Source organism: Cervus elaphus, chromosome 4 (genome assembly GCF_910594005.1).
Source record: "Cervus elaphus chromosome 4, mCerEla1.1, whole genome shotgun sequence".
Lineage (NCBI taxonomy): Eukaryota > Metazoa > Chordata > Mammalia > Artiodactyla > Cervidae > Cervus > Cervus elaphus.
Window position 1 is genome coordinate 50,553,481 of NC_057818.1, and position 279,617 is coordinate 50,833,097.

The window sequence follows — 279,617 nt, forward strand, 5'->3', positions numbered from 1 at the left end:
GTTCCATTGCCAAGTCATGTCTGACTCTTTGCGACCCCATGGACTGGAGCACACCAGATCTCTCTGTCCCTCACCATCTCCCAGAGTTTGCCTGACTGAACACTACTGCACCAGAGTCAGATGACTAAGATTGCTGTTGTCATATCATTAGTGCACTAAAACTGGTATTAAAGATATCATTAACTACAAACTCAGGTTGTTTTCCCAGGGCAAAATGCACTCAGGGATCCCTAAGCCATGGGCCACTTGGCCAGAGAATTGTAAACTGAAGACATCCTGATTCCTGGAACTATGATTAAGAAAGAACAGAAGATGATGATCTATCCATTCTGTCAATCTTCCTCTTTAAAATATCCTTAACTTGAAGACCAGGTTCAAGTGGATCTGAGGTTTGTCTCCTAGTTCCTTGCTTGCTGTCTTACAAATGCGTGCGTGTTAAGCCTCTCGGTCATGTCCCACTCGTTGCGACCCCATGGACTGTAGCCCACTAGGCTCCTCTGTCCATAGGATTTCCCAGACAAGAATACTGGAGTGGGTTGCCATTCCCTTCTCCAGGGGATTTTTCCCTACCCAGGGATCAATCAAACCTGAGTCTCCCACATGGCAGGGAGATTTTTTTTACCATCTGAGCCACCAGGGAAGCCCCACAAATAAACCTTTACTTTGCTGCAAACACCCACTATCTCAGGTTGACTTTCCTGCTGTGGGCATGTGAGCCCTCACTCACAGAGTGAGTCACAGCACTCCACAGAGGTTGTCTGTAATACCAGAAATCTTGATAACTCCTGGTTCTTGAATCTAAACTCAGGGCCAGTGCGGTGCCTTTGTGTTAATCAGAAAAAGGCTCTCCCTCTAGATGGAAGCAAGGATCTCATCTGGGCAGAGCCATACCTCAAAGTGCAAAGTATGGTGAGCATTGCTCTCTTGGGAAACAAAAAACAAAAAAAAAACCTGCCCTCCTGTGGCTGTATGCAGCTCTGCTCCAAGGTGTGTGACTTGGCAGGTGAAGTGTAAGCAGTTTGCATTTGCTGCTCACTCTTTGTGCAGTGAACATCCTGCACAAGCACACAGCCATTCACTGATTGGACCCCACCCTGGAGAGTTTGCCTCTCAGCAACAGGCATCAGAGCTCTAGACCCCTGAGGGGAGTCAACGGAGCTGGTCAACTATAGACAAACGTTGGCCATGTTACTGACTGTTTTAGATGGGACCTAAGGTATCCATCAGAACATTTCCAAGAAGAAAGCCCAGGACTCCCCTGGTGGTACAGTGGATAAGAATCTGCCTGCCAGTGCAAGGGACACGGGTTCAACCCCTGGTCCGGGAAGATTCCACATGCTGCAGAGCAGCTGAGCCTGTGCACCACAGCTCCTGAGCCTGCCCCTAGAGCCTGTGCTCTGCAACGAAGAGTAGCCCCTACTCGCTGTAACTAAAGAAAGTCTGTGTGCAGCAACAAAGACCCAACACAACCAAAAATAAACAAATAAGATAAGAAGGCCCAGAGAAGGTCTATATTAATGTAAAGGCCAAGTTGCTATAACTGTAAGATCCCAAAATACAATGGCTTAAGTAAAATGGAAGGTTCTCATTCTCTTTCATTACCCTCCTGAATAGGCATGTTGTCTGAGATGGCAGGTGGCTCCCCTCCCTCCACGTGGCCAGTCAGGGACACAAGTTCCTTCAGTCTTGTTGCTGAGATCACTAGCATCAGCATCACCTGAAACTTGTTAAAAATGCAGATTCTCAGGCCTGACCCTGGACCTACTGGATCAGAAACTCTAGGAGTGGGCCAGCGACCTGTGTTTCAGCAAGGATTCCCAATGACCTTGATGGACAATTAAGGTGGAGGACCACCACCTTAGGGTGTTATCCCTGATCTTCACGGTCAAAGGGAGGGCTTTGTTAAATTAAAAAAAGGAGGGGTGAGTAGATTTCTAAAACTTCCTGTCTTACAGGAAGACTGTGTTGTTTGTGACTGGAGGGCTGATCTTTAATAGGAATGCATGCCAGGGACTTCTTGAATCACCCCTTCCTATCCAGGAGATGGCCAGGATGGAGGTGCTCTGGCTGTTTAAAGACCTCAGGTCCAGAAGAAACTTGACTTCTGGGCATGCAAGTTGGTTTAAGAGGATGAGGGTGGCTAGTCTAGCATAATAGTGGTTTAGATTCTGAAGACAGGCTGCCTGAGTTTAAATCCCAAAGTTGTTGTGGTACCAGCTGTGTAACCTTCAACAAGTAACTTGACCTCTCTGAGCCTCAGTACCTTCTCCTACAATACAGGGATCATTGCTGATATTAATATCTCTCCCATGATGTCACTATGGCAATCACAGTTCTTATGTGCCTTACACATAACAAGCTCTCAAAATGTTAGCTTAATCATCTCATATCTTACTAAAACCTGCCTTTTATTTCATTTTATTATTTTGGCCATCCTGTGCAGCTCATAGGATCTTTAGTTTCCTGACCAGGGATTGAACCCAGGCCCCAGCAGTGAAAGTGCCAAGTCTTAAACATTGGATCACCAGGGAATTCCCAAAAGCTGCTATTTATTCCGTGTAGCATCATATTGAATCTTCATGACACTATTGTGAGAGGTACGTTTTACATATAGATATTCATTTTATAAGGGAGAAAATTGAGGGGCAGACTGGTAAGATAACACAGGTTACAGGTAATAGAATGGTAATTCTAACTCAGGTCAGATTTTTATAGACTCAAATCTAAATCACCTCTCAAAAAAGGGGGGGGGGGAATTTTGCCATCCAATTAAAATAAATAAATTTTTTTAAATTAAAAAAAAGAGGGGTGAGTAGATTTCTAAAACTTCCTGTCTTACAGGAAGACTGTGTTGTTTGTGACTGGAGGGCTGATCTTTAATAGGAATGCATGCCAGGGACTTCCCTGACAGTTCAGTGGTTAAGACTCCACACTTCCAATGCAGGGGTCTTGGGTTTGATCCCTGGTCAGGGGACTAAGATCCCACATACTGTGAAGCCAAGCAACAACAACAATAAGAGGAATGCATGTGGTAAGGCTAGGGGAGAAATATCTCACCTTGTTTGTAACCTCTCCAAATTCTCCCAATCACTTGGGCAGATGAACAATCCCCTAAGGAGAGATGAGAAACACTGCTCAGGGCCAGATCCAGCCCCAGAAAGAGGTGCCTGGAAAGATATGCACCAGACAATGCATCAGACACTTTACATTACTGTCACTGGAACCAGCCTATTCCTGTCCCCACTTTAGAAATAAATAAAACAAAATGCAGAGATAGTAAATGTCCGAGATCTTAGCCAGGAAGCAACAGAGTGGAAGTCATTCTCAGAGCTGAGCAAATCTTGCACCTGACTCCCTATGGAGCTGTGAGACAGCGCCACCTTGTGGTATTCTCTTGGAACTGCTTCTGGAGGAAGAGAGAACAAGATAAAAAAGGGATATTACAGGAGAGGATGGTGGGTAAGATGGTTGGCTGGCATCACTGACTCAATGAACATAAGTTTGAGCAAGGTCCGGAAGATGGTGAAGCACAGGGCAGCCTGGCGTGCTGCAGGCCATGGGATCGCAAAGACTGTGACACAGCTGAGCAACTGAACGATAGTTAATATATAGCACTTAAAATGTCCTAGGCACTGATCTAAGTGGTTTACTTAGATTCCATTTAAATTAACTTGTTTAATACCTCCTCCTAACAGCCCTTTAAGGCAGTTAATTAATAATAATTTCCACCCTTCTCCACTTTTATTTTACTCTTCTTTCTTTGGGAAAAAAAAATCTTATTGTGGAACATTTCAGGCATACCCAAAACTGGATGATGGGGCTTCCTTGGTGGTTCAGTGGTAAAGAATCCACCTGCTAATGCAGGACACGCAGTTCAATCTCTGATCTGGGAAGATTCCACATGCCACTGAGCAGCTAAGCCCATGCACCACAACTAGTGAGTCTGTGCTCTTGAGCCCAGGAGCCACAACCACTGAGCCCACGAGCCACAGCTGCTGACGCTCTTGCACCCTAGAGCCCAAGCTCTGCAATGAGAAGCCACCGCAATGAGAAGCCCGTGCAACTAGAGAGTAGCCACCCACCCGCCACAACTAAGGAAAAGCCCGAGAAGCAAAGGGGACCCAGCCCAGTCGAAAACAAATAAATAAAATTATATATTTAAAAAAAAAAAACTGATGATGATGTAACCATCATCCTGGTTCAACAATGATCAACTCATGACCAATCTTGTTTCATCCATACTGTCAAAAATCCCCTCCCCCTGCACCCCCCCCACCCCCCGCAAATCAGAATTACTTTGAAGCAAAGTCCAGACATCGTTGTCAGTTCTCACTGGTAATACTTCCAGTTATGTATTCCTAAAAGTGTCCCCATCTTGCTGTTGAGGAAACTGAGGCATGAAGAGGTCACATAATCTGATCAAGGTCACTTTGCTGATAGGGTTCAGAGGCTGGATCATTCCCAGTGGTCTGGTTTCAGGGCTTTTGCCACTGGCTGTTGTGATGTCTTTGGAGTGTGCATCACTCAGACAACAGCACAACTCAGCCTCAGCCACTTATTTATTTTTCTTTTTGGCCTTGTGGCTTGTGGGATTTTAGTTCCCTGACCAGGGATCGAACCCAGGCCCTCAGCAGTGAAAACACACCTGGAGGACCAGGGATTCCCCAATCTCTTTTTTTCAAAGTCGTCAACTGATTCTCAAATTGACAAAGTTGGAATACAAAGAGTAGAGATGAAAGTGTTGTATCAGTGTTAACATCACTAAACTTGATAACCAGACTTCAGTTGTATGAGAAAACATCTCCGTTCTTAGGAAATACACTGAAATATTTAGGAGTAAAAGGCCATGTTGTGTGCACTCATGTATCCTGAATGATTCAGGAAAATATTAGATAGATATGAGAGAAAGAGAGAGAGAAGAGAGTCAAATGATATTGGAAATGAAATAAAATGTTAACCCGATGCTAATCTGGATAAAGAGCCACCAAATGGATGTTATTTGTACTATATTCATTTTTGAAACTTTTCTGCGCATTTTAAACTATATTGCCCCCAAAGTTTTAAAATTTAGAAAAAGAATGCATACTATATGTCGCATATGATTCCATTTAGGTGAAGGGTTGTTTAAATCTAATAAAAGGACTTTCATCCAGAATTTATTGAGAACTCTCAAAACTCAGTAATGAGAAAACACACAACCCAATTTAAAAGTGGGCAAACAATTTCAACAGGTATTTTTAGGTGAAGTTTTGAAACAGGCAAAAGTAGTCTAGATGAAGTCAGAACAGTAGTTCCACTCAGTGGCTATCACTGAAGAAGGGCAGGGCAGAGAAGTCTGGGATACCAAAAAAAGTCTTTATCTGTTATGAACATGTCTCATAAGGCTGTGTGCTTAAAAGCTTTGCACTTAACTGTATGTAAATTATACCTACATAAAAATGAGGGCAATAATAATAATAAAAAAGACCAAAACAGGTACATTGCCACAGTCATAAAATCAATTACTGTGAAGCAAGAAAAATGAATGAACTGCAGTTTTACACAATAAAAAGGATGAGAGAATTCCCCGACTGTCCAGTGGTTAGGACTCCTCACTCTCACTGCCCCGGGCCTGGGTTCAATCTTTGGTTGGGGAACTAAGATCCCACAAGCTCCACACATGGCCAAAAAGTTTAAAAAACTAAATTAAGTTAAAAATGTGTTCTCTTTACAACAACAACAGAAAAGAATCTCAAAAACATAACTTTGATAGTGGAACTATATGTAACCTTGTTCTCTATTTCCCAAGTCTCCTGTAAATTTGTTATCATGTGTTTTTAAAAAGTTAAAAGAAAAAAAAAACCCTAACTTTAAGCAAAGAAAATAGACACAAAACTATTTGTATTAAATGTTTTACTTATGCAAAGTCCCACAAAAACAGGCAGGTAAGTAGCCCTGCTTAGGAGGTAAAAGGCCAAACACACTAAAACTCTATGAAAGTCAAGAAAATGCTTTTCTTTGGGAAGAGAGAGGCAGGAGTCATGGGCAGGGGCAGCAGAGGGGTGTCAGGGATGCAGGCTACATTCTGTCTCTTAACTTGGGTTTTCACTTTTTAACAATTCATTGGACAGATACTCATTTGTTTTGGGTACTTTTTCATATGTAGTGAAACAAAATATACATAATTTTCCATCACATCTAAATCATGAGAGACTAAGGCATAAATCTGATAAAATATGTGTAAGACCTGTACACTGAAAACCACCTGATATTACTAGGGTAACTGAGTAAGATTGAATAAATGAGAGATATGTCATATTCAAGAATCAGATGAGTCAAGATTGCTGAGGCATCCGTGCTCCACTGATCTGTAGAATAAAGAATTCTGAACACAATCAAAATCCCATCAAACTTTACTTTTTGTCAAATATTTAATATTTTTGTCAAGCTGAGATGAAAACATCTTTTTGACAATTTGTTTTCTTACCGACTATCCATTCAAGCCTCTTCCCTGGTGGCTCAGTGGTAAAGAATCTGCCTGCAATGCAGGAGATGCAAGTTCAATTCCTTGGTCAGGAAGATCCCCTGGAGAAGGGAATGGCAACTAACTCCAGTATTCTTGCCTGGAGAATCCCATGGACGGAGGAGCCTGGGGGGCTACAGTCCATAGGGTCTGTAATACATAACTGCTTCCACATTTTTCCCTTCAATTTACCATGAAATGATGGGACTGGATGCCATTTGTTGTTGTTCAGTCGCTGAGTTGTGTCCAACTCTGTGACCCCATGAACTGCAGTACACCATGCTTCCCTGTCCTTCACTATTTCCTGGAATTTGCTCAAATTCATACCCATTGAATTGCTGATGCCACTGAGTCACTATCTCATCCTCTCTCATCCCCTTATCCTCCTGCCTTCAATCTTTCCCAGCATCAGGGTCTTTTCCAATGCGTCAGTTCTTTGCATCAGGTGACTAAAGTATTGGAGTTTCAGCTTCAGCATCAGTCCTTCCAATGAATATTCAGGACTGATTTCCTTTAGGATTGACTGGTTTGATCTCCTTGTAGTCCAAGGGACTCTCAAGAGTCTTCTCCAATGCCATGGTTCAAAGGCATCAATTCTTCCATGCTCTGTTTTCTTTATAGTCCAACTCTCACATCCATACATGACTACTGGAAAAACCATAGCTCTGACTATACAGGTCCTTGTCAGCAATGTAATGTCTCTGCTTTTTAATATGCTGTCTAAGTTTGTCATAGCTTTTCTTCCAAGGAGCAGGCATCTTTTAATTTCATGGCTGTAGTTGCCGTGATTTTGGAGTCCAAGAAAATAAAATCTGTCACTGTTTCCATTGTTTCCCAATCTATTTGCCGTGAAGTGATGGGACTGGATGCCATGATCTTAGTTTTATTTCATACCACACCCAAAACTAACTTAAAATGAATCAAAGTACAAGCATGTATGAAATATGATATAGCCACGTGATTTTGATGCATAAGTAGATATATTGAAGATAAAACAATTAAATAATTAAGAAGAAAGATCTTCAGCTTAAGAGAAGGGGAGCCTCCAAAGTACAGTTTTATTTTTAAAAAGCAAAAGAAATGCTTGATTCTTCCCTTAATATATATCAACTTCCCCCCAAAATGAACTTATTTCTCAGTATCCCTCCAAAGTGACCCATGAGGTTTTTAGTCTCATGATGATTCACCGATATGCTTGATCACAGTGAAATTTTCCTGCTAATGTCAAAATCTGGGGATCAAATACTGGCCAGTGCTTAGAAAAGAAAACAAACGAAAGACAAAGCTGTTATCAATATTAAGAAAAACACACCTGCAGGAGAAAGAACATGTAGCTATAAGTCATCACATGGCCCAGCTGTGAACTCTATTACACAGTCATAATAATGTAAACATCCAATGTTGATTTAAGAAGAAACGGTGATAAACTCAACAGAGGAACTGAAGGGAGGAAGAGAGTGAGTGCAGAGGGAAGTTCTTGCCAAAAGGATCCCATGATTCGGTTTCTGAAGGAATTCTCTAAGAGACTGAGGTCTCTGGATCTGCTCTGTCCCAGAGCAGGAGGCTGAGTAACAGCCCCCCTCCCCAAAAGATGGGCTTCCCAGGGTAGCTCAAAAGGTAAAGAACTTGCCTGCAATGCAAGAGACCTGGGTGAGACCCCTGGCTTGGGAAAATCCCCTAGAGGAGGAAATGGCAACCCACTGCAGTATTCTTGCCTGGAGAATTCCACAGACAGAGAAGCCTGGTGGACTACAGTCCATGGGGTCGCAAAGAGTTGGACATCACTGAGCAACTTCCACTTTCCCCAAAAGATGCCCCTGCCCTCATACTCAAAATGTGCTCCCCTTACCTGCTAAAAAAGACTTTGCAAGTGTGATTAAATTAAGGATCTTGAAATGGGTAGATTATTCTGGATTCTTCTGGTGGCCCATTGTAATCACAGTGGTCCTTATAAGGGGTGACAGAAGGGTCAGAGTCAGAGATGGAGATTGCAACAACAGAAGCAGATATCACTAGGTGCAGCCATGAGCCAAGGACTGTGGGCAGACTCTAGGTTCTGGAAGAGGCAGGGGACAGATTCTCCCCTAAAGCTGCCAGAAAGAAGCAACTTAGTGGACACTTTGATTTTAAATCCCTGAGACTCACTTCCTTTTTTTTTTTTTTTAAAGCACTGTCACTATCCTCATCCTATTTTTCTTTAATCTATCAGATTTTTTCTTTTTTATTCTTTTATAGTGAGAAATGGAGTATCTCCTACCATATCAGTACTGTATCAGCAAACAAGGATGTCACAGTCATCAGCAATTTCAGCCCTCCAACAGAAGCCAGCAAGCTCTAAGGGCATGCAGGAAGGAGAAGAATACCTGCCATCTAGCAACCAAATTCTACTGGTTTTTCCAGTGGTCATGTATGGATGTGAGAGTTGGACCATAAAGAAAGCTGAGTGCCAAAGAATTAGTGCTTTTGAACTGTGGTGTTGGAGAAGACTCTTGAGAGTCCCTTGGACGGCAAGGAGATCCAATCAGTCTATCGTAAAAGAAATCAGTCCTGAATATTCATTGGAGGGACTGATGCTGAAGCTGAAACTCCAATGCTTTGGTCACCTGATGTGAAGAACTGACTCATTGGAAAAGACCCTGATGCTGGGAAAGATTGAAGGCAGGAGGAGAAGGGGACGACAGAGGATGAGATGGTTGGATGGCATCACCGACTTGTTGGACAAGAGTTTGAGTAAACTCCGGGAGTTGGTGATGAACAGGGAAGTCTGGCATGCTGCAGTTCATGGGGCTGCAAAGAGTCAGAAACGACTGAGCGACTGAACTGAGCAGTCATCAGACTGCAGCCACTCCCTACGGTGAGCCCCAGGAGAGCTTGAGATGTGAAACACAGGATACTGGCCCTATGATAGCTGAGGTGCTAATGAAAGGAACAATTTCAGTGAGCCTAGACTCTTGCACCTTCCCATACAAAGAAAAGTGCTAAACTACTTTACTTAGGATATCTGGTTTTCTTTAATTAACAATAATCTTTTAATGTTCAGACTACCTGCTCTTTGTTGCAAAACTTTGATATAATCTGGGTCCTTTCCTCACCTCCTTAAAGTAGTTCTCTCAGGGTTACTTGAGATGCTGCCCCCTAGGAAGCCGTCCCTGATCCCCACTCCTCCCAGGCTGGGGCAGACACGTTTTGTGGGTTCCCAGAGCCCCCTGTACCTTCCCCATACAGAGTCTGACCCCTCTGCCTCTGCCACCCCCATCCCAGCCCAGACCTCACTGGGCAGTCAGGGTGACTGATCTGACTATCCCACTAGAGGGCAAAGCTGTCTATGTTACTACTGTGACCCCAGCATGGCATAGCCAGGCCTGAGCACAGAGCTAGCTGGCATCCACCCTGGAGGTAAGAGGGGGAAGTCGGGGTTCACTGGGGCCTCTAGCCCTAGGCACAGACGGAATGCCCTTCTGCATCCTGGCCCTTTGTCTCTCCTTAAGCCAATTATTCTGGAAGCTATGCACGTGTGTGTGTGTTTAGCCACTAAGCCATATCCAACTCTTTGCAACCCCATGGTCTATAGCCCACCAGGCTCCTCTGTCCATGGGATTTCCCAGGCAAGAATACTCGAGTGGGTTGCCATTTCCTTCTCCTCTGGAAGCTGGGGCATATTGAAATAACACGTAGCCCTAAATGCAGGTGGAATTTACTTGAAATTTGGAGACAAAGTGGAATGTGACATTTCCAAAGTAACAGTGGGAGCCAGTGACCTCCTGACCCTGGACAGCGCCTTCTGTCAGCTAAGGGTGAGTCTCCTTTGGTAGAAAGATAGAAAATAGTGGAACCAGTCCACACCGGTTCGGGCAACAAATCTGAGAACCTGAGCAACCCCTTAGGTGTTTCCCGGGCTTGAGGGCTGGGCCTGGGGGCTGAAATGGGCAGGGCCAGAGAATGGGGAGTTGAAGGGATTCTTTCCCTGCAGTCTTTGAGATTTTTTTTTTTTTTCGGCCACGCTACACTGTTCACTAGACCGTCAAGGAATTCCCAGTGTTTTGAGATTTTTGAGTATATAATCATCTGCTACTTGTGTAACTGAATTGCTGTAGAACACGGTGGTGGAGACTGCGTTGGGCTGTTGTGAGATCCGAGGGCCAAGCCTGACACTGACTCACACCCAGAACGACACAGCTGTGAGCGGTGGCACATATGCTGCCTGCCGGGATCGGCCATCAGTCATGCGACGCCGCCGGCAATCCTCCCGGGAAAGGACTAACCTAACCTCCCCATTTTCCAGATGAGAAACTGAACTAGAGGGAGGTTTTTAGCTGGCCTGACCGAGGTCACACAGCTTCTCAAGGTCGGTGCCGGGATTTGAACCTGGAACCCTCACCTCGCAGCAGGTGGATATCCCTCGCAGGTTCTCGCTCCCTCCAGTCTCGGATTTTCTCCCGGGTCTCTGGTCACCTCCCTTCACCAGCTCACAACGTTCACTTCCAGTGACTGGCGGAGAGGAGAGCGCCCCCTGGTGGAAGTCCCGTGTGAGCGGCAGAAGAAGCTAGTGGGAGTGGATGGGGGTGTGGCGGGGCCGGGTCCTACCGGATAGGGAAGGGTGGGCATCAGCGTAGGGCTCACACCTTCATTTCATCATAGTCCAGGGCAACTAGTCTGTACCAGGCAGGTTGCGGAGTAGGGATGCAGGAATAGGGAAGGAACAGCCCCAAACAACAGACACCTACGTGACCTTGAGCAGGTCACCTTGACTTTCTTCTGCCCCAGTTTCTTCATTCGATATCAATGACACCTCTCTTAAGGCACTAATGGGGGCCAATAAGATTCATGCTTTTTCTAGGAGGAGCCCAAAGGCGATTCCTTAACCCAAGCTGGGGTGGGGGGTAAGGGGTCTGGGTTTACTATTTGCTTGCCTGTTTAGTCGCTAAGTCACATCCGACCCTTTTGTGACCCCATGGACTGTGGCCCTCCAGGCTCCTCTGTCCATGGAATTTTCCAGGCAAGAACATTGCAGTGGGTTGCCATTTCCTTCTCCAGGGGATCTTCCCCGCCCAGGGATCCAACTGCTGAGCCACCATTGAAAGAAACTGAAACTGAGAGTTGCCCAGTCGTGGCGACTGTTTGCAACCCCATGGACTACAGAGTCCATGGGATTCTCCAGGCCAGAATACCTGAGTGGGTAGCTGTTCCCTTCTCCAGGGGATCTTTCCAACCCAGGGATAAAACCCAGGTCTCCCACATTGCAGGCAGATTCTTTACCAGCTGAGCCACCGAGGAAGTTCCAAATCCCTGGCGGGTAGGTACAATTATGAACCCCATTTACAGATGGGGAAAACTGCAAGGTTAAAATAACTTGCTAGAATCACACAGCTGTGGCAATGACAAGACAGAGACTTGAATTCATGTAATTCCTGTTCACAAAAGTTTCCAAACTGGAGGTTCCAGCCCTTCAAAGCTCACACTCTAGCCTCCAGCCCATCTCCCCAGACTTTTCCTGTTCCTTTTGAATGTAAAACCATGCCACACCATCCTAGCCCCTCCCCCGCCACTCCCCACTCCCACCGCCCAACCCCACCCCAACTCCACCAACTGGCCAAACCACATACTTTCATCAGCCAAGCCAGTTCTTCCCCTAAGAAAGAAAGATAGCGTTAAGTCGTGTCCGACTCTTTTGATCCCACAAACTGCAGCCCGCCAGGCTCCTCTGTCCATGTGATTCTCCAGGCAAGAATACTGGAGTGGGTTGCCATTTCCTTCAGAGAATTCCAAAGCCAGCTGCTGAGACTGTACACTTTCATCCCACTTAATGTCTGTGTCTTCCTGGTCGGGTGTTGCTGGGTGGGGAAGATGAACCCTGCCCCTGCCCTGGACCCTGTCCAGCTCTGGGCTTGGAACACAACCAGCATCAGATAAATGATCAAAGATGGGTAATTTAAAGACTCTGTGAAACACAGTTAAGACTCTGTGTTTCCACTGCAGGGGAGCGCGGGTTTGATCACTGGTCAGAGAAGATCCCATATGCGATGCGGCAATAATTTTTTTTTAAATAAAATAAAGACCTTCTGGCTTCAAGTGGAAGGTAGATGGGAGCCTGGAGGCCTGGATGCCAGGGGCTTAGAGGAGATTAGGTTGGACCCAAAGGAAAGATAGGAGGGGAAAGATTGAAAGCAAATGCTGCAGGCAGAAGGAACCAGACCCCCATGACTCAGGCACTTGAAATGAGGAAATTCTTAACCAAGAGAAAGATTCAGTGCTTTATGTAAGAGAAACTGTGTCAAAGCCATTCCATGAACTGTCTGCCTGGAGTTGAAACAAATGCACCAAAGCTGCATTGACTGGATGTGAGTGATCCCAAAAATGGAAGAAAAAGAGGCCAGTTGCAGAAAGATATGTGTATGGTATGTGCTGTCCTATGTATCCAGTTCTTAAACCTGCAAAAGATTCCCAAATATTTTATTGGATGCACACATATATGTAGTAAAAGAATGAAAAGTTACGTCAGAATAGTAACTGTAAGAGGGTGGTTTCCCTGGGGGAGGGAGGGATGAGAAATATGACAACTGGGATATAAAATAAGTTGCTTTAAGAAAAAAGAAAACAAAAAAACTCCCCCATCTCTGTATTTGAAATAATTATTTCTAAAACAGAAAAGGGGGACTTCCCTGGTGGTACAGTGGATGGCAGTCCATCTGCCAGTTACAGGGACATGGGTTCAATCCCTGGTGCAGGAGGATTCCACATGTCTCGGGGCAATGAGTCTGTGTGCCACAACTACTGAGTCGGTGTGTTGCAACTATTGAAGCCCATTTGCCTAGAGCCCGTGCTTTTTAGCAAGAGAAGCCACTGCAGTGAGAAACCCACGCACCACAACAAAGAGAAAACCCTCACACAGCAATGAAGACCCAGTGCAACCAAATAAATAAAAATTTTGAAAAAGGCTCTGAGGAGGAGGGATGGTAACCTTATGTGAAAGTTAGGGAAAAACAAAAACAAAATAGAAAAGGGGAGCTATGGAACCAGATAATAATCAGATGCAGTTGTAGATGGAGGGAAGGGAGCAAGAGCTATGGCAGAAAAGACCTACATTTTTCTTTATCTCAGCCCTTGGCTGCCTCCCTGAATGTATGGGGCAGTGCCTTACTTTTATTCCCCCTTTTATTCCCCCCACCCTGCCCGCCCCACTACAGGGTATGATACATGGAGGGTCTCAGGAAAAGAGAGGATGGGGTAAGAGTGTTACTGAACCCAACTTGGGTCCACCTACCATGAAGCAAAACCAATCTACTGATTGCTTGATGAAGAAAAAGTACAGCAGGGAGCCAATTGCAGGGATCCAATCAAGAAAAACGGGCAGCTTATGCTCAAAAGACCCAGACTCCCGGATGGCTTTCAGGGGAGGATTTTTGAAGGCAACATTTGCGGTGAGGGTTGCAGTGTATGGACTTGCTTCTGACTGGTTGATGGTCAGGTAACAGGGTGCTGTTTCTGGAATCTTAATCATCAACCTTCTGGCTCCAGGCAGTCTAGGGTCTACTTGCTTGTGGTCCATGTAGTCACCATCCTCCACCTATGGAGCAGGGGCCGGGGGTTCTTAGTGTCTGCAGAAAACTCAAAGATATGCACAGATCATTGTGTATATCAGTTGAGGAGGAACCAGGACTCTGTTTTATGGACAGAACCAACAAACCATTGTTTAAGACATCATTACTTTTCCTGCTCAACTGCTCCTCCTTTGTCTCTGCATCCCCTCACTTCCCTAATTAGTAACTGCAACAGTCTGTTCTTTGGAACACCAAGAAGGACTCGGAGACTAAAGCTTTTTTCTACAAACATGAAATGGGGGACATAGAAGGGTTTTTGTACCCAGGGAGGCCCCACAGGGTCCTGCTCAGTTTCAATCCCCCCTTTCTTCAATACTCCTCAATCCTGACAGGAACAGGAGCCAGACAACAAAGGGAATACAGCTTTGAACAGTTAACCATAAACTCAGAAGGGGAATGTGGTTTTAGGGGGACTTGGTTTCAAGAGCATGGGATGAAGTGGTGGGTGAGAGAGTAAATGAGCGGATGGACGAGGGAAGGGACGGGAGACAGCAGTAAAGCCAAAAAACAATGCTGCCTGCGGACTGTGACACGGTCAAGTCCCTCATGTTACCCAGGCTTGCCTGGTGGCTCAGACAGTAAAGTGTCTGCCTGCAATTCGGGAGACCCAGGTTTGACCCCTGGGTTGGGAAGATCTCCTGGAGAAGGCAGTGGCAACCCACTCCAGTACTCTTGCCTGGAAAATCCCATGGACGGAGGAGCCTGGTAGGCTACAGTCCATGGGGTCACAAAGAGTCAGACACGACTGAGTGACTTCACTTTCCTTCCTTTCCTCATGTTACTCACAGCCAAGGATGCTCTTAGAATCCAGGGAAACCCTAGGCCCAGTATAGTAGAAAGGAAGCAAGACTCATCTTAAACTTCCCCTTTGCCCAATTCTGCGTGCTGGGTAGGGTAGCTTTGCAGAAGGGAAGGCAAAGAAATTAAGCAGAGATGGGAAAGAATATTTGAGGCAAGGAATAAGCCAGAGAGCAGATGGGCCATGGCTCACCCTCAGATAGCAAATCAGGTTCTGGAACTGTAAGGCTTGGAGGATCCCAAGCAAAATAAACCCCCAGCAACTTATAGAATGCACCCACCACACAGCCTGCTGGAACCCTGGGGTTGACAACCCCCAGGGCAGTCTCTTAAAATCCATCATAGTAGACTAAATTTAAAGTCACCCAATGAGAAATTCCCTGGTGGTCCAGTGATTACGCCTTGATGCTTTCACTGCCCAGGGCTCCTAGGTTTGACCCCTGGTCAGGAACTAAGATCCTGCAAGCCACACAACACTTCCAAAACATAAAATTACAAAATTAAGTCATCCAGGGCCCTACCCAGCCCAGAGGGTGTCTGATGGGAAGTAGCTGATATGCGGGAGCACAGGGTCACTGTCAGTCACTGAATAAGATATGTGAGCATCTCCTGGTCCAGGGGAAGAGAGATAGGATCTACCTATCTACCACAGATGACTCAGTTACTGAAGAATCTACCCTGGGAATCTCAGAATCTTTGCTCTGTAGACTGAGATTTTGGAAAATTTGATCGCTCTTTGTTATTATTTTTTTTAATTTAGTGGTTTTTGTCATACATTGACATGAATCAGCCATGGATTTACATGTGTTCCCCATCCCGATCCCCTCTCCCACCTCCCTCTCTACCCAATCCCTCTGGGCCTTCCCAGTGCACCAGGCCCGAGCACTTGTCTCATGCATCCAACCTGGGCTGGTGATCTGTTTCACCCTAGATAATATACATGTTTCTATGCTGTTCTTTTGAAACATCCCACCCTCACCTTCTCCCACAGAGTCCAAAAGTCTGTTCTGTACATCTGTGTCTCTTTTTCTGTCCTGCATATAGAGTTATTGTTACCATCTTTCTAAATTCCATATATATGTGTTAGTATGCTGTAATGTTCTTTATCTTTCTGGATTACTTCACTCTGTATAATAGGCTCCAGTTTCATCCATCTCATTAGAACTGATTCAAATGAATTCTTTTTAACGGCTCAGTAATATTCCATGGTGTATATGTACCACAGCTTCCTTATCCATTCGTCTGCTGATGGGCATCTAGGTTGCTTCCATGTCCTGGCTATTATAAACAGTGCTGCGATGAACATTGGGGTGCACGTGTCTCTTTCAGATCTGGTTTCCTCGGTGTGTATGCCCAGGAGTGGGATTGCTGGGTCATATGGCAGTTCTATTCCCAGTTTTTTAAGAAATCTCCACACTGTTCTCCATAGCGGCTGTACTAGTTTGCATTCCCACCAACAGTGTGAGAGGGTTCCCTTTTCTCCACACCCTCTCCAGCATTTATTGCTTATAGACTTCTGGATAGCAGCCATTCTGACTGGCATGTAGTGGTACCTCATTGTGGTTTTGATTTGTATTTCTCTGATAATGAGTGATGTTGAGCATCTTTTCATGTGTTTGTTAGCCATCTGTATGTCTTCTTTGGAGAAATGTCTGTTTAGTTCTTTGGCCCATTTTTTGATTGCGTCATTTATTTTTCTGGAATTGAGCTGCAGGAGTTGCTTGTATATTTTTGAGATTAATCCTTTGTCTGTTGCTTCATTTGCTATTATGTTCTCCCAATCTGAGGGCTGTCTTTTCAGCTTGCTTATAGTTTCCTTTGTTGTGCAAAAGCTTTTAAGTTTAATTAGGTCCCATTTGTTTATTTTTGCTTTTATTTCCAATATTCTGGGAGGTGGGTCATAGAGGATCCTGTTGTGATTTATGTCAGAGAATGTTTTGCCTATGTTCTCCTCTAGGAGTTTTATAGTTTCTGGTCTTACATTTAGTTGATCACTCTTTAGATAAATTTGAGAGACTAGCAAATCTCTCATTCAAATCACTCATTCAAACAAAATAATTATTGAGTACCTACTGTGTGCCTCACACTGGGGACACATAAGTGAACCAGACAGTTCCTGCTGTCATGGAGAGAATATTCTGGAGGGGGAAGGTAGAATGAAAATGTGAATCAATATATAAGATACTGCAGGAGACTTCCCTGGTGGTCCAGTGGCTAAGATTTCACACTCTAGAGCTGCACTGAGATCCCACATGCCTCAGAACAACTAAGCCCAAGAGCCGCAACTACTGAAGGCTGCATGCCCTAGAGCCGGTGCTCTGCATCAAGAGACACCACCGCAATGAGAAGCCTTCGCATCACAACGAAGAGTAGCGCCCACTCACCACAACTAGAGAAAGCCCGCATGCAGCAAGGGAGACCTGCCACCTGCGTGCTAAGTTGCTCAGTCATGTCCAACTCTTTGCGACCCCATGGACTGTAGCCCAGCAGGCTGCTCTGCCCATGGGATTCTCCAGGCAAGAATACTGGAGTGGGTTGCCATGCCCTCCTCCAGGGGAATCTTCTCTACCCAGGACTCAAACCCACATCTCTTATGTCTCCTGCGTTGGCAGGTTCTTTATCACTAAGGCCACCCGGGAAGCCCAAGGAAGACTGAGCACAGCCAAAAATAAAATAAATAAAATTAAAAGTTAAAAAAAAAAAAAAAAAGATGCTGCAACTGAAGAAGTGCTGCAACTAAGACCTGGTTCAGTTCAGTTCAGTCACTCAGTCGTGTCCGACTCTTTGCGACCCCATGGACTGCAGCACGCTAGGCCTCCCTGTCCATCACCAACTCCCAGAGTTTACTCAGACTCATGTCCATTGAATTGGTGATACCATCCAACCATCTCATCCTCTGTCATCAGCTTCTCCTCCTGCCTTCAATCTCTCCCAGCATCAGGGTCTTTGCAAATGAGGCAGCTCTTCACATCAAGCGACCAAAGTATTGGAGCTTCAGTTTCAGCATCAGTCCTTCCAATGAATATTCACGACTGATTTTCTTTAGGATGGACTGGTTGGACCTCCTTGCAGTCCAAGGGACTCTCAGGAGTCTTCTCCAACATCACAGTTCAAAAGCATCAATTCTTCGAAGCTCAGCTTTCTTTATAGTCCAACTCTCACATCCATACATGACTACTGGAAAAACCATAGCTTTGACTGGATGGACCTTTGTTGGCAAAGTAATGTCTCTTCTTTTTAATATGCTGTCTAGGTTGGTCATAACTTTCCTTCCAAGGAGCAAGCATCTTTTAATTTCATGGCTGCAATCACCATCTGCAGTGATTTTAGAGCCCAAAATAATAGTCTCTGTTTCCACTGTTTCCCCATCTGTTTGCCATGAAGTGATGAGACCAGATGCCATGATCTTTGTTTTCTGAATGTTGAGCTTCAAGCCAACTTTTTCACTCTCCTCTTTCACTTTCATCAAGAGGCTCTTTAGTTCTTCGCTTTCTGCCATAAGGGTGGTGTCATCTGCATATCTGAGGTTATTGATATTTCTCCCGGCAATCTTGATCCCAGTTTGTGCTTCATCCAGCCCAGCGTTTCTTATGACGTACTCTGCATATAAGTTAAATAAGCAGGGTGACAATATACAGCCTTGAGGTACTCCTTTCCCTATTTGGAACCAGTCTGTTGTTCCACGTCTAGTTCTAACTGTTGCTTCCTGACCTGCACACAGGTTTCTCAAGAGGCAGGTCAGGTGGTCTGGAGACCTGGTGTAGACAAATAAATACTTTTTTTTTAAACAAAAGATGCTTCCAGGTAGTGATAGAAGGCTATGAAGACAATTTTGTATATATTTAATAAACACATTCAAAGCTGCCTCTATGCCAGGCATTATTATTATAGGTACTTAATCACTCAGTCGTGTCTGACTCTTTGTGACCCCATGGACTATAGCCACCTGGCTCCTCTGTCCTTGGGATTCTCCAGGCAAGAATACTGGAATGGGTTGCCATGCCCTCCTCCAGGGGATCTTCTGACCCAGAGATTGAACCCAGGTCTCCCCTACTCCTGGCGGCTACTTTACTGGCTGAGCCACCAGGAAAGCCCATTGTAGAGGCTTAGAAAATATTAATTCATTTCATGTTTATTAAATACCTTATTTTATAAATTACAGCAAGGTCTGGGATTGGGGACGAAGGGAATTCTGCTTGTGTCATCGATGACAGTCTCTTCCAGAGGGGCTGGCATTTCAGCTGAGAACAGAAAACGAGCCAGTCTCAATCTCTAGGCAAAGCATTTCAGGCAGAGAGCTAGTGCAAAGACCCTGAGGCCAGCTTGCTGTTTAAAACACTGAAAGAAGGCCAGTGCTCAGGATGAGTGGACCATTCTGAGCACAGAACAGAGTGGGCCCAGATGACGTCAAACAGCAGCCAGAGGACAGATCCCCCAAAAGGGCCCTGGTGGCCACCACGAGGGACTTGAATTTAATTACCACGGTGGTGGAAAGTCTTGTCTTGAAATCTTTAGAATCTTGTGAACTTATCTATAGGATTTTGCAGTCAAGTTCATCTTAAAACATGATTAGATTCTTAGACCTCTGCAATCTTGAAATTTCTATTCTAGGCCAGAGCCCTTTCTCTCAAAACATGGCTAGGATTTCCCTGGTGGTCCAATTGCTAAGAACCCATGCTTCCACTGTGGGTTCAATCCCTGGTTCTGGGAAAGTTCCACATGCCAAGGTGCAGCAAAAAAAAAAAAAAAGGCCAAAATGTTCTCTACAGTCTTGATTCTAGCCTCTGACACCCAAAGGTGTCTCCTGAAACCAGAGAGAGATGCGAAGAGGCTGGCCTATACTTCGTTACCATGAAGGGGGTGTGAGTCCTTAAGCTTCTCATTTGCCCTGTTCCAGAGGGTCCTGGGAGGTCCCAAGTCCAACGTCTAACCTGCCTGGCCACTTGGCTCTTCTCCTGGGATAGCTAACAGCTATCTTAAACTTCTCAGGACCAAAAGAGAATTCCTGATTTCCCCTCCCTCCAGTGAAACTTGCTTCACCAGTTTTCCACCTCTATTTGTCCCCATCTCCTTCCTCACCTCTGTAAAAGGAAAGCGTCATGTATACACTTGCTGAGGACGAAAACAAACCGAGATTAAGGAAAGCATTGGTTTCAGTAGAAAATACATTTTTCTGGGTTATCACATTCTGGGGTTGCTCACTATCTTTGCAATAGACTCTGTCCCCTCTACTGCAACAGCTTTTTGGAATAAAAAGTCTCTCCTTACTCTCCAGAATTGCTAGTACATGACAGAAACAACCTGTATTCCTTCGCCTTCAAACCAAATTTGTCAGGAAACCCTGCTGACTCTACCTCCACGTATTAATACATTCAAAATAAATCCACTTCTTTCTTTTCTCATTGGTAGCCACTCCGCTCCCTGTCATGAGCATCACTTGCCTGGACCTTGCTTGCATTGGGCTCCCAGCTTTTTCTTCCCCTGCTCCCCACCCCCCAACAGATCCTTCTTCTAAAGGCAGACAGAAAGACCTTTGGAAATGCAAAAAGAGGGGAATTCCCTGGTGGTTATGACTCTGCACTTTTCACTGCGCGTGACCTTGCAATGCAAGGGACACCGATTTGATCCCTGATCAGGGAAGAGCCCACGTGCCGCAGAGCAAATAAGCCCGTGTACCAAACTACAGAGCCAGAACCCTAGAGCCCACGAGCCTCAAATACCAAACCCTCATGCTGCACCTACTGAGTCCCACGCACCCTGGAGCCCTTGCTCTGCAATAAAAGAAGCCCCTGCCATAAGAAGCCCACACACCACGACTAGAGAGTAGCCCCAGGTCACTGCAACTAGGGAAAGCTCGCAAACAGCACCAAAGACCCTCCACGGCCAAAAAGTAAAATAATTACATAAATCTTTTTTAAGAAATAAGAAAAAAATGCAAAGAGAAAATGAATGTTTGAGGGGCTGATGGGAAAAGGCCTGGTGGTTTCTGGGATGATGGTAACTGTCTATATCCCCATAGGATTGGGGGGTCACATGGAGGATTACTCATGTGTGGAAATTTGTGCATTTCACTGTGTATTGATTTACCTGGGAAGTGGCATGCAATGACCTGTAAATCAATATTAGCTCTAGCATGGTAGATACATGCTAGTTATTATATGCATGCAGATGTGTTTAGGAGTGAAGGATACTGGTGTCTGCAACTGTCTTTGAAATGCATCAAAAAAAAAAGATGAATTTATGAGACAAGATGAATAGCTACATAACAAAGCAAGGATAGTTAAAATGTTATCAGTGGAAGCTAGGTGGTGAATATACTGGTGTCTAATGTATGTTTTAAAGTTTTCTTAATAAAATGCTAAATGAAAATGCAAAGCAAACAGAATAACTTCCTGCTAGAAACACTTCCACTGCTTCCCCTTTCATTACAAATAAAACCCAAAATCTTTTCCGAGACGTCCCTGTCGACCTCAACATCCTCATCCCCTACATTCAATCTGTGATGCAACAGACATTTATTGAGCATCTACTGTATGCCAGGCACTGCCCCAGATGCTGGGGTACATCATGGATCTGACACTGTAACTGTCTTCTGCCTGGAAGAGCCCATTCCCTTGGCCGGCCTCTGAGATTCCTTAAATTGTCTTGATTTGCAAGTTTATTTACACAGGGGTAGGTGCTCTGAGAGGGCAAGTTTCTCTCTGTTTTACTCAGAGATGCACTGGCAAAGTCTTATTTACAATTAGACCGCAGTAACAATTAGTCAGAGGAATATTACCTTTGCATTTAATATTTGTTATATATGCACCTGGCCCTGTTTTAAGCTATGTACACACATAGCTGGTGGCTCAGATGGTAAAGTGTGGAACACCCGGGTTCGATCCCTGGGTCAGGAGCATCCCCTGGAGAAGGAAATGGCAACCCACTCCAGTATTCTTGCCTGGAAAATCCCATGGACAGAGGAGCCTTGCAGGCTACAGTCCATGGGGTCACAAAGAGTTGGACACAACTGAGCGACTTCACTTTCACTTTTTCACACACATACCTATCTATTTATATTCTTTTATGTTTGGCCTCTTATTTGTGAGATCTTATTTCCCCAAACAGGGATTGAACAGGGGCCCTTGGCAGTGAGAGCCCAGAGTCCCCACCACTGGACCACCAGGGAATTCCCACACTTACCTATTTAATTCTAAAACAGATCCCCATTTTACCGATGAGTTAACAGAGTCACAGAGAAGTTAGGCTGTGAACTCAAGTAGTCTGGCTTTAGACATCATGGTTCTAACCTCTGTGCTATACTGCGAAATGAATAAATGGTTTAGTCAATCATTCAGACTGGCCTGAGTTCAAATTCTAGTTGAGCCCCTTTGTTAGCTGTGTGGCCTAAGGCTCTCTGAACCTAGATTCTTTATTTTTTTGTTTTGTTTCATTTTGTTAACTAATTAATTTTTATTGAAGTATGGTTGATTTACAATGTCATGTCAATTTCAGGTACAGAAGTGATTCAGTTACACATGCCCATTTACATACATATATATGTGTATAATTAATATACGTAGATATACGCATCTATATATACACATATATATTTACATATACATTACATATGTATATATAAGTACATAATATATATATAGGTACACATGTATATATATTTTCTTTTTCGGATTCTTTTCCATTACAGCTTGTTATAAGATATTGAGTATAGTTCCCAGTGATATACAGTAGGTCCCTGTTGGTTACCTATTTTATATATGTGTGTGTATCACATATATACACATATATATGTGTATATGTGACTTGCTTCTTGGCAGGAAAGCTATGACAAACCTAGACAGTGTGTTGAAAAACAGAGACTTTACTCTGCCAACAAAGGTCCATGTAGTCAAGGCTATGATCTTCCCAGTGGTCACATATGGTTGTGAGAGCTGGACTGTAAAGAAGGCAGAGAGTCGAAGAACTGATGCCTTCAAACTATGGTGTTGGAGAAGACTCCTTTGAGTCCCTTGAACAGCAAGGAGATCAAACCAGTCAATCCTAAAGGAAACCAACCCTGAATATTCATTGGAAGGACTGATGCTGAAGCTAAAGCTTCAAAACTTTGGCCATCTGATGCAGAGCCAACTCATTAGAAAAGACCTTGATGCTGGGAAAGACTGAGGCAGGAGAAGCTGAAGCAGGGGATGAGATGGTTAGATAGCATCAGCGACTCAATGGACACGGGTTTGAGCAAACTCCAGGCGTGCTGCAGTCCCTGAGGTCACAAACAGTTGGACCCGACTTATGGATTGAACAACAACAACGTATATATAAGTATATATATATTGTGTGGGGGAGGATGGGTGGGTGCTGTGCTGCCTTAGTCTCTCAGTTGTGTCCGACTCTTTGCAACCCTTTGGACTGTAGCCCATCAGGCTCCTCTGTCCATGGGATTTCCCAGGCAAGACTACTGGAGTGTGTTGCCATGCCCTCTTCCAGGGGTTCTTCCCGACCCAGGGATCAAACCCAGGTCTCCCTCAGCTCTCCTTGCAGGCGGAATATTTACTGGCTGAGCCACCAGGGAAGCCCAAATATATATGTACACGTGTATTTTTTTTTTCTTTTTCAGATTCCTTTCCATTACAGGTTATTAAAAGATACTGAGCATAGTTGCCTGTGCTATACAGTAGGTCCTTGTTGGTTATGTATTTACACATTGTTAAAGGTCCCGTCCCCCCTCCTAGTTCATGGGGAAGATGTAAGATGCTGGAGGAAACCGGCTCAGACCCACCACACACGCCCGCACCAGAGCACACACACCCAGATTACAGTGAGGAAGGAGGCAGGAGCTGGGGAGGGAGGCGCGGGGTCGCCGCCAGGCACTGGGGTGTGGCCTCCAGGAGGCGGCCAAAGTCTCCGGCATGCAGGTTCCTCCCGTGGGTCCACGCCCTACCTGGGGCGCGGGGAGCGGTCTCCGCCACCTCGAACCTGGGGGACCTGGGAGACTACCGTTGGGGAGTGTGTGTCCCCGACACCAGGCGGCGGCGGTCGTCTGGGAGAAAGAAATCCGGCGGCGGGGAGAGAATCCCACCCGCACTCAACTGGAGAGTCTCCGGCCCCGCCTCTCTCGGCTGGATTCCAGCGGGGAAGGAGGGAGCCGCCCCGCACCCGCCCCCGACGGGCCAGGCCGCGTGGGGCGTCTGAGAACCGGAGAAGCCGCCAAACTGCAGAGATGGAGGCGGCGGGCACCTGGGCGCTGCTTCTGCTGCTGCTGCTGCTCCTGGTGGTGACGCTGGTGCTGCCTGCGACCCGGGCCCGAGGCCACCTGCCCCCGGGGCCCACGCCGCTGCCGCTGCTGGGCAACCTCCTGCAGCTCCGGCCGGGGGCGCTCTACTTGGGGCTCCTGCGGGTGAGCGGCCGCGCGGACGTCCCGGCTAGAGGAGAGGGGGTGGGAGGGGACCCCAAGACGGGAGACCACGCAGAGAGGCCCTCGGGTATCCTAGAGGATGCAGGCGAAGGGGCTATGGATGCCCCGGGATGGGGTGGGCGTAGGGGTCCCGGGCTGAGAGAGTTGAGGGAGTGATGGTGAGAAAGGAGGCTAGGGTGGGGATGGCGCTAGGAGAGGCAGAGAATCCTGGAGAGGGTGTGAGGGGTCGGAAGCAGGATCCAGAGTGGCAGGGGTCCCGGGTTAGAGAGACTGGGAAGATCCTAGCAAGGTTGGAGCGGGGTGCAGGGAACCGGAGCTGAGACAAGAGTCCTCAAGCAGAAGAGACCGTGGTGGCTTGTCCCACTGGGAGAGGTAGCGGGGAGATACAGGTGAGTCTCCTGCGGAGGGAGCAGAAAGTAAAAAGAAGGTGTCCCACCCCACCCCAGCCCACCCACCCCGCCCCTCACGCGGGGGAGTTGGAGGTGGAGGCCGAGGCTGGAGGATTCCAGGAATCTGTCTGCCCAGACTGAAGGGGATACGGGCCTGGGGGCGGGGTACGTGGAACTCAGCTAGGAGGGAGCCGGAAGCTCCTGGGAAGGAGAAAGGAGGGAGAGAAAGAAGGCTGAAGTGGCCCCAACCTTTTCAGGGTCGGGGCGGGGGGAAGTGAAGAAAGGCCAGAGGTTCCCCATTCTGGGGTCCTCCATACAAGGCAAGGCGGGTAGCGGTCTTGTTTGGAGAGAGATGGTGCTGGTGCTTGGTGATATCTGCCCCCAGAATTTGAGGATTTAGCAGTGACTCAAAGGGGTGGTTAGTTTTTTGGGGGAGGGCGGGGATTAAGGAAACCCACCGTTATCATCCCGTGCCCATTTTTGCCGCTATATGTCTGAATTGTGGGAGTGATGGTGGGTCTTGGGTCGTCCTGGCGTCAGAAGTTAGGGCTCTGCAGGGTAAGGGGATGGGGACCAGAGCATGTGTTGGGTGATGGAGTTGGAGAAGGAGAGCTTTTGGGGGCAGGGGGCTGGGGGCCTGGTACAAAACAAGAACTGAATCTCCCAAAGGGACTATTTCCATTTGCGGTGAGGCAGAAGCAGAAGGGGTCCTCCTAGGTGGTTCATCCAGAGACAAGGGGCCACGATGGAGACACATAGACTTTGAGAGGCAGCAGCCTGCCCCCCATCACTCACGCGTCTCGCTCCCTGCTCCCAGCTGAGTAAGAAGTACGGACCGGTGTTCACCGTGTACCTGGGACCCTGGCGGCGCGTGGTGGTCCTAGTCGGGCACGAGGCTGTGCAGGAGGCCCTGGGAGGCCAGGCTGAGGAGTTCAGCGGGCGGGGGATGGTGGCAACGCTGGACGGGACCTTCGATAGCCACGGTGAGTCACAAGGGGAGCTGGAGGCTGCTGGGTCCCTTCACTCAGAGCCTGCCACCATTTATTGGCCTGTGACCTGTGCATGGTTCAGGGTCTCTGGGCCTCTGTTTCCTCATTTGTAAAATGGGATGATAACAGTGCCTATTACCTAAAGGTACTGAAGGTTGCTCAAAATCAGCACTCATTAGTTATCTGGTTGTAATAGAGTTATTACTGCTCCAGGGGAAGCCGCAGGGTTGGGAGGAAAAGGGAGAGTGTTTGAGACACTGGGAGTTAGTGGGCAAACACTCAAAATGTACAAACGAGTCTCTGTGTTAAGATTGAAAGCAGGAGGCCAGTGCTGGGTGCTCCAGGGAACACGGCAGTAAATAAACAGCCTCAGCCCTGCTCTCCCAGAGCGCACAGGTCAGGAGACAGACCTGTCACCAGATAGTGACAGTCCAGACAGGTCAGGGCTGGCCTGCGGGAAGCCCTGGGACTGATGGAATTGGAGGAGGTGCCTGGCCCAGCCTGTCCAGGAGGTCTTCCTGAAAGATGGGGAGTCTGAGCTGAGACTCATAGGACTAGGGGAACGGTTTTCCAGGCAGAGCGACCAGCACCTACAAAAGCACAGGGGTAAGATAAGCAAGCATTCGTCGACTGACAACTTTTAATTACACCTGGCTGGGTACTGGGAACACAGCAGTAACAAATGTAATGACATGTTTTACTGTGGGAGTGATGAGCGGTGTGAGAAGACAATGGAGGGAGAGACTAGATTTCTAAAGCCAGGTGGCACCAGTGGTAAAGAACCCCCCTGCCAATACAGGAGACACCAGAGACTCAGGTTTGATTCCTGGGTTGGGAAGATGCCCTGGCGGAGGAAATGGCAACCCAGTATTCTTGCCTGGAAAATTTCATGGACAGAGGAGCCTGTAGGGCTACAGTCCATGGGGTTGCAAAAAGTCAAACATGACTGAGCATGCATGCACACTCCTGAAAGCAGGACAGAGGGGGCCTTTACTGGCCACAGGAGCAGAGGGAGTTGAGGGGAGAATGGAAGCAATCAGGGAAGGCTTCCTAGAGCAGGTGACATTTAAGCTGAGACCTCAAGGCTGAGTGGAGTTAGTTCAGTGAGGAGGAAGAGGTGAGTGGTCCAGGCAGAGGGAACAGCAGGGCCAGAGGCCGAGGGGACATGCTGACACCTTTGAGGAAGTGAGAAAAGGCATGAGGAACAAAGCTGGAGAAGTCTGCGGAGCCTGATCATGCAGAGCCTGAGTCAAGCCAGACTTTGGGTTTTCCTGGAAAAGAGTAGAGTCAGAGTTAGAAAGGTCCTCTGGTTCCTGTGTGGGAGTCCAGAGAGAGGCTTGGGCTGGACCAGGGCTGGGGCCATGGAGTGGGGGGCGTGGGGGGGGGGGAGTGATCGGGAGGGGAATGCAGGACTCTGGGCAGGGAATGGGATGCTCGGTGGCTGAACCAAGGAGAGATGATGAGGCCAGTGTGGGGCCCTAGTGGAGGGATGGGTGGGCAGGGGACATCCAGAAGGAGGCATCCAGGAGGCCACCGTGGGCTGGCATTCTACAAGTGGAAACAGCTCAGAACAGGGAATGTTCTGTCCAAAGCAAATCTTTTGGATAAAGAGGAAAACAGTGCAATTCCTTCCTCCTCCTTCCCTGTTTGGGGCATTGGGGCCTGGGACCCAATGCGTGCATGCATGTTAAGTCGCTTCAGTCATGTCCCACTTTTTGGAACGCTATAGACTGTAGCCCGCCAGGCTCCTCTGTCCTCTGTCCACGGGATTCTCCAGGAAAGAATACTGGAGTGAATTGCCATTTTCTTCTCCAGGGGATCTTCCCAACCCAGGGATCGAACCCGCCTCTCTTATATGTCCTGGATTAGCAGACAGGTTCTTTACCACTAGGGTCAGCTGAGAAGACCTACATAAATGTTAAGATGGATGGATAGAAGGGTGGGAGGGAGGGAGAAAGAGGAAGAGGAAGGAAGGATAAATGGGAGGGTGGGTGAATAGAGGAATAAAAAGATGGATAGACAGAAGAAAGGAAGACATCTTCATTCACCTTGGTGAATTATCCAGACACAAGGAGTCTGCATAATCCTCATTAATGATTCCCCAGGAGGTCAGCCTCTGACGCAAGGTTAGGCACTGATGGAGCACCTCCTGAGTCCTCCTGCCTGGACTAGGCTCTTATGGACTCAGGACAGGGCACCTCCCTGGGAGGAAGGGAGGAGTCCTGGGGATCGGGGGAAGGCTGGTCCCTCCTTGAGCCTAGCCGTCTGTGCAGGCGTGTTCTTCTCCAACGGGGAGCGATGGAGGCAGCTGAGGAAGTTCACCACACTGGCTCTGCGGGACCTGGGCATGGGGAAGCGAGAAGGCGAGGAGCTGATCCAGGCGGAGGCCCGATGTCTGGTGGAGGCGCTCCAGGGGACAAAAGGTCAGCAGGGTGGCCTGCCTACAGCAGGAACTTCTTCCCTCGGGGGCCAGGCTGGGGACTTTGTCTACTCCACCTCTGTCTTCCTCCACCTTCTGTCCGTCTTGCTGTCTCCCTGAGGGCCTGTGTCCCTGGTACTGTCACATCACTCTTTCTGCCTCTTCTTTTTCTCTGTGTGTGCTCAGTCGCTCAATCATGTCAGACTCTTTGTGACCCCATGGACTATAGCCCGGCAGACTCCTCCATCCATGGGATTCTCCAGGCAAGAATACTGGAGCAAGTTGCCATGTCCTCCTCTAATAGATCTTCCCGACCCAGGGATCAAACCCGCATCTCCTTCATCTCCCACCCTGGCAGGTGGATTCTTTCCCACTGGGCCACCTTTCTCTGTTTTTGTTATTCTCTCCTGTAAGTCTGTCTCTCTCTAACTCTCTCTCTCTTTTTCCCCCTGGCCAAGCCAAGCCGAGTGGCACGCGGGATCTAGTTCTCTGATCAGGGATTGAACCCTCGCCCCTGCAGTGAGAGTGCAGAATCTCAGCCACTGGACCCCCAGGGAAGACCCCAAGTCTAACTCCCTTTCCCAGTCTGTCTCTCTCAGCATCTCTCGCTGACTCTGTCTCCTTGTCTCTCTCTATCTCATTCTGCTGTCTCTGTCTCACTCTGGGCCTGTCTCTTCCCGGTGGTGGCGGGCCCCTCTTCCATCGCTGTGGACCAGCTCTGCCCGAGTCAGTTCCGCTCTGCCTGTCTCCATCACAGCCTCCCCGCTGCCCTCCCTTCCCAGGACGGCCATTTGACCCCTCCCTGCTGCTGGCCCAGGCCAGCTGCAACATCATCTGCTCCCTCGTCTTCGACCTCCGCCTCCCCTACGACAATGAGGAGTTCCAGGCCGTGGTCCAAGCGGCTGGCGGCATCGCCGTGGGGGTCAGCTCCCCGTGGGGCCAGGTAAGTGACTGGGACCCTTCTCCGGCCACCTTCCCCAAAGGCTCCTGCCCGCCTCTTCCAGGTAATCCCAGAGCGCCCTGTCCGCCTGCCCCTCTGCCCTGGTGCAGGGCCCCCGTGAAAATGGCTGTCGTTCTCCCCGCAGACCTACGAGATGTTCTCCCGGTTCCTACAGTGCCTCCCGGGCCCCCACACGCAGCTCCTCGGCCACTTGGGCACCGTGGCCGCCTTCGCCACCCAGCAGGTGCGGCAGCATGAGGGGAGCCTGGGCGCCTCAGGCCCCGCGCGCGATCTCGTGGACGCCTTCCTGCTGAAGATGGCAAAGGTGGGGAAGGTTAGGGTTGGGAGGGCCTCCTGGCCAACCCCCACCCGGGTGGTGTAGCTGGGATGCTCTGTCACCCTCCCTCTTTCTCTCTGCACGTCCCTCTGTGAATGCGGGTCTGAGTCCCTTGCATCTTCTCCTCCCTCCAGCCTCAGCCCCCTGCCCAGGCCTCAAGCCCCCTGACCCGCTGCTGTCAACCCTCATGGTCACTTCCCCTCACCTACACGGGACAGTTCCTATCAATTACGATGCTTTACTTACGAAACCTTGAAATAGTAAACTACACTAATAAAGTCCTCTTTATTAATTATGTGAGAACAACTAGCATATGGGAAAATTTGCATTACGATGACTCCTGTGGAAAGAACTACTTTTTAACTGTACACACTTTGCAAGCAGGGGAGATACCCAGAGCCACAGTCTTTGAATACATGCAGCCTTATGGACTGAGAGGAATTTTTTTCTTAATTCTGTGGCCCTACTTTTTTTTTTTTTTGGCCATGCCGCATGGTCTGTGGGATCTTAGTTCTTGACCGGGAATTGAACCCAGGCCCTCAGCAGTGAAAGTATGGAGCCCTAACCACTGAACTGCCAGGGAATTCCCATTTCTTTTCATTTTTTTAATTAAAAAGATTTAATTATATTTGAAATGAACAGATACTGCTGTATATAAAATGGATAAACAAGGACCTACTGTATAGTACAGGGAAGTATATTTAATGTCTTGTAATAACCTATAATGGAAGAGTTTGAAAAAGAATATATATAGTATGATTCAGTTATGTATAACTGAATCTCTATACATTCTGTATACAATCTGTATAACTCTGCTGTCTACTGGAAACATACATCAACTAGACTTCTGTAAAAAATTAAAATGTAAAAAATTTGGAAATTCTCTGGTGGTCCAGCTGTTGGGACTCCATGCTTTTGCTGCCAAGGGCCTGGGTTCACTTCCTGGTCAGGGAACTAGGAGCCCACAAACCGTGTGGCATGGTTAAAAAAAAAAATGAAGTGTACAGTTTAGTAGTGTTCGATATTATGTCATCACCACCCATCACCAAAACTCTTTTCAACCAGTAAAACTGAAATTCTGTACTCATTAAAAGACAGCTCCCCCTTCTTCCCTCCCACAGCCCCCAGCCCCCAGCCACCCCCTTCTACATTTTGTCTCTATGAATTTGACTACTCTAGGCACCTCGTGTGTGTGTGTTAGTAGCTAAGTTGTGTCCGACTCCTGACCCCATGGACTATAGCCTGCAGGGCTCCTCTGTCCATGCAGTTCTCCAGGCAGAAATACTGGAGTGGGTAGCCATTCCCTTCTCCAGGGGGTCTTCCTGACCCAGAGATTGAACCCAGGTCTCCCACATTGCAGGCGGATGCTTCACCATCTGAGCCACCAGTATTTGTCCTTTTGTGGCTTATCTCACTTAGCATAATGTCCTCAGGATTCATTATTGCTGTACCTCATGACAAGATTTCCCTCCTTATTAAGGCTGAATTGTATGAATATAGCACATTTTCTTTATCCATTCATCCATCAGTGGACACTTGGATTACTTCCACCTTTTGGCTAGTGTGAATAATGCTGTGATGAACATGGGTGTACAAATGTCCTTCGAGATCCTGCTTTCTATTTTTTTTCTTGCTTTCTGCTCTTTTCAATAAATCCCCAGAAGTGGAATTGCTAGATCACACGGTAATTCTGTTTGTAGCTTTTGAGGTACAGCAGTCCATACCGTTTACCATCATAGCTGCACCCTGCTTTTTTTTTTTTCCGGCTACACTTGGTCTTCATTGCTGCACTTGAGCTTTCTCTAGTTGCGGTGTGCAGGGGCTACTTTTCTTTGCGGAACACGGGCTTCTCACTGCGGTGGCTTCTCTTGTTGCAGAGCATGGGCTTTAGGAGTGTGGCCTCAGGAGTTGTTGCAAACAGACTGAGTTGCTCTGAGCATGTGGGATCTTCCCAGACCAGGGATCAAACCCGTGTCCGCTGCGTTGACAGTCAGATTCTTAACCACTGGGCCACCAGGGAAGTCCCAACTGCACCTTTTCATATGTTCCCTTGGTGATGGGGGTTCCAGTTTCTCCACATCCTCATCAGCACTTGTCATTTTCTGTTTGGGTTTTTTTTTTATCGTAGCCACTCTTTCATTTTTAAACCATTTCAAGCCAACAGAACTAATGTCAAGACCCGACCTGCCCATACATTTTGTTTAAACTCCCTGACAAAGCTTTCAACTTGCTGCACTGTACCCTGAACGTGGCTCTGCTGGGTCTCTACTGCCTGCAGCCTGTGTCGTCTGAGTTCTTCTGCTTGGTTTCTCCCAGGAGAAGCAAGACCCAAACACAGAATTCACCGACGAGAACCTGCTGATGACAGTCGTGTATATGCTGTTTGCCGGGACAGTGACCGTCAGCACCACGATCCGATACACCCTGCTGCTCCTGCTGAAATACCCTCAGGTCCAAGGTAGGAGCCTTCTCCACCAGCCGGGCCCTGGGAACAGGAGGGAGGGCTCGAGAAGAAGAATGTTCAAGAGAGTGGGCAGTCTGAGCCAGGGCATGGAGATGAGAATGAGCCCAGACATCCAGGGTGTCTGAAGAGCGGGAAGTTTGGGGACCGCTGGCTGCAGCTTGAGGCACAGTGAAGTGAGAAAGGAGGCAGGAGATGTCTCCGGCCTTGCTCCCTTGGTGGTACACTGTATGCCTAACCCTGAGCAATGGGGAGCCATGGAGGGCTGTTGAGCAGGGAAAGGCAAGGTTAAATTAGCATTTTGGAAAAATGTTTTGGTGTGTCATGAAGAAGTAAGTTGTAGAGTGTGAAAGAGGATGCCAGGAGGACAGGGTGGAGCCAGGGCAGGGACCTGGGTGGGAGAGAACAGGGCTGGGCCAGGCTGTGAGGAGGGAAGAGCGGGCCTGGTAGGCAGGTGGTAGAGGATGACAAGGGAGGGAGGCGTCCGGGGACAGGCCCCTGGCTCTGGCCAGGGGATGGGGGAGCCGCGAGGCCACCCTGAGATGGAGGCAGAAGGATGAGGAGCTATTTCAGGGGAGACGCTGAGGCCGTGTATGCATGCTCAATTGCTCAGTCGTGCCCAGCTCTTTGCAGACTAGCCCGCCAGGCTCCTCTGTCCATGGAATTTCCCAGGCAAGAATACCGGAGCAGGTTGCCATTTCTTCTTCCAGGGGATCTTCCCAACACAGGGGCCGAACTTGAGTCTCCTACATTGGCAGGCGGGTTCTTTACTGCCGAGCCACTGGGGAAGCCCCATCTGGAGACAGTTTGAGAGTGAGGAGCCTGGGACCACCACGGGGAGGCATCCAACCTGGGTCAGAACTGGAGATAAAAAACAAACCGGGGTTATCAGAGCACAGGCAAGACCTGAAGCTGTGTTGGTGAGGGAAGGCTGGGAATGTGCCCCAAGGCACTGCAGGGTCATTTCAGGGTCAGGCCACTCCATCAAATGCCATCGAGCCAGTGGGATGGGATGACAGGGAAGCTGGAACCTGGTGGCCTTGGTGGAATGGAGTCAGCTGCGATTTCAGCTCACCAGGCCTCAGTGTCCTTATCTGGGAAATGGCTCTGCCACCACCACAGGATTGCTGCAGGAACTGGAAGGAGAGAGACCTGATGCCCAGCACACAGGACAGAGGACTCTTCCTCCCTGCCCGCCAGCCTCACCCCTAACCATAGCTGATCAAACAGATGGGAGTTCCCTGGCGGTCCAGTGGTTAGGATGCCATGCTTTCACATGCTTTCAATCCCTGGTCAGGAAACTGAGATTCGGGCAGCACAGCTAAATAAATAAATAAATGTTTTAAAAAGAAGAAAAAGGTGAGACGTCCAAGGGGAGACCACAGGACCCCGACCAGCCTTTGACCTCCAACTCTCCTCTTCTTGCGTGCAGAGCGCGTGCAGGAGGAGCTGATGCGAGAGCTGGGGGCCAGCCAGGGGCCAAGCCTGGGGGACCGAGCCCGCCTCCCCTACACGGATGCAGTTCTGCATGAGGCGCAGCGGCTGCTGGCACTGGTACCCATGGGAATACCCCGAGCCCTCACCAAGACCACCCGCTTCCGGGGGTACACCCTGCCGCAGGTAGGTTTTCCGGTCAGCCAGACCCAGCGGCTGTCTCTCCTCTGAGCCTTGGGTCCCTTCCTGTCTTTGTCTCTGGATCTTGGTCTGTTTTTCTGTGTCTTCATCTTCCTCCTCTTTCTCTCTCCTCTCTGGGTGACATCTTCCTCTCTTTTTCTGTCCTTGTCTCTGCCCCTCTGTTTCCTTCTGTGTACATTTGCTCTTGCATTTTGACGCTGTCTCTGAGCCTGCTTGCCCATGTGTCCAGTGGATCCTAATTCTTTGCTGTTGGTCGAGTCTGACTTTGCGACCCCACAAACTGCAGCGCACCAGGCTCCTCTGTGCCCCGCTATTCTGCCTCCTTCCAGTTGTGGCTGAGACAATCAGATAAGGTGACAGACAGGGAAGCAAGTTGAGAATTGAGGGCCAACGGAGGCCTCTCCCTTCCACACCCCCCCCCCCATTCCCCTCCTCCCTGCAAACGCAATCAGGCTCTCCTTCCCTCCACACCTACACACTCAGTTCCTGCCCCTTCATTCGAGAGCAACTCACAGCTAGCACCACCAGGGGGCGACATCTCCCTGGAAACCGTAAGTGCCTTTCTGGCAAGTTGCTCCTTGAGTTGGTTGTAGAATCCAACTCAAAGCAGTTAGAATCCAGTCCTGCTGTTTTCTAGCTGAGACCTGGAGCAAATCACTTCGCCCTCTGAACCTCCATCTACTTCTCTACTAAATCGGAAACAATAATATTATCAATTTGAAATTGTAAGGAATCTGTGAAATGAGGCTTGTGAAACACCAAATGAGGGACTTTCCCAGTGGTCCAGTGGTTAAGGCCCCTAAACTTCCAATGCAGGGGGCACAGGTTCAATCCCTGGTAGGGGAAGTAAGGTCCCACATGCCACGTGGCATGGCCAAAAAGAAAAACACCGGAACACCAAATGAGCTGTGCAAGAAGTGGGGCTCCTACGTACCCCACAGCAGCAACTGTTGCTAAAGCAATGACCATTGCCCAACTACAACAACTACGATAATGGCAACAGCATTTACAGGCATCAGTGATCAAGGACCTGCTTTGTGCCAGACATTATTCTAAATGCTTTGCACATATTACCTTATTATATTTGCACATATGTCATTATTTAACCTTCAGAGCAACAGTATAGCTTTATCATGCTCACTTTACAGATGAGGAAACAGCCTTGAGAGGTTAGATTTGCCAAGCTCACCCAGCCTATGAGCAATATGGGTAGGATTTAAGCCCAAAGCCTATGCTTTAACCATTGCTATCTGTCTTTCTCTTCTTTTTTTTTTACCTCTTTTTTGAACAGCGATAGTATGACCTTCTCCTCAGTGCTCACTCAACCTTCCCAATTCAGAGTCCCATTAGTGAGTGTCCCTAATAAAGGAGGTCCCTCACCCCCTCCTCAAATTCCCGACCTTCATTCACCCTCCACCATAGTCTTGGGAACATGGGAACTCTGATCTCAGTAAAGGGGCTGCCCCTCTCCCCAAACCCGAGTAGGGGAAGCCTTCATGGACAGCCCTCACCCACCCACCCTTCACCTCCAGAAGACCACAGAGGCAGAAAGCTGGACTCTGAGCTAAGTGGCTTAGGACAGCCACAGCTTAATCACAGCGTACCCTCAAGGTATAATAACAAATGTGAAAATAATAAGCTCTGCTATTGCCATGTCCAGATGTTGCCTCAAGCAAGTTGCTTAAGATCTCTGAGCCTTTGTTTTCCCATATTTTTTTTTTTTTTTGGCTGCGCAACTTGCAACTATTAATAGTTCCCTGACTAAGGGTCGAACCCACACCCCCTGCAGTTGAAGCACAGAGTCCTAACCATTGAACTGCCAGGGAAGTCCCCCATCTTTAAAATGGAGATCATATTAATAACTGTTCCCTGGACTTGTTAAATGAAGAAGGAAATGACAACCCTCTCCAGTACTCTTGCCGGGAAAATCCCATGGACAGAGGAGCCTGGCGGGCTATGGTCCATGGGGTTGCAAAGAGTCAGATACGAGCACTCACACACACCTGCAGACTTGTTAAAAAGATTTAGTGAGTTTGTGTATCTTTGTAAGTATAATATGTGTATGTAGTATATATGAGGTAATATATGTAATACTAAATAAGATGCCTGATCCGTAAAAATACTCAGCAAACATGATGCCGCTATGTTTTGTGGGTCAGTTTCCCCAACACTCCAGACTGCTGCGCTCTGCCCTCAGGAACTGAAAACCTGAGGGGTGAGGGATATTTGTAGTTTGGGGTGTTTTTTATATTTTTTTATGTCCCCACTGTTTTCCAAGAGCTTAGGGGCCAGAATTTTGGAGGGAGGGTGGGGCTGGGGGGCGCTGTGCTGGGTCTTTGTTCCGGCACATAGGCTTCTCCAGCCGTGCACAGGCTTAGTTGCCCCTCGGCATGCGGGATCTTCGTTCCCCAACAAGTGTCCCCTGCGTTGGAAGGCAGATTCTTAGCCACTGGGCCACCAGGGGAGTCTGGATATTTGTAGCTTTGTTATGATCTCTCCTGGTGGCTCAGATGGTAAAGAATCTGCCTGCAGTGTGGGAGATCCCTGGGTCAGGAAGATTGGATCCCAGGTTCGATCCCTGGGTCAGGAAGACTCCCTTGGAGTAGGAAACGGCAACCCACTCCAGTATTCTTTTTTTTTTTTTTTTTAATTTTTATTAGTTGGAGGCTAATTACTTTACAACATTGTAGTGGTTTTTGCCATACATTGACATGAATCAGCCATGGATTTACACGTATTCCCCATCCCGATCCCCCCTCCCACCTCCCTCTCCACCCGATCCCTCTGGGTCTTCTCCGTGCACCAGCCCCAAGCACTTGTCTCATGCATCCCACCTGGGCTGGTGATCTGTTTCACCCTTGATAATATACATGTTTCTATGCTGTTCTCTTGAAACATCCCACCCTCACCTTCTCCCACAGAGTCCAAAAGTCTGTTCTGTACATCTGTGTCTCTTTTTCTGTCCTGCATATAGGGTTATCGTTACCATCTTTCTAAATTCCATATATATGCATTAGTATACTGTATTGGTTTTTATCTTTCTGGCTCATTTCACTCTGTATAATGGGCTCCAGTTTCATCCATCTTATTAGAACTGATTCAAATGAATTCTTTTTAATGGCTGAGTAATATTCCATGGTGTATATGTACCACAGCTTCCTTATCCATTTGTCTGGCATCTAGGTTGCTTCCATGTCCTGGCTATTATAAACAGTGCTGCGATGAACACTGGGGTGCACGTGTCTCTTTCAGATCTGGTTTCCTCGGTGTGTATGCCCAGAAGTGGGATTGCTGGGTCATATGGCAGTTCTAATTCCAGTTTTTTAAGAAATCTCCACACTGTTCTCCATAGCGGCTGTACTAGTTTGCATTCCCACCAACAGTGTAAGAGGGTTCCCTTTTCTCCACACCCTCTCCAGCATTTATTGCTTGTAGACTTTTGGATAGCAGCCATCCTGACTGGCACGTAGTGGTACCTCATTGTGGTTTTGATTTGCATTTCTCTGATAATGCCACTCCAGTATTCTTGCCTGGAGAATTCCATGGCCGGAAGAGCCTGGCGGGCTCCAGTCTATGGAATCCCAAAGAGTGGGACACGACTGAGCGACTATCACCACCACCACAGGGCACAGAGGTCTTCCCCCTTCTTGGCTCCATCCTGCATGACCCAGTGGTCTTCGAAGAGCCCGAGGAGTTCAACCCAGGCCGATTCCTGGACGCGGACGGGAAGTTCAAGAAGCACGAGGCGTTCCTGCCCTTCTCCTTAGGTATCTTTGGGGCCGCCCCTGCCCACTCACCGGTCCCCGTGTGCCTGGCGGGGAGGACAGCTGGCCCAGCGCCGCTTCTCTCTTCCGTCCAGGTAAGCGCGTCTGCCTCGGGGAGGGCCTGGCTCGGACCGAACTCTTCCTCCTGTTCACCGCCATCCTGCAGGCCTTCTCGCTGGAGGGCCCGTGCCCGCCAGGCACCCTGAGCCTCCAGCCGGCCATCAGTGGCCTTTTCAACATCCCCCAAGCCTTCCAGCTGCAATTCCGGCCCCGCTGACCCGCTGTGTGGACCGGATGACAGAGGGAGCCGTGGGAGGGTGGCAGCCTCGACGGCGGGCATGGACCCGGCTGCGTCTCCAGAGCCACGCGTCTACACCACAGGCAGCCTCATTCACGCCCGAGTAGGTGTGTATTCGCACACGTATATTCAGCCTCCACATCCGCAGGGTCATCAGCCCACACAACTACGCACCCAGACACACCCACGAGAACCACAAGGCAACTAAGCCACACTGCTTTCTATAGACAGAAATTCAGTCCGTCTGAAATCACGACCACGAACCCAGATAACCCACCAAGTTAACACACGGCACAACCACCCTGGACTCACAGCCCACACGTGGGCATTCAGCTGCTGCCTTCACAACTCATGGCAATGGCCACAGTGTTTGTGGCCCATGTGCCCTCTGAATGCATCAGATTTACCGGTGCCACTGTCTCTGGGAGCCTGGAGCAGAGACCCCAGGCTAGGTCATGTCACCACACACATGTCCTCAGTGAGGTATGTCCCTCGGTGACCCTACCACTATCCAGGCATAAGACTGTCACCATCCCCAGGCCCCCAACCATGGAACCACACAGCCAACCCACGTGTGTGTGACACCAGCGGAACTGCTGGATATCTCCCCGTTAAGACACAACACAGCCTCCGGGGCCCCAGTTGCGGCCTCCTCTGCCCCTTCAGCCCTCAAGGGCATCCCCTTTGCAGGTACCCTGATCCTCAAATGCTCCCAAATACAGACACACCCCAGTGTGCAGTTGTGCGCACAAACCTGGGGACCAGGTAAACTTGGACACACGTGGACCCCCAGGCCAGGGTAGCACACGTGTGCACGCGCCAGCTTACATCAGGGATCGAACCCTGTCTCTTGTCTCCGGCATGGACAGGCAGGCTTTTTGCCACTGAGCCTCCAAGGCAGCCCTAGCCTCTCCAGCTCCCCCACCCCCCTCAGCACACACATTGACCCACCGCCCCGACTCTGCGTCACAGTCCCAGCTAGACCCTGTGGAAAGAGCCAGATTCCAGTTCCCCGTGTCGGGGAAGAGGCCAGGTCTGACATCCTTGCCACTTGGAAGGTCCCCGTTTTGCAATAAAAGTTTGTTTCTGGCCCCGGGGCAGGGCCTAGTCTGAGTGTGACAGTGTCCATCATTGTGAGTAAGGGGTGGGGATGGGGGTCCGCCCCTCCCTCGAGGCTAGGCGGGAGCTGAAAAACGCGGCCCCCGCCTACCCTGGCTGTTGACATCAGTAGCAGATGTGGAGGTGGTGGGGGAGGGGAGCTGTCCCAGGCCTCACTTCCGGTGGGGCTGGTGGGGGGAGGGGCAGGGCTGCAGGCCTGGGGGCGGGCTTGGGGCGGTGGGGGGACCTCAGTTTGGGACAGCCCGAAGGTGACCGCCCACCATCCTGGGCACCCTCCCAAACTGAAAGCAGATGCTGAAACACAAACCCTACCCTTCACTCTGGCCTCTCCTGCCACCGTTTCCCTCCCTTCACAAGGGAGCCAGAAGCATCTTTTTATTTGTCAACTATCTAGTAAGGAAGTTTTCAAATATACAATAGTAGAGAGAATAGGACAGTGGGCCCATGACCCGGCCTCATTCGATAAGCCATCAACTTCCTGCTAGTTTTATTTCATCAGCTGTTCTCTTACGATGATTTTAAAGCCAATCTCAGAAAATAATTGAATACACATTCCTAATAGGAAAAGACATTCCCCCTGCCAACATTTTTTTTTTTCCATTTCTTATTTTCTTTTATAAAGTCAATATGTTGAACCTGATGATTTTTTTCCTTTTAAAATATTCATTTATTTATACATTTATGGCTGTGTTGGGTCTTAATTTTGGCACACCAGTTCTTCATTGCAGTACGCGGGCTTCTCTCTAGTCGTGGCTCACAGGCTCAGTAGTTAAGCCTACTTGCCCCATTGCGGGCTTAGTTGCCCCGTGGCATGTAGGATCTTATTTCCCTGACCAGGGATCGAACCCAGGTGCCCTGTATTGCAAGTCAGATTCTTAACCACTGGGCCACCAGGAAAGTCCCCTGTCTCCTGCAACATTTTATTATGACGATTTTCAAACATGCAGCAAAGTTGAAGGGATTGTTCGGAAACATCCATGGGATACCACCTACATTTTCCCACCTTAGTTGCCCTGCTTCATCAGTACACTTCTATCCACCTGCCCATCCAACTCTTTTTTTTTTTTTTTAAGGCATTTTAAAACAAATTGCAGAGACTTCCCTGGCAGTCCAATGGTTAGGACTCCACCCTTCCACTGCTGGTGGGGTGAGATGGGGAGAACAGGTTCAGTCCCTGGTCAGGATACTAAGATTCTACATGCCATTCGGCACAGCCAAAAACAGACAAAAGATTGCACATATAGGCCTCTGAAAGCTTCAGCAATGCATAGATCATTGGCTGAAGTTTTGTTTTTAATTTTCCATGATGTCATCACTTTATTTTTTGGCTTAAGTTCTACAGAGGTAGCACAGAACAGTGATATGATAGAAAATAGAAAGATGAGACTGGGATCACATCTTAACTTTGCCACTTTCTAGTTGATGACGCCTTCACTGAGGGCTGAGCATCTAAAAGACAAGCAATTTAACGTGCTCCCAGTGTAGGGGGCACAAGTTTGATCCCTGGCCAGGGAGCTAAGATCTCACATTCCGCGTGGCATAGCCAAAGAAATAATTTAAAAAGAAAACAATAAAAGACTTACCTAATTTAAAAGAAGGGATATGAAAAACTCTGGAACTTAACAGGCACCAATATATATGATGTTCTTGGATTTATTATTATTGCTACTTTTTATGTCCTGGACAGAAGAGCCTGGTGGACCACAGTCCATGGAGTCACAAAGAGTTGGACACGACTTATCAGCTGAACACTTACCCACTTTTTATGTCAGTAGGATATGAAAAGGAATGAATGAGGTTTGAGGTTTGCTTTTTTATTTAAATTAAGGCAGTGGGGATGTCCCTGATGGTCTAGTGACTAAGACTCCGTGCTCCCAATTCAAGGGGCACAGGGGGCTAAGTTCCCACATGCCATAAGGTGCCACCTAATTAATTAATTAAGGCAACAACTAGCTTTCCTTTGCACTCAAAATTCACATTGAGGGAAATTTGGAACCAGAAATACCAGCAAACTCATTTATTTAAGGAAGGATGGACCCTGAACTGCATTAATATAAAAGTGGACAGAATAGGATGATTGCAGTAGCAAGCAAAGAATAACATAAACTCAGAATTGCTTAACAATAATTATCGACCCCAAAGTAAAAGTAGTTGCAGTTAGTGTGGTCTTCAGTTTGTTTGGGGGGGAGCGGGTAAAATATATCCATTTATCATTTTCACCACTTGTAAGTGTATTAAATAGCTTCACAATCTATAACCATCACACTGTCTATACACAAAACTTTCATTATCCCCAACAAAGGCTCCTAACTTATTAAAACAACTACCCCTTTAAAATCTATTCTTTTTTTTTTTTTTTTTTAGTCACATGGCTCTCAGGATCTTAGTTCCCCAGCTGAACCCATGCCCTCAGCACTGAAAGCTTGGAGGCCTAACAACTCGACCGCCAGGGAATTCCCTAAAATCCACTTTTTAAAAGTCACAGCTATGGGGTTTCCCTGGTGGCTCAGTGGTAAAGAATCCACCTGCCAATGCAGGAAGCATGGGTTCGATCCCCGATCCAGGAGGATCCCACACGCCGCCGCAGAGCAGCTGAGCCCGCGCCCCACGCCTCTGAGCCTGCGCTCTAGAGCTGGGGAGCCCCAGCTCCTGAAGCCCGAGTTCCCCAGAGACTGTGCTCCACAGCAAGGGAGGCCACTGCAAGGAGAAGTCTGAGCCCGAAAACTAGAGAGTCCAGCCCCTGCTCACCAAAACTAGAGACAACACAGCACAAAGACCCAGCACAGCCAAAAACAAACAAAATTATTTAAACAAAGTCACAACCATGATCCACATTTTCACGCCTATCACAGTTAGCTCTTTTGCAGTGTTAGTGTTCCTCTTTCCCCGAAGGTTCCAGAAATGTACTTTGTGGTCGTATTGACTCCAATCAGCACTCAAAGGCTCACCACGCAGTGCCTTCATTTGGATGCTGTATTCAGTCGCTCAGTCAGGTCCAACTCTGCAACCCCATGGACAGTATTCCACCAGGCTCCTCTATCCGTGGGATTTCCCAGGCAAGAATACTGGAGTGGGTTGCCATTTCCTTCTCCAGCGGATCTTCCCGACCCAGGGATCGAACCCACGTCTCCTGCATTGGCAGGTGGGTTCTTTACCACTGCTCCACCAGGGAAATCTTCTAAGCTGTAATCATTCCCCAATCTTTTGAATGCTACTTATTTTTTTTTTAATTTTTATTGAAATATAGTTGATTTACAATGTTGTATTAGTTTCAGATGTACAGTACAGTGATTCACTTAAACATCTACATAATTATATAATTCTTTTTTATATTCCCTTCTATTATAGGTTATTATAATGTATTGAGTATAGTTCCCTGTGCTATATGGTAGATGCTTGCTTGTTATCTATTTTATATATAGCTGGGTGTATATTTTAATACCAGATTGCTAATTTATCCCTTCACCTTTTCCCCTCTGGTAATGCCACTAATTTCTTGAAGAAACTGGGTCACATCCCGCATTTGGCTGATGGCTTCTTGGGGGTGCTACTCAAGAAGATGTCTTTCAATTGCCAGCAATTCCCTGTAAACTGGGAGTTAGATCAGATGTGGGCTTATTCTGGCAAGAGCTCCTCTCTAGGGAGTGCTGGGTCCCTTGCCAGCGTCAATAATAAATTGTCCCATGTAGTGTGTCCAGGTCCTGTTGCCCCTGTTAGAAAGTTTCCCATCAGCCTTTCACTTACTTGTCTCAGTAAAGGGATATTTATTTATTTACAGCTGTGTTGGGTCTTCATTCCTGCAAGGGCTGCTTTCCATTTGCTGTGCATGGGCCTGTCATCGAAGTGGCTTCTAGAACACAGGCTCAATAGTTGTGGCGTCCACAGGCTGAGTTGCTCTGCAGCATGTGGGATTTTCCCAGACCAGGGATCACACCTGTGTCCCCTGCATTGGTAGGCGGATTCTTTACCACCTGAGCCACCAGGGAAGCCCGAGATCTTTGAAAACCAAATCAAATCAGGTCACTCCCCTGATCGAACGCTTGTGCACTGTTGGTAGGAATGTAAACTGGTGCAGCCACTATGGAAAACAGCTTGGAGGCTCCTCAAAAACTTAAAAATAAAATTGTTATATAGGATCCAGCCATCCCACTTCTTGGTATATATCCAAAGGAAACAAAATCAGTGTCTCAAGAGATAGCTGCACCCTTGTGTCCATGGTAGCATTATTCACCACAGCCAAGACACAGAAACAAATCTGTGTCAGCAGATGAGTGGATAAAGAAAATGTGACATAGGAACATCCCTTGTGGTCCAGTGGTTAAGACTCTGCGCTTTCACTGAGAGGGCAAGGGTTCAATCCCTAGTCAAGGAAGTTTCACATACTGTGATGCAGCCAAAAAGAAAAGAAAAGGAAAGGGAAAGTGACATAGATACGTAGCAGAATATTGTTCAGCCATAAGAAAGAAGGAAATCCTGCCATTTCTGACAAACGTGGGTGGACCTTGTAGACATTATCTGAGTGAAATTAAGTCAGACAAACTGTAGTATGATCACTTATATGGGGAATCTTAAAAAAACTGAAAAATCACAAAACAGAGAGGGATATAGTGTACTAGGTGCCTGGTAATCATGGTTAATAATACTGTATTATCCATATGATGGTTGCTAAGAGAATAGATTATTTTAAAATTACTTATTTATTTAAATGGGGCATGTGGGATCTTTAGATACAGCATGTGACCAGGGATTGAAACCCCCTCCACACACACAATTGGCAGCATGGAGTCCTAGCCACTGAACCACCAGGGAAGTCCCGAGAGGAGATTTATTTTATTTATTTATTTTTTCTGCTGTGCAACTCAGCATGTGGGATCTTAGTTCCCTGACCAGGAATTGAACCTGGTCCCCCTGTGGTGGAAGCAGAGTCTTAACCACTGAACCACCAGGAAAGACCCCTGAAAGTAGATCCTGAACATTGTCTTAACAAGAAAAAACCAAAAAACTGTCATTGTGTAGTGATGGAGGTTAAATTAGACTTACAATGGTGATCATTTCACAATATATACAAATACTGAATGTCTGTGTACATCAGAAACTAATGTAATGTTGTAGGTCAGTTATCTCTCAATTAATAATTAATGGGGGCTTCCCTGGTAGCTCAACTGGTAAAGAATCTGCCTGCAGTGCCAAAGACCCAGGTTCGATCCCTGGGTCAGGAAGATCCCCTGGAGAAGGAAATAGCAACCTGCTCCAGGATTCTTGCCTGGAAAATCCTATGAACAGAGGAGCCTGGTGGGCTACAGTCCATGGGGTCACAAGAGTCGGAACAATTTAGCGACTAAACCAGCACCTATAATTAATTGATTAAATGAAAAAGTAAAAGAATGGTGGTTGCCAGGGACTGGATGTCAAAGGGTACAGAGTTCCATTTACAAAATGAATAAACGCTGGGATCTAATGTACAACCTGGGGAACATGGCTAATACTGTCCTGCATATTTATTGATTGATTTCTGTGCTGGGTTTTCGTTGCTGCACATGGGCTTTCTCAAACTGCATATAGCGGGAGCTCCTCTCTAGTTGAGGCGCTCTGGCTTCTCGTTGTTGTGGCTTCTTCTGTTGCAGAGCACGGGCTCTAGGGCACGTGGGCTCAGTAGTTGTGCTGCAAAGGCAGCTAGCTCTGAGGCACGTGGACTCTTCCAGGACCAGGGATCGAACCCGTGTCCCTTGCATTGCAAGGCAGATTCCTAACCACTGGACCACCAAGGAAACCCCTGTACTGTATACTTGAAATTTATGAAGAAAGTAGATCGTAAATAACCTCACCATCCACACCAAAAAAAGGTAACTATGTGAGGCAATGAATGGGTTAACTAAATTTATTGTGGTAACCCCTCCACAATATATACATGTAGTGAATCATGTCGTACCCCTTAAATTTATACACTTTTGTCCATTGTGTGTGTTAGTCACTTAGTCTGACTGTTTGCGACCCCACAAACTGTAGCCTGCCAGGCTTCTCTGTCCGTGGAATTCTCCAGGCAAGAATACTGGAGTGGATTGCCATTTCCATCTCCAGAGGATCTTCCCGACCCAGGGATTGAACCCTGGTCTCCTGCATCACAGGCAGATTCCTTACCACTTGAGCTACAGGGAAGTCCTTTATACATTTGTTCATTATACATTGATAAAGCTGGGCAGGGAAAATAACCCCCTAGTGCATTCTATCATATTTAGAATAAAAGCCCAAAGTCTTCCTTGCCAGGCTGACACCCTCTCTGACCTCACCTCCTCCGTGACCCCCATCCATTCCGGCCACACGGGTCTCCTCCTTGAAGTTCTCTACAAGCCGGCCTCTAGGCCTTTGCACTGGCTGTTCCCTCTGCCTAGAATGCCCTTCCTTACGACTCACTCACTTGCTAATTTACTTCAGACCTTGATCATAACCTCTGAGAGGCCTTCCCTGACTACCTTCCCTAAAACAGCACTCTCCACCCCCTTGATATCCCTCCCCTTGATGTATTTTTCTCCTCTGCCCATGATGCATCCTGATACATGTTTCTCTGGTAGGCTCAGGAGTTGTAGCACTCAGGCTTAGTTGCCCCATGGCACGTGGGAACCTTGATTCCCCTACCAGGGATCAAACCCACATCCCCGGCATTGAAAGGCAGGTTCTTAACCACTCGGGACCATAAGGGAAGTCCCGAGCAAACAGTTCTTGAGAGAACAAACACAGATTCGACTTGCCCATGCTGTCGAATGGACAGCAGGTCCATTAGGTGTGTATGGTCCCCCAACATATTCAAACAAGTGGGCAGATCGTTGCAAATATTTGCACCCCCCCAACAGTGCCACAATAATTAATTGACCCCTTTATGAAAGGTTTTTTACAGGGTGGTGGGGACAAAGAGATGACCAAGATATACCCAATGCCTGCTCTCCTAGAGCCCACAGAGCAGCAGGAGAAGGAAGACACAAGACACACAGTTATACCAATAAGTGTATCATGAAAACTCAGGCAGCGTCGCCAAAGAAAAGGACAGGGACTTCCCTGGTGGTCCAGTGGCTAAGACTCTGCTCTCCCAATGCAGGGGGCCCAGGTTCGATCCCTGCTCAGGGAACTAGATACCACATGCCACAGCTGAGAGTTCTCATGCCACAACTAAAGATACCACATAAAGACCTGGTGCAGCCAAATAAATGAGCAAATAAATACATTTTTAAAAAAAGAAAATTATTAAATAAATATATATATATTAAAAAAAAAAAGAAAAGGACAAAGTGTTGGGAGTGAATAACACGGGGAGTTAACTGGGAAGTACCAGGCAGTGATGCCATGGAAAGGGGGCAATGGAGATGGGGCTGAGGGGTGTGTAGGAGTTGGGGACAAAGGGCTACAGGAGGAGGCCCAGCGACCTGTGAACAAGAGAAAGGAGCCAGGTGGTAGACATCAGGGGGCACGAGGCAAGCAGTTTGGGGGTTTATCACGGAAGATTTGGGACAAAGGAGGAAATAGGTTTGATCTGGGATTGAGAGACAGTCTTTTTTAAAAAAACCTATTTATTTGGCTGTGCCGAGTCTTAGTTGTGGTGTGCAGGATCTTCAGTTGTGGCATGTGGGATCTAGTTCCCTGGGCAGGGATGGAATCCAGGCCCTCTGTAGTGGGAGCTCAGAGTCTTAGCCACTGAACTGCCAGGGAAGTCCCAAAAGACATTCTTCTCGCTCTTGACTGGTTAGAACGAGGGTGAGTGGAGGCCAGGAGACCAGGGAGGAGGCCAGAGCAGGAGTCCAGGTCAGAGAAGACGGGGCTGGACCAGGGTGAGGTCATGGAGAAGACAGCAGGGCCAGGCAGGAGAGAGGTTTGTTAGCTGAATCTAATCCTCCATGGCAGCTGGAAACTTACTGAGGGTACAAGGTGTTTGAGAAGACCCTGAGGGTCAGGCTTGGGAGGCAGGATAGATCCTGAGGTCTCCATTGAAATGGAACACAGCTCAAGGAGGATGCCAAGCCTCAGCCCTGGGTGCCAAGTTGAGGAGCCCAGGGCTCATCCCGAGGGCAGTGAGGAGCAAAGGTTAAGCAGGGAGGGAACAGGGTCAGATTTGAGTTTCAGAACCATCTCTCTGGTTATGAATGGGAGATGGGATGGAGGGAGTAACAGCGGAGGCAAGGAGGCCCGGGAGGAGGCCAAGGCAAGGTCCTGTTGGGAAAGGACTGAGGAAAAGGGGCGGGTGGGCGAGACCTCGAGAGGCTGAAAGGCATTTGTGAGGAGCTGTGGGGATACCAGTACAGAAGCAGAGCAGCCAAGAGCAGAAAGTTGGGAGTTCAGCCTGTCCTGCACAAACACGCAGGCTCAGAGAGACCACCACACACACACACACACACACACACACACACACACACACACCCACCATGTGCAAAACACATGGGGGAGGGAAATGGACAAGCAGGAGAAACCAGCACACCTGCACCGGATCTGCAGGATCAGGACACGCAAACCACCAGAGGGAGTGAGCAATGCAAGCGCCCAGAGACAGATCCATGAGATGCAGAAAAATCAAGGACACCTAGTCAGCTGTCGTTACCACGTGCGACGGAACTACGTGTGCCCTGTCCCCGTAGCCTGCTAAGTGGGTTCTGTTCTTATTCCCAGCTTACAGATGGAAAAACTGAGGCTTACGGAGGCCAGTCCCTTGTAAGGTCCTGGGCTTAGTGGCAGAGGCAGGATTCCCATCCAGGTCTTCAGGCTACCCCCACCCCCACCCCCGTGAGTGCCCATCCACTGGCATCCTGTTTCTTTGCCCACATTGGTCTTTATTTGGTACGAGGGGCGACTTTCCCCGCCACCCCCACCGCATCAGTGCGCCCTGGGGATGCCCACACAACAGTGTCCTCCCCTTTCTGGTTTCTGAGATTTTTCCAGGAATGGAGGCGCTCCTGACCCGGCTTGTCTGAGTGTGGGCCGGCGGCATGTCCCTGCGTGTCTCCTCCTGTCCCAGCCTCTCGTGTGTGTGTGTGTGTGTGTGTGTGTGTGTGTGTGTGTGTGTGTGTGACATCTGAGTGTGTGTGTGTGTGTCCTGGTCTGAGGAGCTGTGAGTGCAAAGGGGGAGTGCCTGGCTGGGCTCTGGGGGTGGAGGCAGGGGAGGGGGGCGTCGCAGAGGGGAGTGGAGTTCTGGAGGAATGTTTACCAGATGAGCTCGGAGTGAGAGCCCAGAGGGACAGCGCCCAGAGCCGGGGTACGGAGCCACTCAGCTTCCCTGCCCCGCTGGCCCCGGAGCAGGGGCGCAGCCGCCAGGGGCCCCTGCCCCCTCCTCAGCCTCCTTCCAGGGCCCCTTTAAGACCGAGCTGGTCCTCTTCTCTCCGCGTTAACCCCTCGAAGTCCAGGTGGCCCCTTGGGCTCCGAGCCGGTGGTGGGCGGAGGCAGAAGCGACGGGGAGCCAGGGGCGGAGAAAGTGTTGCCCGAAGTCTGGGAGGGAGAGAAGGAGGCAAAGGAGCTGGGACGGCGGCCCGCTGAGCCGAGCCCGCGAGGGACACCCCCCCAACCACCACGCTGGGCCAGGCGGGCAGTGCCAAATCAGGGCGGGGGGAGCCGGGAGCCGGGGGGAGGGTCGGGGACAGCCCGGCCCTGCCCCCTCCCTCGCGGGGTGCCCAGCAACTTCTGAGGAAAGTTTGGCACTCACTGCCTGGTGCCCCGAGGATGGGCAAGGTCCTGCTGGCCTGGTGCTGGGCGCTGTGCTGCTGGGGGCGCGTGGCTCCCCAGGGTGAGTGATGATGGGGGGCCTGTGGGGAGGGCCCTCTCATGGAGGGGCTGGGCGGGGAGGAGGGAGAGGAGGGGGACGGATGGCAGGTGTTTGAGGGGGGGCGGCGCTGAGTCCTGAGCAGGCTCGGGGAGTTTCCTTGGGACAAGAGAGGGAGACAAGGGGGACACAGAGACAAACCAAGAGAGGCCAGGAAAGAAAAAAAGGGGACCCTTGAGAGAGGAACAGAAGGATAAGAAACAGAAACTAGGAGCCCCAGAGATGGGGAAGAGATGGACACAGAACAATGGGACAGACAGATGGGAGACGCTGAGGGCTAGGGGCTGGACTTGAACTGGGGGCCTTGCAGAAAGGGGCTGAGTGGAGGGCTGCCCGGAAAGGAGCCTTCCAGAAGGGACCCCTAAGTCAGGCAGCAGGGTGAGGAGGCTCCGGAGCCCTAGGGGAAGACTCTCTGTCACCCCCACTTCTCCTCACCCCACGGCTGTTTGTCTGGGGTCGGGGGCTCTGCCTTCGGCCCGCCATCTCTGTGGGTCTCTGTTTCTCTGTCTTTCGCTCTCCCTGTTCTCTAAGTATCTCTTATCAACGTCTCTGTCTGTGTCTTTCTCTCTCCCTCTGTGTGTCTCTCCCCCAACTTTTTCCCCTCTAGGTATGTCTCTGCATTTCTCATCCTCCGTCTCTCTTGAGTCTCTGTTCCTGTCTGTCTGCCTGACTTTCTCCGGTTCCCCTCTCTGCCTCTCCTTCCCCATTTCTCTCTCTCTCTCCCGGCTCCCTCCCATCCCCTTTTCTTCCCCACCAGCCACCAGCCCAGTCTGTCAAGTCTCTAGAGACCCTAAGCAGGGGAGGCCAGCCGGGCAGTCAGGGCGTGGGAGGCTGCCAGATGCTGGGCCTACTTCCCAACGGGATGGAGGCCGGACCCCAGTCCCCTGGGAAGGCTCCCATCCTCCCCACGAAGCCTCCACCCTCCACCCCCCCAGCTGAGGTCACTCGACAACTATGTGGGCCTAAGGGCCTGGCGGGGTCCTGGCAGCCGTAGGCAGGCCGGCAGGGGTGGAACCAAGTCCAGGGAAGCAGGGGTTCCCGAGCTAACGTCCCTCCATCTCCCTGCAGGCCCACAGACTGAAGTGCCCCCCTTCGTGGGGAGTCCAGGGAACATCACCGGTGCCCGAGGACTCATGGGCACCCTGCGCTGTGAGCTCCAGGTTCAGGGGGAGCCCCCCGAGGTGACCTGGCTTCGGGATGGACAGGTCCTAGAGCTGGCAGACAGCACACAGACCCAGGTGCCCCTGGGCGAAGATGGGCAGGATGACTGGAAAGTGGTCAGCCAACTCAGGTGCCCAGCCTCCCCCTCCGACCAGCCGTGACCCATGTCCCTCCTGTCCCCACACCTCCACCACGTGAGGCCAAGTGGCCAGTCACTCACAGGAGCCCCACCTGGGCTGGGTGGCAGCGTGGCCACACGCAAGCTGCGTGAGCCTGACCATGTGACATAACTCACCCCGGCTTTCGCTTTCCTCTTCTGTAAAGTGAGTTAATAATAGTACCCACTTCCTAGCTCTTACAAGTTTCCGGGCCAGACCCCCTTCCCCGCTTTCAGTTCTGAGGACGCCCCCCTCACCGGGTCCAGCTCTGACCCTGAACCTCTCTGTCTCTCTTCTCTGCCCTGTCAGAATCTCGTCTCTGCAACTCTCAGACGCGGGATGGTACCAGTGCGCCGTGGTCCTGGGAGAAAAGACCTTCGTGTCCCAGCCTGGCTACGTGGGGCTGGAGGGTGAGCCCTGGGCTCCGAGGTCCTGGGAGGGCAAGAGTCCTGAGGGAGGGTCAGAGGGTGCTGGTGGATTCAGGGTGTCCCCTGGGGACATAGGGCCTAGGAACGTCAGAGACCTTGGGAGGGTCAGGCAAGGGGTCTATAAATTATTGGGGGCAAGCCTGAGGGGCAGATTATGTGTCTGGAGGAAAAGCTATCTTGGGGGTTGTCAGATAAGAGATCAGAGGCAACTTACCACTCTCCCCCCACCCCGGGAGACTTAACCCTCTCCCCCACTGCTGGGGTTTGAGAGAGTGGCTCACTTTCCTCATAGATAAAGTAGAATGAGGTGGCTCAATGGTCAAAGAGTCTGCCTGCAATGCAGGAGATGCGGGTTCACTCCCTGGGTCGGGAAGATCTCCTGGAGAAGGGAATGGCATCCCATTCCAGTATTCTTGCCTGGGAAATCTGGTGAACAGAGAAGCCTGGCAGGCTACAGTCCATGAGATTGCAAAAGAGTCAGATACGACTTAGCGACATTCTGGAAAAGAAACATGAAAGGGGGTCAGACACTGATGAGAGGAGCCGGATATTTGGGACCTTGTGTCCTGGGAGTAGAAGTATTCTGAGGGCTCCGACATAGGCATCAAAGACCCAGCAGCCTATACCATCCTAGTGGCGAGTCAGACCCCTAGGGGGATCAGAGGGACCCCAGCCTTTACCACTGCTCCCCCAGGCCTGCCTTACTTCCTGGAGGAGCCTGAGGACAGGACTGTGGTTGCCAACACTCCCTTCAACCTGAGCTGCCGGGCGCAGGGGCCCCCAGAGCCTGTGGACCTCCTTTGGCTCCAGGATGCTGTCTCCCTGGCTTCAGCCATGGACCACAGCCACCAGCACACACTCCGCGTTCCAGGTGAGTCCAGGGATGTGATCAGCTCAGGACAGAGGGCCAGGTGGGATGGAAGTGGGGGGCCCTTCGTGCCTCCATATGAGGCTCTCCTCATCCTTCTATCCTTCTCTGTCTCTCTCCGTCTTTGTCTCTCTCTAGTTTCTCCTCTTTGTCTCTGAGCATCTCTGTCTCTGCATTTCTGTCCCCATCGATCTCATTTCTCTCCGTGCGCTTTCTTTCTGTCTCTCTGTTCTCCATCTCTCTCTGTGTCTGTCTCCCTGTCTCTCTGTCGTCTCTCTGCTCTTTCTCCCTCCATTCGCGCCAGCCTCTCTGAATAGCGTCCTTTGTCCTGGGTTTCCTCTGAGCTGTTCCATGGCCAAGTGTGTGTGGGCCCGATGCCCCTTTGTCAGCCCCTGACCCCAAGCAGGGCACCGGAATCAACTGTGCCCTCCTCTCCTCCTCCTCCTTACAGACGTAACCCAAGAAGAAGAGAGGCGGGACAGGGCTGAGTGACAGATGACACCCTCCCCGTCTCAGGGTGACCATCTCTTTCCACACCTCACAGATGGGGCAGGACCTAGCTTGGGGGGTCACGCAGTGGTCAGGCAGAGTTGGGGGACCCTGGACACAGGGAGTTCCCCTCACTGAGGAAAGACAGACAGAGGAACACAGATGGGGAGGCTGAGTCAGTCAGAGGGAGGTGGCTGGACCTTGGAAGGCATTCGATTCCAGCAGCCCCAACCTGCTGCCTTCATCTGCTGGCACCGGGAGGGTACTCCGGATGGAGGGTCTCTTAGGGTGGAAGGAGGTGCTCACATTCCAGCATTCCGGGGGCCCTGAGTGTGCAAGGAAGCAGCGGTGAGCATGCTGGCCTCCAGAGGAGTGACTCAGGCCCAGGGCTCACTCCAGGCCTGAGTCAGCCTGGCAGGACCCCGGACAGGGTGGAGGGGGGGAATGGATCCCCAAGCCCATCCCAGGAAGAGGGAGAAAGGGGAGGTCAAAGGTGTGAGAGGATCTGTGTGCTTATCTGCATGGGAGCTGCCAGGCGGGGTCTCTGTGTGTGTCCCAGTGTGGAGGGCGTGGAGGGAGGGTCTGGGTGTGTCCCTGGCCCTCTGGATCTGTGTCTCAGTGCTTCTGTCAGCATCTGGATGAGGGTGTGCCTTAGTGAGGGCCAGCTGCAGAGAATTTCTCGGGTGTGTGTGTGTGTGTGTGTGTGTGTGTGCGTGTGTGTGCAAGCGCGCGCTACCAGGTATGTTTTGTCAGTTTAACTGTCTGTCCCACTGTATGGGTCTCTATTCTTTTTTATTTTTTTTTTTGCCTGTGCTGGGTCTTCATTGCTTTGGAAGAATTTCTCTAGTTGCAGCGAGCAGGGGCTACTCTTCATTGCGGTGCACAAGCTTCTCATTGCGGTGGCTTCTCTTGTGAAGCACAGGACTCTAGAGTTGGAGGGCTCAGTAATTGTGGTCCACAGGCTTAGTTTCCCCATGGCATGTGCGACCTTCCTGGACCAGGGATCGAACCCATGTCCCCTTTATTGGCAGGTGGATTCCATCCACTGCCCCACCAGGGAAGCCCGTGTTTGGATCTTTATGGCATATTTCTCTAAGTTTCTCGGGGGCTGTCAATGTAAGTGTGTGTCTGTGTGTGTGACTAAGAATCTCAGTGTTGGCCTGGTATCCAGCCCTCTTTGTGTGTTCATAGCTATGACTCACTGTGTGAGGGTAGAATAGTGTATGTGTGTGTGAGGAGAGATGGCAGAGTGATGGACCGCAGCCACAGTGTGTCTGAAGGCTGTCCTGCACACCTCACTGTATAGAGGTGACTGTGTCAGCCTACAGGTGTGTGCCTCTAGGTACGAGTGTGTCTTGGTGGGGATCTTGTTTCTTTGTGGAGTCAGGATGGGTCATTGGACAACTTGGTGTGTTTCCTCATTGCCACTGCAGCTGTCTCTGTATGGATAGCTCTGTGATATCTGTATGTATGTCGCAGGGTGAGAATGTTGGTGTATAACTTTGTCCCATGGATCCCTATAGAAGTGTATGTATGTATGTGTCTGTGTGTGATTCACAGCAGGTAATAACAATACCCTTCAGCTTCTGTTTGTTCTGGTGTGTCAGCCCCAGCCCTGACTACCTCTTGGTGGATGAACTTGAGGTCCTCACCGGCCTGTGTACATATGTGTCTGCGTCACCTACGTGCACTTAGCAGCATCTCCATGCTTGTGTGTCTGCAGCAGCCCTGTGTGTCGATGCAAGTGTGTGCTTCTGTATTGTTCGGCATCTCGATGAATGTGTCCAAAGCGAGTTGAGTGTATCCAGCTGTGTTTGGAAGGCTTGGCTGTGTTTGTGTGTGGGTGCATCCACATAAACCTGATCTGCACCCTGTTGTGTACTTGTTGCTTGGTGGGTGTATCTCAATCTGCAGGGAGGCTGGTGTGTTTGTCAGCTTCAGCCTAGGTGTATATTGTGTTACTGGGCCTTTGTGGGCTTCTTTGGTGGCTCAGACGGTAAATAATCTGCCTGCAATGCAAGAGACCTGGCTTCGATCCCTGGGTTGGGAAGATCCCCTGGAGAAGGGCATGGCAATCCACTCCAGTATTCTTGCCTGGAGAATCCCCATGGACAGAGGAGCCTGGCAGGCTACAGTCCGTGGGGTCTCGAAGAGTTGGACACAACTGAGTGATTAAGCACAGCACAATGAGGGAGACCCAGGTTCAATCCCCGAGTGGGGAAGATCCTCTGGAGATGGGAATGGCAACCCACTCCTGTATTCTTGCCTGGAGAATTCCATGGACAGAGGGGCCTGGAGAGCTACATACGGCTCATGGGGTTGAGTTGGACACACACAGGTGTTTGCAGTCGGTGTGGGCTTGTTTGATCATGTGTTTGTGCCTGTATGTGGGCGTGTGTGTGTCTGTGTAGCTGTGTCAACGTCAGCCCCCTGCGTCTACATGTAAGTCAACAAGCATGTTTTTGTGTCACTGCGTGTTTGTGACAGTACCGTCGGCGGCCGTTGACCAGTGTTGCTGTTTTCTGTTTTAGGACCAGCAACGGCCCCTGTATGTTAAGTGTGATTCACTGCGCGTGTATGCAGGAATTCGCGGTGGTACCATGTTAGGAATTCCGTCCGTTTGTGTGTGTCTGTCCCTGGATCTGACTCAGGGCGTGCCCCCTCTCTCTCCGCTTCCATCCCTCCCGTTCCCTCGGAAAAAGCGAACTGCGCTCCGGGGTGGGGGAGGGCCGGTACATCTGGAAAGCACATCTGGCCGGAGAGCCCGCCTGGAGGCAGGGGGTCCCAGGCCCCTTGGCCCCGGCTCCCTCCCTCCCTCAAGGTGCGGGCCGCCGGGGCCTGGCTAGGGGGATCTCGGCCGGCCGGAAGTGCGGGGGGGCCCGCTGGGGTGACTCACGCGGGGGCAGGAATGCTGCGGTCAGAACCGGGACCCGGGTCCAGACCCCCTCCCGCCCGCGGGCTCCTTCACGGCGGCGGGCAGCGCGGACTCCCGCGCGGTGACCCTGGCGGGGGCCCCCACGTGCCAGCTGCCTGGAGGGGACCCAGGCTTCCCGCCGCGCCCCACCCCCCCACCTCCCCGGGCAGCCCGCCCGGGGCCGTCCTGTCCCTCGGCGGGGCCCGCGGGGGCTGCGGGCACCTGACCTTGGCTGGGAACCGCGGCCTGGGCAGCGGAGCCCTGGAGCTTCCCTGCCCACCCCCATCCGGCCTCGCCGCCTTTGCCTGCGTCCACTCCCTCCGCCGCCTGAGAAAAGGAAACTTTGTGTCTGCGGGTAGCTGCTGATGGTGGGAACGAACACAGCGCAGAGCTAAGGCGGAGACAGCGCGAGGCCAGCAGACACTCACACCCAAACACAGATGGATACAGACCTGCAGTCACACGCAGATTTCAGACTTGGTCCTCCTTACATCCTGTCATCCAGACGTTGTGTGTGTGTGTGCGCACGTTGTGTAGCTCTGTGTTGTATGTCTCCGTATTTGTGTGTCTGTGTCTCTTGTGTTTGCCTGTGTACTTGTATGTGCCTTTGTGTGTGTGAGTATGTCTGTATGTGTGTGTCTGCCTGTGTTCCCACCACCACACTGGGGAAGGGAAGGCAATCCCGCTTTCAGACGCTCAAAAAGTTACTCAGGACTCCTCGGGGAACTCACCCATGGGTTTACACATGCTCACATTGCTACCTACACACCCTGAAATGGGTACACAAATGCACCCACACCAACCCAGCCACTCATTCAACAAACACTTATGGAGCACCTACTGTGTACCAGGCCATCTTGGGCCCCGGGGAAGGGGACGGGGTGGGAATAGAGCAGGGCTGAAACCCCTGACCCCCTGGGTCAACAGTCAGCAAACAGGAGACACAGGAGCATGTGAAGGATACTCTGATGAGGAGAACCAGACAAAGTAAAGCAGGGAGGAGGCTGGCTGTGGAGGCGGAAGTCGCTCAGTCGTGTCCGACTCTGCGACCCCGTGGACTGTACAGTCCATGGGATTCTCCAGGTGAGAATATTGGAGTGAGTAGCCTTTCCCTTCTTCAGGGGATCTTCCAAACCCAGGGATCGAACCCAGGTCTCCCGCGTAGCAGGCAGATTACTTACCAGCTGAGCCACCAGGGAATGTCAATTTTCGACAAGGTGCTTGGGGAGGGACAGAGTGGCCGGAAGGTGGGATCTGAGTAAGGAGTGTGAAGGAGGGCGGATGTCTGTGGAATGCTTTTCCAAGCGGAGGGAATGGAAGTGCAAAGTTCCCAAGGTGGGAATATGCTTGGTAACTTCTAAAAACTCCAGGAGGACAGTGGGGCTAGAGCAACTGAGTTTGGGGGAGAGGGGTTGGTCACAACCGAGCTTGTAAATGAACAAACACTCCTATGTTTATACACCCCCATGAAGGCCTGCTTCTTAAGTGTGTGTCTAATAGGTGTGTACGCCCCTACGGGTGTCTGTGTGACTCAGTGTGATTGTGTCTGTGCTTGTGCGTATGTCTGTGTGTTTGCCTGTGTCTAGGTATGGGTATGTGTGTTTCTGTATGTAAGTGTGTACGTTTGTGTGTATAACTGTATGTTGGTGCATATGTTTGTGGTGTCTGTGTGTGAGTGTGTGTCTGTGTGTGTACGTGTACATGTGTCTGTCTGGGTGGGGGTTGGGTCTGTGTGGAGGTGGTGTTAGCTGGCCTCTCTTTGGGGTGGAGGTCTGCATTCCCCATACATTACCTCTTTTTTGACACTCCCTTCAAGCAGGCACCACTGGGGGCTGGAATGATCCTGGAGATGGGGCATGGTGGGGCAATGCTCAGCCTGGCCCCACCCTCCTTCCCCTCTCTGACCGGGCCCCCCCTCACATGACTCCCCAGGCCTGAACAAGACTACTTCTTTCTCCTGTGAAGCCCACAACGCCAAGGGAATCACCACATCCCGCACGGCCACCATCACAGGTGACAGGGAGCTGGGGAGCTGGGTGTCAGAGGGTATGGGCTTGGGGTCAGAAGTCAGAACTGGGGTAGAGGACCTGGCGAGGAGCTTCGGGCACAGGATCAGTCCCTCCCCTCATCTGTCCACAGTGCTCCCCCAGCGGCCCCGTGACCTCCGCTTGGTTTCCACCCAGCCGACGGAACTGGAGGTGGCTTGGACCCCAGGCCTGAGCGGCATCTACCCCCTCACCCACTGCATTCTGCAGGTAGGTGAGACCACAGCCTTTTCTTGCCTCCATCTCAGCCGTCCTTCCACCCAGAGCTGCAATCCCTCATCCTTTCCCTGGGAAACCAGCCTTTCCCAGCCATTCTTGTGATGAGAGGCAGTAGAACCTTGGGATAGGCCAGATGTCCTGGGTTTAAATCCTAGCTCCAACAAGCTGCTGGCTGCATGAGCTTGGGTGGATGACTCAACGTCCCTGGGTCTCAGTTCTCTCATCTGTAAAATGGGCATAACGGTAGTCCCTACCTGGTAGCCTGGCTGTAGGAATTCAGTGAGTGGCTGCATTTAACAAACTTAAAATAGTATCTGGAACTTGGAAAGCATGCAATAAACTGTTGGGTGCTTTTGGAAATTCCTTAGCCATCCAGTGGTTAGGACTCCATGTTTTTGCTGCCAGAGGCATGGGTTCAATCCCTGATTGGGGAACTAAGATCCTGCAAGTCAAGCAGCATGGCAAAAGACAAACAAAAAGCTATTGGCTGTTTTCGTTTTTTTTAGTGTTGGTGATATTGATTCTAGCCAGAATAGAAACCCTGAAACAGCAGGGACCAGAGCCATCTTCCACCACTGGGTGCTCACAGCCCTTGGGCTTCTCCCGTCCCATCCCTGACCACTCTGGCTAGTCACTGTCTGGGGATGAGTCTATCTCTCCACTGCACTGTGAGCTCTTGGAGGAGCAGGGCCGAGCTGGCTCAACCCCGTTATTTATTTCTTTATGTTTAAAAATTATTATTATTTTTACTTTTTGGCTGCCACGCAGCATGTGGGAGCTTAGTTCCCTGACCAGGGATCGAACCTTAGTTCCCCTTCCTGCAGTGGAAGCATGGCGTCTTAACCACTGGACCGCCAGGGAAATCTCTGGGTTCCCATTACTGCCCAGTGCAGGGCCAGACCCTGGGTAGGAAATGTTTACTGGAAGAATACCTGATAATTGAGGTGAGCTGGACCAAGCCTTCTGCACTGAAGTTGCTCCTGCTCTAGAATAAGAAAAACAAACCAACACACATCTCCAAATACAAGATCCGGTTCTGGCCTGAAGTTGTCTGAGATTTGAGAGTTTAAGTGAGGATGAGACAATGCCCGTGATGGGAAATGACAATAATGAATAATGACTAGTTTTCTTTTTTTTTTTTCAATCGTGCCACATGGCTTTCGGGATCTCAGTTCCCTGACCAGGGACTGAACCCAGGCCATGGCAATGAAAGCCCAGGATCCTAACTATTAGGCCACCAGGAAACTCCCAATGACCAATTTTTATTGTGTGTCCACTATGTGCTTAGGTTTCCCTGGTGGCTCAGTGGTAAAGAATCGGCCTGCCAATGCAGGAGACACAGGTTCAATCCCTGGGCCAGGAAGACCCCCTGGAGAAGGAAATGGCAACCCACTCTGGTATTCTAGCCTGGGAAATCCCATGGACAGAGGAGCCTGGTGGGCTACCGTCCATGGGGTCACAAAGAGTCAGACGAAACTAAAGAACAAAAACAATAACAACAACCACTATGTGCTGGGCCTTGTGTTACAGCTTAACACATACTTGTTTGAGTGTTTTGTGAAGTAGAGTCTATGGATACACTCATTTTCCAGATGAAGAAATAAGGCTCAAGGACTTCCTTGGTGGTCCAGTGGTTAAGACTCGCTCTTCCACCACATGGGGCATGGATTTGATCCCTGGTCAGGGAACTAAGATCCCGCATGCCATATGGTGCGGCCAAAAAATTAAAAAAGAAACTAAGTTTCAGAGTAGTTAAGCAACTTGCCCAAGGACAGAGCCAGGAAGTGGCAGAGGTGGGATCCAAACCCTTGTCTTGCCAAACCCAAAGGGCACTTCTGAAAGGCCATTTACAGCCAGTGCTTGATTAAACAGGAGCTACCTTTCTTATAAGACCCTGGCCCTGGGGACAACCTCACATTCACTTGATATTTTAACCCCAGAGAGTAATGACTGTTCATCTTCCCATTTTCAAGATAAGAAATTGAGACCCAGAGAGGGGAAGTGACCTGCCTTCCCCAGTGGCTAAAAAGGCTAAAACTGATTCAATCCCAGAAGCTGGGCTGATTTGGGAAGACCTCAAATGCCAGGTCAGACGCCAGCTGTACCCCCAACCCACATCCATCCAGTGTCCCCCAAGAAAAGCAGAAGTGTGCCCTCTTCCTTCTCCAGGTCTCACTTCCTGCTGTGCATGAGCTCAGGGTTCAAGTTGGAGGGTCACAGCCGTGCGAGGGAAAAGAGAAGTGGGGGTGGGCAGGGGGAGGCTGACAGTCTGCGCCCATGTCCCCTTTGTCCCAGCCGAGGTTCCCCTTCTGCTCAGTCAGTGCGGGTCAGAGAGCAGGCAAGGAGACCACCTCCCCCACTCCTGTCGTCTCTTCCCCAGGCCTTGCTGTGGTCTCCCCACTCAGGGACTGCATGACCTTGGGCAAGCTGCTGAATCTCTCTGAGCCTCTGTTTCCACGTCTGTAAAATGGGAATGAAAAAAGAAATTGACCCCCATAGGTACTCATTCCAGACTAATGTGCTTGGCAGGGTGTTTGGGGCATAGCTGGCACTCAAAATAAGTTAGCTGTTGACAGGATAGGCAAGCGAGTTCATGGGCATTATGTCAGTAAACCTCTCACCTTGACAGAGACTCTCGGAGGCCCATTTTCCAGAGACAGGAACTGAGACCCAGGGAGGTAAAGACACTCACTCTAAATCACATAGCAGAGACTTCCCTGGTGGTTCAGTGGTTAAGACCTTATGCTTCCACTGCAGGGGGCAAGGGTTTGATCCCTGGTCGGGGAACTAAGATCCTGTAAGCCACCACATGGCATGGCCAAGATAAAAAAAAAATCAGACAGCAAATAATATCCAAGCCAAGTTTGGACCCGATGGAATCTGGTTGTGAGCAGTAACTCTTTCCCAGCATGGCATGTGTTGTGGTTATATCACCTGGGTGCTCCCCAGGATAAAGTTAGCACCCCTGAGCTGCGTGGCTGTGGGCTGTGGGGCTGTGACGAGTTTGTGGTTCTGTGGGGAAGGGCTGTACGGACATCCTCCCCAGCTGTGGTCCCTCCCATCCTGATCGCGTCAGTCCTGGGGACCAGGTGGGTGGAGAAGCCTTTGCCGCTGTGGAGGATGTGCCGGGTTTGACACTGATGGCCAGACAATCTCTCACACACAAAATAACAGTGACAAACACTCAATCTGCACAGATACTCTTTTTTTTTGTTTCTTTTTGCTTTTTTAAATATTTATTTATTTTTGGCTGTGCTGGGTCCTTGTTGCTGTGCATGGTCTTACTCGGGGGCTACACTCGAGTTGCATTGTGTGGGCTTCTCACTGCAGTGGCTTCTCTTGCTGTGGAGCACGGGCAGTAGGGCACGTGAGTTTCAGTAGTCACAACTCGGGGGCTCCATAGTGCAGGCACAATAGTTGTGGCGCACATCCCCGTGGCATGTGGGATATTCCCAGACCCAGGATCGAATCCATGTCCCCTTCATCGCAAGGTGGGTTCTTAACCACTGGACCACCAGAGAAGCCCTGCACAGACACTTTTCTACATGCTTACAGGGTGTCACTTCAGTTAAGCCTGTGAAGAAGGGAAACACTGTTGTTATCCCATTTTTCAGATGAAGAAACTGAGGCACAGGACTAGGGAGTAAGAGAGGCTGGATTTGAATCCCAAATCCCGTATCTGTGCTCTTCAGCACTAAGATGCATTGCATCTCTGGACAGAAGAGTATTATTACCATTACTGATGATCTTAAAAGGACGTTCTTATTGTCAGGAGGGCAAAGGTTTTGAAGATAGGATGGGTTCAGGTCCCAGTTTCATCAATGACAAGCTAGTGTCCTCGGATCAGTGATTCCAACTCTCCAGTCCTCAGTGCTTTCATCTGTATAATGGGCATAAACATAGCGCATACTTACAATGCACAGCTAAAGTGAGGTCAAATGAGTTCAGGTTTGTAAAAGACTTTGCTTTAAAAAAAAATTATTTCTCTGGCTGCATTGGGTCTTAGTTGCAGCGTATAGGATCTAGTTCCCTGACCAGGGATCAAACCTGGGCCCCTGCATTGCGAGCACAGAGTCTTAGCCACTGGAGCACCTTGGAAGTCCTTTTCTATTTTTTTTAATTAAGATATATGATGTTGATAATCTTTGGTGTACACCTAGATTGTTTAACCAATGTGACCACCCTCTGAATCAAGATACAGACACTTCCCAGCTGTTGAAGGTTCCCTCACCCCCCAGAGATGCCCACTCTTCTGACTTGTTTTTTAGCTATTGGAGGCTTGTGGGATCTTAGTTCCCCAACCAGGGATTGAACCTGGGCCCTCGGCAGTGAAAGCACAGAGTCCTAACCACTGGACCACCAGGGAATTCCCTCCTCTGGCTTCTGTTGTGGGACATTGATTTGCCTGTGGTCAAATGTCGTTATTATTGATGCTGACCACCTGCCATGCAACGTCCAGCTGTCCTAACTTAATTTTTTTGTATGGCCATGCCACACGGCATTTGGGATCTTAGCTCCCTGGTGATCGAACCTGTGCCTGTAGTGGAAGCATAGAGTCCTAACCACTGGACCGCCAGGAAGTCCCTTACGTTGAACCTTTAAGCAGCCCTGGAAGGCATTTGCTCCTCTAAGCCCACATTTTCCAGATGAGGAAAGTGAGGCTCAGAGAGAGTAAGTTTTGTTGGAAGTGGCTTTTGCAACTGATGGCAAAGCCACTTTGTGAAGCTGGGTGGCCTCTTCGCTTTGCAAACCCAGATGCCCGTGTTGCACAAACATGGAGTCGTCACACACACACACATCCTTGCAAAGTTGTGTCATCACACCAGGATCACTACCATTGAGAGTTGACCGCTTTGAGTGTTGACGTGGCCACCCTGTCCTCACACCCCCTCCCTCTCCCCAGGCTGTGCTGTCAGACGACGGGGTGGGCGCCTGGCTGGGAGAACCAGACCCCCCAGAGGAGCCCCTCACCTTACAAGCGTCTGTTCCCCCTCATCAACTGCGGCTGGGCAGCCTCCATCCTCACACCCCTTACCACCTCCGGGTGGCCTGTGTCAGTAGCCAGGGCCCCTCACCCTGGACCCACTGGCTTCCCGTGGAGACACCAGAAGGAGGTAAGAAGGGGCTGGTGGTGGGGAGACATCGTCCACTGCCCCGCTGACCCTTGCGTACATCAGCATGACCCCCAGCATCTCCTCTCACCTGTATACCCCACGTGGCTTCAATCTCCCTCCTGTCCCATCCCCAACTGGCATCTCTCCCGGACCTCATCCCTGTGCTCCTGCTCATGGGAGACCTGCACCAGTTGCCCGCATACTTGTCCTTTGCACCCTGCCCCTACTCCTTGGGAAGAGGGGAGGGGGTCAGGAAGAGGTGGGGGTGCCAGCTTCCCCTTTTCCCTGTCCTCCAGTGCCCCTGGGCCCTCCTGAGAATGTTAGCGCCATGCGGAATGGGAGCCAAGCCCTTGTGCGCTGGCAGGAGCCAAGGGCGCCGCTGCAGGGCACCCTGTTAGGGTACCGACTGGCCTATCGAGGTCAGGATACGCCCGAGGTGGGTGCTGCTGGCTGGGCTGGGGTGGAGTAGCTGTAGAGGAGGAGACTGGGGAGTAGAAGATGACAAGGCAGACATGGACAGTTGAGCAGGTTGGGTAGGATGCGATCACCCTGTGCTAGCAGAGCACATTCTGGGGCAGTTGAAGGGGACCATGAGAGGGTAGCCTGTGTGCATGCTCAGTCGCTCAGTCATGTCTGACTCTTTGCGACCCCATGGATGGTAGCCCGCTGGCTCCCTGTCCATGGGATTCTCCAGACAAGAATACTGGGGTGGGCTGTCGTTTCCTTCTCCAGGGGATCTTCCCAACCTAGGGATCAAACCTGTGTCTCCTGCATTGGCAGGCTATTCTTTACCATCGAGCTACCTGGGAAGCCCCCAGGAGAGAGTTAGGGGATGGCTATTTATGAATCTGTGAACTGTGGTGTTGGAGAAGACTCTTGAGCGTCCCTTGGACTGCAAGGAGATGAAACCAGTCAATCCTAAAGGAAATCAACACTGAATATTCGTTGGAAGGACTGATGCTGGAGCTGAAGCTCTAATACTTTGGCCACCTGATGCAAAGAGCCGACTCATTAGAAAAGACCCTGATGCTGGGAAAGATGAAAGGCAGGAGGAGAAGGGGATGACAGAGCATGAGATGGCTGGATGGCATCACCGACTCAATGGACATGAGTTTGAGCAAGCTATGGGAGATGGTGAAGGATATGGAAGCCTGGCGTGCTGCAGTCCATGGGATCGCAGAGTTGGACACAACTGAGCAACTGAACAACACTTTGTGAATCATGTACAAAATGTTTCAGTAGACATATTTGCTAGGACAGTTTTACAGCAGATAGTTGCATAGCACGTTGAGGAAGAGGTGTCTCTTTCTAATTAGCATGAAGGTACTATCTGAGCAAGAAGCACCCTGGGATGGAGAGATGGATGGGAGAAAGAGGGAGGAATTAGAAGGGGATGGAGGGATGAGAGGACAAAGATGAGAATTCGGTTCTTTCAACAACAGTACTGTGTTCCACGCCTCCTTGTGCTAGGACCTGAGGATGTACATGGCAGTGAAGAAGACAAAGTCCTAGACCCGGTGAAGCTGATATTTTAATGAGTGGAGGGACAGAGAACGGAAAGGAGAGGACAGGATAGGGGATGGGAGACGAAGGGTAGGAAGAGGTAGGGGATGAGGGGCTGGCGATGAGGAGCGGGCTTTGAGAAAGATGGGGAGTTGAGGCTGAGGGTGAGGGCTTAAGCGCTAGGGCTGGATCTCTACTCTGATGCTTTATTTGCACATCCTAGGTGCTGATGGACGTAGGGCTAAAGCGAGAGGTGACCCTGGAGCTGCGAGGGGAGGGGCCTGTGCCCAACCTGACGGTGTGTGTGGCAGCCTACACCGCTGCTGGGGATGGACCCTGGAGCCTCCCTGTGCCCCTGGAGCCCTGGCGCCCAGGTAACTGCAAAGCCGTGCTCAGCCTCCCTCAGCCTACCCACAGGGACCACGTCTATCCCAGATGCCCGTGACTTGCTCCTTGTACCTTTTGGCGTTACCCCAGTCTAGGCTCCATTCCCACCTGGAAGCTTCCTGAGAGCCTCACTCCCTCTCTCCCGTGTCTTACCAGTCTCTCTGAGCATGTCCTCCCTCCGTCCTTTCTCCTCGCAGGACAAGGACAGCCAATCCACCAGCTGGGTAAGGGCTTTCACACCCCTTCTCCTGCTCTCCCTTCCCCCAAGGCCCAGTGAGGGCCCCATCACCGCATGTTCTCTTTGCACATCCCTTTCATGTTCCTCAAACTCATCACTCTAATCCTCTGCTTCTTGGTTTTGTGTGGTCCTTGATGGAAGTGGCTGGAGTGGCCCAGAGCATTGTGGATACTTGGTGAATGGTGGATAGATAGGTGGATGGGCAGACTGACGAATGAATGAATGTGTAGATGGATAAATGAATGAATGCGTGGCTGAATGGTGGACAGATGAATGAATGAGTGGGTGGTGGACGGATTAATGAATGGGTGGATGGTGGATGGATGAATGAATGGGTAGGTGATGGATGGATGAATGAATGGGTAGATGAGTGGATGAATGAATAAATAGGTGGGTGGGTAGATGAATAGATAGGTAGAGGGACAGAGAGATGAGTTATCCCCCTCATATTCATCTTCCTCAAATATTTCTCCGAATATTCCTCCTACTTGTAACCACTATCCTTAAATATTCCTTACATGTTTTCTTGCATTTGTTTGCATACCCTTTCCACACTAACCCCACCCTCCTTTCACATTCATCCCATCATAACCCCTCATTCTTCTCACGGGCTTCCCAAACCCAATGCACACTCACACTTCTCATTCACAAACTGATACTTTTTGCACACTCACCATGCATCCCACATTGCAGGCACTGAAAGACTTTCAATCTACACGATCCCACATTCTGCAGCTCTCCTTGCACACTCACTCGACACTCCTTACACAGTATTCCCTCACCTCGAGTTAATCCTAACCCATGCCCACTTTCTGCACATACCACACCAAACTCTTGGTACACTCAACACACACTCATCCTCCATTCCTTACACACTCACTCCCACCTTTTTGCATATCCTTTTCATCCATCTCATGCTCATCTTCCCCTCCCAAATCCTTTGCACACTCACTGTACACTCTTCTCACACCAAAGTTACATCCTTACAAATCACTGCCCCTACCTTGTATCTAAAACTTCTTGAATACTCCTTGAATCCTCACATACTCCCAATTCCTCAAATACTCATCTGGCACTGTTTATACACTCCTTTGCACACCATGTCCCTATGCACATTTATTTCACCCTCATCCTTTGCTTTATGAAAACCCTTCCAAGGAATTCCCTGGCAGTCCAGTGGTAAGGAGTCAGTGCTTTCACTGCTGAGGGCGTGGGTTCGACCCCTAGTCAGGGAACTAAAATCCCACAAGCTGCAAGGAGTTGCCAAAAAAAAAAAAAACACGATTTCATAGTCATCACATACTCCTCAAAAATGTCCCTTGGCCGTTGGTCCCTGGAGCCTCCAACTCCTTGCACACCCATTGCACACGCCTTGTGCAGCTGTCATAACGCTGCACACATTCTCTCCCTGCTCAACTGTTTTCCACACCCAAGTCCCCCCTCCTTGCACAAGTCGTCACACACGGGTACCCCACTTGAGATTTACTTCTGGCCCTCCCACGCTCCTCCAGCCCTCCTTGCATTCTCACAGCCCATCCCGCACAATCTCTCACTCCCATCCCACACTCCTTCCACACTCATTGCACACTCCCCAGGTATCCATCCCACTTGGCACTCACCACGCTCATCCTAGGAGTTTCATACTCCTCCTTCAAAAAAAAAAATATTTATTTGGCTGCATCAGGTCTTAGTTACATCATGCAGGATCTTTTCTTGTGGCTCACGGACTCTCTAGTTGCAACACGTGGGCTCCACAGCACCTAGGCTCAGTAGATATGGCGCACGGGCTTAGTTGCTCTTAGGCATGTGGGATCTTAGTTTCCTATGCCTGCATGTGTGCTCAATCGTCATGTCCAACTCTTTGCGACTCTATGGACCATAGCCCACCAGATTCCTCTGTCCATGGGATTCTTCCGGCAAGAATACTGGAGTGGGTTGCCATGCCTTCCTCCAGGGAATCTTCCTGACCGCAGAGATCAGACCCAGTCTCCTGCACCTCCTGCATTGCAGGCGGACTCTTTTTACCACTGAGCCACCAGAAAAGCCCCTCAGTTCCCTGATCAGGGATCAGACACGAATCCCCTGCATTGCAAGGTAGATTCTTAACCACTGGACCACCAGGGACATCCCTCACACTCCTCCTCCAACGTCCACTCCTTTCGTATCCATTGCATGCCCCTTCCAGCCCTGTCCATCACCCAATGTACCTACACCTGCCTCCCTTCAACACCACCCCCCTGGGGACCCAAGGAACCAAGACCTCCACCATGACCTGTCCCGCGTACCCCCTGACAGTGAGTGAACCCCCAGTCCCCGCCTTCTCGTGGCCCTGGTGGTATGTACTGCTGGGAGCAGTGGTGGCCGCCGCCTGTGTCCTCATCCTGGCCCTGTTCCTCTTCCACCGGCGGAAGAAAGAGACCCGCTACGGGTAAGTCAGGACCACGTGGATTGGGAGGCTGACCTGGACTGGGGTAGAGAGGCTGGAGGTGAGGAGGGTAGAGAGACCGTGAGGAGGCTGGCACAGGAGGAGAGAGTACCAAGAATCAGAATGAGGACAAGCATCTGGGGAGTGAATGGAAGGCAGAAGGCAGCAGAGGCGCTCAGCAGACATTGGAGGAGAGGGCCGGCAGGTCTGGGGGTTGGGATGGCGCTTGCTTCCACTGCTCGTGGAGGTGCAGGAGGTTCCACGTCACTGCCCTGCCCTCACCTCCTCTCTGTACCCCGATAGAGAGGTGTTTCAGCCAACTGTGGAGAGGGGCGAGCTGGTGGTCAGGTACCGTGTTCGCAAGTCCTACAGTCGGAGGACCACTGAAGCTACCTGTAAGTGAGCCCCATGCCTCCCTACCTGGGTTTTGGGGTAAGAGGTATTGAGTGTTGGGCCTGCTGGGCTTCTGCAGATGTGTGAACCAACAATTTCTGAAGGCCTTGGAATATTAGCACCACAGACCCTAAGAACAACAGGACTGTGGGACCACACACGACTTTAGAATAATTGAATCTTAGACACAATAAATTTTAGAAAGGCCAAACTCTGAGTCATAGGCTCTTAGAACCATGTAATGATGATGATGAAGATGATAAACATGATGATGATGGAAATGAAAAAATGCCCATGATGAGATGATTACAATGCTGATGATAATAGCCAACCCTAACACTTCCTCTGTGACTGCTACTGTTCTTTTTTAAAAATTGTTTGTTTATTTATTTATTGGCTATACTGGGTCTTCATTGCTGCTCAAGGGCTTTCTCTAGTTGCAGTGAGTGCAGGCTACTCTCTAGTTGTGGTCTGAGGGCTTCTCGTTGCAGTAGCTTCTCTTGTAGCGGAACACAGGCTTTAGGGTGCACGGGCTTCAGTAGTAGCAGCACATGGCCTTAGCTGCCCTGAGGCATGTGGGATCTTCCCGAAGCAGGGATCGAACCCTTGTCCCCTGCAGTGGAAGGTGGATTCTTAACCACTAGGCCACCAGGGCAGTCCCACAGGTGCTGCTCTAAGCTTCAACACATGTCACTTAATTTAATCCCCATGACAACCCAGTGAGGTAGGCACATTATCCTCCCCACCACCGGTGAGGAGGCTGTGGCACAGAGTGGCTAAGTAACTTATTGGAAGCCACACAGTTTGTAAGCTAGAGAGCTGGGGTTCACACCCAGGCAGTTCCACTCTCAAGTTCCTCCTCTGAACTGCCTCTTGGAAGCAGAGGATGTGCAAGAGGATGTGCAATTTATAATTGGCCTAAAAAATTATAATCCAGTGCTGCAGACTCTCAAGGCTCCCCTGGTGGCCCAGATGGTAAAGAAGCTGCCTGCAGTGCAGGAGAACCAGATTCAATCCCTGGGTCAGGAAGATCCCCTGGAGAAGGGATGGCAACCCACTCCAGTATTCTTGCCGGGAGAATCTCATGGACAGAGGAGCCTGGAGGGTTACAGGCTGTAGGGTCGCAAAGAGTCAGACATAATTGAGCAACTAACACCTGATAGACTCTTAGGATCTTAAAAATCATAGAATCTTAGTACTATAATAGACTCTGTGTTAGAGGATTGTAGCATTTATGGAGGGTCCCAGCTAAGAAGGGACTTCAGGAGCCACCTAGTCAAATTTCTTCTTCTCTCCAGTTGGGAAAACTGATCCAGAAAAAAAAAGGCGGGGGGACAGAGTAGGCCTCTTCTAGAGTTAGCACCCAGGGAGAAGACTGCCGGGGGCCCCAGGGAGATACCGGAAGGGGCTGGGAAAGACATCTGTTGCAAAGGAGAAGGAAGAGGAAGTGAGGAGGTCACAGCAATCTAATGGGAATAACATGCAGCAGCAGTTCTCCAAGTGTGATCCAAGTCCCCAGAGGTCCCCGAGACCTTTGCAGGGGGTCCATGAGGTCAAAACTATTTTCATAATAATACCAAGATGTCATTTGCCCTTTCACACCCCCCTTCTCTTGCAAGTGCTCCGCAGAATTTTCCAAAGGCTTCCAAATATGTGATGATGTCATCCTTCTGTTGACTGATGTGCTTGTGTATTCTTGTGTTTTGAAAATTTATCTGGGGGACTTCCCTGGCGATCCAGTGGTGAAGACCCTGAGATTCCACTGCAGGGGGCTCGGGTTCAGTTTCTGGTTGGGGAATTGTTAATAAGATCCTTTGTGGTGCAGCCAAAAATGAAAAAAGGAAATCATATCAGTTTTCATCCTGAACACAGTAAATACTGCTATGTAGACAACCCACATAAAAGAAAACTTTTTTCAAGTCTCAATAATTTTAAGAATGTAAAAAGGTCCTGGGGCTAATAAGTTGGAGAACAATTGCTACACGTGAAAATGAATAAACCCAACTACACACAGCTGCTGGGCTTCCCTGGTGGTTCAGTGGTAAAGCACCCACCTGCCAATGCAGGAGACGTGAGTTCCATCCCTGGGTCAGGAAGACCCCCTGGAGAAGGAAATGGCAACCCACTCTAGTATTCTTGCCTGGGAAATTCCATGGACAGAGGAGCCTGGCAGCTTACAGTCCAGGGGTCGCAAAGAGTTGGACATGACTTAGCAACTAAACAAGAATAACGACAACATACAACAACTGCATTACAGTTATTTCATAGATACTGTGTGAAGTGAAAGAAGCCGGACACTAAAGAGAACATAGTATGTGATTCCATATTTATAACATCCCCAAACAGAAAAGACTAATCTGGGGTAAGAAAAGTCAGGAAAGTGGCCACCCCTGAAAGGACAGGTCAGTCTGTTCTTGACGTGGGTGTTAGTGACACATACTGTTGTGTTTGGTTCACGAAAATCCATTGAGCTGCTCGCTTGTGATTTTTGCAGGTGATACTTTAATAAAAAGTTAAGAAAAATTTTGAACAACTGGTACGGCAGGATGTTAACCAATCAAGGTGCCACTACTGCAAGATCACGTGCCCGGCTCTAACCCTTTAGTTACTGCTCTGGGGGAAGATTTGGGGGGTCTAAAGGAGAAGTGGGAGTTGGGAGTGCTCAGGACAGTAGTTAATCCTGAATGAATGCAGAATTATTTCAGTATTTTAACAATGGGTATACAGGCATGGGGCTTCCCTGGCGGCTCATGGTAAAGAACCCGCCTGCCAATGCAGGAGATGCGGGTTGGATCCCTGGGTCGGGAAGATCCCCTGGAGAAGGAAATGACAACCCACTCCAGTATTCTTGCCTGGAGAATCCCATGGACAGAGGAGTCTGGCAGGCTACAGTCCTTGGGACTGCAAAGAGTCGGACACAACTTTAGTGACTCAACAGTGATAAACAACAGCAACACACAGGCATACCTGGGAGACACTGCACATTTGATTCCAGACCAACACGATAAAGTGTATAATGCAACAAAGTGAGTCACATGCATTTTGGGGTTTCTCAGTGCATATAAAAGTTATGTTTAGGACTTCCCTGACAGTCCAATGGTTAAGACTCCATGCTTCCTCTGCAGGGGCCCAGGTTCCATCTAAGATCCCACATGCCATGCAGTGGGGCCAAAATAAACAACCAGAAACATAAAAACAAACAAAAATTAAAAAGTTGTGTTTACAGTGCACTGTAGTGTACTAAGTATGCAACAGCATTATATCTTTAAAAACAATTTAGATACCTTAATTTTATCTATTTATTTTTTAAATTTGGCCACATCATGGCAAATGGGATCTTAGTTTCTCAGCCAGGGATCAAACTCTTGCCACTTGCAGTGGGAGTTCGGAGGCTTAACCACTGAACCACTGGGGAAAGTCCCTACATACCTTAATCTTAAATTGCTTTGTTGATAAAAAAAATGCCAACCACCATCTGAGCCTTCAGTGAGTTATAGCACTAACATCAAAGATCACAGATCATCATAACAAATACAATAATAATGAAAAGGTTTGAAATATAACAAGAATTACCAAAATATAACACAAGAGACACAAAGCAAGTTTGTGTCTTGCTTTGAAGAATGGTAACGATAGATTTGCTTGACACAAGATTGCCACAGACCTTCAATATGTAAAAAAACACAGTATCTGTGAAGTGCGGTAAAATGAGGCACGCCTGTATCCTTATGGGAGGTGCTGCCTGGATGTCAGCTCTGCACCCTGGCTCTGTCTACCCCCACCCCACCCCCCATGCAGTGAACAGCCTGGGCATCAGCGAAGAGCTGAAGGAGAAACTGCGGGATGTGATGGTGGACCGCCATAAGGTGGCTCTGGGGAAGACCCTGGGAGAGGGTGAGTGCCCCCCCATCTCACACACACACACACACACACACACACATATCTCCCTGAACCATGCAGTCCTTCATCTCCCCACCCCTACCCAACCACAGGAAATGCAGTTCCTACAGGGTCCCCCCAGAAGTCAATGGGGAGTACTCCCCCCATGCATGTCAAAGTCTCTCTCTGGTCCCCCACAGGAGAGTTCGGAGCTGTGATGGAAGGCCAGCTCAACCAGGATGACTCCGTCCTCAAGGTGGCTGTGAAGACGATGAAGAGTGAGTATGTACATACATGTGCACACATGTGATATCCCCATCCCTTAACCTCTGGCCCCTCCCCTGTGCCCCTAAGGAGGCAGAAGAACAGGAACGGTGACAGCAATTTAGCCCAATCCTAGAACTTCAGTGTTTCCAGACAAGAAGTTAAGTCCCTGCCAGGTCCTTCAACAGTAGGAACTCAGTATGGGGAGATTACCACAAAGGTGCAGGGAAAACTGAACGAACAGCAGGGTGCAGTTAAGACAACCTAGAGATTAGCAGCAGCAAGCGTGTCACTTCCACCCCCAGGCCTGAAGGGGCAGAGAGAGGATGTGGAGTTACCAGAGCCCACAGCCAGGGCCCCCTGATGGGATTTAGGCATCACAGAGTTAGGGGCTGTCTTGTGGGAGCTTGAAACGCAAAGGAGACGCAGCCACCACCAAGGCAATACTGGAAGCAGAGAGAGGGTGAAATGCCCTGATTTCTCTCCTCCTCTCGCCCACCTTCCAGTCTCCCATCAGTGCTTCCCATTAGCGGATTCCAACAGGAAACAGCAGGAAAGGGAGCCTGGGAAATGTAGTTTTCAGGGGCCAGCCCCATGTGATACATAGCAGAGCATGAGATGGTCCAGCATGAGGCACACCTGGCTTCATCATTTACTAGCTGTATGCTTTCCTGGTGGCTCAGATGATAAAGAATCCGCCCGCAGTGCAGGAGACCTGGGTTCAATCCTTGGGTTGGGAAGATCCCCTGGAGCAGGGAGTGGCAACCCACTCCAGTATGCTTGCCTGAAGAATCCCATGGACAGAGGAGCCTGGTGGACTACAGTCCACGGGGTCGCAAAGAGTCTGAGCGACTAACACTTTCACTATGATCTCAGGTAAGTGACTAACGCTCTCTGAGCTTACCATTCCTCACCCGGAACAAAGTATCATAGTGTTCCTACCTCCTAGGGTATTATATGTCAAAGCACTTAATGCTGGGCTTGGCACATAGTACACACAGTTAATGTGGACTAAAACCATGTTATCTACATCCACAGAGAGGGTGAGAGCCAGTCCAGTCCAGGCTCACACAGCGCAGAAAGGCCAGGCTCAAGTCTTTTCCACACAGGGATGAAGCTTAGAGGGTCATGCTGGACGTAAGGGAGGAATGATTGTTTCAGAATCACAAGGGCTAAAAAACTTGCGTTATGGAGTCATCACTCATTCATTCATTCATTCATTCATTATTGACTGCCTTCTGAATACTGGGTTATGCTCCTGATCTGGGTTTGAATCCCAGCTGTGTGACGCTGGGCGAGTCACTTTGCCTCTCTGAGCCAGTGTCCTGAGTTGTGAAACAAGGACAATCAATTGTTTGCATCCTAGGGCTGCTGGGAGTGTGCTGGGAAGCAGCCTAGCACGGAGCCCGCACATGGACCCCTGAGCCAGCCTGCCTGGGCTTGAACTCTGCCTGTTCCTCTTGCAAGCTGTGGCACATTTCTTAAACATTCTGTGCCTTGTGTCTCCATCCTTGTTGTTCAGTCGCAAAATCATGTCAGACTCTTTGTGACCTCGTCAACTGCAGCATACCAGGCTTCCCTGATTATCTCTCTGAGTTTGCTCAAACTCATATCCATTGAGTCAGTGATGCCATCCAACCATCTCATCCTCTGTAGCCCCCTTCTCCATTCTTAAAATGGGGAAATAAAAGCTCCTCAGAGGGTTAAATGGGTTAATATATGTCAAGCGCTGAGTACAGCCCCTGGTACTTACTTGGTCATGCTTGATGAAGGAGAAGATGATGATGGTAATAAGGAGGAGGAGGGAAAGAGTCCTCCCTCCCCTCCCTCCGCCTCCTCCACCTTCCTCTCTCCTCCCAGTTGCCATCTGCACAAGATCGGAGCTGGAGGATTTCCTGAGTGAAGCCGTCTGCATGAAGGAATTCGACCACCCCAACGTCATGAGGCTCATTGGTGAGGGAGGGGCAGATTTAGGGGGCCAACAGGCCCTATGGAGGCTACACCAGAGGGAAGAACCCTCCCTCAGGCACTGGGAAGATCAAACCTCCATGCTTCCTTCACACCACCCACCCCCGCCCCCCGCCAGAGTGAGCAGGCTCCCCCCTTCCTCTCTCCCTCAGCTCGGAATGTGACCTCTGACCTTTCCCAGAAATAGCTGAGGTCCCCAGGAGGGCTGGAGAAACATCCCTGGGAACCAGTGCTAGACATGGCTTCTCTGACGCTTGGTCCCTGCCACCACCACCCCTGCTCCCCAACAGTTTGGAGGCCAGATCTGAGAGGGAGTGGGAGAAAGAGGTGGGAGTGGGGGTGGCGTCCCCTTCTGCCCACCTCCAGTGACAAGGCTGCCTGGGGGGGGCGGGACTCAGGCGTCTGTTTCCAGGGTTCTGAACGAGAGGGCTTCCCGGCGCCCGTGGTCATCTTACCTTTCATGAAACACGGAGACCTACACAGTTTCCTTCTCTATTCCCGGCTCGGGGACCAGCCAGTGGTGAGGGCATTTTATTATCTGGACCACAAGTGTTAACTGAGCACCTACTAGGTACCCGGTAATCTTTCTTTCTTATTTGAAAAAAAATTGATGTCTATTCTACGTACACTAAAATATGCACATTTTTTGCATGCAGTTCAGTGAATGTTTTCTTGTGTATAGACCCATGGAAGGGCTTCCCAGGTGGTTCAGTGGTAAAGAATCCGCCTGCTAGTGCAGGAGATGTGGGTTCCATCCCTGGGTTGGGAAGATCCTCTGGAGAAGAAAATGGCAACCCACTCCAGTATTCTTGCCTGTGAAATCTATGGACAGAGGAGCCTGGTGGGCTATAGTCTGTGGGGTTGCAAAGAGTCAGACATGACTGAGTGACTAAGTACACACGCACGCATTAGGTACCTAGTGCTGCTCAGACGCTAGGAAGGTGATGGAGACCAAGATGTTGTTTTCATGGAGGAACTGTCTGCCAGAGGTGGGGGGACCAGGCAATAAACAAGTTAACAAATGAATAAGCACAATAATGTTTAAGTGCCAGGAAGAAAACAGTGCAGGATGAGTGACAGGGAGGCCAGGCAGTTTGTTTGAGTGAACAGGGAAGGTCTTACGGAGGAGATCGAAGGAGGAGTTAACTGGTGGGAAGTGGGTGATCTGGGAGGAAGTGGTCCCGGCAGAGGGCACAGAATGTGCAAAGGCTCAGATGTGGGAACAAGCCAGAAAGGGGGTTCCCTGCCGGAGCGTCTGTCAAGGGCAAGAACAATGGGAGATCAAGACAGGAGGGGAAAGTAGGAGGGGATGACCAAGGGCTGACTGGGAAAGGGGTGGGGTTTAAGTCTCAAAGGTATGGGAAAGCATCACAGGGCAGAGCTAGAAGGGAGGAGGGATGGATTTCTGGGACTCCGCTGACCTCTACCCCATCGTGTCCTGCCCGCCCCCAGTTCCTGCCCACCCAGATGCTGGTGAAGTTCATGGCAGATATTGCCAGTGGCATGGAGTATCTGAGTACCAAGAGATTCATACACCGGGACCTGGCTGCCAGGAATTGCATGTGAGTGCCCAGCCTTCCAGGAATCCCCCTTCTTCAGGAACCCACCCCCACCCCCACCCGCCTTCCCAGGACGGAAGAAGGTGCTACACACACACACACACACACACACCCCTTCAGGTAAGTCAGAGCTCAGGAGTGGAAGAGACAGCTGAGCAGGGAGGTTGGGGCCAGCTTTCTGGAGGACGTGGACCCTGAACTGAGATCCCACAAGAGTGCTGGAATGTGCAGAGAAAAGGAGAGGGGGCAGGCTCAGTGGGTAGCAGGATGTGAGCAAAAGGGCAGAGGAAACCCAAGAGGGTGGTGACATTTAAGCTTCATCGCTATCCCCCTCCAAGCTGAGTGTCTTGCCTGGGGCTACACTTGGGCAGTAGCCACACTGGATAAAGAGACCACACCCCCTGCTAAGTCGTTGCTGCTCAGTCTTTCACTCAGTCATGTCCCACTCTTTGAAACCCCGTGGACTGCAGCACACCAGGCTTCCCTGTCCTTCCCTATCTCCCAGAGTTTGTTCGAACTCATGTCCTTTGAGTCGGTGATACCATCCAACCATCTCATCCTCTGTCACCTCCTTCTCCTCTTGCTTTCTATCTTTCCCAGCATCAGAGTCTTTTCCAATGAGTCAGCTCTTCGCATCAAGTGACCAAAGTATTGGAGTTTCAGCTTTAGCATCAGTCCTCCCAGTGAATATTCAGGGTTGATTTCCTTTCCAAGGGACAGGCAAAAAATAGCCCAGAACCTGTCTAAGGGCTGCGTGTGTGTGTGTGTGTGTGTGTGTGTGTGTGAGACACATAAGCTTAGAATATTAGTCTCATTACAATGTCATTACAATGTTGGACTCAGAAATTGGAGCTAGAGAGGACTTCTCGGGTGGCCCAGTGGCTAGGACTTCACACTCCCAAAGCAGGGGGCCTGGGCTTGACCCACTAAGAGTTCACATGCCCCAACTAAAAGATCCTGCATGCCACAACTGAGACCCAGCACTGCAAAAGAATAAATATGTTTTAAAAAATTAAAAAAGAAGTTGGAGAATCAGAGACTCTTCAATAAGACGTGCAAACGTGCCCAAATGATTTTGATTACCTTCCATGGAATGCACATGCCAATTTGAGGAGAATTGCCTTTCATATACATGTTGGGGTCTTCTCATCCATGATTATAGCATAGCTTTCCAATTTATTTAGGTATTATCCAGCTTCTTTCAGTAAAACGGTATAATTTTCTTTTTTTTTTTCCCGCCCCACTACACAGCATGCAGGATATTGGTTCCCCAAGCAGGGGTTGCACCAGTGCCCCCTGAAGCGGAAGTGCAGAGTCTTAACGACTGGACCAGGGAACACCCCACTCCCAATTTTTATTTTGAAAAAATTCCAAATCTACAGAAAAGTTGAAAACATTTGCCGCGAACACCCATATCTCCTCCTTGTTGGGATTTTGCCACGTTTCTCCTCTCTTCTCCGTCTCTATCTCCCCTCAACCACTTGAAAGTAAGTTGCCAAGATGGTGACATTCCACCCCTAAATCTTCAAGAGGTGTCTCCTGGAATAAGGACTTAAGCCTAAACAATTACAATTCTGTTTTCAGACCTAAGAAGATTAACAATAATTCTGTAACACAGTCTCCTATCCAATCCATATTCAAATGTTATTTATATAAAGCACAAAAACAAACACAAGTAATTCACGCTGTTAGAAGTGAAGATCTCAGTCACCCTATGAGGGGTAGTTACACCCTAGGAAGGAAGGTCTGGTAATCTTTCTTTCTCGTTAAAAAAAAAATGGATGTTTATTCTACATACACTAAAATATACACATTTTATGTGTGCAGTTCAATGAATGTTTACATATTTATAGACACATGGAAGGGCTTCCCAGGTGACCCAGTGGTAAAGAATCTACCTGCCAATGCAGGAGACTCAGGTTCGATCCCCAGGTTGGGAAGATCCCCTGGAGGAGGAAGTAGCAACCCAGGATTCTTGCCTGGGAAATCCCATGGACAGAGGAGCCTGGTGAGCTACAGTTCATGGGGTTGCAAAGAGTTGGACACAACTGAGTGAGCATGCACACGGACCCATGGAAACAGCCACCACTAAATCAAGATGAAGAACATTTCTTGGCCCTTCCTCTCTCCTTCCCTCCCCAGCCACTGCCCTCAAGGGGTAACAACTATTCTGTACTTCTGTCACTTGTTCTTAAATGTCATGTAAGTGGAATTGCAATTTTGACTCCTCTGTGTCTGGCATCTCTTGCTTAGCGTGAAGTTTTTGAGATCAGTCCATGTTCTTGTATGTATCTGTAGTTCTCGTTCTTTGCTGTATGGTATTCCATTGCACAGCTGCCCCACGACATTCTCTTTCTTAATCTGGGTTCTAGTTACATAGGTGTGTTTGTGGAAATCCAGTGAGCTCTTCACTTAAGATTTGTGCATGTCTTCGTATTTATATAGTATACTTCAAAACTTTTTTTTTTAAAACAGACTCCCCTGGTGGTGCAGTAGCTAAGACTCCATTCTCCCAACGCAGGGGCGCTGGGTTTGATCCCTGGTCGGGGAACTAGATCCCACATGCCACAGTGAAGATCTTGAGTGCAGCAACTAAGGCCCAGTGCAGTCAAATAACTATTAAAAAAATTTTTTTAAATATCAGAGAATCCCACCCAAGGAGCCTGTGAAGGACCTTAGAATCTGGCAAAAAGCCAGAGCTGGGAAGGCCCCCTAGCAGCCCTTTTCAGACCCACCTTTCACAGAGGGTATAAGAAGTAACATAGTTCCCTCCCAGGTTTGGGGGCTGACCGATCCCCACCCCCAGGCAGGACAGCCAGGACAGGAGACAGAGACATGTCTGAGAGTGAGGACAGGCTTCCTGGTGGAGGGGGCAATGCCGTGGCCCCATTCCTCTCCCCCCATCTGAGCAGGCTGAACGAGAACATGTCGGTGTGTGTGGCTGACTTTGGGCTCTCCAAGAAGATCTACAACGGGGACTACTACCGTCAGGGACGCATCGCCAAGATGCCGGTCAAGTGGATTGCCATCGAGAGCCTGGCAGACCGTGTCTATACCAGCAAGAGCGATGTGGTATGTACGCCCCGGCAGGAGTGGGGGAGAGCGTGGCCTGATCATCTCACACCAGACCCAGGCTCCCGGGGACATGAGGGCTTCCCTGAGCAGGGGCCTGTCCGCATGGACCGTGTGTGGTGGGCGTCTGTGAACGGTGGTGTGGACATGCTGAGGGGGTGGGCACGGGGCTATGTGTGCGTGGTGACAGGTTGCCACGTGGATTGTGCAGACAGCCTAGGTTGGGAGAGGCACTGGTAAGTGTATACATGTGTATAGCTAGGGTGTGGAGGGTGACCCTAGACCACGTGTCCATGGAGTGTGTAAGTGTGTGCACGGGTGAGCAGGTCTAGCTGTGCACACAGATTGCCTCCATAAGTGTGTACCTATACCAGAGTGTTTCTGTGACTAGCTCTGATGCACCCACAAAGACATCTGTGTACATGTAAGTGTGGGTGTATCTGTGTGTTGGGTGAGGGCTTTTTTGTGCAGGAGAGACCCTCTAATTTTCTCCCTTCTGTTCCCCAACAGTGGTCCTTTGGGGTGACGATGTGGGAGATTGCCACTCGAGGCCAAACCCCATATCCGGGAGTGGAGAACAGCGAGATTTATGACTACCTGCGTCAGGGAAACCGCTTGAAGCAACCCGTGGACTGTCTGGATGGACTGTGAGGACCCTCAGGACTCCACTCCCCTACCTCATGGGATTCCATCCCCAAACTCTGAGCACCCCACATGGCCCTGACATATCCAAGACCCTCTAAAACCTGCACAGGGATTTCCCTGGTGGTCCAGTGGTTGGGACTCCAAACTCCCACTGCAGGGGGGCGCAGGTTCGATCCATGGTCTGGGAACTAGGATCCCACGTGCCACGTGACAGGACCCAAAAAAAGAAAAACCTGCACAGAATCCCTCAGACTGTTGGGGAACCTATCTGCCCCTCACCCATGCTCCTCAGAACCACTATTAGCTTGAGAGGTGTACTAAGTCACGTGTGCTAAGGGTCAGTCGTGTCCGATTCTTGGCAACCCCATGAACTGTGGCCCGCCAGGCTCCTCTGTCCATGGGATTCTCCAGGCATGAGTGGGTTGCCATGTCCTCCTCCAGGGGATCTTTCCAACCCACCCAAGGGTCAAACCTGCATCTCTTACTATATCCTGCATTGGCAGGCAGGGTCTTTACCACTCATGCCACATGAGAAGCCTGAGAGGTGTGAATCAACAAAAGGTGCCCTTTCTTCCTTTTCTCTGTGCCAAATTCAGGTTGGATCAGTCTCCCGCCACGTATCTGTGGGCTGTAGTGCCCATTCCCCAAAATTCTAATTCCTTCCAGACTCCTGAGCACCCATGCTTCCCCCCCACCCCATGCTCTTCAACACCCAGAACCCTCTGCCAAACCCGTATAATGAACTTCTGCAAACTCTCAGGGCTCCCAGGCTCCCCTGAGATGTTCTCAGAATCCTTTAGAGTGGTGGTTATCACACTTTGCCATCCCATGAAATACATAGAGAAGAGAACTTGGGGGATAAAAAGAAGATGTTGTTTGGGTCAGGAAGGGACAGCCTGGGGCTTCAGACTCCCCAGGTCCTCCTTGGGTGTTCCAAGAGCTGAGGAGAGTAAAAAGGGTGAAAATTTCCATAGAACTTACTAGAAGGCATGGTGTCAGGTGCTTTGCATGAAATTAAGTCATTTGGTCGTTACTACAGCCATTTGAGGTGGGTTGCCACCATTTGAGGTGGGTTGCCACCATTAGTGAAGAAGGCAATGACAACCCACTCCAGTACTCTTGCCTGGAAAATCCCATGGACGGAGGAGCCTGGTAGGCTATACAGTCCATGGGGTCGAGAAGAGTCGGACACGACTGAGCGACTTCACTTTCGCTTTTCACTTTCATGCACTGGAGAAGGAAATGACAAGCCACTCGAGTATTCTTGCCTGGAGAATCCCAGAGACGGGAGCCTGGTGGGCTGCCGTCTATGGGGTCACACGGAGTCGGACACTACTGACGTGACTTAGCAGCAGCAGCAGCAGCAGCCACCATTAGTAGGGCTTCCCAATTAGCACAGTGGTAAAGAATAGACCTGCCAGTGCAGGAGACACAAGTTCGATCCTTGAGTTGGGAAGATCCCCTGGAGAAGGAAATAGCAACCCACTCCAGTATTCTTGCCTGGAAAATTCCATGGACAGAGGAGCCTGGCTAGCCACAGTGCATCAAGTTGAAGAGTCAGACACGGCTGAGCAACTGAGCATGCAGGCTGTCAAGGCACCATTAGTATTCCCCTGTGTAAATGATGTAACAGAGACCCACATCAAGGGAAGGTCATTTGCCAAAGGCAGCATAGCTGGTGTTTTAGTTATCTATATCACCAAAATCCAGTAGCTTAAAATAACAAGCCTTTTATTACTTCACATGGTTTCTGAATGTTAGGGGGTCTGGGAACAGTGTGGCAGGCTGATTCTGAATCAGGGTTTCAGTGAGGTTACAGTCAAGAAATCAGGGGGGGCTACAGGCATCTGAAGGTTGGGACTGGAAGCTGGTTCACTCACATAGCTATGGCAGGAGGCCTCAGTTCCTTGCCACGTGAAACCCTCCACAGTGCTGCTTGAGTTTCCTCATGACATGGTGGCTGGCTTCCCCCAGATGAGCGTCCCAAGAAAAAGAACAAGGAGGAATCCACAATACCTTTTCAACCTAGTCTCAGAAGTCACACACACCATGGAACTTCCCTAACAGCCCAGGGGTTAAGACTCTGCATTTCCAGGAGGTGTTCAATTCCTGATCAGGGAAGTTTCCTATGTCATGTGGTATGGCAAAAAAAAAAAAAAGAAGTCTCCACACACTATCAAGGTACCAAGTCAGAATGCAGTGCTCTATCTTTTGAAGGGAGGAATGTCAAAGAATTTGAATACATATATATATTTATTATTTATATATTTGGCTGCACTGGGTCTCCACTGCTGTGTGAGGGCTTTCTCTAGTTGCAGAGAGCAGGGGCTATTCTCTAGTTGCAGCTGCATAGCATGGGCTCCAGGTCATGGGGGCTTCAGTGGTTGTAGCATGTGGGCTTCGTTGCCCCATGGCATGTGGGATCTTCCTGGGCTAGAGATAGAACTTGTGTCTCCTCCATTGGCAGGCTGATTCTTAACCACTGGATCACCAGGGAAGTCCTGAATTCATATTTTAAACCAACACAGCTTGCAAAGCTTTGATGCTAGAGTCTGTCCTGAGAAGCCATATTGGGAAGCTTTGCTTTAGCAAAACCTCACTAGAACATCACCCCATACCTAGAAAGACTTCCCAAGACATCTTCCAGCTCCTGAGTGTCTGTTCCAGGACTCCTCTTAGAAACTCTTGCGAATTCCCAAATCCCCATTGGTGGCCCCCTCAAAACCCCTACAGTTCCCTCCACTCCCATGAAATGCCCTCAGTCCCGAGTGTCCTAAAATGCCCCCAAGCTCCTAGGAGGCTCCCTTTCTGAGCCCCTGCTCAGTGTCCCACTCCTCATTCTGCTGCCCTAGGTATGCCCTGATGTCCCGGTGCTGGGAGCTAAACCCCCGGGACCGGCCAAGTTTTGCAGAGCTGCGGGAAGACCTGGAGAATACGCTGAAGGCCCTGCCCCCTGCCCAGGAGCCGGACGAAATCCTCTACGTCAACATGGATGAGGGTGGGGGTCATTCTGAACCACTTGGAGCTGCTGGAGGAGCGGACCCCCCAACTCAGTCTGACCCTAAGGATTCCTGCAGCTGCCTCACCGCCGCCGAAGTCCATCCTGCCGGCCGCTATGTCCTGTGCCCTTCTACAGCCCCCGGCCCCACCCTGCCTGCTGAAAGGAGCTCCCCAGCAGCCCCGGGGCAAGAGGATGGCGCCTGAGACCACCCTCCACCTGGGACTTCCTCTCAGGACCCAAGCTAGGCACTGCCACTGGGGGACCTGTCCCCTACTTTCCCACTCCAGGCCTTACCCCCAACCATAGCCCTCTCTTCCTACCTGTTCCACTTCCATTCCAGACAGATTCTCTCCCTTTTCCACACCTTGGTGTCCCCATGTGTAAAAGAAAGGGATTGGACTGAAATCCCTGAGGGCCCTCCCAGGTCTAACATTCCAAGATTCTAGATTCTAAGGTTTAAAGAGTCTAGATTCAGAGGTTCTAAGTTTCAGAGCTGAGTCTTTTGTTCTAAAGACTTGGGATTCCAGTCTCTAATTCTAAAATGCTAAGGTTCTAGACACAGAAGTTCTAAGGCCTACATTCTAAGGCTCTGAGATGCTGTGGCTCTAGACTTTTCTGGTTCTAAGATTGTTCATAAAGCCCATGAAATTTTAGGTTACAAAGCTCTAAGATTCTATTTCTAGAATCTAAGACTCTGTGATTTTAGATTTTATTTTTCTAGGGTTCTGAGTCCTGAGGGTGTAAGATACTAGATCCTACAATTCTAAAAATCCTACAATTCTAAAAATCCTACATTTCTAGACATGGAGGTTCTAAGGTCTTATGTTCTAAAATTTGAAGTTCTGAGCCTCTTAGAGTATAACTTTTCTGGTTTTAAGACTCCAGATCATAAGGCTTCAAGATGTGATCTTCTCAAGTTCTAAGATTCTAATGATGGTCAATGGCAGAGTCTAAGGCTTTATGATCCTCGAAACCCTTGTTATAAGACTGTGGATCCTAAAGATCTAAAATGCTAGCATCTGCAATTCAAAAATTCTAATAGTCTAAAGATGGAGGTTCTAAGGTCTAATGTTCTAAGATGTGATGTTCTAAGGCTTAGTCTAAGAACCTAGATTCTCTGTGTCTAAGATTCCAGATCACATGCTTCAAGATTCTAGATTATTAAACTCTAAGATTCTAATGTTGTTCTGTTCTGTGTTCCAAGGCACTCTAGATCCTATTGGTCCAAGATTCTGGATCCTCAGCATCTATGGTGTAGATACTCCACAGTTAGTGGTGACAAACTGGATGCCAAAGTTCTAATCATTTTTTAATTTTGGACACCTTTAAGTTCTATGCTGCATCTTCTCTTTCTAGGATTTTAGTTAAGGGTCTAGGAATTCATGGTTCTAAGTCTTATGATTCTGGGTTCCAAGATTCACATGTTATAAGATTCTAAACATCTAGAATTCCCAAGTAAAATTCTGAGGTTCTAACCTTATAGTTTTATCCTGTGTGACCCTTCCCTTCTTAGCCACCTCTGCTTCCTCTTCCTTTCATGTGGGGGTGTGCCCCCTCAAACCTGTGCAATGCATTAAGGACGCCTCCTTTCCCCAGAGGACAACATCCCTCCTTTGGGGGTCATATTGCCCCCCTGAGCCAGTCCTTTATGCCCCCTGAACAGAGTGTGTACTCTGGCACCTTCAGTGGGGCTCAGATCACATAAAACTTTGTAACCATGCTTCTGTCTCCTCTTGTCTCCACTTATGGCCCTTTTCCCAGGCAACTCAGCTTCTGTAAAAAGGAGGGTTTGGTGGGGTCTTGGAGTTCTCCCCTCACTAAAGAGGGTAGATGTGAACAGATACAAAGACAAAAGGACAGGCAAACAAAGAAAAGCGGACTTGCCAGACTGGACGAAACCCCTAGTGAGGAATACGCACGTTAGATACTCACAGGGTCACACAGAGATCCTCCCTATTTCCCAAAGTAACAGACTCATTAATTAATGGACAAACTCAAGCACTCTTGGTCACAAATAGACACAAATTCCAACAGAGAAGCACAAAATTACATAAACATGTTTACAAATATGCACCGGCAGGCGGTCAACCAAGAATAAGAAGAAACTTGAGTAACTAGAGTAACACAGATACAGACACAAATACTCAGACATATAGAGTACCTAGGGGGCTTCCCAGGTAAAGAATCGCCTGCCAATGCAGGAGGAGCGAGAGTTGCGAGTTCGATCCCTGGGTCGGAAAGATCTCTTGGATAAGGAAATGCAACCCAGTCTAGTATTCTTGCCTGAAGAATTCCATGGACAGAGGGAGCATGGGAGGCTACAGTCCACTGAGTAGCAAAGAGTCGGACATGACTGAGCACACACAAGACACACAGAATACTTAAAGGGGACTCACAGAGCCAAACGTTCAGAGTCACAGAGAAACACAGGCACAGACTACCTCCGATAACCACGGGCCCACAAAGGGACTCCTGCCAAGACAAGCCCACTGTGTTTTGCACGAATCGTAGGCAAAAGTTCCTGGGTGTGTCTAGCAGCAGTCGGAGGAACCCTTGGCAGCGCCCGGACGCCCCCCAGTGGTGGGTCCTGAGAATGAAAAACAGTTCAATCCGGGCCACAAACTTTTTTAGAACAAATCATTGTGGGAAGCTGGGAGGAGAGAGGAAGTCGGACGTGGGCGAGGGGCGGGGTGTCTGGACTGGAACCTACTGGCCCACGTGAGTGTCTGTCCCGCTTCTGAGTGGGTGCTGTGTGTGTAGGTTGCCGTGGTGTAAGCTTGTACTGTAACTGTCCTGTGTCTATATCCTTTGATGCTGCCTGCTTGTGCCAACCTTAATGGGCACATCTACATCGCAGTTTGGTGTACTATCCCCTGAATGGATGCATCTGATCCTACACACGCCATTTGTTTATCTATGTTGTGTGTGCGCCTTTGTCTAAGTAGAGGTTGTGTATGGCTTTTGTGGGGTTTAGTTATGGCTCCGTGGGCAGCGGGCATTTGCATTGCGTATCTCGATAGTGTACCTTCCAGAAGTTTTGTGTCTTTTGAGTTAGAGGCGATAGGGTTAGACATTGTGAAACTGTGGCGTTTAACAGAGGCTTAACTACGGACCTGTGTGTTTGAGCTTATCATATTGACGCCAAACAGGCGGATCTATTGAACAGTAATTAAGGATTTGTGGTAGAGACCTCTGAACTTGAGGTCTTTCCGGAGCGAAAGGCTCTATGATCGCGTGCAGAGCGCCCATTCACTTAAGATACCAACCATAAAGACGGAAGCTCAGCTACGATCGTGGAAGGAGGCGCTCGATGAAATGTACTATCAAAGGGGAGAGGGTGCGATCCCCCGTTATAACTTTTCTCCCGCTGTTAGCCTAGCCTTTATTTTCAAACCTTCAGGACTCTGAAGTCAAAGGGTTGCTTTTCTTACAGACAACTGAGTTTCTTCCAGATTAAGAATAATTTATCTACTTAATCTCAATTTCATATACTTCCTCTACAGCGAAATTTGTAAGGCCGTCCATAACCAGAATGACCAATCTGTTTAGGTTTTCCTAAAACCATCCAACTATACTAGCTTTAGTGAGATAAGTCAGTAACTGAGATTGGTGGACAGATTGTTTTGAAACCGCCCTAACGGCAAGGGGCAGGTCTTTAGTGAATTCAACCCTTTCCGGTTTCTTAAAGGCAATCGTGAAAGGGGGCGGGGGGGAGGTCTGCCGACTCTCCATTTGATTGGTTCTGGTGGTTTTACCCGCTTGGACGCCTCTGGGGCGGGAGATTTAGACCAATCAAGATATGTGTTACAGAGACACTAGTTTGATGAAAGGACCGCGCAGGGAAGGCCGTGAGGCGCTCATTCTGAGACCCCATCACTGATTGGTCCAAATCTTTACTCTCTTTCCCTCATTTGACCCTACGGGAGCGGGCGCGCGGGCACTACCCAATCACCGCGCGCTCCTCCTCCCTCCTTTTCCCGCCCTCCCGTTTCGGCCCCGGCATCGACGTAGGCCAACGCTTCCTCCCCGGCAGCTCCTAAGCCCTTTCATTGCTGTTCTTTTGAAAGACGCGCTCTGATTGGTTGAGCCCTTGGGCCCGCGCCCGTTGCCCCTATGAGGTGGCCAATTGGCAACCGTGTTGCATCGCGCCTGGCCACGGAGGAGGGGGGAGGTGGCGGCGGCGGCCATTTTGAGCCGCCGCCGCCATTGGAGTGGGGGGCCCCCCCCTTTCCCCCTTCGCCTGCTGACAGGAAAGGTTTAAGGGGGACAGAGCCCTGGGAGGCCGGGCCGGGCTCGGGGGCCGCCCCGGGGGCCCGGGCCATGGATGTGCGCCGTCTGAAGGTGAACGAACTTCGCGAGGAGCTGCAGCGCCGCGGCCTGGACACTCGCGGCCTCAAGGCCGAGCTTGCTGAGCGGCTGCAGGCGGCGCTGGAGGCCGAGGAGCCCGACGACGAGCGGGAGCTCGAGGCCGACGACGAACCGGGGCGATCCGGGCACAACAACGAGGAGGTCGAGACCGAGGGGGGCTCCGAGCTGGAGGGGACCGCGCAGCCACCGCCGCCCGGGCTGCAGCCGCACCCGGAGCCCGGCGGCTACTCGGGGCCGGACGGACATTGTGAGAGTGCGCGGGGCGGGGGCCGGGGAGCCCGGGCTCCGGGCCGAGGAAGGGCTGTGGGACGCGGGAGTCCGGCGCCCGAGGTCGGGGAGACGGTCTGAGGATCGGGGGATACCGCTCCCCGCCGCTGAAAAGGATCGGGGGACGAGGCCCGCGGGACGACCGGAGGGTGGATCCTGGCATTCGGCGCAGGGAAGATACTGGAGTGGGGGCTTTCGGTTTCGGAGATGAGGAAGGTCCGGGGTGGGGGTGTAGAGGATTCCCGAGCCTACGGCTCAGAAACCGGAAGCCGTGGTTTTTGGAACCGAAGACAGTCGGAAGAACAAGGGGATCTCTTTTAGGAGACTGAGATCTTAAAGATGGTGATCTTAAGATTTGGAGCTGGGTAGGCTTGGGAGCCGTGTTTTCAGGGCTGGGAGCGTTTTCAGGATGGAGGATCCTGGAGTTTGCTGCTGGATGGGGTACCGGGGAATTCTCATGTTTGTTATTGGGATGGGTTGGTAAGATGGAGTTCCGGTGTCGGGCCAGGGAGGGTCTGACGGACTGTGCGTTCTAGTGGTTGACTGGGGAGCTTTTAGGGGATGCGAGAGACTACTATGTGTACCATGGGGTACACCTATCAGTCTGAGGACGGCCGGGGGCGGGGGGTCTCAGATCCAGGGCTGAAAGGCCAGTCTTGAGGCACGGGCAACCTGGGCATTTGATGCTGGCCATCTGGGGCCCTTTTGGCTGACTTCTAGAGAAGGTATATGGGAACATCGATGTTCAGAAGCTGGTGGGGGAGAGGATACTTCACTGGGTGAAGTACCTGGAGGTCTGGAGCTAGGAAGGCACTGGGGACAGATAACGCAGTATCTCCTGCTGAATGGTCTTAGATTAACAGTATAGGGTGTTTGGAGAACAAGAGTAGCTGGGGCCGGGTTGGGTAGATAACAAGTCTGTGGAGTTTGAAGTTAAGGGATTATCTGGGAGGTAGAGGATCCTTGCACAAGAAGAGTGTGTAGCTGGTGTGTCACATATAGGGAAGGGAAGAGTGTGTATGATGTGGAGGGTGAAAGAAAACTTGTTGACTTGGCAGGGGGCCTCAGGGTGAAGGGGGGGAGTGTTTCTGGGGCTGAGCATCTCTGTGAGAGGGCTCCTCGGTCCCCAGAAGCAGGGTTTTTTGTGTGTGTGCTTAGGGATTGGAGAAGCCTCAAGGGGTAGCTGAGAATCTCTGCATCAGACACTCTGAAGGAGAGGAGATGAAGTAGATCTGTGACTCTGAAGGGAAGAGACCCTGGTATGGGAGGAAGTAAATCAAGTTAAAAACAGGTGGCTTTCTAGCAGGACAGGACATGGTGATTGGAAAAGATGAAGAGTAAGTAGAAAGGACTCTGGCATCCAGTGTTTGTTTCATTTACCTGAAAAAGAGGGCGCCCTGCGCTGTGGGACTAAAGAAATGAGGAGAGCAAGAGGATCAAATGAGGGGAGCAAGAGGATCAGGGAAGAGAGTAGATTTGGGGTTGGCACAGGGTATTTCTGTGTTCTCGGAGAGCAGGGCAATTTGAAGGTAGATTGGGGGTGGAGGGCGGTTGTCTAGGACTCAGATGCTGGGAGGAGTACTTCCCATTGCAGAGACCTGTCAAAGAAGGTGGAGTAGCCCAGTGTACCTACCTAGGGTAGGTTAGGTACCTAACCCTAACCCTGGCAGGAATGCCGATGGCTGGAAATGTCTCCAAAGAAAAGTGATGTGCTTTATGGCAGAGACTAGACTCAGATTTTTGTCTTGGGCAAGTTACTTCACCTCAGCTCTGGCTTCCTTGTGTGTAAAATTGGGATATAATAATAGTGCCCCCCTCCCCGCTTGGAGATGAATGAGACTACCTGTGTAAGGGGCTTAGCACTGGGCCTGCCTGTTATTAGGAGGTAAATGTTTTAGAGAACAGAGAAGGGCCCCAGAATCATAAGCTTCTCTGGGCGAGGCTTCCTCTGTGAGCGCAGGAGAGATTCTCGGAAAGAAAGATATGAGGCTTTTGTGGCAAGAACAACACTGTGCTTAGGGCCTGGAAGAAACGCAATGGTATGAAAGAGCCCCTGTGTTCTAATTAAGGAGTTATTCTTCCTTTCTCTCCTATCCATTACAGCAAAATCCTTTGAGCCCCTTTTATGCCCCCCTCCAACCCTTCCTTCAACCCTGGTAAACAGACCTGTAGAGAACCACGTGATCTGTGTGACTTTCCTCCCTTTGGGCCGCACCTGGTTTGTGCCCAGATACATTTGTCCTCTGAGAAAGGATCCAATCAGTTGGCAAGCAGCAGAATAGTCTCTCCTTCCCCATGGTTCCGCCTCACTGGTCCTGGCACAGTCACTAGTAGGGCCCTGGAGGCACCTTGCAGAGCCTGCCCCTGGGGTGGAGAACCTGCTTGCTACTCAGCCTACGTTTCCAAAGTTCTCTCTGGGTTTGGCTACAGGTTCTTCTTGAAGGAGTTTCAGATTTTAGTCCCATCTGTGAGCTTTCACATGTGTCACCCCACCCCCAGGAATGTTTTCTCCATTCTCATCACTGGGTTATCATCACTTATGTATCCTTTGAGTCCAAGCTTATCTGTTACTTTCTGGGTCCCTGATCTCAGCCCCTGGTACTTTCTCGTAGCCCTTAATACAATACAATTTTTGTACTTTCAGTTTTGTTTAATGTGTGTCTGTCTCACTAAGCTGAAACTTGTTCTTAGTTGTATCCTAGCATGTGGTGTGTAGTATGTACTCTACTCCATGAATAGTTGATATTGTTTTTTTTCTTTTTTGGCCTCACTGCACAACTTGCGGAATCTTAGTTCCCCAACCAGGGATTAAACCCTGGCCCCAGCAGTGAAAGCACTAAATCCTAACCACAGGAAATTCCTTGATGTTGTTATTCTTGCCACCCTTCAGTTGAGTTCCTCCTGGACCCACAAAAACACCTTCCTGAAACACTTCCTGCCTAACTCCAAATATTTTAGGGCTTATCCCTAATGAGTCTGAAGGCCACTATTATCATGACTCCTGTTTTCTTAACAGTTCCTTTCCTTCCTCCCCCATTTCCCCTTCAACTGAGATGGTTATCCCTTATCTTTACAGCTATTGCAGGGTAGAAGAGATTCATAAAGAGACTGGGCTCTGCAGGTGGGAATAGTGAATTGGGTTGGATAGAGGACTGGTTTGTGCTCTGAACAATTTTTAAGGTTGTACGTTAAAGGCAACTCCCTAAGCTTTATACCATGTCAGAGAACAGCTGGGCTGGTAATTTTTAAGCTGTGTTCATGGAGTTGCCCTCCACCCCAGTGGGGACTTAGAGGGGAGTTCAAGCTGGACCCCTTCTCCAACTTTCCCATCTCCTTGCTCCAACCAGAGCATTTCTGCTTCATTTGGTTTTATATGTTAGGATTCTGTACAACCTAGTCACAGATCTCTAACTTTTGAGAGGCAGGAGGGCCCGTCCTCAGGCAGCTGGGGCCCCTGACTGCCCAGGTGGGTTTCCATCGGAAGGTGTTTTCACATCTTTTAGCCTCTGGAAGACTGATTGTCCACAGTGGGGATGGCATCATTTTGTTTTAAAAAGCTACCTCTAGTCCCAAGAAATACCCTTCTAACTGGCCATTTTTTGTTTGAAGATGTCATGGACAATATTACCATGCAGAACCAATTCTATGAGACGCAGGTCATCAAGCAAGAGAACGAGTCAGGCTACGAGAGGAGACCACTGGAAATGGACCAGCAGCAGCAGGCCTATCGCCCAGGTAGGAAAGCGCATGTGATAAATCTCTTTTGAAGGAAATGTAATCTATGTGTGGGTGGCCTTTACCTTCTGCCTACTGCCTTTCTTCCCAGAAACTTGGTGTCTTCCTTTTAGGCAATACTTTGGGCTTGGTCACTCTGGCAAGATCTTTTTGAAGGGAAGAAGTTAGTCTCTCTCACTCCCAAGTATGATAGGGGAGTCTTCAAGGTATCTGTTATCAGATGTTAGTACCAACATCTTGGAGAGGTTAGACCTGGAGGCCAATATCTGAGTCCTACTTAGAATCTTAGAGTGTTGAAGCTAGAAAGGACCTTCGAAATATAGTCTAATATTGTTCCAGGAGATATTGCTAAGGACTTCTCAGAGAAGAGTTCCTTGGCCAAATGCATCTGAAAAATGCGGCATATACCTTGCCACCTCTGTGAGAGTCACTGTTCTCATTAAAGATGCTAAGAAGTCTTGGATTGGGAAAAACTCTGTGTCACATTGTTTAAACCCAGCGTTTCCCAAATATGTAAATATGTCTTTGTAGAACAAAGTTTTCTATGGTACAAGCTTGGAAAGCACAATTATAATGTAGATCTCTCCCCATTTTACAGATGGGGGAGGAGGTGGGCTAGGGTTGGATCCAGGAAATTGAATTGGCTTCTGGGCCACTGCTCTTGGTTGATAAGCAGCACTCCTTACCTAGTATTTGGGAAGTGGGGTCCTACTATTGAGTAACAGCAGAGCCAGGACTGACTCCCAGTCTTGTGCTCCTTTCTCTGTGCTGTGGTCCCAGTGCCTTGTCGTAGTCAGTCCCGTTGGTTCTGTCTGATTCCATTCTGGTTCACCCACAAAGTAAAATCCCCAGACATTTCTTGTGAGTGGCTCAGGATTTTAATGAATGTAGGTTACACTGCATTCTAAACTGTAGATTTGTGTCAGGCTCTGTGAGACTTGTGGTATCATTTGGCCCAAGGAGACTGTTTTCTGTGCAGACATTTATCAGGGCCTCCCATGAGCCCAGTGCTGTGATGGGAACCAAGGAAGCTCTCTCCGTGTGGGTGAGCACCATCTCTGCCCTAGCAAATGAGGAGCCTTCTCTGAGAAATTTTGTCTGTGTGCCAGAGCCAGGGAGTACTCCAAGGTGGTGTTGAGTTGAATGCTGAAGTGTGTAGATGTGATGTGAGTGATCCACAGCATCCATAGATGAGGTGAGTCTGAATCCACAGTTTGCTCTTGGTAGGCACGGATTCTTGGAATCTGCCTGAGCGTGGGACATTCCTGTGGTCCACAGTGTGTTATCCCATCCTGACTTCCTATTTATGATGTGATTTAATGAGGCCATCCCACCTGTGGGCTGGCTTACACACAGACCCTCTCTTCTGGAGCGCTTCTGGGCTTTGTAATAGTGATTAAAGCCTATGGAGTTAGGTGGGGGACCACAGCACTGCTGAACTGACTTTCCCCTCCATTGCTAGACTGAAGAAGCTCTGTAAGAATTGAAGTGAGGAGATTCTTTGGGAGAAGAAATTATAGAATGCAGAATTGTGAAATGGTAGAAGTCTTTTAGGGCTCCCTCCTACTTGGTAGTCGCGATGGTAGCTCCCAACTTTCCCAGCTTTACCTTGCCTTTGGCAAGGTAGCCCAGACAGTCATTTGCCTTTGATTAGGCCCTTAGAGAGCTTCTCCTTGTTTAGTGCTGAAGTCCCCTCTCCCCATGAAGCCTGAGAATTATCTGACATTTCTCACCCTATCAACTGCTGGTGCTGCTGGGCCTGGATGGCCATCCCCAGCCTCTCTTTATTCTAGCCCTGTCCTCCAGTACAGCCTTTTAGGCTCCCTCAGCAGGCTTCCACTGAACCTAGCAAGAGCCTGGGCCCAGACCTTCATCACCATAGTCAGGATCCTGCCAGTATCTCCTGAAGTAGAGGGGACCAGAAAAGTGATAACTGAAGAGTTTCTGAGTGTCTTAGCCATCTGGATTTGTCCTGACTATAGAAGTGAAGACAGAGATGAAGCAAGAAGCACCCACCAGCTTCCTCCCACCCGAAGCATCTCAACACAAACCAGACAGACAGCAGTTCCAGAGTCGCAAGAGGCCTTACGAGGAAAACCGGGGACGAGGGTACTTTGAGCACCGAGAGGATAGGAGGTGGGTCTGTGAGGCGGTGGTCCTCCTTTTTCCAGTAGGTCTCAGTGTCTGTAGCTCAGTGCCCACTGGGTCTGTTTACTAGCCGAGAGGGAAGAGCTGAGGTCTTGCTGCCCTCTCTCTCCCCCAGTTCTTCTGCACCCACTGCAGATTCAGGTTTGCTAAACTTCAGATCCTTCCCTCAGCTTCTCCCTCCCCATTACTTGAAGGATGAAGTTCAAACACCTTGCCATTCACATGTGAGATGCCAACCTGCCTTTTTAGTCCTTTGCCCCACTGCCCTGCATATGACTTGACCTGAGCGTATGGTAGACTGAGGTCATCCAGACTGTCCCAGGGAGGACCCTATGCATTAGACTCCACACTTCTACCCCTTTCTCTTATTCCCATATGTTGGAAACAGCCAGTATTTTCACACAGTCCCTTTTAGTATTTTGGTCGGAATAAATTTCGTTCATGATTTAGGACACTTTTAAAAGAGAAGAAGACAAAAAATGGGTCATTTCAAATCCTTTCAGATGTGGAGTTTTAGGAAGCCTGGAATATGGACAGATTATAATAACAGGTTTATCCAAATTCTTACAGATTGCCCTTCCTGGCCCAGTACCCTTTGGGCTACTATAACCTCCCATCAATAGCAAAGTTCAGTGTGAAGGCAGTGTTCAGCATGTAGAGGGGTGGATCAGAATCTGAGGGTGAGAGAGAGTCGTATTTTTTCAAGAAGTTCTTTAAATGATTCTCATGGCCCTCTTTAGCAGAGCACACACTCTCCAGTCCCTGACCCCACCCTGGTAGTTAATAGTCATTGCTCTCATTGCAAGGATGTAGGGTTCCACAGTTCTTTTGCTAACCTCTGTGGGAAGAACTTGAAATCCAGGAAGCAGCTTGGAGGCCACTTGTAAATTCCAGCAGAACCTTGAGGTCCCTTCTTTCCTTGTCCGTCTGTTCTCCTGTGACTGATACCTGTTTATGACGCAGGGGGCGATCTCCTCAGCCTCCGGCTGAAGAGGATGAAGATGACTTTGACGACACCCTTGTGGCCATTGACACATGTGAGTCCTTGGAGTGCCTATTCAGTACTGTCTTCAGTCAGTGTAAGGAAACTGCCTTTGCCTTCACAAAATCCCCACCTGGCACTGTCCAGAGCAGTGTTAGTTCAGATGTGAGAAATAGCAGAGCCCTGGAGTCAGGATGTTGGTTTGGAGACAGAAGATTTACTTCAGCTCTATCTGTGAGATTCTGGTCAAGTCATTCTACTTCTCTAAGCTTCTCTTCAGAGAGGAAGAATCCTGCTCTTATACCTCAAGGGACTTTCAGTGACATTCATCAGAGAGCAAATTGGAAAACCCTGAACACCCTGTAAAGTTGCCGTCTAATCAAGAAAGGAACCTGAGTGCTGCTGGAGAAACTTAACTCTTTGACAGCCATTTCCCTAGTTTCCATCAACTGCTCATGTTCCTGGTGAAACCAATGCTGCCTCGTCTCCTCCGACGTTAACCTGGCCTGCCCTGCTCTCTCTGTCCCCCAGTTCAGTTTTGTTTTCTCTAGATAAGTGACTTCCCCCTTGACTGTGCATCTAAATACTTACAGGAACAAATGTACCTGTCCCTCCTCAGGTAAACTCTTAAGTGGTAGAGCCTGTGAATCTGAATTTTTGAACACACCCAGAAGCCCAGTCAGGTCTGAGGACTGCACTTTTCAACTGAGCAGAAAGTTAACAGCTGTTCATTTGTGTACTTATTTACATAGCTCACGTTGATAAACCAATGGCTACATGCTTTAAAAGAGGTAAAGACATCTCGTATACAGTCCCTTTTACCACAGGATTCTAAGGATTCAGAGTAAAAGTGAGCATTAAAATTTTAAGTATTGGGTGGCAGTGGTTCATGAAACAGCATCTGATTAAATGCCAAATATACAGACCACGGTACTCAGCCTTTAGAGAAAGGAGAGAGCCTACTGGACGAGACAGACAGGAAAGACTTTCCCGGAGACGTAAGTGGCTCCTGGAAGAGTGGGGAGAGTCTGAGCCACAGAATCCTAGGCCCGCATGAGGAGCTGGGAGCCTGTGGTGCTCCTGACAGTGGTCCTGGGTGGTGGGTGTGGATCAGGGTCAGCTGTTTGTGCAGCTCCTGGCAGCAGGAGTCTGACTGATATCTCACACTGATAGAGTTAGCATGGGAGATGGTTGACGTTTATGGTGTTGGGTGTTAATCTTTGCTAAATTCTAAAATCACTTGAGAGTAACCTTAAATTCTAGAATCATTTGAAAGGATACTGACCCTCTCCCTAGCAAGTGTACATGCTAAGTCACATCAGTTGTGTCCGACTCTTCGTGACCCTATGGACTGTAGGCTCCTCTGTCCATGGGATTCTCCAAACTGAAATACTGGAGTGGATTGCCATGCCCTCCTCCAGGGGATCTTCCAGACCCAGAAATTGAACCCACCTCTCTTATGTCTCTTACACTGGCACGCGGGTTCTTTACCACTAGCCCATTAGAGGCACGTGTGTATTATTTTCGGGAGCCCCCTTGGCAGCCATCCTTGGACCCCAGCCAGGTGAAGAACCTTAGTTCCTAAGTGGAGTGGCAGCTTTCATCCTGTGCAATCCAGTTTGCAGTGTTGCAGGGCGTTTGTCCTAAAAGAGAATGGCTAGGTGGTGTGGCTGGTTTCTCGGGAACGTGTCCCCACAGCATGTCAGCTTGTGTACTTTTGGTTAACACTCTTTGGAAACTTACCTCTGCCTGTCCCTCTGGGGACCACTAAAACATCAGCCAACTACAGGCTTTTTCCTCCACAGATAACTGCGACCTCCATTTCAAGGTGGCCCGAGACCGGAGTAGTGGCTACCCGCTCACGATTGAAGGTTTTGCATACCTGTGGTCAGGAGCCCGTGCCAGCTATGGGGTCAGAAGGGGCCGTGTGTGCTTTGAGATGAAGGTGAGTGGGGGCAACAGAGGGGTGGGGACAGAAAGCAGGTCCATCCTTGGTCAGAGCCATGATTGCAAAAGAGATGTGATTAAACACGAATTTTATGTTCAGGCCAAAGAAAAAGTAAAATGAACTCAGGAGAACTGTGTCATTGCTAAATATTACATGGGGAAAGCAAGGCGTACGTTGCTTCATTAAGCGGATTTTTTCCTTGATGGGGTTTGACCTAGGTGCTGTATAGCCAGCCATTTGAGGGTGACATGTTTGTAGAGCTGGTGAAAGGAGTTGTTTGGAAAAATGGTGAGCTGGAAAGAATTGGCCCTGGCCAGTTAAAGGGAGGCCAGGCGAGAGTGGGGCAAAGAAAGGTTCTGCTATCCGGATACCCTCTACCATTATCTCTCCACAGTTCCACGTCAAAGTGTATTTATGAAAATAATACCTGATCATGTTCAGTAAAAGGTCAGATAGCACAGAAGAGTAAAAACCTTCACATCCTCCTAGCCCCTATCCTACCCTCTAGAGATAACTTATGTGTTAACAGTTTCTTGTGTATCCTTTGTATATCCAAACTTATGATAGCTAATATCTATAGAATACTTTGCATGTGCTAGGTACAGTGCCAAGTTCTTTGCATGGATATCTCCATTAATCCTCACAGTCTCATCACAAAATATGTGCTCTTGTCCCCCCTTTTCAAGAGGTGGAAACTAAGACCAAGGGTTTTTGTTTTTGACTGACTAAGACACTTGATTCTAAGTTGCACATTGTTTTGTGTGCATAGAGAAACTGCCAGTTATACTAACATAGTACTTTCAGACATCAGTTGTTAAGATACATACTGACTCGAGATGTTAAAATGTGACAAACATGTGTCCAAAAGTCTCAAATTAATAAGTATTGGTTATTAGATAATCTCACTGCTAATTAAAAGTTAAGTCAGAAGGTGCCTTTTATTTTTTCTGCTCCTTTTACTTAATACTATATCTTGAACATTTTTTCGTACCAGTGTATTAGCCCTGCTTCATTCTTTTTAACTACTGCATCATTCTGTGGCATGGATGTGCCTTCATGTGACTGGTACTTTACAGATGGTTTTTTTCTTTCTTCCTCTTCCCCTCTCTTCCTTCCTTCCTTTTCAACATAAAGACCACCACACTGCATATTTTTGTGTGTATATATCTCTAGGATAGACTGGAAGTTGAATTGCTTGGTTTAGAGCATGTGCATTTGCTGTTAATAATAAGACTGCTAAGTTGCCCCCCCAAAGACATTACACCAATTTATGTTTCCATACCAAATATTCTGAGTCCCTGTTTGCCTTGTAGCCAGTATTAAAGCTAAAAAATAACTAGTTTTAGAATTCCCATCTCTGTGGCCCTGAACTCTCCTGAGCCCTCTGGAGGCCCTGGTTTCAGTATAGCTGGCCCTTCACACAGCTCAGATACATTTCCCCAGCCACAGAAGCCATTCCTGTTTTTTTAACATCTGTGCACTTCTCACCTGTTTTGCCTCCTAAACTGTCAGCCTCCAGAGAATCAGTTCTGAGCCTCCTTTTTCTCTGTCCGCAGATTAATGAAGAAATCTCTGTGAAGCACCTTCCGTCTACAGAGCCCGACCCACACGTGGTCCGCATCGGTTGGTCCCTGGACTCCTGCAGCACTCAGCTAGGTAAGGGAGGCCAGCCAAGCAGTCCAGAGTAGAGCAGGTACCTTGATCCCTGGATTCTCAAGCTTCCTCAGCTTCCGTCTCCCGCACTGGACCCAGAACAGAACTACCCTGGGGTGGAATAGACAACAGGGATTAGGTTTGTGGTGCTGCCTAGCTTCAGACTTACAGGGTTCAACTGGAAGGACCACAGTTATACAACAACTTTTCTACAAAAAATTTATCCTTCATCTTTAAGAACAGGGTCCAAAGTTCTCTTCAGAAAACTGCTCCCTTTAAAAAAAAAAAAGACCAGTTGTCTCCTGTTCTCAAACCATTGTGAAAGTAATAAGGTCCTCAGCTTTCATTGGGTTCTGTCTGGAGTCTTCTGTCCAGAGCCTAACCCAGAGTAAAAGAGAAAGCAAAGACCAGTGGGGCCAGGGCTGGCTGGCAGAGAGGGGCAGGGAGGGGCTGTCTTGAGAGGTTTTGAATTTTCACAGATTCCCCAGGTCCTAATGACTTTCTGGCCCCAGGTGACTGATTTCAGTGACCCATGGTGAGACTTTCTTGATCATATAAAGATTCTGATTGAAAATTACGTCTGCTCCTTGTGAAAATTCAGACCATTACAGAGACGGGGAAATGAAAATTTCTCTAAACCTGTGAGATAATGACCAGTGTTAACATTTTCATCTGCATTCTTCCAGGCAGTTCTTTTGTCCTTTGTGTATCTCAAATGGGATATGTTATAGAACTTTTTTGTAGCCTGACTGCTTTTTCCCACTTAATATTGATTGTTATATTTTTGTAAATAAGTATAGGTTTTTTGACCACTGCATAACTTTTCATTTTATAATTGTATTACCTATTTATAAATGTTTTGTAGGTCATTTATGTTGATTACAAATTTTTATAGTAAAACACTTGAGCTCTCCTTGTATGTAATTAGTCTGAGCCATAAAAGTAGAAATGGTAGGTTAAAAGCAGTGTACAGTTTTCATTTTGATGTGTATTAGTAGTTTTATTTAAGATTCATGTCATCTCCTTTTATCTTTGTTTCAGTTTTGAGAGGTAAATGGACAATAGTTGATACAGATAAACATGTAAAGCCCAGAAGAATCAAGCAGATGTCCAGGTTACACAGCTGATTCAGGCTAGAGCTGGGCCTGGAATTCATGCTTGTTGGCGCCTGCTTTACTGGCAGAACTTACGTTTCTGGCCTAATATATCTGTAACTCAGATGTCAGCCAGGGCCCTTGGGGTCTCAGTCATCTTGCTTCAGAACCCAGTTGTGTAGCCTGAGGCAATCAGTCCCTTTCTTACCAGTTAGACCTCGTGATCTGCAGAAGCAAAACCCCTTTACTGATTTCTGACCAAAACTCACTGACACCAAAAACAGACACTGTTAGGAGACTTAACTGAATGTTGAATGTCACAGGGAAGAAATGTGCCTTAGTGTATAGCCTTCCTCCATCCTGGCTTCTCTCTTCCCTCCTCCCTTTTTTCCCCAGTTCTCCCTTTCTGTTCAAGGCAGTTTAGGTCAGCTCAAACTCTCAGACTTAACACCTAAAGCCATCAAACCCTCAGAAACTCTGCATGGTGAAGGGCTTCCTTTCAATGGAAACATTCTTACCTCCTCCCCCAAAAGCACCTGATTAGTAAAACTGGCAGAGAAAATGTTTCTTTTGTTTCAATTTAAAACTATGTAACAGCCATAAAGGCCATTGTGACCATCACAGGTTTAACCGGACTTTGCCTGTTTCTTCCCTCAGGTGAAGAGCCTTTCTCCTATGGCTACGGAGGCACTGGGAAGAAGTCCACCAATAGCCGCTTTGAAAACTATGGAGACAAGTTTGCAGAGAATGATGTAATTGGCTGCTTTGCGGTGAGTGCTGGCAGCCCGTGGGAGTTGACAGAACCAAATGTTGGTCCTGTGAGGTCAGCCTGCAACGGTTTTTTCAGAATACCTCTGTCCGTTGTCTGCGCTTTGTCCAGCCGCTCTCACCATACTCTGTTTCCCTTTGACACACTGAAATGTTTGTGGTCATTTTGTGCAAAATTCTGCTATTCTTACCCCTCTGGCCTTTTGTGCAAAGTCCTCAGATGGCATCCTGAAGATGTTTGGGGATGTCAGATGTGTACAACTCCTAGATACCAGAGTGACATTTCCTAAGCAAACTAAGGAATTATTTCCCTTTGCTATGGAATAGTCTGCATGCATAGGTGCTCAATTGTGTCTGAATCTTTTCAAGCCCATGGACTGTAGCCTGCCAGGCTCCTCTATCCATGGAATTTTCTCCAAGAATACTGGAGCGGGTTGCCATTTCCTTCTCCAGGGGATCTTCCTGATCCAGGGATCAAACCCTTGTCTCTTGTGTCTCCTGCGTTGACAGTCAAATTCTTCAGCATCAGTACCACCTGGGAAGCCCATGGAATAGCCTCTGTGTTCTCAAGGGCAGTGGTGTTGGCTCTTGCCCCCACTTTAGCATCATCTCATTCCAGATCTTCTCCCTTCCTTCACCTCATTGGTTTAGCCAGGCTTCCAATAGTGCATTGCCTTTTAGGAGGATGGGATGGATGCAAAATACAGAACAAGGTAGAAGAGACCTGAACTGCTGCTGAACTTCAGTCTCCAAGAGCAGTGACCAGCACTCACAGAAGTGTAGAGTGTGACTGATGGTTCTGGGGCCGGAATCCCTAGGCCCAGGCCCAGACCCACTCCCTGCTTTTCAGCTCACAGCCCTGGACAGCCTGCCCTCCCTGTTTGTTTCAGTTTCCTCTCAGTGAGAATTCTCACACCTACCTCAGAATTTCATATAGTGTGATTAAGGTAAACCGTTAAAAGCACTTAACAACAGTGTCTGGCAGAGAATGAATGCTCAGGAAATACTCTTTAACACTGTGACCATTGGAAGTTAAATGTCTTAAGGATATGCCATGCAGCCCCAGGAGAGTGGTTGGCCAGGCGGGTGCTTCCTCTTGGCCCCGTTCCCTCTCCCTTCTCCCTCTCTCCCTCATAGTTATGTACACGGTACTCTTTTTTTCTTTCTTTTTTCCTCCCCTCTTTGATAGAATTTCCATAGAACCTTGTCCAAATTCTAATGTTTGCTTTACCATTTTTCACAAATATATGTATGTGTATGTATATGATTTTTATCTGACCTGTTTGAGAGTAAGATGCCTACTTTCTGTCTTTATTCCTTAATATTTAGCATGCATTTCTTAATAAAGCTATTCTCTTAACCACAGTAATCAAATTTAATGTTGATTTAATGCTATTATCTACTCCACAGTCCATGGTTAAATTTTGTCAGCTGTCCCAGCAGTATCCTTTAGCACAATTTGGTTTGTAGTTCAGGATCCAGTCCAGGATCACTGACTGCATTTTCTTGTCATGTCTTTTTAGTCTAAAACAATTTCTCAAGTCTTCCTTTGTCAGTCATGACCTCATTATCTTTTTAATAAAAAGCATGTTTTCTTAAATAAAAATTAACCATGTTTATATTCTGCACACTGTTCCAAACCTTGCATTTTTTTTTTTGATTTAACAGTAAATCTCAGCTATCTTTCCCCTGTCTACACAGAAAGTATAAATCTAGCTCAATTTAAAACACTGTTGGATAGTTAATAAATTCTTATGGTTTTCAAAAATATTCAGAAATACAGAAAGGTATACAGTATAAAGTCTTCTTCAGACCCTTCTCCTCCACCTGTGGTTCACATATGCCCTCCCCTACACATGAACCCACTGGTACTCAGCATTTCTTTATCAAAGGTGGTTATTATTTTTCTTCTTCTATACAAAAGGTAGCATATTACATATGTTATTCTGTATCTGTCTTTGTTTAACTATATATCTTAGAGGGTTTTTTTTAATATCATTACCTAGAGGACTTCTTTGTTCTTTTATATAGTCTGCAGTCATTGTGTTGATCTACCACATTTATATAATCAGTCCTCTCTTAATAGATATTTGGTTAATTTCTCATCGTTTTACTTAGTGGCTTCCTAGTATTCTGATGTAGGTGTCAGTTTCCCCTGGTGGACCTGAAAGTTATTTCTTGGAACAGTTGATGCTGCAGTGATAGTTTATCATTTCCCACTTACCAGAGTATCTTGGAGAGCTTTTCATGTTCCCATTCATGGATGTCCTGTGTGATTTAGTCTCCCACTTCCCCACTGGAGCACATTTAGCGGTGCTGGAGTGAACAGTTCGCACATTCTTGTATTCTTGTGGGCATACAGTTGTAGGATATATGCTACTGAAAGCATAAATTCTGAGTCAGAGGTATAGTTTTAATTTTTGATAGCTACTGTGAAGACTGTACTCCAACTCCAGACAGGTTGTAGCAGTTTAGTGTGTCATCAGCACGTGACTTGTGTTCCCCAAGCTCTCTCATTTGGGTGTGATATTCTGAGTGTGTGGCAGTTGGGAACTTTGCGCCTTGACTCTTACTTCAACCAGTTCATCTTTACTTCTGTTTTTTAAGACTCTGTGTTCAGTTTCCTATGTTTAAAGGATCAGTTCAGTTCAGTTCAGTTGCTCATTCATGTCTGACTCTTTGCAACCCCGTGGATTGCAGCATGCCAGGCCTCCCTGTCCATCACCATCTCCCGGAGTTTACTCAAACTCATGTCCATTGAATCGGTGATGCCATCCAACCATCTCATCTTCTTCTGTCCCCTTCTTCTCCCACCTTCAATCTTTCCCAGCATCAGGGTCTTTTCAAATGAGTCAGTTCTTCACTTCAGATGGCCAAAGTATTGCAGTTTCAGCTTCAGCATCAGTCCTTCGAATGAATATTCAGGACTGATTTCCTTTAGGATGGACTGGTTGGATCTCCTTGCAGTCCAAGGGACTCTCAAGAGTCTTTTCCAACACCACAGTTCAAAAGCATCCATTCTTCAGCCCTTAGCTTTCTTTATAGTCCAACTCTCACATCTATACATGACCACTGGAAAAACCATAGCCTTGACTCGACGGACCTTTGCTGGCAAAGTAGTGTCTCTGCTTTTTAATATGCTGTCTAGGTTGGTCATAACTTTGCTTCCAAGGAGCAAGTGTCTTCTAATTTCATGGCTGCAATCACCATCTGCAGTGATTTTGGAGCCCAAAAAAATAAAGTCTGTCACGGTTTCCACTGTTTACCCATCTGTTTGCCATGAAGTGATGGCATCACTTTAAAAGATTCAGAGCGAAGGGTTAAGAAAGGGTGTGAAAAATCAGTGACCTGAAGGGGAACTAGTAGGGAGGACATTTGTGTCAGAGCTTGAGTTCTCAGCATTCACAAAACAGGACCAAATGACCTTCCAGGTGGAGAGAACAGTATAACTCACTTCGGCAAATCATAAGGAATAAAATATTTGGAGCCTCTGGAACAGCACAAAGAGGTGTGAGAGGTGAGGCTGTGAAAACACACGCTTTGAACAGTGCCAGGCTTAAGGACTTTGGGTCCTTAGGCCCTAGAGTAGCATCCACGAACATTTTAGCAGAAGTGACACAGTTAGACTTGTGTCCTTGACTGTTGGCCCTGTTGTGCTGGGTTTGTCACTTGAGGGTGCTGGTTTCCATACAGTGAGGTAAGTTCCTATAGTGAAGCTGGTGGACATAAAAAAGGTTAGCCCCTGTCATGTTCATTTCCACAACAGAGCAAAAGTGACCTGGGCCATTCTTGCTCAGGTGAGAAGACACGGGAGGGACCATACTGCAGGGATTGAGGCAGGATTTAGTCCAGCAGATGTTTGTGTGTCTGCCCTGTGTGATCTCTACCTGTATGGGTACTTACAGACACAAAGGACCATGTAGAACTATGCCCCGTGACCACTGAGGAGGGTGGCGAGGAGTCTCCTTAGGGGAAGGGGGCTTTCACAGCTGCTCAAAGGCAAGTCCCAAGATTGTCTCTGCATGCAGGAGGGAAAGGAATACAACTCAGCCTTTGCTCCCGTCTGCTGTATGACCCCAAATTTTGAGTCTTCCTTAATTATTAACCTTTGCCCTCCAGCTGAAGTGATCTTTGTGAAACACAATTTTGACCAGGGAGTTCTGCTCTTAGGAACAAGTCAGAGGCTCTGCTCTGCTGCAATTAGCAGAAATTCAAACTCCTTCCCCACCCCCACACTTCAGTCCAGAGCAGTGTCTGGCATCTGGGAGTGAGACCCCCCACTCGTGCTCTCATTCTGTAGGAAATAAATTAATCTGTTTAGTCCTTAGCACAACTCTGCTATATTATGGAATCTTTTTTGATAAGGAAACTGAAGATGTGGTAAATGGTAGAACTAAAGCCATCTACCTTCCTAAACAGGATCTTGACACTAAACCTCAGCTGATCAGTAAGGACTCAATGAATTGTTGAATTAATGAATATGGTCCCTTCCAGCTATCCAGCTGTACCTGAAATTACCACCTCCCAGTTCTTTATGCTTCAGCCAGTCTGACCCTGTGTCCTCTCACTGCCAGATTTGTACATAATCACTTCTCTTTAGGACTGTCTTCTCACCCAAAACTTGGCTCGTTCCCATTTATTACTCAGGACTTGGCTTACAGGTTCCTCCTCAGAGAATCTTGATCCTGCGTGTGTGTTCTCACTGATTTAGGATAATGTCCTTGTCTGGTTCCCCACTAGGCTCTGAGCTCTTGTTAGGTTCAGATGACTAGAATATGCATCAAGAAGAGCAGGAACTCAGGGAGCACGTGTTGAACATATAAATGGATGCACTTGTGGAGCCAGGCTTGGCTTAACAGGTCCTGCTGTAAATTTCTTTCCAGCCATTATCTTGTGGGAGTTGAGAATGGACAGGACAGCCTCCTCTCCATCTCAGGCTAGGCACAAGACTCAAATACTTGGAACTTCCTAAAATTAAACACTTCACATCCACTTCTGGGTTATGGCCAAAGAGGGCCTTGGGCTGTTGAGGAGGGCTGCACTTGAATCTGGGTCAAAGCTGTTTCCACCCCCTACATCTGCTCCCTGACTCATGGTTCCTGGTACCTTACGCAGAGCATTGGAACTTACTTTTCTTTGGATTTTTTTCCCTAGGACTTTGAATGTGGAAATGACGTGGAACTTTCCTTCACCAAAAATGGGAAGTGGATGGGCATTGCCTTCCGAATCCAGAAGGAAGCCTTAGGGGGTCAGGCGCTCTACCCTCACGTCCTGGTGAAGAACTGTGCGGTGGAGTTCAATTTCGGGCAGCGGGCAGAGCCCTACTGTTCCGTCCTCCCAGGCTTCACCTTCATCCAGCACCTTCCCCTGAGTGAGCGCATCCGGGGCACCGTCGGACCAAAGAGCAAGGCAGAGTGTGAGGTGAGGGGCCTGGAAGCCTGCCTGGGTGGCTGCCTCTGCAGAGCCATGCTGCTGCCTAGACAGGAGGCCTGCCCGCAGCTGAGTGTGGCAGAGCTGCCTAGTTTCGGGGAGAGTGAGGGGGTGTGGGCGTGGCTTAGGCCAAAGAGGGCAGGGCTATCGTAACTAAATACCAGAAAGATCCCAGAAGTTGCCACAGTGCTCCTCAAGTGAGGTCAGAATCTTGAGAAAGGAGGCCGTCCAGCAGGAAAAGGATGCGAAGGCACTTTCTGGTGAGCAGGTTCTTGGAGGAGGTTGTGTGGCTCCACACTCCTGCCCAAGCCTGTCTGAGAACCAAAATGGCACCTGGGCTTGGAGCTGATTCGGCTGCAAAAGCTGTACTCCTGGTCTTGGTTCTCAAATAATTTTTTTTGTTTTTTCTGGTGTATAAGTGATTTGCGTTTATTCTAGAAAATTAATATAAAGGAAATATAAAGGAGAGTTTCCCGTAATTCCACCATCTACAAATGTCTCCTTTTAAGTGTTTTGAAGTTTATCCTATGCTTTTTTCTGTATTAGGTACTGGTTTTACACACATTTTATTATTGAGATCTTACAGTATAAGTAAGCATTTTGATACCCTGCCCTTTCACTTTACATTTTTTGGTGTGCTTTTATCTTAACTACGTGAACACCTCTTTGAAATTTGTTGTTAGTAACCTCACAAACTATTTTCCTCTTCTTGGACATTTCACTTGCATCCAGTGTTTGCCAAATTTTAAATGTACTAATTAGAAATGGTGCTTGTCCTTGCACATACATTTGTCGCCATCTGAGACTCCAGGAATGTTGTACCACTCCTTGTGCCTATTCCGTGGGCCTTTCCCTGTCAGACACCCCTGAATGCTGCCTAAACAGAAATGTTAATATTCATGGTAACAGCAGGCCCTCTGCTGAAAGTCTCACAACCCTCATCCTGTTTCACTCCCAACAGCAATACTATGAGGTAGACACTGTTAACTGCTTCCATTTCCCAGAGATGGCTGTGAGGTTTAGAGTCACCCTCACGGTCCCCAGCGAGTGGTGATGCCAGGCTGCCGTGGTACACACTGTTCACCGCGCCCCTCTTGGTCCTGTTTTCGTAGATTCTAATGATGGTGGGCCTGCCCGCTGCTGGGAAAACCACGTGGGCCATCAAACATGCAGCCTCCAACCCCTCCAAGAAGTACAACATCCTGGGTACCAATGCCATCATGGATAAGATGCGGGTAAGCACAGCCCCTCTCTCTTTACCCGCCCCGCCCTGCTCCCTGCCTGCTGCCTAGCAAACAGGACCCCCACCCACCCCTCACCACTCCCTGCCCACAGGTAATGGGCCTACGCCGTCAGCGAAACTATGCCGGCCGCTGGGATGTCCTGATCCAGCAGGCCACTCAGTGCCTCAACCGTCTCATCCAGATTGCTGCCCGCAAGAAGCGCAACTATATCCTAGATCAGGTACTTACTGGTGACCTTCGTACCCCAGGAGAGGGAAGGGGCCTTTTGGGTACCTGGGAAGTCCTCTCTCCTTTTTTTTTTTCCCCGTAATGCTCTTGGACTACAGTATTGGTCAGAGGTCAGCTATATGTGGTGGCAAAGTCCCAGAGTCTTGACATAGCTTTCTGAGTCCAGTCTGCCGGGGGTCAGGGGGCAGCGATCCAGACCTGGCTCAAGCCCCCAGCAGCCCAAAAGAATATCGTCAGGTGAGAGCAATTGTGTGAGATGGAAAAGCTTAGATTTCTGAGCCAAGCAGACCTGGGCTTGAATCCCAGCTCTGCCACTTGCTAGCTGCATGCCTTTGGGCAGCAGACTTTATCCTTTGACTGTTAAGTCTCCTGATCTGGAAAACAGAGCTCAGAATGGTGCTCACACACCTAACATGGAGACTGGCATGTAGGAACTGGAGATTGTTGTTAATCTACAGAATGGGTCTGTCCCAGCCTCTCTCGGCATGTTCTTATGACTATCAGGTACATGTATATGTCATGTATTTTCTACCTGCATTTCAGTGAAGAGCAGGGTTCTTCACATTAAAAGTATGAGCGACCCAAACGGTTAAAGTTCCTCGTTAGCACCACGTGTGAGACATCATCCTTGATATTTGTCCTGAAGTCTTTCTCAAGTAGCAGGTTTTGTCTAAGTGTGCAAATATATAAACTAAGTAGCACTGCTGACCTGGCAGCCTTAACTGGAGTGCCTTCCATGAGTGTGGCCCTGGGTACTTGGTTACCATGAGTTTAAAGGGCTCCTGGTGAGGTTGGAGCTGGCTTTAGTGATTGACTGATCAGAAAGGTGGTTGAAAAGAATTCCTGGTGGTCCAGTGATTAGGACTCTGCACTCCACTGCAGGAGGCCCCTGTTTTCAATTCCTGGTGGAGGAACTAAGATCCCACAAGCCATGTGGAGCAGCGATAGATCCATTATTCATCCAACTAACTCACGACCTTTTAGAAAGAAAACAAAGGTGGTTGGAAACTCCCAAGAGATCAAGGTGCTTTTGTATAGGAGAGAACATCTTAGAGAAAACAAGCTGGAGCTTCTGGGTTGGTGAACAGTGGAGATTCGGGGAGGGTGGCACGTTCCACATAGCTTGCCCTTTGCGTCTGTTCCATCAGGTTGTTCCTGCATTATATCCTTTTATAATACACTGGTAATCTAGTGTTCAGAGTTGAAAAATTGATTCCTTAATATCCAACCTTTGAAAGGAACACACAGAACTTAAGACAAAAAAAAGACTACTAGTTGGTGATGGTTCTCCATGACAGGTAAATTACACAGTCTCGCCAGTTAGATACTGAGAGTGGAAATCTGGTTTGCTGATGAAACAATTATACTAGAAAACTGAAAGTTGGCCAAAACTGCAATACTGTTGATACTCTTCTGTCATGGTGGAGATACAAGATTTACACTGGGTTCTGCTTTTCTGGAAGGTGAACATGAAAAAGGTGTACTTTTAAATTTTTTTACAAGTGTTTTTTTTTTTCTTGGCCCCACTGTGCAGCATGGGGGGGGGGGCTTAGTTCCCCAAGGATCAAACGCACTCTCTCCCTACCCCCCACCCCACCCCACCCCCGCACACATAGTGGAAATGGAAATGTGGAGTCTTATCCACTGGATCACCAAGGAGTTCCCTGGAAAGGTGTACTTTTATCTCGTGACCGATCCTGCAACCCTGGGATTAAGCCCTAAAGACTCACATTTGTGAAGGCAGACATGATCCCATAATACTAAATTTTGATAAAACAACTAATTGGGCCAATGTTTAGACTGCATTTATGGGAGAGGGGCACAGGGTAGTCCAAGAGCCACTCAGGGTTGCTGCCCCAGTCCAGCCCCATCAGTAATGGGTATAGCCAGCCTTCTTCCCCTTTGAAGACTTTGTTTAAATTAACCCTGGCGTCACCTTGCCCCATTTCTTGTCAGGGCATTTTGGAATTGTAGTCCATACCTTGAGAATTATTTTTTTGGATACCACAAGTATTCTCTGCCTCCCTTTTTCTCAGTTTGCTAGTTAAATCAGCTGTGAAACCCATTTCACATATAGAGGAAAGAATGTGGTCTAAAATGTTTATAATCCTAGGGGTAAATTGTCTTAACATCTCCGTCCAACATTGCAAAATGTGCTTTCTCTGAAGGTCAGGCCCCCAACCCCTCAGCCAGGCATAGAACTGCAGGGCACTGTAAAGACTCACTGTTGGCCCTTTTGGCTTGTGCCACCGGCTCGCTCAGGACAGGGTCCAGGGCTTCTCCAGGTGCCCCTGTGGTCTCCAGGGCTGCTGGCCTCCTGGTGAAGGAACATGCAGGTCAGGCCAAGTGCTCCAGGCCAACAGCAAGGCAACAGAACACAAACTCTGAAGGTGAGGTGGGGTGGGGAGGAGGGTTCTCTGGCTCACCACAGATTAGAGGATTGACTTGGGGCCCCAAACTAGAGGTTACTGAGGCCTGGGAAGAGGTCTGAAGCCAGTGGTTTGACCTGTTTTGGCTTAAACATCAAAAAGGGTATTCCAGGAAAGCCTGTGTGGGTAGATGTGTGTATAGAAGATTCATAGCAGGCTCCAGGCCAGATCCTGGCATTTCCTCCCCCACCAACCTTGGCAATGAGGGGTAGGTCGATGTGCAGCTGACTCCTAACTTAGATTGGGTTCCCAGAGCCAGCATTGGGACTGCAGGCAGAGTCCCTGCAGTCCCTGGATCTCAGCCCAGCACTGTCTTTTTCTGGTTTTTCCTGAGTGGTCTGACCTCCCCACGTCTGGGTTTTCTGGGTTTCCTGTTACCTAATTTGACCCCAGAAATGCCCCTTCTTGAAAGGGGTATGTGCCTGCAGAAGCCAGGAAAGGCCAGGTTTTGAGGTGGGGGTGTGTCTTTTGCTTTCATTACATGGTGACCTGAGTGTCCTTTTCAGATCCTGTGGGTGTCAGAGCTGTGGAACAGCTGAGGAGAAAAAGTAGCAGTAGGCCACACTGCTTCAAGTGGCTCTTTTGGGTCCTCTGTTGCCAGTGGGAATCCTCTGGAATGGGAGACTGCCTGGCCTATCCCTGGCCTACCAGATGCAGAGCAAGAGCTGGCCTCAGTGAGACAGCAGACCTGCCCTCCTAGAGGCTTCTGAGAAGAGCCTAGGCCACTCCCAGAGTTGAGGTCTGAGGCTAGTTCTCCTCTTAGGAATCCAGCAACCCAGAGCCAGGCCAGGCAAATGATCGGAGGCTACGATATGACAGCGTCATTAACCTTGTCTCAACTCAAGGTGGTTGTGCTCCTGCTTAGCATCCCTGTGGGCAGGTGCCATGCCTTTGCCTGAAACAGAGACCCAGGGCTACTGTGAGGACGCAAAGTAAACTGCCTCTTGTGGACAGGCATGTGTCCACAAGGAGAAGAGGGTGTTTCTTCTATCCTCCCCAACCCCAGAACCTCAGCCCATTCCATTGTTGACACTCTAGCCAGTTCTGTGTCTGCACATGTGGTTCATTCTACTGGGTTTACCTCATGCTGAGCCCAGAGTGAACTCTTCGGTCAACAGCTTTAAGCTTGCTTCTGTGGGATTCACACATGTTTCTCCTGCTGCCAGCCTGATCTTGTTGAGTTGTAGAAGGGGGACAGTTGACAGGAGACAGTGTCTCTTAGAGATTTCAGGCTGTGAGCAGCCTGTTTTGTTCCCTCCTGCCTGCCCCAGACTGTCACACACCAAAACTACCCAGGCAGCTGCTCTGAGAAACCCAACCCCTGTCCTTTGGCCCACATCACAGAGTAATGGGAGTAGCCAGGAGGCCAGGGAACACAGACAGCCCCAGACCTCCTTCAAGTCAGCATCTTCAAGCAGGGTGGGACTGAGAGAAGCAGGAACGAGGCAGCAGGAGCCCACACAGCTGGAAAAGCTGACCTAGCTGTTGTGTTGGTCTCCTAGCAACAGCCACCAGCAGCCCCCAGTGACCACAGCAGTGCCGGGCCAGCCCAGGGGCTCTGACCTCACTGTGTTTGCTGTGGCAACAGCCACCAACAGCTAACTCCCTTCCCTCTAGGAAAGCCAAGTATTTGCATTTTTGCTGGTGTGGCTTAGATGCTCTTCTTCCTTTCCCCAAGCCAAGGAGTGAGGGGAGGGAGGTGCAGTCTTCAAAACTGTCACCACGAGGATTCTCAGCACCTCAGCTCTGAAGTGTCTGAGGAGCCATCCCTCAGTGTCTAGCCTCTTCCCAGGACAGAGGCCAGCTGTTGAGTCCCGTCTGCTCTTCCCCCTCCCTCCCATCAAGAAGCTGTGGGGACTGGCCCCTCTGGACAGCAGTGCTTCTCTTCTCTGTCTCTTCATCCGGACATGGACAGGGCGGGTCTGCTTCATAGAAAACCTCCAAGAGGCGTTTATCCACGTCCTTGAGGTTCAGAGGAATCAGAATAGGATTGCTGATCATTTCTTATGGGCAAGCAAACAGTGGAATCAGTTGTCCACAGAATGTCTGGGGCCACACTCACCCCTGACACCCACCCATCTGGGTTATGTGCCAGGCGGAAGCTTCATTATTTAGCTGGAAGTCAAATTCTTTCCAATGACCAGGCGCCACCTGATTCGCGTTTAGGAATGGAGCCTATGAAGAGCAGCGAGAAGGACTTGACTTTGCCTTTGTAACCATTGTGCTTTTTCACCATTTGTGTGGCTCAAGGCACAGATGTATGGCATACACGTGTATGCCTTCACCCCACCCCTAATGAAGGTTGAGACATTTTCCCTAGAGAACAAGGAAGACCCTCTAAATGCTGTGTGTGTCAGAACCATGGGGTCAGGTTGGTTTAGAGAACAGTTACACCCACAACCAGATCTCCCAACAGGTGTGCACTGCGGTCTCTGGCCTCTGGCTGACCCACATCCCAGCTTCTGTTCCTCGTGTTTTTGGAATAGGCTCTCTCGTGTTTCATCTTCTCCTCAAACTTAACTTTCCTTGATGCTCCCTATTGGGAAGCCTCCCCAGGACAGCATCAGTCCTGCTGGCCCCAATTTCAGACTTCTTTCCCTGCCAGACATTTCCACATCTGCAAATTCCCACCAGAGCCAGAGGGAGGGTGATAAGATCTCTGTCTTTCAGATGCAGAAATTTGAGACTCAGACTAATTAGGTGGCTTGTCTACATCCTCACAAATAGAGGGCACAGCTGCGATTTCAACCTCGAGCCTCTTCTCCAGAGCCTAGATTTCCACCCTGACTCGCCGTTCCTACCCTTCTGATGGGAAATCACCGTAGCTTGACCTTCGCCTGGTCTGGGTTGCTTGAACTCAACCATACAGCGAGAAGAGCCAGTGCAGCCCGCTCAGTGATAGCCACCTCACACCAACCATGACCTTTGTTTGTTGAGTGTCAGCTGTGAGCCAGACCCTGGACTAAGCAAGGGCTTTACTTGCCTGAGCTCCTTCAGTCTTAGTAGTGACCATATGATTTTCCTCTTATTTTCCCCTTGCAGGATTTGAAACTTAGTAGATAGGCAGACTGAGGCTCTGAGAGGAAGTCACACCCTCAGGGCCCTGTGGTGTGACTTGACAAGGTCACATTAGATCCAGGGTGTGCCAAGCTTCTGCTCTGCACCACTGACCTCTGTCTGGGCAGCTTCCATCCTGGAGGCCACAACAGAGCCCCTACTCCAGGGATCCCTCACACATGGTTAGATGCTTTGTGGTCCTTTTTCTGCTCAGTCTTCGCCAAGTCTAGGAGAGAGGCTTTTCTCCCGCATTTCATGGATGAAGCAACAACACAGACTGGCCGTGGTGAGCGAGTAGCCACACTGGATACTTGATGCTGGGCTTTTTCCACCCCACTAGGCTGCATCTTCAAAACATAACATTTGTTTGTCTGTTTGTGGATGCAGGCCTCTTTACAGGTTTGTTCCCCTCTGTGGCTTCTCCCCTGATTACCTTTCAGGGCCACTGAAAGTTGTTTAAATGCAGTATTCCTTATCACTCCAGCTCTGTTGTGTGAAAAGGACACCCGTATGTGTGTCTGGGCCCCACTTCAGAGACTGGGGTTGAGGAGGACCCCTATAGGGGGGTTCCAGCTGCTGTCTTTCTCAGTGTCTCCAAGTGATTCAGGTCCATAGGCTGAGTCCTTGGACCACTGGGGTTTGATAGATCTGGGCCCCGGTCCCAAAGGGCCCAGCATGTGGGAGGTACACAGTGAATGGAACCTGTTGTGCTCTCAATCAGGTGTGTCCTAGAGCACCGCTCTCTGCCAGCACCAGCCCAGGACGCACCTAATCATCACCTAGAAGAAGCAAAGAGAAAGTTATTAGCAAAACTGCACTTGCAAACAGTACAAGCTATTGGCTTGTCAAGCACCCTAGTTTAGAAGCTTGTGGGTGCAGCTGGTGTTTCAGAGCAGGACTAAGGGGACAAAAGAACCACAGTGTTGATGAAAATGATCTACACAACTGTCAAAGGGGCTGGCTAATTACAGCATCTGTTCTACAAAGAATAAAGGAGAAACCAGGGAGTTCCCTGGCAGTTCAGTGGTTAGGACTTGGTGCTTTTGCTTCCTAGGGCCGGGGTTCAATCCCTGGTTGGCAAACTTCAGATCATGCAAGCTGCACAGCATGGCCAAAAAACGGGAGAGCACCAGCACAGAAAAATGATAAATGTTGAGTGAAAAAAAGGCTTCCGGAGAGTGTGTGTTGTTTGAGTCCATTGGCTTTAAGAATCACACAGATATTTCTAAAAATACATAAGAAATTCAATACAGGTCATCTCTGGGAAGTAGGAATAGCAGCAGTAGGTGGATGAAAGGCTTCTTACTCTACACTTTACACCTTGTACTCTGAATTTTTTTTATGGTAAGCATATGCTACTTTTAGAATAGGAGCCAAGAGAGCTGTAATGTACAATACCAAGAACAAATGGGATTAAAAAGCAGAGCCCAGACATTAGGAATCTCCTGTCCTATGACTGTCAGCAGCCACTTTGTCAAGTCACTTCGTTTTCTGAGGGAAGAATCTTAGAAGTGAAGAAGGAGCAGTTTCCTGAGTTTCTCTGCTTAGGAGAACTGGTATCCTTTTCTCACTCCCTGGCCCACATAATACCCCACAGAGGAAAAACCAACTTGTAATGTGCCACCTCTTGCCTCTTCTGATACCTACCCCTAGACAAATGTTTATGGGTCAGCCCAGAGACGAAAAATGAGACCATTTGAAGGCTTCCAGCGCAAAGCTATTGTAATTTGTCCCACTGACGAGGACCTGAAAGACCGAACAATAAAGCGAACTGATGAAGAAGGGAAGGATGTCCCAGATCACGCAGTCTTAGAAATGAAAGGTAGGAGATGAGCGGTTCCCAGAGGGACATCGTGGCAAGGCCCTTAAGGGGAAAAGTGCCTTATCCCGTTTTTTCCACCCAACTCCTTGAGTATTCTTTTTTTGATTTTGTTACTTCTTTGCTTTTGCTTTGTCCCTTGCCTGTGTAGTACAGCTGTAACTGGAAGAGCTGCCCATATCCCTGTGGGGGCAGGCTTTTCAGATTAAATGGGGCTCGGGCAGGATGCGGGAGAGGGTGTGTAGAAACAGATGCTAGAGACCCGCATGGTCTTCTGCCTCTGGCACCCACTGGGTGGGCGGCTGAGCAAGCCTCAGTGAGGCTTCTCCATAAAAAACAAGGATGGTGATTCCCCTTGACTGGCTTGTTCCCTGGGGTATCAAATACTGGTTTGGTGGAGCTTAGTCACCTCTTCAGAAAAAGGAGAAGAGGGTCATTGTTAGCTGCTGATTGTTGTCAGGGAGGCAGAGCTTGGGACTCTCTCTCCTCTGTTGCTCACACTGTGGTCCCCTACTCCTCCCTTCTGGCAGACCAGTGTCCTGGGGGTGAAGGAGACTGACCCTCGGAAGGTACTGACTGCCTTTCCTGTCCCTCTGGCACCCTCCTTTCCTCCTAGCCAACTTCACGTTGCCCGATGTCGGGGACTTCCTGGACGAGGTGCTGTTCATCGAGCTGCAGCGAGAGGAGGCAGACAAGCTGGTGAGGCAGTACAACGAGGAGGGCCGCAGGGCCGGCCCGCCGCCTGAGAAGCGCTTTGACAGCCGGGGCGGGGGCGGCTTCCGGGGCCGCGGGGGTGGCGGCGGTTTCCAGCGCTATGACAACCGAGGGCCCCCAGGGGGCAACCGAGGAGGCTTCCAAAATCGAGGAGGCGGCAGCAGTGGAGGAGGCAACTACCGAGGAGGTGAGACATCTCACAATGAACTCTCCTACTTGTGGTTCCGCCTCAGGGTTGACTGTTTGCTCAGTCGGCAGATGACATTTCCTTGGCACCAGCTGTGGGCTGAGCCCTGGTAGGGAACTGAGATAAATCAAAGTGTGGGGCCTCAGGGAAACTCCCACTGTCATCTCTTCCTTGCCGTCCCCCCACCAATATTACCCCTGAAGGCCTTGCCCATTTGTGTGTCACATTACTATTACTTTTGTGAGTCTTTCCCACCCCTCATCTGACCATGAGCTCCTTCAGAAGAGGGGCCAGTCCTGTGTCCCAGGACCTGGCACAAGGCAAATATTAGGACTGTTTTTGCTTCTAAAACAAATGGATAAACAGGCTTGGAGAGATTAATTTGCTCGATTGACCCAGGTGAATCTGTTGTTGGTATCAAGTGATGGATCCAAAGCCCAAGTTCTTAGTCACTAAGTTATGCTGCGTCTGAAGTGCATGGTCGTGATTTTAATAAGCATGCCCTACTCTGTTTCAGTCTTGTGTTGGATGGTTTAGGGGACAGAGCCATGACCCACACACTGTCACCCTTTAGTGACAGTCCAGAAGGATGCTGGGCTGCATGGGAAACCCCAGGGGTACAGTGAGCTCCAGTGATTCAGCCTGCAAGGGAGCAGGGCTCAGGAAAGGCCCCCAGAAGTGCTAATGCCTAAGCTAAGGTCCTGAAGCCAGCAGGAATGGATTGGGGAAAGGGTTCTGGGCCAAAGGCTCAGGAGAGTCTGGCTCATTTGGCTAAGCACTTAGATGTTGGAGACACAGTGGAAACCAAGACAGCTCCGGTTCCAGGCCCACAGTCCAATGGGCAGGACAAACCTGTCAGCAGGCCTTGATGACTGGGCGCTCCCAGGGCTCTGGGGAAGGCCAGAGCGGGTGCTTGACTTGTTTACTGGACCTGCTCTGTGCGTGGTCACTGGAGCCACAGCAGTCCCCAAGACGGCCTGACTCCTGAGGGTCTCAACCAATCAGGGAACAGTGGGGCCTCTTACCTGCTTCTCCAATGCAGGTTTCAACCGCAGTGGAGGTGGTGGCTACAACCAGAACCGCTGGGGTAACAACAACCGGGACAACAACAACTCCAACAACCGAGGCAGCTACAACCGGGCTCCCCAGCAACAGCCCCCCCCACAGCAGCCGCCACCACCACAGCCGCCACCACAGCAGCCTCCACCGCCACCCACCTACAGCCCTGCCAGGAACCCCCCAGGGGCCAGCGGCTACAGCAAGAACAGCAACATCCCCGGCTCAAGCGCCAGTACCAGCACCCCTCCTGTCAGCAGCTACAGCCCTCCACAGGTGAGAGGATGAGCGTGCGTGCGTGTGTGTGTGTGAGAGGTGAGAGGAGGTGGGGCCACAGGTCCTCACTTTCCTACAGCCCTGCCCTTTCTCCCTTTGTTGCCAGTGCTTTCAGCTGGGACAGACTCTAGATATTCCCAGATCCTTCCAGACTCAGAGTAAATCGGGAACCTACCTGTTCTGTCACCCTCCTCGGGGCCAACTATGTTGTCCCACGAGCAAATGCATTTCTCTTGGCTATATTGTCACTGGCCTCAATGAATTCCCAAGAGAGCACTGCATTGGAGTTACCCCTTGCCCAGGCTTTGTCTTCAGGATGTGGAGACAGACCCTGAGGTTGGTGAGAACTTGACGTCTGCCCTGAGAGCTTCACTGCTAAGCAGCTCCAGGCTCAGTTCAAGTTCTCAGAGAGTCGGTTCTTGGCTCTGATGTGCATGGGCCCTGTAACCAGCAGTCCCCATTTACTGTGCGCATTCCACTAGCCAGGCCTGGAGGCAACTGCCAGGAGATAACAGGTGTATGGTCTAGCCCGTGTAACCAGAATATTTGCTAGAACAGGAGTTGGGCAGATACAAATTCAAACTCCAGCCTCACAACCTTCTGGTTTTGTGACCTTGGACAAACAGCTTTACCTCTCAGAACCTTGTTTTCCTCATAAAGGCCTGGAGTTGTTAGTAGAACTCACTTCCAAGGTTTGCTGTGAGGGAAAGATAACGATATAGCTTTGCAGGTAAGGCTGTGGAAATAGGTGGACCTGGAGGCAAGTCACGACTTTTTGCCCGTGTGACTTCGGCCCTGTTGATTTCACCTCCCTGGCCTCACTTTCCTTCTCTATAAAACAAAGCCAATGGAACCTACCTCAGAGAGTTGATCAGGGGTCAGATGAGTTAAGGATACAGCCTGGACATGGGGAGCACTTAGGAAATTGCCACTACTGTTTTCCTTAGCTGGTCTTCCTGTAACAAATACCACTGTTTATTGTGTTCAATGGAGTGTGCACATAAGCATACTGAATATGCAACACAGTCCAAAGGGGTAGTCCTGTTGTAATTCTCATTTTACAGGGGCAGGGGGTAGGGAAACACCTAGGTTTTCAAGAGATACTGTGTGCCTTGCTCCCAAGGGTCTCAGGCCTGGGATTAGAGTCCAGGATAGAGCTCTGCACCCTCCCCTGTCCTGCCAGGTCACAGAGCTGACCCACCCCCTTCTTGGCCCTCAAACAACCTCCCCAGGGGGACATTCCTTTGTGGGCTCACTGCTTACACAGGCCCTTCCTCCATCCCAGCTGAGCTAGCTATTTCACAGAGACCTGTTTTTTTTTCCCCTCCTGCTTTCCAGCCGAGTTACAGCCAGCCACCTCCCTACAACCAGGGAGGGTACAGCCAGGGCTACACAGCCCCACCACCTCCACCTCCTCCACCACCTGCCTACAACTATGGGAGCTACGGCGGCTACAATCCAGCCCCTTACACCCCACCACCGCCCCCCGCGGCACAGACCTACCCTCAGCCCGGCTATAACCAGTATCAACAGGTAAGTGCCAGAAGCAGGGAAGGTAGAATGGGGCCCCACACGGGTGTGTATTCCCAGACTCATGTCCCTGCTTATCCCTAAAACGATGGGCAGTCTTTTGGTGTCCATCTAGTATAGCCATTCCATTTGGTGACCATTGCCACACTGGCTGCTATGTGTAGGAACTGCCATTCTAGTTCCTCACCCAGTGCAGCAAGCAAAGGGGGCCGCAAACCCTGCTTCAGCACCATGGCCAGTGTCCATTCTGATAGGTTGATGCTAGGCCACCGTACCTGTCTTTGAGTGTTTTGATCGTGGTATAACACACGGTATAGCTATACCTGAAAGGGCAGTAGGTTGGCAAGCCAGGAGACCTGGGCTTCAGTCTCTAACTGCCCACCCGTGCTCCATCAGGTCATTCACTTGTCCTCCCAAGCTACCTTGGTTTCTCTGTCAGGAGACCTGTGTGACTGTCGTCACTGTACCCTGGGGGGGGGAGGCGGGGGGCCGGATGCAGGTCTGGATGCACACGTGGTGTTCTTGGTTTCTCTCCCCAGTACGCCCAGCAGTGGAACCAGTACTACCAGAACCAGGGCCAGTGGCCGCCGTACTACGGGAGCTATGACTACGGGAGCTACTCCGGGAACACACAGGGGGGCACAAGCACACAGTAGCCAGTGTGTTCTGGAGGCCCCTGCCGGCTTCCTCCACCAGCGCCCACCTCGACCCTCCTCGTCCACCCCCACCGGGTCCCGTGGTGCTGGGGATGGGTCCTCCCAGGGCTGCCTCCCCTCTGAGGGGCTCTTCCCCCACACAGGGCCGGGCATTTCCTCTGGATTCAAACAGGCAACAATGACCTTTTACTTTCTGTTCGTCCCCCTACCCTCCTCTTCCTCCCTTCCTACTTTTTGACTAAAGACCCCCGTCCCTTGCCTTGGTCGTACAGTAAGGCTACAGGGCTGAGGGGAGGGCCCCTTCCTGTCCTCTCCTCCCAGCCCTGCTCTAGCCCCTCAGCTTCCCAGACTCTCATGCAGTTGGTTGTAAATTCTTCCAGGAGCTGTTTTACTGTCTACTTTTCAGGATTTAAAAAAAAAAAATCAAAAACTTAAAAAAACACAAGTTTTAAAAAACAAAATGCAGAGGGAGGAAGCAGTGACCTTTTTTTTTTTTTTGGTAATTATGCTTTTTTTTTTTTTTTTAATTTTTAGAACTTGTCCGTTTTTACTGTGGGTCGGCTGTTGATATTTCATCAGAATAACCATTTCTTTGCTGAGTTCAGGTGACAGAGGAAGAGCCACACCCTCAAAACACACACAAAACAAAACCACAGAATCATCTTTAACCTAACTTTTTATACAATGTCTCAGTTTCCCGTAACTTTGCACACAAGCTTCTGTGTTGAGTTGAATTGTACCTGCTTTTTGTATTTGGAGAGAGTGTGACTATTGAACTTGAAACCTTTTATTCCGGGCGTCTTGGTAGTTTCTGGTGGGATTAAGCGGGTGAGAGGGAAGAAGGGAGTTGGGGGGCTCCTACCCTTCAGAACATGAAGTTTCTCCCACTGCTCCTCTCCAGAGGTCTCCCAGTGCCAGACCTAAAGGTTTTTCCTACAGTGATCCTCTGATTATTTTTACTTCCCCTTGACCCATATGTTTTAACAGAACTTTTAACAAACTGCACTTATTAAGAAATGTGTTTGCCCTGTTTTGTTTTGTTTTTGTTTTGTTTTCAATAAATGACATGGCACCTCCTAGCAGGAAGGAAGCAGGGTTTCAACCCTGAAATGTTACTGCAGTTGGCCTTTACTTGGGGTGGGCCTTTACAAGGGGACATTATTTACTCATTCATTAAATACTTACTATGGGATTTGTGTTCAGTTCAGTCGCTCAGTCGTATCCGACTCTTTGCGACCCCATGAACCGCAGCACGCTAGGCCTCCCTGTCCATCACCAACTCCTGGAGTCCACCCAAACCCATGTCCATCGATTCAGTGATGCCATCCAACCATCTCATCCTCTGTCGTCCCCTTCTCCTCCTGCCCTCAGTCTTTCCCAGCATCAGGGTCTTTTCAAATGAGTCAGCTCTTTGCATCAGGTGGCCAAAGTATTGGAGTTTCAGCTTCAACATCAGTCCCTTCAATGAACACCCAGGACTGATCTCCTTTAGGATGGACTGGTGGGATTTGTGTGCCTTTCCCCATTTTCGGTGCTGGGTGTGCCCCGTTAAACCTGGGGCCCTCAGTTTGAAATCCACTAGTTCACTTTTAAAGTGGTTCTCTGGTTTCTGCCCCGTTCAGTCCACCCATAGCCCCTAGTCCCTCCCAGAATTTGTGAATAGAAAGGATGTAACAGGTCCCTCAGCAGAGAGCAAGGTAGGGCCGGTGTTTGGGAACTAGGGCTGGATTGTTGGGGTCACCCCCGGGTGTAACTGCCCATCTAAATTAGGTCTGGCCTGGGTGCTGGACTTAATATGGTTCCTGACTGCTCCTGGATCAGGCTAGTGGGGTTCCAGGAACTAATGTATTCAGCTAGTAAGTGTCAGTTCTTGCGCTTTTCCTTATCCACTCACTCTGGACAGTGTTAAGAACACAGCATGACCGAGGTGTTCTTGGACCCTGCCCTCAAGGGGCTCCCAGTCCAGAGGTGACAGACCTTTCGTGGAATGGTGACGGCATCAAGGTCAGCTCAGAGCTTGGGGTGGGTGAGGGGTGTGGTAAGGGCTTCCTGAAGGAGGAAATTTTTAAGTGGGAGTGATCTGGGATAAAAGATTGCATCCCCACAGCCTGTCCTTCCCTGGCAACTTGTCATTTCTTCATTCCCTCTGGCATGCTGTGCTCCTGGCCCCTTTTGAGGGACAAGACTGGGATGCAGGAGGGGCCAGTTCAGCCCCACCTCTTCCTTCACAGAACTCAGAGCCTTCTGAAGGGGACACGGGCTATAAAAAAGGGAGGAGGAAGGTTGACTACTTTTGAGGTCAAATGTGAGGCATCTGACATGAGATGGAGCCAAGGTTGATGCCTATCTGGGCTACAAGTGACCCTGAAGTGGCCTCCCTGCTGAGAGGGCCTCAGGCCCTCTAGGCTGGGAAGTCCCCCCAGCTGCAGGTCCATGTGTTGGGCAAGAGTGCCCTCTGCTGGCCTCTCTTGGCAACATCTAAGTGTGGCCAGTCCCCATCTATTCCAAGCAGCAAATGAGCCACTTTGCTCCAGATCCCTTATCCTGGGAGTGCAAATAGGAAGTTACTCCTCTGCTTTCAGCCATAATATCAGGGTTACTGCATCAGCCTCCTCACAGATCTTGCTGTCCTCCAGTCCCTTACCCTGATGCCCTCACCTTCTTCTAGCTCTCCACAGGATAAAGGAGCTCAAGCTACTTAATTCGGCTTACGTGGCCCACATGCCTGGGCCTGGTGACCTCACTGGCTTTATCTTTTGCCACTCCTCTTTCAAACTTCAGATCCCTAGGCTGTTCAAGGAGAGTCACAAATCCCTTTTAGGCTCTAAATACCATGAACTTCTGCCTTGGAAACCCATGTGTACTTGGAACTTTGCATAGATTCATGAGATTCTCCGATCCTTGCAGTTTGCTCAGGGCCAAGTTAGAATTTTCCTATTCCTTGACCATACTGAAGTCCTTGCAGCAAACAGAACTATGGATACCCACCTTCCCTTCCAGGGCTTTGCCTTGCCCACTTCCTACATGAGATCTTTCTCTACCTCCCTCTTACCCTAATTCCTGCTCATCTTTCAGGTCTCAGGGTATCCTTTACTCCCAGAAAGAAACTTTCCCTGGGCCCTCCAGGCTGGGATGGACAGCTCCCTTAGCTGAACCTGTGGGTCCATCAGCCCTGCCCATTCGGTCACTGGGCACTTGAATGCCAGTCTTTACCAGTCCTTACCCATCACCTAGGGCAAATCAAGACCAAGGTCGCCTTTCCACACCTGCAGATTCTTCAGGTCCTGGAAACACAAAGTGGGACGTTCAGTCTCTGATCTCACCACCAATCATGCTAACCAGGGACTGGGTGTGATGACAGGCATGCTACAAGACTTAGCAAATATTCTTTGAGGTGGTGAAGAGGATAGACTGAGGTCAACCAGAGCCCAAGCACTCAGAGGTCATGAAGGGTGGTGATTCATCCATTCCCAAATGAAGCATGCTCGACTCTGGGATCAGTAGCGCACGGGTTGAACAGTGCTTCCCTCCTGATACCCCACAATTTCGTAGCGGTTCAGGTTGGCGGGGGTGGCACGGAAGAGCCTATCTGACCCTGGCGCCCTTTTCCTGCCCTGCTGGGGTGGGCGGGGCCGGACAGCAGCACGCGTGCGCATAGGAAGGGCTGCCTTCGTCCCGGAACTTTCGTTCCTGGTGCCATGGAGCACCCGGTCCCAGGAAAGTACTCAGCCGGAAGTGGCCTCTAAGGACCTGCGTCCGGAATTGGTGTTAGGACCTCGCCACGGCGGGTAACAAGTAGAGAATCGAGATGGAGGCCGTAACGACCGCGACTGCGGCGAGGGAACCTGGTGAAGGTGAGGTCCTGGCCGCGCGGAGGTGGCAGGAGGGTGGGGCTGCAGTGTCACTGGGAAATGTTTCCCCTTGAAGGTGAAGGAGGACTCTATAAAGAGGGCACCTGTCCTCGGCCTTACCTGTTCTCTTCCTCTTTGTCCAGATTAACCCTTGTTTTTGCGGGCTGACCTCTTTTATCCCATCGCCTCCCCCGAAATTAACCTCTTCCAGCTCTTTTCATGTCCCGGGCTAATCCGTTTCTTTACCAGGCTAACTCAGGCTAGCAAACCTGTCCCAGTCCCGGCCTAACTCTCCCAGTATCTTAGCCAACCTTGCTTTCTCATGTTACCGCCTTCCCCTGACTCCTCCCCTCACACGCAAACTCCTCCCCGCATTTCATTCTAATTCCCTTTCCCGAAAGTCCATAGTCCCATCTGCTTATTCAGGGTCGTTAATCCATTTCTGTGCTCTCTTTTGCGTTTTCAGTCTCTTTATTTCTCCTGATGCCTCCCATCAGTACCTAAAATGCTTTTGTTTTTATCATCCAAATTCTATCCTGGTGCTTCAGGGTATGTGGGGTGAGGTGCGGTTAGGAGGTTGGTTGAAACATCACAGGCCAAGAACTGGCCATTGTTGAAACTGGATAATGAGTATCTTGGGGTGGGGGGTGGGGGGAGGTCATTGTACTACTTCTGTGCATGTTTGAAATATTCCATAACAATAAAAAAGTTTTAACCTAAAAAGCTATCCCTTGATTCCATGCTGCCTTCCAGATACCATTTAATCTTCTCCAAAGAGTCGTTTACATTTGTCTCCTCTTCCCACCCACTGCTGTCTGGCTTTTACCTTCAGAAACTGCACAGATTAGGGTCCCCAGTGACCTCCCTGTGTAGTTTGTTTTTTTGTCGTTTTAAGAAATATTTATGTATTTATTTATTTATGGCTGGGGTGGCTCTTGGTTTCTGCACACGGGCTTTCTCTCATTGTGGAGAGCTGGGGGCTACTCTTTGTTGCAGTGTATGGGCTTCTCACTGTGGTGGCTTCTCTTGTTGCAGAGCACAGGCTCAGCAGTCGTGACCTACGGGTTTATTTGCTCCAAGGCATGTGGGATCTTCCCGGATCAGGGATCGAACCGGTGTCCCTTGCATTGCAAGGTGGACTCTCAACCATTGTACCATCAAGGAAGCCCCACTCTGTAGTTAAACCACATGGCCCGGTTCAGGGTTTTTTTTCCTAATTAAACTACTTGCAGAATTTGATGCCATTGACCCCTCTGTCTTTACTGAAAGTTTTTCTTTGGTTTCTATGACACCACTCTTTCTGATTTCCTTCCTATCTCTCGGGCTCCTCCTGCTCAGCCAGCATGAGTTTCCCATGGCTGCTGTAGCAAACGACCACAAACTGGGTGGCTTAAAACAACAGAAATTTCTTCTCTCACAGTTCTGGAGGCCAGGAGTCTGAAATCAGTATCATTGAGTTGACATCAAGGTGTCAGCAGGGCCAAGGAGGCTCTAAGGGATAATCCAAGAGAATCCCCCTATTTCAAGGTCCATACCTTAATCACATCTGCAAAGACCTTCTGAGTTTTGTGGGGTTTTTTTGGCCATGTAAGCTTAACATTCACGGGTTCCAGGAATTAAGATGTGGCTATATTGGGGGGCCATTTTTAGCCTCTCACAGCCTCCTTCCCATCCAGTCATGGCTCTTTCTTAGTCCCTCCTCTTTTCATCCCTCACACACTCTCCTGTACCCTCCCCGTGACTTATTTCCTTCAGCTCCACTGCTTTCCTTGGCTCTGACGACTTCTGTAACTCTGTCCCCAGTGTAACACTTCTCTCCTGAGAAGTCTCCAGTCCCAGGTACCAGCAGTCTCATAAATGCCTCCCCTCGGGTGTCTCCTGGGCCTGTCATACCATCCATGTCCCAAATTGGTCTCAACATCTTTCCCCAAACTTGCTCCTCATCCATGCCTCTGCGTCAGGGACAGTTTGATCAGTTTACTGGCCAGAGGCCTGGACCTTAACCGAATGCCTTCCTTACCTCCCAGCCCTTCGATCCCATGATTTGTCCTAGTCAGCCTCTCAAGCATCTTTTTAACCTATCCTCTCTTCCACAGCCCCTTACATGGTCCAGCCCAGTCTTCTCTTGCCTCAGTGATTAAAACATTCCCTGAAGCCCATTGCACCTAGAACCACCACCCTCTTTCTCTTCCCCATCACAGTCAAGCTACCTAAAGGAGTTGTCTATACTTCCCCTCTTCACTTATTTCCTGCTTGCTGTAGCCTTGCTCCAATTCCCACCACTTTTGAGAAACAGCTCTCACCAAGGTTTGCCCAGCCCTCGGCTTTTCTGTTACCAGTGCCTGTATTGTCTTTGACCTTGTCTGTCTTCCCCCATCAAACCAGGTGCTCCCTGGGGGCTGATTTGGATCCCTCGGTGGATCCTCAGCATTGCCCAGCTCAGGGCCCAGCATAGATTTAGAGTTGCTGAAGAGTGGTTGGATGGATGTATATAAGTAGGAGAGAAGGATGAATGAATGAGTGAACAAGTCAGTGAATGTATTGATGATTTCATGAACAAGGGAAAAGGCAAAATTGAGTGAATCAGTGAATGAAGTGGTCAAGGACTAAGGAAATACACCAGGCACACTTCTCTCCCGGGGCCTTTTCACTGGCTCTTTCCTCTGCCACTTCCCACAGAAATCTCATGGCTTAGTCCCTGACGAACTCAGGTCTCTACTGGAATGTCACTTTTTTGGCAAGACCTTCACTGACTGTCCACTTAAAACTGCAGCCTGACCCCCATACCCTCCTCCTTCCCTCTTAATTTTCCTGCACAGCTCTTGGAACCACCTAACACACTATTGTTTTCACTAATTATGTTTCCATTTGTCTGCCTTCCCCACTAAACTGTCAATCTCTTGCTTAAGGTGGTCTCTCTAGGGCCTAGAACAGTGCCCAGAATATAGCAGGTGCTCACTAAATGGGAAATGAGTGAGTGAGTGAGCACTCAGTCCCTTTCACCCACTCGCCTATCCCCTCTCCCATCCTGGAGTGACTGATCTCCCCTCTCCCCACAGGCCGCACTGAGCCCAGTCCTGGGCACTGGGGGGAGCTGAGCTGGACGCCGGTCCTATCCAGACCTCAGGACAAGGCGGAAGCAGCAGAGGGAACACCCAGGGCCCTAGACGCCGACGCCCCTGAGGTGGAGGACCCGGCGGTGAGTGCCATGCTTCACGCAGTGGCTGCCAGCCGCCTGCCCGTGTGCAGCCAGCAGCAGGGCGAGCCCGACCTAACGGAGCGGGAGAAGGTGGCCATCCTGGGCCAGCTGTACCACGAGAAGCCGCTGGTGTTCCTGGAGCGCTTCCGCACAGGCCTCCGGGAGGAGCATCTGGGCTGCTTTGGACACTTGCGCGGTGACCACCGCGCAGACTTCTACTGTGCCGAGGTGGCCCGGCAAGGCACCACCCGGCCCCGCACGCTGCGCACCCGCCTGCGTAACCGCCGCTACGCTGCTCTGCGTGAGCTCATCCAAGGTGTGCGGGCACACGGACTGAGTGGGAGGGGAGACTGGGGCACACGGCCTGAGTGGGAGGGGAGACTGGGGCACACGGCCTGAGTGGGAGGGGAGACTGGGGCACACGGACTGAGTGGGAGGGGAGACTGGGGGCACACAGACTGAGTGGGAGGGGAGACTGGGGGCACACGGACTGAGTGGGAGGAGACACTGGGGGCACACGGACTGAGTGGGAGGGGACACTTCGGGCACACGGCCTGAGTGGGAGGGGAGACTGGGGCACACGGCCTGAGTGGGAGGGGACACTGGGGCACACGGACTGAGTGGGAGGGGACACTGGGGCACACGGCCTGAGTGGGAGGGGACACTTCAGGCACACGGCCTGAGTGGGAGGGGAGACTGGGGCACACGGCCTGAGTGGGAGGGGACACTTCAGGCACACGGCCTGAGTGGGAGGGGAGACTGGGGCACACGGCCTGAGTGGGAGGGGAGACTGGGGCACACGGCCTGAGTGGGAGGGGAGACTGGGGCACACGGCCTGAGTGGGAGGGGACACTGGGGCACACGGACTGAGTGGGAGGGGAGACTGGGGCACACGGCCTGAGTGGGAGGGGACACTTCAGGCACACGGCCTGAGTGGGAGGGGAGACTGGGGCACACGGCCTGAGTGGGAGGGGACACTTCAGGCACACGGCCTGAGTGGGAGGGGAGACTGGGGCACACGGCCTGAGTGGGAGGGGAGACTGGGGGCACACGGACTGAGTGGGAGGGGAGACTGGGGGCACACGGACTGAGTGGGAGGGGAGACTGGGGCACACGGACTGAGTGGGAGGGGAGACTGGGGCAGAGGAAGTAGAAACAAGGGGGCAAGAGCAGAAACAGAGATCCTGGAGAGACGGAGACAGAAATGTGAGGTGACTGGGCATAATAGGGAGAGACAAACAGGGACTCAGGGGAAGAGAATGGGACAGGCAGTGAGAAGGGCTGGAACTTTGCAGATGACATTAGTGCCATTTCAGACCAGCGGGTCAAGGACACAGTGTCCAGCACTGTGATAACTGGTCATCCCTCAGGAAAACTAGGTCCCTACTCATACTGTATAGAGAGGCATTGCCAGAAACCTAGGGGAATATGTTCAGGAAAGGCCTCTTGAAACACACACACATGTTAAAAGCATGGAGAAAAACATCAGTGGGACTTCCCTGGTGTCCAGTGGTTAAGACTTCGCCTTCCAGTCCAAGGGGTACACGTTCATCTCCTGTTCAGGCAGCTAAGACCCTGCATGCCTCAGGACCAATAACCCTAAATACAAAACAGAAGCAGTGTTGTAACAAGATTCAATTAAGACTTTGAAAATGGTCCACCTCAAAAAATCTTTAAAAAAACAAAACAGAAAAAAAAAAACCAGGAAAGAAAATATCAGTACCTTTTTCTCTTTTCTTTAATTTTTAAATTTTAAAAATTTTTGTGTAACATTGGTCCCTTTTTGACCATGATGTAATTACAAGCAGCTTTGTGACCTAAGACACCAGAACTAAAAGATGTTAAAAGATGAGAGTAAATGAAGGAGAGGGTGGGTTAAGATTCTAGTCAGAGAGAAGGCACAGGCTATAGAGAAAGGGAACTGGAGAGGGACACAGTGACAGATGAGGAGCAGGGATGAAGAGCTGAGGGACAGTGAGTGAATGAAGGAAGTAGGGTGAGATGGTAGAAACTGAGGAAGCGGGAGAGACAGAGATGGGGGGAGACAGAGGGACAGAGGAGGGGAGGGAGAAACTTGAGACCCAGAGAGAGAGTGTGCCGGTGAGAGATAAGGAGAGAGAGAAACTGAACGTGGTGGGAAACACCGGAAACAGAGCCATGGGGTAAGAGGGAGGACAAGACGGAGCCCAAGACAGGGCTCTCGAGGGCAGGGCTGGGCAGGCTGAACCATTATCTAAGGGACGGAGCCACCTCTGCAGGGCCAGACAGCCAGGGGAGGTGCCAGACCAACAGGGACCAACAGGGATGCCCACGCCGGGGCAGGTGCCCTGTGAGACCTGATCCGGTGCACACGCACGCCTGCTCCATGCAGATGTACTCTTAGGTGCCCAGCAGTGCAGGTGTGTCCAGGCCACAGCCAGAAGGAGGCTCAGCAGACAGGCATGCACCGTCTACACACTGGCTCCCGTGTGCAGTGTACCTGCCCACAATGCCGTGCTCACCAGCTCTGAGACGCAGGGGCCCAAGCGGTGTGCTGATGAGTGCACGCATGCACGCACGCATGTGCACACGCACACGGGGTACAAATCCTTGCCAGCACAGCTGGACACGGGCCTTAGGCCACCAGGGCCTCAGGGGCCAGAATGTCCAGCAACCTGACTGCACCTGACAAACTTGGGACACGTGAGTCCACACGTAGACACAGGCCTGGTCACGTTCACGTGCTCACACACGTTCGTGAGTCCTCGTGGTCACGACCTCAGACATCTGTGCATGTTTCACTGCATTCCTGAATTGGACAATCACACACTTGTGTGTCTACAGCTTCCAGTCAGTGTGGTTCCACGCCTGGGTGGACACAGGTCTGCCCAGATGCTCACCCCCACCCAGCCCCTCGCCTCACCCGCCGCCCCCTGACCCCGAGCCCACCCTGTGCCCTCCATTCAGGGGGCGAATACTTCAGCGACGAGCAGATGCGCTTCCGGGCCCCACTGCTGTACGAGCAGTACATCGGGCAGTACCTGACCCAGGAGGAGCTCAGCGCCCGCACCCCAGCCCACCGGCCGCCCACGCCTGGCCCCCCCGGCACGCCCACCTGCCCGCTCTCCGACCTGCTGCTCCAGTCCTACCAGGAGCGGGAGCTGCAGCAGCGGCTGCTCCAGCAGCAGGAGGAGGAGGAGGCCTGCCTGGAGGAGGACGAGGAGGAGGAGGATGAGGATGAGGAAGGTGAGGGCCGGCAGCCAGGGGGCCCCAGTGTCCACACACCCAGCCCCGGCCCGTGTGCCTCAGCTCCTTGGCGGCACCACCTGCAGGAGCAGACAGCATGTCCTCCCCTGCCTGCCCTGAGCGCCCCGGCCCTTCCATCCTCTCCAGCATCCCTGTCCCCCTCCTCGAAGGACATCCCTCACCTCCAGGCCTTCGCTCATGCTGTTCCCTCCGCCTGGAGGGCCCTCCCTTGACCGCCCTCCTTCAGGTGTCAGGTCTCCACCCTGTTCTGTGGCCTCCAGAACACTGTGTTGTCACAGGTTTGATGTATGCCCTGGGAAGGTAGGGACGGGGCCGTCTTGGTCATTGCCCTGGTCCCAGGGCCGCCCAGCATGAGGGACACAGCTCTCTGTGCACCCCTCATATACCCCCACCCTGGGCGTCTCCCCTACAGACCAGAGACCTGGCAAAGACTCAGAGGCCTGGGTCCCTGACTCGGAGGAGAGGCTGATCCTGCGGGAAGAGTTCACCAGCCGCATGCACCAGCACTTCCTGGATGGCAAGGACGGGGACTTTGACTACAGGTGCTCCCCTGCCCTCCCCCTGCACCCCCTCTCCCCGGCACCCCACAGGGCAGGGGCTATGGGTTCACCCAGCCTAGGGGTTTCAGGTCAGAGGTCAGTGGGTGACCCTGGAGTAGCTTTGTCCATCTCTGAGCCTCTGTCCCTTCCCCCGAAGGAGGGCTTTGAATGGGGCTGACATTTGACTCCATGTTGACAGACCACCGAAACATTCCCATCCAGGTAGATGATGTGGCGGCCTGATATGAAGTGTCCCCAGGACCGCAGACCTCCTCATGCTGCAGGAAGTAGTCACTGGCAGGGTAACGCCTGGCGTGGAGGGGCGTGTGGCGGGTGCCCCCGCCGTGCTGATTGTTCATTTCTCCAGTACAACCCCAGGGATAAGATCCCCAGGCCTCCTGGGTGAAAAGAGATTTTGCCATCAAGGAAAAGGACACAGGCGAGTGAAGTATCAAGAGTAAAAAGATAGATGGTTTTGTCACCCGCAGCAGCCTCACCTTGTGGTCCGAAACATCAGGGGTGGCAGCAGAAGGCCCACCCTCCACAACACGTGAACAAGCAGCCCCTTGGGTCTCATCAGTAGCATGGGGTCCTCATTGCCTCGGCCACGCCAGCCCCTGGTACTAGAGCATCTCTGGTCCAGTCTAGGATCCCCAGCTCCAGAGGCAATTCTGACTGATCCACTTCGACATTTATCACTCTCAGGGTCCCACACAAAGCAGTGAGTAGAGTGCCTGGGCCCTGGGCACCCAGTAAGGGCACCACTGCTATCATAAAGCCAGATGCCCACGAGGAAGTCATACCCAGTGTGGGGAGTGGTGTGGACTGAAGCCTGTCCCATCTGTTGGGGGTGGTGGGGGGAGCTGCTGGCCTGCATTCACTACCAGGTTCTCAGCGCTGCCGTGTCCAGACTCTGGGGATCAAGCAGGGAACAAAACCAGTGGAAGGGTTCTCTGTCCAAAGGCATCCCACTCTAGTGAGAAAGGCAAAAAAGGATCTAGTGGTAAGGGAGCCAGGAAGAAAAAGCAGGGGGCTGGGTGATGAGGTGGCCAGGAAAGGCTCTCTGAGCAGAGACCTGCAGCAGGGGAGGGGTAGGCAATGCGAACATCTGGGGGAAGAGCATCCGGGCAGGGGGCAGGAGCAGGAGCCTTGCGGGGCACAGAGAGCCGCAGGGTGGGTGAGGGGTGAGGAGGAGACAGGGGTCTCATCAGAGGGGAGGGGGCTGGACTGGACAAGGCTTCCTGCACCGAAGAGCGTGAGCAGGCCTGGGAGGGTCCTCCTCACAACAGGACCCCTGGCCACCTGAGGACAAGGTTTCTCCCTGTCGGCACTGTGCACCTTTTGGGCCAGACAATCCTTTGTGTGGACTGTCCTGCATGCGGCGGGCATTGAACAGCCTGCCTGGCCTGTACCTCCTGAACACCAGCAGCAGCCCCCCCACCCAAGTTGTAACAACCAATATGTCCCCAGTTATCACGAATGTTCCCTGGGGTGAGGGGGGCAGAATCTTCTGGTTGGAAGGCGCTGCCTCCAGGGAACGTGGGCCCATGTGTCACCACATCTTCCAGCTTTTTAAGAGAAACCAGAAGTTGTCTTGTAAGATCTTGCTTTGGCAAATGTTACTTTTTTGTGTGAAGCCCTCAGAGACCCAGCCTAACCCAACTGTATGTTAGCTCCGACTTACAGCTGCCAGCATATGGCCTTTCATTTCGGGGGGACCCTGGGCCCCAGCTCCTCCACTGGGTGACAAGTGGGGAGGCCAGGGTGCAGGCAGAGCCCATCGCTGACAGCCCCACCCCCTGCAGCACCGTGGATGACAACCCCGACTTCGACAACCTGGACATCGTGGCCCGGGACGAGGAGGAGAGGTACTTCGACGAGGAGGAGCCCGAGGACGCGCCCAGCCCAGAGCTGGACGGGGACTGATGGCTGCGGCCGCCCGCCACATCCCGCCCGCACGAGGCCGCTGATGACAGGCCAGCTCAGGGACTTTCTCTAAGCAAAAGCAGGGCGGTTGCCGGTACCACCAAGGCTGGTGGTGGTCTCCACGCCCTCTCCCCAACTGTGCCTGGGCATCCCCCCTCCCCCTGTACCCCCCTTACCTCTCTCTCTCTGCCTTTCTAGCTCCTGCTGTCTCTGTCTCTCCCCACCTCCCTGCTTCTCCTTTCTGCCTTTCTCTTTCTTCCCTTCCCTCTGTGCCTTGGCCCCTGTCCCCATAACAGGGCCCGGGATGAACATCCTCCCCTGGACCTAGGCCAGGGGGCCCTCTGGCTGGAGCTGGCCAGGTAGACCCCAGAGCAGTGCTGCACCACTCTGCCCCGCCCCCAAACCCTGCCCTGACTCTCCTGCACTCTGCACTGGGGTCTCCGGCTCGCAGGTGCCCCTCCTTGCCTGTTACCTTCTGTCTCCTGTGGACTCAGCTCTTGGGACCCATGGCCACACATTCCCATCTCTCTCAGCCTCTGTGCTGGTTCTGTCCCTCTCCGCCTTTATCTCTGGGTTTCAGGATCCCCACCCCCTCCCCAGACCGTGAGCATCCCCCATCCTGGCTGCTGGGTAACCCAGCCTCGCTGTGGACAGCAGGGAGGCCATGGGAGTGGCCACCTGCTCTCACCGCTCCCTCAGGACTCAGGTTTGGGAAAGGTGGGCAGGAGCAACGTGGGACCACGGGCCTGCCAGGTTGGATGGGGGGACTCTCCCCTCCCAGCGTCCCTCTCCCAGCCACAATTTTCCCTTCCTTCCTTCACTTCCTCCACCTCCCTCTCCCTCTCCTGTTTACACTCCCTGAATACGCACAGGCTGTTATCATGGGTCCTGAGTCATCCCACATATACACACAGCCGGCCCCAGCCTCCCTGCCCCCAGCCAGCCACAGAGCCGGCCCCATGGAGCCCCCTGCCGCCCTGGGCTAATGGGAGCCAGATGGCCGCCTGGTGACTCAGCAGCTGGGCTGTGGGAACCCAGGCGTCCCGCCTTCCCATGGCCCTGCACTCAGCTCATGCTCCCCCAGCAGACATACACAGAAGGGGCTGGCTGCTAGCGGGGGGAGGACACAGGCCATGGGTTGGAGAAGAGGGGTGTGGGGACCCCTCACTCCTGTGAGCCAGGCCATGGCCTGGCCTGAAAGCCCTCTCAAAACTGCCACCTCCAGCATGTAGCCCAGGGTGAAAGGAGACCCCCAAGGACTCCTGGGGCCACAGCACTTGACCCCCAGGGCTTGGCTTTGCCCTCTGGGTCACCTGGAGGTAGAGCCAGACACACTAAGTGAAAGCTGGGCGGCTGGGGCTGGGGGTGGTCAGTGTGGTTCAGAGAGATAATTGAATAAGGAAGCCTCCAGTTACTGAGCAATTCAATCCTGTGCCAGGCCCTGGCCAGGTGCCTGATGCTGCACTGAACCCTCCAGACTGCCCCAGGAACCAAGGGCTCCATTCCATCCCGTGTGGGCCATGGGCGGTCCGGAAAGGAGATGTCACATACTCAAGGCCAAGTCTTTGAGACCCCCTCCTGGCCTGCTTGTCCACTCTCAGGGCCACGTGGAGTGGACAGACGCACCTATTTCTCGGGGGTACCGCCTGAAGGAGAGTTAGCTGCTGAGGCCGCTAACAGAGGATGCCTTTGGGGCCCTCCTGGTATGCTGGGCACTGTCCTTCCTCTCCACAGACGCATGGAATCTTCTAGTGTTTAGTCGGTACCTGAATCACTGAACCATCACAGAGATCCCGTGCGGTACATACTCTCAGCACTGACAGTGCATCTCAGGAGGAGGCCCAAGGCTATCCCATCAGCCAGGCCCATGGTTTGGAAAGGAGAAGAGGGTGGGGTGTTTGTCTCAGGTGCTTGTGTTCATGCCCTCAAGTTGTGAGGGGTCTTTCATACCACAAGTATCAGCCCTGGATGATCTGTACATTTTCCATTGGATGATTAAATCTGTGATATTCTGTGCCATAGATAAATTTGTTACATAATTTTTTAAGTGATGAGAGACAGCATTTTGAGTCAGAATTAGGGTTAGTCAGATGGCGGAGCAGGAGCGTCTGTACCGAGAGACAGAGGTGGAGCCCGGAGACACACCCCCTCAGAGCCGCTGAGACACGGAGGTGCCCAGAGAGGCGCCTACCCCTCCACTCCCGCTCCTGGGGTTGGGGTGGGCGGAGAGGCTGAGTCAGGGAGGGGAGAGCCCCTTTGAGGGCATCCGGCCCCCACCCCCGTGTCTCCGGTCTGTCCTGGTCGGGCTCTGCTGGCAGCCAAACCCCCCCCCCCCCCCATCTGACACCTCTGTGCATCCCGCCAGAGCTAAACCTGTCCCAGCCCCTGTCCTCACTGTCCCCTCCTTCCTCTGCCCCTCCCCTGGTTCCGTCTTCTCTCTGGGGCGGCATCTCCCCTGTCACTTTTCATCTCCCCTCTCTCAGGCCCTTCCCTAACCGCCGCTTTGCCCCCTACATCTTTCTCCTTGTCTTTCCCTCCCTCTCAGTCTCTGCTTCCCCATACCTTTCTGTAGCAGCTCCCCGCCCCCCCCCCCCACCCCAGCTGCTCCTCTTGGCTTCACCCTCATTTTTTCCTACCCCTCTCTGCTGTCTCCTGGCCCACCCCCCTCGTCCCCCCTCTGTTGGTCTCTCTCCCAGATCCTGGGAAGCCCAGCGGGAATGTGCGGGTCAGGACTTCACTGGTGGCCCCTGGGAGCCCAGGATGAGGGGTCACCACCTCGCCCCCACTCAGAAAGGGGGCGGGAAGGGGCAGCGAGGCTGTGGCCTGTCTGGCCAGAAGGAAGTGACTGTGCTGTGGCCTGGTCACCCCCGCCCCCAAGGACCTGCCGGGCTGCTACCGCCCCCGGGCTGGGGCCGAGTAAACACAGCCGCCGGCAGCTCAAGATATTTATACCGCGGTCCGGGCGTGGGTCCAGTGCCCACCACAGCCCCTGCCCTGCCCTGCCCGCCACAGCCAGCCCCGAGCCAACGTGGCACCAGCCGGCAAGGGGACGCGGCCGCAGGCACAGCCAGCCTCCACTCGGCACGGAGGCTGCCAGGCGTGTCACTCGGGACGCCAGCGGCTTCACTGGGGACACGGGATGCCCCCCTACCCTGGAGACACCAGCACAAATGCAGCCCCGCACGGGCAGCTGCCCGTGAACATGAGCACACACTCCACCGAAAACTCCAAAGCGACAGCGCAAAATAGAGACCCACGCAGCTGCTCACACAGTGAAGTCATCAGCCCACATGTGGGGACACAGAATGCAGACACCACCTGCTCACAGACCCCACAGGGGCTGAGAACACCAGTCCCGGAGATGGACACGCACACACACCGCGAGGACAGCAAGCATGTGGCAGACACACCCCATAGACACAAACATGCTCAGAATACCAGCAACACACACTGATCACGAAACAATGTAACCCAGAAGCTGCTCGCCCACAGACGCACTGGGAACTGTTACACACACATGCTGAAAACAGCCTGAGCAGGAAACAACACACACACTGTACCTCCTGGAAACACACTTTTCTCACAGACCCATAAACACACGTCTACTCAAACTTAAGCCAAGAATGTACAAATTTACACACAGAGAAAAGCAAGGGTGTTGAGAAACAAGATCTAGACACATAACACTCCAGGGTCACAACCAACTTACACACACAGACTAGCCGAATCACATAGTGTCAGAACACAGAACCCAAGCGTGCACACCAGCTGTACAACAGAAACACAAAGCAGGTGCAAGCGCCACGAATGCAGTACAGTCACACACACACACACACATTCACATCAGAAACACGAAAGACACCAACACACCGGATGTCCAGAGATGTTGAGAGAAGGGGATTTTCTTTCCCTCCCCCTCACCGCCCCCCTCCCTTTTCTCCCTCTCTCGCTGACCCCGTCCCAGGTCCCAGGCACGTCTGGGGGAGGGGGCAGGAAGGCCTGGGCTGGCCTCCCTCGGCCCCGCTTCCTGCCCCGTGGGGGCCGGACGGGAAGCTGGGGCTCCAGCCGGAACCCAGGCTCCCCCCATGACTTCCCTCCCCGCCCGGGCTGCCCGCGGAGGCGGGGGAGGGGAGCGGCGGGCCCCCCCGAGGCCCCGGGTTCGCCTGCGGCTGACTGGCGGCCGGTCCCACCGGGCCCGGCCTCCCCGCGGGGGCCCGGTGCCGGGAGCGGCCCGGAAGGTGCTGAGCCCGCGGCTTTCCCTGCCCCCGGCGCCCGGGCAGGTGGGCGGGGTGTGGCCCGAGGGCGGGGCCGGGCTCGGCGGCCGCGGGAGCGCGCGGCCCCGTGCGCGGCCGGGACTTGTCCCGGGCCCAGGCGCGAGCTGGGCGTGTGAGGGCCGCGGCCCCGGGGGTGTGTCTGGGTGTGGGGGACTCTCCGTCTGGGCCCCGGGGTGTGACAGCGCGTCTGGGTATGACGGGGCGGCCGTCGTCCGGAGGGCCGTGGGGGACTCCCCGGGCTGCGCGTGTGGAGCGGCCGCTGTCAGGCCGAGTGGGCACGGCCGCCCGCCCGGCGGTCTGCGCGGCCCTGACGTGTCAGGTCTCCGTGTGTGGGACGCGCCCGGGTGGGGCCGTGACGTGTCAGGCCGTGTGCGTGCACGCTGTGCCTGTGGGTGACGGTGACCCCTCGGAGGATGTTTGTGTAACTGCTGGTGGGTCGCAACCCGAGACTGTTTCATTTCCTCAGCGGCTCGGATGCCGCGAGGAGTGTGTGCCGGACACTGCTCTTCCTCTCTGTCTGCTATGCGGTGGTTGTGACCAGGACCCCACAGAAAAAACTTGTGTCACTGCATCTTGCTGTGTCCCTGTTAGGTCTCTGCTTATGGTGTGTCCCCGCGGAACTCCAAGGCTGGGCTGTGGGCACGGAATGGGGCGCTGTGTCACGCTGGTACCAGGTCTCCCAGTCAATGACTCGTGGGTCCCACAGGTGTTTGTGTGTCCACCGTGGCACTCAGGCGACTGGGACATTGTGGGACCTTTACCCATATCTGAACCTCTGTGTAAATGTGTGCATACATATGCCACATCCTCTTGGGGCCACAGTGACTACTATTCATATCCTTGTGTCCTTGCCGGCATCTCCACACCAGAGGCTGGTAACAATGGTGACATGTCCTTGAATAGAGACCTCCTCTGGTCCCCCATCTCACGCCCCGCCCCTTTATGGCTCCCAGACCTGGGGCAAGAGGAGTGACCACAGGTCTACCGCGGGTCTGGGCTGGAGGGGGCACATGCTGGGACTCACACATCCAGACCTAGAGCCGCCGCATCCCCCAACAAAGGAAGCTCAGCACTCACACCTTCAGGGCAGTCACTGACCAAAACAGGTTAAGGAGAAGGGCAAGGGAGAGACAGGAACTGAAACCAGGGAGAAAGAGGGGAAACTGAGAGGCCAGAGAAAGAGGAAGCAGGGGACAGTTCACCAGCAAGACCCCAGCAGACAGGAACAAACAGAGCAAAGGGAAACTCACCCCAACTCAGGGTGCTGTCATTTCTCTCCTGGACAGTTGGTCTCCCTGGGGTCACCCTCACCCCCCTTCAGTCTGGTGTCAACCATCAGCCAGAGGGAACCTCTGAGCAGGTCAGATCACATCCCTCTTCTGTTCAAAACCCTGTCATGGTGCCTGCCTCCCTCAGAGAACGGGTTCCTTGATGGGGGTCTGGAAGGTGAGACCAGTGCAGAAGTCGCGTGCATAAACCCTCAACTCCAGCTACCTGGATTCGAATCCCAGCTCTGCCATTTGCTAGCTGTGTGACCTTAACAAGTCACTTAACCTCTCTGTGCCTCAGTTTTCCCATCTGTGGAGTGGGGAGCAAATGGTCCCTGTAGCAGGAGTTGTCAGGCTTTTCCTATCAAGGGTCAGATAGTAAAGGTTTTTGACTTTGCAGAGTTTCTACTCAGCTCTGCCCTTGTAGCGCTAAAACAGCCACAGACAGTACAGTAGGGAATGACCATGGCTGTAATCCGGTAAAACTTTATTTACAGAAACAGGCAGCCTTGGGAGACAGTTTGCCAACCCCTGCTTTCTTGAGCTGTGGGGAGAATGCCATGAGCTAGAAGCTCCATACCTGGCGTGGAGAATTGTTGTTATTACTCTCTGGGCTGTGAGTGTTACTTTCTGACTCAGATCTTAACACCCTTCCCTATGCCCCTCCCTTCTAACCGCACTGGCCTCTTTCCTGTGTAGCTTACCCCAAGTTCATCTTCACTTCCAGGCCTTTGCTTTTGTCCTCCTACCAAGAACACCCTCCCCGATCCTCCCCCAAGCTGCCATTTTGGCTTCCTTCAAGTCCCAAATGCCACCTCCTCCAAGAAGCCCTCCCTCCTCCCCAAAGCCATCTCTAGCCCATCCTGCTTTCCTATTTTTGCACAACGCTACTATGTCTGTCTCCTCCCCAGAAAGGAGGTTCTTAGTGGGCAGGAACATTCCTTAACCTCTCTGGGCTTCCGTTTTCTTAAGTGGGTGTTAACAATCTCTTATCTCAGAGCTTTGTTATGGTGGTTTAAAAAGTTAATTAATATAAGGCACTTAAAATAGGGTCCAAGGTGCTCGATCAAGAAACCTAACAATAAATGAATCTAAATGTTCACTAGGAGTAAGGAACGTAACAAGCGCAAAGGAAGTTTTTGTGTGAAGAGGGGCAAATGAATAGTGGACAAAGACAGGAGGAGGCAGATGGAGGAGAGGGAGACGGGTGAGAGAACGTCGGAAGGGAGAACGCCGTCAGGCGCCCAACGACACAGAGACCCAATCCTCTCGCCACCTTTAATGGACCCCAGGTGGGCTTGATGGGGGGGCGGGGGTGCTGTGTCCTTAAATACAGTCCTGGTGAGGCGGGCGGGGGCGGGGCCGGGCCTGCCGGGTGGGCGGGGCCTATGGGGCGGGGGCTGATGGGGTGGGGCGGGGCCTCAGCTGCACTTGCAGGAGCGCACGATCATGTTGGACAGCTGCTCCACCTTGGGCTTGCGGCCCACGTAGTACACGATGGGCAGGGGCTCCAGCGCCTGAGGCACGCAGCACGGCGCCGCCGACGCGCCCGGGTTGTGCTGGTTGTACAGGGCCAGGACCTGCGGGGCGGGTGTGCGTGGTCAGGGTCGGGGGTCGCGCGGAGGATGCTGCCACCCTGCCAGCCTCTCCCCATCTCCCTCTGTCGTATCTCACTCCGTGTGTTTCTGGTTCTCTGCCTCTCCCCATGTTCCACTCTTGGCTTGTATCTCACTGTCCTTCCATCTTCCGAATTCTCTACCCTCCTGCCTTTTTCTCTCATTCTGTCTATCTTTTTCTTTCTCCTTCCATCTCCCCACGTCTTCCCACGCCCAAGTTATCCGTCTCCACAGGCTAAGTCACTTTAGTCGTGTCCGACTCTATGACCCCATGAACTGTAGCCTGCCAGGCTCCTCTGTCCATGTGGTTTCCCAGGCAAGAATACTGGAGTGGGCCGCCATTTCCTTCTCCAAGGGATCTTCCTAACCCAGGAATTGAACCCACATCTGTCTCTTATGTCTCCTGCATTGGCAGGTGGGTTCTTTACCAATAGGTCTCCCCATATCTCTGTCTCCCACTCCCTTGAGTCTAACTTTGCAGATGCTGCCTCGAGCTTTTCTCCCATCCCATTATCACCTCCCCTCCAACCTCCCTCTCCCCTGTGTTTCTGACTACCATCTCGCCAATTCATCTGATTTGACTTCTCTTTCTCCCTCTCCTCCCTCGGTTTCTGCTACCCGAATCCCACCCCCAGCTGGGGAGTGGTGGGGGGGGGGTGTCGGGCTCCAGACGCACCTTGCTGTACTGCGTGTCCAGGCTCCAGATGTAAGGGCAGGGCCCCAGGCAGAAATTGGCATGGTACCCCTTGGGTTCGTGAATCCACTTCCAGCCCAGGTCCTTGCGGAAGTCAATGTAGAGCTGACGAACACAGCAGTTCTTTTCTGTGGAGCTGCAGGCGGGAGGGAAAAACACTGTCAGGAGAGCAGAAGGCTGCCGCTCCTCCCCTGGAGTGTGTGTGTTTCACCCTGGTTGCCCTCCAGCACATTATCCAACTTGGTCTTCCTTGTACCCTCTGTGATAATAACAGCAATAATAGTAATAATAGTAGTGATCATCGCTAACACTGATAAAGCACTTCCTCTAGTCCAGCACTGCACTAAGGGCATCCTCATAAGCATTATCTCAGACAGCACTCAAAACAAGCCTGTAAGGCGCCAAATGAGGGGAGTTCCCAGGGAGACATCCAGTGGTAAAGACTCCGATCTTCAATACAACAAAAAAAGAAACAAAAAACAAACAAACAAAAAAAGACTCCAAGCTTCCACTGTAGGGTGCGTGGATTCGATCCCTGGTCAAGGAAGTTCCATGTTGCATGCTGCACAGTGCAGCCACACACACAAAAAAAAACCCAAGCCTACAGAAGCCAAATGACTGTCCACAGGGGACAGCTACACAGATCACACCACATCTACATACTGCAGCATAAACAACACAGTGCAGGGCCATGTGCCCTGATATGTTCTAAGTGTGCAACAAATGTTTACTGAACTACTACTGCGTGTTGGGCTGGGGCCTACTGGGGACTCAGTACAAATGAAACAGACAAACCCCTGCCTTCTGGGGCCACATACTAGAGACTGTCATGTCGCTCCTCTGCTCTGAACAAGCCCAATGCCCAAGTCCTCGCCACAAGCTCAAGGAGCCACCAGATCTAGCTGATCTCAATTCCCTCCCCACTCCCCCTCTCACTGTCCTCTGGCCACTTTAGCATCCTCGCTGTTCCTGAGTCCCAGTCCAGGACCTTTGCACGTGTTGTTCCTTCTGCCTGACTTGCTGTTCCCACAGATACCCTCTCTGGCTGTTTCTTCACTCCATTTATACATATGCTCAAACATCCTTCACTTTGGGGAGTCTTCACTCCTACAACACTGCCTGGCATGCAGTAGGTGCTCAATAAATATCAGTTAAACAAATGATGTCATTGCCTCAGAGACCGGCCTGGATGATCCTACCCAAAATACCAATCTAAATAATTAATTCCTAGGGACTTCCTGGGCAGTTCATTGGTAAAGACCCTGTGCTTCCAATGTAGGGGGCATGGGTTCCATCCCTGGTCAGGAAAGATCTCACATGCCATGAGGCGCAGCAAAAAAAAAAGATTGTTAATTCCATTTAGTGTAATAACAACATTTCAGTTCTGCAAGAAAATACAAAAATGTCTGCAACTGAAATGGGGCAAATCTTAATGCCTGCTGATCTAGATGAGAGTATATGAGGGTTCATTTTATCATCTTGTTGCTTATACATTTAAATGTTTCCATAATAAAAAGTTTAAATCAGAATAGGAAAAACAAATCATCACAATTTCTTTCTTTCTTTCTTCTTCCTTGGATTTATATTCCTTCTTAGAACTTACTGCCACCTGCTCTTTCATTAGAGATTGATTTGTTTATCTGTTCATTTCCTATCTTCCTCCAAGGACAGGACTTTTTGTCTATTTTGTCCCTAAAGGTGTCCCCACTGCCTACAATAGTCCCTAGCACACAGCAGGTGCTTAGCAAGTGTTGGCTGTATAAATTAATTGATCAATATGTTATATTTTTTAGAAGCACATCAGAGAGTGGTGGTGTGTAAGACTACTGCCATGTACTCATGATCTCTGTCCCAGGCTTAGATGCAAAAGTCAGTCCTCGGGCTTCCCTGGTGGCTCAGTGGTAAAGAATCTGCCTTGCAATGAAGGAGACACGGGTTTGATCCCTTGTCCGGGAAGACCCCATATGCTGTGAAGTGACTAAACCTTTGTGCCACAACTATTGAGCCTATGTTCTAGAGCCCGGGACCCAGAACTACTGAGCCTGTGTGCTGCAACTACTGTAGTCCGTGCACTCTAGAGCCCGTGCTTTGCAACAAGAGAAGCCACTGCAATGAGAAACCCACACACTGCAACTAGAGAAAAGCCTGCACAAATATAATAGAAGTCTGTTCAGAGGGGGACTGATGGGTCAGAACTGGAGAGTCTTTGAATATCCTTTCTAGGTTTGGTCCATGTGCATGTATTTTCCTATTTAAAAATCAATACAGAATTTCCTACAAGGCAGGGCTTATTTTTTTTTTTTTTCCAATATGTATTTGGCTGTGCCAGGTCTTCGCAGCAACGGGCGAATTCTTTGGTTGCTATATGAGGATCTTAGTTCCCTAACCAGAGATCGAACCCAGGCCACCTGCATTGGGAGTGTGGAGTCTTAGCCACTGGACTACCAGGGAAGTTCCAAGGCAGGTATTATATTATTATTCCCATTTGAAGGAGGGATAAACTGAGCCTTAGAGAAAGGGGGATGTTGTCTGTCCAAATGTAGGCTGTGGGTGGTAGAGTTCAGGGCCAGAGGTCTCTGACTTCATTTGCCCAGCCCAACCATGTCAGCTCAAGCAAAGCGGGAGGAGGCAATGCCACAAGCTCTCCCAGGGCAAGACAAGGCCTTTCCAAGAGCCACAGGACCTCAAGAAGGAAGTCAGGAAACAGATTCCTGTGAGCTCAGCCTGGTCCCTCCTCAGTCTGGTTAGGCCTCAGTTCCTTCATCTGTACAAAGATGCAGGGGACGTTAGATCAAATAAGATATTGTTAAGGGCCAAGGAGACATCAGGAAGTCCATGGACAGGCAAGGAGGGGTCTGAGATCTCTAAACCAGGCACACAAATGTGTGGTGTTGTTATTTAGTCGCTAAGTCATGTCTGACTCTTCTGCGACCCCCTGGACTGCAGTCTGCCAGGCTCCTCTGTCCATGGGATTCTCCAGGCAAGAATACTGGAATGGGTTGCCATTTCTCCCTCTGAGGGATCTTCCCGACTCAAAGATCAAACCTACATTTCCTGTAGCTCCTGCATTGCAGGCGGATTCTTTATCGATGAACTACCAGGGAAGCCCACATATGTGTGTTTGTATAGGCATATTCTGGGGGGAAAAGGTTCCTGGCTTTCAGCTTCTCAAAAAGGTCTTAGATTCACAAAAGGGAAAGAAGCACTGTCCAGAAAAATCTATCATTTCTGGTCCAGCTCTGCTGGGGTGCTGAGATCCTCTGATTTGAAGTATGTGATTCCGTTATCCAACTCAACTGCTCTCCATGAGGGGTTCCTGGAGCAGCCGAAGCAGCATCGCCTGGGAACTTGTGGGAGATGCAAGTTCTCAGGCCCCACCCCAGATGCACTGAATCAGGAACTGGGGGGTGGGGATGGCTGGGAGACAGCAGGCCACATTTAACAAGCCCTCCAGGTGACCCTGAGCTACTCTCTAGCCCTGGATGTTGAGGAAAGGGTCACCGAGGCTTCCCAGTGGAGATAGTGGTTAAGCTAAGAATAACTTTTTATTGCGGAAAGTCTCGGACATACACCAACCCACTCCAGTAGCCTTGCCTGGAAAATTCCATGGACAGAAGAGTCTGGCGGGCTACAGTCCATGGGGTCGCAAAGAGTCAGACATGACTGAGCACAGCAGAGGCACGGGACATACACAAAAGCAGAGAATCTTACATTTAACTGCTGTGTCTCTACCATCCAGCTCCAGCAAACATCAAGTCATGGTCAGTTTCACTGTATTTCTACCCCTATCCACTTTCTCTCCTTCACCGAATGATTTTGAAATGCACGTCATCCACTGTATTATTTCATCCATAAATATTTCTATCTCCAAGGAAATCTAGACTACTTTAGAGCATCACACAAAAAAATTAACGGTAATTCCTTGATATCATCAAATATCTAGTCAGAGTTCATACTTCCCCAACTGTCTCATAATTATCTTTCAAATTATTTTATTTTTCTATTTTTTAGCCATGCCGTGCAGCATGCGGGATCTTAGTTCCCTGACAAGGGATCAAACCCACATCCCCTGCATTGGAAGCACAGAGTCTTAAACACTGGACTACCAGGGAAGTCCCAATACCTTAAAAAAAAAAAAGAAAAGAAAAAGTTTGGGGAATTCCCTGGTGGTCCAGTGGTTAGGACTCTGTGCTTCCAATGCAGGAGACATGGGATTGATACCTGGTCAGGTTAAGATCCTGGAAACCGTGAAGCAAGGCCAAAAAGCAAATAAGTAAATAAAATTTTAAAAACAGTCTGCATACGTACTCAAGTAAAGTTTATACATGGCTATTGGTTGAAACATCTTTTAAGATTCTTTTAAAAATCTATAAACCCATCTCTCTATTTCATCCCTTTGTATCGTATTTGTTGAAGAAACTGGGTCAGGTTTCCCACAATCTAGATGTTGCAGACTGCATGCCCATGGTGCTGTTTAACGTGTTTCTCTGTCCTTATATTTCTGGAAAATTGGGAGTTGGACCTACCATTATTGATGGGCTTCAGGTTTGATTTTTTGGCAAGACTTCCTAAGTGGCACTGTGTCGCTCACATGGCTGGCTGCCTCTCTTTTAATGTTATAGCAGACTGGCACTCAGACTTTAATCCATCCGTTCATTCATAGAGTTGTTGGGCAGAGGGTAGGATCGGGTGATGAAGGACCTTGGAAACGGAGCTGACTTTCCAGCAGGAGAAGTGCATGCAACAAAGCCCAAAGGCACCATCAAAGTACTTAGCAGAGGCAGACCAAGGTCAGATTATCATTTTAAATTTGCGACATTCTAACTCTGCATTTCAAAATTCCAAGACAACTTCTCAGTTTTCTTAGACTGCAATACACTGGCATCTCAAGATTCTAACACAGTAACAGCTTTCCAACTTTCTAGAATTCCCACATCCCCACTCTCGAGGATCTTGGCATTCTTTTTTTTTTTTTTTTTGATCTTGGCATTCTTGAATTCCAATATTTCAAAACAGCATTCCAGCATTCCACAGTTCTGAGCCCATCTCCCAAGAGGTCCAAGCTGCCACTTTCTAAGATCACAGGCTTCCAAGATTCTAACAAGACTCCAGCACTGGCACTTCCCTGGTGGTCCAGTGGTTAAGAATCCACCTGCCAATGCAGGGGACATGGGTTTGATCCCAGGTCAGGGAAGATCCCAAATGCCCAGGAGCGATTTAAGCCCACAAGCCACAACTACTGAAGACAGAGCACCTAGAGCCCATGCTTCTCAACAAGAGATGCCTCCTCAACTAAAGCATGCCCAAACAGCAGTGAAGATTCAGCGCAATCAAGAATAAATAAGACCAAGCCCCAACATTCTAAGGTACCAGCATTCTGGCTTTCACCAACTCCAACATTTATGGATGCTAATAGTTCAACACAGGATTCCACCATTGTGGACCTAATATTCAAGGACTCCAACCTGCCAACATGGGAGATTCCAGTCTGTCAATGGTACCCATCATGGGCAATCTCCCAGTTCTGAATTCCCAACTTCTAAGAACCCAACATTCCTTGAATCCAACATTCTCAGACTTCAATAATTAATACCGAATTCTAACATCCTAGAATCCCAATGTTTTCAAACCCCAACCTGCCCACAGTACAGGAATCTAACATGGTGACCTTCCAATGCTGGAATCCCACATGTTCAGTGTTCCACATACTAGTAAGTCTCCGATGCCAACCAACCAGCAAGAGACCCGCCTGATCTCAACATCCGAGAACTCCCAGTTCACACACACTCTAGCATCCGAGGCTCGGACCTCGTCCCCTGAGCCCTCCAGGCTGAAGGAGATGCTAGCCCAAGCAGAGCACCAGCCAGGTGCCCAACCTGCGGTGGCCGCTCAGTGAATGGCGAGGATGCCCCCAGCCCAGAAGGCTGCAAGGTTCACCTGAAGCAGTAGTTGGTGTCCAGGGCTCGGCGGTGGCGGGAGCTGTGCAGGTGCTGGGCTCTCTCCAGAGGGGTGGCCATGAGGAGCAGGAAGGGCCGGTTCATGCCGTGAATGGTGGCGAGGTCACCCCGGCGGCCGGAACTGAACCCTGCTTTGGTTTTGGGAGTCAGCGAGGTGGGGAAGATTGGGGACACACACACACACACTCAGATGGATGAATGACGGGGATGGGCGGGGGAGGACACACACACACACACAATCACTGCTGGGGGGGGGGGCAGGCAGGGGGCCTCACCGTTAATGTCCACTTGAAGCGTGTTATCTTTACTGTCACAGGAACAGTGGGCACTGAGGCGAAAGCCCTCTATTTCCTCTGTGGGAGTGGGGAGAGGGAAGCCAGTGTGAGGGGGGCGGCTCACCCACCCCTGCGGGTGGGCAGCAGAGGAAGGAAGGCGCAAACCCCTGGGGTGTGGGGGGATCTCTTTCTTGCGCCTTACCCTGCCTGCCCCCTCACTGCACCCTCTCGCTGCAGTTCTCGGCCTTGCGGCCTCCTCCTCCTCCTCCTCCAGGTCTCAGCTCCAAGGCCACCTCCTCCGGGAGGCCCTCCGGGTCACAGCCCCTCCCCCCACCCTGACAGCACTTTCTTTTCTCCAAAGCACTGACCTCTGTAGCTCTGACATTTGTCTTTGGCTATTTATTTCCTCATTGTTCTTAGTGACGAGCAGGATACAACGGGGGCAGGGAACCTTGTTTTCTTGTTCCCTGCTGGGCCTGGCCCACGGTCTTACAAACAAACATCTCCTGAGTGCGCTGGGCGCCAGACCCTGTTCTAAACACTCTTTGTGAGTTATTTCCTTTAATCCTCACCAAAGTTCCCCATTTTACAGATGAGGAAGCCAAGGCCCACAGGCAGGGCTGGGATGGGATGCAAGGACCGAGGCTCCTGTCCCAAGGCAGGTGCAGAAGAAAGGTTTTCCTTCTTCCTTTTATTTTTTTTAAATATACAAAACAAAAAGTAACGGTTTTTATTAACATGTTTTGAAAGAAGAGTGCGTTAGTCACTCAGTTGTGTCCAACTCTGCGACCCTATGAACTGTAGCCCACCAGGCTCCTCTGTCCATGGGATTCTCCAGGCAAGAATACTGGAGTAGGTAGCCATTCTCTTTTCCAGGGCATCTTCCCAACCCAGGGATTGAACCTAGGTTCAGTCTGCATTGCAGGCAGATTCTTTACCATCTGAGTCACCAGGGGAGCCCTTTTGAAAGAATATGTATATCTAATAATCATAGCAGTGTTTATCAGTTGTTCTTATTTTTTAAATTAACTTTTAGCGGAGTGTAGTTGCTGTACAATGTTGTGTTAGTTTCTGCTGCTGCTGCTAAGTCGCTTCAGTCGTGTCCGACTCTGTGTGACCCCACAGACGGCAGCCCACCAGGCTCCGCCGTTCCTGGGATTCTCCAGGCAAGAACACTGGAGTGGGTTGCCATTTCCTTCTCCAGTGCATGAAAGTGAAAAGTGAAGTCGCTCAGTCATGTCTGTACTGCAAAGTGAATCAGCTCAATGTATACATATATCCCGGAAGAAAGGTTTCTCGAATGAATGACTGAATGAATGCTTTCCTAAGCACCCACTATTGTGTGGACCCTGTGTTGGGTGCCCTGGACTCAGCAGTCAGCCCAGGACACTTGTCCCACTATGCACCTGCTCCCTAACCCCCGTCATTTCCTCTGGCCAAACCATCACCTCTTCCATGAGTCCCAACACAATCATTCTCACCCATAAAGCCCTCTTGGACTCCCCACAGAGGTGTTAGGGTGCCCACTCTGGGCTCCTATAGCACTTAGGGCCTCCCCCATCCCTGCCCTGCTCATCCTGGCCATCATGGCCTGCTAAGGCTTTGGGCAAGATTTCCTGGGTGTCTAGAAGTGAGTGCAGGTCCCCTGAGGGCAGGCCTAGAGGTTGTCATGGTTACCACTGTGTTTCCCCCACCCCACCAGCACAGGGCCAGCCACAGAGCAGGAACCTACTAGCATTTACCGATGAAGGAATGAATGAGAGGGAGACTAGGAAGGGAGATGTGAGCACTGGGGCCTTCGACGTGACAGGACAGATAGTCCTCTTCCAGACAGAACAGGTGTGTCAGGCCTTCCCCGGACTCAAGGCCTCTGCATAGCCTATCCCTCTGCCTTGAACACTCTTGCCCCTCCCTCCTTTCCCGGGCTGGCCCCATGCATCCCTCAGACACCCACTCCAATATCTCCTCCTCCAGGAAGCCCTCCCTGACCTCCCAGGTGCATCAGGCACCTCCTCTGGGCTCCCCATCCCAACCCTGCCCGTGCAGGGACATCACTACCTGGTTTTCAGGTCTTTTCCCCAAGTCCCCCAACCCAAGTCATGGAGCACGAGCTTCCTGAAGGTCTGAATGAAGCTGTTTTCGTCACTTCTGTGTCTCCAGCATCACCCAGCACAGGGCAGGTGCTCAAGAAATGGATTAACCATTAATCACTCAGGTGTGAGTGTCTGGGAGGAGGGCCAGGTCTGGGCCCTTCAGCACCAACATAGGGCAGGGGGGTGCTAGGCAGGATGGTCCCAGGACAAACAATGGGTTACAAAACAAGAGGTGGGGCAGACAAGTGGTCCTCACCTCTGTGGGTCAGCCACTGCCGCACAACTCCAGTGACGTCAAAGGACAGCCACTCCGGTGAGTCGCTGGGGGCGAGCAGCCGGTTGCTGAGGTAGCGCCAGGAATTGTTGCTATATTTCTGGGGGATGAAGAATTGGGGGGTGAGACAGTGGGTAGAGGCTGCCACACACACCCATGTACCCTGCACCCCTCAATCCATCTGCTCCCCAAAAACGGGTCTCCACACAGTCCATCAGACAGTCCCCCTCCCAGACATCCACACTGAGGAGCTTCACAGGAACCACCCAACCCCACGACAGGGGACAGAAAACTCCAGGCTGGCAGTCAAGACACCTAGGCATTTCAGCCTCCACCCTTGATCCCGAGAGGGCTGTGGAAAATTCCTTTCTCTTTTTTGGCCTCAGTTTCCTCACTCCTTTCAGCTTGGACAGCTCATGAGACCATGATTCTCCTACTGATACCATAGAGGTCATTGATGATACAGCTCTGAATTCTGAGAGTCTATCGCTTTCTAGAAGTTATGTTCGAAGTCATTCCATAACTCCAGCACTTGGTGGCACCCCAAGAATTACACATTCTATGAACCCGAGAAGTTTTATGAGACTCAAGTTCAACAAACCCAGGAGTCCAACGTGCCAGAAACCTAGACAGTTGCAGACACCTGACATCCACGAGGAATGACGCCCTGGGAGCTGGCGGCATAAAGCCAAGTTCTCTAGACTCCGTGCAGTTAGTATCAAAGCTGCCTCGTCGTAAGAGTCTAACATCTACCACTGAATCTAACATTCCATCTGGCATGGCTTCTAGGTCACATAACCTTTGAGAAAACCCAGATTTTCTGGACTCTTCCTGGAGACTCTTCTAGAACAGAGCTATCCAAGAGAACTTTCTGTGACGATGCAAATGGGCTTTATCGGTGGTGTCCAAAATAGCAGCCACTCACCCCATGTGACTACGAACCACTTGAACTATGGCCAGTGAGACTGAGAAACTGAATTCTTTCTTCTATTTAATTTAATCCATTTAAATGGCCATATGTGGCTAGTAGCTACTGGGTGGGCACAAGGCATTTTGAAAGTCTCCAACTCTTCAAAGATTCCAACTTTCCTTGTCCTGAGTTTTCAGAGTCCAGCTCCGAAGATTCCAGCTGCTAAGCACTTAACATTCTAGGGCTCTAGGAGACTCCACGGTCTGTGCTCCCTCATCCTTCAGGGCTGGTCTGCCTGGACCCTGCAGCCACCAGCCTTGTGGCCGTCCCGGGACTACCCCAGCCCAGGCCACCTTGCAGGACCCTTGCCCCCACCTGGTAGAGCTCCACATGCTGCTCCACTTTTAACTTGAGCCTCAGCAGGCGCAGCTCTGCCCGAGAGAGCAACACAGGTTCGGGCACCGCTTCCCGGAGCTCAGACGTGTTGAAGAACATATATATGCTGTGTGAGTTAGACTTCATTTTCTCATAGATTTCTAGGCAGAAAGAGTCAAGAGGAGGGATGTCAGTGTTTGGCAAGGGGTAGGGGAGCTAGTGCACCCCAAATCGAAGAGCTCTGGGTTGGAGTCTGACCCTGACACTTTTTAGCTGTGTGACCTTAGGCGACTAGCTTCTCCCCTCTGGGTTTGTTTCCGCCTCTTTATTATTATTATTATTTTAAATATTTATTTATTTGGCTGTGCAGGGTCTTAGTTGTGGCATGGGATCTTCAGGCTTCGTGGAATGTGGAGTCTTTAGTTGCAGCATGCGAACACTTAGTTGCAGCATGTGGGATCTAGTTCCCTGACCAGAGATTGAACCTAGGTCCCCTGCGTTGGGAGCTTGGAGTCTTAGCCACTGGACCACCAGGGAAATTCCTCTAGCTCTTTAAACGGGGGTCCTATTCATCCTTCCCTCTCATCAGCTAGAAAATGGCCCCTCAGTACAAAGCCAGCTTGGGGGTGGGGCTGCTCTGCTTGCTCAGGCCTCCCCAGCACCTGGAGCTTCAAATGCAAGTTATATTGAAGCAGAGAGATAAAGGCACTTGCATCAGACTATGCCTCTGCTGCCTTCTGTGACCTTGGGCAAGTCACATTCCCTCTTGGAGCTGTTAAATCTACTTGACATCAAGCTCTCTGCCTCCCAACCCAGGCTCTCCTAACTGAAGCGCAGTGGAACTTTGGGCAGGTGAATTCCTCTCTCTGTGCCAGATTCTCACCTATAAGCCAAGGACTGAAGACAGGATGACAGTGTGAAATAGATGAGATGATGCAGATGAAGTATGTCGCGCAGAGTCTGCATACAGTGGTTACTCTAATGTGTGTTCAACAACCCCATGAGAAAGAGTCCATTAGTATACCCATTTTATAGATGGACAAACTGAGGCAAAGAGATGAAACAATTTGCCCCTAGGCCACACAGCCAGGAAACTACAGTGTGGGGTGGGGATTCAAACTCGGCCAGTCTGATCAGAGCCTATGCTCCCTATAATCCCTAGGCTATGCTCCCTCCCTGGTAGTGTGACATTATTTTTGTTATTATTATTAGTATTTCCTCCCTTAACTGGTTAGAGAAAGTAAAGTTCATTCTAGACAAGGATGGCTTCAGGGGTGGGGGAAGGGAAACAGAAAATTAAAAAGACTTCTAGTCCAGGAGACTTCCCTGGTGGCTCAGATGGTAAAGCATCTGCCTACAATGAGGGAGACCTGGGTTCAATCCCTGGGTCGGGAAGGTCTCCTGGGGAAGGGAATGGCAACCCACTCCAATATTCTTGGCCCCTCCCCCCCAAAAAAAAGGGGCTCAAAGAAATATTTCTGGAGAAGGAAATGGCAATCCACTCCAGTACTCTTGCCTAGAAAATTCCATGGATGGAGGAGCCTGATGGGCTACAGTCCATGGGGTTGCAAAGAGTCGGACACGACTGAGCAACTTCACTTTCTTTTCCTAGTCCAGGAAAAACTGGGGACTGGGAAAGAGGGGGACAGGCCATGATCAGTTTCTTTAGGCCTCTGCAGTGGGGGCGTGGAAATGGTGGAGACATGTTGAGAAAGGACAGAGGAAGACCCTCTTGAGCGCCTCCTTCCCCCTGCTCCTCCCATCTCTTGCCGAGCTGTCCCCTCTCCCTCACAAATAAGCCCTATCTTGGCCCAAGTGTTACTCAGCCGACCCAAAAGGAAGGGCAGAGCCCAGGCCCAGGAGACAGAAAGGGAGGAAAAGCGATAGAGGGAGCAGGAAGGGTCAGAGGGAGAGATGGAGAGTAGGCTATGGAGGAGAAAAAGAGAAAAAGGGAAGAGATGGAGAAAGAAACTAGGAGACCCAGAGAGGGACAGAGTAACACGGATGCGGGAGAGACGAAAAGGCAGAAGACAAACGGGAAGACAGACGGAGGGTTTGGGAGCGAGGTGGAGGCAGAAGAGGGCTGAAGAGAAACTTAAGGTGTCAGCGTTGGAAAAACCTCTCCAACGACGGTGAAGCGTCGACGGAAAAGGTGAGACGGAGATGTGGGTGGGTAGGCTGTAGGGATGTCATTTGACTGAAGCCGCAGCTGGGCGCCCAAATGGGCCAGAGACCCACACGTCTACCTCTCACGAGGGAAACTGAAAGCGGGGGGCGGGGTTCGCCCCCGAGCCTCGGGGCCCAGCGGGACGCCTGGGTACCCGCGCGGGCGCCGACAGGGCGGGCCCAGGGTAGCCCCGCCCTGAGCTGGGGGTGAAGAGGGCGGGAGCCGCCGCCGTCGCGAGGGCGGGGACCGGACCTGCCTCGTCTCGCCCCAGGCTCCGCGCGCGATCCCCGCCCCGCAACCCGCCCCCCCCCAACCCCGAGGCACGAGAAGGAAAGGGAAGGGAGGGCTAGGCAGCCGGACGCTGGGGTTTCCCCAGCCTCGCAGAGAGGAACTAGGAGCTTGGGGTCTAGGCTCTCTGCACTGAGCTCTGCGGGGTCCTCCTGCCCCTTCCGGAAGCGCAGGCTCCTCCCCCACGCCCGCGCGTGGCACCCACGTGGGGCTTCTCCAACCCCTACAAGCTCGGTCTTTCCCCCGGGTCTCGCAGAGTCGCATCCACCCACCTACCTCTCCCTACTACGGTTCCTCACTCAGCCCTCTCCCTTCCAGCCAGCGGCGGGAGGGTGGGGGGCCCGGCTGCTCCCAGCGTGACACGGTCCGTAGCTCCTCTACCCCATTCCAGGTCCACCTTTCCCACGCTTATCCTCCCGTTCTGTAAAACCCCTTCCCACGACCCAGTATTGTAGGTTTCCTGGGGGCGCGCGCTTCCTCCTCTGGGTTTCCTCCTTTTAACAGTCCGTCTGGGAAATATTCAGAGCACCTCCTGGCGCATCCTGGGCACCCCCGCCCCCACCCCCTGGGCACATCCTAGGGTCTCCGCTTCTCTCCCGCTAGTTTCCCGCACCCTACAACCTCGCGTCCCCTTCCGACCTCACATTTATCACCCCCTCCCCGCCTCTCCCTCTAAGCCCTCCCCCAATCTCGCGTGTTCTTCGCGTCCTGTGCGTGCGGGTCCACTCTCTCTACTTTCCTGGCACACCTCTGGGGTTCGCTTCTGTTTTTCTGTCCTTGAATCTTCCTGCCTCACGGCCCCTGAACACTGGGTCAGCTTTCCCCACTACCTCTCTCTCCTTTTCCAAATGCCGGGGTGCTGGTTTCTCCCGAAGTGAGCTCCCTCTCTGCAGCCCCGCTCCCACGACCCCCGCATTCTCGAGCACCCTGAAAGGGGAAGTCTTTTTCGAATTGCTTCGCTTCTCTCTAAGGGACTCCCCGCACGATCTCGCATGATCCCGTCGCCCTCTAAAAGCGGTCCATTTCGCTCACTCTCTTCTTCAAGACCAGATACCTTGGGGTTAGGGAGCTCAGCTCTATCCTCTTTGGGACCCCTCCCCCCTACACGTTCCCGGCGCCCCCGGGGGTTCTCTTCCTCCAGCCAGTTTCCTCTACCAGCAATTTCCTCCCCGTGACCCCTGCACTCCGGCGCCCCCTGGGGGCTCCCCTCCAGGGTCCCCTGCCCCTGCGAGCTCACTGTTGCCGTATTCCACCATTAGCACGCGGGTGACCTCCTTGGCGTAGTAGTCCGCCTCTGGCTCAGGCTCCGTTTCGGCACTTTCCCCGGCCACCCGATCGCGGGTACTGTTGTAAAGGGCCAGTATGGCCTCGGGCAGCGGGCCGGGTGGCACGTCCCCCTGGCTCGGGGGGCTGGCGAGCCGAAGCTTGGACAGAATCTGGCCGCGGATGGCCTCGATGCGCTTCCGCTTCACCAGCTCCATGTCGATGGTCTTGCAGGTGGACAGTCCGGCGACCGGCCGGCCAGGCGTCAGCATTAGTAGCCACAGCACCGGCAGCAGCAGCGGCAGCAGCCGCAGCCCCGAGGGCGGCATGAGGGAGGCGGCGCCCCCCGGCTCAGCCGAGAGCGCGATCTGGGCTGGGGTGGGAAGAGGGAGGCCCCGCCCCTACAGGGGCTGGGGTGGCTGGGGGTCTCCCGAGGAAAAGGTAGGACGGTCTGTTTGTGGGGAGAGTTGAGGCCTTCAGGGAGAACGGAGCAGAGCTGGAGGAGAAGCTCTGATGGGTGGGTTCTCGGTATCCCACGGAAAAAACCCGAAATGGGTGAGCTCTGGTACCAGAGATGGGTGATCTTGAATAGGGAAGCTGAGGCAAGTCTGAGAGAGATCCCGTCTCCCGGATCCCGGAGAAGGGTCCTCGGATGCGCGGGGGCTCAGGAGAGAAGCTGGGGAGTTGGGGGGTCGTGCAGGGGGGTGCACCCGAAGTCTGGGGTCAAGTCTTCGCGGGAGTCGGGTTTGCGGCTCCTGATGGCTGGTCCGGAATGGGGGCGCCTGGGGAATGCCGTGTAGGCGGCAGGGAGGGAGCAAGCGTCCGAGGCGGTGGCGGGGTCTGCTGCTGTCTGGGGTCCTCAAGTCCTGCCTCGAGGAGCAGCGCTGCGCGATGCGGTCCCCGCGCCTTCGGCTCCCAGCGGCAGCGGAAAAGTCTCAAAACTTTTTTTCCTCTTCTCCCAACCAGCTCGTCCCTCCTCCCGCTCCTCCTCCCCCTCCTCCCCGCAGTGGCGGCAGCGGCGGCGGGGGCGGCGGCGGCTCGTCTCAGACTCTGGGGCCTCGGGCTGCTCCTCGGCGGCTCCTTCCTCCGCTCCCGGCTAAGGCCGGCTCGGCGGGCGGCTCCGAGCCCGGGGGGTGCCCCGGAGGGGGCGTCCCCCCTGCCCCCGGCCGGGGGCCTCGCTGTCTGGCGGATCCGCGGCGGGAGGAGGGAGGTGGGACGGCCTGGGGCGCGAAGGGCGGCGGCAGCGGGGACCGGCAGGGGCGGCGGGGGTTTTTGAAGCCGCCCCGGCCCCACCCAGGAAGCGCGCGGGGCGGGGGCGGCCCTCAGGGGGAAGGCACGGGGGGGCCGGGCCACGGTCCGCATCTCGCGTGGGCGGGCTCCAAGGGGGGTCCCTTAAGCCCGGGGGGAGGGGGCGGGGACCCGGCTCCGCCCCACCAACAGGGTGCTGCCTCCTGGCGGTCGAGCGCCACCGAAGCGGGCGGCAGTGATGCGTGTGGCTTTGAGGACTGGGCAGGGGGTCAGCGAGAGAATAAAGACCTACCTAGTGCGGAAGGCTCAGAGGATGGGGACGCAGGGTACAGGGACTCCGAGGTGGACCGCTCCGAGTGGAGAGTGGGAAACCGGCGCAGAGGGGAACAGGGTCAGCCAGAAGCTAAGGAGCCACTGGGGAATGGGGCACGGGGCGGGGGGAACCCCCAAGGAGTGGGGGCCCTTAAGAGCATCACCCAGAGTGGGGAAGGGGGTCAGACGCTGAGGCAGAGGGCAAGGAAAGGGGGCTTGAGGAGGAGGGTAACAGTAGGAGGAATCCCCCCTCCCACGTCTGACAGATGAAGGTCAAAAAAGCACCCACACTTGAAAAACACACCTTTATTGAGCCCCTCCATGTGTCCGCAGCTTCTCTGCACCCAACCCCCGTGAGCCCACACACCTACTGCTCCCATTTTACAGATGGGGAAACTGGACCTGGGAGGGGCAGCCACTGGGCTTGAGGTGCTAGTCAGGATAGAAGCCGCACCAGCTTTGGCTGGGGTCAGGTCTGACAGTCTCCAAAGCCCACACTTCTGACTACTGCAGCATCCTGCCCCTTATGAGGTGTCCCAAGACATGGCTGGGGGCCAGTCATCCGTACAGGCTCCTTCAGCATTCAACCCCATAGCGATCGAAGTGGCGCAGCAGCAGGCTCAGCTCAAGGTGCACGGTACCACCAGAGGTGGTGTGCAGGCGATAGCGGTCAGCCCCGCTGTAGATGGCATCTCCGTGCAGCAGCTGAGGGCCGCCACCCACGAAGGCCCTCGCCAGCTGCTCTCGCCAGCTGCCCAGGGGCCGCCACGTGGGGCAGTCCAGCTGGTGGGTGCCTGGACTGCTGGGCACATGGCAAAAGCCATAGCCTGCAAGCTGGCAGCGGCCGAAGCTGTCCTGGGACCACACCTGGAGGTGGAGCCGGGGCCAGCCTGCAGGATGGGAGGGAGGGAGGAAAGGTGAAGGGGTTCAGCCCAGCCTCTTTGAAGACCCCAGGCCCACTGCTTCCCTGCCAGGTTTCTGCCCCACCCTCCTCTGGACTCCTACCGCCAGAGAGCAGCCAAGGGATCTTTCTGAATCCAGGTTCTTCCTCTGCTCAAAACCCTTCCATGATTCCCTAATGCACTCAGTAAAAAGTCCACCTCAACATTCTAGGTCCTTGAGGTCTGGCCTCTGTTGAATTTTCTGTCGGCCTCCTCCTCTGTGTCCCCATCTCTGGGGAGCCCAGTCCCCAGGTGAGGGTGTTGGGCCTTGTTCTGGATGCCTCCCTCCTTCCCTCCCCATGGCCACACCCTGTCCTCTTTCCTGGCCTTGGGGCCTTCTTTCTTGCCTTCATCATCGTTCACCTGGCAGCTGGAAGCATCTTTCTCCCCTTTCCATAGACTTCCCAGTTCCTCACTCAAGATACAGTTCAGCCCCTCACCCCATAGGCGAAGTGCTTGGGAGATCCAGCCCCATTTCACCCTCCTTTCTGAGGCTCTCTGAGCTTGGCCCTGTTCTAGAAGCTGGGGATACAGCAGTGAACAGGGCAGACAAAAATTCCTGCCCTTGTGCAGCTGACATCTTAGACAACCAACACAGTAAATACGCAAATTATAGGGTATGTCAGATGGTGATAACTGCTCTGGAGAAAAATACGCTGGGTAGGGTGGGAGTAGGCATGCAGTTTTAGAAGGCAGTGATCAAGAAAAAATTTACTGAGAAGGTGACATCGGAGGGAAGAGACTGGGGGCTATATGGCTATCTAGGAAAGAATGCTCCCAGCAGAGGGGACAGCTAGTGCAAAGGCCCTGAGGTGGGAGCTGCCTGGTGGGACTGATGTGGCTGGAGCAGACAGGGAAGGGGAGACAGAACCAGATCAAGCAGGGCCCTGTCCTTCCATGGTAAGGCTTTGCCTTTTACCTTGAGTGATGTGGGGACCACAGAGGGTCCTAAGCAGAGGAGGAATGTGACCTGACTTAGGTGTTCACAGCAGGGACACCTCAGTAAAGTAAAGACACTATGGTAACAGCCCAGTGAGAGGTGATGGTGGACAGATCAGGGTGCTTTGAAGGTGGTGGGGGGAGTGATGACATTCAGGATGCATTTCAAAGGTGGAGCTAATGGGATTTCCTAATAGAATGAGAAAAGAAACAGCAAGGATATTTGGGATCCTTAAGGGCTGAAAGGACTGTGGCCTGCCTCACCTTCCAACCCATCACCCATGAGGCAGCCAGAGGGATCTTTTTTTTTTTTTTAATTGCAATTTTTTTTTAATGTTTATTTATTTGTTTGGCTGCATCAGGTCTCAGTTGTGGCATGTGGGGTCTCTTGTGGCATGAGGGCTCCAGAGCCCACAGGCTCAGTAGTCACGTGGACCCAGCTGCCCCACAGCATGTGAGATCTTAGTTCCCTGACCAGGGATTGAACCTATGTCCCCTGCATTGGAAGGTGGATTCTCAACTCTGGGCCACCAGGGAAGTCCCCAGAGGGATCTTTTAAAAGCAAAATCTGACTTGTCAATCACCTGCTCTGGCTCCCCAGATATGGCCTCCGCTCTGCGGCCTAGCACTGAAGATCCTGCAGGGCCTGTTCCCTGTCCCCTGCCCCTTGCCACATCACCCTGTGTAGTCCCCCTGCTTGCCCTCCATCCTCCAAATACCCCTGACTCACCTTCCTCCTTGACCCTTCTACACATGGCTTTCGGCCTAGAACGCTCTTCCATCTTTCTGTTTTAATAGCTCCTACTGACTCTTCACAGCAAAGCCAAACATTCCCCCTCCTCCGGGAAGCCCTCCCTGAACTCCCCAGCCGAGTAAGGTACCTCCTCTGGGCTCCCAGAGCCCTTCTGGATCCCTCATCCCAGGCCTGCCCACTCTGGGTTGCCACTCAGGGTAGCTCTTTCTCTCCCCAGAGATGATCTGTGTGGAAACAGAGCTGGGCTAGCAGGGGCTATTTCATCATTGACATCTCCTTGGCCCCCCCGACACAGGGCAGGCCCTCAGTAACTATTATTTATATGATAGAAATATATGGCATATTTATCTAGACTATTTCCTGGAATCGACTCCTTTCTAATGACACAAATATTCTTCCAGGAAAGGTTTTCTGATACTCCTCCTCTCTCACATATTCATTTACCCTCTGAGCAGCAGAAAAGCCCTGCTTGCAGAACAGCCTCTAGCCTTCACCTCTTTCTCTCTCATAATCCTGTCCCAGCTTCCTCCTTTTTTTTCTTTTTTTTTGGCTGAGTCAAGTAGTGTGTGGGATCTTAGTTCCCCTACCAGGGATCAAACCCACACCCCCTGCATTGGAAGCACCGCATCTTAACCCCTGGACCTCCAGGAAGTGCCTCCCAGCTTCCTTCTGATGGAAGACTCTCTTGCTTTGTCTCTGTGAAAGCCACGTCCCTCTCCCCTGGCCCGCCCCTTGACCTTGCCCCCTTAACCCTGGCCTCTGCCCTGGTTCTAAGGAACTCTAGAGCTGGCCTGGGGAGGTTTCTGCTCAGCCTCTCCAGGGCCAAGTCTGGTCAGGAAAGGGACCCAAAGGCACAGGAAGCAGGGCCAGCACTTGGCGTTCTGTTCTGGTAGCATGGGGGTGCCGCTAACCCACCTCCCATTAGTCTTGCCGGAGGCCCAGGCTGGGAACCCACCTTGAAGGCCTTTGGTGGCGAAGTGCAGGTCGATGGGGTGGGACCAGTAGGCCATGTCCCCTATCTGGGGAGTGTCCACCTGTGTTTGGCCCTCCCGCACGCCTGACAGGAGCTTCCATGCTGCCCCTGCAAGTGAGAGCCAGGATATGGATGAGGTGGGGGGAAGGGGCAGGAGACAGTCCTCAAGAAGGGGATCCCACTGTGGCTGCAGGACCCCCTTTCTCTCTAGAACCGGGGGTGGGTGGTGGTCAAGGGTTGCAAAGCGTAGATCCTGGAGCCAAATGTTTAGATTTAAATCCTGGCACTATTTCTTCCTGCCTATGCAACCTTGGGCTTGTTACTTTTCTGTGCCTCGGTCTTCCCATCAGTAAGGTGGGTATAATAATAATGCATCCCTCACAGGTTTGTGAGGTGATTAAATGAATTAATACACACGAAGCACCAAGAATAGTGCCCATGGCATAGTGCCTGCTGAATAAGTGTTGGGTATCACTTTATTATATTACTATTCTCATTCCACATTTAGAGGCCCTAGTCTGAGGACTAAGATGGGGCCAAGGGTGTCCTTCATGAACAGAAGCACAGAGCATATTGTGAAAGGTGCATCGTAACAGCAATCCTACCGAGGGTGACAGTAATAGCAAAAATGCACCGAGTGCTTACCAAATGCCAGACGCTGTGCTAAGCGCTTTAGTAATGAATTCATTTAATCCGCCTTCTGGGACTCTTAATCCCCACCCCATCCCCTGCTTACAGATTCTCCTCCATAGCCCATAGGCCCTGCAAGGCCTGGCCTGTGCGCCCCCCCCTCCCCGCCCCCACCCACCACCTTCCTGAGCTCATCTTTCATCCCTTTCCTCATTCCTCACCACTCTCTGGCCTCACTGGTTTCTATTTTTGTTCCACTCTTCAGGGCCTTTGCACTGGCTGTTGTTCCTTTTGCCTAGAAAACGCTGCTCCTGGATATCCCCAGACTTTTTTTTCCCCATACTTCAGGGATCAGCTCAAGTGCTACTTTTCACAGAGGTGTTCTCCCTCACCCTCCTATCCCCAAACTAACCAGTCCCTCTCACATCATCTCTCAGCTCATCTCTTCCTAGGACCTAGTGCACTATCTGTAATCATTGGACTCATGTCTTTATCTGTTTATTTATTCTCTGTCTCCCCTCCTGTGAGCCCGAAAAGAGCAGGGATCTTGTAAAGTACTGGATCCCTAGGACTGCAAACCCAGATCTTGGTACACAGAAGGTGCCCGATACATGTTTGTTGGACAAAGAATTGATCCTAGGAGGTGGGGGCTAATACAATCCTCATCTTACAGGTAAAGAAACAGACGCTGAGAAGGAATGGCACTTGGCCATTCATTCCACAAACCTTTACTGAACAACTTCTCTGTGCTAAGCACTGTTCTCCACGCTGGGCCTACAGCAGGACCGCAGCAGACCAAGTCCCACAGCGGAGCTGATTCAAATGGAGCTCTGTTTTGTTTCTGGTTTGTCTTTTAGTTTTTGACCATGCCTTGAAGCATGTGGGGATCTTAGTTCCTCAACCAGGGATCAAACCTGTGTCCCCTGCAGCAGAAGTGTGGAGTCTTGGACCATTGGACCACCAGGGACGTTCCTCAAATAGAGCTCTGACTGATAGCAGAGACCAAGCCCCTTATCTGACTGCCCTTCGGCTCTCTCTTGCATAACTAACGCCCCTCTCCCTGGCAAAGAGCTCCCTGAAATAATAAAAATCATGTTGGTTACTGCTCCCTTCTGGGCCAGGTGAGGAAAGCAACAGGCCTTGAGTCAGGATTCTCACATACAAGACTTCCTGACACTGCTATGAAGGACAAATAGTCCCATTTTACAGACGAGGAAACTGAGGCTCTGAGAGGGAACAGTGCTTACCCCAGGTCACAGAACAGATAAGTGGTAGGGCGCTGGAAACCTAGTCAGTTCCGGGCTTGTCTTCTTACTCACTCAGCTGGAGGATCCCAATTTCCCAGGGAATCTCAGCCACTAGTCTATCCACCAGTGAAATCACAAAGGACTCTGGACCTAAAAAGATGATGACGACGACGGCCACACTCATTTCACGGATATGTATCTCTGCTAGACAACATATCCCAGGCTTAGAAACAAGAACCCATCCAGCTGTCACACAAGCCAGGCAAACACTTACGAGGACTTACAAATCCAGGTCCTCTTCTGAGGGCTGTTGATATTCATGTAGTCCTCACAACAACCCCAGGAGGTAAATAGTGTTATTATTCCCATTGTATAGACAGGGAAATCGAGGCAAAGACAAGTGCCCAAGGTCACATAATTAATAAACAGGAGCTGGTTTTGAATCCAGACAGTCTCTTCTCTTAACCTGTCAGTACTCTGCTGCCTCTTAGGTGCTATTAGCTTCATTTTCAGACAAGGAAACAGGCTCAAAAGGTCAAGTCCAAAGGCTCCTAATTAATAGGTAAGGGAGTTTGTACTTGAGCCCAGACTTGGTGACCCGTGGCCCTATCACACTAACCACCACACTCTACTGCCTCTGATGAAAAGGCATGAAAACTGGGATCTCCAAGGCCCCTCTTGGGCTTGCGTGGATGGACTTGGATGACGATCAGAACTGGGTTCCTATGTTTTCACAGAGAAATGTGAATACAGGAGGGTGGTCTCTCCTCTTAACTGCAAGATGGAAACTTCCATTTCACCTTAAGAACTCAATAAACGGAGACAGTAAAGCAAAGAATTAAGATGGGGGCGTCACACAAGGCACCTCTAAGACAGTGAATGGAACCCAAATAGTGTTGTTAGGGCCATTAAGTGTTTTGAGGATTGGGAGTGTGTGTTGGGGGTAGGTGGGTGTGTTAAGCCTATAGTCCCCTATCCTTGCTGTGTGTCCTAGGTCACTTCAGTCGTATCCGACTCTTTGTGACCCTATGAACTGTAGCCTATCAGGCTCCTCTGTCCATGGGATTCTGCAGGCAAGAATACTGGAGTGGGTTGCCATGTCCTCCTTCAGGGGATCTTCCAGACCCAGGGATTAAACCCATGTCTCTTATATCTCTTGCATTGGCAGGCAGGTTGTCTACCACTAGCACCACCATGGGAAGCCCTCAGGGAATGTGTATTGAGAGGCTAGAACTCAGAGTACCCAGAGGTGGGATGGGAAGGGATAAGAAGGGAGCCAGAGGCTCGCACGAACAGAATGTGGTCAGGGGTAGGAGTCCTGAGAACTGATGGAAGCTGAGGACCAGGGACTGAGCCAAGGGGTCAAGGAAAGAAGGTGGAGCAGCTAGACTGAGAGGTTTCGGTGGGCAAATGAACCATGTCGGGGAATACCTGTGTGGATGCCCCACTTGCAGAACAGGCTACTTTCCGAGAAACCGGTGGCCCCCATGATCTGTCCGATCACGTGCACCTCAGCCATTGCCCTGAAAGGGGAAAATATAATCACAGCCTTATGAGAAAAGTGTACAATTATCTCCACCTAGTAGATGGGAAGACTGAGGCCCACCAAGTAAGGAGCAATACGTGGGATTCCAAGCTAGTTTCGTCAAACCACTGAGGTTGCGGTTTCAACCATGATACTAACTGCCTCTCCAGGAGAGTCTCAGAAAAATGAGGGGCGAGAAACGGACGCTCCAAGGAGCTGGCGCGTAATTCGGCCTGCCTCTAAAACAACTTCTTCCTAGGCTCAACGCCGCGGAAAGTCCCGCCCCAGGGGCCCCAATGGCTCCGCCCACAACGCAAAAGCTCCACCTCCCACGTCAGATATCCGCCCCCCAAGTCCATGAGGCGCATGCGTTTTAAGTTCTGGTCGCCTTAGCTCCGCCTGTGAGTTCGCGCATGCGTTATTCCTACCTCAGCGTACTTAACGGTTAGGAGAGGCAAGAGCGCTTGCGGGGATTGGAGTTCATGGGCCTGAGCTGTCCCTCTCTCCGCAGGCGCTGACTTCCCGGGTCTGGCTCACGCCTCTCCTAGGACCTTCCTGGCAGCGAGAGAGCTGAGGCGCAGATCTCTCCAAGACCGCGCCCGCCTCCTGCCTCCCAGGTTGTTGCCGGGGCAACGGCAGCCTCCTCCCCTGGCCTTTCACCCGCCCTGCGGGTTGCTAATTGGCCCTAGCGGCACTTGGGGGGCGGGACTATGCTGTGATTGACACTTTCTCTCCCCCACCCATCTCCATTTTTGGGTAAGAAGTCTCTCCAGCCACGATCCACGGTTCAGCCATTTGCGGCGCGGCCACATTGTGGCCATGTTGAGCGCGGCGAAGAAGTTTGAACAGTGCCTGTCTCAGATATTCTCATAACAGAATAAGCAAATCCATCCATGCCCCATTACCCCTCAAACTGTCTCTCAACAGGGACCACAAGACAGACTTGAGCCAGAGCTAAGGGGGAATCTCACGAGTTTGGGTGCAACCCTCTGCCTCCTAACTGGAAATAAACTTCATCTGGTTGGCGGGGTTCCTTTTTAGAGTTCCCCCAAGCTTCTCAAAGACTGATTAATTCAACTTCCGTCTCAGAAATACCGCCCATTTCTTCATTGTTAGTGCTGATTCTGAGCAGTGAGTGGGTGGGGTGGGGGAAGGGGTAAGAGAAATGAGGAACTGAGGCCACTTTATCTGCAGAAAATCCTGTTTTTTGAAGGCTGGACTCTGTCAGTAACTTAGGACCTTGAGCAGCTCTAGGTCTCAGATATCTCATCCATGTCATGAGCCCAAGTGGAGTGACTGAGCCAGGCACTCACACGTTCTGATTCCTGAACAGTACCTTCTCCACCCTCCAAGTCCAGTTGAACCAAGACCAGGAGTCCAAAGGGAACTTATTCCCCTACTTATTGTAAAACAGGGACAGCAAAAGTTAGAGTCACCAGCTCAAAGTTATAGGGAGGGGGGCAACATTTCAACAGGATAGTGTCGTGGTTTGTGTGCAGGTTAGAAAGGAATTTCCAGACATGAAGCAGAATGAGAGGAAGATAGAGTTTATTAGAGAGGGAGATGCCCTTGGAACTGCAGGCCTACCTCCTGACAGAGCAGCGAGAGCTGACTGTTAGAACAGCAGGCCGGCTCAAGGGAGAGCCAACGCCTTTCAGCGGCTAGTAGCCAATTTCTGTAGCCTCAAGGCAAAACTTCTGTTGGAAGGGTGGCATTAGGTGATTGGTTAGGATGCTGTAGGGTGAATAATGGAGTGGGTGTTTTTACCTAATATGGGGTCGGGGAACTGAGCGGTTTAGATCTGGGGGGTGCTCATGGCAATGGTTGCTATGGGGACTCTGGTCAGTTCCTGAGATGACCTTAGTACGGGCCTTCACATCTGTGGACTCGGTACAAGGCTTTACACCTGTGACCTTAGTATAGGGCTCCACAGATAGTATTTATATAGAAAAAATAATTCAATATATAATTCGATAATATTTCACTAATAGGTATATTTGAAAGCTACCATTTATCAAGTGATCTCTCTGTGCCAGCCACTGTAAACTGATTGTTTTGCAAGCATGATCTCCTTTAATCCTTAGATATCCCATGTGTGTGCTCAGTCGTGTCCGACTCTTTGCAACCCTTTGGACTGTAGCCTGCCAGGCTCCTCTGTCCATAGGGATTTTTCAGGCAAGAATACTGGAGTGGGTTGCCATTTCCTTCTCCAGGGGATCTTCCTGACCCAGGGATCAAATTCATGTCTCTTACATTGGCAGGTGGATTCTTTACCACTGCACCATCAGGGAAGCCCACAGATATTCCACAGGGTGGGTAATTATCAGTTTTATTTAAGATGAAGAAATTAGGGCAAAATCATTTATCCTTAAACCAAATTGACTATAGTTCTGTCCTGTGCTACGTGCTCAGTCGCATCTGACTCTTTTGTGACTGCATGGACTGTAGGCTGCCAGGCTCCTCTGTCCATGGAATTTTCCAGGCAAGAATACTGGAGTGGGTTGCCAGTTCCTACTCCAGGGGATCTTCTCGACCCAGAGATTGAACCCATGTCTCCTGCATTGGTAGGTAGATTCTTAACTGCTGTGTCACCTGGGAAACCCATAGTTCTCTCACGCTCTGTCCCAAAACTTTATGTTCTTCACCTCCTGCTGTCTTACTTCTCTTGGATACACATCTCATCTCCCAGTATCAAAGGAATATGGAGGTCATAGGTGTCATCCTCAACTCCATCACGTCCCACGTCCAGCCAGTCATCAAAGTCCTATACATGGGACTCACCTGGTGGTCCAGTGGTTAAGACTCTCTGATTCCACTTCACTGGGCACAGGGTTCATTCTCTGGTCTCAGAACTAAGATCCCACATGCCACACAGCATGGCCCCAAAACAAACAAACAAAAGTCTCATAAAAAGCTCCTTCTTAAATATTTTTTCTTCAGTTGGTTTCTTTCCCACTGGTAATATTAGTGATTAAGAAAATGCTTCCCAGTTCAACTACCTGGATTTAAGTCTTAGTTCTGGCCCTTCTGTTTGACCTTTAGCCCTCAGTTCCCTCGTCTGTAACAGGAGAATGAGTAATGGTACCCACCGTGTTAGATTGTGGTCAGAATTTAATGAATGTATGAAACTGGACATTTAAAACATGTCCACAGATTCTTGACACTCCTTTCACTAGGCAGTGGAGCCTGCCCCTCTTGAGTATGGGCTGCACTTTGTAACTTGCTCCTAACCAGTAGCTCGTGGTACAGCTGTTGCTGTGTGACTTCTGAGACTAAGCCATAAAAGGCATTGAGGAGTCCGCCTCCATTTCTCTCTTGCATGGCTCACCTTGAGAGAGCCCAGCCACCACGATGCGACAGCAGGGAAGCAGCCAGCAGAGAGACCCAAATGGGGAAGAACCAAAGCCAAACAAATCAGCACCATGTGAGACCTCTCTTGGAAGATCGTCAGCTGCAGCAAACCTTCAGGTGACTGTTGCAGCTGGCCACCATGCCAACTGTAACTTCATGACACCCTGACCCAGAGTCAGCCAACAAAGCCATCAACAGATTCCTGACCAATAGAAACTATGTCTGATGGTAGGATTTCTTGTTTTAAGCCACTAAAGTTTTGGAGGATAATTTGTTATGCAGCAATAATAACAATGTAAATGCCTAATAATAATAATATAAATGCCTAATGAGTTTAGGGTAGTGCCTGGCACATAAGAAGCACTATAAATGTTTGTTATTATTGATAGTTTTTACTGTTCATGTTGTTGTTACTGAGATGGCATATTTTACATATTTTTACAAGAAGCACACTGAATATCTCTTTATGTAGTTTTTATTCTTAAAGTCTTTTCAATTGTGATAACATATCGTAAGATTTACCATTTTAACCATCTTTAAGTGAACAGTTCAGTGGCCTTAAGTACATTCGCATAATTGTGCAATCTCTCTATAACTCTTTTCATTTTGCAAAACTGAAACTATACCAATTAAACAAAAACTCCCATCCCTCCCTCCCTTCCTCTGGCCCCTGGAAACCCCCTATTTACTATTTCTATGAATTTGACTACTGTAGGTACCCCATATGAGTGGAATCAATATTTGTCCTTTTATGACTGGGTTTTTTCATTTAGCATAATTTAGCATAATGTCCTCAAGGATCAGCCATGCTGTAGTGCATGTCAGAATTTCCTTGTGTTTCAAAATTATATGGCAATTATTTATTTATTTTGAAGCATAGTTGACCTCCAACACCATGTTAGTTCCAGGTGCACAACATAATGGTTTGGTATTTCTATACATTACAAAGTGGACATCACAGAATTTCCTTCCTTTCTAAAGTTGAATAATATTTTTAGATATACACTCTGTTTTCTTTATCCATTCATCTAGTTGGGTTGCTTCCACCTTTGGGCTATTGTGAATAAAGCTACTATGAACATGGGTGTATACACACATCTCTTTAATCTCTTGCTTTCAGTTCTTTTGGGTATACATCCAGAAGCAAAATTGCTGGGTCATATGGTAAGTCTATTTTTAATTTTTGGAGGAAATGCTGTACTCATTATTAGAGTGACTGTTCATCCTCTTTTATATCTTGGCTTTTTTTTTTTTTTTTTTGGCCAAGCAGAGTGGCTTGTGGGATCTTAGTTCCCTGACCAGGGATTGAACCCATCTTCGACAGTGAAAGAGCCTAGTCCTAACCACTGAACCACAGGGAATTGCCACATCTTGCATTTTTCACTCAGTGATACATCTTGAAAGGTTATCCATATCTTTAGATCGAACTCACATTTTCAAAAATAAATGCTTGGCAGTATGTGTACAGAAAAGTGCACAAATCATAAGTGAACAGCTGAATTAAATTTCATTAACTGAGCACACCTGGTAACCAGAACTCAACTCATGAAAAGAACATGACTAGCCTCCAAGGATGCCCTTCATGCCTCATCCAGGATGCCCCCAAGGGAAACCACTAACTGGACTCCTAACAATATGCATTAATTTTGCCTGGTTTTGTACTTCATATAAACGAAATTTCACAGTATGTATTGCTTTGTGTCTGCTTTCTCTTGCTCAGTGCCTTGTGAAATTTATTCCATGCCATTGCATGTGGCTGTAGTTCTTTCATTCTCACTGCCATATAGTTTCCTCTGTGTGAAGATGCTATACTTTATCCATCTGTTGATGAGAACCTGTTTTCTGGTGGACATATGTTCATATCTTATTGGACTGGAATTGGGTCATTAGGTGGCTCACTAGTAAAGAATCCACCTGCCAATTCAGGAGACCCAAGAGACATGAGTTTGATCCCTGGGTTGGGAAGATCCCCTGGAGAAGGAAATGGCAACCCACTCCAGTATTCCTGCCTGGAAAATACCATGGACAGGGAAGCTGGGTGGGCTACAGTCCGTGGGGGTCACAAAGAGTCAGACATGACTAAGTACGCACACGCACACACAAGATATGTTCAGCTATAGTAGAAACTGCCCAGGAGTTTTCGTAGTGGTTGAACCAATTTGGATGCTCATTCAACCTAGTGGTTGAACCAGTTTTAGATGTATGAGAGTTCCCCTGCTCCACATCCTTACCAGTACATCCTGGTGGCTTCTTCTATCATTTAACCATTCTGATGGGGGTGTATTGGTAATACATTGTGATTTTAATTTGCATTTGCCTGATGATTAGTTGGGTAATTTTTTAAATGCTCATTGCAACCTTGGTTTCCTCTTTTTGTGAAGTTTCATTCAATTTTTTCATTTGATTTTCTTTCCAGTTATATATGTATGTATATACACACATATATACACATATGTGTACACATATACATATATTATATTCATAATATTATTTTAACAGTAAAATTCTCCCAAGAACTAGAGGGTTCTCCTATATAACCATAATACCAGTTTAACATTTCCCCAAGTATCAATTTAATATTGATAGAAAACTATCATCTATTCATAGTTTATATTCAGATTTATCCCATTGTCCCAATAACATACCTTGTCACCATCTGCTCTCCATCTGGGATCACACTTTGTGTTTATTTGTCATGTTTCTTTAAGTAAGTGTTAGTCGCTCAGTTATGTCCAACTCTTTGCGACCCCATGGACTGCAGCCCACAAGGCTCCTCTATCATGAGATTTTCCAGGCAAGGATACTGGAGTAGGTTGCCATTTCCTTCTCCTGGGGATCTTCCCAACCCAAGGATCGAACCCAGGTCTCCTACACTGCAGGCAGATTCAGTCATGTCCAACTCTTCGCAACCCCATGGACTGTAGCCCGTCAGGCTCCTCTCTCTATGGAATTTTCCAGGCAACAATACCAGAGTGGGTTGCCATGCCCTCCTCCTAGGGATGTTCCCGATTCAGGGATTGAACCCAAGTCTCTTATGTCTCCTGCATTGGTAGGTGGGTTCTTTACCACTAGCACCACCTAGGAAGCCGGTCATGTTTCTTTGGTTACCTTTAACCTAGAACAGGCTGCCAACTTTTAGATTTTTATGTTTTCGTTTTCATGACACTGACATTTTAAATATATATATTTAATCTGGCTGCATTAGGTCTCAGTTGTGGCACGCAGGCTCTCTACTTGTGGCACATGGGCTCCAGAGCGTGCAGGCTTCATCGTTGCAACTCACGAACTTAGTTATTCCTTGGCATTGTCCCCTGCATTGCAAGGTGGATTCTTAACCACTGGACCACCAAGGAAATCCCAATACTGACATTTTTTTTCCATTTATTTTTATTAGTTGGAGGTTAATTACTTTATACCAATACTGACATTTTTGAAGAGTTCAGATCAGCTACTTTATAAAGTGTCCCTCTATTTGGCTCTGTCCCATGTGTTCTCATGATTAGATTCAGATGATGCATTTTTGGCAGAAGCATCGTAGAAATGATGTCATATCCTTCCTTTTCAAGTGCAGGTCAGTAGGCACACAATGTTGATCTGTTCCAATACTGGTGATGTTCACTTCTACCACCTGATTTAAGTGGTGTCTGCTGACATTGTTCATTAATACTGTTTTTTTTCCCCTTTGTAGTAAGTTATCGGTGGGGGGATCCTTGTCCTGTTCCTCATCAAACTTTCACTCAGTGGCTTAGGCTTCTGTTGATAATCCTGGCTGGGATTTCACGTTCAGTATTTCAGGACCATCACAAAGCCCAGGAACCCTGGAAGGGGCAGGGAGACTGTACAAGGTTGATGGTGGCCAGAGAATGTAGAGAAGTGAATAAATCTCTAGGGTGTGGGACTTCCCTGGTGGTCCAGTGGTCAGGACTTTGCGCTTCCACTGCAGGGGGTGTGGATTCCATCCATGGAATAAAATCCTGCATGCAGCGTGACTAAAAACCACCCCCCCCCACAATTTCTAGGATGGCCTACAGGGTTGGGGGGCCCCATATTGTTCAGGGATTCAGTAAAAATCAGTAAATTCAGCCTCAGTAAAATGTACCGATTCAGCCTCAGTAACAAAGGGAAGCTGGTAAGAATTCATGTGCCCACACCACAAATAGGTATTGAAGGCTTGCTTTGCACCCAGGCACTGTTCTAGGCCCCAAGGCACAGCAGTGAACAAAAGACAGCAAATCCCAGCTCAGCTGCAGCTGGCACTGATGTGGGGGAATTCAAACTACAAACAGCCAAAGTATGCAGTATGTTTCACAGTGATAAGAGCAAGGTTAAGGAGATAAGGAGTAACAGGTTATCTCTCCTGATAGAACAGTCCTGCTCCCTCTCCTCTTCTATCCTCCCGTGGGTCTCCCCGCCTGTTGTCAGCCAGAATCTCTGGCTGAGCCAAGTGCACTTCCAGACACCATCTGCTCTCCCTGGGAGTGGGGTCCGTGCCAACTCCAGCGTCTGGACTCTTGGCACGGAGCCCCAGAGCCCTGGAGCGAGAGAACTCTGGCCGGCCCCACATCAGGAAGGGAATCCTCCAGTTTGGCTGTCTGCGACTGGTGAGATGGAGGGCTTCCGAGAGACAGGGAAGCCAGTGCAAGCTGGGTGGCCTCCTTGAAGGAGGTCGAAGCCTGTAGCGTGAGAAGAGTCCCTTCATCAGACTGAAGATGATGACTATATTAATAAATAATTCTATTCCTAAGCACTATTAAACACGTTCAGAGTGCCTAGTTTGGGGCAAATGCTGGACATGTGTTATTGCACCTAATCAAAGTGCTTTATATATGTGATCGCAATCTAAGAGTCAGGGAGTACTTACCCCATTTTACAAATGGAGAAACTGGGGTTCAAAAAGGTGATGCTATTATGCAGAGGTCACATAGCAAGTGCTTTGAAGAGCCTGGAAAGGAACTCAGGTCTGTGTGGGTCCAAACGATAACTCATAACCACCGCCTGTACCACCTGATAACCAGCACACCATCCCTGGTCCACTCCCACCGCCGGCCCTTTCCCTGGAAGCCCACACCTCACCTTCTGCCTGTTTTCACCCCTCTAGCAGCCAGCAAGAAATATAGCCTTGGGTTAGAATCTGCCTGTGGGTCCTGGCACTAGTTGTTTACCTTGGACCAGTGAACTCACACACATCTCAGCCTCAGTTGCTTGATGTGCAGAATAGGGAGAGAAATCGAGAGGAATCTGTGAGATGATGAATGCAGCCCATCTAACGCAGGGGCAGGGCGTGGGTCACTGCACTCAGTGACCCTGCTGCGCGCTCTTAGGCAAGCTCTAACTCTCGGCTCCTGTTTCCTCCTGGGCACGACAGGACCACCAGTGATAGTGCCTCTCAGGTGGTTCTCAGAAACAAACGTGTCCGTGTATACACATAACGTGTGTATGTAAAGCACTAAGAACCGTGCCCACAGTTAGCTGGGGTTGCTGCTTTGACTGTTGGGGAGCGGGGAGGGCGGTGGGCTGGAGGCGGGGCCAAGCCAGCAAGGCCCTGGAGAATCGGGGCGCCCCCTCCTCCGTCCTGAAGCTTTAGGGTCTGGGTTCGGGGAGTCAGGGCCCGCTGTTCTCAGAGACTCCCGCCCGCTCCTCCACACCGGGGAAGGTAGGGGTCCGCGCCCGGAGCTGACGTCGGCCTTCAAGGCCTCATCCCCGGGCCTCCACGGAGGGCGGAGCCCGGGAGCCCGTCGCCCCGCCCCCATCCCCGCCCCCGCGCGCTGCGGGCCGGGGGCGCTGAGAGGGGCACGGGGCTGAGCGTGGAAACCTCGAGCCCGCAGCCAGGCCTGGACCCCGGGGAGAGCGGGGCTCACTGAGTGTCCCCACCCTGGGCGGCAGGGTCGGGTCGGGTGTCGGTGCAGGGAACCCAGGAGGTCCCGGCCTATGGCTGTGGGCGGTGAGTGAGGGGCGCGGCTGCGGGCCGGGGGCACCACTTTTAGCCCAGTCTTGGGTTTGGGGACAGGGAGGCAAAACCTTGGCGAGGAAATCGGCTCAAGCCAGGTTTGGACTGAGGGCGGAAGACTTGGGGACCCCCCTCTCCCCCCGGGCGATCGTGAGGGCCAGAAGAATATTGTCTGTGGTTGAGTGGAGTGTGTGGTGGGTTGGTGGTGTTCTGGGGGAGGAGTGCAGCGGTGGATTCTGGTCAAACAGGAGGTGTCTGGGGAGCAGGTGCGTGTGGGTCATGAATGTGGGTGGAGTAAGAGAGGGGTGTGTGGACCCTGGTGTTTGGGGCAGGTGTGCAGGGGAAGTGATGGAAACGGGAGAGTGTTCCGTCTGCATGTAGGTACATATAGGTACTTACAGTGCATGTAGGTACATCTGGGGAAATTCTGATGTTGAGGGGATTAGGATGAATGTACGAGCTGTTTGGGGTGTGTAAGAAGGTTGCAGGCCTCAGAGGGGTGTTTCCTGGGAGCTCATGTTGTTTGGGGCAAACTCCCTTGGGACATGGGTGTGCACAGGTGGGGATTGGGCTTGCCTGGATGGGTATGTGTGGCAGGGACTTGGGTATTGAGTATGCAGGCTTGGGGGGCACAGGGGGTGTGTGGACTAAACATCACTGGGGATGGCTGTGCTGGAGAGGGATGGGAGGGTGAACCCAGGATGGGTGTGTAGTTCCTGGGCCAAGTAAGTGTGTAAAGCATGGTTTGGAATAACTGTGGAACAGGTATGTGGTTTTGCCCTGAGGAGAGAGAAGCCCAGAACTGAATGTCCAGATTCCTGAGTGTTTTTTCTTTTTTCACAACTTGGACCATCCTCTTTAACTCTTTTTTTTTTTTTTTTAATTTGGCCATGCTGGGTCTTAGTTGCAGCACGCGAGATCTTCAGTCTTCATTGAGGCATATGAGATCTAGTTCCCTGACCAGGGATTGAACCTGGGCCCCCTGCATTGGGAGTGCAGAGCCTTAGCCACTGGACCACCAGGGAAGTCCCTCTTTAACTCTTTAGACTTCAGTTTTGCTATCTGTAAAATGGGTCTTAGAATGGTTCAGCTACCTAGTTTCTGCCTGGAGTCTCTCCAAAGCCAGGAGTCAGGGGAGGGATGAAGGTGAAACTGTTAACATTGTCTTGTCTTTTCCCCTTCCCCTAGGAAGGAGCCACTCCCCAGCCATGGAGAGCCCCAGTCTTCGAGAGCTCCAACAGCCCCTACTGGTGGGTGGTGAGCTTCCCATCCAGAAGTCCAGCGAGCCTGAGCTGGGGCCTCCCTTTCGAGAGACAGCCTTTGCGGAGTCGCTGAAGGGTTGGCAGTTCCTGCCACCATCTCTTCCTTCTGTGAGTGCAGGACTAGGGGAGCCAGGGACCCCCGACTTTGAGGTAGGAGCAGCACCACTAAGGAAGGCTCCCTAGTGGGAACTGGGGGAAGGGGCTGGAGGGAAACCCAGCTGTGGCCAACATCCAGCAGGCTGGCAGGTGGAGTGCCCATCTTTGGCCTGGAGTCTCACTTCCCAACTGCGTGCATGTTCCTGGGTTTCCAGTTGTGGTTTTTCCTGTTCCTCCTCTCCCCTGCTTTCTTTACCTTTTTCTCCCCAGATTCGTCTCTCATCTTTGTTCTTTTTGGCTCTTTCTTCCCAATCATTTTTGACCCCCTTGTTTTCTCTCTGTCCGTCTCTCTAAAGGTGATGCATCTCTGCAGCTCTTTTTTTCTCCCCCCCAGTTAATGTCATTTTTTATCATTTCTTATTCCGTGTCCGTATTCTCAAGCTTGTATTTTATTTGCAAAGCATGGTTTTCCTGTTGCTACTGGTGTATAAGAAATCACCCAGAACTTGGTAGCTTAAAACGACAATCACTATCATGGCTCATGGTTTCCATGGGTTGGGAATTTGGGGAGGACTTGGGTGGTTCTGCCTCGGGGTCTTTCATGAGGTCGAGGCCAGCCAGTGGCCAGAAGTGGAACAGTCAGTGTCTGAAGCAGCAGGGGGGTCTGGTTGGGTATCTCTCTCTTAATGTGGTCTCAGGGCTTTCACAGGAGTCACCCGCTGTGGGCTGGTTTGGGCTCATGGCACGTAAGCTTTAGGACAGCACTCCAAATGTGCCTCCAGCCCTCCAGCAGGAGTGTTTCAACAAAGCTGAACCTGCCTCACCTTTTCTGACTTAGGCTTGTGAGTCGTGTGGTATTATTTCCACCACATTCTATCAATTAGAGATGAATCATAGCCTGCCCAGACTCAAGGAAAGTGGACACAGACCTCACCCCTTGATGGGAAGATTATCAGTCACACTGGAAGAAGAGCCTGTGGGAGGGGAGAGGTGGTTATGGCCATTTTTAGTAACAGTCTGCCACACTGTGGCAGTAAGCTTCACTTTGACATGGTTATGTGTCTGATGATTCCAGTATTTGAAGACTTTCAGGGCCTGCTAGTTCTCCTCCATTGTTCCTGCGTACCTGGTTATCTTTGATGGCATGTTGGTTATTGTATTTGAAAAATGGTTTTGAGGGTTAGAATGAACGTACCTTGTCCAGAAAGGATTTGGTCTGCTTCTGTCAACTGCCCAGGGGCACTGCCATTCAGAGATCATTTTTAATCTAGTTCAGGGTCTGAGTGAAAGATTAATTTTTCTGGGATTGGGAAATGCCTGCTGGGCAGAAGGGACCTTCTCTGTTAATTTTTTTGTTGTCGTTGTTAAATTGATTTTGATTTTCACTTCAGTTTTGGCCTTACAGTAACTCCTTAAAGTCTTGTGAGCTATTTGATGCAAGATTAAATATATATATATACATTCCAACTGACTCACTGGAAAAGACCCAGATGCTGGGAAAGATTGAAGGCAGGAGAAGGGGATGACATAGGATGAGATGGTTGGAGGGCATCACTGACTTGACGGACATGAGTTTGAGCAAGCTCTGGGAGTTGGTGATGGACAGGGAAGCCTGGCGTGTTGCAGTCCATGAGGTCACAAAGAGACAGACATGACTGAGCGACTGAACTGAACTGATATATATATATATATATATATATATATGTATGTATGTTAAGCTAGAACCTGTGGTTTCAGCAGGCAGGTTTGTCCTAGTAATTCAGGCCACCAGAGCTCTCTCCTCTGATCTCCATCTTTTTGCAGGTTCCCGTCCCCATTGGTTTCTGTGTCTACTTCAGGGATTTTTAACTCAGGGCTTATGAGCAGGTGTAGTACCCACCCGTGGCTGGACCTGTGAACTTCTTGAAATTGAACTCAAAGCTTTTGAGCATGGGTGAGGTTTTTCTCAGGAGGCAGGGTCCAAAGCTTCCCCTCGGAGACATCCAGGATATAGAGGGGTCACAAGTCTAACTCTGGGAACATTTCTCTCTCTTGGTGTCTTTGGGGGCATGGGGAGCAGAGCAGTGGGGCAGGGAAGGGGGATGGAGATGGCCACTCAGGCTGTCTCCTGCCCATAGGATGTCTCATCCAGTGACAGTGACTCGGACTGGGATGGGGGCGGCCTCCTCTCCCCGCTGCTACCCCACGACCACCTCGGCTTGGCTGTCTTCTCCATGTTGTGCTGTTTCTGGCCCTTGGGCATCGCCGCCTTCTGCCTGGCCCAGAAGGTCAGTCTCTGGGTGGGGTTGAGAGGGGACTGGATATAAAAGAGAAAATGGCATTTGAAAGAAAACAAATGAGAGGAGCCCTGCTTGGGTGGGTTGGGGGGGCGGGTTGGGAAGTGAAGAGGATTCACGTAGAAATATTCAGAAGTGAAACGAGGCGTGTTTGTCATAGAGGGGAGTGCAGAGTGAGCTCCACTCCTAGGCCCACCCCCGGCCTCTGGTAAGGTGGTGGTCAAGCCACTTAACCTCCCTGTGCCTCATTTTCCTTATCTGTAAAATGGGGATGACTAATTCGTACCTCAGGGTCATTGTGAGGCTCAATGAGTTGGAACTGTGGCATATAGTAATATATGTCTATTTTTATTAGTCACCCAGTAAACCCAGTGCCCAGCTGTGCCTGACCCACGGTAGCTGCTCGCTATGTTTTTGGAACATATGAATACAAGGGTGTGGGGGATGGAGGAGGGATTGGGCTGCGGGAAGCAGGGTGGGATGAGGGGACGCCTGAGTCACCGCTGCCCAACGCCTCTACAGACCAACAAGGCTTGGGCCCAGGGGGACGTCCAGGGGGCAGGGGCTGCCTCCCGCCGAGCCTTCCTGCTGGGGGTCCTGGCCATCGGGCTGGGCGTGTGCACGTACGCGGCTGCCCTGGTGACCCTGGCCGCCTACCTCGCCTCCCGGGACCCGCCCTAGCTGCCCCTGCGGCCCCCGCTGTGAACCGAGAGGCCGGCTGCCCAGCGCGTCTGCGGTTGGAGTGGAGAGTCCCGGTGGACGGGCGGCAGCGGCAGCATCCAGAAACGGGAGTGGGCTGGGCCGCCCCCTCCCTCCCGCCTTCCTGGAGGCCGCAGAGAGCGATTAAACACCAGACACTCTTGCCGCCAAACCTGTGTCTGTCTGAGTGTGTGGGCAGGTGGACAGGCGGGGCCAGAGTGACAGGCTGTCCCCCCGGGTGTTCCTGGACACCTCAGAGCCAGAGAAGGGAGAATCCATGGAGGCTCAGAGGGCCCCCAGATGGCAGAATATTCTCTCAGAACACGGGTGGTGGTCAGGGAATTAGGGAAAGCGAGGTTCCAAGTCCCTCCTCCTCTGAGTTCACTGTGTAACGTGTGGTCTGACCTCACTTTTCCTCATCTGCAAAATGGGACCGATTTCCCCCACAGCTGGAGCAGTTATAGACACCAAATGAGTCGTACGGTCTACACAACAGTCTCCTTCTGAGTCCCTTTAACAGCAGTGGCAGAAATCCAACTCTCTTACACAACAAAGGGGAGGAAAACAGAGAGAGAACTGGATTCAGGGTGTCGAGTGAAATGGTCTGGTCTCCCCATCTCTTGGCTTCCATTGTGCAGGCTTCCCCTCCTGGGGGAGGAAAATGGGAGCAGAAAACTCTGTTGCCACCAAGGTTGTCTTTGCCAGGCACCCTCTCATTGGCCCACCTGGGGTCCAAGGCAGCTGCATCCCACAGCCTGAGATTGGGATGGCTGGAGCCTCAAAGCATCAAAGCGCTAGCAGGCAAAATAGCTCTGTGCCTAACGTGCTTGTCAGATACATTAAATGGGGCCTGAGGGACTTCTCTGGTGGTCCAGTGGTTAAGACTCCACACTTCCAATGCAGGGGACGACAGTGCCATCCCTGGTTGGGGAACTAAGATCCCACATGCCATGGCCATCCCCCTCACCGCCCCCCGGCTGGATATTATCAAGTAATGAAGTGAGAGCTGTTTAGTTTTCTTCACTTAACGCCATTTTGGGGTTTCTCAGGTGGCACTAGTGGTAAAGAACATGCCTGCCAATGCAGGAGATGGAAAAGATGTGGGTTTGATCCCTGGGTCAGGAAGATCCCCTGGAGGAGGGCATGGCAACCCACTCCAGTATTCTTGCCTGGAGAACCCCACGGACAGAGGAGCCTGGTGGACTACAGTCCATAGTTGCAGAGTGGCGCACTACCGAAGCATGCACAGGCACACTGCCATTTAATCCTGCTAGAAGAAAACATTATTCACTGTCTACGCTCTCCTGAGCATTTTCACGGAGCGTAATTTCAAGCTATTTATGCATTTCCTTGGTTACTGGGGATGAAAATGACACCTGCCCAAAGGGGCAACTGTGAGTCAGCGCACCCATGTGAAGCTGCAGTGAAGGACCCCCTCCCCCAACACGTCGTTTTCACCATAAACCCCCAAACACCAGTGGCAGACAGGATCTGGCAGGCATGTGGCCCACCTGTGGGAATGTTATTCCTTGCAGGATGCTGCATCTTCTTGGCTCCTGCCCCCTAAATCTGAGGGTGGGGATCAGTCAAATCAGAACTGAAAACATACCTGTTTCCAGAAGCCCCTTATGGGGTGCTACCACCCGACTGAGAACCAACAGGCCTTGGCCACTTCCATTCACCGTCAGGGACCTGAGGTCCAGAGTGTGCCGAGTCTCTTGGGGTCTGAATAGTGGGAGCTCTGGGGGCTCTAAGCAGGGACCTGTGTTCCACCACTAACTAGCTAGTGACCTCCGGTAGTTAACTGGCTCCTAAGTTTGTTTCCTTACCTTAAAATAGGGATCGTAACAGCCCCACCTCAGGGGGTTGCTGGATAAAGGCAGTGCTCAGAGGCAGATTGCCCTCCAAGGCACACGAAGTCCGTTGTCTCCCTGACCATCTCTTCCCTCCCTACCGCCCTCCTTTCCTCTGCTCCAGCCACACCAGCCATCCTGCTGGTCCTTGAACCTCTGCCTATCTCTGCCAAGGGGTCCTCCCCCCATGTGTCCATGAGTCCCTAAGCTCATCCCTGGCCTCCTTCTGGACTTCCCTTGGATGCCCCCTCTCCACGAAGGTGTCCCCAACTGATGTACTGAATCTGTCCCCTTCCCCCACCATGAACTCACCTAAACCCCCTTTTAAAAAAATTTTTGTGTTGTTTTATTTTTTAAATAGCACCCACCATCCAACACACACCACCGTTATTTGTCTATCACCTCACCGTTCCTCGAACCTGGGCCTCGTTGACTGCTGAGGCCTTAGCACCCAGCAGGCTTTGCACACTCTAACTGCAGTCTCGGCTTCATGGGGCTGTTAGAATGAGTAGCTTCATTCAGTGAATGCACTACCCTACCAGTGTCTTCCTGGAGTGGGGTGGGGTCTGTGCCCGTCCCCCATGCCCAGGGGGCTGGCTATAGCCACTCTTTTCTCGCCAGGGCCGGCCTGCTGGCTTCTTTGACGCTGGAGGTGGCGGGAGGGGCGGCCTGCCCTGGCTTGCCTCAGCTCTTGGAGTAACGCCTCTGCAGCGATTCCCGGTAGAAGCGGAAGACGTGTGTGGAGGCAGTCTGGGCCGCAGCCAGGCACTGCTGGAGCTGGGAGGGGAGAGGGGGGTCAGTGCCGGGGGCCCCACCTGACTCCCAGAGCCCCCCAAACCTAACACCTCCCCTTCCACTAGGAGCCCCTCTCCCCAGGGGAGGGTGGTGGTGAGGGGGTTACTCCATGTGCATTCCCATCCTCCCCACTTCATGGCCTCCTTAGAGAAGGCTTCAGGGCTGATTAAAATAGCTCCAGGCCCTCAGACCAACAGCATCAGGCATCCTGCCCCCTGGAAGCATTCCCAGGCTTATTGAGCTCCGGACCCAGAGAGATTGGAATTTTAGACCCAGAGGCCCTGTGACTCCAAGTACTCTTAAAAGTCATGGAACTTAAGATCCCAAATCTTTACTGCCGTGTATACCTGGATTCACAGGAGGGCCAGGTGGTAAATGTTCTTGGTGACCATTTATTTGGCCCAACAGGTGCCATACTCTGTTCAGACACCTCAAACTCCGGGGTGCACAGCTCTGAGCTGGAAGCTGGGAGGCCTTCAAGTGCCCCGTGTCCTGATTTCCACCTGAGCCCCTCTTCTCATAAACTGGGCTTCCCTTTCAAATTCCCACAAAGGTTTCTATGGCCACAAAGTTTAGAAACTCCTATTTACAGAAGGGGTGCAAGGAAGGGGTTCCCCTTAAGCCTCTTAGAATAGTGACTGGACCTCATGTCAGGTGGGTGGGAAGGATCTGGCGTTCACCCCCAATCGTGCAGTGGTACCTCGGCATCGGAGTAGAGCCCCTTGGTGGTGGACATCAGCAGCTTCCGTTCCACGCTGTCAAGAGCAAAGGTCAGGACTGCCCGCGCCTCCTAGGAATGAGAGGTACAAGGTGGAAGACCTGGGACCCTCCTCTCAGATACAATCACAGCTGGCCCCAAAGCAGGTGTGCGTTTGTGTGTGTGTGTGGGGGGGGGGTTGCTTTTTCTGCAGCCAGGCCCTCACGTAGCAAGTATATTATTTGAGGGGAGTCTACACATCACCCCTTCCCTGGGGAATTGCTCCCCACGTGATCCCATCACGTGGTTCCAACAGGGGTTTCCAAAGCACAGTATCCTGCCCCAGAGGAGCAGCCACAGTAATGGTCATCCCCCAGTGCCTCCCAGCAGCGCTCTGTTCTCTGGGGCTGGAAGCCAGCAAGCTCTGTTTCCCAGGTTCCCCTGCCAGTTTGGTTCTAGCGGGAATCTGGTGGGAGACAAGAAAGGAAGGAGAAAGCAGCATCCAGGTCCTCACAGGAGTTTGGGGCTTATCATCTGCCACAGTCATTATGGAGATGGGGTGGCTGTGGACCTTAGCAGCCAGGCCAGAGCCAGACTGTCTGTTTCCATTAGATCTGACTGCTCGCGTGTCCCCAACAGCACCCAGCAGGAGCTGGCTTCAGGCTTCTCATCTCGGGGTGGAGGGGTCCTCCCTTCTTCCCTTTTGCTTCTTCAGCTCTTCCAGCATGGCTGTTGTGACCAGTTCAATCCCCCCGCTACTGTCTGAAGCCCTCAAGGGGTTTCTTTCTGCTTTCCCAACTGGATGTGACTGTCACAGTCCTGAGCAGATAACTGGGAATAACCGGAGCCCCAGCACCTTGTGAACTTGAGCCACTGAAGAAACTCTGATTTTTTGCTTTTGTTTTTGAACCTCTTAAAATCAACTCCCTTGTCATTTCAGCGGGTTAGAGCTGGGTTTCTAGCAATTGCCCAGAGGAACAGAGCGGAGCTTGCCAGCTGAGCCTGAGGTGGTACCAGCCAACTGTTTCAGAGAAGCGAGGCCCAGAGGAGGAGAGGGAGGGTGCCTGCCCAGGGCCTTTCATCACCCTGCCCTTCATCCTTACCTTTTCCTGTTTAGCAGTAGGGTCTAGCATGAGGGTCCCATCAGAGTCCAGAGCACAAGTGACCCCACAGAAGAGGGCCCGCATGGGCACACCGGCATCCACCAGGGCCATGCAGGCAGCATTCAGGCAACAGGCCAGGAGCTGAGTGCCACAGGCAGTGGTTAAGAGTTTCTTTTTTAATCCTTTTTTTTTTAACCACTCTATGTGGCTTGTGGCATCTTAGTTCCCCCACCAGCAATTGAACCCGGGCCCTCAGCAGTTACAACGCAGAGTTCTAACCACTGGCTTGCCAGGGAATTCCCATGTTAAGAGTTTCTACTGAAGCTTGGTCAGCAGAACACATCCATGACTCCGGTTCACCAGGCCAGTGCCTGTGAACACCAGACATCTAATTGATCACAGAAAGGCAGAGTAATCCTGGGATCTAGTATCCCTGGGTTCCAAATGAACTGCTACCTCTAAGCTGTGTGACCTTGAACAAGCTACTTACTCTCTCTGAGCCTCAGTCAGGGATCACAATGATACTCAGCAGGTATGCACCTTCAGGGAAACAAAGGTCAGAAGCCTTTCAAGATAAAACAAGGAGGCAGTGGCAGAGCCAGGCCCAGGGCTGGGCAATTGAGCAAGCAGTGCTACCAGGTGACAGACTGGCAGGATGATGGAGGGAGGAGTCAGTGTCCTCAGGGAGCCCGCAGTCCAGGGGAGAGGTGTGGCCCTGGCCCTGTGCAAGGTGAGCACAGGTCTGAGTCAGACAGCTAGCCCCAGCTTAGTTTCCTCAAGTCTTTCCCCCCCAAGGCCCAGCTTTACAATCAATCAGTCAGCCCCACCTCTGCCACTGACCCTCCATTATCTCCCATCTGTGAAGTGGGTTCACAGTGATCCGCTTCCCCCATCTGTGAAGTATCTGCCCAACGCAGGGCCACACGCACACCCACAAAGCTGTCTAGAAATGCCCATTTCTGGGCCTCTGCCTCTTGCATCCAAACTGCAGCCACATTCCAAGGATGAGCTGCTGAACCAAAGGCTCTGCCTGCTCAGGGCTCCTGCAGTGTTGAGCCTCAAATTCAAGCTCAGGATCAGAGATGAGGTCAATGGCACAGGCTCTGGAGTCAGAGATGTGAATTCTGCATGTGAATTCAGCCTCTGCCGCCTTCCAGCTGTGTGACCTTGGGTAAGCGAACTCCCCTCTCTTGGCCTTGGTTTCCTCACCTGAAACATGAGACGAGGACCCAGCTGCTAGGGCCTTGAGCTCTAGAACCACATGGCTTGGGCTCATATCCTGGCACTGCCAGTTACTAGAAGTGTGAGTTGTCCGTGCTGTGTAAATTGCCTGACACACAGTAAACACTCAAGCCGTGTTTGCTGTTCCTACAAGTTGACATCTGTCAAGCAGACTAGGAGAGGGTGTGTACATGGCCATCGGCAAGAAGGGCAAGCAATGAGATTCTGGAGGACTTCCTGGAGGAAAGGATACAGAGCCAGCATCGCTAACGACCTGCAGCACCACAGTTATGGAGGTTCGGGGGTGCAGCGCTCCCAGTACCACCGCTTCGCATGTGTTTCTGATCAGCCGCTCCCGGCTCTTCTCCGCTACGCCTGCAGAAATCAGGGGTGGGGTTGGGCTGTCAGGCTCTTCCTGTCCAGCTGGCTCACCTGTCTCCATATGCCCCACCCAAGCCTCCAGAAAAGGGCCTGCAGTCTCAGCCCGGGAAGATCTTGCAGGGATGACAGAGGAGTCCCAGGGGGAGGGAGGTGGGGCCTGACTGCCACCCACTTGATGCCCGCCACCTCCAGCGCCCACCAAGGGAGCCTCTCGGTGGCGGGGGAGAACCTCAGAGCTCTCCCATGTCATGCTGCTGTCCATTCCCATCCCAGTGCACCTGGCCCTGGGGAGTGAGGGGGGCAGAGAGTAAAAGGGTGGAAAAACAGATTAATGGAAAGGAGGAGAGATGGAGCCAGGAAAGAAGTGGGGGGGAAGTGAAGATGGAGAGAGACAGGGAGAAAAGTGATAGAGACGTACAGGCAGACAGCTGGTGAAAAAGACAGAAATAGCTGAGGGGAGATGAGAGGAGGAGTGGAGACCAGAAAGGGCAGTGATGGGGATACTGGGCGAGAGGACCAGTTACCAGGCAGACCAGTCTTCGGCCTCAGGATCACTTCCAGCGTGGCCTTGTTGAAGATCTCTTTGCTAACCTTCACCTCGGCTGGCCCGTACACGCCGGCCAGGACGGAGGTATCCCCTGGGGAGACAGCGTGGGAGAGCTCACCCACATATTCCCTGCCTCTGGGGTCTGACACGAGGCACTTAACATGGTGGGCCCTGAGCTGGGTGGCCAGGGGTTCCCACGTCACCCTCACTCTGGCCCACCACTTGTTGGCAGTGATTCCTTGAGCATTTGCTTCATATCTCTGCCTCCACTTCCTCATCTGTAAAATGAGGATAACTACAGTATGTCCCTGGGACTTCCCTGGTGGTCCACTGGCTAAGACTGCGCTCCCAATGCAGAGGACCTGGGTTCGACCCCTGGTCAGGGAACTAGATCCTGCATGCTACAGCTAAGAGTTTGCATGCTGGAACTAAGACCCGGTGCAGCCAAAAAAAAAAACAAAAACAAAAAACAAACACAAACACCTACAGAACATCCTTCACAGCTATGAGGATTAAATGAGATAAAAACAGAAACACTTAGGATGCTGTCTGCAAATCTGCTGAGTGCCCAAAGGACTTTAGCTACTATTATAAACTTTAACAGGAAGTTCTTCCTGAGTGCTAACCTTCCTCTTTCTTACTGCTACTAGTCCCAACTTCTCCTTCCAAAGCTTTCCCCAGGCCAAGTTCTCTTCCCTCTGGCTCACATGCCCAAACTCTGCAGCAGTCAGGACACCTGAGAAAGGGATGAATATCTAGGGCTGGGTCCTGACACCTGCTTATTTCCTCCTGGCTCTGTAATCTCAGCTGATTTTGCTTACTTCTCTGGGCCTCAGTTTTCCCATCAGCAAAATGGGTAGACTGGACTACAAGAGCAGCTTCCAAACATTCCTGATCCTAACTCCCTGTAAGAAATACATTTTAGACTCAAATACATTTCAGGACCCAAAACTCACACAAATCTGTGTGGATGTAAATCGAACAGACGCCTCCCAAAACAACTGTTACTGTTACTGCTTTGATGTACTCGGATATTTTCTACTCTATTTCAGTTACAAAGAACCACTAAAGGGGACTTCCCTGGTGGTCCAGTGGTTAAGAATCCGCCTTCCAATGCAGGGGATACCGGTTCGATCCCTGATCAGGGAACTAAGATCGTGCATGCCGTGGAGCAACTAAGCCCATGCGCCACAATTAAAACCTGACCTGACCAAAGAACAGAAATAAAACGGAAACAAAAACAAAAATCCACTAGTGAACACAGTAGTTCTCAACCCTGTATGCACACTGGGCTCACTGCAGAACTTTAAGGACTGGCATCCTTGGGTCAGGAAGATCCCCTGGAGGAGGAAATGGCAACCTGCTCTAGTGTTCTTGCTGGGATAATCCCATGGGCAGAGAAGCCTGGCTGACACGACTGAGCGACTAAACAATAAGGACAAAGAGGGCTGGCCTTAGTTGGCATAGGTAGGTTCTGGGGCTTGGCATTTTTAACCTCACTGGAGAGTCTAGTGAGGGTTTGCAGAGGACCCTGCTGCAGGGTCCTGGGCTTTGGGGTTTTAGAACATACAAGGGGCTCAGTATTTCTTTCTTTTTTAGAACACACAAGGGGCTCAGTATTTCTTAAATTCTAAGACCCTCTAGGTAGCTGAGCAAGACAGCTAAGCCTGGGGAGGTCCCAGGTAGAAGCTTTTTTGTTCTGGGGCTGGGGAGAAAAAGCTGCCATACAACTGAGGGACTCTCTTGGCTCCAGAAGGGACTCTGGAGGGGAAATTATCCAAGCAGAACTAGATCCACACTGGGGTCTTCCTTCCTGTTACTCCAAAGGCGCTGTCTGTGCTTCACCTGGGCACAAGAGTGCCTCCCTTCTCATCTTCCCAAGGCCATGGCTCTAGCAATTCCCTCCCCTCTGGGCCCGACATCCATCTAACTTCTGGCCCTTCTGTCTTATCCTGTTACAGCAAAGCTCCTGAAGAGCTGTCTCCGCTCACTGACTCTTTCTTTTCCTCCTTGACTCCACCCCTCCACTGGAACAGCTTTTTCTTTTTTAAATTTTACTTATTATTTTTGGCTGTGCATTGGGTCTTCGTTGTGATGCGTAGGTTTCTTACTGCAGTGGCTTCTCGTCTTGTGCAGCACAGGCTCTAGGGTGTGTGGGTTCAAGTAGTTGTGGTGCAAGGCCTGTGGAATCTTGCTGGACCAGGGGTCGAACCCGTGTCCCCTGCACTGGGAGCTCAGAATCTTAACCAGGGAAGTCCCAGAGTGACTCTTGGCTGCACCACCTACAACAGACAACCAAGTTGTCAACCCACAGGTCTAGTCCATCCTCACATGATTCAGTCTCTCAGCGGGACCAAAACAGTTGGTTGGTCCTTACATTTCAAACACGTTCTCTGGGCTCCAGGTCACTTCCCTCTCTTGGTTTTTCTCCTACCTTACTAGATGCTCCTTCTCAATGTCTTTTCCTAGTTCCACCCAGGCTAGAAGGCACAGGGCTAAGTTCTAAGTTCTTCTCTTCTCCATCTATATCAATTTTCTTGGTGATTCCATCCAATCAGTAGCTTGAACTGCCATCTAGAGCCAAAGGACCCCCAAATTCCAGTCTTGTATGTCCTACTGCCGAATCCACACTGCCATGGGAAAGTCTATGAGGCACTGCAAATGTAATGCTCCCAGTTGAACTCATTTTCTCCCAGCACAGCTGGTCTGGGTAAAAAACTTTAGCGTCATCCCTGACTCTGTCATACCCCCAAACCAAACCACCTGCAATTTGTCAGTTTTACCTTCAGACTCTCACGACCTGTACTGCTTCCACTGTAGTCTGAGCCACCCTCCTCTCCTCCTTTCCCCATGCCCTTTGCTGTCAACACTGCAGCCAGAAAGTCTAAAATCTATAAAAATATATTCAGAGCATGTCACACGGCTCCATTCTCAATCACCAGACTGTATATGAGGGGCAGGCCTCCTCACCTCCACTCCACCTCTTGTCACTGCTGTAGGCACCCCTGTTCCCCTGACTGTGACTCAAACACACCAGGCAAGTTTTGGCCTCGGGGTCCTGCGGTTCCTAATGCCTCATAAGCTTTCCTCTTGATCTCTTTGGGGTTTGCTCCCCCCTCCACCCCAGCAAAAAGCCAATTTTAGGGGAAAAAACTGCCTTAAAAAAATTTTATTTGACTGCACTAGGTCTTCATTGCAACATATGGGATCTTTAGTTGGGGCATGCGAACTCCTAGTTGTACCATGTGGGATCTAGTTCCCTGACCAAGGATTGAACCCAGGCCCCCTGCATTGGGAGCTCAGAGTCTTAGCAAGTCCCATCTTTAAGTGTTTATTCAAAAGGTACCATCTCAGTTGATGCCTTTCCTGACCATCCTAACTAAGACTGCAACCCTCTCTGACACACCCCATTCTACATCCTTACTGTATTTTTCTCCAGTTTTTTACTACATATTTTACTTATCTTTTGCCTGTCTCTCTGACTAGAATGTAAGAATGTCAAATCCGTTATGGCAGGGACTTAAAAAAAATTTTATTTACTTATTCTTAGTGCCCAGAACAATACTAAGCAAAGGTACATGTTCACTGAAAATGAATGAATGAAAGCAGGTTTTGTATCTGGGTTTCAGGTAATGCCCTAGAGCAGGGTCTGAAGCATTTATGGGAGTGACCCTTAGGCCTATCTCCAGAGGAATATTTCCCTCAGAGGGGTCAGGGATTTGAGTCTAGTTTCAGAGTTGTTTAGCTAGGAAAAGGGGATATTTCCGTAATAGGTAAGAACTGCCCCAATCTTAGGGATATAGGGAGATTTGTGTATCCCAGTCAAAGGGACATTTACCCAGGAGGTGGGGCTGGGGACATCTCCATCAGTATGAGAAGTAATTATTTGGATAAAAAATACGCCACCGGTCTAGGGAGTAAACCGGAAGTGCTGATCTGACAGTCCACAGGGTATTTATGCAAACAAACAGGTTTGCCTCAGCCTGGGATGTATGGACCCAGGGTGCGTGTGTGGGAAACCGGAGAGAAACCTAGTCAAGGGAGACACCCGGGTAAGAAGATTTCCCCTATTCTGGAGTATTCATTCTTTAGAGGCGGTCTGCCCTCTCCCATTCTGCGTACTTAACAATCTTCTCCTTGCTAGTCTAGAGGAAGAGATATATGTCTACCTGCGTATGCAGGTGTATCCACCCCGGCAAGAACTGCACCAGTTCAGGAGAGATTTTACCAGCTAGCGCAGTACACTGTAACCGCCCCCCAAAACGAATACAACCTACGTAGTTCCTACCTTGCAGAAAAGAGGCAGAGCCATCAGGCCGGGATAACAAGTTCTGTTCGCAGGCAAAGTGCCGGAGGCTACAGCCGGGGCCCCGAGGGCCGTGCTCTGTCCCAGAATCAGCCCGGATCTTCGATTCAGTCTGCATTGCCCCCTCCATCGCCCCGGAGCCCACGTGCAGCCGGGGCTTGTTGCTTCCGCCCAGAAGTGCGCGCTTGCGTACGAAGTGCGTACTCAGTACGCATGCGCCGACCCGCGGGCTCCAGGAGGGGCGCCAGCACGTGGCTCGGCGTTTACTAACAATCTGGGCCCGCCCACTCCCGCCTCGGAAGTCCGGGAAAGCCATTGGACAGAAGAGAAGGGTGGGCGGGCCTTGGCCTGAGCTCGTCCTACCCTAGGCCCCCGGCTCTGAAACCCTGAGGCTCTGGACGGGTTGTCCTCTTCTTTGCCTGTTACAGAAATAACTAACGTGAGGCAGTCAGAGTAATTTTGGGGAAGTTAGGTGGCCTTATGCACCTATATGTGTGTCCTAGAGGCTGCAGAACTAGTAGCGTATGGTTTCGTGGCAGGGTGTTGCTGGCATTTGAGTCAGGCTTATGAAGGGGCAGCCTCGGTCTCGCCGAGGAGAGGGGGCGGATCTCCGAGAGATAGTCAGCCAAGATGGTGGTGGCGGCTGCGGCGGCGAGAGTTTGGGGAGCAAGTCGAGGCTTGGGACGGGCCGGCCTCCCGCTCCTGCGGCTGCTTGGGGCTCGTGGGCTGGCTAGATCTGTGAGTACCTGGGGCACCTGAGAGTTTTCTCCAAGGAGGTATCGGAATGTTTATGCCTTCAGAGTGAGGGGGGGGGTCCCCTTAGGTCCCTGTAGGAAGTGAAGGAAGGGCTGTTAGAGAAAGGACGAGGGCTGGGAGAACCACTTGGACAGGACATGCAAGGGAATAACTTACACTTCCTTAGGAGAAGAAAAGCCAGGCAGCTCCTTTGTGACCCTTAGGGAGGGAGAAAACTTGGAGAGAGCGAGGGAGTTTCTTAATTGCCGCCCATCCCCAGGGGAGGCCGCTTGGAGAACACGGGAGAAGGGTGTGATCTCTCTCCTCAGGAGCTGGAGAAAATTGTGTTTGTAAGGGAAGGGCTTTCTTCTCAATAAAGTGTCCACTTTCAAGGAGGAGGAGAGAGACATCAGTTGCCCTTTCAGGGGCTTTTATGGTGCCCCATGTTTCTTTGCTCCAATTCTGATTTTTAAAAAAACTGCGTAAAAAAAAAAAAAATAGTCGTTCTGGGACATCCCTGGTGGTCCAGTGACTGAGACTCCGCTCTTCCAATGCAGGGGGCCTGGGTTTCATCCCTGATCAGGGAACTTAGTCCCACATGCCGGCAGTTAAAGAGTTCGCATGCCGCAACTAAAAATCCTGCATGCCACAACTAAGACCCAGTGCAGCCAAATAAGTAAAGATAAAATACTTATAAAAAGCCGTGGATCCTGTGCCTCCGATATAGAACGATAGCCAAGGGCCTTGTCGGTTTTGGTCACTCTAAGGAGGAGGTGATCAGTGAGTATTTACTGAACTAATGAGGGGAGAGGTTCTGGCAGAGCACTTAGTCCATATTTCTTAGAAACAGTGGAGAAATGCCTTGTTTCTTGTCAAAAGGAGCAGACTCCCTTTAGACTAATGCTACTAATGGCAGACTCGCACAGCAGAAATGTAGATGGGAAACACTATTTAGAGGGAGAGAGGAAGGGGGCTGAGAAAAGCTGTGAACTGAGATTTTGCATATAAGAGCGTAGTGGTTAAGAAGACTGACTCATGCTAAATCATGTGAGGCTGTGTTCTGTAATCTACCACTTTCTAGCTCTGTAGCTGTGGTCAAGGGACTACTCTTCTCTGGACCTGATTTTCCTCTCTGTAAAATGCTAACAATGGTCACCTCGTAGAGTTGTTGTGAGAATTAGATATGTAAAGTGCTAAGAACTGGATCTGGCATATGATGAGGGCAATTGGAAGTGTTAGCCACTGTTTAAAGTGAGGTTGGAGGGAAGGGACAAAAACTGACCTCGGAGATGGGGGGTCGGGGGGAAGAAGGGAGGTGACCTGGGAAAGGCCTGGATTGGTGAAGGCCTTGGCGGGAATTCTATCCAGATCTTGGGGGGTTGGGTCTGACCATCTGATCACCAAGCCATTAGGAAGGGAAGATGGAATCTGGGAAGAAGCTCTTGCTAGAGGGAGAAATGGGAGGAGGATGGGCTGTGAATAATGTGTGGGAAGACCTGAGAAGGGAAGTCACTTGAAGCAGGTAATTTCAGAAAGGTTACTGGAGCAAGAAGGAGGTGGGAGAGTCCCTGCCTTTGGGCTGATCTCTGTGGGGGTTTGGTTTTGATTTGAGCAGTCAAATCCTCCACAGCTCCATCCCTGGAGCCCATTGGTTGAGCCTGTGGAGTGAGGGTGAGCTTGACTGGGTGCGAGGAGGGAAGATCACTCATGGCTGGTTAAATCCGCCTCATTTCTGGCTCAGTCTCCTTGCTAGTCTTCCCTCTTGCCTTCCCTCCTTTTTTTTTTTTTTTAGTGAGGTCATTTGTTGGCGGGGAGGGAAGCAGAGGGGGTGGTCTTTCATTATTTATTTGGCTATACTGGGTCTTCCTAGCAGAACGAGGGAGCTAGTTCCTTGACCGGGGATCGAACCTGGGCCCCCTGCTTTGGAAACGTGGCTAAGATTGGGAATCAGCCACTGGACCACCAGGGAAGTCTCTGTGTATTTTGAGAGTCCCTGTTTCTTCTTCTCCACTTTAAATTATCTCACTTGTTTTTCTTAAGCTTGAAAAAAAAATTTTTTTTTTTTTTGAGGGAAGAAGAAGGAGTAGTAGCATTTACTCAAAGATCTGGGGCCTGGTGTGTCCAGTAGCACCTTCCCTATGACTCAGATGGTAAAGAAGCTGCCTGCCAATGCAGGAGACACAGGTTCGATCCCTGGTTCAGGCAGATCCCCTGGAGAAGAGAATGGCAACCCACTCCAGTATTCTTGCCTGGAGAATCCCATGGACAGAGGAACCTGGTGGGCTGACTTTTTGTGATGATATCCACGTTGTTCAGTTCAGTGGCCACTAACCACCCATGGCTACTGAGCCCTTGAAATGTGGCTAGTATGACAGAGCACTGAAGTTCTCATTTAACTTTAATGACTTTAAATAGCTAGAAGAGGTTGGTGGCTGCCATATTGGATGATGCAATTTTAGCCAGTCAAGGTGGAGTCAGGAGATTGTATCTTGGAGGCAGGTTGGGAGGTTGTGTTTGTAGTGGACTGGTTGGGTTGTTGGGGCAGGTGGTGTGGGGAGGAAGGCTCCTCATTCTCCACCCACCCACCCCAACCCCTGCCTGCTTGTCTCTCCTTTCACTCCCCTTTACTCACTCTGTGCTCTGTTGCCCTGGAGGCATTTGGCTGGTTCTGCCCTCAATCCTGTTTCTAGCAAACATTTTATTGTTCAGGGAGAAGAGGAAGAAGGGAACTTGGTTGTCCCGGAGTCCTGAGTTGTTTGCTCAGCCACCACCCCAAGAAGCAAGTGTGATTTCGATCAAGTCACTTCGCTTCTCTGAGCTTTGGCAGGTGGGGTGACTAGAGCGCCTCCTGCCCAGCTGGGAGTCAGGGAACACCTCAAAGCTGGGTCTGTGTGAATTATCAGTAATGTTCTCTCTCGGACCCTGCTGTTCAGGCAGTGTGTCGAGGGCTCTAGCACTCCAGGGCCCTGTGCAGCATCTCCATGTGGTTGGTGCCCAGAGTATATCGCAGCATGAAACCATAGGAGTTCATCTCCCTCTTGGCTGGTGTCTTAATGAAGCACTTTATCATTGACAGGGCCAACTCATACCATTGTTAAAAACACTGCAAGGTACATACTGGTAGTTTTATTCTGTTACAGGGGAGGAAACTGAGGTGCCGAGAGGTGAGGCCTGAACTTGGAGCTCTGGACTCCAGAACTGCCCGGAGAAGCAGGGGCGGGACTTCGGTTCAGGTCTTACCACATCCTGCTTAGTCCAGACTGGGTGTGCATCGTCAGCCTCTGCCTGGGGCTGGTGGCAAGGTGGGGTGCCCTCCCCTCCCTGCACTTCAGCACCACTGGCATTTTCCCTTCCCTTGGGTGAGCTCCCACCACCTGGGTAGGGATATGGTCTTTCCAGTGTGGGCAGACAGGGCATTTCTTCAGAGAAGCTTTCCCTCCCCCACCACCAGTCTCAATCTGTAGAACAGGGACAGTAGCAGTACCTCCCTCGGAGAGAGATGGTGAGGGTTAAAGGAAACGGTTCTTGGGAAGCACTTATGACACATACCTAGGGCTTTCCTGGTGGCTCAGCAGAAAAGAACCCTCCTGCCAAGCAGGAGACTCGGGTTCAGTCCTCGGTTGGAGAAGATCCCCTGGAGAAGAAAATGTCAATATTCTTGCCTGGAAAATCCTACAGACAGAGGAGCCTGGTGGGCTACCGTCCATGGGGCCGCAAAGAGTCAAACCCGACTTAGTGACTAAACCACCACCACCACCCACACCATGCGCTCCATGAAGGCTCAAGAAACGGGAGCTGTTGTTTTTCTCCAGGGACAGGGACACTGGTGTGGCTCTGACTGATGCAGAGCAAGGATGCTTTATACCTTCAGTGACTTGAGGAGCTTAGTGCTACTAAACCCCCCGGGTCCCTGAGGCCAGAAAAAGCCTGACCTGTCTCCACCCTTCCCTGGCCTCCCCAGCCAGGCCCCCAACCCTCTCTGGCCCCAGAAAAGGGAAGCCACTAATGTGGATGCTGACATTCTCAGCTGGAAGTAGAGCCAGGGTTTAGCTCTCTTTGAGGGCAGTGTGCCTCAGATCCCAGAGAGCTCTGGCTGAGGTGACCTTAGCCATCTTAGCCTCAGAGGACCCAGTTCCCTGGCCCCATCCACAGAGCTGTCCCAGGCTGGACCCCGCCATCCTCTCCAGCTTCCCTGTAGTGGTCAGGATGCCTGGCTTCATATGCTGACATTGCTGCTCCCGATCTCCTTGGATCGCGGACAAGTTGCCTAAGCCCTCTGAGCCTTGGGGCCACCTCTCACGGCGGTGTGGTCATGGTGCCCTCCTCGGGTTCAGTGGGACATGGACATCACCCAGCGCGGGCCTGGTGTGGCCCGGACGCACGTCCTTAACTGCTGTCATTTACGTGCCGCAGCCAGATGGTCTCCACGGTGCCAGGGTCTCTCCTCTTGCCTCAGCCTTTGTCCTTTCAGAGAACTGACATGGTCCCCCATCCCAGTTTTTGCCCGGCTCACCCCTGCTCGTTCTGCAGGCCTCAGCTTCCCTCTTCCTTTTCCCCGAGGTTCTTTCCTCTTACACGTGATACAGATAGTGGAAGGCTTCCTTCTCCAGGTATAGCAGGTGCTTTTTACCCGCCCACCAGCAGCTGGTGAAGTAGAAATTCTTCGTGGGTTCAGGGAGGCGGTCTCCTGCCCCCTGTGACGTGACTGGAGAGCCAGGATTCAAGCACGGGCCGCTCAGCTCTCCAGCCCTCACCCTACCTGACGTGTCGACCCTTCACAATCCTGCCTCCTCTGAGATCGCCCCTCCTGATGGTAACTCCTGTGTTCAGTCTCCATCATCCATCTCTCCCCATCGTCTCCAGCCCTCAGTTCAGGGCCTGACTTAGAGCAGATTTTCACTGACGCCTTGTTTGACCACAGTAGCCATCAGGCACACTTGTTAGGTACTCACATTTGTCCAGCGTTGCTTATACGCCAGGCACGAGGTCCTCTACACACAGGAGTTCTTAATCTGCACACCAACCTCCGTTTACACATGAGGAAACTGAGGGAGCTGTAATTCCACATCCCGGAAGCAGTGGTGGACTTGGAGTCCTTGTCCTTAACTGTGCCCCGTCAGTACTTGTGGGGCAGACCTGGCCTTCCAGAGCATGTCTTGGTCCTGTGCTGGGAGAAGGCATGGCTTCAAGGCTTCCTGTAAATCCATGCAGTTTCTGCAGGATTCCACTAGGACCAACCCACTTGCACCAAAAAGAAGGGAACATGGTTGGAGAGGCATATATCCTCTGCACGTGATTCACCGTGCCCCCCATCCCCACCATGATGGAGCCTTTCCTGAGGGCCAGGCACTATGCAGAGCCCTTTGAGAGCTCATGGAATCAGCACAGTATCCTTGGCGTAGGTACCACCTTCATCTCTACAGGCCCCGGATGTGGGGGCGCTGCCAAGGCCCAGCTCCAGGGACAGCACCCTGCCGGTAGCCCTGCAGCCTATGGGGGCAGATAGCTGTGCCCTGACGCTGGGGTTTGCTCTGAGCCCTGTGACTCTGTCCTGGGTCCTGCTGGCCCCTGGCCTCGTGTCCTAGAGCCCCTCCCCAGATGGAGTCTCCCCTGCACCTCAGTCTGGAGTATCCACTGGGGCCCTGTCTGGAGTTAGCATCTGCTCTGAGACGCAGGCAGTCCTTCCCAACTCCCCTTTTCCCCAATCTTCCCAAATGCCAGTCAATTTCTCTTTTATCATTTCTCCTCCTAGATTTTGGTTTTTTCCCCCCTTCTACCAGTTTTTGAGCATATAATAGGTCCCACAGCTGTGCTGAACCCTCTGCATACCTTATCTGAGGTACTACTTATAATCCTGCGCAGCCTTTTTGCAGATGAAGAAATTCAGAGACACCGTGTTTTGCAGAGGGCTGTGCAGTGAGCTAAGAAATTGGAACCCAGGTTGGTCTGACTCCAAGCCAGTGAACTTAACCGCTCATTCATGCATTGGGTCAGTAATTCTCTGTTGAAGTGTGTGCCCTGTAAAGCCACGTGGACATGCTCCCTGCCTCTGGAGCTCATGGTGTGTGTGGGGGGGGAGACGACATTTCCAGGTGGTCGGGAGGGTCCAGCCTGCGTGAGCACCCTGAAAGCAAGAGGGTGGTCTGCAAGAGCTGAGCAGCTGCCCTGCTGTTGTCAGGCCTGGGCCTGCCCTGCCGTTGGAGCATAATTTCCTTTCTTTCCTCACCACCACGAATGCAGAGAAACGCACACTCATTCACATTCCCCCACTGGCCCCTTTGCCTCAATTAAAGGAGGGAGGGTGGGGAACCCATTTGTGCACCCACGTGTGAGACCCAGCTCAGGACGAACCCAGGTGTCGTTCTTCACCGTTCCTCTGGGAAGTGAAGCCACAGTTAGCCAGCCGAGAGAGGACCCTGGGGACCTGTGGGAAGTCAAGATGCAGACGTGTGGAAAGTGGGCAGCTGGGGTGGGGAGACTGGGCTTGGGGGTCTGGCTGTCAGCCCTGCCCAGGTTTGAAGCCCAGTCCCGACTTGTCTGGTTTAGCTCTGGGGCCTGGTATAGGAGGTGGTATTACTGCCCTGAGCCTCAGCTTCCTCGTCTGAAGGGCAATAGTAAGTACGCTCTGCCTCCCGGACGTGCTCTGAGGGCTCAGTGAGGGTTGTGTCTAGGGACTTCAGCCTGGTACCCTGCTTGGGCTTAATGAAGGGGCTCTGTTGCGCCACTGAGATGGTTCAGGGCTGTCTAACTGGAGGGCTGAGAAACGGGATCAATTCTCCTGGTGCGCATGTGGGCTTCTCCTGGGCTCTCCCTGCCAGGCCTTCTCTGAGCCGGGGGTTGCGATGTTTCCCACCGGACTCCTCCCCAGTTCCACAGATACATGCCACTCCTCACGTTCTGCTTTTTGCCTGTTCTGCCTTGCCTGCATGCTAAGTCACTTCAGTCATGGCCGACTCTTTGCTACCCCATGGACTGCAGCACACCAGGCTTCCCCGTCCATCACCAACTCCCGGAGTTTACTCAAACTCATGTCCATCGAGTCGGTGATGCCATCCAACCATCTTATCCTCTGTGGTCCCCTTCCGCCTTCAGTCTTTCCCAGTGAGTCAGTTCTTCACATCAGGCGGCCAAAGTATTGGAGTTTCAGTTTCAGCATCAGTCCTTCCAATGAATATTCAGGACTGATTTCCTTTAGGATGGACTGGTTGGATCTTGAGAGTCCAAGGGACTCTAAAGAGTCTTCTCCAACACCACAGTTCAAAAGCATCAGTTCTTCAGTGTTCAGCTGTTTTTATAGTCCCAACTTTCACATCCATATATGACTACTGGAAAAACCATAGCTTTGACTAGACGGACCTTTGTCAGCAAAGTAATGTCTCTGCTTTTTAATATGCTGTTTAGGTTGGTCATAGCTTTTCTTCCAAGGAGCAAGTGTCTTTTAATTTCATGGCTGCAGTCACCATTTGCAGTGATTTTGGAGCCCTAGAAAATAAAGTCTAACTGTTTCAGTGTCTCCCCATTTATTTGCCATGAAGTGATGGGACTGGATGTCAGGATCTTCGTTTTTTGAACGTTGAGTTTTAAGCCAGCTTTTTCAGTCTCTTTGACTTTCATCAAGAGGTTGCTCAGTTCCTCTTTGCTTTCTGCCGTAGGGTAGTGTCATCTGCATATCTGAAGCAGAATACAGGCAAGAATACTGGAGTGGATTGCCATGCCCTTCTCCAGGGGATCTTCCCAACCCAGGGATGGAACCCATGTCTCTTACATCTCCCATATCGTCAGGCGGGTTCTTTACCACTAGAGCCACTTGGGATTCCCGTATGTTCTGTTACCCCGGCCTCAAATGCGCCTTCCCTGACTCCCAGATATCCTTTGGGTCCCAGCTCTCACATCACTTCCTCAGGGGAACTGTCCCCTCTCCACTCTGCCGTCACCCCACAGCCTCTCCTGGAAGAACACACACCACCTCGGTGTTCCTTGTTGGGGATCTGTCTTCCCTGCTGTGCGGCAGGGGCAGGTGTCTTGCCTCTCTTAGGTCCCCAGAGCCCAGCACAGGCCGTGGAACAAAGCAGGTGCTCAAATATTTGTTGAATGAGTCAGTCTGGGCTTCTGGAGGGGGTTAGGGCTGGAGAGGGCGGTGAAGCGTGTGGAGCTCTTTGCCAGGTGCTGGGGGAGGAGGCCTTCAGGTGTAGATGAGAGCAGAGATGTGGTGGTGGAAACGAGGATCAGCATTACTTTGCAGCTTCACGATAGGTACAGATACTCTGCTCACCGTTTTATACGCGTGCTTTTGTCTAAGCCTCCCAGCGTTTCCATGAGGTGTTCTCCATGTTACAGGTGGGAAAGGGGAGACTTGAGGAGGGAGACCCTCATTCCCATGGTCACACAGAGGCAGGCTGACTTTTAAGGGCTCCCAGATGTAAACTCTAAGCTGAGAGACTGGCTTAGAGTGGTCTTGTTGGTAGAGGGGTCGGTGAAGAGCACACTTGGGTGTGTGTGTGTGTGTGTGTGTGTGTGTGGTCATCATGGGAGATGAGAGGAGGGGGTAGTTGCGGTCAGCCTTGAGAGTCCTTGAATGCCAGGAGAGGAATTTGGGCCTCTGATAATTATAGCTACCAGTTCCTGAGCCACCTGCCACTTTATTGGATCATTTAAGCTTTACAACAACCTTGTGTGATAGATACTATGATTTTCACCCCAGTTTTACAGCCGAGGAGCCGAGACACAAGGCAGTTATAGGAACCTGCCCGAGGTCACACACTGGGAAGGTGATGGAGCGGGAAGTCAGACCTTGTGTGTCAGGCTCCAGAGTCCACCACGGCCTGGCGGCTGCATCACCAGCAATACTGCCTGCCACCACAGGGAACCTCTGCTGCTCCTGACTTGGGTGTTCCCCTCCATCCTCTATCCCCAGCACCCCCACTGGTGGCAGCGACAGCAGCACTTCTCATCCCTGGATGACAAGCCGCAGTTCCCAGGGGCCTCAGCGGAGTTCATAGATAAGCTCGAATTCATCCAGCCCAATGTCATCTCTGGGATCCCCATCTACCGCGTCATGGACCGGCAGGGCCAGATCATCAACCCCAGCGAGGATCCTCATGTAAGAGGCCGCCTCCCCCTGACCCCGTGCCTCCCACACCCAAGCCCCTTGCCCATCTCCTCTCTGGCCCCAGCTGGCCCACGTCTGTTTGTGCCTCTGTCTGCAGCTGCCCCAGGAGAAGGTGCTCAAATTCTACAAGAGCATGACCCTGCTCAACACCATGGACCGCATCCTCTATGAGTCCCAGAGGCAGGTGCGTGGGGATGGGCTGGGGAGGGGGCCTGGGATTACCTGAGGTCCTGCCCACCCTACCTGTGTCTGGGCCAAAAGACAGCACCCAAAGAAGCGGGAGTGGAATGGAGATCCCTGTCTTGTGGTCCTGCCCCAGGGCAGAAGGTTGAACTGGATCACAGGAAATCTGTTGTCTGGTGGGCTGGGGCTTAGCTGTGCTGGGGACGGGAAGACAGGAGAAGACTGGGTGGCCCTTCCTCTCAGACACTCACAGTCCTGAGAACAGGGTGACCCTTGGCGCTTCCTGGAGCGCCTGTGTGTCGTGCGCTGTGGAGGGACAGTCAGCAGTGTTAGCTTCAGCAGACAAGAGACCGAGGCACAGCAGTGTCAGCAGAGAGGGGGCTTGTGGACTCGAATACCTACAAGTCTACAAGGCCCTGTTTCAGGCACGGCTGGACCCAGGGACCCAAAAAACGTTACCAAACCTGTTTCTCTCTCCTGGTGTCTTTTCCATTCTCCCTTGCCTTGGCTTCCCTCATGCTCAAACCGCGGTGGTCTCTGGACGCTCCAGGCTCACAGAGCGGGGGCAGTGAAAGGGTTCAGGGTGCGGGCTCTGGAGCAGGACTGCAATCGGAGTCCTCATTCTGTCACCCTGTAGCTTTGTGATCCTGAGAAAGTTGCTTAACCTCCCAGTGCTTCAGTTGGCTGGTCTCTAGCTACCTTATGGGGTTATAGCTATTTTGCGGGGGTTGATCGTGGCGTACATAATAGCCTGAGAAACAGTGAAACTGGCATTTGTCATGGATACCAGCCTTGCAGTTACTATCTTCTCTACTTAGCAGTGGAAGGAGTGTCTGGTCCCTAACTTTCCAGCAGAAGGCCCGGGGCTGATGCTCATTGGCCAGGCTTTGGTCACAGACAGATCCCTCTTTGAACCAACCCATGAGATTGACTGGCCAGGCCGGGGGACCGTGTGCCATTGCCTGGGAACCGTGGGAGCAGATGCCTGGAATCTGTCCTTCCTGGGCTGCAGAGACTTAAGAACAGGGGCACGGAGTTCCTGTTAGAAAAGTGGGAGAATGCAGGGCAGGCTGGCCCTCAGCGTCCACCACCCCTGCTGGGTCAGACGTGGGGATGGGCTTGGGAATCTGCACCTGTATCAAGCCCCCAGGTGACCCCACTGTGGACTGAAGCCCGAGGCCCACCGAGGACAGTTCCAAGCAGATCATGTGGGCAGCCAGCTCACAGCAGTGCTGCGTGTGGTTCTCCACCCTGCCCGTGGCTCCTGTCATCCACAAGATCAAGACCGGCCCTTCCTGTCTGCCCTGTCTCCCGTTGTGGCTCTCAGCCATCTGTTCCCCTCTGCACAGCCTCAGGGCCAGGCCACGCCTCCCATCCACTCATGTTCATGGGCTCCTTCCTGCCCCTGGGTTGACTGTGCACACGGGACCTTTGGAACCTGATGACGTGGCCCCGAGTCACGACTGTGACTTTAGGCAGTTGGTTTTTCTTGTCTTTGCCTCAGTTCCCTTAGTGTATTGAAGAAAAAAAGTAGAAATAACAAGAGAACACATCCCACAAGGTGGGGTGGGAGTTCCGTGAGACACGCACATCAGGTCCCTTTGCCATTGGCCAACAATGGGAACCCTCAGTAAGATCAGCTTGGCCGTCAGGTTCCAGCCTTTATTAGCTGGGATGACGCTCAGCTATAGGTAGCAGACAGCCCTCCCTCAACACCCCCCAAATCCTAACAAAAAGCAATAGTTTAAACAGATTAGTAGTTTCCTTTTCTTGCATAAAAGAAACGTGGAAACAGGTGGTTGGGACTGGTACACCACAATGTTGCTGGACACCCAGCACTGGCTTCTAGCCTCTAGGGCCCCTCAGGAACCAAATGGCTGCTGGAGCCCTCCATCACGTCTTACTCCAGGCAGGAAGTAGAAGGAAGGTGGAAGGTCGGACATGGCACTGCCCAGCTATCTCCCCACACCCACATTTATAGAACTTTCTAGGTAGACCCACCAAATAACACCACACGTGTCACTGGTCACTCCCAGCTGCCAGGGACACTGAGAAAGTAGTCTGTCAGTCTGGGCAGTTGCTGCCAGTGGTATAATGAGACCTGTTAGTAAAGACAAGAGGGATCGAATGCTGGATAGGCAGCCCGTGACCTCTGCTACTAGCCTAGGTCCCGTTTCCTCAGGATTCCTCCTTCTCAGGCTCCTCCCCACGCCAACCTTGACAGCCCAGCCAAGTACTCAGCATCCACCCACTCGCTTGGCACCGGCGGTCAATTAACTTTTAATGCTCCCCACTTGGAAGCAAGTATTATTCATCGGTTCCCGGATTGTGATGGGAGGCTAGGCCTGTGGGACATGAGGACTGGGAACAGGGCATCCTGCAGAGGCCGACCTGGCTGTCCGTTTTACCTTCCATGTGGTCCTGCTTACTGCCCATCTCTTTGCCGGGGCTCCCAGGTCTCCAGCTAGACTTCACCTCTTAGCCCCAGTTCTGCTTGACTTCTCACCCTGGGTGTCCCTCACCGATTTCAGCCTGTCCGGACTTGACCTCAGCACCTTCCTCCCAGACTTGCTCCTCTTCCTCCCTTAGGCCATTTCTCAGTGATGGGTGCCACCATCCACCCATTTACCCAAGCTGGAGTCCCGCAGTGCACCCGTGTCCCCTCCTGTCCCCTAGCTATCACTTCCCCTCTCATTCTCTCTGTCCTTAGGTCTTTAATTAGAAATCCGTTCTGCTCAGTACCACAGTCAGGAATCCAGACTTCCTACGTTTCTGCTTCATCATCGTGGGCAGCTTGACTTTCTTCCTGTAGTTGTTGCCTCATGTTCACAAGATGGCTGCCACAGGTCGAGGCTTCATGTCTCTGTGCGAAGTAGGGGAAATGGATGGCAACGATGCAGTCATCTCTTTTATCAAGAAAGCAAAAGCAGATTTCCACTTGTCTGGCTAGAACTGTGTCCTGTGGCCACTTCTGACTATAAGGGAGGCTGGGAGCCTGCTTTTCCAGGCTCTGGGATTGAGGGGTTCAGGAAGGGGGAGTCACCTTGGGCACTGGTGTATCCAGCTAGGAGGTGCCTCTCTCTCCAACCTTGCCTCCCCCTGCTCCCTGCCACACTTTACATCCCAGGCCTTCTGGCCTCCCGGCCTTTGTTGTCAGCTCCCTGGAAACCTCCACCATCCCAACGTTTGCTCACCTTAGGCCTTGCTCTGTGATGCCTCTCCATGGTGGAGTGGGTACACCTTCAGCTTCCATCACCCTGGCTCTGACCAACCTGGCACTTCTTCCATGGAGGCAGGCCTGCCAGCGTGGCCTGGCCCAGAGCCGGCCTTCAGGAAGCATCTGCTGAATCACAGAGTCAGCAGTCAGTCAGCATTTGGATACTTGTCTGTCGTTGCCCAGCCTCACTGAACCTGGGGCCTGGGCCCCCCTCTACCCCCAGGGCCGCATATCCTTCTACATGACCAACTACGGCGAGGAGGGGACGCACGTGGGGAGCGCGGCAGCCCTGGACGACACAGACCTGGTGTTTGGCCAGTACCGGGAGGCAGGTACGTCTGACCTTGGCCGGGCCCTAGGGAGTGTGGGCCTGGGGCCTGGATCAGCCTCAGTCCCGCCTGCTCTGAAGGCAAGGCCTACATTAGTTACCAGTGTGCCCTTCTGTGAGCGTCATGATGCCAGGGAAGCCTCGGGGTACTTCCCCTCCGAGAGGCCTGGCGATACTGTAGTTAAGTGCCTGTGCCGCTAAGCTTTCCATGCCCTGCTGGTGATCGGATGTTAAATTTGGGACAAGTCACTTCCATTCTCTGACCCTCATTTTTCTTATCTTAGAGATAGAGATTATGATGGGGCGGTGACCCCCTGCGTGGTGGGGCTGCTGGGAGCCTGCAGTGAGGGCAGGCTGGGCTGTGGGACCCCCATCCACATGTACAGGGCTCTGCCGGCCTCTCCAGGTGCCAGGTCACTCACCCAGCAGAAGCAGATGGGCAGTGTGTTCTAACCACTTCTAAGTGAATGAGGGAGAGGATGGAAGAATCACAGAGTAGGAATGAAGAAGACGGACGAGCGTTTAGGAGAGATGGAGGAGAGGGGAGCTGAAGTTGGGGGTTCCAGAGGAGTTGTTGGTGTGGGGCCCGGGGGGAGCCCCGTCTGTCCCTTCCTCTTAAGTGCTGCACAATCCTGGGCAGGTTGCTTAACTGCGCCGTGCCTCAGTTTCCTCATCTCACGTCCTCACTGTGCAGGACGGGGACCCCTCCCAAGACAGCTTCACCAGGCAGATGACACGAAGCCCTCAGCACAGGGCATACGGTGCAGAATAAGCCCTCAGAGTTGGAGAGGATGCTGTGGCTGGAGCCTCGCACCCTGCGCAGCACTTCTGGGAGGTGTGGCCTGGCCAGGCTGGCTGTCCAGAGCCTGGACCAGCTGGCATGGCCGTCCCCTCAGACTGTCTCCTCTCAGCTGCGCCAGACCCCCACCCCCACACACTCCGGGAGGACAGACACCCCGTGATAATGACTCTGGTTCAGCATCATTAGATTTCCCCAGGCGCTGGGCCACAAGCCAGGCCCTGCCAGGTTTGCCGAGTGCTTCCTGCTGTTTCTGCTGAGGGGATCTCTCTGGGGAGGGCTCCAGGCAGGGCCTGGCATCGTGGGCACCAGCTGGGCGCTGCACACAGGGGCCGTTAGGGCCCAGGCCACCTCTGCAGGAGTGAGCCGTCCTCCCTGGGTCCTGGAATGCCCTGCGTCCCAGCAGCTGCAGGGGTCGCCTGTGCAGGGCAGGAGGAAAGGCCGACCCCGCTTGCCCGTCCTGACTGGGCAGCTGCTTGCCTGGCTGACTCAGTGTCTCCCGTCTCTGAAGTGGGAAGAACAAGGGCACTCAGGATGGCGGCTCTCGTGGAGCCTGTCTCCGTTCCCATCACAGTGGGGTGGAGGCCTCTGCCAGCCTTGCACTGGAGGGGCTGCATGGGGCCCCCGCCAGCCCTGCCAGCTGGGTAGTGTGAAGCCCAGGTCAGAGAGGTGTGCGCTTGTGGCTTTTGATGATGAGGTAGGTGTCCACCACGGGTTTTACTGCTGAGAACAGATTTGAATGTTTCCTCCCTTAGTCCAGGAGTCATGAACATGACCCATACGTTTGTTTGGTACGTATGATTTTTTTTTTTTTTAAGTAAATGAATTAGAGGAACACTTAAAAATCAAGTGGCTTCTCAAAAGAAAAAGAACAGGCAAGCTGAATTTCTCCTTTTGAAAAACGAAACCATGTGGCCTTCGTGAGCAGAGGTCAGTGGGTCCGAACAACAGCCTCCCTGTTGAGCCAGGCCTTTCAGCTCTGCGCACCGTCCCTGTGAGCATCCGAATGCGCCTTCGCCGCTCTAGTCTGGCTCCCTTGCTGTACCAGCAGGGGGACGGGGCCTGGCGGTGGGTGAGGGGGTGTCCTTCAGGGGTTGGCCTGCCCCCCATACCAGCCACCAGAGTAGCCCTGCCTCCTCCCGCTCCAGGTGTGCTCATGTACCGGGACTACCCCCTGGAGCTGTTCATGGCCCAGTGCTACAGCAACGCGAGTGACCTGGGCAAGGGGCGCCAGATGCCCGTCCACTACGGCTGCAGGGAGCGCCACTTCGTCACCATCTCCTCTCCACTGGCCACGCAGATCCCCCAGGGTGAGAACGCGCGCCTAGGCCCGGCACACGCAGACTGACAACGTTCCCCGCTCGGGCCCTCACCTCCTCCACCGGGGCCTCCTGGTGGGCGCCAGGACCGAGCGCTGGTCTGGGCACTAGACTTACAAGATCTCTCTTTCTGGGACCCTCGTGGGAGGGCTCTGGTGGCGTTCGGCAGGCACAGCCACACTTTGTTTCCCATGCTGGTGCTCGCCTCGTGTCTGTTCACCGGCACAGCCAGCCGTGTGGAACTGTGTGCCAGGTTCCTCGCTAAAGGTCACTGGCAGGTTGCAAGAAGAGTTGGCTCTCGTGTTGTGGACCAGGTGGCTCTAGAGCCCAGGTTCTCTACCCCCACCCTGGTCTTCCTCTGTCCTCGGAGTCTGACTCCCCCAAAGCTGATTCTGGAAGCGCACGATGCTTAGCGTAGCCGGTGTGACTTCTATTAAAGATGACCGCTTGTGAAGCAGACCCGCCTGGGGCCAGGCCTGCAGCCACAGAGTGCAAAGACAAGGTCAGTCTGCTCCAGGGCAGACACTTGAGCTGATGTGTGCAGGGTTTAGCAGAGTCCCAGGCACGTTCGCCCCTAGTAAGTTTTAGATATCTGAGAACAAGGGCGGTTTATGTCTGAGGTGAGAGGTGGACAGGGCAGCCTTCTCGGTGGAGGTAGCATTTTCACTGATCTCCATTCCATAGAATTTCCATAAGGTGGGGTCAGGCCCTCACCTTCTGTTTGGGTGAGCGGTTTAGTCAGTCAGTTGGATATATCTGGAGTCCATGCGGTGTGCTGGGCTCTGTTCTAGGAGCAGTGAACAGAGGCAGCAAAACCCTGAGGCCTCCTGGTGCTGACCCTGGTGGGGGAGATGGACAGCATTCAGAGCAGATAACACGTGGAGTATGTCAGGGGTCATAAGGCCTACCAGGAAAACAGCCCAGGTGTGATACGGGCTCTTGACTTTTGAGCACACTGGCTGGGGGAGGAGGAGCGAGTCCCGTCAGCCTGGCCGGGGGGGGTAACAGGGTGGGGAGGCTGCTCAGGCGCAGGGGGGAGGCGGGGCTGGGACCACCAGGGCAAGCTGAGGAAGAGGTCAAACTTTAACTCCCATTTGGAGGTGGAGCAGGTGCGGGAATGACAGGACTGAAAGACGCTGAAGGTTTTGGCCTGAGTGGTTGGAAGGATGGAGCTGCCATCAGATGAGGGGAGGGGACCGGGCGGGGCAGCTTCTCTGGGGCTCAGGTGTTTTCTTCCCCTCAGAGCCTGGCGACTGCCAGCCTGAGCCCCAGAGGCCCGGGTCAGGAACGGGTGTGAGTGCTGATGAGATGCGCATGTCTCTGCTTCTGCAGCGGTTGGGGCGGCCTACGCGGCAAAGCGGGCCAACGCCAACAGAGTGGTCATCTGTTACTTCGGAGAGGGGGCGGCCAGTGAGGGGGATGCCCACGCCGGCTTCAACTTCGCCGCCACCCTCGAGTGCCCCATCATCTTCTTCTGCCGGAACAATGGCTACGCCATCTCCACGCCCACCTCGGAGCAGTACCGCGGGGATGGCATCGGTGAGGGCCCTGCTGGGTGCCTGCCCCTCCCCTCCCCTCCTGGCTCAGGTCTCGACAGAGCCCTGGGGCCAGGCCGGCCTCTCTGTCCCCACAGCGGCTCGAGGCCCCGGGTACGGCATCCTGTCCATCCGCGTGGACGGCAATGATGTGTTTGCCGTGTACAACGCCACCAAGGAGGCCCGGCGGCGGGCCGTGGCGGAGAACCAACCCTTCCTCATTGAGGCCATGACCTACAGGTACCGGCTGGCTGCCCCCCATCATCCCCCAACCGTGACAGCCTGTCCCCGACTCCTCCCCCACATAGGTCACTGTCCCCACTGCACGACCCCATTGCCCGAACCGTCTGGCCTCTTCTGGCCTTTATTCCGTTCCCACTCCTTTGTTCCTAGTCTAGCCCTGCCCTCCTGACCCTCGCCTGCGGGCCGCAGCCTGACCTGGGCCTCCCCTCCCCGTGTAGGATTGGGCACCACAGCACCAGTGACGACAGCTCGGCGTACCGCTCGGTGGACGAGGTCAACTACTGGGACAAGCAGGACCACCCCATCTCCCGGCTGCGGCATTACCTGCAGAGCCGCGGCTGGTGGGACGACGAGCAGGAGAAGGCCTGGAGGAAGCAGTCCCGCAAGAAGGTAAGGCAGGGCTTCCCTGCCCCAGTTGGAAACCACCCCAGGGGCCATGTTCCCGTCTGATGCTTCATAAGGAACGCTGCACGAACGGAGAGGCTGGGGGGGTTGTTCGTTCTCGTTTAGTTGCTCAGTCGCAACCGACTCTTTTGTGACCCCATGGACTGTAGCCCACCAGGCTCCTCCGTCCATGGGATTTCCCTCGCAGGAATACTGGGTTATTTCCTCTCCAGGGGATATTGCGATTTCCTACTCCAGGGGATCTTCCCAACCAGGGATAGAACCCACATCTCCTGTACTGGCAGGAGGATTCTTTTCCACTGAGCCACCGGGGAAGCCCAGCTGGGGGTGGGGTGGGGGGGTACCATTGAACGGAGTCTTGGGGATCGCCCTGATGTCACAATGCCCAGGCATGGGCACCTTGGCCATGTCCCAGCAGGTGTCTGTCCCCAGCTCTTTCACCTCTGAAGAGGAATACTGGGTACCTGCCTCAGAAGCTTGTCTGAGGCCTTGCACTTACTCCACATGCAGTTTAGGTGTCCACTAGAGTCCGTGCACTGCCCTCCTCGGCCCTGGTCATCAAATGCCAGGGACATTGCAGCCCAGTGGGCAGGGCGGACCCTGGTGTTGGCCAGCACGTGCTTCCTGACTCTGCCCCGACCATGTCATCATGGACATGTTTTTTTCTTTGCCTTGCTTTCCTCACCCGAGTTACCTGCTTCTTAAGGCCGCTAAGCGGCCGAGATGATTCTGTACTCTCAGTACAGCGCCGGGTTACACTAAGGATGGAGAGGCTGGGGTTGGTGATGTTAGCTGTCACCACTGTTATGATGATTATTTCCATCATCTGCGTGGGAACTTGAGGCTCAGGGGGGTCCCACAGGAAGAGGTAGGTTCCTGGGTGAGGGATCGGCTGCCTGCCCACCGCCCCTTGTCTCCCAGGTAATGGAAGCCTTTGAGCAGGCTGAGCGGAAGCTGAAGCCCAACCCCAACTTGATCTTCTCGGATGTGTATCAGGAGATGCCTGCCCAGCTCCGCAAGCAGCAGGAGTCTCTGGCACGTCATCTCCAGACCTATGGCGAACACTACCCGCTGGACCACTTTGAGAAGTGAGGCCACTCGCCCCAAATGAGGCCCCACAGACCTTAGGGTAGTGCCTCAAATACCCCAAGAGGCAGCCCCAGTTTGAGGGGCAGACGGGACTGGCAGGGTGCCAGCTTCCTCAGCAGCTGCCTCCAGCACACACAGGAGCCAGGCAGTACTTGAGGTATCTCCTGCTCCGCTAGGCTGTTACACTGGGGGGGTCCTTGGTCAGCCTCCTCTCCGCCCTGAGTTACATGGGCTTCTCCCAGGGGCTGGGCGAGGGCACCTCTGGGGCTGGACGTGGCCGGTTAGCCTGTGGAGCTTGACTCAGGATGAGAGGTCAGCACGCAGTGAATAAACTCTGTCTCTGTGTTTGGCTCCCTGCCACCTCTGGTTTCTGTTTCCTGGAGTGGGGACAGTGGAGCGAGGCCAGCATGGCTGGCTTGGGACTCCCCTAGCTCCTCCACTGGAGATGAGTAAAGCCACGGCTGTTGAGCTGTTGTCTTCCTCCAGAGACTTTCATAAGCTGGAGGGTCAGCTTCAGTGAATGGCATGGGGGTGGGGTCCTCCAGAGATGACCTCAGGTCTCCTGAAGAACGGGTCAGAGCTGGTGTCCAGCATGACGGCTCGGCCATTAGAGCGGACCTCGCCCAGGGTGGGGGCAGCCGAGCCTTGCTCTGTACACTACCCCAGGTTCCGATAGACAAGAGAGATGACTCTAGGTCTCAGAATGCAGAGCGCACGTATTTTGTTTCAAAAACAAAAAGACGAGGCCCAGGAGGGGCAGCCTCCATTCCAGGACCGCCTTCCTCACCCCTCAGGGGCTGCCCTGCCCGCCCCTCCGCCTCCGGGGCTCAGCACTGGAGCCCAGGGTCCTGCAGCTGTTTCCAGAGCCGGATGCTGTCCTGAGGGCTGAGGGGCCGCACAAGCAGCAGGTCTCGGAAGGCACAGGGGTCAGCAGTGCGGTCTGCCGGCCAGGCCGTGAGGAAGCCTTTGTGAGTCCTGGGGGCCAGGCCCAGGGCTTGGAAGCACAGACCAGTGTAGACGTCGCCAAAGGGGAAGGGGGCCACGCGGGCCGCCGCCTGCAGCAGCCAGGGTGCCAAGCGCCCCGAGATCACGTAGCCACCCCCGCTGGCGTAGGCTGGGTAGCTGCCCTCGAAGAAGGACCCGGGCACGTAGAAGGGTTCTCCGGGCTTCCGGAGGGGCTTGGCCTGGGTGAAGACCTCACCCAGGTAGAGGCCCCGGGCCCGGGCAGGCGACAGGCCCCGCAGGTGGTCCAGCAGAGCAGGGGTGTGCACGAAGGCGTCGTCCTGGGCCTGCAGGACAAAGCTCACACCAGGGCAGTGGCGGCCAAGCCAGGCCAGCAGCATCAAGTCCTTGAGTGTCTGGTTGAAGGGGACGTCGAGGAAGTCCCAGAGCAGCAGGTCACTGTAGCGGCGGCTCTCCCAGGACACCAGGGTGCTGAGGTCCGGCCCCGCCTGGCCCACTGGGGACCCCAGGAGGAAGAGCAGCCGGATCCCAGGGGCCGACCCGCCCCACGTCTGCCTCACAGCCTGTCGTTCCGCAAAGCGCCCTGGTTCCGACTTGACAGCCAACAGCAGGAAGGGGACGTCACCGGGATCCCCGCAGCCGGTCACCTGGCCTCCGCCACCTGCGGGCAGCCACTGTGGGAAGCTTCGGCAGGCAGCCCACAGCAGGAAGCGGCGGAGGTCCTCGGGGTAGGAAGTGAAGTCAGGGATCTCGGCCGCAGCGGCAGCCCCCCAAGCGCCACAGTCCCCTGCCTCTGTGCTGTTCACTCCGGGCAGGGTCCCCAGACGCCACTGCTGCTGGTTCCAGTAAGCCGAGGGCAGCGGGCCAGTCTGGCCCAGACGGGCTGAGAGGTTGGCTGGCAGGGTGGGCTCGGCGCTGGCTGGCGTGGAGCCTGGCGGGCTGCTGCGGGGTCCTGGGTAGGCCTTGCCCAGGTGGGGCTCGGACATCCACTCGATGTACACTTTAAGGCCCAGGAGTGTGAGCAGGGCTGACAGGCAGAGAAGGCACTTGTGGCAGCGCATGACCTGGCCCGGGGAGGGGCGGCTGTGGGAGCGGCTGAAGAGACACAGGGGCCTTTGGGGCCGGGCCGCTCCGGTGAGGTTTCTGCGGTCCAGAACCTGACCCGGCCCTCCACCGACCACCCGAAGCCCGTCTTCCCGGACCGGCGAACCCCCGCCCCACTGCCATTCCAGCTCCTGGCTCTTTCCACTCAGCCACTCAGACCCCTTCTGTCTTCCCCGTCCCCATCCCCACCCTCCTAGAGACCAGGGGCTCCTCGTTCCTGCCCCACCCTTCCCCTCCTCACCAGGAGTCAGGATCACAGGGATCACGTCCTCGCCCCACAGCCCCCACCCCAGGCACTGCTCCCTCCTCCTCACCTCTGCGGCCAGCTCCGGCCAACTCCAGCGCCCTGGGCCTGGGTCCGGCTCTCTCCGCCGCCTCCCTCTGCCTCCGTCCGGAGGTGCCCGTGTTGTTCTCCAGCCCAGCCCAGCCGGTCCTCGGGCGGGGAGGGCCCCAGGGGCCGGGAGGGGCTGGGGCGGGGCTGAGGGAGAAGCGGGGCGGGGGAGGGCGAGAGGCAGGCCTGAGGGATGGGGCTGGGGCGTGTCGGGGCTGGTTTTCTGGTGAGACCGGGAAAGGTGCAGGGGAGCCGGCAGGCCCGGGAGGGGAGGACCGGGGCCTCAGAGAGAGTCCCAGGGAGGGTGAGGCTGAGGGCCGCTGAGCCGGGGCTGGGAAGTGTCAGAGTGACCCAGGGAGAGGCAGAGCCCTAAAGTGGCCAAGCCTGAGGCCAGGGGTTGGGCCTGGCCAGGGGTGGAGGCGGGCGGTGAATGTGCTGAGAGGGCAGGGGGCCTTGCCAGAGCGGAGGGTGTTGCCAGGAGTCAGGGGGGAAGGGGACTAGTGAGGAGAAGACATTGGCCGAGGAAGCAGAGAGCTGGGGAGACCACAGGGGCAGGGCAGGAGGAGAGAGAGGCTCAGGGAGGCCAAGAGGAGAGGCTAGAGGTGGAGCCGCAGGAGATAAGGGGAGCCCCGGGGGGAAGGGGTGGGGAGAGAATGTGGAGGGGCAGGTGGAGGTACTCGGGTTGGAAGCAGAGAGCCGGGAGTGGGCGAACAGCCAGAGCCAGGGGGAGGCCGAGAGGGAGCTGGGGAGGAGCTGGGGAGGGAGTGGGCAGAGGGGGAGCCAAGCCAGGGGCAGTGAAGGGTGACGAGTGGGGGCACCGGGAGCCCTGGAGCTGGGCTGACCCCCGCACCCCCTCCATTCCCTTGGATGCCTGGCAGGGCTGCAGTCCGTCCCTCCTGGTCCCTCTCTCCAGCCCTGGGCCGGCCCTGCCTACAGCTGCACGGTGACTCCAGGAACACTCACATCCGGCCCCCTTGGGACCAGAGGGTGTCTGCCTGTGTTTATGGCCCTGCCCTCCAGGGGCCTCTGCTGTTGGGGCTGCTCCAGCTGTCTGGGGAGGCAGGCCGGTGGGGCTGGCTCATCTAAGACCTCCTGGAGCCTGGGGTGAGAGTGAGGGAACCCCCCCTTCCCCGCAGGTGAGCTTGGCCCGACCCCCCTGCTTGTTGGGAACTGTCCAAATCGCTGCAGGAACCCTGTCTGTCAGCAACAGCAGTTTGAGTAATGGAGCCCATGAGGCCAGATGGAGGAAGAGAGTGTGGAGGAGGTGGGGACTATTGATGGAGTAAAAGCCAGAGTGGGCTGGGGCAGGGCTCTGAGAGCCCCTGGAAGGGGTCTGCAAGCCTTTTTACCCCCAGGCTGGGCAGGGGGGCTGTCTAGCCCCCCGACTCTTGGCTCATCTAGCTACTCCCAGAGCACAGACCAGGGGCAGGGCGGAGAGTTTGGGTTGCTGTATGCCTTAGTCTGCAGACATTCCAGTGAGGAGAGAAACCATCCAGCGACTGGAACAGGTGAGGTCAGATGTCGAGTGACTAAAGAGGTAGGTGCCTTCTGGTAGAATGTGGACCCCAGCCTGCATTTCTGCCTCCCCAGGTCTTTGGATCTCCCTCTCCAGTTTATGCCTGGGCAGTTCAGGTTTCTCACCTTAGTCACCGTAGGTCACCCAAGTTCCAGTCAGCCAACCAAGAAAACTGTCAGGCCAACACCAGCTGCACTAGCTAACTCATTATATCCAGAGTCTCCAGTAAGTGCCCTTCTATCAGTGAGCTTCGCTCCGTGCGGTGTGAGGTCCGCTCTCCCTGGCCTAACATCCGAGAATCCACTCCCGTGCGGCTTCTTGAGTGTTGACTGTACGCCTGTCTGCAGGTCTTGCCCTTCCGTGTAAGAGCTGTTCCCTTCTGGGGCGCGGTGAGCACCTGCTCCCTGGAGCTCGCTGAGGCTTGACCTGCGGCACTTGCGGTCTAGTGACAGCAGGGGGCGCTCGTGATAAGTGTCAAGAAAAGCTGATCTCCCTTTCAAGGCATTTGCCCCAGGGGAGGTCATGGCTGGGTTTTCAAGTGTAGGATCGCAGGTGGTCTCCCCACATTGTTAGGGAAGGCTTCCAGGAACTCGGGGGTTCAAGGTCGTCTGTTTCCTCTGGGTCCAACCAGATGATCCGAGTCCAGGTTTCTGGATCCCACCGTGTACCAGTCAGTGCCCTCACTTCCACCAGACAAGAAACTTGTCCAGACTGTGGGGTTCAAGTGTCCTAACTCTGCAACCCACAGACCTAAACACTGTGTTGTATTTTCAGCAGTATCTATGAGCAATAACTTTGGCAGGGGGGAAAGCTGTCATGGGAGCTTGCCAATTCCGAGGGGGTGACTGAGCTGGGCACTTGAGGGAATCTGCCCAACCCTATCTTTAGAGCTGTCATTACTGCCAGTGTCACGCCCAGCAGCCACAGGGCCCCCCAGGGCACATGGCACCTCACTGGCACCTCATCACAACCCCAGGCGATAACATTTTTGTGATGCTGCTGCATGCCTTGGATTTTTATTTTTTTACTTTTTATTTTATACTGGAGTATTCCCAGGTAGCTCAGTGGTTAAAGAAAAAAAAAAAAACCTGCCTGCCAGGGCAGGAGATGGTACATTTGATCCCTGGGTTGGGAAGATTCCCTGGAGGAGGAAATGGCAACCCACTCCAGTATTCTTGCCTGGAGAATCCCATGGACAGAGGAGCCTGGTGAGCTACAGTCCTTGGGTTCACAGAGTTGACTAAGTGACTAAACAATAGTTGATTAACAGTGTTAGTTTCAGGTGTATAGTAAAGTCATTCATGTACATGTTATCTATTTTTCAAATTCTTTTCCCATTTAGATAATTACAGAACATGAGCAGAGTTCGCTGTGTTATACATAAGGTCTTTGTTGGTTATTTAGCCTATTTTTTATTTGTTTGGCCCCTCTTAGTTCCCCAGCCAGGGATTGAACCTATGCCTGAGAGGGTAACAGGCAAGAAGGCCAGAGGTTCCCAAGCAGCAGGAGGAAATAAACTGCAAGTGGCAGACGTCCTGCCTTGAGCTAACCAATGTCTTTCTTGTGGAAATGTTTTTTAAACTACGTACTTGCTTTAGAATTTGCCTTTCTTCAAAATGGTTCCACCCAAGACTAACTTTTTTTTTCTTTTCTCAAACCTTGGGCTGAATAATGGCTCAACAAGCCAGTGTTCCTATCAATTGTTTTATGGCTGGGGGATGCCATCCTGTCTATTGTGGGAGAGGTCTGGTGAAACTCCCTCGGCCTTGAGCTGTCTCTCATATCTGATTAATAGCTTTCTAACAGATGTAAAACTAAAAACTAGCAAGGGGGCACTCTTTCTGTCCCCTTATGATGTCCATGTCAGAAGCTTTCTCTGTCTCTATACTCTAATAAAACTTTGTTACACAAAAAGTTCCCCAAGTAGTCAAGCCTCATCTCTGACCCCAGATTGAAATCCTCTCCTCCAGAGGTCACGAATCCCGGTGAAACACACAGCTCACAGCAGCAACCTTTCATGCCGTCAGCAGTGGAAGCACAGTCCTAACCACTGGACCACCAGGGAACTCCCTATTTTAGATATAGCAGCATGTGCATGTCAATCCCAAACTCCCAGGCTATCTCCTCTCCTTCCCCCTAGTAGCCATAGGTTTTTCTCAAGTCTATGAGTTTTTGGTTTGTAAGTTCATTTGTATCATTTTAAAAAAATTCTACATATAAGAGATATATTTTTCTCTCAGACTTACTTCACTTAATATGATAATCTCCCAGTCGATCCATGCTGTTGCAAATGGCATTACTTCTTTTTCATGGCTGAGTAGTATTCCACTATGTATCACATATGCCCCCTACATCTTTGTTATCCATTCATCTTGTTGATGGCATCTAGGTCATGGATTTCTAATGTTTCATCTCCTACTGCCAAGGAGCTCAGCAGTGGACTCAAGCCAAAGACATCATTATTCATTCATCCTGTTGATGACATTTAGGCCATGGATTTCTAATGTCTCATTTCCCACTGCCAAAGAGCTCAGTAGTGCAATTAAGCCAAAGGCTGGAAACAAACCAACCCCCAAATCCTGTCTTTGTGAATTTATCTCTGGGAACACTCCAGATGCCAAGGCTCTTATCAGTCTGGATCCAGTCTATAGAGAAAAGCCACACAGTAATTTGAACAGGGAAAGTTTAATATAGAGAATCCATGACTTTAACAGCAAAGTGAAGCAAGAAGGGGATTCACTGGTAAGGGGCCCTGGGAGTTAGCGGAAATCCACCTTCAGGGGTGTGGTGGAGAGACATTCAGAAACCTCAGTGGAGGCTGTCCTCTGCAGAGTGGGGGGTGGAGGGCGCCAGGGGAAGCTGCTGACCACCTGATTCACCTCAGCAGATGCGGGGAGCCCTGCACCACCATGCGCTGCAGGGCAGCTGAGCAAGGACCCCTGAGCAAAGCCAGAAAGCAAAAAAGCCTTCCCTCCCTTGAGGAACATCTCTCGGGCGCCCTCTACTGGCAAACCTTATCAGGCCAGTTATACTGGAGAATATTTCTAAGGCCCAGATCAATTTTCACAGAGCAAAGAAAGTTGAATTTGGAGCTGAGCATCAGTAACTCAGTAAGGGGAACACTGTGGAACTCCCCGCATGCAGTGGGTATGGACGAAGGATGCTGCAGCCCGCGGTGAGCCGAGTCGTCCTACATAGGGAAGAACCTGCCCTGTAGAATGCCAGCAGTGCCCCCTGGCAGGAAACAGGAGCATATGCAAGTGGGATAATCCGACAAGACTCTTCTGACAAGTCAAGAGAAGTTTCTTGCCAGAGAAGTGGGCATGGTGCGGGGCAACCACAAGGAAGAGTGCAGCTCCCTGGGGCTACTTGCAGCCAGAGGCCCTTACCTCCCCCAGGCTGGAGAAGGGGGCTCCTGAAACTGGGAAGGAGAGAAGCATGTGGAGAGGGCTACCTGACAAGCTGATAGGAGCTGTAAGCTTCAGGCTGGCTGCAGCCAGCCAGAGCACCCCGGCAGAGAACAAATGTCCCAACCTCAGGCTCTCCTCCCCTCACCCCAGCCCGACCCCTGGGGTTGAATGAGCCTAACAAAGCCAGAGGATGAGCTGTTGGGCTCTCAGCAGAGCCTGGCCAAGACCCAGCTCGACGGGGAGGAGCCGAAGGCTAGGCGGGGATGGGGCTGCCGGCTGCATCCTGGGACTGCTCCTCTGGCCCCACCTTGAGGCCCTGTGCCCAGTCAGCCCCCAGAACCTCACAGTGGGGCAGCATCTCCTCCACCAGGATCTGAGTGAGGCCCGGGTTGGACACGGCAGGAAGGTCGGAGATATCCAGCCTGCGGAGGTTCCTGAGAGGAGGCAAGATGCAGGGGGGTCACATATAAGGATGGCGTCTGTGTGTGTGAGTGTGTGTGGGGGTGTACCTGCCCCCACGCTGACCCCCAGCTTTCTAATAAAATCTTTGCTCAAGTACATGAGATCCACTGTGTGGATCTGCACACCTCTGGCTCCTGCTGTCCCACAACAGTGTAAATATCTTGTAATTTCATTAATACAAAAAGACAGGAAGACTAAGAGTCCTCCCACCCTCCCAGAGGTTCACTGCGCAGCTCATCTATGCTGACCCACCACCAGCTCTAGATCTGTCCAGGAGGCAGGGGTAGGGGGACTGCCCTCCCTTGGTCTGGGGCCCAGCCTCTCACTGGAGGTGGTGGAGGCAGGCGAGGCCTCGTTCAGAGATGCGGGGGCAGCCGGCCAGCGAGAGCTCCTGCAGTGAGTCGGCCAGCTGGTAGAGGCGGCCGAGACACCAGTCATCCAGGTGGGGACAGCGTCGCAGCGACAGGGACTGGAGCTCCTTCAGGGCCACTGCAGGGGGCAGAGGGTGGATGGCACTCAGGGCCCGTCTGGAGCCCACCACGAACGGGCAGCGCCTGGCCTGTCTCCACCTCCTCCCGCCCCACCCCACTCACAGAGGTTGTCCAGGCCTTGGTAGTTGATGGCACAGCCACTGGCATCCACTGCCTCCAGGGGCACCTCCTGGAGCTTCCGGAACTCAAGGGAGGAGAGGCCACGCTCATCCGCCCGCATCCACTCCCTGTCCCGAAACCTGGGAGAGAGGGCGTGTCAGCAGGGTCCCGAAACCTTCCAACCTCCTAATAACACTCCTAGCACCGTATCAGAGAAACTGGTGCGCTCACTATACACCAGGCCCCGCGCTAAGGGCTTTACATGTCTGGTCTCATTGGGCCCCCTGACAACCTCATCAAAGATGGAGTGTTTGGCCAATTTTACATACCTGGAAGCTGAGGGTCGAAGAGATTATGGATATTAACATGAGAAAAAAGAGCTATGAGACAAGAATCCTTAGAGATTGGTGAATGTTGAGATATTTACAGACAGGTACACTATTTCTAAGCAGGGTGCTGGATGAAGTGCTTAAAACAAGTGAAATCTTAATTGGAACCAAGAGGAAGGCTAGATGAAGCCTATGTGAACTGTGTTTTAAAAACAGAAGGAAAATAAAGGGGAAAAACAAGAGGAGGAGGAGGGGGAAGGAAGAAAGAAAAGACACACTAGTGCTGACCGAGCACGCATGCTGTGTTGGCCTGTGACCCATGACAAGTGTCCAGACTGCAAAGTGTCTCTGAATCTTTACAGCACACCTTGCAGGTTAGACATGACCACCATCCCGTGTTACAGATGACAAAACTGAAGCTCAGGAACAAGTCCCCAGCCACACAGCCAGGAGGGGCCAGAGACCAGGGTGTGCACGGAAGCCAGTCAGACTGACATGAGCCCGTCCGATGGAGGAGCCCCAGGTTTAGAAAGCAGCTCTCCCGCCTCTCTACCCGACCCCACCCCCATTCTGACACCTTTGCCGTCATACTTGACTGAGCCTCCCTGCTTCAAGACGAAATAGGCCCCTGCGATGTAGGGGCCGTATCGCTCCTTGATGTAGGTGACAGACCTGCGGGGAGAAGAGTAGCCGAGGGTGAGCCTTGGAGCACCACACCCCTTGCCAGGCCCCGGTGCTGCTGAGAGGGTCACAGTCCACAGCACGGGATTGAGATGGGCAGGCAGACTGAACCAGATGGCAAATATTTACTGAGGGCCTCTGAAGTGCTGGGCACTGGGGGACAGTGGTGATCAAGGAGGATCATTGTTCCTGCTCCTGCAGAGTTATTTCACAGGGGAAACAGATAACCGGCAAGTTAAGAACAAATCGCCGAGTATCAATTCCGTGAAGTTAATACTAAGGGAACAGACAAGGAGTGGCTCGGGTCGGGATGGGGGATGGAGGTGAGTGATTTGGTTTTCGTGTGGGAGGAGGTGAAACTTGAGAGTTGAATGAGAGAGGGATTGCAGAGGTCAGGGTCAGAGTCTGCCAGGCCAAGGGAAAAGCCAGTTGCAAAGGCTCAGAGGCTCGAATTAAGATGAACAAACGGCAATAAGGATGCCAGGCTGGCAGAGGTGAGTGGGTGTCCCAAGTAGAGGTCTCAAAGCTCAGTAAAGGGCCAGATTTTCAGCCTTGGAATTTGGCTTTTATTCTAGTTTGCAGTCGGAAACCATAAGAGGGTTTTAAGCAAAATGGTAATGTTATCCATCTTCCTTTCTGAAGAGTCCTCTGGCTGCTGTGTAGGCTATAACAGGGGGCAAAAGGTGACCAGATAAGAGACGACTGCAGTCATCCAAGCATAAAATAAAAGGGCTCCGACCAGGCTACAGGCAGAAGGTGACACTGATGGACTGGATGTGGAGGGAAGGGAAGCAAAGACAGGAATCAGGGATAACTCCTTAGAATGTGGTCTGAACAACAGATGGGCAATGGTGCCACTGACCAGGATGGGGAAGGCCTGGGGGTGAGAAGGCTGTTTTAGGGGGAAACCAAAGTGTGCTGTTAGCCATGTGAGGTCTGACGTGCCAGCTAGACTTCCAAGAGGATATAGTAGGCAATGGATTGCCTCTATGAGTTAGAGGGTTTCACAAGCATGTGGGCTGGAAATGAAGAGGCACCTGGGCAAGGCTCACCTTTGGAAGCCCTAGGGCTTCCTGGAGTGGCAAGGGCAGGGTGGGCAGACCAGGGAGGCCTGGATAGCAGGGCTGGGCAGGCCAGGGGTTCTCACCGATTTTTCTTTTGCACCTTCAACACCTGCTTCCGGAGAAGGTACTCCCTCACAGCCTCCACATCATAGAAGCAGTCAGTCAGGAACTGGAGCAGTGTCCTCCCCTTCCTCTGACTGCCCTCCGGGTCCACTGCCTTGCTCAGGCCACGGATGCCGCTGGTACCCCTGTTCCATACCGGGGCCACTAGCCTCAGGGACTGGGGAGAAGAGGGGAGGAGGAGCTGAGCACAGAGCCTCCTTCGAGACACACAGCCAGATTCCCTTGGTTTTGCTCCCAAATCTTCCCTTTTCAACATTTCCCTGCTCATTTCTCTTCTAAGAACTTCCAGTTCTTCGGAATCTGCAAAATTTCCCCAGGCTTTCCCCAAGTTCTTTCCTTTAATCAATCTTAAATTCTCTTTGGGACTTCCCTAGTGGTCCAGTGATTAAGAATCTCCTTGCCAATGCAGGGGACGTGAGTTCGATCCCTGGTCTGGGAAGATCTCACATGCTGTGGAGCAACTAAGCCCACGTGCCACAACTACTGAGCCCACTTGACCTAGAGCCTGTTCTCCGCAGCAAGACAAGCCACCTCAATGAGAAGCCCGGGCACCACAGCTAAAGTAGCCCCTGCCTGTCACAGCTGGAGAAATCTTGCACGCAGCAACCAAGACCTAGCGCTGCCAAAAAAAATTATCTTTGATTTGGCCCAAAGGTCTTCTGGTTTTCCTAAATTCTCCCCCTAACTTCCTCCAAGCCCTTAGTCTCTCATCAAACCTCTATTATCTGAACTCTTAATGTACTACAAATTCTCTCCTTAATTTTATCCGCTTCCCAGCAGAGTTTTCATAAATAAGGCATTCCTTTCCCCTAAATGTAACTTTTTTTTTTTGGCTATGCTGAGTCTTTATTGCTGCGCAGACTTTCTCTAGTTGCTGTGATGGGGGGCTACGCTTCCATTCCAGTGTGCAGGCTTCTGATGCTGTGGCTACTCCTGTTGCTGAGAAATGGGGTCTAGGGTGCTTTACCACTGAGCTACCAGGGAAGCTCCCAAATATAATCTTAATTTCTCTCCAAACCATCCTTAACTTACCTCTTGAAGCTCCCAAACTGTCTTCAAGTTCCACCCCACCAAAGTTTTCTCTTAAAGTGCCTCAGTTTCTCTTTTTGCTTTAACCAAATTCTCCCAATAGTTTTGCCCACATCCTTATTTTCCCTTAAAATTCCTTTTAAGCTCCCAACCTTACTTTAATTTTCCTAGGTCCATTCCTTGATTTTGCCGAATTCTTCCTAAATTGTTTCCACAATATTGCAAATTCTCCCCTTAATTTCCCCTAGATCTTTTCCCTTGGAATTCCCAAATTCACCTCTTGGGTTTTCCATCAAAATTCCTAACTATTCCATGAGTTTCCCTCACCTTTGGTCTCCTACTCTTGGACCTCAAATCTCAGTTTTTCTGCCAGTTTCTTCCAAACCCTCATCCTTTGCAAGTCCCACTGTCGTCCGCCCCTAGACGCCCAGCGCCCGTCGGATCCCTCCCTCTGATTGGTCTGGCGCACTTTCTCAGTCGGCACGCCCTGCTTCCCCATTGGTTTCTCTCCTTCGCGGCCGGTGACCCGCACCGATCCTCCAGCCCCCGAGGACCACACGTCTCCGCGCCCAGAGCGAGGCTTAGCGGGAGAGGCTCCCTGCTCCTTCCCGCTCCTTGTCCGCTGGGCGCCGAGAGAGGTCCTGAAGGCAGAGACAGCAGAGCGGACACTAACTTAGCGGGCTCTAAAAGCTTCGGTCACCTACCGCCCTGGGCGCCGCCATCTTGCTAGGACTATGTAACCGGAAGGGGCTCATCTTATCCAACCCACCAGGTCTCTTATGACCACGCCCCCTCCGTTTTCCAGCCCTCCTCTTAAAGGGCTTCCGTGGTGGCTCAGACAATTAAGGATCCGCCTGCAATGCAGGAAACTCGGGGTTGATCCCTGGGTCGGCGAGATCCCCTGGAGAAGGGGATGACAACCCATTCCAGTTTTCTTGCCTGGAGAATTCCATAACAGAGGAGCCTAGAGGGCTATTGTCTTCTACCGTCCACGGAGTCCCTAAGAGTTGAACATGACTGAGCAAATAACATTTTTTTAAATTTATTTTTTATTGAAGGTTAATTGCTTTACAGAATTTTATTGTTTTCTGTCAAACCTTAACATGAATCAGCCATAGGTATATATGTATCCCCTCCCTTTTGAACCTCCCTCAAATCTCCCTCCCCATCCCATCCTTCTGGGTTGATACAGAGACCCTGTTTGAGTTTCCTGAGTCATATAGCAAATTCCCCGTTGGCTATCTATTTTACACATGGTAATATAAATCTACATGTTACTCTTTCCATACATCTCACCCTCTCTTCCCCCTCCCCATTTCCATAAGTCTGTTTTCTTTTTTTTTTTTTTCATAAGTCTGTTTTCTAGTCTGTTTCTCCATTGTTGCCCTGTAAATAAGTTCTTCAGAACCGTTCTCCCTGATTCCGTATATGTGCGTTAGAATATGGTATTTATCTTTCACTTTCTGACTCACTTCACTCAGTATAATAGGTTCTAGGTTCATCCACTTCATCAGAACTGACTCAAATTTGTTCTTTTTATGGCCGAGTAATATTCCATTGTGTATGTGTACAACTTCTTTATCCATTCATCTGTCGATGGGCATCTAGGTTGCTTCCATGTTCTAGCTATTGTAAATAGTGCTGCAATAAACAATGGGATACATGTGTTTTTTTCAACCCTGGTTTCCTCAGGGTATTTGCCTTGGAGTGAGATTGCTGGGTCACATGGTGGTTTTATTTATAGTTTTTAAAGGAATCACCATACTGTCTTCCACAGTGGCTGTATCAACTTACATTCCCACCAACAGTGCAAGAGCATTCCCTTTTCTCCACACCCTCTCCAGCATTTATTGTTTGTAGACTTTTTGATAATGGCCATTCTGACTTGTGTGAGGTGATATCTCGTTGTGGTTTTGATTTGCATTTCTCTAATAATGAGTGATGTTGAGCATCTTTTCATGTGTTTGTTAGCCATCTGTATGTCTTCTTTGGAGACATTAGGTCTTTTCCCCACTTTTTAAAATAACACTTCTTAAAGGAGCACACACTTATTACTCTTCTTGGCTTTAGCAGTCTGTTGGACCTCCCTTTCCAATGGGCCTTAAAATGGGACCTGGCAGCCTTTTCCTTAAGAGAGGGCTGTTGGAGTACCCTGTGAGCTTTCCTGTTTCTCTAGATCTAACTAACTGTTAATGCTTCCTTAGAACAGAAAAAGATGAGCTGAGAAACTCCATATCTTTATTTTTTAATTATTATTTTTAAAAATATTTATTTTTGGCTGTACTGGGTCTTCGTTGCTGAGGGTGAGCTTTCTCTAGTCGTGGAGAGCATGGGCTACTCTGCTTTCCATCCTTGGGCTTCTCATTTCTCATTCTGGGTCCCACTTTGGCTTCTTGTTGTGGTCATGGGCTCTAGGGCAAGCAGGCTTCAGTAGTTGCAGTGCATGGGCTTAGTTGCTCCTAGGCACGTGGGGTCCTCTTGGATCAGGGATTGAACCGGTGTGTCCTGCAATGCAAGGTGGATTCTTATCCACTTGGCTACAAGGGAAGCCCTCATCTTTCTTTAAAGCAGGGTCAGGGAAGGGAAAGGTCGAATAGATGGTGATCTTAGATTTCAAGGTAAGGGACAGAGGCAGAATTTCAAGACTAGTAGTGTGACGTGTTGGCAATTTCAATTTAGAGTTCAAGGCTACATCTCAAGGGAAAATTCATTATGAAGTCTTGTGGATAGAATTACTCATTCATTCATTCTACAAATATTTACTGAGTCCCTACCATGTGGCAGGCACTGTTCTGAGTTGTGAGATTACCATGGAACCAAGACTCTTACTGGAATGGAGCCAACATTCCAGTCAGTGAGAGGATGGTTAAGAAACAAATGAATAAGCAAGATAATTTCAGACAGTGTTTGATAAGAGGCAAATAAAAACAAGCCATATAATAGGGAGTGACTGAGGCACAGGGCCATCAGTAAAGACCTCTGTGAAGTGGTGACTTTTAAGTGGAGGTGAGGGATGAGAAGGAAACAGCCATTCAAGGGCCTGGGGGGCAAGTGTTTCAGGCAGAGGTAACAGCCAGTCCAAAGGCCCAGAGCTGGGACCAGCTTGCACAGAGGTGTGGGAGACTGGGTCAGAGAAGTGGGCAAGAAATTGACTGTGCTTTATTCCATTTGTACAGGCATGCCATGGTCTGATTTATATTTTCTTTTTTAAGATTATATTTATTTGTTCATTTATTTATGGCTGTGGTGGGTCTTTGTTGCTGCACATAGGCTTTGCTTTTTCTGGTTGTGACAAGCGAGGAGCTACTCTGTTGTGGTGCGCGGGCTTGTTGAGGTGTATTCTCATGTTGTGGAGCACAGGCTCTAGAGTGTGCACGCTCAATGGTTGTGGCACGGGGAGTTAGTTGCTCCAAGGCATGTGGGATTATCCGAGACCAGGGATCAAACTTGTGTCTCCTGCATTGGCAGGTGGATTCTTAACCACTGGACAGCCAGGGAAGTCTTAACAGATATTAGATGCTAACTATGGACGGTGATTGCAGCCATGAAATTAAAAGACGCTAGCTCTTGGGTAGAAAAGCTATGACAAACTTAGACAGCATATTAAAAAGTAGAGACATCACTTTGCCGACAAAGGTCTATCTAGTCAAAGCTATTGTTTTTCTGGTAGTCATGTACGAATATGAGAGTTGGACCATAAAGAAAGCTGAGCACCTAAGAATTGATGCTTTTGAGTTGTGGTGCTGGAGAAGACTCTTGAGAGTCCCTTGGGCAGCAAGGAGATCAAACCAGTCAATCCTAAAGGAAATCAACCCTGAATATTCATTGAAAGGACTGATGCTAAAGTTCCAATACTTTGGCCACCTGATATGAAGAGCCAACTCATTGGAAAAGACCCTGGTGCTGGGAAAGATGGAAGGCAAAAGAATAAGGAGGTGGTAGAGGAGGAGATACAACTGATAATTGTGGTGGTGGTGGTTTTGCTGTTTAGTCGATAAGTCGTGTCCAGCTCTTTTGCAACTCCATGGACTGTATGTAGCCCACGAGGCTCCTCTGTCCAAGGGATTTTCCAGGCAAGAATACCGGAGTGGGTTGCCATTTCCTGCTCCAGGGGATCCTCCCCACCCAGAGATTGAACCCACATCTCCTGCATTGCCAGGCGGATTCTTTACTGCTGAGCCACCAGGGAAGCCCCTCCAAAAAAAAAAAAAAAACAAAAACAAAAAACCAAAACTGTGGTAGATCTATCCAATAGAATTCTGTGTCAGTCAGGATCCCAGCAGAAAACTAAGTCACACACAAGTAAGATAATTGAGCATTTAATAATAGCACTATTTACAAAGTGAGGGGTATCCAATGAGGGATGGTGAAACACCTGTAATCTAGCCACAGAGAGGCTCTGTTACACTCTTATCCTTGAAGGGTCAAAGGGAGAGAGCAGTCCCTGGAACTCGGTGAAACCTATGGGTACAAAAGACGGCCAACAGGAGTCATGGCCAAAACAAGTTGCACTACTAAGCTCATCAGTGGGGAAGAGGGAAGTAAAATCCTCTCCTAAGGAAAGGACCAGTGGGAGGGAAGAAAATATTTTGAAAATAATACAATCTACCACAGAGGAGACTTCCAGCAACTCTCCTACCACCATATGGATAATACCAGACAACAGAAGAGACAAAGAGAGCAGAGAGATTGAGAAAACCAGAGTCCCACTCCATTATTCTTGCCTGGAGAATCCCAAGGACAGAGGAGCCTGGCAGGCTACTGTCCATGGGGTTGCAAGAGTCAGACACGACCTAGTGACTAAACTACGGCTGCTGCTAAAGACATCATCACAATAAAAAAGGCTAAGTGCTGAAGAACTGATACCTTCAAACTGTGATGCTGGAGAAGACTTGAGAGTCCTTTGAACAGCAAGGAGATCAAACCAGTCAATCCTAAAGGAAATCAACCCTGAATATTCACTGGAAGGACTGATGCTGAAGCTGAAGCTCCAATACTTTGGCCACCTGATGCGAAGAGCCGACTCATTGGAAAAGACCCTGATGCTGGGAAAGATTGAAGGCAGGAGGAGAAGGGGATGACAGAGGATGACATGGTTGGATGGCATCACTGACTCAATGGACATGAGTTGAGCAAACTCTGGGAGATGGTGAAGGAGAGGGAAGCCTGGAGTGCTGCAGTCCATGGGGTCACAAAGAGTTGGACATGACGGAGCAGCTGAACAACAACAAAGACATCATTTAAAGCCTGAATCCAGCATGTCTGTCTGCTCTTGGCCTGCCCCAGAGCTCCTAAAAATAGATTCCCATTTCTGCCTAAATGAATTTGAGTTAGATTTCCATTGCTTACAGCAGTAGAACTACATCTTTGGAGGGAAAGGCTTCATCAAGCTCTGTTACACCCTCCCATCAGTCATGAGCACTGACTCAACTCCCATTGGTTGAAAATCTCAACCAATGAACTTTCCCAAAGGAATCAACTGTCTCCACTAAGAGACAGAGACCAATAACATCATAGCTTCCTAACACTTTAATAGGACAATTTGAAAATTTACAGAAAAGTTGAATGATTTTTTACAGTAAGTCACTGCCTAGGTTCTGTAACTGGCATTAGTAAATGTTAGTTACTCAGTCATGTCCAACTCTTTGTGACCTCCCATGGATTTTAGCCCACCAGGCTTCTCTGTCCATGGAATTCTCCAGCAAGAATAGTGGAGTGGGTTGCCATTCCCTTCTCCTGGGTATCTCCCCACCCCAGGGATCGATCACCAACTCAATGGACATGAATTTCAGCAAACTCCCGGAGGTAGTTTGGTGTGGACAGAGGACAGAGGAGCCTGGTGTGCAGTAGTTCATGGCGGGGCCTGAATTGCTAGTGATAATGTCTGTGGACAAGTCCAGGGTTGGCAGAACTGCTGCTCCGCCTGGGCCAGCAGCCTGGGCACCAAGGCACTCCGGCTGAGGGATCGTTCTCCTGGAAGCCACTCCTGGTTCCTCAGGCACAGGGGCTGGGAAGCCCTGCAAGGGCCAGAGTGGAGAAGACGGGCAAGGATCAAACCAGGGGAAGATAGAAGTAAGTGGAGGAGAGGGCTGCAGGGGGAGTTGGGGAGGAGCAGTGGGCGGGACCCAGGAGGGGCGGGGCAAGAAGAGGCGGGGCAGCCGCTCACCCGTGAGGGGGTCCATCTGAGAAGCGGCAGGGAGGGCTGGAGTTAGACCTCCGGCCAGAGGGGCTGAGGTTGGATCCCTGTGAACTGACCTGATGTTACACTTCAATTTAAACACACACATACGCGCGCGCGCGCGCGCGCACACACACACACACACACACACACACACACACACATCCTCCCCCACACACGAAGCCGCTGATCCTCCGTGGAGAACGGACTTTGTGATGCCAGGGGGTGCTCCCCCACCCTCCACTGCCCTTTACTCCCCTCCCCCCCGCCCCCAACTCCCCAGGGGCTAGGTCACTCTGGACCTTGCTACTTCCTGTTCCTGGCTGCCGCAGTTCAGAGGCTATGGAGCTCTGGAAGAAGCTGAGGCAGGCTGGACTGGTGCCCCCAGGGCTGGGCCCACCCCCGCGGGCCCTGAGGGGAGTCCCCCCAGCGGAGAAGGCGGGTCAGACCCTCGCGTCCCCAGGGGCTGGCGCTGGAGGTGCCAGGGAGAGTCTGCTGTGGATCTGGGAGGAGCTGGTGAGTGAGGGGTTCAGAGGAATCAGAGATGGGGGAGTGGGGAGTGGATAAATGAATGGGGATGAATGAAAATAAAAGATGCCAGAGACTGAGACAGAAAATGAGAGACAGGAACAGAGAAATAGAGGCAGAGACAGATACACACAAAGTGAGACGGAGACAGATAGAGACACAGAAAGACACTAAGAGTGACAGACAGTAATAGAGACAGAGAGACCCAGAGACAGAGAGACAAGAAATGGAAAGCAGAGACTGAGAGCCAAAGACAGGCTCATGTTAAATCTGAAAGACAGAGATGGAGAAAGTCAAAGGCAGGGGCAGAGAAATAGAGACAGACAGAAAGACTGGATCTAGAAAGACAGAGAGGGAGACAGCCAAGTAGAGACAGAGAGGTGGAGAAAGATAACAAGAGAGGGAGACCTAATAAGAGAGACGGAGACTAAGATCAGGACACAGAGAGAGAACAAGAGAGGCGGAGAAAGCGAGGGACAGTGAAATGCAGAGACCATGACCGTGGGAGACAGGACAGAAGCAGGCTGACAGAGTCCAGGGACCCGGTGAGGGTCCCACCCGTATGCTGTGGGCCAGGACTGTTAAAGAAAAAGATGACACCTCTTAAAGATGGCAAGGCTGTAGGTGATGGGATTTTGTAGTAGAGGAGAGAGATTGGGCTGAATCTTGAATATAGCATGGGCAATTGGGAATTGACAGCCAAGGAACAGAGTCAGGGGATAGAACATTCCTAAGAGGCTGGGGTGTCCCTGGAGGTCTAGTAGTTAAGCCTCAGAGAGGTTCCAATGCAGGGGATTTGGGTTCGATCCCTTCCGGGGTAACTAAGCTCCCACATGCCAAGTGGCACAGCCAAAAGGGGGGAAAAAAGGAAAATTCCCAAGAGGCAATCTCAGGGGTGAGGGGGGAGTCTGGCTAAACTGATCTAGCAGGATTCTTGCTGAAGGCAGGCCAGGGTGATCAGCCATCACCTGGGGGATGGGGGAGTGGGGAGGACGAGGAATCTGATCAGATATGGAAGAGGGTGTTGTTAGCCTCTTAGTCGAGTCCAACTCTTTACGACCCCATGAACTGTAGCCCGCCAGGCTCCTCTGTCTATGGAATTCTCCAGGCAAGAATACTGGAGTGGGTTGCCTTTCCCTTCTCCAGGGAATCTTCCCGACCCAGAAATTGAACCAGGGTCTCCTGCATTGCAAGCGGATTCTTTACCATCTGAGCCACCAGGGAAGCCCAAAACATACAAAGAGGGGGATTCTTGCTAAAACTGGATTTTACTGATACAAGGAAGTACTGATGGACCCCGGAAAATGTTCAGGATCCTGACTAAAGTTTGGTTAGGCAAAGAATCTGTGTTGGTACTTGAGCTGGGAGCTGCTCCCACTCAGGTTTCTAGGCAGAGGCACACTAACCCTTTGCCGTCTGGAGTGGCACGCCCATGACTGCCCCTTCCCACCCCAGGGGAACCTCCGCCGAGTGGATGTCCAGCTGCTGGGCCAGCTGTGCAGCCTGGGACTGGAGATGGGGGCACTGCGGGAGGAACTGGTGGCCTTCCTGGAAGAGGAGGCAGAGGAGAACACCGAGGAAGAGGAGGAGGAGGACAGAGAGCTGAAAGGGAAACTGGAGGGGGCCTCCAGTCCAGTCCCTGGCCACCACCGCCCCCCTGACTTTGAGATGACTATCTGAGGTCCTGCCAGTGTGCTTCCAGTGGACACGTGAATGATACGCAAATTTATGTAAGAAGGCAGGGGAAGGGAGGGATTTGCAGGTCAAATTGACCTGCAGATGTCCAATTTGGTACTGTCATTTGCTCCTTGAGCAAGTGCTTTCTCTGAAAGTGTCTGAGAGGAGATTGAGGGGTGGGTCCCTGAATGATGGGTGTGTTTCTAGATGCTGTGGGAGGTTTGCAGAGAAACTCTTGGTGTCTTTGCAAATATGATGTACAGATGGCTGTTAAGCACTTGGAAAGTGGCTAGCTCTGAGGTCTGCTGTAAGTGCTGAATTTCCAAGCTGGGTTTGATAAAAAGAATATTCAGTATTTCAATAATTGTAAAAATTAATTATATTTTGAAATGATAATATTTGGGGTATGTTGGGATAAATAAAAATATGACTAAAGCTAATTTCACCTGTTTATTTGTAAATTTCTTTTACTGTGGTAAAACACAGAACATAAAAGTTACCCTCTTAACCATTTTTAAAGGGTCGGACACAACTTAGTGACTAAACCACCACCAAAGGGGAGGTCAGAGTGCCTTTCTCCTATCTGTTGTTTTTGTGTTTGTATTTTTTTAAATAATATTTATTTATTTATTTTTGGCTCTGCTGGGTCTTCCTTACTGCGTGGGCTTTTCTCTAGTTGCAGCGAGCAGGGGCTGCTGTCTAGCTGCAGTGTACAGGTTTCTCTTCTTTTGGAGCACGGACTCTCAAGCATGCTTCAGTAGTTTTAGCATGTGGGCTCAGGAGTTGGCAGTTCTGGGCTCTAGAGCACAGGCTGAATAGTTGTGGTGAACAGGCTGAGTGATCTGCAAGCATGTGGGATCCTCCCAGATCAAGGATCAAACCCGTGTCTCCTGCCTTGGCAGGCAGATTCTTTACCACTGAGCCACCAGGGAAGCCCTGTGTGTGTATTTTTAAATTAAATTTAATTTGTTTATTATTTTTGGCTGTGCTGGGTCTTTGTTGCTGCACGGGCTTTTCTCTAGTTGCAGAGAGCAGGGCTATTCTCTAGCTGCGGTGCATGGACTTATTGCGGTGGCTTTTCTTGATGCAGAGCACCGGCTCTAGGGCACACGGGCGTCAGTGGTTGCGGCTCCTGGGCTCTAGAGCACAGGCTGAATAGCTGTGGTGCACGGGCTTCGCTGCTCCAAGGCATGTGGGATCGTCCCAGACCAGGGATCCGAACCTGTGTCTCCAGCATTGGCAGGTGGATTCTTAACCCCTGAGCCACCAGGGAAGCCCTCCTTGTAACCATATTTTAAAATTTACAGTTCAGTAGTGTGAAATACATTCATGTTGTGGTGTGAATGTGTTTCCATCTTGCAAAACTGAAAAGGTACCCGTTAAACAACAACTCCTCATCTGCCCGCTCCCAGCCCCTGGCAACCACCCTTCTGCCTTGTCATTATGAATTTGCCTACTCTACGAACCTCAAGTAAATGGGATCACACAGTATTTGTCTTTTCCTAACTGGTTTGTTCATCCATGTTGCAACATGTATCAGAATTTCCTTTCTCTTTGAGGCTGAATAATATTGTATTTTGTGAACAACCACATTTTGTTTATTTGTCAATGGGCACTTGGGTCATTTCTAGCTTTTGGCTATGGTGAACAGCATCGCTGTGAACAAGGGTGTACAAATATCTGTCCAAGTCTCTGCTTTCTTTCTTTTTTTAAATATATATATTTTTGGCTGTTCCAAGTCTTAGTTGTGGCCTGTCAGGTGTAGTTCCCTGACCAGGGATCAAACCTGGGCCCCCTGCGCTGGGAGCACAGAACCTTAGTCACTGGACCATGAGGGAAGTCTTTTTTTTAAAAATTTAGGTATATACTCAGAAGTGAGGTTGCTGGACTGGGGGTGATTCTGTTTAATTGTTTGAGAAGTGCTGTGCTGTTGGCTCTACCATTTGCCATCCCCACGACCACAACCACGATCCCCATCCCCATGACCAGTGCACAGTGGCTCCAATTTTCCACCTCCGTAGAAAGGTTTTTTTAAAAAAATATTTTATTATTCTTATTGTTATTTTATTATTTTTATTTTTTGGCTGTGCCCCAAGGCTTGTGGTACCTTACTTCCCAACCAGGGATCAAACCTATGCCCCCTGCGTTGGAAGTTCGGAGTCTTAACCACTGGACCACCAGAGAAGTCCTTTGCCAACACCTGTTATTTTCTTTTTTTTTTCATGATAGCCATCCTAATGGGTGTGAGATGGTACCTCGTTGTGGTTTTACTTTGCATTTCCCTAGTCATTGGGCGGCTCCCCTCGTCGCTCAGTCAGTTAAGAATCTGCCAGCAATGCCGGAGACCTAGATTCGATCCCAGGAAGAGCCCCTGGAGGTAGGGCATGGCAACCCACTCCAGGATTCTTGCCTGCAGGATCCCCAGGGACAGAGGAGGCTGACGCGCTACAGTTCCTAATGATTAGTGATGTTGAGCATCTTTTCTTGTGCTAATTCACTCATTTCTTATTTACATTTAAAAATATGGCTGCTAGAAAACTTAAAATTACATAAGTGGCTCCCACTGTATTTCTCTTGCGCCGCACTATTTCAGATATTTGAAAATGGAATGTGGGTGTGAGCAGATGAGCCGCAAGGGGTCATCTGTGTTCCCTGACGGGATGCAAATGCGTCACAGCGCCACCTGCAGGAGATGGGCAGGTATCTGCATATAGCAGCCCAAGAGAAGTAGGGCTGCTTCTGTTAACTCCTGCCTGCCTACATTCTTAGAAGAGATGCCCAGGGAGACAGCTCTCCGATGGGGGCGATTTGGGAAGGAAAGCTTACTATTCAAGAACAGCAAGGGGACTTCCCTGGTGGCCCAGTGGTTAAGAATCCGCCTTGCAACGCAGGGGACTCAAGTTCGATCCTTGGTCAGGGAAATAAGATCCCACATGCCAAGGAGCACCTAAACCCAGGCGCTGCAACTACGGGGCCTGCGTGCCACAACTAGAGAGTCTGTGCGCAGCAATGAAAGATCCTGAATGATGCAAAGAAGACCCAACACAACCAAATTAAAAAATCAATATTAAAAAAAAAAAACAGCATGTCCGGTAGCCCCTGATGTCTGGGTGGGAGTTGCTCTGGGCCATGTCCTGGGTCATAGAGGTGACATCTATGGGGGAGTCACCTTCATCAAACACTCAGGGAGTTTGGGTGGGTGTGGGCAGCACCCCCTCCTCTGGTACGGTCCTCAAGGCCACACTTACTGAGCTACATCCAGCAATGACCAAGTAAGCACCAAATTTGCCCTTCCAAGTGCTCAGCCCAGCAAGGGGGGCACCCCCTTAACACATAGAAATAGCCAAAAAATAAAAAAATAAATAAAAAAAAATTAAAAAAGAAATAGCCAAGAAGAACAGGGCTGGGATGGGGGAAGGCACAGACAGAGGGGTCAGGGCCAGGATGGGGGAGCCCAGACTCTCACATCTGCCAACATCTCACTTCTCTGGGAATATCCTCACTCCCAACTAGAAAGATAGTAACTCTCCTTGCTTTTTCACTTGATGCCAGGCCCTGTTTGCCCACTGTTATGCTGTACTACTGCACTTTTCAAGGCTCTATACTGTAAGATTAGAAATGTTTTCTTCATTTTTTGTGTTTGCTTTCTATTTGTTAGTTGTGTGGAAAGTATTATAGACCTATTACAGTCCAGTGCTATCTAGCCAATTGTGTTAGTTGGGTACCTGGGCTAAATTTGTTGGACTTATGAACAAATTAGACATATGAATATGCTCTTGGAATGGGACTTATTTGCATGTAGGGAACTTACTGTACTGAAATTGAATCAGTTATTTATTTATTATTATTTTTTGCTGCACTGCATGACTTGCAGGATCTTAATTTCCTCAGCAGGGATTGAACCTGGGCTCTTGGTAGGGCAAGTGCAGAGTCCTAACCACTGGACTGTCAGGGAATTCCCCGAATCAGTATCTTAAAAACTTCCAACAAACAAAAGTCTACATTTAAAGAAGAGCTAATACCTACCCTTCTGAAACTATTCCCAAAAATTGCAGTGGGAGGCATGCTTCTGAACACCTTCCATGAAGCCAGCATCATACTGATACCACAACCAGAAAGAGACATCACACACAAAAAAGATAATTACAGGTCAATATCACTGATGCACACAGATGCAAAATTCCACAACAAAATAGTAGCAAACAGAATCCAATGATACATTCAAAGTATCTTACATCATGGTCAAGTGAGATTTATCCCAGAGATGCAATGATTTTTTAATATCTGCAAGTCAGTCAATAAGAATAAAAGCCATATGATCATCTCAAGAGATGCAGAAAAAGCTTTTGATAAAAATTTTCAACATAATGAAGGTTGTATTGAACTTCCCCGGTGGTACAGTGGATAACAATCTGCCTGCTAATGCAGGGGACACAGGTTTGATCCCTGGTTAGAGAAGATTCCACATGTCTTGGGCAACTAAAGCATGGAAGGCATTAAAGCCACCAGCTTGGGACATAACATTGTTTTCCTTCTCCTTTGGCTCCTATCCAGAGCAATTTCCTTCTGATAATTTGACTCCTGTGAAGGCTGTCTGGCTGTGGTTAGCGAATGGCGTCTGAGAGCCTGAACTTGTGTTCAGAGGGAGCTGGAGGGTCGCAGAACAGGACAGGCCAGCAGGAGGTCACATATGTGCATCTCCTGGGGGCTATGAAGGATGTGGCTGAATGCACGCTAGCTCAGTTGCCCCTGAAATCCCTGTTTTCTTTGGGTTATAATACTGCTTTATTTTGAGATGCTGCAAGGTTTCTGCAGCATTGGGCTTTGTTTGGAAATTCAGAGAATCCTCCAATGGCAAGCTTGACTGTGCCAAAAAATAATCAATGAAAACCCGAGTGTTTGAGATATTCTGAAAGCAAGTCACAGATGTCCCTGGTTTGCATCATCCTCTAACCCAGGGGTCCCCAAACTCTGGGTCGAGTAGACTGATATCTCCTACAGATCAGCAGCAGCATTAGATTAGAAATAAAGTGCACAATAAATGTAATGTGTTTGAATCATTCAGAAACCATCCCGCCAAACTCTGGCCCATGGAAAAATTGTTCAGTTGCTCAGTGGTGTCCAACTCTGCTACCCCATGAACTGCAGCATGCCAGGCTCCCCTGTTTAAAAATAGAAAAACCAGGAGCTGTTTTTCTATTGCTCTAGAGGCATGGCCTTGCTCCTAGGACTCTGCACTTCTGCTTTCTTATTAGGTCCTGCCAGAGGCTCCATAAAGCATCTTTCAAAGAGATACAAGATACAATAATGTACCCTCCTTCCAGAGGGTGGTCCAGCATGCCTGTAGTACTGGAGACCTGAGAGATCAGAGACACGGATAGTGCCTGAGGCCATGAAACTCTCATGCTTCATTGTCTTCTTATTTGTTTGTTTTAAAATTTTATTTATTTGGCTGCCTTGGGTCTTAGTTGTGGGATTTGGGATCTAGTTCCCTGACGCAGGATTGAACCTGGGCCACCTGCATTGGGAGCTCTGACTCTTAACCACTGGCCCACCAGGGAAGTCCCTGTTGGTTTGTTTTAAAAAATTTTTATTTTAAAATTTATTTTTGGCTATGCTGGGTCTTTGTTGCTGTGTGTGGGCATTCTAATTGCAGAAAGTGGGGGCTACTCTTCATTGCAGTGCTCTGGCTTCTCATTGTTGCAGAGCAAGAGCTCTAGATGATGAGTTTCAGTGGTTGTGGCTCATGGGCTTAGTTGTTCCTAAGCATGTGGGATCTTCTCAGACCAGGGCTCAAACCCGTCTTCCGTGCGTTTAAAGATTCCTAATCACTGGACCACCAGGGAAGTCCTCCACTCACATTTCTGACCCAGGTGCTGCAAATTCAGAATCTCATGACTTCCTCAGATTGGGTATTTTGCTAGAATAACTCATGAACTCAGGAAAATACTCTGCTTATGATTAGTATTATTATAGCAAGAGACACAATTTGGAAGCAGCAAAAGGGAGAGCTCTAGGTCAAAACAGGGTAGGTTCCACATGCAAGCTCCCCCATGTCCTCTCCCCATGGAATCAGGACATATCACCCTCAGCCATGCTGAAGCAAGCTCATTGGGTCATTGGTGTTCAGACTGTTCATTCAGGTTTTATCACATCAGCAGGTGTGACTGAATCACGGGTCATGATATTGAACTCAGTGTCTACCCCTACTTCCATCCCTAGATGACAGGCTGGCCCAAAGCTTCATCTCCTAACTACAAGGTTGGTCACTGGGATGACTGGGCCCCCATGCTGAGCCATAGTGTTGGCATGAACTCTGAAGGGGTCCAGGAACTCCTGAATACCAAAGATAGTCCTATAACTTGGAAAATTACAGGACCAGGGGCAATGACTTGACAAGTTTTTTATTATACTGCACTATTATTTGTAGTCCCCATGTTGACCTTCATGCATGCTCAGTCACTCAGTTGTGTCCAACTTTGAGACCCTATGGACTGTAGTCCACCAGGCTCCTCTGTCCATGGAATTTCCCAGGCAAGAATACTGAAGTGGGTTGTCATTTCCTCCTCCAGATGATCTTCTTGATGTAGGAATCAAACCCATGTCTCCTGCATCTCCTGCATTGGCAGGCAAATTCTTTACCACTGAGCCACCTGGGAAGTCCGCTGCCATGCTGACACACTCCCCGTATTCAGATTTGTGGTCCATTATCACATGACTCCTTAAATCCTGACTCAGAAGTACGCTGCTTTTGGTCCTGATTATTGGGCTTCCCTGGTGGCTCAGAGGGTAAAGCGTCTGCCTACAATGCAGAAGACCTGGGTTTGATCCCTGGGTCAGGAAGATCCCCTGGAGAAGGAAATGGCAACCCACTCCAGTATTCTTGCCTGAAAAATCCCATTGACGGCAAAGCCTGATAGGCTACAGTCCGTGGGGTTGCAAATAGTCGGACACGACTGAGCAACTTCACTTCACTATACATATTAGCCACATTCTATGGGTCCTTAGAGGTTTATTCCCTTTTCTCCCTTTTGCCACACTAATAATTTCTATTTGGGGATTTTGAGATTTGGTGACCAAAGGAGGCTAGGAACAGTCTTGTGAAGAAGCTGTTGTCTTTTTTTTTTTTTTTAATACATTTATTTTGCTGTCTATTTTGGCTGAGTTGTGCAGTTTGCAGGATCTTAGTTCTGTAACCAGGGATTGAACCTGGTCCTCAGCAGTGTAAGGCTGTGTCCTGACCACTGGAACCATAGAAATTCCTGAAACTGAGTAGAACTGAGGCAGAAGGTAGATGCCTCCTCTCCACTCCCCCCCCCCCCCCCCCAGGGTAAAGTGACTGGAGATTCACTCCCTATGAACCAAAGCTCCAAGATGAGAAGAGCAGGACAATTAAGGGAGGAGGCTGGGCCCTTCCCAGACCACATATTTCTCATTCTCAAAGTTAGGAGACCTCCCTGACCTCACATGTACTAAAAGGCTCCTTGGAGGTCAAACAGGAATATTGTTAACTAAGGCCAGGTTACCCACAGGTCCCTTCAGTAGAATCCATCATGGCTAAGAGACGCATGTGCACATATGGGAGGATGCTGAGATATACCAAATACGGACTGTGAACCAGGCAAGTCAAAATGCTTGGCCAAAGGAAACTCAGAAGAAATGCCCCATGAAAGTAATTCAAACTGCAATAAAGGTACAACCCTCACACACTGGACAATTTCACTCATCTCACACTAACAAAATAATGCTCAAAATTCTCCAAGCCAGGCTTCAACAGTACATGAACTGTGAACTTCTAGATGTTTAAGCTGGATTTAAAAAAGGCAGAGGAACCAGAGATCAAATTGCCAACAACCGTTGGATCATCGAAAAAACTAGAGAGTTCCAGAAAAACATCTACTTCTGTTTTATTGACTATGCCAAAGTCTTTGACTGTGTGGATCATAACAAACTGTGGAAAATTCTTAAAGAGATGGGAATACCAGGCCACCTGATCTGCCTCTTGAAAAATCTATATGCAGATCTGGAAGCAACAATTAGAACTGGACATGGAACAACAGACTGGTTCCAATAGTGAAAAGAGTCTATCAAGGCTGAATATTGTTATCCTGCTTATTTAACTTACATGCAGAGTACATCATGAGAAATACTGGGCTAGATGAAGCACAAGCTGGAATCAAGATTGCTGGAAGACATATCAGTAACCTGAGATATGCAGATGATACCACCTTTATGGCAGAAAGCAAAGAACTAAAGAGCCTCTTGATGAAAGTGAAGAGGAGAGTGAAAAAGTTGGCTTAAAACTCAACATTCAGGCTGATTCATGTCAATGTATGGCAAAAACCACTACAATATTGTAAAGTAATTAGCCTCCAACTAATAATAAAAAAAAAAAACAAAACTCAACATTCAGAAAACTAAGATCATGGCATCCGGTCCCATCACTTCATGGCAAATAGATGGGGAAACAGTGGAAACAGTGACAGACTTTATTTTTGAGGGCTCCAAAATCACTGCACATGGTGACTGCAGCCATGAGATTAAAAGAAGTGTGCCCCTTGGAAGAAAAGCTATGACCAACCTAGACAGCATATTAAAAAGCAGAGACATCACTTTGCCGACAAAGGTCTATATAATCAAAGCTATGGTTTTTCCAGTAGTTATGTACCGATGTGAGAGTAGGACCATAAAGAAGGTTGAGTGCCAAAGAATTGATGCTTTTGAATTGTGGTGTTAGAGAAGACTCTTGAGAATCTCTTGGACAGCAAGGAGATCAAACCAGTCCATCCTAAAGAAAATCAATCCTGAATATTCATTGGAAGGACTGATGCTGAAGCTGAAACTCCAATACTTTGGCCACCTCATGCAAAGAGTTGACTCATTGGAAAAGACCCTGATGCTGGAAGGGATTGGGGGCAGGAGGAGAAGGGGACGACAGAGGATGAGATGGCTGGATGGCATCACCAACTCGATGGACATGAGTTTGAGTAAACTCCAGGAGTTGGTGATGGACAGGGAGGCCTGGCGTGCTGCAATTCATGGGGTTGCAAAGAGTCGGACATGACTGAGCGACTGAACTGAACTGATGTACAGATGTGAGTTGGACCAAACAGAAGGTTGAGTGCCAAAGAATTGATGCTTTTGAATTGTGGTGTTGGAGAAGACTCTTGAGAATCTCTTGGTCAGCAAGGAGATCAAACCAGTCAATTCTAAAAAAAATCAACCCTGAATATTCATAGGACTGATGCTGAAGCTGAAGCTCCAATACTTTGGCCACCTGATGTGAAGAACTGACTCACTGGAAGAGACCCTGATGCTGGGAAAGATTGAAGGTGGGAGAAGGTGACGACTGACGATGAGATGGTTGGATGGCATCACTGACTCAATGGACATGAATTTGAGCCAACTGCAGGAGATAAGTGAAGGACAGGGAAGCCTGGCGTACTACAGTCCATGAGGTCACAAAGAGTTGGACACAACTGAACAACAAATGTTTCAAGAGCCAGACTATTTCTAAACTCTTGGTTCTTTACCTTGGATTGTCCCGAGAGAGTATTTCAAGGTAAGTTTTCAAGGATTCATCTTTTGCAAACATATCCAAATACATTCCCCTTTAGCAGTCCTGTTTTGGCGATGAATAGCAAGCAATATGCTTGGATTAGAGGTCCTATTTCCACTCGAATGCAGTTTCTTATCTTCTGGCAACAAAACCATTTGCAGAGATTTGGAAATCATGAGCTTCCTAGGAGAGATAAGGTGTGTTTTGCCAAAAGTTTTACTTTCATTTTAGATTTGAAGGATTTGTTAACAAGAGAAATCACTCATTACACACACACACACACACACACACACACACACAAAACAATTTCAATATTTAATAGTGGGTTATGTGACAATTTCAATATACAGTCATTAAACAAAGAAAAAATAGAAATAATAGAGAAATGTAACCACATATACACCACCAAATTGGGCCAAAACCTACATCTAGACTTGAACAGCACTGGGAAGCCTCAAATAACAGCAATTTGGAGTCCCAGTTGGGAAAAAGGTCCCAGGCGGTGTATCCACCCCACGGGTGAGACTTCAAATTGCAGCTTTGGGGGCTCCTGCTTATATTCCCAGGCCACAAACTGATATTATCATCAGTTTATATGCAAAAGTGCAGCTCTGGTTTTTCTTTAACTTTTATAATGCTGTTTGTTTCACCTTGTAAGTCACAAGATTCCTTAGACCCCGGGGGACTGGCCAGGTCTCCAGGGGCTTAAGAAATTCCCAAGACTCACTCCCTTTCTTATCTAACGTGCTGCTTAACTTATTGGTAACAACTGGTACGCTTGTAGTTCAGGCATGTAGTTCAGGCAGGGTTCAGGCAAAGGCCAGAAGTTGGTCAGAGGCTTGCTCCCTACTTCTGAAACCTGAACAAGACTACCTCCATTTTAATTTCCCTAACAAGGTGCTATTCTCGTTCATCTGAAAGTAGCCTTTCAGATTGGCTGGTTGGTTATAGTCTTCTTTCAAGACCTGGTGTGCATTGTTGATGATGACGGGGTTGGGTTTGTGTAGGCGTCATAGCCGAGCCGAGCCAGCATGGGGGCGATCTGGACCATGTCCTGGGACACATCTCCAGGGATGTGGCCTGTCCACTTGGAGAGAGATTCCAGATCCACAGGCTTGATGACCTGGGCTGTGGATCACTCGATCTTGGATAGGGAAATGCCGCTGGGCTTGCTGATGAGGTCCTTGTCGCACAGGACAGTTCTGCTCCAGGTGGTGGCAAGGAGGTCAAGGATGAGCTAGAGGGAGCACCAGGGTGCAGCACCACCTGCTGTTAGTACAGAGGCAGGCACCTGTCCTTGCCCACCTCCATGCACAGGGCATACATCACCTCCACGGCCTGGCTGCACTTGGTGAGGTAGTCGTGCTAGCTGCCAAGGTTGAAGCTGGCAGTGGTGACGTTGCAGGTGACCCTGGAGTACGTGGAGGCCCAACTGTCCTGCACCACCAGCAGGGAGGAGGTGCAACAGGTAGACAGAAAACTTGAGTGTGGAGGGGTCTTTGTTGCAGAGGATGCCGACCGGCTTGCCGTGCTTGGCGATCACCTCCAGGTTGAAGGCCTGCATGGCCACATCCAGCACCTCATCAGTCATGCCCACCTCGTCCAACTGCAGCTTCTCCTGGCTGGACTTGGACCAGGCCTGCGACATGGCCAGCACATGGGAGATGATGTGGGTCTCCTTGCAGCACTGCCTCTTGGGGTGGGCATCCAGCATAGCACACAACAGCATGGTGTCCCCCCAGGGTAGGAATCCCAAGAAGATGAGCGACAAGGCCTTCCCATAGAGCTACTCCAGGTGGTCCATGCCCACTATCACCAGGTCCTCCAGGGCAGGCATTATTAATAGGCCAGGTGAGGGGATTTCATCTACTAGTTTCAATAGTGACCCGAGCATGACTATAATCTTTCTTTTAAAATAAATTTCCTCAGGGCCAAACAATTAGAGCCTTGGAGTGGAGAAATTTACCACAGTAACCCAAAAGTATTAGATGCAAATAATTGGTCAGAAACTCAACAGTTGGGATTGATTTCTAAAAGTAGCATAAGATCATGCATATGATAGAAAAGCATTTGATCCAAATATAAAAGTCCAAGAAGTTAAGAAAACATTATAAATGATAAACCAGTAAATTTTCACATAGAAACCACAAAAATTATAACCATATTCACTTAGTCCTGTGAATATAACCAGTTCACTCAGTCCTTTTGTTAACCTTCTATGAAGCCATCATGTTTTTCATTAGAATTTTTCAGTTTCTTACTCAGTTCAGCATTATGGTCTGAAAGTCAGAAACTTGTATTTATCCAAAAGTTCTTTCTATATATCTTCTTGAAGAGGAAGCATTGTTGCAAAGGCATTGTAGTGAAACTGTGTCTATAATGACAAAAGAAGAAGGCATGTTTAAAATCTGATTACAGTGCAATTGACAAAGTAGCTTGGTTACTGCTGTGACATATAACACTTTCAGATAATAACTAGAATTATGGCTGATAACATTTTACTAGGATAGACTAGATTTTTAGGAACTCCATATAATCTCTAGAATATCTATATTATTACTAGCAACAATTATCACACAATCTAACCTAAGAAGATTTATTACTCATTTGATAATACTTCCCATGTAATTTAACCTACCAAATGAACCTAATTAGCTTAATATCTCTCTTTGTCCTGTTTCAGGGGCCCTTTGAAGCATCCCAGAGTTAGCTAGGGGTCAAGAAGACTTCATTAAAATTTGATATAGGAAGTTTTGTTGAAAATATCAAAAGGGGTTAAAACACTAAATCAGACAGAATCATAGATCAGTGTGAAACAATGGTTATTCACTTTGCCAACGGTGGTGGATGGTCACTTAGCTTGCTGGTATGTTACAATGAGCATATACTGAGGCTCAGGGTCTAGTGGAAGTCGACTCTGCCATCTTGGCCTTAGTTGGTTTTAACCACGTTTCATCATATCCTATGGCTATGTCATTCTTTTAAAGGTTGTGTTCTGCCCCCTTTCCTCCCATTTCATTCCTCCCTCAGAGATTTTATTCCCATATTCTTATGTGAAGCAGAGGGGCGATGGTCCATCTTCTGTAACTGCTTCAAGGCTGGGTAGGGACATTGACCCTGCCTGTCAGGGAGTGAAAATCTCTGGATGCCTGATCTAGGGGCCCCAGGGGCAGGACAGGCTCCTTGTTTTTATCTGCATGGGCCAGAATCCCTGCCCAGTCACCATCCAGTGTGTGGAACTACTGTAACTGCTTCCACAGTCTTTCTATGAATCTTCTTGATGATGAAGCACTTCTTGGGATAGCATCAGAGTACAAAAGTATCTATAGATACTTAGGAGGAAAGACAAAAGGAATGGTTAAACATCTGATTACAGTGTAATCAATAAAGAAACTTGGTTACAGTAACCAGAATTACAAATGATTACATTTAACTTAACATACCAAATTTGTTGTTTTTCAGTCGCTAAGTTGTGTCTGACTCTGCAACCCCATGGACTGTAGCACATCAGGCTCATCTGTCTTCCACTTTCTCCCAGAGTCTGTTCAAATTCATGTCCATTGAATCAGTCTGATTCAACCATGTCATCCTCTGCTACCCCTTTCTCCTTTTGCCTTCAATCTTTCCCAGCATCAGGATCTTTTCCAATGAGTCGGCTCTTCGAATCAGGTGGCCAAAGTACTGGAGCTTCAGCTTCAGCAACCAATCCTTCCAATGAATATTCAGGGTTGACTCCTAAATATTTTTCTTTAAGATACCTCGGGGAAGTATCTCCCAAGTATCTCAAGGTTAGCTGAAAATCAAAAGAACTTTAGTTAAAGCTTGATATTTGGAGAGCTTGTCAAAATGTTTTAAAATACTTGGTCAAATAAGATCTTCAGTCACTGTGAGACAATATTTATTCCTCAACCAAAGTAACAAGAGATCTCAAAAGCAAATGCAAATCATTTAAAGGCAAAGAAACACAGTCTATTGTCAAAGCAGCATTTCAAGAATACTTCGGAAGGATAAAACAAATCCAGTCTTGTTCTAGCCCATTTCTAACAAAATCCATTTACCCACTAAATTCATTCCAATCTTAGAAAATCCTGATCATGCATAACTCTTTTCAGTACTTTTTCATTTCTCACACCTTCTTTTACTGAAAACACATAGCCTACTTTCCTTAAAAAGTTTTTTCCACATTGAGTTACTTTTCTTGTTGAAAATTTTGTAACAGATAGAATAAGATCTTATTTGACCTCTAGTAAACCTAAGTAGAACAGAAATATTACACTTCACATTGATGACTCTGAAGACATGTCTATACTAATTAGATTAACAAATAAACATTAATACCATGTATTAATTTAATACAGAATATTTCCTAGTTCACATGAACTTGAAATTCATTTAGCTTAATTTCCTAGTGGCTCAGCTGGTAAAGAATCTGCCTGCAATGTGGGAGACCTGGGTTTCATCCCTGGGTTGGGAAGATCCCCTGGAGAAGGACCGGCTACCCACTCCAGTATTCTGGCCTGGAGAATCCCATGGACTGTATGGTCCATGGGGTCACCAAGAGTTGAACACATCTGAGTGACTTTCACTTTCACTTCAATTTCTCTTGTATTTAGAATTGTTTGATTAGTAAGCACTTACTTTTCTTTAAGTCAATTAAATTGAGCTCATTTATGAATTAACCTCTGCAATATTATCCAAAGAAAAAGACACATACTGAGACATACATATATCCAGACAGACAGAGTGAGAAATCTAGCTTCATTTTCTAAACTTAGTCATGAAAATCAGGTATCATAAAATTCACTAGTTTATAAATACCAGTTGGAATAGGTAAAAATTTTAAAGGCTTCTTCCTATTTTTCTCTGTCTCAGGAATTAGAGATGGTCTAAGTGTTTCTGAGAGCCCTAGTTTCAAGGCACAGGGAGGGAAAATCAAGTTCTCTAAGTAGGACTTGTTCCCTCAGAGTCAGAATTCTCAAAAGATGCTTGATTAAGCTTGCTTTTACTAACTGTATATGCAAAAAGAACCAGTTTTGGAATGAGTTTTTTAAGAGTTTTGCCTAAATCAACTTTCTCTGGACTCTAAACAATACAGTGACCACACAATGTTATCCCACTTCACAAGGCAGAATGGGCATCACAAATCTCAATGCAGAACACAAAGTATAAAATACACACAGGCCCAGCCGTCCTAATCAGACCCTCCCTTAGATACAAGACTGAAGTGCCTCAGAAGACCTCCTACTGAGACACAGAACTTTAGATCTGAGTGCTTCAGAGTAAATGGAAATATCTCAGGCTTTCAAAGAGTTCAAAGGGAGGAAAGGAGGCCAGGCTGGAAGAAGAGAAGGAGAGACAAAAGGGGTGAACTTACAGATGTTTCTTGACACCTGCAAATGCCCAGGTGTTACAGGACTTTTCCCTCAGCTTCTAGGAAGGGGGGACGGGAACTCGGCCCTACCGGAGACCAGATACCAGACCAGAACCAGAATTCAAGTTCTCTGCCCACTGGAGGTGATCAGGCTACCACACTCAGATGAAGCTGAGGCCCTTCAAACCGACTCCTGTATCCAGGACCAGGACAGAAGAAAAAAAAGGGTAGGATAGGAGAGGTTGAAAAGAGGAAAGAAACAGGGAAGGGGAAAGAAGTCACTTTCTTTTTCCTTACCTGATCAGGGCACTCTGGCCAGTTGTCTGCGTCAGGAGGAGATCAGGGACAAAAGGTTCCAGTTACAGCCACTGGATCTGGTTCATTGGTGGGCAAGCTGGTCGCCAAGTACCCCCAAGTGGTTAGGATGTCAGTTGTAATGAAGAAGAGGTCCCACCAGAGCTGACATTTGATGCAGGAAAGGGACCCCTTCCAGGGCCCGAGAATGGGCTCTTGTCTAACCCTCAGAAATGAGTTGTATTAGGAGACACACATGCTCACAAAGCAAGAGTCTTTCTTGGGAAGGGGCACCCAGGGGGAGAGCAGTGGGGAAAGGGAACCCAGGAGGACTGTTCTACCACATGGTTCGAGTTCTCAAGTTTTATGGTAATAGGATTAGTTTCTGGGTTGTCTCTGGCCAGTCATTCTGACTTAGGGTCCTTCTTGGTGGTGCAAACATCGCTCAGCCAAGATGGAGTCCGGTGAGGAGGATTCTGGGAGGCTGGTAGGACATGTGAACCCGTGTCTCTCCTTCTGACCTTTCCTGAATTCTTCCAGTTGGTAGTAGCTTGTTAGTTCCACATTTCTTACCAGGACTTCCTGTTTTGAAATACATATGCCAATAGTTACTATGGTGCCAGACCAGGGTAGGCAGTTTCAGTCTCTGTTTTCCCTAACACTTCAAGGACATGACAAAGCTTAACTTCAGGTTTCTCCTAAGAATATTAGAATGTTTCTGTTCTCCCAGGGTCAGTGTTCTTGGGGAGGGGGGGGAAGATATTTTATCAAGCCAGATAACTGCACATGCAAAATGAGCCAGTTTTGGAATTTCAAGAGTTTCATGCCAATCAATTTTCTCCAGTGTCTAAAGAATATTGTGACCACACAATGTTAAAATATCTTTTCCTTACCTACAGGTTTATAACTACAAGTCGACCAGTAAGCCAAAATTTTTCTTAGGAGGCTGTCTGATGGAATCAAAGAAGCATTTTCCAATTTTGACCAGACATGAGTGAACCAAATACAAACCAGACCTCACCAGCTGATGAAAGCCTATAGCAGGGGAAGAAAAACAGAAAGCATAAAGCTCAGAGTGGCTGCTTCCAATTCCTGCTCAGCCTGTGGTTTTTGTCCAACTAGTCTCACAGGTGGAATTTCCAAAATGAAATACCCAGATGGAAGCTGAATGTTCCCCAGATGGAATTGAAAGTGTTGCTGAACCACACAAAGATGCCGGGATTCTTGGCCTCCAGAGGACAAGAATTCAATCCGGGGTCAGAGACAAGGCTTGATCACTCAGAGTTTTTTGTGTAATAAAGTTTTATTAAAGTATAAAGGAGATAGAGAAAGCTTCTGACATAGGCATCAGAAGGGGGCAGAAAGAGTACCCCCTTGCTAGTGTCAGCAATGGAATTATGTACTCTCTAATTAGTTGTTAGAGTGAATCAAAAGAATGTCGGGAGGTTGTAAAGACCTCACTAGACCTACTCCCATAATTTACACCTTAAGATAACAGGATTAGCCAGAAGGTTTTTCTAGAGACTGTCCTCAAGCAGGATACATTATTGTTATATAATCTTAAGGAATGTAGAGGGACAAAAAAGTTCGTCCTTTCTTCCTCCTTGAGAATTCCAGACCCCTCTCTCCTTGGGGACCCCTAGACTTCTTATCAACCTGCTGAGGAACTGACTCTCTTAGAATCAAAAGTTCCTCAGATGCACAAGTTGAAGGGGAAGCCACTTACCTCAGGTTGGGACTTGAACCCACGTGTTGGAACTCGAACCTCGAACCCAGCCAAAACCCATGGTCTTCCAGCTGAGATCACAGACCTGGTTTCAAGACATAAGGAAGCTCAGGTTCTTGATGTCTCATCACAGAAAGAATCCAGTGAGAGACAAAGTGATAGGTAAGAAGTGGATTTATTCATAGAGAAACACTCTCCACAGAGAGAGTGTGAGCCATTACAGAGGGCGAGCGCAAAGGCCTGGAAATGTGGTGTGGTTAGTTTTTACGGGCTGGATAATTTCATGGACTAATAAGTGGTAGGATTATTCCAACAGTTTTGAGGAAGGGGAGGGGATTTCCAGGAGTTGGACCATGGCCCCCTTTGTGATCTTTGATGTTTGACCTCAGAACTGTCATGGTACCTTTGGGTGTGCCATTTAGCTTGCCGATGTGTTACAATGAGTTTATACCAAGGATCAAGGTCTACTCAAGTTGACTTGTTGGCCATCGTGGACCCATTTGATTTTAATTAGTTTATGTTGTGCCCTCAGGCTATGTCAAAGGTTGTGCCCTGCTCTTTCTCCGGTTTCAAAGGAGCCTCAGAATCAGCCTGGGGACTGACGCAGATGCTGGCCAAGGTGTCTCCACGTCCCCGATGCTTTCTCCTTCCTCCAAATAATTCTTTGGAGCAGAAAAATTCAGGCTGGCAGAGGCTGGAGAAAGAAACTTCTTTCTAGCAAAGGTGGCCTCCCCAGCTTCTAGGATGGTCCTCCCTCACCCTCCACTTCTGACTCAGCCCCCACTGCCTGGATGAGTACCTGGTATGACGAGCTCAGCCTTCTTGATAAGGGTTCCAGGCAACCTGGCCGCTGAAGGAATCTTCCAACCCTCTGCCTTCTCAAAAGAGGCTGGCATGGAGGAATGACCTCGGAGAGTCTGGTCAAGCCAGGGGACCCCCGTGAGCTGCCCCTAAGTCAACCCTATACCGAATGTCCAATTTGTTGCCGAAATCCAGCCTCCGTACAGTGATGCGGGATGAAACCTTTAAGGAAGAGTTGGGTGAAGTAGAAAGAAATTAGCTTTACTGTTTGGCCAGGCAAAGAGGGCCACAGCAGGCAACGCCTTAAGCCTGTGTCCCAGCCTGGTGGTGGTACTGAGGAGTCTCACAGTGTTTATGGAGCCGTGGTTGGTGGTGAGGTAACGAAGAGGCAGCGTCATCAACCTTCTGGTTCCAAGCCGTCTGGGGTTGGCGTACTTGTGGGCAACATACAGTTAACTTCCTCCGCCTGGTAGGGGTTTCAGTATCTGCTAAACAGTTCACATATAAGGCACAGAACAGTATCTATAGACCTTGAGGAAGAACTAAATAAAGGTCCTTGACTTTGTCTACTGGCTGAAGTATTATTAGTTTGGCTTGTTTGACTGTTTTCCTTTTCTTTCTGCATTTTCTCACTTCTCTGATTAAATTCATGCTTTTAAAAAATTTTTTACTTTTTATTTTCTGGCCACATCGCACGGTAAGTAGGATTCTTGTTCCCCAACCAAATATCAAACCTGTGTTCCCTGCAGTGGAAGTTCAGAGTCCTCACCCACTGGACCCCCAAGGAAGTCCCCAAATTTATTCTTTGATGAAAGTTTTTCAACAGACAAAAGGCAGGCGGAAGGCTTGGCTGGGGTTCTTTTCTGGGAAAGCCTCATAGGGTCCTGCCCGCTCACCATCTGGCCCCTCCCCTGCTCTGCACCCGGCTGGAGTCTCAGTCAGCACAGAACCAGGCAGAAGACCACAGGACCGTTTCGAAATCCTTTTCTTCCCCAGGGTCACGTCTGTTCACTGCCAGGAAGGCAGAGTGCGCGTGTTGCTTATAACAGCAAAAGTTCGATTTCTAAATGTTTGCCAGTGTTGGAGGAAATCACAGTTTAGTGGCCAACACAGGAAGCCAAGCTGGTAATCTGTGTCTCCTGATCCTTGTTATCATGTTAGTGATATCTCCCCAGTTTTAAATCAGTCCTCTCTCTTAGACAGAGGAGTTGGTATTTATAATTAATAAGGATATCCAAATCTCTACTGTTAACTTCCCTCAATGATGCGGCTTCTTAAACAATAATATACAATGTCGTCTTCTAAGATTTTGCAAAGATAGCATAGAGTCCGAAGATATATAAGAAGAAATTAAACCATAATGACTTCTGCTGGTTGGCAACCAAACATCTTTTTAAAGATGTATATGATATTATTTTCTGAACAATTCACGTTTAACTGGTTGCTATCTTGTGTAGTACAAATATCAGCATCCCTTGCACTGGGCAACCCAACAGTTCAAGGTTTTCAGGGCTTGTTTCGTTCCATACATCATTAATTTATCTATAAGAAACCCATAGAAAATATATATTATGCATACAAACATAATATATATCTACTATATATTATATATTATATAATATGATATAAATCGTATATGTTATATACGTGTGTGTGTGTGTGCGTGTGTGTGTGTTTACTCAGTCGCGTCTGACTGTGACCCCATAGACTATGTAGCCCACTAAGTTCCTCTGTCCCTGGAATTTTCCAGGCAAGAATACTGCAGTGGGTTGTCATTTCCTACTCCAGGGGATCTTCGTGACCCAGAGATTCAACCTGCATCCTTGCATCTCCTGCATTGGCAGGCGGATTCTTTACTACCGTGTCACCTGGGAAACCGCATGTTATATATACATTTTTTATTGTACATATTATTATAATATATATCAGACACTGGTATGTATCTGCTACATTATTTTGCTTTGACTTTCATTTTCTTTTCCATTGAGAGTTTTGTTCTTTTCATTACTTAAAATTTGTTTTCCCTAGGGGTATAGTTGATTTACAATGTTGTGTTAGCTTCAGGTATATAGCAAAGTGAGTCAGTTATACATATATCCACTCTTCTCTAGATTCTTCTTCCATATAGGTCATCACAGAGTACTGAGTAGAGCTCCCCGAGCTACAGAAGGCCGTTATTCCTCGTCTATTTTATACACAACCTCAGGCTTCCAATTCATCCCTCCCCACTTGACCTCAGATAACCATAAGATTGCTTTCTACATCTATAATTTTGTTTGTTTTGTAGATAAGTTCATTTGTACCCTTTTTTCATTTCCCAGTTGGTGTGTTTTAGATACTTTTGGTTAGATAAAATGAAAGACTAAACATAATCTATTAAGTGGGAGAAAACAGCGGCAAATACTATATGATATCACTTACATGAGGAATCTAACAAAATACCACAAACTAGTATATGTAACAAAAAGAAGCAGACCCATGGATATATTGAACTAAATAGGGGTTTCCAGTGGGGGAGGTGGCTAAACATAGTGGAGAAGGAGTGGGAGGAACAAACCACCGCAGTAAGACAGGCAGGAGGATGAACTATACAATACGGGGATATAGCCACTATTCTGTGATAACTGTAAATGGAAAGTAACCTTTAATCATTCAGTGCACTTCGGTTGCTCAGTCGTGTCCAACTCTTTGCGACCCCATGGACTGCAGCAGGCCAGGCTTCCCTGTCCATCTGCATCAACTTCAATCATTGTAAACAATGAAATAAACGTTACATTAGATTTTTTTAAAAAGGGAGTTGAGTCTGGGGGAGCCGGGAAAGGGGGGAAGTGAGGGAGGCCAAAGGAGGAGGTCTTGCGGTGGGACTAGAGCATGGGCCGGAGGGCAGGGTTTCCAGGCTCCCGCTGGGACCCGGCTGGGAAAGGCAGCGCTGCTCTGAGCTGGGCAGGGCATCCAGCATCTGGGGAAGCCCTGGCGGAAAGGGAATGTCCGTCTCTGGGCTTCAGATGTCCTCCGCTGAGTTTCCAAAGTGCTGAGATGTGTGAGGAAGTGAAACTAACTGAGACCACAGTGGTGGCTGAAGAGGAGCCAGAGCCAAGGGGAGAGGGGAGCACGGGCAGAAGCATCCAGAACACGAGGGCACAGCATGAGTGAGAATGACGAAGACTGTGGTAGGCAGAGCCCAGAAGGATCTAGAAAAGCCCGGAAGCGGCTCTAGGGGGCAGGGCATGAAGAGCGGGTTCCTGCCTTGGGGGAAGGGAAGGGAAAGCGGGGGTGAGGGCGGGGCCGCTTGTGCAGTTTCATTTCTCGAGGCAACAAGAGGCCTCAGTCACATCCGCTGTTGGAACCGCCAGCCTCCAGGCCCCCCTTGGGAAGCACAGAGCTTGTTGGGGTCCACACCGTCCACACTTTCCCTCCCAGAACGCTCCTTACACTTTGAGGGCTGCGCGGTGGCGTGGAGCTTCTCCTTCCCTCTGTTCTCGCCCAATTCTCTCCTTTGCTCTGAGCCCCACGCATCCCTGACTCCTCTCAAGGCCCCACGGCTCCTCGCCCTCCCCTCAGGTCGGGATCAGCCCGCCCCAAACTCCCAGGTCGGCACCCACAGGGCACATGCCCGTTAAAGGTTCGTTTGACGCCCCCCACCCTCCCCCACCCCGGCACCGTTGACCAGACCCCCAGATAGAGTGGGCAACTTCCTGGCCAGCCAGGCGCCCTTCCCCAGCAGACTGGGTGACCCTGCTGCGAAACAGCATCCAGTCCAGGACACGACGGAAAAACCATTCCTCAAGGGAGAGGTCTGTCGGCTATATGGGGCCATCTGCATTCAGCCTAGAGTGGGAGGGCAGAGGAAACACACTTCTCCTCCAGGGACGGCAGAGCCTGGTGGGCTTCCGTCTATAGGGTCGCACAGAGTCGGACCCGACTGAAGCGACTTAGCAGCAGCAGCAGCCCAGAAGTAACCGAATAAAGCCTGTGTTTCTCAAGGAGAGGGAACAAAATGAAAAGCCCACCCCCCCCCACCAAAAAAAAAAAACAAAAAAAAACAAAACCCAAACATAGTTCACAAAGATAGTATAGATCCCTAATGGATATATAAATAGAAATCAAGCCACAATCACTTCTGTTGGTTGGTTACCCATCTTTTCAAATATATTTTTGCTCTTATTTAAAAAATTTCATGTCCACCCAATAGTATGCCACCGAAGCTATCTTGCGTAGTAAAAATATCAGTATCCCTTTGACAGGGTATGGGATCAACCAATTTAAGGCTTGCAGGTCTTGCTCCATTCCACATGTTGTTAAAATATCTTTCATAAATTTTGTTACCTCCTGTGTGAGAAGTTCAGCCAGCACCTGCTCTGGAACTTCCAAGACCTTGTCCATGATCAGCGAAACAAGTGACGGCATGGAGTGGGAGAAGGCGAGGGTGGGATGATCTGAGAGAACAGCATCAAAACATGTATATTATCAAGTGTGAAACAGATCACCAGTCCAGGTTGGATGCATGAGACAAGTGCTCGGGGCTGGTGCACTGGGATGACCCGGAGGGATGGCATGGGGAGGGAGGTGGGAGGGTGGGTCAGGATGGGGAACACATGTAAATCCATGGCTGATTCATGTCAATGTGTGGCAAAAACCACTACAATATTGTAATTAGCCTCCTACTAAAAAGAAAAAAGACATGGAGAAAGCTCAAGTTTTGAGTGTTCCTGTCAGACCACACCCGGAGGCATGATGTCGTGGGAGGTGCCCGTTCCGCAGAGAAAGTGTTTTGGCCAATGAGCAGGTGATACGTAACAGGGCATCACTTGATGTATAAGGTTACTTTCCCTTTCACTTGTTTGATGACCAAAATGTTGGATTGTAAAAATTCTTTTTAAAAACTACTTTAAAAAAATGATCAGATGCTCTGGGAAACTATATCAGACCCTTTGGAAACAGAGGTGGCAGTGAGGAATGATAAGAAAGCTTAGGGTTCTGACCCGGGGTGAGGTGAGGGACCATAAGATGCCAAAGGACCGTCAGGGTTAAACTGTCACTTAGAGAAAGGACGCTCTCCAGACCCAGACTAGGGGCGGGGTTTTCAGAGAAGAGCTCCATGTAGTACCTCTTAGAGTCTCGGAATCAAGGCCTTGGTGTGGGAGATCTCTGGGTTGAGTGTGTGTTTGTGTGTGAATATGTATCCACATATGTCCATCTGTGTGTATGTATATAGGTATGTGCCTACATACGTGTGTGTAGACGGGTGTGTGTGTGTCTGTGTATTTGTGTGACTATATCTATTTGTATGTGTGTCTGTGTTTCTATGTGTTTTGCATCTGTTTGTAAAGGGAGTCAGCGACACGCAGCACAAGTCTCCTGGCACACAGGAGTCCCCTTTGGGAAGAGGAGCGGGTGGAGAAAGGGTCCAGGAAAGCAGCTGCAGAAGGAGACTGGAATCCTTTGGGGCTAGAAAGGCAGAGTTTGAGCAGGAGTGGGGGATGTCAGGACCCCGGAGGAGACAGAAGTCTCGAGCTGAGGGCACAGGCGATTCAAAAGAGGAAGGACATGAGGAGTGGGGGTAGGGGCCAGAATAGGGTTCCTGGACTCCAACCCTGGGGAGGTGAGGGAAGGGCTTGGGGTAGGGCCTAGAAGGTAGGACAGGAGGGCAGGGTTTCCAGGTTCCAGCTGGGACCAGGCTGAGAAGGCAGGGTTGCTCTCAGAGGGCGTCTCAGACGCCGCCAGCGTCTGCGGAAGCCCTGCAGGAAAATGAGTGTCCACGTGGGGGCGCCAAACGTTCTTCCATGGAGTTTGCAAGAGGGTGAAATGAGTGGGTGAATCTAACTGAGGCCACACGGAGGCTGAAAAGGATCCAGGCCCCAGGGAGCGGAGAGTATAGTGGGCAGAAGAATCCAGAATCCAAGGAGTGGGAAGGGGAGGAAATGGGGGATGGGGCAGGCCTAGGAGTGTGGGGGGCCCAGAATGATCCTGACAAGGGACGAGTTTAGGGGGCAGGGGATGAAGAGGAAGTTGCTGTCCTGGGGGATGGGAGGGGAAATGGGGTGAGGAGTAACTCTGCAGAGATGGGATTACTTGTCTAGTTTCTGCCTTTCAGGCAAAAAGAGGCCTCAGGTGCATCCAGGCTTTGGAACCGCCAGCCTCCCTTGGGAAGCTCAGAGGTTGTTGGAGTCCACACAATCCACAAGCTTCCCTCCTGGGGGCGGGCCTTCCACTGGGAGGGATCCGCTGGGGCGCAGAGCTTCTCCTTCCCTCTGTTCTGACCCTAGTCTATCCTTTGACGACTGACTCCCGGGCCCTGTGCGCCCCCTACTCCTCTCAAGGCCGCCCTGGCGCCTCTGGTCCGTCTGCTCATATGGGGAACCTGCCTCCCAAGCTCCCAAGTCTGCACTGTTCAAGCAGTCTGAACGCGGGTTGGAAAAGCATTTCCAGACCCAGGGCATTTCAGAAGGGAGTGAGTTTATTAAAAACAAAGAGCAGAGAGTGGGCACTGCGAGCACAGCTGGCTGACAACTGCTGACAGACCAGGGAGAGTCCACAGTGTTCATGAGTTAATAGCCAGCTTTTGTAGCCTTTAAACAAAGAAAATTCCTGCTGGGAGGGTGGCATTAGGTGATTGGTTGGGACGCTATAGGGTGTTTACTGGAGTGGGCATCTTTGCCTAATTGGGAGTCAGGCGGTTTTTAAGTTACTATTAGGGGGCTTTTGGCAACAGAAAGTGGGACAGTCAGCTTTCGAGGTGACCTTGGTTCTGGGCTCTGCTTCTGTGGCCTTGGTGCAAGACCTCACACCTGTGGCCTGGGGCAGGATTCTGTGTTCCCCCCTCTTCTTATTAATGGGCCACATCTTTGGCCCCTGTACACTTGCTCATGTCTAACAACCTGCCTATCCTCTCTTGGGACATGGGGACCCAAGTCATTGGGGAAAGGGGCAGAAACCGCTCTGGCTTCTTCCTGCTGGACAGGAGGGTCGTGGGGTCCTGGGTCCCAAGGCCCAGACTCTGTCAGGGTGCATTTTTGGAGGGAGATGAGAGTCTATGGAATGAGAAAACTGCCTGTTCTGGCGTAGTGTGAGTGTCAACCAGCTGGTATCCTTGTGGCATGAGCATCTGGAGATTTCATTTGTATTCTAGAAGAAACAAAGTTAACAAGAAGGTTAGAGATACATGGTCTGAAGATTAATAGAAGTAGAAAAGCTGCCAAGGGGCCTAAAAGAGGGGCTAGTCAGGAGATCTAGGGCCAAACACTGGTCTGTGATGTTGGTGCTTCTCTAGGTATGAGAAGATGCAAGAATTGGGGTTCATGGAAATCTTTACTTGAAAATGCCTAACTATCTGAAGGCTTGTCCTGCTAGTTTTTGTTAGAGCGCAGAATGCCTCAGTCGTGATTTCTACCCTGAATTCCTTTCTGCGGGTGTAAAAGGTCAGCAGCTGTAGTGGCTCCTGATTTCATCTTTGTAGAGGCAGATGGCAAGTGCCAGTTTCCAGTCACAGACTCCAATCATGGCCATAGATTTCACCATGGTTTCGGGGGCATATTGTGATCATTTTGTCCCATGATGTTAGGAATGCTCATTCCCAGGTCCAGTGAAGATATATTAGGAATGCTCGTTCCCAGGTCTAGCGAAGATGTTTTGATTGTCCACTCAATGTGCTGTTACTGGACTAGGCTACGAAAGTAGCAAAAGTCCTGGATCATATCTGCCTTACTAGTAGTCTCTTATAGTTCATGAAAATATTCCGTCTTTTTGTTTCTTCTCATATCTAGAGTTACATTATGATAATCATTGATCTCATGGATCATCATTTCATTAGAGACTCAGTCACACAATTGGTAATGTAAGAGACAACAATTCTGTAAAATAGGCAATATAGAAAGCAATATAGCTAGCAGTAATAGTAAAGTCACAAGTAAGAATTTAAGAACTTTTATTAGGTGTAGCCCAGTATTTACCTTGTTATCTGACTTAGTTTGTTGAATGACTGTAATCTGGTGTTAATCTTCTGGTTGTAGATCATGGAGCATCTGATCTTTATCCAAAGACTGATTATGAAGTTAGCCTTCAGAAACAAACTTAGAATGTCCTCTTATTAACTTAATTAAATTTTATAACAACAAATAATTATCTCAGAAGTGAATCTTAGTAAACACTAACCTTAATTAACAAAACTAGGATTTAATATTCGGTGAGACAAATTTTTTTCTACCATTACCCTAGTTTTTGTTAAACACAGCCAAGACTAATTTTTTTTTAATATGTTTGCCCATTGACTATAGATGTCATAGGTCTGTCATCAGTTTTTATTGAGGTGGATTTTTTTCTTCTAGAGGTCCCCACTATACTTTGAGATTTCTTTCAGACAGTCTTTTTTTTTTTTTTTTCAGACAGTCTTTTTATTTACCTGATAAGGTTGTTCCGGATGTCTGGCTCTAGGTGAGTGATCACACCATCGTAGTTACCTGAGTCATGAAGATCTTTTTTGTAGAGTTCTTCTGTGTATTGTTGCCACCTCTTCTTAATATCGTCTGCATCTGTTAGGTCCATACCATTTCTGTCCTTTATTGGGCCCATCTTTGCATGACATGTTCCCTTGGTATCTCTAATTTTCTTGAAGAGATCTCTAGTCTTTCCCATTCTATTGTTTTTCCTCTATTTCTTTGCATTGATCACTGAAGGAGGCTTTCTTATCTCACCTTGCTATTTTTTGGAACTCTGCATTCAAGTGGGTATATCTTCATGACCCAGATAACCATGATGCTGTGATCACTCACCTAGAGCCAGACATCTTGGAATGCGAAGTCAAGTGGGCCTTAGGAAGCCTCACTACAAATAAAGCTAGTGGAGGTGATAGAATTCCAGTTAAGCTATTTCAAATCCTAAAAGATGATGCTGTGAAAGTGCTCTACTCAATATGCCAGCAAATTTCGAAAACCCAGCAGTAACCACAGGACTGGAAAAGGTCAATTTTCATTCCAATTCCAAAGAAAGGCAATGCCAAAGGATGTTCAAACTAGCACACCATTGCACTCATCTCAATCGCTAGCAAAGTCATGATTAAAATTCTCCAAGCCAGGCTTCAACAGTACGTGAACCAAGAACTTCCATATGTTGAAGCTGGATTTAGAAAAGGCAGAGGAACCAGAGATCAAATTGCAAACATCCGTTGAATCATTGAAAAAGTAGAGAGTTCCAGAAAAACATCTACTTCTGCTTTATTGGTTATGCCAAAGCCTTTGACTATGTGGATCACAGCAAACTGTGGAAAATTCTTAAAGAGATGGGCATATCAGACCACCTTACCTGCCTCCTGAGAAATCTGTATGCAGGTCAAGAAGCAGCAGTTAGAACCGGACATGGAACAACAGACTGCTTCCAACTTGGGAAAGGAGCCTGGCATGCTGTAGTCCATGGGGTTGCAGAGAGTCAGACATGATTGAACAACTGAACTGAACTGATTAACTTAATAGGGAATATTTCCCAGTTTACATGAGCCTGAATTCATTTAGTTTAATTTTTCTTGAATTCAGAATCACTTGATTTATAAGCGCTTACTTTTGTGCTGTGTCTGACTCTTCGCAACCCCATGGACAGTAGCCCACCAGGCTCCTCTGTCCATGGAATTCTCCAGGCAAGAATACTGGCGTGGGTAGACATTCCCGTCTCCAGGGGATCTTCCCGACCCAGGGATTGAACTTGGGTCTCCTGCATTACGGGCAGATTCTTTACTGTCTGAGCCACCAGAGAAGCCCTACTTTTCTTCAGGCCAATTAAATAGAGCTCATTGACAAATTAACCTCGACTATATTCTCCAAATCAAAGACACAAACTGAGGCATGCATATATCTGGACAGACAGAGATCTCATAGTATTCCACTTGAGATTTAAAATGTCTCTTTGCCCCTTTTTTCCCTTTGGCTTGAAGTTCTACAAATTTGCTCTCAGCTGGAGTCTCAGGCAGAGTGGGCTGTGTATCTCAAGGACATGAAAAGAGTTAACTTTAGTTTTTTCCCTAGGAATGTTTTTGCTTCTCAGGCAGGGTCAGAACTCAAAAAAAAAAAAAAAAAAAGTATCTTAACAAGCCAGCTTTTTCCTAATTGCATGTGCAAAAAGAAATAGTTTTACAATTTCAAAAAGATTTCATTTTAATGAGTTTTTTTCTGGATTCTAAAGAATATCATGGCTATATTGTCTTTTTCCTTTCTGTGGTCATAGTCTTGTAGCTTAAATTTTTAAATTGGAGAGTGTTCAAATTCACATTGGCTCTGGTCACAGGTGCAGATTGACTGATAAGGTTTTGTCCCAGCAGGGATTGTTCCCCTGGGATGGCCAGGTCTTAGTTTGATCAGAAGAATCTGAAGGAGTAAGGGAACTTGTAAGAATAGGGGAAGCTTGGTTCTGTTCCCACTTCCTTCTCTCCCACCCCACTGCCCCAAGAGACAGGAGGAGTTAGAAGGGGATTCTTTAGAATTTTAGGAGAGTTTTTTCCAGGCTTTTGATTATAGGACAAAGTCCTGGCCCAGGATATCTGGTGGAGGGAGAGACAGAGGGGAACGAGGGGATAGGGCAGCAACAGAAAGACACATGTGGCGTGAGTCTCTTAGATCTGGAACCTGACTGAGTGCCATAAAGGTTTGAGCATAAGGAACAGCAAAAGAGATCAAATTGGAGGATTGGGGTGAGTTTCTTAGATCTGGAACCTGACTGAGTGCCATAAAGTTTCGAGCTAAGGAACAGCAAAAGAGATCAAATTGGAGGATTGTGTTGTAATTGAGTGGGCCATTAGGAAGCCATTTTTCTTGGTTCCTCAATTTGTACTGGCTCCAAGTTTTGTTGCAAAAGAAAGTGACCCTTTTCTTTTTAAGATTTTCAGGATCAAATTTTTTTTCCAGTTCTTGAGAATACAGCCTAGAGGTGAGTCTGAGGGAGGGTCTCAAGACAAACCTGAGTCCATTTTGAGAATGGGGGTGCCAAGACTTCACTGGCCACAGAAGGCATTCCACCTGTCCCAATGAACCCTCTGTGCGCGATGAGGCACCGTGTGGCTAATGGCACAAATGGCCAACCGTCCCAACAATTGCGTCCGACAGTGAGAGATCACCTCTGAATGTGGGACAGAGCGTGGCACAAACCGCATGGCTAGGCACAAGCCTGGGCCCAAACCGTGTGAAAATGCACCTGGCGACTAGGGCCGGAGGGACAGAAAAGAGTTTTCCGGAACCAGCAGTGACGCACCTTCTGATGATTCTCTGAAACGTGGAAGGCATTCTTTGGAATGATTCAGAGGCTGCTCCTAGGCCCCCGTAAGTTAAATCATGACAGAGAGGGGGAAAGTGAAAGAGAGAAGACAAGCTGAGGAATCTGCTGTTTAATCCTGCTGGGAGGTGGTGGCCTGGGGAATGGGCTCAATGTTTTGCTTGAACCAATATGGCACATACAGTGCACGGAAGTTGTCTTAGGGGCAGAAGCTCTGATAGTCTGATCTGTTCCGTGACTCCCCGTATTCTGCCTTGGGTGTCTTCTAGCGGCAGGCACCCTAGTGGCTTTTAAATGCCTGACCCATGCCAACACAATGTTGATTTGCCTAGTCCTCAGTTGGAAAGGAGTCAAAAAGAGAGCCTCTCACCCATTTGGGTGGCAACTACTGGGGCAGTGAGCAGTGGGCCTTTGGGACACACCAGAGGGTAACCCTGGCCGGAGTTCCTCAGTTGCTTCCACAGCCACTTGCCTGTTCGCAGAGGGCCCAAGGAAAAAGACAAGAGGAGAGGAGACTGGGGGAGAGCCCCCGAGAGCAATCCCCATATAGGCCACAAAATGTTGAGGCGGTGTGAGCCTGGGTTGGGAAAGAATTTACAGACACAGAGCACTTCGGAAGGGAGTGAGTTTCTTAAGAACAAAGAGCAGAGATAGAGTGGGCACTGTGAACATAGCTGGCTGTCAACTCCTGACAGTCAGGAGAGCTGACAGTGTTCATGAGTTAACAGCCAACTTGTATATCCTCAAGACATAAAAATTCCTGCTGGAAGGTTGGTGTTAGGTGACTGGTTGGGATGCTATGGGGTGTTTACTGGAGTGGGCACCTTTGCTTAATTGGGAGTCAGGAGGGTTGTTGGTGATTATCAGGGGCTTTTGATCAGGCTACAGAGGGGCTCAGTCCGCTTTAGTGGTGACCTTGGTTCTGCACTCTGCTTCTGCGGCCTTGGTGCAAGACCTCACACATGTGGCCTGGGGCAGGACTCAACAAGTTCCTCTTTTTAAATATTTATTTATGCATTTGGCTGTGGTGGGTCTTAGTTGTGGCACACAGGCTCTAAAGCTCGCAGGCTCAGTAGTTGCAGCTCACAAGCTTAGTTGCTCCAGCCTGTGGGATCTTAGTTTCTCGACCAGGGATGGAACCCACGTCCCCTGCATTGCAAGACTGATCCTCAACCACTGGACCACCAAGGAAGTCCCACAAAGGAAGTTCTTGATGCACCTCGGAGTGTCCCATTAATGCCTAACCTCAATGTTGATTCTGAACCACGTCTTACCGCAGAAAAGGCTGCCTGCTGTTCCACTCCCCATTGGAATCACCTGGATAATTGCCAGCAGTCGTCCTTAGTCAGGGATATCCCAGGTGGTGCAGTGGTAAAGAATCCACCTGCCAATGGAAGGAAACTCAGGAGAAGTGGTTTCGATCCTGGATCAAGAAGCTCCCCTAGAGGAGGGAATGGCCGCCCACTCCAGTTTCCTTGCCTGGGAAATCCCATGGACAGAGGAGCCTGATGGGCCAAGTCCGTGGGGTCACATGGACAGAGGAGCCTGGCAGGCTACTTTGTGTCAGACACACACGCACACACGCTCTGCCTGTCTCTGTCTCTCTCTGTCTCTCTCTGTTTGTCTCTCACTGTATCTCTCTCTGTCTCTCTGTCTCTATCTCTCTCTGTCTCTTTGTCTCTGTGTGTGTGTCTCACTGTATCTCTCTCTGTCTCTGTCTCACTCTCCCCCTGTCTCTCTCTCCCTCTGTCTTTCTCTTCTGATGTGAGGAGGAGGAGGATTGTGCCCAGGAAAACATTCGCTTCTCATTGGAGACGCAGCAGATGCTCCCTGCAGACGCAGACGGTGTCTCTGATGCTGCAGCTGGTGTGGTGATGGCGTCTCTGTGGGCAGAGCTGGTCTCAGGACCCTGTCCCTGTAACTATAGACTCAGGAGCCCCTGGTCCATCCTGCGTAACTCTTACCTGCACAGAACTCTGGAGCAAAGAGCAGTCAGGGGAGTGCTTCTTTATGCTCCGTCTCTGAGCGAAAAGCTGAGGGGGTCTCCAAGAGGAGAGAACCCTGGAGCTGTGTTTGTGCACTGACATTGTTCAGGACACGTGCTGACCTGCCCCGCTGACCACACCCCGCCTCCGGCTGGATGGAGGGATGACTGGGCAGCAGAGAGTGGGGTTTCCAGAGGGGCTTTACTGAGCAAAAATTCAAGTGAGGTTTTTTTGTTTTTTTGCTAACATAAAAGGCTTTATGGGATTTATTGAAGGTACCATATAAAACCTGACTTCCTGGAGTCCCTGGGAATCTGCAGGTAATTATAATTCAGAGGAGAGCTCAGGACGCATGAATGTCTATATGTCCTCTGTCTGTCGTGGGAGATGCTGGGGAGGAGACGGCGGGGAGGCGCCCTGTGTGCAGATGCTGAGGGGGGAGCATCCGTGAGTGGTAAGGAGAGCAGAGCTCGCCCTCACACGGCTCTCAGTGTGTTAGGAAGACAGGGGACAGAGGGGTAACAAACAAAACAATGTATGAATTTTGTTTCCAGAGGAACAGAGCGGCTTGGTCGTGCTGATTGAGGATGACCAGCAGCTGTGTGCGGGCAGGCGAAGCCCGCTGGGCTGGAGCTGGGGAAGGAGGGAGGCGAGTGCAGTGCTGGGAGGGGCTCCCAGGAGGAGGGAGAATGTGAATCGCTGTGATGAAACCAGAACGTGTTTCTTGCTTTTTCAAGGGAAATTAATTCAGCCGGATCTAGAGAGGAAGGGAAGCCAGGATGGAAGTGAGCTGCTGAAAGTCTTAGGTGCCTGACGGAAGCTTGCCCTCCCCCATGTCCCTACCAGTGGTAAGTGATGAAACACTTTTTTTTTTTTTACACGTTTTTTTTTGAAAGAGGAAAAAAGCTCTTGGTTTCACTGATCTATTTTATTTTATTTTTTCTGTTCTTTATTTCATTTTTAATATTCCTTTCTTTCTGCTAACTTTAGGCCCAGTTTCTTCTCTTATTATCACTCCTTGAAGAATAAAATTAGCTTGTTAAGTATAAAGTTAACCTGTTAACAAGTTAGCTTGTTAATTGAGATCTTTCCTTTATAGGAAATGTTCTTTATTTTAAATTTTAGGAAAATAACCTCCAAACTTCTCATTATCAGTAAATAGAGATAAAGCATGTAATACAGGGCTAAAATAATACCCAGAGAACCTGAATTTGTCTAGAAATAAATAACAGTAAAATGCTGTTTTCTTTCTGGATTTTTTTTCCCAAAACATAATTAGTTCACCTTGAAAAACATTTTGTATTCTAATTTGTATTTATGTTGAAATTCTATATAAGAAAGATCTTGTTGTTGTTGAAAAATAAAAAAAAAACAAGTTTAATATGTAGCCAGTTTTTACTGTAGTAGTCAGTTCTGTCAGGTATATTCTTATTGTTATGCTATAGAGCAGCAGTCCCCAACATTTTTGGGACTGGTTTTGTGGAAGACAGTTTCTCCAGGGACTGGGGAGCAGGATGATTTCTGGATGATTCAAGTGCATTCACAACAACTGGAAAAACTGTGCTCATGGGCACTTAATATTCAACAATTAATAGTCACTTAATTTTTACCATGCTGAGGGTTTTCTTTTTCTTTCTGTTCATGATTCCTTTTGCTGAGCAAATGCTTTTAAAATCAATGATAACCCTATATGCAAAACAGAAAAAGAGACACAGATGTACAGAACAGACTCTTGGACTCTGTGGGAGAAGGCGAGGGTGGGATGTTTGGAGAGATCAGCATCGAAACATGTATATTATCTAGGGTGAAACAGATCACCAGCCCAGGTTGGATGCATGAGACAAGTGCTCGGGCCTGGTGCACTGGGAAAACCCAGAAGGATCGGGTAGAGAGGGAGGTGGGAGGGGGAATCGGGATGGGGAATACATGTAAATCCATGGCTGATTCATGTCAATGTATGACAGGGGCCACTATAATATTGTGAAGTGATTGGCCTCCAACTAATGAAAATAAATGAAAAAAAAAAAAAAAAGAAAAAAAAAGTCAATGAAGTCTTTCATTTGTTTTGTTTTGTTTTGCATTACTCTAAGAGGTAGACCAAAAAATGTTCTGATTTATGTCAAAGCATATTATACCTATATTTTCCTCAAGAGATTTAGATTACTGGCCATCTATTTAGCTCTTTAATCAATGTGGAGTTTCTTTTTCTCTCTGGGAGTGTCCTAATTTCATTCACTTTTTACTTGAGAAACCTCCCCGCTGTTCTGTGTACTGGCTGTTAACAATCGACATTGCCAGCATCACTGTAGGAGGGTTCCCCTCTCTCCACAACCTCCCCAGCATTTGTTGGTTTTAGACCTTTTGCTGAAGTCCGTTCTAACCTGTGTGAGGTGATACCTCATTGTAATTTTGATTTGCATTTCTCTAAGAATTCACATAGTTCATCAGGCACTCTGTCTATGGATGGAGGTTCATGACATTGAACAGGAGGCAGGGATCAAGACCATCCCCAAGGGAAAGAAATGCAAAAAGGCAAAATGGTTGTCTGAGGACTCCTTACAAAGAGCTGTGAAAAGAAGAGAAGCAAAAAGCAAAGGAGAAACGGAAAGATATTTCCATTTGAATGCAGAGTTCCAAAGAATAGCAAGGAGAGATAAGAAAGCTTTCCTCAGACAGCAATGCAAATAAATAGAGGAAAACAACAGAATGGGAAACACTAGAGATCACTTCAAGAAAATTAAGAGATACCAAGGGAACATTTCATGCAAAGATGGGTTCGATAAAGGACAGAAATGGTATGGACCTAACAGAAGCAAAAGCTATTAAGAAGAGGTGGCAAGAATACACAGAAGAACTGTACAAAAAAGATCTTCATGACCCAGATAATCACGATGGTGTGATCACTCACCTAGAGCCAGACATCCTGGAATGTGAAGTCAGGTGGGCCTTAGAAAGCATCACTACCAGCAAAGCTAGTGGAGGTGATGGAATTCCAGTTGAGCTCTTTCAAATGCTGAATGATGGTGCTGTGAAAGTGCTCTACTCAATATGCCAGCAAATTTGGAAAACTCAGCAGTGGGCACAGGACTGGAAAAAGTCAGTTTTCATTCCAATCTCAAAGAAAGGCAATCCCAAAGAATGCTCAAACTACCGCACAATTGCACTCATCTCACATGCTAGTAAAGTAATGCTCAAAATTCTCCAAACCAGGCTTCAGCAATACGTGAACCATGAACTTCCAGATATTCAAGCTGGTTGTAGAAAAAGCAGAGGAACCAGAGACCAAATTGCCAACATCTGCTGGATCATCCAAAAAGCAAGAGAGTTCCAGAAAAACATCTATATCTGCTCTATTGACTATGCCAAAGCCTTTGACTGTATGGGTCACAATAAACTGTGGAAAATTCTGAAAGAGATGGGAATACCAGACCACCTGACCCACCTCTTGAGAAACCTATATGCAGGTCTGGAAGCAACAGTTAGAAGTGGACATGGAACAACAGACTGGTTCCAAACAGGAAAAGGAGTACCTCAATGCTGTATATTGTCACCCTGCTTATTTAACATATATGCAGAGTACATCATGAGAAATGCTGGGCTGGAAGAAGCACAAGCTGGAATCAAGATTGCTGGGAGAAATATCAATAACCTCAGGTATGCAGATGACACTACCCTTATGGCAGAAAGTGAAGAAGAACTAAAAAGCCTCTTGATGAAAGTGAAAGAGGAGGGTGAAAAAGTTGGCTTAAAGCTCAACATTCAGAAAACTAATAACATGGCATCTGGTCCCATCACTTCATGGGAAATAGATGCGGAAACAGTGGAAGCAGTGTCAGACTTTATTTTTTGTGGGTCCAAAATCACTCCTCTGAGCTCCACTGCTATACTTCCTGATTAGGATGTGATTTGGTTTCAGAAATTGCCTTCTCGACCATCCAGTGCCACCACAGCCTCTCTGAATATCCAGCTACTGAGCAGGATTGTCTCCAAACCTGTCTGGTCTCAAGTCCACAATGTGAGCCTGCGGACCTCCACTCCCCTTCGCGTTTCTCTGAGCCAGATGTGCACTCCAGCCGCCTGGCCTCCGCCCCCGGCAGAGGGCTCCTGTCGACTCCCACCCCACCCCTGCGCTTTCTCCTGCTGGAGACCCGCTCCCAGGCTAGGGCCCACGGTAGAGACCCTGGGCTGGACATCAGGCAGATCCCGCCAAAGAAACAGACCATCCACTGCACCGCATGTACTTATATCTTTATTTCACTCTGGTATGAGATTTCGAGTTTTTTTTCTTTCTTCGCGTAGTAGATGGAGGTCACCACGGGTCAGGGGAGTGGGGCGTGGACAGGGTGTTTGGGGATGCGAGGAGAAGGAGTCTCATGGGTTGGATTCAGAAATAAGAATGTGAAGCGGAGAACGTGGCCATGTAACCATCTGCAGCCCTTCACGTGGAGCATTCGTGAGGCACGAGGCTTCCCATTTCAAAGAAAACTAAAGATTCAGCAAACTTACAAGATATTGCTTTGGAGGGAAAAGAAGGCTCACACGTCAGGCAAATCCCAGTGCACAGATCGGTACCCCAGGTGCAGGAAGGAGGACACCTTCCAAGGCCCGAACCTGGGCTCTTGTCTACCACTCAGAAATGAAGTGTCCCAGGAGACACACGTGCCGACAAAGCAAGAGATCTTCTTGGGAGAGGGCACCCGGGTGCAGAGCCGTAGGGGAAGGGAACCCAGGAGAACAGCTCTGTCACACGGCCTGCAGTCTCGGGTTTTATGGTGATGGCATTAGTTTCCGGGTTGTCTTTAGCCGATCATTCTGACTCAGAGTCCTTCTGGTGGTGCAGGCCTTCTTCAGCCCAGATGGATGCCAGAGAGAAGGATTCTGGGAGGTGGTCGGACATGTGGTGTCTCCTTTGGACCTTTCACAAACTCTTCCTGTTGGTGGAGGCCCATTAGTCCCGCGTTCCTTGCCAGAACCTCCTGTCGAAAAACAACTCATGGCAATGGTTACTAGATGCCTGGCCAGGGTGGGATCAGTGCGCTTCCCCTAACACCCTGATCACCTGCACCATCTCCACTTAGCTGCAGAGGAAAGACTCAGCAGGCAGCTGAGAAGAGCTGACCAGTCCTGGGTAGAACAAGGTGAGCAGTCTTTGCCAGAAGACCGCCAAGGTCCCACTGACCAGGCTTTGTCTGAAGGACATTGTAGCCCTGAACGGCTTCCGCCAGAAGGACACTGTAGCAGTTGAATATACTCTGTGAAACGTTCCAAAGAAGAAGAGAACGACAAACAAGAGGCACAGGAAGCATATGAGCAAGCTACACCTGCTGCGCTGCGAAGAAACAGCAACTTGAGAGGCAAAAAAGGAGAGAGGAGAGGCTCCAAGGCTCTCCAAAAACAAGAAAATGCAAGTGCTCAAAATGTGGAGCCAAAACACTCACAGTGGCCAGACAAATTCGAATTCACAAGTGGCGTATTTTCTAAGAAAATACAGGAGAAGAATTAACGGGAAAAATTTAGGTTACAAATATCTACTTGCTGTTGAGTACTTTTGTATAGGGACTGTCCCTCCTAACATGTAACTAGATTTGTCAACATAAACTGGGTTGCGAAGGGATAGAATAGGAAAAAAAATTAAAAATGTAGAAGTCGTACCGTTTTCAAATAGTTTCAAATCTCGTTCAGAGTTCAGTTGATCGGTTTCCTGGAGATGCGACAAGGACGTCAAGGATCATTCAACAAAACGTTTCCAAGTCGCTTCATGCCGGGGTCCACCCCCAGTAGGATCCAGGGGAACCCTCAGGATGAACGGCGTCGGCGAATGAGAGAGACAGTGAGACAAAGCTCGGGGCTGAGTCTGGAGTTTATTTCTGCATGGCCCCTTTATACCGTTAACAACATCTTTGGGGGAAGTGCATAATGCTTACACACAGGTCACCTCAAAACATTACAGCAAATTGACCTTCAACAGAAACTGGATGTCACCCACATACTTTTCGTTCACGAGAGTCTTTCTTATCATTTGGTCTTCAGGCCTGCTAACATTTTATGGCTTGCCCCTGGTGTGACTTAAGCAACTTCACTAGCCGACCCTGTTTTTCTTATAATTAATCTATTTTCTTTCTAATAAGCGTCATCTCTATGGGAACTAGATAGGATTACATTTTTACAGAACAGAACTGCGAAGGACAGCAGAAACAGCAGATACGGCACAAAACAGGCTCTTAGTCTAAAAGTTAACTACCTGCAAGAAGTCACCAGCTAATCTCTATCTAAACTATTTCTAAATTTCTAAAGAATTTTCTATTAGGCACATTTGTGGCTATCATATTTGTGGAGCTTTTCTCACCCCGCAAAGAGGCCTATGCTTAATAGTTTCTCTTGTTAGCATACTGTGCTTAGGATGTTTAGAACAATCAAGAGCATTTTGTGCAATGAGATCACACATTTATCAAACAAGCCAGAATGCCAGCAAAATGTTTGAATGGAAGCATTTCCTTCATCTCTGGCCCCTTCATAGGGCAGCAGCATCCAGGTGATTTATTAATTAGGGTTTTAAGTTGGTTCTCATTCAGTGAAAGAGGAGCAGGAGAGCTCTCAGCAGGCAACACAAGAATCTGCAACAGGGCAAACAAGAACAACAGCAGAAAAGGGGGGAGGGTACAGGGTGGGTTAGAGGCCGAGGCCAACCTGGAGGGTCCCTCATCCTAGACGGCGTTGCCTATCAGGTTCATTCGTCGTGACCTCGTCATGGACAGGTTCCCGGATGGCCTTGCCTGCCCGGTATTTTCTTCATGATCTCATCACGGGCGGGACCCCACATAACAGCGCCTGGCAACTTCACATGTTGTTTAAACCGGATTTCTACCTATTGCTTCATCAGGTTCTTTCTGAAAGCAATACGACATCTTGGGTGCGATGGAAACGAGAAACCAGGTTCTCGTAGCACCAGCAAGCTTTCCTGTTAGAAAGCTCCAAATAGGTTGCATTGCATGCAGACAAATCAGTTTAATAAATTCCTTTATCACGTTTTGGTACGGTAATTCATTTGGCAGGAAGGGCATCATCTTGCCCTCGAGATAAGCCCACACAATGTGGCTTAGAAGTCGCAGGAGTAGGTCTTGCAGGAAGGAAGTCGTTCTCGCTAAGTCGCAACACATAACGGATATCTCGTTTTGCTTTCGGTCAGGCTGTGCCTGCGTCTTAATTCATAGAGGTGCCTCAGTGGCTCTGCAGAGAGGCCAGTGTCATTACAAACAGAAGTTGAAAGTCACCTAGTGAGGAGAGGCACCGCGCAGGGTGCAGAGACCCAAGGGGAAGCGCCAGGTTTTCAAGAGCTTGTGGCCTCTTGAAGGGCGCGTGTCTAAGGTAGAGCTGAGAGCTGGTTGTTTTCAGAAGAGGCAGCAGGAAGTGGCGAGTGGGGTGGGGCCAAGCCCCCTGCTCAATATCGGTTTTTGAATACCCCGGATGTGTTTGGAGCTCTGGAGGTGGTCTCTGAGAGCCAGGGACCTGGACGGGGAGAAGTCCGGCTAGGTGTCTGAGTATCAAATGCGGAGGTGCTTGTGTCTCCATAGAGCTGAGAAAGCTTGCTAGGGCTAGTGTCGTTGCACCCGAATCCCTGGGCACGTTGTGGCCATCAGAAGCCGTGCAGAGACTCCAGATGGTGGCAGATAGTTTCCCAAAGCTGCTTTAGTGCAGGAGTCTCTGAGGGCACTGACGGGCCTGTGTGTTGACTCTTAACTTGGAAGGAAAACGTGTAAATGAGCACTGGGTTGCCTCAGAACCCCAGGAAAGGACTAGAAGGTGTGAAATGTCTGTGTCCTTAGCACAGAAAAGGTGCTTGCACTGCATCTCCTTGAAGGCGGATGTCATTCTGTAGCGTCACACGGCTGCCCAGAGAAGTGTGGTGGGTCCGGCTGCTCCACACTCAAACCAGTAGAGCGGCCGGGTTGGTGGAAAGGAAAGTTTGCTTTGTTTCAGACGCCGGCAGGTCGCGGGGAGGATGGTGGACACCTGTCCAGAGGCCGACTGACCACTCCCCCACCCAAACCCTTAGTGGCAACCAGTGGGGCCAGAGCTTTTCCAGACAGAATTGTGAGGGGGCCGCTCTATGCAGAAACAGCCCAGGCAGCTGGTTGAGAGTCACCTTCAGATCGGTCATCAGTGGTCTGACCAACATCATCTTGATTGTTTTCGGGACAGTGAACTTTCAGGTCGAGGGTCGGTTCGATTGCTTGATGAGAGGCCAGACAGGAAGTTCAGGCAAGGCTTTATTGGGGCTCTGGGTGCAGGAGGAAGGGAGCCAAACAAGTGACAGGTTCCCCTGGTTTGCACCCCAGCGGGATGGGGGGAGGGTGTCAGGGCATGCGGGGGACTGTGGTCCCTGAAGTGGGGCGAGTGCAGGCTGGGTCAGGGGTTGGGCTGGAGGGGTGAGATCGAGGTCTGCCCCCTCCCCACAGCCTTGGTGGGGTGTGTGCAGGCACCACAGCCAGGCTCCCGCTTTTGTTCTCCAGCTGGGACGTGGTGATTGGGTTTTTGATCTGCTTTCCTATCTTGTGCATCATTGGCCCCAAGTGTTCATGTGGGGTCTTCCTGAAAGAGGGACTGAACTCTTGTCCCCGAAATTGGCAGGTGGACTCCTAAGCACTGGACCGCTGGGGAAAGCCGGAACAATATATACAGAAAGGCCAGATCTGGGCCTCCTGTGGCCCTGGGCCTAAATGCTCACATCAGGAAGCCTGTGGGAGGTTTCTCTGCCCCTTTCATCCCCCTGACTTTATCCTCTAGGCGCCCATTTCTCCTCTGGGCTCCACTGGTATACTTCCTGATTAGGATGTGATTTGGTTTCAGAAATGGGCTTCTCAAACCATGCAGTGCCACCGCAGCCTCTCTGAATATTCGGCTACTGAGCAGGATTGTCTCCAAACCTGTCTGGTCTCAAGTCCACAATGTGAGCCTGCGGACCTCCACTCCCCTTCGCGTTTCTCTGAGCCAGATGTGCACTCCAGCCGCCTGGCCTCCGCCCCCGACAGAGGGCTCCTGTCGACTCCCACCCCCACCCCTGTGCTTTCTCCTGCTGGAGACCCGCTCCCAGGCTAGGGTCCACGGTAGAGACCCTGGGCTGGACATCAGGCAGATCCCGCCAAAGAAACAGACCATCCACTGCACTGCATGTACTTATATCTTTATTTCACTCTGGTATCAGATTTCGAGTTTTTTTTCTTTCTTCGCGTTGTAGATGGAGGTCACCACGGGTCGGGGGAGTGGGGCATGGACAGGGTGTTTGGGGATGCGAGGAGAAGGAGTCTCATGGGTTGGATTCAGAAATAAGAACGTGAAGCAGAGAACGTGGCCATGTAACCATCTGCAGCCCTTCACGTGGAGCATTCGTGAGGCACGAGGCTTCCCATTTCAAAGAAAACTAAAGATTCAGCAAACTTACAAGATATTGCTTTGGAGGGAAAAGAAGGCTCACACGTCAGGCAAATCCCAGTGCACAGATCGGTACCCCAGGTGCAGGAAGGAGGACACCTTCCAAGGCCCGAACCTGGGCTCTTGTCTACCACTCAGAAATGAAGTGTCCCAGGAGACACACGTGCCAACAAATCAGCAGATCTTCTTGGGAGAGGGCACCCGGGTGCAGAGCCGTAGGGGAAGGGAACCCAGGAGAACAGTTCTGTCACACGGCCTGCAGTCTCGGGTTTTATGGTGATGGCGTTAGTTTCCGGGTTGTCTTTAGCCGATCATTCTGACTCAGAGTCCTTCTGGTGGTGCAGGCCTTCTTCAGCCCAGATGGATGCCAGAGAGAAGGATTCTGGGAGGTGGTCGGACATGTGGTGTCTCCTGTGGACCTTTCCCAAATTCTTCCTGTTGGTGGAGGCCCATTAGTCCCGCGTTCCTTGCCAGAACCTCCTGTCGTAAAACAACTCATGGCAATGGTTACTAGGTGCCTGGCCAGGGTGGGATCAGTGGTCTTCCCCTAACACCCTGATCACCTGCACCATCTCCACTTAGCTGCAGAGGAAAGACTCAGCAGACAGCTGGGAAAAGCTGACCAGTCCTGGGTAGAACAAGGTGAGCAGTCTTTGCCAGAAGACCGCCAAGGTCCCACTGACCAGGCTTTGTCTGAAGGACATTGTAGCCCTGAACGGCTTCCGCCAGAACGACACTGTAGCAGTTGAATATACTCTGTGAAACGTTCCAAAGAAGCAGAGAACGACAAACAAGAGGCACAGGAAGCATATGAGCAAGCTACGCCTTCTGCGCTGCGAAGAAACAGCAAATTGAGAGGCAAAAAAGGAGAGAGGAGAGGCTCCAAGGCTCTCCAAAAACAAGAAAATGCAAGTGCTCAAAATGTGGAGCCAAAACACTCACAGTGGCCAGACAAATTCGAAATCACAAATGGAGTATTTTCTAAGAAAACACAGGAGAAGAATTAACGGGAAAACTTTAGGGTACAAATATCTACTTGCTGTTGAGTACTTTTGTATAGGGACTGTCCCTCCTAAAATGTAACTAAATTTGTCAAAATAAACTGGGTTGCGAAGGGATAGAATAGAAAGAAAAAAAAAAAAGGTGTACAAGTCGTGCCATTTTCAAATAGTTTCAATTCTCGTTCAGAGTTCAGTTGATCGGTTTCCTGGAGATGCGACAAGGACGTCAAGGATCATTCAACAAAACGTTTCCAAGTTGCTTCATGCCGGGGTCCAGCCCCAGCAGGATCCAGGGGAACCCTCAGGATGAACGGCGTCAGTGAATGAGAGAGACAGTGAGACAAAGCTCGGGGCTGAGTCTGGAGTTTATTTTCGCACGGCTCCTTTATACCCTTAACAACATCTTTGGGCGAAGTGCATATTGCTTACACACAGGGCATCTCAAAACATTACAGCAACTTGACCTTCAACAGAAACAGGATGTCACCCACATACTTTTCGTTCACAAGAGTCTTTCTTATCATTTGGCCTTCAGGCCTGCTAACATTTTATGGCTTGCCCCTGGTGTGACTTAAGCAACTTCAGTAGCCGACCCTGTTTTTCTTATAATTAATCTATTTTCTTTCTAATAGGCGTCATCTCTATGGGAACTAGATAGGATTACATTTTTACAGAACAGAACTGCGAAGGACAGCAGAAACATCAGCTATGGCACAAAACAGGCTCTTAGTCTAAAAGTTAACTACCTGCAAGAAGTCACCAGCTAATCTCTATCTAAACTATTTTCTGTTAGGCACATTTGCAGCTATCATATTTGTGGAGCTATTCTCACCCCGCGAAGGGGCCTATGCTTAATAGTTTCTTTTGTTAGCGTACTGTGCTTAGGATGTTTAGAACAATCAAGAGCATTTTGTGCAATGAGATCACACATTTATCAAACAAGCCAGAACGCCAGCAAAGTGTTTGCATGGAAACATTTCCTTCATCTCTGGCCCCTTCATAGGGCAGCAGCATCCAAGAGATTTATTAATTAGGGTTTTAAGTTGGTCCTCATTCAGTGAAAGAGGAGCAGAACTCTCGGCAGGCAACACAAGAATCTGCAACAGGGCAAACAAGAACAACAGCAGAAAAGGGGGGAAGGTACAGGGTGGGTTAGAGTCCGAGGCCAACCTGGAGGGTCCCTCATCCTAGACGGCCTTGCCTGTCAGGTTCATTCGTCGTGACCTCGTCATGGACAGGTTCCCGGACGGCCTTGACTGCCCGGTATTTTCTTCATGATCTCGTAACGAGCGGGACCCCTCATACGGCGCCCGGCAACTTCACAAGTTGTTTAAACCGGATTTCTACCTATTGCTTCATCAGGTTATTTCTGAAAGCAATACGACATCTTGGGTGCGATGGAAACGAGAAACCAGGTTCTCGTAGCACCAGCAAGCTTTCCTGTTAGAAAGCTCCAAATAGGTTGCATTGCATGCAGACAAATCAGTTTAATAAATTCCTTTATCACGTTTTGGTACGGTAATTCATTTGGCAGAAAGGGCATCATCTTGCCCTCGAGATCAGCCCACACAATGTGGCTTAGAAGTCGCAGGAGTAGGTCTTGCAGGAAGGAAGTCGTTCTCGCTAAGTCGCAACACATATCGGATGTCTCGTTTTGCTTTCGGTCAGGCTGTGCCTGCGTCTTAATTCATAGAGGTGCCTCAGTGGCTCTGCAGAGAGGCCAGTGTCATTACAAACAGAAGTTGAAAGTCACCTAGTGAGGAGAGGCACCGCGCAGGGTGAGAGACCCAAGGGGAAGCGCTAGGTTTTCAAGAGCCTGTGGCCTCTTGAAGGGGGCCTGTCTAAGGCAGAGCTGAGAGCTGGATGTTTTCAGAAGACAGTGCGGCAGGCAGTGGCGAGTGGGGTGGGGCCAAGCCCCCTGCTCAATATCGATTTTTGAATACCCCGGGTGTGTTTGGAGCTCTGGAGGTGGTCTCTGAGAGCCGGGGACCTGGACGGGGAGAAGTCCGGCTAGGTGTATGAGAATCAAATACGGAGGTGCTTGTGTCTCCATAGAGCTGAGAAAGCTTGCTAGGGCTAGTGTCGTTGCACCCGAATCCCTGGGCACGTTGTGGCCATCAGAAGCCATGCAGAGACTCCAGATGGCGGGAGATACATTTCCCAAAGCTGCTTTAGTGCAGGAGTCTCTGAGGGCACTGACGGGCCTGTGTGTTGACTCTTAACTTGGAAGGAAAACGTGTAAATGAGCACTGGGTTGCCTCAGAACCCCAGGAAAGGACTAGGAGGTGTGAAATGTCTGTGTCCTTAGCAGAGAAAAGGTGCTTGCACTGCATCTCCTTGAAGGCGGATGTCATCCTGTAGCCTCACACGGCTGCCCAGAGAAGTGTGGTGGGTCCGGCTGCTCCACACTCAAAGCAGTAGAGCGGCCGGGTTGGTGGAAAGGAAAGTTTGCTTTGTTTCAGACGCCGGCAGGTCGGGGGGAGGATGGTGGACACCTGTCCAGAGGCCGACTGACCACTCCCCCACCCAAACCCTTAGTGGCAACCAGTGGGGCCAGAGCTTTTCCAGACAGAATTGTGAGGGGGCCGCTCTATGCAGAAACAGCCCAGGCAGCTGGTTGAGAGTCACCTTCAGATCGGTCATCAGTGGTCTGACCAACATCATCTTGATTGTTTTCGGGACAGTGAACTTTCAGGTCGAGGGTCGGTTCGATTGCTTGATGAGAGGCCAGACAGGAAGTTCAGGCAAGGCTTTATTGGGGCTCTGGGTGCAGGAGGAAGGGAGCCAAACAAGTGACAGGTTCCCCTGGTTTGCACCCCAGCGGGATGGGGGGAGGGTGTCAGGGCATGCGGGGGAATGTGGTCCCTGAAGTGGGGTGAGTGCAGGCTGGGTCAGGGGTTGGGCTGGAGGGGTGAGATCGAGGTCTGCCCCCTCCCCACACCCTTGGTGGGGTGTGTTCAGGCACCACAGCCAGGCTCCCACTTTTGTTCTCCAGCTGGGACGTGGTGATTGGGTTTTTGATCTGCTTTCCTATCTTGTGCATCATTGGCCCCAACTGTTCATGTGGGGTCTTCCTGAAAGAGGGACTGAACTCTTGTCCCCGAAATTGGCAGGTGGACTCCTAAGCACTGGACCGCTGGGGAAAGCCGGAACAATATATACAGAAAGGCCAGATCTGGGCCTCCTGTGGCCCTGGGCCTAAATGCTCACATCAGGAAGCCTGTGGGAGGTTTCTCTGCCCCTTTCATTCCCCCCCACCACTTTATCCTCTAGGCGCCCATTTCTCCTCTGGGCTCCACTGGTATACTTCCTGATTAGGATGTGATTTGGTTTCAGAAATGGGCTTCTCAAACCATGCAGTGCCACCGCAGCCTCTCTGAATATTCGGCTACTGAGCAGGATTGTCTCCAAACCTGTCTGGTCTCAAGTCCACAATGTGAGCCTGCGGACCTCCACTCCCCTTCGCGTTTCTCTGACCCAGATGTGCACTCCAGCCGCCTGGCCTCCGCCCCCGGCAGAGGGCTCCTGTCGACTCCCACCCCCACCCCTGCGCTTTCTCCTGCTGGAGACCCGCTCCCAGGCTAGGGTCCACGGTAGAGACCCTGGGCTGGACATCAGGCAGATCCCGCCAAAGAAACAGACCATCCACTGCACCGCATGTACTTATATCTTTATTTCACTCTGGTATCAGATTTCGAGTTTTTTTTCTTTCTTCGCGTTGTAGATGGAGGTCACCACGGGTCGGGGGAGTGGGGCATGGACAGGGTGTTTGGGGATGCGAGGAGAAGGAGTCTCATGGGTTGGATTCAGAAATAAGAACGTGAAGCGGAGAACGTGGCCATGTAACCATCTGCAGCCCTTCACGTGGAGCATTCGTGAGGCACGAGGCTTCCCATTTCAAAGAAAACTAAAGATTCAGCAAACTTACAAGATATTGCTTTGGAGGGAAAAGAAGGCTCACACGTCAGGCAAATCCCAGTGCACAGATCGGTACCCCAGGTGCAGGAAGGAGGACACCTTCCAAGGCCCGAACCTGGGCTCTTGTCTACCACTCAGAAATGAAGTGTCCCAGGAGACACACGTGCCGACAGAGCAGGAGATCTTCTTGGGAGAGGGCACCCGGGTGCAGAGCCGTAGGGGAAGGGAACCCAGGAGAACAGCTCTGTCACACGGCCTGCAGTCTCGGGTTTTATGGTGATGGCATTAGTTTCCGGGTTGTCTTTAGCTGATCATTCTGACTCAGAGTCCTTCTGGTGGTGCAGGCCTTCTTCAGCCCAGATGGATGCCAGAGAGAAGGATTCTGGGAGGTGGTCGGACATGTGGTGTCTCCTTTGGACCTTTCACAAATTCTTCCTGTTGGTGGAGGCCCATTAGTCCCGCGTTCCTTGCCAGAACCTCCTGTTGAAAAACAACTCATGGCAATGGTTACTAGGTGCCTGGCCAGGGTGGGATCAGTGCGCTTCCCCTAACACCCTGATCACCTGCACCATCTCCACTTAGCTGCAGAGGAAAGACTCAGCAGGCAGCTGAGAAGAGCTGACCAGTCCTGGGTAGAACAAGGTGAGCAGTCTTTGCCAGAAGACCGCCAAGGTCCCACTGACCAGGCTTTGTCTGAAGGACATTGTAGCCCTGAATGGCTTCCGCCAGAAGGACACTGTAGCAGTTGAATATACTCTGTGAAACGTTCCAAAGAAGAAGAGAACGACAAACAAGAGGCACAGGAAGCATATGAGCAAGCTACACCTGCTGCGCTGCAAAGAAACAGCAACTTGAGAGGCAAAAAAGGAGAGAGGAGAGGCTCCAAGGCTCTCCAAAAACAAGAAAATGCAAGTGCTCAAAACGTGGAGCCAAAACACTCACAGTGGCCAGACAAATTCGAAATCAGAAATGGAGTATTTTCTAAGAAAATACAGGAGAAGAATTAACGGGAAAAATTTAGGGTACAAATATCTACTTGCTGTTGAGTACTTTTGTATAGGGACTGTCCCTCCTAACATGTAACTAGATTTGTCAACATAAACTGGGTTGCGAGGAGATAGAACAGAAGAAAAAAAAAAAAGGTGTAGAATTCATGCTGTTTTCAAATAATTTCAATTCTCGTTCAGAGTTCAGTTGATCGGTTTCCTGGAGATGCGACAAGGACGTCAAGAATCATTCAACCAAACGTTTCCAAGTCGCTTCAAACGTCGTTTAAACCGGATTTCTATCTATTGCTTCATCAGGTTCTTTCTGAAAGCAATACGACATCTTGGGTGCAATGGAAAGGAGAATCCAGGTTCTCGTAGCACCAGCAAGCTTTCCTGTTAGAAAGCTCCAAATAGGTTGCATTGCATGCAGACAAATCAGTTTAATAAATTCCTTTATCACGTTTTGGTACGGTAATTCATTTGGCAGGAAGGGCATCATCTTGCCCTCGAGATAAGCCCACACAATGTGGCTTAGAAGTCGCAGGAGTAGGTCTTGCATGAAGCAAGTCGTTATCGCTATGTCGCAACACATAACGGATATCTCGTTTTGCTTTCGGTCAGGCTGTGCCTGCGTCTTAATTCATAGAGGTGCCTCAGTGGCTCTGCAGAGAGGCCAGTGTCATTACAAACAGAAGTTGAAAGTCACCTAGTGAGGAGAGGCACCGCGCAGGGTGAGAGACCCAAGGGGAAGCGCCAGGTTTTCAAGAGCTTGTGGCCTCTTGAAGGGGGCGTGTCTAAGGCAGAGCTGAGAGCTGGTTGTTTTCAGAAGAGGGGGCAGGAAGTGGCGAGTGGGGTGGGGCCAAGCCCCCTGCTCAATATCGGTTTTTGAATACCCCGGGTGTGTTTGGAGCTCTGGAGGTGGTCTCTGATTCCCGGGCCCTGGACGGGGAGAAGTTGGCTAGGTGTGTGAGAATCAAATGCGGAGGTGCTTGTGTCTCCATAGAGCTGAGAAAGCTTGCTAGGGCTAGTGTCGTTGCACCCGAATCCCTGGGCACGTTGTGGCCATCAGAAGCCATGCAGAGACTCCAGATGGCGGGAGATACATTTCCCAAAGCTGCTTTAGTGCAGGAGTCTCTGAGGGCACTGACGGGCCTGTGTGTTGACTCTTAACTTGGAAGGAAAACGTGTAAATGAGCACTGGGTTGCCTCAGAACCCCGGGAAAGGACTAGGAGGTGTGAAATGTCTGTGTCCTTAGCACAGAAAAGGTGCTTGCACTGCATCTCCTTGAAGGCAGATGTCATCCTGTAGCCTCACACGGCCGCCCAGAGAAGTGTGGTGGGTCCGGCTGCTCCACACTCAAACCAGTAGAGCGGCCAGGTTGGTGGAAAGGAAAGTTTGCTTTGTTTCAGACGCCGGCAGGTCGCGGGGAGGATGGTGGACACCTGTCCAGAGGCCGACTGACCGCTCCCCCACCCTAACCCTTAGTGGCAACCAGTGGGGCCAGAGCTTTTCCAGACAGAAGTGTGAGGGGGCCGCTCTATGCAGAAACAGCCCAGGCAGCTGGTTGAGAGTCACCTTCAGATCGGTCATCAGTGGTCTGACCAACATCATCTTGATTGTTTTCGGGACAGTGAACCTTCAGGTCGAGGGTCGGTTCGATTGCTTGGCGAGAGGCCAGACAGGAAGTTCAGGCAAGGCTTTATTGGGGCTCTGGGTGCAGGAGGAAGGGAGCCAAACAAGTGACAGGTTCCCCTGGTTTGCACCCCAGCGGGATGGGGGGAGGGTGTCAGGGCATGCGGGGGAATGTGGTCCCTGAAGTGGGGTGAGTGCAGGCTGGGTCAGGGGTTGGGCTGGAGGGGTGAGATCGAGGTCTGCCCCCTCCCCACAGCCTTGGTGGGGTGTGTGCAGGCACCACAGCCAGGCTCCCGCTTTTGTTCTCCAGCTGGGACGTGGTGATTGGGTTTTTGATCTGCTTTCCTATCTTGTGCATCATTGGCCCCAAGTGTTCATGTGGGGTCTTCCTGAAAGAGGGACTGAACTCTTGTCCCCGAAATTGGCAGGTGGACTCCTAAGCACTGGGCCGCTGGGGAAAGCCGGAACAATATATACAGAAAGGCCAGATCTGGGCCTCCTGTGGCCCTGGGCCTAAATGCTCACATCAGGAAGCCTGTGGGAGGTTTCTCTGCCCCTTTCATCCCCCTGACTTTATCCTCTAGGCGCCCATTTCTCCTCTGGGCTCCACTGGTATACTTCCTGATTAGGATGTGATTTGGTTTCAGAAATGGGCTTCTCAAACCATGCAGTGCCACCGCAGCCTCTCTGAATATTCGGCTACTGAGCAGGATTGTCTCCAAACCTGTCTGGTCTCAAGTCCACAATGTGAGCCTGCGGACCTCCACTCCCCTTCGCGTTTCTCTGAGCCAGATGTGCACTCCAGCCGCCTGGCCTCCGCCCCCGGCAGAGGGCTCCTGTCGACTCCCACCCCCACCCCTGCGCTTTCTCCTGCTGGAGACCCGCTCCCAGGCTAGGGTCCACGGTAGAGACCCTGGGCTGGACATCAGGCAGATCCCGCCAAAGAAACAGACCATCCACTGCACCGCATGTACTTATATCTTTATTTCACTCTGGTATCAGATTTCGAGTTATTTTTCTTTCTTCGCGTTGTAGATGGAGGTCACCACGGGTCGGGGGAGTGGGGCATGGACAGGGTGTTTGGGGATGCGAGGAGAAGGAGTCTCATGGGTTGGATTCAGAAATAAGAACGTGAAGCGGAGAACGTGGCCATGTAACCATCTGCAGCCCTTCACGTGGAGCATTCGTGAGGCACGAGGCTTCCCATTTCAAAGAAAACTAAAGATTCAGCAAACTTACAAGATATTGCTTTGGAGGGAAAAGAAGGCTCACACGTCAGGCAAATCCCAGTGCACAGATCGGTACCCCAGGTGCAGGAAGGAGGACACCTTCCAAGGCCCGAACCTGGGCTCTTGTCTACCACTCAGAAATGAAGTGTCCCAGGAGACACACGTGTCGACAAAGCAGGAGATCTTCTTGGGAGAGGGCACCCGGGTGCAGAGCCGTAGGGGAAGGGAACCCAGGAGAACAGCTCTGTCACACGGCCTGCAGTCTCGGGTTTTATGGTGATGGCATTAGTTTCCGGGTTGTCTTTAGCTGATCATTCTGACTCAGAGTCCTTCTGGTGGTGCAGGCCTTCTTCAGCCCAGATGGATGCCAGAGAGAAGGATTCTGGGAGGTGGTCGGACATGTGGTGTCTCCTTTGGACCTTTCACAAATTCTTCCTGTTGGTGGAGGCCCATTAGTCCCGCGTTCCTTGCCAGAACCTCCTGTTGAAAAACAACTCATGGCAATGGTTACTAGGTGCCTGGCCAGGGTGGGATCAGTGCGCTTCCCCTAACACCCTGATCACCTGCACCATCTCCACTTAGCTGCAGAGGAAAGACTCAGCAGGCAGCTGAGAAGAGCTGACCAGTCCTGGGTAGAACAAGGTGAGCAGTCTTTGCCAGAAGACCGCCAAGGTCCCACTGACCAGGCTTTGTCTGAAGGACATTGTAGCCCTGAATGGCTTCCGCCAGAAGGACACTGTAGCAGTTGAATATACTCTGTGAAACGTTCCAAAGAAGAAGAGAACGACAAACAAGAGGCACAGGAAGCATATGAGCAAGCTACACCTGCTGCGCTGCAAAGAAACAGCAACTTGAGAGGCAAAAAAGGAGAGAGGAGAGGCTCCAAGGCTCTCCAAAAACAAGAAAATGCAAGTGCTCAAAACGTGGAGCCAAAACACTCACAGTGGCCAGACAAATTCGAAATCAGAAATGGAGTATTTTCTAAGAAAATACAGGAGAAGAATTAACGGGAAAAATTTAGGGTACAAATATCTACTTGCTGTTGAGTACTTTTGTATAGGGACTGTCCCTCCTAACATGTAACTAGATTTGTCAACATAAACTGGGTTGCGAGGAGATAGAACAGAAAAAAAAAAAAAAGGTGTAGAATTCATGCTGTTTTCAAATAATTTCAATTCTCGTTCAGAGTTCAGTTGATCGGTTTCCTGGAGATGCGACAAGGACGTCAAGAATCATTCAACCAAACGTTTCCAAGTCGCTTCAAACGTCGTTTAAACCGGATTTCTATCTATTGCTTCATCAGGTTCTTTCTGAAAGCAATACGACATCTTGGGTGCAATGGAAAGGAGAATCCAGGTTCTCGTAGCACCAGCAATCTTTCCTGTTCGAAAGCTCCAGATAGGTTGCATTGCATGCAGACAAATCAGTTTAATAAATTCCTTTATCACGTTTTGGTACGGTAATTCATTTGGCAGGAAGGGCATCATCTTGCCCTCGAGATAAGCCCACACAATGTGGCTTAGAAGTCGCAGGAGTAGGTCTTGCATGAAGCAAGTCGTTATCGCTATGTCGCAACACATAACGGATATCTCGTTTTGCTTTTGGTCAGGCCTGCGTCTTAATTCATAGAGGTGCCTCAGTGGCTCTGCAGAGAGGCCAGTGTCATTACAAACAGAAGTTGAAAGTCACCTAGTGAGGAGAGGCACCGCGCAGGGTGAGAGACCCAAGGGGAAGCGCCAGGTTTTCAAGAGCTTGTGGCCTCTTGAAGGGGGCGTGTCTAAGGCAGAGCTGAGAGCTGGTTGTTTTCAGAAGAGGGGGCAGGAAGTGGCGAGTGGGGTGGGGCCAAGCCCCCTGCTCAATATCGGTTTTTGAATACCCCGGGTGTGTTTGGAGCTCTGGAGGTGGTCTCTGATTCCCGGGCCCTGGACGGGGAGAAGTTGGCTAGGTGTGTGAGAATCAAATGCGGAGGTGCTTGTGTCTCCATAGAGCTGAGAAAGCTTGCTAGGGCTAGTGTCGTTGCACCCGAATCCCTGGGCACGTTGTGGCCATCAGAAGCCATGCAGAGACTCCAGATGGCGGGAGATACATTTCCCAAAGCTGCTTTAGTGCAGGAGTCTCTGAGGGCACTGACGGGCCTGTGTGTTGACTCTTAACTTGGAAGGAAAACGTGTAAATGAGCACTGGGTTGCCTCAGAACCCCGGGAAAGGACTAGGAGGTGTGAAATGTCTGTGTCCTTAGCACAGAAAAGGTGCTTGCACTGCATCTCCTTGAAGGCAGATGTCATCCTGTAGCCTCACACGGCCGCCCAGAGAAGTGTGGTGGGTCCGGCTGCTCCACACTCAAACCAGTAGAGCGGCCAGGTTGGTGGAAAGGAAAGTTTGCTTTGTTTCAGACGCCGGCAGGTCGCGGGGAGGATGGTGGACACCTGTCCAGAGGCCGACTGACCGCTCCCCCACCCTAACCCTTAGTGGCAACCAGTGGGGCCAGAGCTTTTCCAGACAGAAGTGTGAGGGGGCCGCTCTATGCAGAAACAGCCCAGGCAGCTGGTTGAGAGTCACCTTCAGATCGGTCATCAGTGGTCTGACCAACATCATCTTGATTGTTTTCGGGACAGTGAACTTTCAGGTCGAGGGTCGGTTCGATTGCTTGATGAGAGGCCAGACAGGAAGTTCAGGCAAGGCTTTATTGGGGCTCTGGGTGCAGGAGGAAGGGAGCCAAACAAGTGACAGGTTCCCCTGGTTTGCACCCCAGCGGGATGGGGGGAGGGTGTCAGGGCATGCGGGGGAATGTGGTCCCTGAAGTGGGGTGAGTGCAGGCTGGGTCAGGGGTTGGGCTGGAGGGGTGAGATCGAGGTCTGCCCCCTCCCCACAGCCTTGGTGGGGTGTGTGCAGGCACCACAGCCAGGCTCCCGCTTTTGTTCTCCAGCTGGGACGTGGTGATTGGGTTTTTGATCTGCTTTCCTATCTTGTGCATCATTGGCCCCAACTGTTCATGTGGGGTCTTCCTGAAAGAGGGACTGAACTCTTGTCCCCGAAATTGGCAGGTGGACTCCTAAGCACTGGGCCGCTGGGGAAAGCCGGAACAATATATACAGAAAGGCCAGATCTGGGCCTCCTGTGGCCCTGGGCCTAAATGCTCACATCAGGAAGCCTGTGGGAGGTTTCTCTGCCCCTTTCATCCCCCTGACTTTATCCTCTAGGCGCCCATTTCTCCTCTGGGCTCCACTGGTATACTTCCTGATTAGGATGTGATTTGGTTTCAGAAATGGGCTTCTCAAACCATGCAGTGCCACCGCAGCCTCTCTGAATATTCGGCTACTGAGCAGGATTGTCTCCAAACCTGTCTGGTCTCAAGTCCACAATGTGAGCCTGCGGACCTCCACTCCCCTTCGCGTTTCTCTGAGCCAGATGTGCACTCCAGCCGCCTGGCCTCCGCCCCCGACAGAGGGCTCCTGTCGACTCCCACCCCCACCCCTGCGCTTTCTCCTGCTGGAGACCCGCTCCCAGGCTAGGGTCCACGGTAGAGACCCTGGGCTGGACATCAGGCAGATCCCGCCAAAGAAACAGACCATCCACTGCACCGCATGTACTTATATCTTTATTTCACTCTGGTATCAGATTTCGAGTTTTTTTTCTTTCTTCGCGTTGTAGATGGAGGTCACCACGGGTCGGGGGAGTGGGGCATGGACAGGGTGTTTGGGGATGCGAGGAGAAGGAGTCTCATGGGTTGGATTCAGAAATAAGAATGTGAAGCGGAGAACGTGGCCATGTATCCATCTGCAGCCCTTCACGTGGAGCATTCGTGAGGCACGAGGCTTCCCATTTCAAAGAAAACTAAAGATTCAGCAAACTTACAAGATATTGCTTTGGAGGGAAAAGAAGGCTCACACGTCAGGCAAATCCCAGTGCACAGATCGGTACCCCAGGTGCAGGAAGGAGGACACCTTCCAAGGCCCGAACCTGGGCTCTTGTCTACCACTCAGAAATGAAGTGTCCCAGGAGACACACGTGCCGACAAAGCAGGAGATCTTCTTGGGAGAGGGCACCCGGGTGCAGAGCCGTAGGGGAAGGGAACCCAGGAGAACAGCTCTGTCACACGGCCTGCAGTCTCGGGTTTTATGGTGATGGCATTAGTTTCCGGGTTGTCTTTAGCTGATCATTCTGACTCAGAGTCCTTCTGGTGGTGCAGGCCTTCTTCAGCCCAGATGGATGCCAGAGAGAAGGATTCTGGGAGGTGGTCGGACATGTGGTGTCTCCTTTGGACCTTTCACAAATTCTTCCTGTTGGTGGAGGCCCATTAGTCCCGCGTTCCTTGCCAGAACCTCCTGTTGAAAAACAACTCATGGCAATGGTTACTAGGTGCCTGGCCAGGGTGGGATCAGTGCGCTTCCCCTAACACCCTGATCACCTGCACCATCTCCACTTAGCTGCAGAGGAAAGACTCAGCAGGCAGCTGAGAAGAGCTGACCAGTCCTGGGTAGAACAAGGTGAGCAGTCTTTGCCAGAAGACCGCCAAGGTCCCACTGACCAGGCTTTGTCTGAAGGACATTGTAGCCCTGAATGGCTTCCGCCAGAAGGACACTGTAGCAGTTGAATATACTCTGTGAAACGTTCCAAAGAAGAAGAGAACGACAAACAAGAGGCACAGGAAGCATATGAGCAAGCTACACCTGCTGCGCTGCAAAGAAACGGCAACTTGAGAGGCAAAAAAGGAGAGAGGAGAGGCTCCAAGGCTCTCCAAAAACAAGAAAATGCAAGTGCTCAAAACGTGGAGCCAAAACACTCACAGTGGCCAGACAAATTCGAAATCAGAAATGGAGTATTTTCTAAGAAAATACAGGAGAAGAATTAACGGGAAAAATTTAGGGTACAAATATCTACTTGCTGTTGAGTACTTTTGTATAGGGACTGTCCCTCCTAACATGTAACTAGATTTGTCAACATAAACTGGGTTGCGAGGAGATAGAACAGAAAAAAAAAAAAAAGGTGTAGAATTCATGCTGTTTTCAAATAATTTCAATTCTCGTTCAGAGTTCAGTTGATCGGTTTCCTGGAGATGCGACAAGGACGTCAAGAATCATTCAACCAAACGTTTCCAAGTCGCTTCAAACGTCGTTTAAACCGGATTTCTATCTATTGCTTCATCAGGTTCTTTCTGAAAGCAATACGACATCTTGGGTGCAATGGAAAGGAGAATCCAGGTTCTCGTAGCACCAGCAATCTTTCCTGTTCGAAAGCTCCAGATAGGTTGCATTGCATGCAGACAAATCAGTTTAATAAATTCCTTTATCACGTTTTGGTACGGTAATTCATTTGGCAGGAAGGGCATCATCTTGCCCTCGAGATAAGCCCACACAATGTGGCTTAGAAGTCGCAGGAGTAGGTCTTGCATGAAGCAAGTCGTTATCGCTATGTCGCAACACATAACGGATATCTCGTTTTGCTTTTGGTCAGGCCTGCGTCTTAATTCATAGAGGTGCCTCAGTGGCTCTGCAGAGAGGCCAGTGTCATTACAAACAGAAGTTGAAAGTCACCTAGTGAGGAGAGGCACCGCGCAGGGTGAGAGACCCAAGGGGAAGCGCCAGGTTTTCAAGAGCTTGTGGCCTCTTGAAGGGGGCGTGTCTAAGGCAGAGCTGAGAGCTGGTTGTTTTCAGAAGAGGGGGCAGGAAGTGGCGAGTGGGGTGGGGCCAAGCCCCCTGCTCAATATCGGTTTTTGAATACCCCGGGTGTGTTTGGAGCTCTGGAGGTGGTCTCTGATTCCCGGGCCCTGGACGGGGAGAAGTTGGCTAGGTGTGTGAGAATCAAATGCGGAGGTGCTTGTGTCTCCATAGAGCTGAGAAAGCTTGCTAGGGCTAGTGTCGTTGCACCCGAATCCCTGGGCACGTTGTGGCCATCAGAAGCCATGCAGAGACTCCAGATGGCGGGAGATACATTTCCCAAAGCTGCTTTAGTGCAGGAGTCTCTGAGGGCACTGACGGGCCTGTGTGTTGACTCTTAACTTGGAAGGAAAACGTGTAAATGAGCACTGGGTTGCCTCAGAACCCCGGGAAAGGACTAGGAGGTGTGAAATGTCTGTGTCCTTAGCACAGAAAAGGTGCTTGCACTGCATCTCCTTGAAGGCAGATGTCATCCTGTAGCCTCACACGGCCGCCCAGAGAAGTGTGGTGGGTCCGGCTGCTCCACACTCAAACCAGTAGAGCGGCCAGGTTGGTGGAAAGGAAAGTTTGCTTTGTTTCAGACGCCGGCAGGTCGCGGGGAGGATGGTGGACACCTGTCCAGAGGCCGACTGACCGCTCCCCCACCCTAACCCTTAGTGGCAACCAGTGGGGCCAGAGCTTTTCCAGACAGAAGTGTGAGGGGGCCGCTCTATGCAGAAACAGCCCAGGCAGCTGGTTGAGAGTCACCTTCAGATCGGTCATCAGTGGTCTGACCAACATCATCTTGATTGTTTTCGGGACAGTGAACTTTCAGGTCGAGGGTCGGTTCGATTGCTTGATGAGAGGCCAGACAGGAAGTTCAGGCAAGGCTTTATTGGGGCTCTGGGTGCAGGAGGAAGGGAGCCAAACAAGTGACAGGTTCCCCTGGTTTGCACCCCAGCGGGATGGGGGGAGGGTGTCAGGGCATGCGGGGGACTGTGGTCCCTGAAGTGGGGTGAGTGCAGGCTGGGTCAGGGGTTGGGCTGGAGGGGTGAGATCGAGGTCTGCCCCCTCCCCACAGCCTTGGTGGGGTGTGTGCAGGCACCACAGCCAGGCTCCCGCTTTTGTTCTCCAGCTGGGACGTGGTGATTGGGTTTTTGATCTGCTTTCCTATCTTGTGCATCATTGGCCCCAAGTGTTCATGTGGGGTCTTCCTGAAAGAGGGACTGAACTCTTGTCCCCGAAATTGGCAGGTGGACTCCTAAGCACTGGGCCGCTGGGGAAAGCCGGAACAATATATACAGAAAGGCCAGATCTGGGCCTCCTGTGGCCCTGGGCCTAAATGCTCACATCAGGAAGCCTGTGGGAGGTTTCTCTGCCCCTTTCATCCCCCTGACTTTATCCTCTAGGCGCCCATTTCTCCTCTGGGCTCCACTGGTATACTTCCTGATTAGGATGTGATTTGGTTTCAGAAATGGGCTTCTCAAACCATGCAGTGCCACCGCAGCCTCTCTGAATATTCGGCTACTGAGCAGGATTGTCTCCAAACCTGTCTGGTCTCAAGTCCACAATGTGAGCCTGCGGACCTCCACTCCCCTTCGCGTTTCTCTGAGCCAGATGTGCACTCCAGCCGCCTGGCCTCCGCCCCCGACAGAGGGCTCCTGTCGACTCCCACCCCCACCCCTGTGCTTTCTCCTGCTGGAGACCCGCTCCCAGGCTAGGGTCCACGGTAGAGACCCTGGGCTGGACATCAGGCAGATC

At 50.5% G+C, this 279,617-nt stretch overlaps 12 protein-coding genes, 3 non-coding genes and 1 pseudogene across 36 annotated transcripts; 8 read left to right on the forward strand and 8 right to left on the reverse strand.

Annotated features, from left to right (window-relative positions):
- The first annotated feature begins 23,827 nt into the window (after positions 1-23,827).
- On the forward strand, positions 23,828-38,652 carry LOC122692059 (cytochrome P450 2S1). The gene is made up of 9 exons (XM_043899241.1): positions 23,828-24,289; positions 25,514-25,679; positions 27,959-28,108; positions 28,887-29,047; positions 29,190-29,369; positions 31,698-31,839; positions 33,275-33,462; positions 37,103-37,244; positions 37,337-38,652. The coding sequence occupies exons 1-9, from the start codon at positions 24,113-24,115 to the stop codon at positions 37,516-37,518; spliced, it is 1,488 nt and encodes a 495-aa protein (XP_043755176.1). The 5' UTR covers positions 23,828-24,112; the 3' UTR covers positions 37,519-38,652.
- A 7,053-nt stretch (positions 38,653-45,705) lies between these two features.
- On the forward strand, positions 45,706-45,778 carry TRNAG-CCC. Its single transcript has one exon. It is a non-coding gene; the product is annotated as a tRNA-Gly (tRNA).
- Positions 45,779-47,801: 2,023 nt separating this feature from the next.
- AXL (AXL receptor tyrosine kinase) lies at positions 47,802-82,901 on the forward strand. 2 transcript variants are annotated; one of them, XM_043899239.1, is made up of 20 exons: positions 47,804-48,415; positions 49,520-49,742; positions 50,080-50,180; positions 50,893-51,069; positions 56,402-56,482; positions 56,609-56,724; positions 61,637-61,847; positions 62,144-62,283; positions 63,574-63,724; positions 63,935-63,961; positions 66,271-66,403; positions 66,704-66,795; positions 70,592-70,687; positions 70,873-70,950; positions 72,797-72,889; positions 73,303-73,424; positions 74,357-74,466; positions 77,376-77,535; positions 78,046-78,182; positions 81,033-82,901. In XM_043899239.1, exons 1-20 carry the CDS (start codon positions 48,352-48,354, stop codon positions 81,382-81,384), a joined length of 2,664 nt encoding a protein of 887 aa, XP_043755174.1. In that variant the 5' UTR covers positions 47,804-48,351; the 3' UTR covers positions 81,385-82,901. The 2 variants fall into 2 exon arrangements, with proteins under 2 accessions (XP_043755175.1, XP_043755174.1); XM_043899240.1 differs by lacking the exon at positions 63,935-63,961 and having other exon boundaries at positions 47,802-48,415.
- TRNAE-UUC lies at positions 61,027-61,099 on the reverse strand. Its single transcript has one exon. It is a non-coding gene; the product is annotated as a tRNA-Glu (tRNA).
- Positions 82,902-83,843: 942 nt separating the features above from the next.
- Positions 83,844-117,880, forward strand: HNRNPUL1 (heterogeneous nuclear ribonucleoprotein U like 1). Of its 5 annotated transcripts, none has more exons than XM_043899246.1 (15): positions 83,844-83,899; positions 89,426-89,551; positions 91,534-91,687; positions 92,663-92,736; positions 94,487-94,626; positions 96,186-96,285; positions 98,034-98,146; positions 103,299-103,565; positions 104,687-104,809; positions 104,910-105,038; positions 112,186-112,354; positions 112,968-113,252; positions 114,295-114,584; positions 115,923-116,117; positions 116,654-117,880. In XM_043899246.1, exons 2-15 carry the CDS (start codon positions 89,431-89,433, stop codon positions 116,768-116,770), a joined length of 2,277 nt encoding a protein of 758 aa, XP_043755181.1. In that variant the 5' UTR covers positions 83,844-83,899; positions 89,426-89,430; the 3' UTR covers positions 116,771-117,880. The 5 variants fall into 5 exon arrangements, with proteins under 5 accessions (XP_043755181.1, XP_043755178.1, XP_043755177.1 ...); XM_043899243.1 differs by lacking the exon at positions 83,844-83,899 and adding an exon at positions 85,348-85,796; XM_043899242.1 differs by lacking the exon at positions 83,844-83,899 and adding an exon at positions 85,355-85,796 and having other exon boundaries at positions 112,968-113,050.
- Positions 117,881-118,202: 322 nt separating this feature from the next.
- CCDC97 (coiled-coil domain containing 97) lies at positions 118,203-131,554 on the forward strand. The gene is made up of 5 exons (XM_043899248.1): positions 118,203-120,624; positions 123,681-124,136; positions 126,767-127,045; positions 127,479-127,608; positions 129,411-131,554. The coding sequence occupies exons 1-5, from the start codon at positions 120,579-120,581 to the stop codon at positions 129,529-129,531; spliced, it is 1,032 nt and encodes a 343-aa protein (XP_043755183.1). The 5' UTR covers positions 118,203-120,578; the 3' UTR covers positions 129,532-131,554.
- A 4,783-nt stretch (positions 131,555-136,337) lies between these two features.
- TGFB1 (transforming growth factor beta 1) lies at positions 136,338-152,243 on the reverse strand. The gene is made up of 7 exons (XM_043899247.1): positions 150,960-152,243; positions 147,268-147,428; positions 145,965-146,082; positions 143,616-143,693; positions 143,321-143,468; positions 137,366-137,519; positions 136,338-136,653 (listed from the first exon to the last, which is right to left on the reverse strand). Exons 1-7 carry the CDS (start codon positions 151,312-151,314, stop codon positions 136,495-136,497), a joined length of 1,173 nt encoding a protein of 390 aa, XP_043755182.1. The 5' UTR covers positions 151,315-152,243; the 3' UTR covers positions 136,338-136,494.
- Positions 152,244-152,833: 590 nt separating this feature from the next.
- Positions 152,834-160,224, reverse strand: B9D2 (B9 domain containing 2). The gene is made up of 4 exons (XM_043899249.1): positions 159,983-160,224; positions 159,461-159,552; positions 156,135-156,260; positions 152,834-153,435 (listed from the first exon to the last, which is right to left on the reverse strand). Exons 2-4 carry the CDS (start codon positions 159,546-159,548, stop codon positions 153,122-153,124), a joined length of 528 nt encoding a protein of 175 aa, XP_043755184.1. The 5' UTR covers positions 159,549-159,552; positions 159,983-160,224; the 3' UTR covers positions 152,834-153,121.
- An 8,217-nt stretch (positions 160,225-168,441) lies between these two features.
- On the forward strand, positions 168,442-173,357 carry TMEM91 (transmembrane protein 91). Of its 5 annotated transcripts, none has more exons than XM_043899252.1 (4): positions 168,442-168,558; positions 170,041-170,264; positions 172,328-172,477; positions 173,009-173,357. In XM_043899252.1, the coding sequence occupies exons 2-4, from the start codon at positions 170,061-170,063 to the stop codon at positions 173,165-173,167; spliced, it is 513 nt and encodes a 170-aa protein (XP_043755187.1). In that variant the 5' UTR covers positions 168,442-168,558; positions 170,041-170,060; the 3' UTR covers positions 173,168-173,357. The 5 variants fall into 5 exon arrangements, with proteins under 5 accessions (XP_043755187.1, XP_043755190.1, XP_043755186.1 ...); XM_043899255.1 differs by lacking the exon at positions 168,442-168,558 and adding an exon at positions 168,637-168,846 and having other exon boundaries at positions 173,168-173,357; XM_043899251.1 differs by lacking the exon at positions 168,442-168,558 and adding an exon at positions 168,639-168,846.
- TRNAG-CCC lies at positions 169,805-169,877 on the reverse strand. The gene has a single exon. It is a non-coding gene; the product is annotated as a tRNA-Gly (tRNA).
- A 2,003-nt stretch (positions 173,358-175,360) lies between the features above and the next one.
- On the reverse strand, positions 175,361-184,435 carry EXOSC5 (exosome component 5). The gene is made up of 6 exons (XM_043899250.1): positions 184,071-184,435; positions 179,760-179,873; positions 179,108-179,229; positions 177,634-177,774; positions 176,534-176,623; positions 175,361-175,815 (listed from the first exon to the last, which is right to left on the reverse strand). Exons 1-6 carry the CDS (start codon positions 184,402-184,404, stop codon positions 175,723-175,725), a joined length of 894 nt encoding a protein of 297 aa, XP_043755185.1. The 5' UTR covers positions 184,405-184,435; the 3' UTR covers positions 175,361-175,722.
- Positions 184,436-184,665: 230 nt separating this feature from the next.
- Positions 184,666-203,401, forward strand: BCKDHA (branched chain keto acid dehydrogenase E1 subunit alpha). The gene is made up of 9 exons (XM_043899256.1): positions 184,666-184,826; positions 193,738-193,923; positions 194,030-194,116; positions 197,556-197,664; positions 199,608-199,769; positions 201,111-201,317; positions 201,412-201,553; positions 201,775-201,946; positions 202,883-203,401. The coding sequence occupies exons 1-9, from the start codon at positions 184,719-184,721 to the stop codon at positions 203,051-203,053; spliced, it is 1,344 nt and encodes a 447-aa protein (XP_043755191.1). The 5' UTR covers positions 184,666-184,718; the 3' UTR covers positions 203,054-203,401.
- On the reverse strand, positions 196,083-207,507 carry B3GNT8 (UDP-GlcNAc:betaGal beta-1,3-N-acetylglucosaminyltransferase 8). Of its 12 annotated transcripts, none has more exons than XR_006340575.1 (5): positions 207,090-207,507; positions 205,432-205,595; positions 197,310-197,455; positions 196,858-196,978; positions 196,083-196,216 (listed from the first exon to the last, which is right to left on the reverse strand). XR_006340575.1 is itself a non-coding variant. In XM_043899258.1 (3 exons), the coding sequence occupies exon 3, from the start codon at positions 205,072-205,074 to the stop codon at positions 203,878-203,880; it is 1,197 nt and encodes a 398-aa protein (XP_043755193.1). In that variant the 5' UTR covers positions 205,075-205,108; positions 205,432-205,595; positions 207,090-207,507; the 3' UTR covers positions 203,749-203,877. The 12 variants fall into 12 exon arrangements, 2 of the variants coding, with proteins under 2 accessions (XP_043755193.1, XP_043755192.1); XR_006340576.1 differs by lacking the exon at positions 196,083-196,216 and adding an exon at positions 200,493-200,617 and having other exon boundaries at positions 196,837-196,978; XR_006340573.1 differs by lacking the exon at positions 196,083-196,216 and adding an exon at positions 200,493-200,617 and having other exon boundaries at positions 196,837-196,978; positions 197,310-197,458.
- A 2,126-nt stretch (positions 207,508-209,633) lies between these two features.
- DMAC2 (distal membrane arm assembly component 2) lies at positions 209,634-215,427 on the reverse strand. Its single transcript, XM_043899260.1, has 6 exons — positions 215,357-215,427; positions 213,584-213,780; positions 212,347-212,427; positions 211,430-211,566; positions 211,163-211,325; positions 209,634-210,808 (listed from the first exon to the last, which is right to left on the reverse strand). Exons 1-6 carry the CDS (start codon positions 215,405-215,407, stop codon positions 210,628-210,630), a joined length of 810 nt encoding a protein of 269 aa, XP_043755195.1. The 5' UTR covers positions 215,408-215,427; the 3' UTR covers positions 209,634-210,627.
- A 5,445-nt stretch (positions 215,428-220,872) lies between these two features.
- ERICH4 (glutamate rich 4) lies at positions 220,873-239,798 on the forward strand. 2 transcript variants are annotated; one of them, XR_006340135.1, is made up of 3 exons: positions 220,873-221,346; positions 222,814-223,088; positions 239,159-239,798. XR_006340135.1 is itself a non-coding variant. In XM_043897840.1 (2 exons), the coding sequence occupies exons 1-2, from the start codon at positions 221,173-221,175 to the stop codon at positions 223,036-223,038; spliced, it is 399 nt and encodes a 132-aa protein (XP_043753775.1). In that variant the 5' UTR covers positions 220,874-221,172; the 3' UTR covers positions 223,039-223,475. The 2 variants fall into 2 exon arrangements, 1 of the variants encoding a protein (XP_043753775.1); XM_043897840.1 differs by lacking the exon at positions 239,159-239,798 and having other exon boundaries at positions 220,874-221,346; positions 222,814-223,475.
- Positions 233,105-234,431, reverse strand: LOC122692768 (annotated as a pseudogene).
- Positions 239,799-279,617: the final 39,819 nt, after the last annotated feature.

Coding starts and splice junctions, on each gene's coding strand:
- HNRNPUL1 (XM_043899242.1), top strand. CDS start 85,502: ATGGATGTGCGCCGTCTGAAGGTGAACGAACTTCGCGAGGAGCTGCAG. Junction 85,797..89,425: donor CTCGGGGCCGGACGGACATT/GTGAGAGTGCGC, acceptor TTTTGTTTGAAG/ATGTCATGGACAATATTACC. Junction 114,585..115,922: donor GCAGCTACAGCCCTCCACAG/GTGAGAGGATGA, acceptor CCTGCTTTCCAG/CCGAGTTACAGCCAGCCACC.
- CCDC97 (XM_043899248.1), top strand. CDS start 120,579: ATGGAGGCCGTAACGACCGCGACTGCGGCGAGGGAACCTGGTGAAG. Junction 124,137..126,766: donor TCTGCGTGAGCTCATCCAAG/GTGTGCGGGCAC, acceptor CCCTCCATTCAG/GGGGCGAATACTTCAGCGAC. Junction 127,046..127,478: donor GGAGGATGAGGATGAGGAAG/GTGAGGGCCGGC, acceptor TCTCCCCTACAG/ACCAGAGACCTGGCAAAGAC.
- EXOSC5 (XM_043899250.1), bottom strand. CDS start 184,404: ATGGCTTTCCCGGACTTCCGAGGCGGGAGTGGGCGGGCCCAGATTGTT. Junction 179,230..179,759: donor GCCGAAGACTGGTCTGCCTG/GTAACTGGTCCT, acceptor TGATTTCTGCAG/GCGTAGCGGAGAAGAGCCGG. Junction 177,775..179,107: donor TCGTTAGCGATGCTGGCTCT/GTATCCTTTCCT, acceptor TGTGGCACTCAG/CTCCTGGCCTGTTGCCTGAA.
- ERICH4 (XM_043897840.1), top strand. CDS start 221,173: ATGGAGCTCTGGAAGAAGCTGAGGCAGGCTGGACTGGTGCCCCCAGGG. Junction 221,347..222,813: donor TGTGGATCTGGGAGGAGCTG/GTGAGTGAGGGG, acceptor TTCCCACCCCAG/GGGAACCTCCGCCGAGTGGA.
- AXL (XM_043899239.1), top strand. CDS start 48,352: ATGGGCAAGGTCCTGCTGGCCTGGTGCTGGGCGCTGTGCTGCTGGGGG. Junction 49,743..50,079: donor AAAGTGGTCAGCCAACTCAG/GTGCCCAGCCTC, acceptor CTGCCCTGTCAG/AATCTCGTCTCTGCAACTCT. Junction 78,183..81,032: donor GTGGACTGTCTGGATGGACT/GTGAGGACCCTC, acceptor CTGCTGCCCTAG/GTATGCCCTGATGTCCCGGT.
- LOC122692059 (XM_043899241.1), top strand. CDS start 24,113: ATGGAGGCGGCGGGCACCTGGGCGCTGCTTCTGCTGCTGCTGCTGCTC. Junction 29,370..31,697: donor TCCTGCTGAAGATGGCAAAG/GTGGGGAAGGTT, acceptor GGTTTCTCCCAG/GAGAAGCAAGACCCAAACAC. Junction 31,840..33,274: donor GAAATACCCTCAGGTCCAAG/GTAGGAGCCTTC, acceptor TCTTGCGTGCAG/AGCGCGTGCAGGAGGAGCTG.
- TGFB1 (XM_043899247.1), bottom strand. CDS start 151,314: ATGCCGCCCTCGGGGCTGCGGCTGCTGCCGCTGCTGCTGCCGGTGCTG. Junction 146,083..147,267: donor AGCATGTGGAGCTCTACCAG/GTGGGGGCAAGG, acceptor TTCATCCCCCAG/AAATATAGCAACAATTCCTG. Junction 137,520..143,320: donor GACACCAACTACTGCTTCAG/GTGAACCTTGCA, acceptor TCCCGCCTGCAG/CTCCACAGAAAAGAACTGCT.
- DMAC2 (XM_043899260.1), bottom strand. CDS start 215,407: ATGAGCCCCTTCCGGTTACATAGTCCTAGCAAGATGGCGGCGCCCAGG. Junction 213,781..215,356: donor AGATGGCGGCGCCCAGGGCG/GTAGGTGACCGA, acceptor TCTTCTCCCCAG/TCCCTGAGGCTAGTGGCCCC. Junction 211,567..212,346: donor AAGCAGGGAGGCTCAGTCAA/GTATGACGGCAA, acceptor CCTCTCTCCCAG/GTTTCGGGACAGGGAGTGGA.
- B3GNT8 (XM_043899258.1), bottom strand. CDS start 205,074: ATGCGCTGCCACAAGTGCCTTCTCTGCCTGTCAGCCCTGCTCACACTC.
- BCKDHA (XM_043899256.1), top strand. CDS start 184,719: ATGGTGGTGGCGGCTGCGGCGGCGAGAGTTTGGGGAGCAAGTCGAGGC. Junction 194,117..197,555: donor TCTATGAGTCCCAGAGGCAG/GTGCGTGGGGAT, acceptor CTCTACCCCCAG/GGCCGCATATCCTTCTACAT. Junction 197,665..199,607: donor TGGCCAGTACCGGGAGGCAG/GTACGTCTGACC, acceptor CTCCCGCTCCAG/GTGTGCTCATGTACCGGGAC.
- TMEM91 (XM_043899251.1), top strand. Junction 170,265..172,327: donor CAGGGACCCCCGACTTTGAG/GTAGGAGCAGCA, acceptor TCCTGCCCATAG/GATGTCTCATCCAGTGACAG. Junction 172,478..173,008: donor CCTTCTGCCTGGCCCAGAAG/GTCAGTCTCTGG, acceptor ACGCCTCTACAG/ACCAACAAGGCTTGGGCCCA.
- B9D2 (XM_043899249.1), bottom strand. CDS start 159,548: ATGGCTGAGGTGCACGTGATCGGACAGATCATGGGGGCCACCGGTTTC. Junction 156,261..159,460: donor CAAGTGGGGCATCCACACAG/GTATTCCCCGAC, acceptor TCTCACTTGCAG/GGGCAGCATGGAAGCTCCTG. Junction 153,436..156,134: donor CGCCACCAAAGGCCTTCAAG/GTGGGTTCCCAG, acceptor CCCATCCTGCAG/GCTGGCCCCGGCTCCACCTC.